This window comes from Amphiprion ocellaris, chromosome 5, assembly GCF_022539595.1.
Source record: "Amphiprion ocellaris isolate individual 3 ecotype Okinawa chromosome 5, ASM2253959v1, whole genome shotgun sequence".
Classification (NCBI taxonomy): domain Eukaryota; kingdom Metazoa; phylum Chordata; class Actinopteri; family Pomacentridae; genus Amphiprion; species Amphiprion ocellaris.
Window position 1 is genome coordinate 3,432,954 of NC_072770.1, and position 288,358 is coordinate 3,721,311.

At 39.4% G+C, this 288,358-nt stretch overlaps 2 protein-coding genes, 5 long non-coding RNA genes, 1 pseudogene and 1 gene segment (V, D, J or C); 1 reads left to right on the top strand and 8 right to left on the bottom strand.

Moving 5' to 3' along the window:
• Positions 1 to 9,681: 9,681 nt before the first annotated feature.
• Positions 9,682 to 144,146, bottom strand: raly (RALY heterogeneous nuclear ribonucleoprotein). Of its 4 annotated transcripts, XM_055010438.1 has the most exons (9): positions 144,054 to 144,146; positions 50,366 to 50,697; positions 44,488 to 44,560; positions 43,233 to 43,280; positions 30,720 to 30,883; positions 17,513 to 17,632; positions 14,830 to 15,005; positions 12,638 to 12,685; positions 9,682 to 11,152 (listed from the first exon to the last, which is right to left on the bottom strand). In XM_055010438.1, exons 2-8 carry the CDS (start codon positions 50,622 to 50,624, stop codon positions 12,641 to 12,643), a joined length of 885 nt encoding a protein of 294 aa, XP_054866413.1. In that variant the 5' UTR covers positions 50,625 to 50,697; positions 144,054 to 144,146; the 3' UTR covers positions 9,682 to 11,152; positions 12,638 to 12,640. The 4 variants fall into 4 exon arrangements, with proteins under 4 accessions (XP_054866413.1, XP_054866412.1, XP_054866414.1 ...); XM_055010437.1 differs by lacking the exons at positions 9,682 to 11,152; positions 12,638 to 12,685 and having other exon boundaries at positions 13,032 to 15,005; positions 17,513 to 17,629; XM_035957625.2 differs by lacking the exons at positions 9,682 to 11,152; positions 12,638 to 12,685 and having other exon boundaries at positions 13,035 to 15,005.
• On the bottom strand, positions 34,177 to 35,036 carry LOC111582437 (ADP-ribose glycohydrolase OARD1-like; annotated as a pseudogene).
• A 34,948-nt stretch (positions 144,147 to 179,094) lies between the features above and the next one.
• LOC129348929 (filamin A-interacting protein 1-like) lies at positions 179,095 to 188,511 on the top strand. The gene is made up of 3 exons (XM_055010600.1): positions 179,095 to 180,006; positions 182,467 to 182,862; positions 187,987 to 188,511. Exons 1-3 carry the CDS (start codon positions 179,095 to 179,097, stop codon positions 188,509 to 188,511), a joined length of 1,833 nt encoding a protein of 610 aa, XP_054866575.1.
• An 807-nt stretch (positions 188,512 to 189,318) lies between these two features.
• LOC129348860 (uncharacterized) lies at positions 189,319 to 190,269 on the bottom strand. The gene is made up of 3 exons (XR_008601584.1): positions 189,864 to 190,269; positions 189,711 to 189,780; positions 189,319 to 189,643 (listed from the first exon to the last, which is right to left on the bottom strand). It is a non-coding gene; the product is annotated as an uncharacterized LOC129348860 (long non-coding RNA).
• Positions 190,270 to 198,369: 8,100 nt separating this feature from the next.
• On the bottom strand, positions 198,370 to 199,098 carry LOC129348853 (uncharacterized). Its single transcript, XR_008601573.1, has 3 exons — positions 198,666 to 199,098; positions 198,514 to 198,583; positions 198,370 to 198,446 (listed from the first exon to the last, which is right to left on the bottom strand). It is a non-coding gene; the product is annotated as an uncharacterized LOC129348853 (long non-coding RNA).
• Positions 199,099 to 199,282: 184 nt separating this feature from the next.
• LOC129348850 (uncharacterized) lies at positions 199,283 to 200,046 on the bottom strand. Its single transcript, XR_008601569.1, has 3 exons — positions 199,614 to 200,046; positions 199,462 to 199,531; positions 199,283 to 199,394 (listed from the first exon to the last, which is right to left on the bottom strand). It is a non-coding gene; the product is annotated as an uncharacterized LOC129348850 (long non-coding RNA).
• A 7,321-nt stretch (positions 200,047 to 207,367) lies between these two features.
• Positions 207,368 to 208,828, bottom strand: LOC118471735 (uncharacterized). Its single transcript, XR_008601823.1, has 3 exons — positions 208,469 to 208,828; positions 208,317 to 208,386; positions 207,368 to 208,240 (listed from the first exon to the last, which is right to left on the bottom strand). It is a non-coding gene; the product is annotated as an uncharacterized LOC118471735 (long non-coding RNA).
• Positions 208,829 to 210,194: 1,366 nt separating this feature from the next.
• On the bottom strand, positions 210,195 to 210,768 carry LOC111582443 (Ig kappa-b4 chain C region-like). The segment is given in 1 exon segment: positions 210,195 to 210,768. A coding segment is annotated over 1 exon segment (414 nt).
• Positions 210,769 to 280,511: 69,743 nt separating this feature from the next.
• On the bottom strand, positions 280,512 to 284,197 carry LOC129348910 (uncharacterized). Its single transcript, XR_008601661.1, has 3 exons — positions 283,283 to 284,197; positions 282,568 to 282,887; positions 280,512 to 280,808 (listed from the first exon to the last, which is right to left on the bottom strand). It is a non-coding gene; the product is annotated as an uncharacterized LOC129348910 (long non-coding RNA).
• Between the last annotated feature and the right edge of the window lie 4,161 nt (positions 284,198 to 288,358).

Genomic DNA, 288,358 nt, shown 5'->3' on the forward strand with positions numbered 1-288,358 from the left:
AGGTCAACACTGTTACTAGAAGACCATTAAGGTGTATTAATCTCTTCTGCAGGTATATGTTTGAAGTCATAACTTTTGTTTCCGTTCAGTCACTCCACCCTCATGCACTATGTTAATGTGGCCACCAGGTGGCAGAGTTCTTCATTTTATATTTGATTTATTTTATTTTACAGTGGTGGGCCATGCATTTCACACCTAGGCCTTCAGTAGTGCCCCGTCTGAATCAATCCACCCCACAATAACTACAGTATTTTATGCAGGAATTAACCATTTTTACCATTTTAATCATTATTATGCAGGAATGCAGTATAAAGAGCCATTGAATCTCAGATAAGTCGTGCAGCCACAATAAATGCCTTTACTGAAGAAACAGACCCAGGGTGCACAAATCTGCTTCTGATGCAGCTACAGCTGCGACACGCACACAAAAAAACATCAATAATAACCTCATAAAATTGCAATATTATTTAGGAAAATAGCAACATTTTATTCACCAGAAATTCTGATTATTTGTACACAAACCCATCCTCCCTTCTTTCCTCAAAGAGTTCAGTTACTCTGTTGTACAGATTATCTGTGCGCTTCAGTTCCATCAAGAAGTCCTTTTCTATCGTCATCGAAGCTAATGCTGAAAGTTGAGCCTGTCCTGTTGTATTTCTGGCATAAGTTTTAATTCACTTTAGGGCTGAAAATCTCCGCAGGGCAGGAGCAGTGGACACGAGGATGGTCTCCACCCAACACACAAATGTGTACAGCTGCCCCATGCTCTCACTCAGATGTTTCTGCTGAAGGAACTCAAGGAGATCAGTGAAGGATTTTCCTGCAAAATCATCCATGACATACATTACAGTCAGTTCTGTCTTTAGCTGAGACAGATTGAAAAGTGTTCCGTGGCTCTGTGTTAAGCTGGAGAAGGCTGCATGCGGGACATTTTTCTTGTATTCCTGAAACTTCTGGGGGTCGAGGAGGGTGACAGACATCAGTTTTTCATGGTACTTTGTACGTGTCTGGCATTAATACTGTCCAGAATCCTGCCGTGGAGTTGGAGGTAGTGCACGAGAATCTTGCACTTGACCTCCGTGTGGCTCAGAGCGTCTGCGGTGTGTTCAGGGACCTTGTAGAGTTCCTCGTATCGGCTTCTCTCTCGCTGAACGGTGTCACAAAACTCCTTTACCCGAGCCAGACAAAACTTTACATTCAGTTTTTTGTCCTGTAGTATTGAAAAGAGCACGTCTGAATACTCAAAAATGCGGTTAAATATGTGAAGCCTTTTCTTGTTTGTGACAGGCCTGCTAGCTTCGGAATTCCCCGACCTTTCTTAACGATGTCTAGCTTTTCTTGAAAAGTCCATCTTGAAAATGGCTTTGACAATAAATCTGCTGTCAAATCCATTTCTTCTCCTCCTTCAACCGTTGTGGGTGGACAAAACAGCTATTAAATGAACACAGCTATATTTCTGTTCATGCAACTCGTTACAGATGCAGTTTCCTAGCTCTGGCTAGTAAACTCTCTGACTATCCAATTAAAGGGTGTGAATACGCTGACGTCACCGTACGCCTGCTAGAGGGCCTTGGTGTCACCAACTCAAAGTCTGATTGGTTGAAGCAACAGTTTAATCAACACCAAGCTGGAAGGTCCGCAGAATTGATTGTGAAGGCCTCCAGACAGATTTCTTTGACTTTGCCTGGCAACAAATTCATGGCTGAAATGTGATTGGTTAAATGCTTTAATATGAAAATACATGTCTGGAAGCAGCACAACCAGGAGAATAGCTATGAAAGGAAGCGGACAGACCATCTGGAATTATTTAACAAGTATTCATGGACAACAGTCTGTGGTTCAGATATTTTTTAGGCCAGCAGAGAAGGCCTTGCAGGCCCTGACAGCCCACCACTGCCAGAATGTGATTAACTTGTTTTAATCTCTTCAGCAGGAGAATAAATGCTAGAGAAAATTCAATCAAGTTGTCTTCTTACACTTTAGAAAACTCTATACTCCAATTATATTTGAGTTATGCTTCCAGGAGGAAGTATAACTCAAATAGGCAACTACCAGAACTTCCTAGAGTTACCCATCTTAAATGAAAAACAAAATGGAATAATGACTGGCGTTACAACTGAGGGTGAAGTAAAAGGTGCAATCAGTAGACTAAAGTGAAACAAGTCACCAGGATCAGGTGGCTACACAGCAGAGTGTTATAAATATTAATTAATTCCAATTTTACTTCCCACCCTGAATAGGGCCTAAAAGAAGAAAAACTCCAACCAGCTGGAAGGAGGCAATAATCTCAGTGTTGTGTCCCTGAAAGCTGATGAGGGGAGTAACAAATATAAAAGAAAAACACTGATATTGAGGCAGGCAAACTGATCATGTAACAAAGATAATTATTTATTTACAAAAAAATGAATCAAAAAACCCAATCCAACCCAAGGCAGACCTCTTGTAGTGTTATTAGAAGCCAGACATCTCTGTTGACTGACTGCAAATATCCATTCAGATGAACTACACATTTGTCCTTATCTACCTAATTTTGTGTTTTACTTATATTCTTCTAGCCCAATAAAGATGACTGAAAGAGGACATGAAAGAAATCCTGGCTTGAAAAAAAAAACATTTTTGTGAAGGATAAATAAAAACAGATTTAGAGAAAACACCTCATACTTACCAGGACACTGGTAATATTTCCTTTGAGAAACAGGGTGACTTTAAACGGGGTATATACTTATGCAATCACTTAATATATGCTATATATTTAGGAATATTTGACATTAATTTGTAAAAATCTGTATTCACCTTGCCACAAAAGTCTTTTCTAGTAAATTCTCACACAGAAAGCCAAATTAAGTTGACAGTGATGCAATGCTGAAAATCAATCACTGTAGTTCCAAGAGGAGTGAATATTTTTTATAGTCACTGTAGACTGCATTGGAATTTAGCACTGAGGGATTATTATTAATATAATGCAACTCATTCTTCTTCTAAAGAGAACCCATACTTGTGTTGCTATTGTTAACTTCTTGTAAAATTTACAAAACCAATTAAAAAGCATTTCTTTTAAACTTTTTTCAGTCCTGACCACATTATACACTACTAAATATGCAAAGTTAACATGGAGGAAAAATATATTTAAATAGCTCCATCTTTAATCAAAATAATCATGTTCAATGTCTTTCCAGAAAATGTAGTTTTTAACTTCTTTATGAACTTCTATGTACATGTATCTGTCAGAACTTCCTCACAAGCAAAACAACCTCCAAACAGTTTAACAGTGGAAGGTACTCAGCAGTGAATAAACATAAGACTCAACCAAAGATGCACTCTGTTGCTTCAGATGATAGCGATGAATGACAAAGGTGGATGTGTTTTCAGGTGCAAAAAAGCACAGAAGACAGAGATCAAGGGAACATTTGACTTTTAAGATAATGAGGTTGTGATCACAAAAGATGATAGACAGTAATCACAAGTTCCAACCTTTTTTATTTGGAATACTTCCATGTGTTGTAAAGACAGAGGAGTCAGCATCATCATACAGTATGCACAAGTCATTAAAAATAACAGCCAAGTCTTTTTACCATCAGCATGTCGAAATCAGATGGGAACCATAGGGGAGAAAGGTGGAACAAATCAGGGAGGGTCAGAGGAAGGGAGGAGAGAGCTTACATTGTCTTCTTAAGGTAAATGCGTTTCATAAAGCAAACCTTAGCTTTGAGCCTTAGATTGTTAGAAAGCCATCTAATTAAAATCCAATATTCATTTTGGGCGTGGGAAGTAAAGCCAGAAGTTAACCAATTCAACCAAATCATTTACACGTCTGTCGAACTTTGATCAATCAAACATGTCTTAGTTGTTTGGCTGTTGGCTGTAGCTCACCTCTACAAATATACTGTAATGCCTGTTTATTCTTGGCATTATAACAAACATTTGTGTTATACCATATAGCCCTGATTTTACATTTCTGTGTTGAATCTGTACCATAGCCTGATGTGTTCCTCTCCAGAAATGGAATTAAAAATAATGACAACTGTGACTGATCCAACTGGTAATAAAGTAATATGCAATGTTTGCACCACACAATGCTTCTCTAAAACAAAGTATAGGAAGCTGCAATTGTATCTGGCTTGTTCTTCATGCAAACACAAGAGCCAATGCTGTTTTCTTGTTTTCATTGCTTTATCAATCAGTGTATAGACTCAGGTTCTGGTGGCTTTTCTCATTTTTGCAATGCAGTAATTTTGGTAAAACAGCAACAACAACAAAACATTTATTAGCACCAACTCCAACATAATCCCATAGATTCCATGCTAAAATGCCCAACTTTACAGCAGAAATAAAAGCTGTTACATTCTGATACAAAAATGGTTTTGGTCTCATTCCCCTGTTCATAACAATTGTACAGGGGGTGATTTTTTTTATTTATTTATTTTTTATAGAACTTACCTGTTTAACTGTATTAAGGGCACATTCCATGGCTCCAAGTGGTTTGCATGGCCTGTCTCAGCTCTCCTCAGGCACCACCTCCTCATTCATTGTTGGATTTAGCTGGGCGGACTCTGCCATTGCCCATGTCACCTTGGCCACTGCCAAGATGATGTCGGCTGCAGGTACCACACAGCGCTTCAAAACTTTTGTTCAGGAAATCCATGGATGATACCACAGAGTGTTCATCCACCTTTATATACAGTCTATGCTGTGGTGGCTTAGATGGTGGGATTTTTGAGTGACACAGATACAGTCACACTGAATTATAAATGCTTACAGAAGCACAGTCCACTTGGCTGCTGTATAGATTCAACACAGAAGTAAAAATCCAACTTCAGTAAAGATAAGCTTTGTAACAGTAAAACGTTAACGTGACTCTATCCTGAAGTGAACCACAAAGTTTGTAGAAAGTTTGGGAAATACGTTTGTTTCTTGCTTGTCTTTGCTTTCTTTGTCAGTTTGACTTCTCTAAATGTGAACACCTTAACCGTCAAAAGAAGTCCATCCTTACATCAGTGGGCTTCCTAAAATGTCACAAAGGAAAACACACAGCGAAAATAGAGCCAAGAAGAACAAAAGGGTTGATTTCCCTCTGTCTCACACTAAATCCTTTGTTTCCATCTCTGTACAACATTTAAAGGGCCACAAGAGGAGGTGCAGGAGGACAGGAAAGTAATGCAGTTAAGAAACGAAAGAGGACAAAGGACATTCAAAAGAACAGAGGGTAACAGAAAGAGGCAAAATAAAAGATGAACAAATGAAATAAAAGGCAACAGGAAAGAAAATGCAAAATAAAGGAAAATTGAGAAGGAAAATGAAAAAGGGGGAACTAGCTAAATGACAGAGAGAGAGACAAAAGTAGAAGATTGTAAGAATAAAGGTGACATAAAGAGAAAGAAGGAAAAAGAGGACATTAGTCAAAACATAAAGAAAAACAAGAGACCAAGCAGACAGATAAGTTTTGATAGGAAACAAACTTAAGAGAGTCTGGTCTTTTCAAAGATAAGTTCACATCATCAACAGAAACCCCTGCTGCACCTCTATTTTTTTACCTCATTTCATAGTTTGCTGTCTTTCTTTTTAAACACACAGAAAACATCCAGAGAACTTAGAAACCTACCTTTTCTTTACTATTTACTAACAGCAATTTCCTAACAATGCAGTTTCTCTCAATAGCTTCATTTCAAAGTCATGTATTTTACAGGTTTTGGGTCGTTTACATGTGAAAGAGACGGTAAAAACTTTGAGAGTTCACTCAGGAACTCTTTAAAAAGAATAATAATAATTAAAAAAAAACACATTTTGTTGTAGAATATTGGTGTTTGCTTTTTGTTTGTCCTCTCAGTTTGAATTTTAAGCAACAGGTCTCATCTGTATAATGCTTCTTGTAGATATTTGTGTATTTTTGAACATACCAACAGTTTTGTCAGTAGCAGCTGTCATGACTTAGTCGCTACACAATCTTAATGCAACTCTGACAGTCTTTCATCTTCTAAGTTTAGCGCAGTGAAATTACCTCAACAAATGGCTGTCTGCATGGAACAAAATTACTCTAAAACACATTATTTAGGAAAGGGAATCAGCAGTAATGTGACCTGCAACACTCTGCATGTATGTGTAGCTAGACGGACGCTGAATTTATGTTCCGTTTCAGTCCAGCAGGTGGCGGTAATGCACCTGCAAGCCGGTTTGCCAACCACCATTAGACCAAGAGAAGAAGAATAGAAGCCGCGTTTTGCAGCAAGCGCTTACCTTCAACTACAACTACAAAATCCTCCTTTGAAAATTTTATTCAAATTCATGGATACATTTTTGCTAGTTAGAATCTTTAAGTTATCTACAGCCAGAATAATACGAACAACAGCAACAATTAAAACAAGAAAAACACTCAGAGAGTGCAGTACTGCGCCAAGGCTGCTCAGTCGTTGTATGATTTCCGACGGATGAAATCTTTAAAAAATGTATGGTCTGCAGCGGTCGATTTGTAGTAGGATCGCAATCATGTGATCATCAGCAGGCAGCTGATGCAGCATTCACTTAGCTACAGTAACGCCGTGCTGCTTTCACGCAATGATACAGAAGTCTTCAACAAATTTATGGATCCAGACTATAAGCCGCATCACTGCCAAAATCTAATCATTTGGTCTTTGTGTCATTTCTGACCTTCCCTAAAAATTTTGTCCAAATCCCTCAGTATGCTTTTGAGTAATGTTGTGAAAGGACAGACAGACAGACAAACAAACAGATGGACAAACCAACACCGATCATCACATAACTCTGCCACATTCGTTGGCTGAGTCATAAAGTGGTGAAAGTGAAATAATAAGAAGGAAAATAACAGGCATGGGGTAGACATGGGCAGCAAATGATTCTTATTCTTGTAAGCCACAGATAGCTTTTCAAAGGGCATTCAATGGGCCTCAGGACAATAAAGCCCCATGGGCTGGTTGTCCACAACTCATTTTAATCTAAAATGCATAAGTAATAATTTTATAAAGACAAATCAACCCTTTTACAATTCATAATATAATTTGTTAAGATAATGTCAGTAGGTGTTTGTGTTTAATAAAACCAGTAGTTCGGACAGCTGTCAGTTTGACATGTGAAATGAGTATAAAAAACATAGTAAGGATCTAATGCACCTTATTCTGAACAGGGGAGCGCATCTTGGGTCCAAACCACAGTTAATCATATCTGATGTTACAGCATGAAGTTTACATCATCTAAACAATGTGACCAAAACTGGTTTTAATAACATTTTCATACTATTCTGAGAAATGTGTTTGTCTGAGTTACCACATTGTCTTGCTGTGTAATACATTGCATTTAGAAATAAACCAATATGATTTTTGGCTTTCAGTGCAACAGTTTAGTGGTGGCTAGACTTCCATAACAGTGGAATATTGGGCCAGTGTATTTGTTGGTACAACTTATTTGAACTGTTGAATGTCCTTAGCATTTTGCAAGACGTTTTTAATTAGGGTCGCTCCATCTCAAATCCTCCAGGGCTTTCACTCGATCATCTCTGATTTGCTTGAAATGTTTTTACCATGAACTATCGGAATTTTATCTATATTTTATTTTATATCATAATTTAGCAAGTAATTTCCAAGATGCAGGCATTTTTAATGACCTATTGACCCATTTTCAGCACATTTTTCACACATTGTCATTTGATGTTATGTTTGAATGATAATATCTCAGGAAGTATTAAAGGTAAACCCTGACATTTGTATCGTCATGACTATTGCAGGAATTGTTTGATAAAGTCAAAACATTTTATCTTTTTGTTTCATTGGGAATGAACTTGACCTTCAAGACAAATGTCACAAGCTGAACTCTTGTTAGAGTTTGGAAGAGCTTTCCTTCAAGCATCTCTTTCAATGAGTATCTAAAATCAGCAAGTAAAATGGGTAGGTAACTGTTGCTCCAGCCTACAAAATGGGGTACGGAAATTACAATTTTTCTCGACTGATAAGACACTAAATTCCATTCACTGCATTCAGCCACCAACTGACTGCACACATTTCTCAAAAACAGGACTCTGCTGTCAAAAGCTTGAACACTATTCATGGTTTGCACACAGTTTCCAAAACTCTTGCACTCTTTTTGCAAAAGACTGAACGCATTTTTTGCTCATTTGAACACATTCTTCAAACAGTGAACACTAGGAAGCAGAACTGGGACACTGTTCCAACACTGCTGTCACAATTAAGACACAACAGGTCAGAACTGAAAACACTTTTACCAATGAACTGCACACTATAAAACCTGCTGGGAAGCAGAATTAGCTGTTCAGAATGTAATCTGTTGTTAAGGTCAGCAGATGGTAAATATGGTGCATAAAGTAAATTGTTTCAGGTTTACTGTGGTTTACTTTACAAGTATGTAAATGTTGTTTGTCACTTCAGTGACATGTCTATACTGGAACAATACAAGCAGTCAGAAATGTTCTGAGAATACTGTAAAAAATCTAATGCAACATTCTGGTTCACAAGTGCTGGTAAAATTACAGAAAGTGTACATGACTGACTTTTTCTCTGTTTTGTGTGCGTTTGTTCCAGAGAGTTTTTCAGTTGGATTCTGATGATAAACATGAATACATCTGGGACAATGTTAGTTTTCATAGAGGACTATTGATTCAGGAATGATTCAATATGAACCTCAAGTTATTGTGGTTTTTCTGCCACCATATTGTCCCTTTCTGAATCCTATAGAAGAATTCTTCTCTACATGGAGGTGGAAGGTATATGAGCAGCAGCCATACTTTGGGAAAATCTCTACCAATCAGTGGTCTTGGCATGTGGTGATGTTTCTGTTGATGCATATCAGGGATGGATCAGACACACTAGATCCTTCTTTCCAGAGAAAACATAGCTAGTGATGTTGATGAGGTCCTGAGGTCTGACCAGGCTGAAAGAATTGATGCAGACGTGGTGTAAATATCTGCAGACTGTACTGTGTACAATACAGTGCTGTATTTGTTGTCTAACATTATTTTATTTTATAATGTACAGTCAGGCACTGCAATGACCTCTGATTCATTTATAGGATGCATTTGTGTTTAAGTTGTCATTTTTGAGGACTGTATCATTTTTTACACTTCATGTGAAAACACAGTGAGAGAAGAGTGTTTTGTATTTAGCAGTGCAGTGTCCTAGTTTTGCTTTGTGTGTCTTAATTTTGAAAACAAAGTTCAAATTTTGACAATAAAGTGAGCATTTGACACAAGTGTGCAGTGCTTTGTGAATTGTGTTCAAATAAAAAAATAGTGTGCAGTGTGTTGGGAAATGTGTGCTATTTTTCGAGAATAATGTCTTATCAATTGAGAAAAACTGTAACATTCTCTGTTGTTTGTTTACTCTGACACTGACAATGTTGAGACATATTGAAACTGTCAAGAATTTAGTTTTGTTAGTTTTTCTTGTAAACAACATACAAAAAAATATCATTTGTATTTGTCTGTCTAATGCAGCCATACCTTTTGAAGCACACACACACACACACACACACACACACACACACACACACACACGTACACATATATATATATATATATATATATATATATATATATATATATATATATATATATATATATATATATATATATATATATATATATATATATATATACACATACATACATACATACATACATACATACATACATACATATATATATATATAGGCAGAGAGACAGACATAGAGAGAGAACCATTTGCACTCTGTTTTACTTAGATTTACTATTTCATATTAAAGTATTCTAGATGGTTTGTTTTGCATTATTGTGACATGTAACATATGCTTTCAAAAATATCACTAACTGCATTACTACTATTTTTGTTAATATGTGCCCAAAGAAGGGACTTGTCGAGACTGTTTGATGTTGTTATGAATCAATGGCACAATGAAAACCAACAGTGAAAATTTTAGGCTAAGATATTGTTGCTCAAACATAGCCTCAAATATTTATTTGTGACATGCTGAAATTGGATTGATGGACAATTACTGCAAAAAATAATCTTTTGAAGTTTCATAAATTTTATAAATATCTTTACAAATATTCAGGCAATCAGAGATGGTTGTGCAGAAATATAATGATTTGAGACAACATGACCCATTACTGTTAGCTTTTCTGTGTGGCCTACGGTGACCCGTTAATAGTATTTGGAGCCAATTAGTACAGTAGGTTCAGGTTTGCCTTCATCAGGAAAGTCTTACATTATATCAGCAATGACAGCTTGTGTCCTAATAACATGCTGATTATCACCAGGGTTTCTAAATGATCTTTGCGGAGTAGGATTTCACATAGTTGGGACAGGAAACCTGTTAGTTTTATTTAAAACTACTGTTTTCTTTGAGTTCACCACATTTTTTACACTTTTTAAAAGTTACTGGAAACAAAGTTGTTACCTTGAAACAACATCTTGATTTGGAGGTACTTATCACTGGAATGTGTCCATACGCATTTTTTTGAAAAATGATTGCTTCTAGATAAATTTTTAATTTTATCAACCTGAGCCATTGTGCACAAACTAAAACACTGTCTTGCATGTGTCATAATGAAGAATATTATAATTTATGGGAATCGTATCAGTCAAGCAATTGCTGCCAATGATGTAACCCTCTTTAGCTATATGTACCACATACACAATCAAAAATACCATTTCTACAGTGCACTGTCACCTATCTTTAGTGATTTGTTTTTCATTTCACATTGAAATTTAAAATTCAAAAGGTTTTGCACGAAAAGGATTTTCAGTTGACAACAAGCTCTTCCACCGTATGCTCACATTTAAAGTCCTGTAAAGCAGCAGACAATCTGACGAGTTGCAGTTTTCCCAAACATGGCTGCTGTCGGCTGCAGTGATTTTCTGTGTATGTAAAAGTTGTCAAATTAAGATGGGTTTTGACAACAGCCTGCTGTGTTACTATCTCCACGTGGCTCTGGCAGTACCCTGCTGTTTTAGTATCTTGCTGTGGCTCGGACAACATGTGAAGTCTGTCTCTGCTGCATGTTTTAAAGTTTAGCCTGTGTGAGTGCTTGAGCTTGTGCATGTCTCCGACTCCCTGCTGTTTCATTGCTTTCCTGTACTGTTATCCAGTTCAGTTGGTCCACAACTCCCTTTCTCTGCCCTCTGTCCATCTCTTCTTCCACAGTTTCTCATACCTAAAATGCACAGAGGAAGGGATTAGAAACAGCAGAAATATTTAAAACAAAACACTGTGAACAAATGGTTGCTGTAATCAATCACAATCATGAATTAAGTTAAAAGAGACACATTTGTAATCATGATTGCTCTCTGAGAAAAAATTGAAAGCATTATACAAACTGCTTAATAGAATAGAGAAGAGAAGAGAATAGCCACTTTATTGTCAACCAGAACATACACTAGCTGGTGCACATTATGACTGATATTTCAATGCAACAAGCTCACCATCAGACTGATTTCTAGATAAAAAACAATCATAATATATACATGTAAAAAAAAACTATATAAATATAAATGTGTATTTATAAATACACACACACACACACACACACACACACACACACACACATATATATATACCTGTATACATACACATTCGCACATATTTATTCTACAGTGAAGATGTAGCAGCAGTAAAATAATGGTTGACCATTTTCTATGCTATGCTGAGCTGCATCCCTACCAACAGCCATGCGGGGTCCATCTTAATACTTTTTTATTTTTAAAGTGCTTTTTTTTTTTTTAAAATAAAAACAATCTCTGTGCAAACTAGCAGTACTAGAATCCTTTTCAGCAATTAGCTCAATTCAGACCACGATTGGTTGCTTAGCTGTAGAGTCACGTGATACAAATGTGAAGAATCAGGACAGAACAAACCATGACTGTTCTTGTTCCCATAACAGAGTTGTTCAGAGAAGAAGAAGGTGTGTTTATGAACTGCCTCACTTCATAAAACTCTCGCTCAGACCATCACTCAGCACCAGGTTGTAATCTGGACACCATGCCTTCACTCTATCTTGTCCTCCTTTCAACCCCCTCAGATCACCTTGGACCTGTTCTGTTGCAAGCCGTCCAGATCACCTGCCTTCTTCAGCCTCTCATGTCAAACTCTGAATCATCAGGCAAAATCCTCACAACAAAAAATATGATAATTACAACAATTTTACATTCCGGACATGATCATCATGCCTTGGATAATTTTATGTGGTCGAGAGAGATGCAAACACACACAATGCAAGACAAATCTACCAAGTTTTTAAGTTTTATTAAAGCCTTTAAAAGGATCCTGCTACTGTGACTAAGCTTTTATAATAATAAATGATCAAACTCAAAATGAACTCTGACGTACATTCTGGAGAAGTTACTTTTCAGACACAACAAGAAGTGGGTTAGGAAGTGAGATGAAATATTTGTTTTGTTTTTTTTTTTGTATGGCTGAGATGAGAGAAAAGCTGCCTGGAATGCAACAGAAAGACAACTGTAATTCATAAGAAAAATGCAATTAGAGTAAATACAATGAGAACCTGGAAGAGCTCACTTCATCTGTTAATATAACAGAGAGTAAGACAACTGTTTATCAGCTTCCATTGTGTTTAGTTGCAAATAATCACAAATCTTCCTTGTGTATGACAAGCCAGCCAGTTTTAGATTGAGACACTCACCTCTTATGGGTGAAGGGAGTCCATCTCTGATGATAAGTGACTGTTCTCCTGAACAAAGCAACAGAACAAACCAGAGTCAAAAACAGCAAAATTTGTAATGTAGGCCTTCAAGGATTCAGTGAAATTGGCTCCAGATTATGATTACGTAAAATTGTTTCTTCCATTAGCACAACGGGACAAAAGTGGAATTCAGATTATCTGTTTAAATTTAAAAAAAATGTTTTATCCAATGTAAATCTCATAGTTGTCTGCCATCTGTAGTCAACTGTTATGGAATTAGCAGAATAGAGCTCATTACAACATTTTAAATGACCTCAAGCAACAAATACAATAGAGCATATACAGACATTACTATTAGCATTTAAACATTACAGTTTAAAAGGCACTGTATAATGTAATACTTCATCTACATTATTAAAAGCACCCCAAAGAATCCATCATGTTGACAGGTGCTGGTGATATTTTGACCTGCTAAAGGTAAATTCCAGCCTGCTACCTAATAAGTCAGAATAGAACCTTCACCTGATCATTTTGGATAACTGGGTGATGAAATGAATCCTTCAGGGACCAGTCCCTCCTAGAAACCCATATGATGCTCATTTAAAAATAGACTGGATCCTCACATTCTGTCAGTCAAACATTTATTAAAGAAGGAATTACATTTCAGTCCTGATATAGGTTCAGGTACAAAAAAAAGAATAAAAACATAACACACAAAAAATACAAATGGTAATTTCTAAAAGCACAGCACAAACGCTAACTTTTGAACAAACAATTTTACAATTCAAAGCCATTGAATTTTGAATCATAAAAGACAAAGAGATAGAAGTTACACATTACAGTTTTTCTCAATTGATAAGACACTTCCTGAAAATTAGCACACATTTCCCAACACACTGCACACTATTTTTTTTTAATTTCAACACAATTCACTAAGCACTGCACACTTATGTCAAAAGTGCACTTTATTATCAAAATCTGAACTTTGTTTTCAAAATTAAGACACACGAAGCAAAACTAGGACACTGCACTGCTAAATACAAAACACTCTTCTCTCACTGTGTTTTCACATGAAGTGTCTTATCAATTGAGAAAAACTGTAATAGTCAAATATGTTATCTTGTACATAATCTTGACTTTTGACTAAATTAAACCACTTACTAGCCATTTACATCAGCTATTAATGTAAAGCTCTTTTGGATCATTTGTTTGACCAATAATGTATTCAAAAGTCGAAATGCTTTTTTCACATCAGAGTACTTTAACCATACCAAAATGTTTTGTATTTTGTCACTACAAACTCAGGTCCCTGGGGCCTGCAAGAATTTTTTTTTTTTATCATAGTGAGGAAGCATAACCATACATACCAAACAACATGGCCAATAATTTTTCTCTTTAAAATAGCAATGTAATTAATGTCATCTCAAAAAAGGGAAAGTTCCAGTTAATTTGCATGTTGTGTATAAACAAAGAAACAAGCAAATAAACAAACACATAACTTTCTTAATACAGTTCTCCTAAGTACAATCCACAAAGCCTATTTAGCATCCTTTGATTCTGGTATGACTTTGTCTCTAAACATGTCTCAAAATGTCAGCAGTGACAAGTCTGACCAGTCTTGATGTGCCTGTCAATGCTGTCATCAACCACTTTGATATAGATTGATCTTGGAGCTCTGAGAAAATCTTTCTCCTTCTGCACTTTTAAAAACTGTGACATTGTGCTTTTCCAATCCAATGATTGATAGTGTCATAAAAAAATTGGAATGGTAGAAAACAGGACCTGTGAAAAATGATTTTAAAAAAGTCTAGCTCTGGGCTCTGCAGATGCTCCATAAAATGAGGGCAAACATTGTTTTGTAAAATGAAAAATAGTCATACAGAATAGAATTGATATGAGATTTACAACATTAAATGTGTGTAAGAAAAATCTAACTAGAAGTCTATCAAAATGGCCGCAAATAAGAATAAAAACAAGACAAGAATAAAATTCAGTTTATGATGTGAACTCTTTTGTTCTGAGACATTTTCTGTTAATCAGTCAATTATATACTAAAGAAAAAATAAATTATTTATGTTTGACTGGGTGCTAAAGAAGTCAGCAGTTAAAGTGTGCTCAAGCTCTACATGTCTGACGGCATCAGGAGCTAAGGCTGTATCTGAGGATGCCAGAGGTCTGCTGTAAATACACACCATGTGGCTGTGGCCGTCATCCTGTCTGTGCTCTCCCTCCTCCTCTTCCTCATCTTTCTCCTCCTCTTCAGGTTCGCTGTTCTGTCTCTGCTCCTCCATGTCCTCTGGCTCTGAACTCCACTCGTCTCCTTCCTGCCACACCTCGTCATGCTTATACTCCTCTGCCTTAATCAAATCTGCATTAACATGCACACGGAGTGACAAAAAACGAAAACGTGACGTTATTTCACAGTGGCAGTCATGAAATACGTGGTTTGAATTCTACAAATTCAAATTATAAGAAGGTTCAATGTTTCTACTTCTGTCTCCTTTGGCAAAGAAAACATAAATATCCTATAGGAGCTGAATCTGATTTTAAAACAATGGAAACCACAAAATCAGTTGTTTTTATTTTGCATATGGGCACCCCATTATACACAGTACTCATGTTCTTTATATAATACTAATGAAAAAATAAACATATTTACACAGCACTCTTAGTAGCAAGAGTTTACAAAGAGAGCTGACAGACAAAATAGAAGCAGGATATCTAGAAAACAAAATAACACACTAAAACCAAGCAAAGCAAGGCAGGATAAAGATGGAACTGTGAGAAAGACAAACCATGTTAGTATCTTCAAAATGAAATGGTCTTTTCAGCAGGGATTTGCCTGTGCTGCTACCCCTCTGCTATAGCTGAGCACAGAAACACAAAGAATTATGTTTGTTGTTGATGTGATGAATGCTCACTACTGAGTGTTTTGGTGCAGTGAGGACTGTGGATTTTGTCCACCCGTCTCTTCAACTGAAAGTGGCCAACACAAACAGGAGCAACAATTCCAGGAAACAAAACCTGTTTCAGCATGTGTATAACGGTCATGCATTCCTCCCACAGTCCAAAAACATGCTGAGGTTAATTGCTGATTCTGAATTGTCCGTAGGTGTGAATGTGAGTGTGATTGTTTGTCTCTATATGTAGTCCTGTGATAGAGTGTTACCTGTCCAGGTGAACCTGTGATAGAGTGTTACCTGTCCAGGTGAACCTTCACCCTCAGTCAGCTGGGACAGACTCCAGCTACCCACCACCCTACAGAGGATTAAGCACTGTATAGATAATAGATGGATGGTTACACAAATGATCAAGAAATGTGAAAAAGTCACAACATGCAAAAATGTTTGTGCACATTTGTATAGAGTTGAGTTACTACTGACCCATCTGCTTTTTTGGGGTTTATTTGTCTAGTCTTCCTGAAAAAAATAAATTGCCGCTATCTAAAATATAAACATGGCAAGTTTGATAATCAAATAGTTGTTCTTTTATTTATTTCTCTGTTTTGCACAGCTATACATTGTAGGCAAACCCCAAACCTGAAAGCAGTATCAAACAAATGAATGAATGTCAAGGTTACTTCTACACCTGGGGTCTGTTTCACAAAGTAGGTTCAACAAACTCTGAGTGTAACCCTGAACTCTGAGTTGATCTACTCTGAGACAGGAAACTCTGAGTTTCCCTCATTTCAGGGTTAACAGACTCAGAGTTTTCACTAAACCTGCTTTGTGAAACGGACCCCCGTAAAACGTATAACCTTGTTCACTACGCAGTCGAGAAAATCACTTGGAAACTCAGTCAAACAAAAAAAAACCAAAGTTTTACTGGCTGTTTATGTACATGCTTTGAAGATGTCCTTGATGAAAATTGAGTTGTTTTACATTGTTAATATTTCTAGTGAGTGGAGAGAGACTTCAACTCAGAAAACACGTTCAACTGAGACCTACAAAGAACAGTAGGTTACTGTAAATACACATATTAAAACTACTGATAACTTAATAAAACGTTGTGAAAGGGCAGTTTATTTACCCAAACAGTGCTAATCTTGCTTATTTTTGGTGCCTTATGTCAATTTTTTGGCAAACTGTGAGTAAAAATGGCCCTTGAGTCTAAGAATAATGGCCTCAAACAGGATGTGAAGTCCTGCTGATGACTTACGCCTCCCTCCTACCTCCTTGTGCTGATTTTGTAGCTTTTTCAAGCTAGACACTTCTTGTAGGAGGTGACCTAGCTTACCTTTCCATTAGAAAATACAGTTCTTTCAAAATGAATATTTCTTTTAAAATGTAAATAATAATGCATTTTAGCTGTATATGTATATCTTTTAGAAGACAAGGTGGTAATAAAGTCATGTTCAGGGCTGCTACTGCGCTATACATACAATCTACAGCTTTAAGAATAAAGGCCACCAGTCTATCACAGGGCCACATCGAGACAGACAAACAAGCACACTCTCATTCATACCTACGGACAATTTAGAATCACCAATTAACCTCAGCATGTCTTGGGACTGTGGGAGGAAGTCGGGCAGAACCCGGTTAGAACCCACGCTGCACAGAGAGAACACCCCCTGTTGTACTCCCATCAAACTTTGTCAATAAAAGTAATAAAGGTTGCACAGTGGATCCAGGTGGAACATGTTGAGCATGGCTGATCATGGTCGCTGCAACATCACAATGTTACAGAAATCTTGATGCTTATATTCAAGGCATACTCTCTAAATATAAGCTGTGTGTATTTCTCTGTGGATTGAACATTTTCATACCTTCACGGTAATCATGTGTAACACCTAGAGCTGCCGTATAACCAGAACAAGACATGGAAATCTCACTTTCTACACTATAGGACCTTTAACTATGTCTGTAAATGTGTCACCTGTGGCGGTAATGTGTGGGTCTTCTGTGATCTGCTCCAGTCTACCCAGCAAAGCCTCGACGTTGGCTTTAATCTGAATCAACTCTGACTTGATCGCCTGAAGCTCTGCTCCTGTCACTGCTGGTAGAGAGACAAAGACAGAAAGACAAGACAGAGAGCGCAGATGTAAATGCCCAGATCCTATGAATATTATTTCTTGGTGACTTTTTTGAGAAAGATCCTGAGATCCTGAGGAAAGGGTTTGAATGGCACAAATAATACCAATTCTATGCAATGTTTCAGGCCAGGGATCAAATATTGGCCCTGAGCAAACGCAACACATCACAAATAAAAACATTTAAATTCTTTTAATTCTCTTGTTATTTGTTGCTGTCACTTACTATTCTGGAGGTACTTCTATCTATATTTTCAATATACACTGTATCAATGCATATACACTTCCTCATTCCCACTTACCATGACAATGCATTTGTTAGTCATTTCAGAAAAGAATAGAACAGAATAGATCTTTACTGTCACTGTTACAGAAATCAGTGAAAATCGGTTTGGTACTCTTCGAACAGCAGCATTGAAAATAGACTATATAACACACCCTAAAATATATACAACATAAGAGCAAACCTAAAATATATACAACATAAGAGCAAATATACAGTACAGAAACGGTTTGTGGTTAGAGACCTGCTCTACACCTGATTATTGCACATGAAATATGAATTGCACTGACACATAAATATTGCACTTGTAGGTGTGTGATATTGTCATTCAGGGGGGAGGGAGCAGACATTTGACAGCTTGGGGACAGAAGCTGTTTTTGAGTCTGTTGGTTTTGACTCTCAGTGTCCTGTAACGTCTACCTGAGGAGAGAACAGAGAGTGTCCTGGGTGTGAAGGGTCTCTGGTGATTCTCCTAGCTTTCCTCTGAAGTCTGCTGGTGTAAACGTCTCAGAGGGGAGGTAGTGTGGTCCCAATCACCCGCTCTGCTGCTCTCACCACCCATTGCAGGTCCTTCCTGTCCTCTGCAGAGCAGCAGGTGAACCACACTGTACAGCAGTAGGTCAGGAGGCTCTCAGTGGTGGAGCGATAGAAGTTTATGAGCAGCTTTTGGTGGAGATGAGCCTGACACAGCTTCCTGAGGAAGTACAGTCTCTGTTGGGACCTCCCCACCTGGTGTAAGGTGTGGGTGGACCATGTGAAGTCCACAGAGATGTGGACCCTGAGGAACCTGAAGCTCTCCACCCTCTCTACGGACATCAGTAACCGGGGTTTTGCGTTTCGAAACGTCACCACCTGTGACAAAATATGTTCTTACGTCACATATGCGACCTGTGTTTACATTGGGTAACAGTATGGATGCTCTCACAAGGTTTTGGACGCTGTTTCTTGTGCAGGTGCTTTTTACTTGCTTGTTTTTACAAGCCCAGATACTGCCTCACATTCAACAACACAGGCGAAGGACGACATTAAGGACGGTTATTCTCCACCACCTTGCTAGGATTTGGGGAACTACTGCCACCTAAAGGTCCGGCATGCTTATGAATGTGCTTAAAAACGCACTTATGCGGTTAGGTGTGGATGAAGTTTTTTTCAAAAAACGAGGTGGTGTGTACGTAAGTTTTTTTCTAGACGGAGGAGGCAGGATATTCGGTTTTACAAAAACCCTGCTACGTGTGGACAAGGCCTCAGACACTGAGTGCAGTGTGGAGTTGGTCTTCATTGCCGCTGGTGGATGAGCTGCAGGTGTGAGTCTTCCACAGCTGTTTGGCCTCCACACTGACCTCCAACAGAGCGGATGCAGCATGTAAAGCGACATACACCCGCAGCAGAGGGCAGACGGCAGCAAAGCAAAGCAAAACCCTGGCTGTGACAGCTAGATTTACTTTTCAGGTCAATATTTATTTTTTTTTTATATATTTTATCAGTTATAATGTTCAAATAATTCAAGTTATGTATATGAGAAATACTTAAAATTAGGTTGTTCTGCATAATGAATAATTTTCGTTTTTAAAGCCTACATTTTGCTTTAAGATTTTGAATGCAGGACTGTTACTTGTGGTTTTTAGTATTGATACTTTTACTTCAAAAAAATAACCCGAGTACTTCATCCACCACTTACAGCTGATCTAAGTTATATGAGGCTGTATTAAGGGTGAATGACCCAAACAATAAACGTTGATCTCAAAATAGCCTATTTATGTCATCTTCTTATAAAACACCTGTGATAAGGAGAATTTGGTCAAACGAGAGCATATTGACTGACTAATCAACTCATCAATAGATGACTACATCTTTCAATAGTTTCCCACATTTAGTTAACTGGGGGTTAGGAAAGGTTATGTTGTAGTCACTGCGTTAAAACTGCTGGGTGCTTTAACCAAAGAATTCAAAGCTTATCCCCGATTGATCTTATTTTATTTGATTGAGTGGGTGATTGAAAAATAACTTTTTTTTTTTGACCCATTTGATTTTAATGTTGACAATAATGTCACATTTGGAATAAGTAGGCTAAATAGGTTAACATGATAATAATGTACTATATATTTTCATAACCTGCATTAACATTACTCTCTCAATGAAACATGAGCTGATGAATAGTGCTCTCAAAATGGCTACATGTTGGAGGAAAAAGATTAATGGACCGCCGACAAGACACCGGAGGAATAAGCCTGCTGGCAATGTGAGTTAATCATTGTGAGCGAGAATTATTACTACTATTTGTAGCTAAATTATTTGCATTCCCCGAAATGTTTTTAAGTAATTAGTATGCCTGCCTCGAAGGGCAGCACACTCTTGCTCTCTCCATGCTTATTTATTTCTGAATTTATTATCTTTTGTTGATATTGTAATTTGCTACTCCTCTCAAAATTTTGAGACAAACCTCATAACCTATAAATCAAATCTTTTGGCTAAATTGGAACAGTTTGCTATGACTTTTGGTTGCGATATCTGTTACAGTTTTTGAGTCATGATTTTTTGTGTGTTGTATTTTTCTCTCAGGAGATGAATGAATGCATACTTTCATTAATATTTTAAATAAAACATATGCTAAAGTTGTCATTCTTGGGCAGCCACACATAAATTTTCGTCTAGTCAACATTGCTACTGTAAGGGGGAATCAAAGATTTTTTTTTTTACAAATGCAATATAATATGATGTGGGCTTAAATAAGAAAATGTCATCTCATTTTTGTCTCTTTGTCTTATTTACAGAAGGAGAAAATTGGTGAACAGAGCTCAGGTGTGTTGTAGATCTGACGTTGTTCTTGTGTAATTGTTACTGCAAAAAAATTAATGAGATACTTTATATGTGATGAAAGTTCTCAATAATCTTAAGCCCTATTTGTTCTCTCCTAGAAGCTGTACAATTTGAGTCATACATCTATAAATGCATTCCTGACTGCCCAGAAGTGGAATCAAATCTTGACCACTTTGAAGATGCTGTCAATCAAGTTCACATTCATGATGAAGACAGGTAAATATCACATTCACATTTACAGTAGCCTAAATAGTGCAATAAATAGATGTTTAAAAAGACAATCCAGAATATTTACACAGCATACATTACTGTGCTCCCATCCCATTTCTTTCTGTATAGTGGGTGGCCTGACTGTCCAGAAATGGTATCAGATTCTGACCACTTTGAAGATGCAGTCAATCAAGATCACATTCATGATTACAAAAGAAGGTAAATATCACATTCACATTCAGAGTAGCCCAAATATTGTTATATATAGTGTTTAAAAAGCAAATATTAATATTTAAATAACTTACATTGTGCTCCCCCACTTCTTTCCGTGTTGTGGGTGGCCTGATTTAATGGAGAACTGGACCTTTGATGATAGATAGCAGTTTGCTGAGCCTCAGGCTGATTCAGGAGAAGTACCCTTAACACCTAACAACTCCTCAGTCTACATGCCCTTGTATGAGAATGCCCCAATATCTGTTGCAGAATGTCTGCTTTTAATTATGACATATTAATTGCCATAGGGTGACAGGAAAAGCCCTTGGTGAACTGCTGAAATTGATCACAGTGCTTTGTCCTAAACACCTAAACACAGATTGCTTGGGCAGCATCTCCAAGTTTAAAGACTTCTTCTCTCACTCAGTACATTCACTTGTGGTCATGCATAAGTACTGTAGCAATTGTTTGTCAATAGTACACAATGATGATACAGTTTGTCAGTCATGTGAGGTCAGTTTGCTCAAAGAGGGCATGACATCTCATTTCATTGAGGTTTCTATTGAAGCACAATTGCAGACACTGTTTGCCAAAAAGGGGTTCCAAGAGAAACTGAAGTTCAGGTTCAGGAGGCAGAAGAAGGGAAAGGACAATGTTGAGGACATATATGATGGACAGGTGTACAAACAATATGCAAGCGGCGATGGGCTATTGTGCAATCCACACAACATATCATTCACATGAAACACAGATGGAGTTCCCATTTTCAAATCCTCAAAATTTTCAATATGGCCTTTTTACTGTGTGATCAATGAACTGAGCTTTGCTGAGTGCACAAAGAGGGAGAACATGATCTTTGCGGGACTTTGGAGACTCAAAACCTTCAATGTTGACTTTTCTGAAACCACTGTGTGAAAAGCTTCATGAACTTGAAGAGCATGGTGTTCTGGTCAAACATCCTGAGACACCAGAGCCTTTTTTTTGCAAAATTCTGACTGTTGCTGGTACATGTGACCTGCCTGCCAAAGCAATGGTGTTAAATACTGTGCAGTTCAATGAGAAGTATGGATGCATGAAATGTGAACAGCCAGGGACAACTGAGAAGACAGGGGGGAAAAGGACATATGCATGCATTTCCATTTCAGCACACAGATCCAAAAGGCCCACCTCACAATCATGAGAAGTTTGTCAATGATGCTAAATCTGCACATGCAACAAAGAGTCCTGTGCACGGTGTTAAAGGTCCAGCTTGGCTAAGCAAAGTAAATATCTTTGATGTTATTCTTGGGACTGGAGTTGACTACATGCATTCAGTACTTCTAGGAGTCATGCGTACTCTCATGTTTCTATGGTTCTCTACGGAGTTTTCTCATCAGCCTTTCAGCATGGCCAAAGAATCAAGGGAAATTGACAAATGCTTGAGTGAAATCCATCCCCCATCTACTGTGACACGCCATCCTCATTCAGTGTCTTCACATAGAATGTATTTCAAAGCATCGGAATACCGTTCTCTCTTACTACTTTTTGGACCAGTTGTTTTCCATGGCATTCTTGAAGCAATATATTGCAACCACTTTCTTCTCCTTAGTGAAGCTATTTTCATACTCCTAATGGAATCAATAACCAGAGAACAGATTGACCATGCAGAAAAGCTACTCTGGAACTTCTGTTCCCAGATAGGTCATCTTTATGGCCAGCGGTATGAAACTGCAAATGTGCATCTACTAGTACAGTTGGCAGACAGCGTCAGAGCCCTTGGACCATTATGGACTCATTCCTGTTTTCATTTTGAAGACAAAAATGGTTATTTGTTGCGGCTTATTCATGGCACACAAAACATACCACTGCAGATGATTAATGCTGTAAAGCTAGTACAGTCTCTGCCTTCAGTTGCAAAAACTGTAAAACCAAAATTTGCCATAGCGGAATTCTATGCAAGAATGTCAAATGATTACAGTTTCTGTTCAGAAAGCAACAAAATCTCAAAGGAAACTTTAATTGGAGCGTGGACTCATCATCAGCTTGAAGGAAATCATCTGCATTGCAGAAATATGCTGGACATCCCATTCAGAATAACTTAGGTCATTTAACAGAGCTCAAGTTGGAAAAGCCCAGCTTACTTCCACAATAAAGTTTCCACAAACAACTTCACTGTTGTGTTTTTGAATGGGGAGGAAACAAAGTATGGCCAAATAGAATTCTTTTTGACCAGTGAGGAACTTGGTCGCAACTCTAAACTAGCCATTGTCACTGGATTCAGAAGTGCACGTTTCCATTTGTTGCGGGACCCTGTGACAAGTGGTACATGCTTTCATATTGCACGGCTTCTGGAAGTCCCTGTCAATGTGACTGTTGTTCCAGTTGAGCATATTCTAGGCAAAGTTGTTTTCCTAGATTTGTCATCTATGTTAGGCATTGTCTTCGCAGCACATTTTCCCAATACTCTGGAGAAAGATTAAGAATGGAATCTGATTGCAATTGTAAACATTGAACAAATTACTTGAAATATAGTCCATTCTCACTGTATGTGCACTGAGGATTCAAGTTTCTTAACCACACTTGTACAACTTGAATACTGGACCACTGGGTCCCAAACTACTTATGTCACAAATCATGAGGAAGTGGTTGGTAATGTAGTTATGCTGGCTGTTATTATTTTATTAATAAACTGGAAAACATGGAATTTAAAGGTGAATTATTTTCTGTCTTGTTTTCTTCTCAGTTACAGGGTTCAGTAATATAATAAGTACAATACAGAATTTGAAATGTAGTAGTATAAAACTAGCCCTCTAAAATGAAAATACTCTAGTACAAGTAACTCAAAATTTGATTTATGAGATTTTATGGAGCTTCTGATCCATGTTCTGAAGATTTAAGTTAGACTTATTTAATATCTCTCCTTTTTATCAGAATAAGACACAGATGAGCTCTTTCTCCTGAGGTCACTAAGAGAAAAGTGAGACATATATGAGAAGAATAATGAGATCTTGGGAGCCATAGCTGAGTTTTCTTTGAGCTCTTTCTATGATCTCATGGTCTCACGTTCAAGAGGCTGAAATTAGACTTATTTGAGATCATATAGAGAGCCCTTGTTTTGATCCAACATGAGATTATGTGTGACTGTTTCTCCCGAGGCTGCACAGTGGCGTAGTGGTTAGCACTTTCACCTTGCAGCAAGAAGGTCCCTGGTTCACGTCCCGGCTTTCCCGGGATCTTTCTGCATGGAGTTTGCATGTTCTCCCTGTGCATGCGTGGGTTTTCTCCGGGTACTCCGGCTTCCTCCCACAGTCCAAAAATATGCTGAGGTTAATTGATTATTCTAAATTGCCCGTAGGTGTGAATGTGAGAGTGATTGTTTGTCTCTGTATGTAGCCCTGTGACAGACTGGTGACCTGTCTAGGGTGTCCCCTGCCTTCACCTGAGTCAGCTGGGATAGACTCCAGCCCCCCCATGACCCTAGTGAGGATTAAGCGGTGTATAGATAATGGATGGATGGATGGATGTTTCTCCCGAGTCGAATTTGAGAAGCAGGAGAAAAAGCCTTTGGTCTCACCTTAGTATCAATAATATGTCACTTGTGTCTAGGAGAAATAAAAGAGACAACAATGAGATCTCTTCTTGGATTTTGCTTTCCTCTGGGTTACGTTTGTTTAAAACATATTACAAGTACATTCCTAATCAACTTATCTTTGCCATTTATTTTATTGCTTTCTCCTTTGTTGTTCCTTTGCCTTTCTGGGCTGCAAGACCAGCCTCACTCAAGGTCATTACACCTGTGCCTGGCACTAGTACTGGAAATGCAGTGGATAAGTGTTAACGCCCTTCCATCCACATCGACCCGATGGCAAGAAACACTTGTCTTGGAGGGTGAGGGTCCTCTCAAGCAGGCCCAGGATCTGGGACTGCCCAGATCCTGGGCAGTCCCAGATCCTGGGCAGTCCAGAGGGGCTTACAATTGGAGGATGCTGGTAGATCTGGACCAAAAGCTTTGCTTCCCACCTGAGATTTCATCCACCAATCTGTCACCAGACCTAGTGCTGTGGTCAGCTTCAATTAGACACCTCTACATCACTGAGCTCACAGTGCCCTGGAAGAGCTCATTAGAGAAGGCCTATGAGCGCAAGAAGCTGAAATGGATGGAGCTCGCCGCTAATGCAAAACAGTGAGGCTGTAAATACATCACACCTGACCATTAAACTGCTAATCACTTAAATGCCTAATTACTTAGAGTGAAAAAGGACGAACTTAAAAATGACTGTAATCCTGTCATGCAATGCAAAATTATTGCCTTTAAAGCTGAAGATCTACACTTTAGTCTCATCTTGACACAACTGTCTTGACATTTGGCAGGGCTTTTGGTTACATGGTGACAGTTTACAGGAGAAAGCACAAACTGTCAACTCTTTGTTGTGAGCTTTCCAAAAAAGTGAGTGACTCAGAAAAAAACTTGTGTTTGTTTCATTTTGATAATACTTTACCAAACCATTGGAAATGCAAATTTGATGAGTACACAGAAATATATTTAAATCAGTGACTTGAAAACTGCCTTGTGAGCAACTCAGCAGAAAAAAAAGAAAGAACAAAAACAAAAAACCTGCTGCTGGGAAAGAGAGTTTGAGGTCCAAGTCAAATGTGAAAGGAGCTGACGGGGCGTCAGCATATCTCCTCAGATCCACAGTCGAAACACGATTTGAACTGAATGATTAATGAGCAAAATGCAGAAATAAAGTGACAACAGTCACCCTAATGTTTGAACCTTCTGTTGACATGTAAACACAGGACTTGAAAGATAGATGAAGGGAAGATTTGGGTCAGAAGGGTGGAGTTGGTGTGACTCAGAAAATTATGAGAGAAGAATTTTGAGAAGAGGAAGGGAACCACACAGACAGAAAGATTTGACGGCATGATGATGGTTTACATCACAAAATGGAACATCTACCAATAGGATGATTATGTTGATATAAAATGTATACAAATACGCACTATTTACATTCAGTTTCTAACAACTTTAGATTAGCGTTTCTTTTTACTGACAAATTAGTATGGGTGGTTTTTACCTTGTTGACATGTTTCGACTGTAATCTGCAGTCCTCAGAAGCGTCACCTGACGTGTTGATGATATGGCTTTTAATCAGGTGACCAGCCTGACAGATCTGTCAGCATCTGTCAGGCTGGTCACATGCCCGGCCATCCAATGGTCTCTAGAGGAGGTAGTCCCAGGTGTGCAAGAGGGTGTAAGCCCTTGTCCCGGTTCATGGAGCCGTTAACTCACTTTCTGATCTCAATGGCTTCCTTGATCCACCATTTATGTTTGTTGGCCTTCGATGTTATAATGCTGCTCTTGTCCCAGCCCATAATGCAGTTGTTCCTTTTGCAGGGGTCTGTGATGGCTAATTTCAAGTTTCATTGTTCGGCTTTTCCTTTTTGTGTTCTTGTGAGTTATCCAGCTATTTCTTTTTCACACTCTTTCTGATGTTCCTTTTTCCTTGTGTTGAATGATCTTCCTGTTTCTCCTATGTGTGTTTTTTCACAAGATTTCTATGGTGTTTCATAAATGACGTTACATTTTTTGTCTGGTTCTATTTTGTCTTTGCGGTGTACGAGTAACCGTCGGAGTTTTGTGTGTGGTTTTACTGCTGTGTTGCTGTTGTGGTTTTGCATTACTCATTGTATGGGGTCTGTTATCCCTCCGATGTATGGTATGGTGATTTTGTCTGATCTTTTTGTACGGTGTGTGTTTTGTTTTCCTTTCTTTTTGTTTCTTCTCTTTGTTCTTGACTTGCCGTTTCCCTTTGTTAATGATACATTTTGGATATTGTCAGTGTGTGAGTGACTTTTTTATGTGTTTGTCCTCCTCCAGTCTGTTCTGGTCTTCAGTTATGATGCTGGCCTGTTCACAGAGTGTTCAGACTGATAAAAAGACATGCCATCAACATGTCAGATGATCCTTCTGAAGAAGACTGCAAACAGCAGTCAAAACATGTCAGCAAAGTAAAAACCGTCCTTATTAATTTGTCGGTAAAAAGAAACACTAATCTAATAAAACAAGACATCAAAAATTAACATAATCAATTCTAACAATTTTATCTGAGCGGCTACTAATGTAATTGCTACTTGTAACAGTGAATGGTATTGTTAAAATCAACTAAATCGTTCATATAGCTTATTAAATATGACATACTTCTATCAAAATCACCATCTTTGGTGCACATTTACATACCAATGTTATCTTCTTAGATTTTAAATTTATATATCTGTCATCACATATATATGAATTATCAGAATGTGTTTAAGCTTGCTAACTGTTTCAAAAAGTGAACAAAAAGCAAAACAAACAATTTAACTTGACTTGGCTTTCTCTAGAATTATACAAGAAATGCTTTTGCCAGCACTTAATAATAATAATAATAATAATAATAATAATAATAATAATAATAATAATAATAATAATAATAATAATAATAATAATAGCTTTATTTCTATAGCACTTTTCATACAGAAAAATGTAACACAAAGTGCTTTACACTCAGAGATAAAAACACGCCACCCAAACCCCCCCTTTTTTAAAATTTATTTTATTTTTTATTTTATTATCCCTTATTAATCCCACAAGGGGAAATTCTGATTTTCGCATAGCTCCCCAATTGGGGGAGAGCGACAGGTCAGCCGTGGTACAGCGCCCCCTGGAGCAGGAAGGGTTAAGGGCCTTGCTCAAGGGCCCAACAGTGGCCACATTGGGGCTTGAACCTCTGACCTTCTGATCAGTAGTCCAGAGACTTAACCGTTGCACCACTACTGCCCCCCTCCCCCTTTTTTCATTTAAAACAAAAACAAATTAAATTGAACAAATTAAAAACAATAAGATAAATATAATGGAATAAAAATACCTAAAATAGATGAAGTTAAAAATGTAGTTAAAAGCCAGACTAAAAAGGTAGGTCTTAAGTTTGCTTTTAAAAGTATTAATATTACAAGTCACCCTCAGATCTCCAGGCAGGCTATTCCATAGTCAAGGGGCATAGTAATAAAAAGATGCTTCACCGTATGTTTTAGTTCTGACTTTGGGTTCTGTTAAAAGGCCACTTCTGGAAGACCTGAGGGCTCTACTGGGTTTATACAGTAAAAGCAAGTTATATAAATACAGAGGAGCAAGACCATTAAGAGCTTTATAAACTAATACAATAATTTTAAAATCAGTTCTAAATGGCACAGGCAGCCAATGCAAAGACTTTAAAATCAGTGTAATGTGAGCTCTCTTTCTGGTCTTTGTCAGCATTCAAGCAGCTGGGTTTTGGAGTAATTGTAGTTGGAATGTACTCTTTTTAGGGAGACCAGAAAGAAGAGCATTGCAGTAATCAATCCTGCAGGTAATGAAAGCATGAATGAGTGTCTCTGCATTGGCCTGAGAGAGACACTGGCGTACTCTGGCAATGTTCTTTAAATGATAACATGCCTTTCTTGTGACGTCTTTTATATGAGCTTCAAAATTCAGTTCTGTGTCAAATATTACACCAAGATTTTTGGCTTTTTGGCATGGGCTAAAAGAAAATGCTTATAGTTTGCTAGCCAGTTTCTCTCTCTGTTCCCCTGTATCAATAATTAAAACCTGAGTTTTGTACTGGTTGAGTTGAAGAAAGTTGTCTGTCATTCAGGATTTAATGTCTGAAATACAGTTAAAAAGGACATCAAGTGGTCCTGTGTCATCAGGAGACACGGCGATGTAAAGTTGTGTTTCAACTGCGTAGCTGTGAAAGTTGATGTCGTGTCTCCTGATGACATTTCCAAGTGGTAACATTTATAAGTTAAAAAGGGTTGGGCCTAAAATTGACCCCTGGGGAACATCGCATTTCATCTGATAAAAACTTGATGTGTGTTCACCCATGCTGACATAGAATTTCCTGTCTGTGAGATATGATTTAAACCAGTTAAAAACAGTACCAGAAGTGCCAGTTGAATTAGAGTCTGTTTAGAGAATGGTGTGATCTACTGTATCAAATTCTGCACTCAAATCTAATAGCACTAGAACAGATGGCATTTTTGTGTCCATGTTTAGCCTTATGTCATTGACAATTTTCACTAATGCTGTTTCTGTGCTGTGATATTTCCTAAAACCAGATCAATACATTTCAGCAGTGTTTGCTGAGGTCATAAAATCATTTAATTGGTTCAAAACATTTTTTTCTAAAATCTTACTTAAAAATGGCAGGTTTGAAACAGGTTGATAGTTCTCTGCTAATGATGCATCCAAATTGTTGTTCTTCAAGAGTGGCTTAACTATGGCTGTCTTAAAAGCGGTGGTGAAAACACCAGTTTGTAGGGAATGATTTATAATGGTCAGCAGATCGTTTTTTAAAAAGCTATAAACGTCTTTAAAAAGTGATGTTGGAATGGGGTCTAAAGGGCAGGTTGCTGGACTTAACTGGGAGACAACTTTCTCAAGCATTTCAGCATCCACCAGGACCAAACCTCTCCGTGTTTTATCATTTAAAGGGAGAGATTCTGAGGAACTGAAATGCATAGACTGACAATATAAAAGATTTCATCTAACAGTGTCTGTTGTATTTGTGACATGGACAGCAAGATCTTCACAAGAAAGGTTTGGTTCTGGAGGTTGGTTAAAAACGGGGTTAATCAAGTGGTCAATGGTCGAAAAAAGGATTCTTGGATTTTTGTGATTATCACTGATTAATTTTGAAAAATGTTGTCTTCTTGCAATTTTAACTGCTTTGTTGTAAGTGGTCAGCTGTTCCTGAAAATTTTGAAAATGAATTGTTAGTTTGTTTTTCTGACATTTTCTTTCTGCTATTCTGCAGTTTCTCTTCAGTTTTATTATGTCGCTGTTTCTCCAGGGAGGTTTTGAGTTTGTTTTGATCTTTTTAAGTTTAACTGGTGCCACCATGTCAAGTGCTGACTTGAGTTTACTGTTAAAATTGTCAACAATAAAATCACAGGAAGAGGGTAAAATCTCTAAAGGAATATCACGTAAAATATCAATAAAACTAGCAGCCACTTTAGATGTAAGATAGCATTGAATTTCCTGTTGCTTAACACTGTCTACCTTAAAAAAGACACAAAAATGATCCGATAAACCCATATCCACAACAGAGGAAACCTGTATTGATAGGCCATGGGTTATAACCAGGTCTAATACATGTCCTCTGTTGTGGGTGGGCTGTGTAACATGTTGGTTAAAATTCATACAGTTAATTAAGTTTAAAAAATCCAAAGTAAAAGAATCTGATTTATTGTCCACGTGTATATTAAAATCACCTACAATAATAATCCTGTTATTATTCAATTTGGTGACAAAGAAAATCTGCTGATTTGATTTTGCTTTTCTGTTTTAGGAATATTTTACAGTGTACTTTGCAGATATTCACATGTTGTAGCGCTCTGGCACTGTGTACATCATATTCTTTATTTTCTATTGTTTCTTGTAAACCCTTATGTGCTGATCATTACTGCATGCATGATACAACAATACAAACTCCATTCAGTAAATCTTTACAACTAGACAAGTTGAAACTCACATTTCTCTTTGTTCCTGTTGCTGGTGGGGAGGACAGAGGAATTACGTCCCAACAGTTTGACTGGCAGAGATTTGACCCGTCGTACCCGAGGCATCGCCACTCGTTGGCGTTTGACTGGTACCACAAGAGGGACTGGAGATACCCTGCCATGATACTCAAACAACCTGAGAGGAGGGCAGGGGAAGGGAGGAGAATCAGAGAAAAGAAAAAAAAGAAGGGGAGGGTTGAATAGGTGTGAAACATGGATAGGACAAGGAAAATTTGGGAAAATCTGAGAAGCAAAGAGGGAGGAAAGAAAATAAGAGAAGGTGAAAGAACAAAGGCGCAGGATATGAGAATTAAGGAGAGGACTAAGAGAAGGGGTAACAGGAGGGAGCTAAGGAGAAGTAAGTGAAACAAAAGTCATCATTCATTCACCAATAAAAAGTGATTTTCAAAAATGATTAATATTTACATTTCTTCGAACCTGTTACGACAAGTACATTTTGGAAGAAATGCACTGCTGCGTTTTTTTGTTTTGTTTGTTTTCATCAGCACAATGAAGATATTTTGAAAACTAATATATCTGCAGCTTCCCAGATTAATTTGCTCCAGAATGATAGGACAAGAAATGATGGTGAAGGAAAGAAAGGGCTCATAATACATCTGTCAAACACGGTGAAGCCAGTGTCATCGTTTGGGCATGTACAGCTGACAGTGGAACTGACTCATTGGTATTTATTGATGATGTGACTGCTGACAGAAGTAGCAGGCTAAAAACAGAGTGATATTTTGTGCCCAGATTCAATAAAATGCTGATAAGATAGTAATTCACAGTACAGGTGGACAATGACACAAAACGTGCTGTGAAAGCAATCCAAGAGTTAGTTAAAGAAAGAAATGAAGCATTCTTAAATGGCCAATACCCAACTGAGTTTTTTTTTTTTTTTTTCACTTATTGAAGGCAGATCTTGAGACAGAAAAACCCAGAAACAAGCAGCACATGAAGGCTGCTGCTTTAAAGGCCTGGAAAAGCATCTAAAGGGAGGACACACTGTAGTTTGTAAAGTCCATGGGTTTCCAGCCCTGGATCTGTATCAAATATTAAAAATAAGCTTTATGTTTATAATCTGTCACAGGGTGGGTTAGAGACTCAGGGGCAGACAGCAAGACACAACAGACAAGCGGATACAAAAAATAATTTATTACAAGAAATATAATACAGAAAATAACGAGGAACTGATGTCACAAAGGGTAGTGTGAGTCTAGACTGGAGTGCAGGCTATGCTAATAAGCTAAGGAATACAAGAGCAGGAAACAGCTATGGAAGCTGAGACTAGGCAGCAAGCTAAGCTAATGCTAACACAAAATCAAACAAATTCTAACTACAGACAGAATGCAGAGACTTGGGCTGACCAGGACTTGGTTATATCAAGCTAGGAGAGACTTAAAGAGTTACATAGATCAATGCACCAGTGGCACGGTAACAGAATTCATGCAAGCTAAGACACTATACAGATGTCAACATGACGAAAGCACTCTACACTGGACTACAAGTGGAAAAATGTGACAGGTACACAAGCACAACAATATTGACCTACTTGGTGAAAGCTATCAATGAAATCACTAAAGAGAGTATATTGGACACTTCTCATCAAAGTTTGACAGGTCCCAATCAGAAGCTGTCACGTCACGAGAGGGCGGGACTTTGTCCTATGGGGTCCAATGAGAGACTGCCACATCATAGAGTCCCTCCCTTAGCCACACAATCCGCCATATTTGTAGTTTTTTTTTTTTTTAAATAAATTTGGACTTTGTCCTATGGGATCCAATCAGAGACTGCCACATCATAGAGTCCCTCCCTTAGCCACACTCCATCTGCCATATTTGTAGTTTTTTTATTTTTAAAAAAGGAAATGACAAATTTTAAAATTCCGGAAATGATCATTTCAAAAAAAAAAAAGATTTATAAAACAGTAATAATAAAATTCCCGTGCTCGTCCAGTGAGGTGTGAGGGGAAAGGTGAATGAAAACCAATGAGAAGAGAAGTACGGGGGCTTCTTCATATATAAAAAGGCAGTAGGCCTGTCCATTGGCCACAACGTTGAATAGAACTCACCATGGCTCAGAAAATGTTGAATGTCCTGGGGTATGCGGTTCCCTGAGCGAGCAGCGGCAAATCTGGGGCCCTGCCACGTCCAGAGCCGGCGGTCATCAGCGAGACACCCATCACCATCTTCCGTAAGATGCCCTCGATTCTATGAGGCCCTAGGAGAACCATGTGAACCTCCAGCGGACCCAGGTACCCCCGGCTGAGTCTGTGGGGGGGAACGGCCTCTCAAACCCCACGGAATGCCTGGATCCTGGGACTACGTTTTCAAGTACAAGACGGGGGAGCTCTGCTTCTATCAGCTGGAGGAGGGTGAAACGTCGAGGCCTCTAGCCGTCTCAGTCACGATGACATCCAACGACTGGAGCGTGCTGAAGATGATCATGCAGCAGCATCTCCAAGAGACTTTTCAGGAAAATATAGCCGAGCCTGTACCCTTTAAACAGCCGAGGTTGGAAAACCTCCCCATTTGTACAGAGGTGCTCCTGGAACAAGCGGTCTTCAGCGCGGTATGGCAATCCAAAGTAGTGGGGTCTGGTAGATGGTACTTTAGAGCCACCCTCCGATCAATGGGGAAGAAGAAACCTGCAGAGTTCTTTGTTTTGGAGAGTGATAATGCTGACTGTGGGGTATTCCATACTGGTCTTGCTGATGGGTGCGTGGATTGAATGGATGGAGAAGTCCTCAGGAAAGATCACCACTCTCTTCTCTAACTGTCAGAGTTGGAGGGATACTCTGTCAAAAAAATACTTTATCATTCTAAGATCACGCCCTCTACTTCTCAGCCACACCTCTTTTTCCAGTCATTACATCATCACCGCCCACCCCTACATGTTATAAAGATGGTCAGTTGAACTGATGATCATAGAGACTAATCAAACCTGCCTACTGATCAACATGAGCGTGGCCAACCAGCAGCAACAGCAGCCCCAAAAACATCTCACACTGATCGCTATGCAGCCAGCGTGGTACCCGTGTCCCAGAAGGCTCTTTGGTTCTGCTGACTCGGAGGAGGAGGATTTCATGGAGCTCGACAGCTCTCCAGAACCTAGCATACCGACCCTCTTTGCAGCCCATTCTGAGCCAGCTCCTCCCGGATACCCGGCAGCACCAGCAGTAGCCCCAGCATCAGCAGCACCATCAGCGGCAGCAGCAGCAGCTTTTATTGTTTGTCAATAAAAATCTAGAATGAGAAATAATTAATCTTTATTTAAAAAGTGTGCATTTCCTGTTTTTTTTCCAAAAACTTCAGAGAAACCTGCGAACAACGGGTCTGATAGACGCATCATGAAAAAGCTGCATAATCCACCCTCACATATAAACAAATGAAAGGTGTGAGGACATATGCCGGCTCTGCCTCCAATAATATATTATGTATATATCATACATGTATCACAAATGTGGGGCTAGTAAAGGATATGGTGAACAAAACCAGCAGACTCACCCTGCTGCTTCAGTGAGCAATAGCTGACCTGGAACACTATGAAGACAGTTCATACAGTGTTATAGTTGTAGATCTATTTATTGTAGATATGTAGACAATATTTGTTTCATACGCAGGCAGCATTTGGACTATCTGCTTGGGAGTTAGTTCAAAGATGCTGCTGTCCAAGGAAGGCTGTATATTGTGATTGTAATGCCAGTGCCCATAAAGACCTGTTCCAATATCTTGGCTACCTTGGTCCACTCCAGTTGATCCAAGCCACAGACAATACTGTGAAAACACACAGCAAGAGAGGAGAGGGAGTCAGCCGTTATCACCACAGATACTATGATACAAGGGATACTACATCGTTCACATACCGAGGCATTGACAGCTTGTGTACAATGTGACCTCATATCCTTAATGCTGTGTAGTAGACTGCTGTATGTGGGTTTATGAAAGGCTCTTTGTTTTGTAACCTGGAACAAGAGACGTGTTTATAGAGGTTTTGGTCACACAACCCAACATAGTCAGATAAGAAGCACGACAGATCAAAGCGGGTGCAGTTGGCATATACTAGATAGCAGATGAAACTGCTTTCTCTCAGTAGCACAGCACATTGACCAGACGCCTTCCCTGTACGAGACACATGTACAGAATTTGAACAACCCAAACTCTTCGAGGGGCAGGGAAGGTGAATACGGCGTACCTTTCTCACTCACTCTGTTTCAGTAGCTCGGAAACATCTTCAAACTTCTGTTTAAACAGCACCGCTATGCCCGCTCCCATGCAACAGTCCCCACTAATGCAGTGCACCAGCGCCTCGTCGTTGGGACAGTCAAAGAGATTGCTGGTGACTTGTTTTAGCAACTCTGGCTTCACTTGAGGACTATGTGTGTCAGCCATAAATGCAACTAAAATATTCCAGAACACAGGTGGTCCACAGGGTTTCCTCCAAGCTCCTCAACCCCTGATACTGAAGTGTAAATTAAGTCTTCAAAAAGTCACCAAGAGAAGTCAGCATTCGGGGGGCAGCAGGATTTATTCATCGACAAAAAAAATCCAGGAGTAATTCTTAGCAGTGATGACACCCCAAGAAGAACAGAAGATACTGAGCTGTGCATCGTCTTATATGCTGTGAGTGTTGGTCATTTTTCTACGCCTATAGGACGTATAATAGGAGTGGCAGTTCTGACACCATTATACTTTTCTAAATCTGTTGGTCAGATCATGATGTCAGGTTATCATATTTCACCCTAGATCTCACTTTACAGAAGACATACCCATTAAGTGATCATTAGGTCATCTTTTACAGAGAACATGCCCAGATATGTTCAGACTTTTTGCTCCACATCTTACCCTCATTATTTTATGATAGATTTCATGCAAATTATACCATTATGTATTTTATACATATGTTTTACCTCTGGTTTTACTGCTATTAGACTGATGAGTCTAATAGCATTTACCATAATTATATCATCTTTTACTTATAGCACATCGTATCCAAAAAATATTTCATTACAATACTCCCGAGAGGCTCTGTATGGTGGCAGGACCTGCACTGTGAGGTTTTGGTACGCTGGAAAAATTGGCCCGAGACATTTAACAGCTGGGTGAAGGTGTAAAAAACGTATAAAAAGCCAGACTCCAAACCATCCATATCTGGAACCAGCAACATACTGTTTCTGTCAGCTTCACCAAATGCCCCTCTACCTCTCTGTTTCATACATTTTTACTGAGTACTTTTAAACATTTGTTCTCTCTTTTTGCTCAGCACAGTCTAAGGTATCGTTTTTCAAGAATGGTAACTATATGAATGTGTTGTTGCTCAATTGCAGGCTGGACTCAAGCCAAAATTCACATTTTCCTCCTCTGTTGTTTCAACTTAATTTATTTGATAATGAGACACATAGCAGGCAAAAGTGTAGATGTTGTGTTGGCAAATTTACAGGCCTAAACACAGGAGGTAAAGCAAAAAAAAACCTCTTTGGCCTGTTTTTGGTCAGAAAGCAGACCCTCGAGAGCTAACTTGATCTCTGTGACAATGTGGCAGGCATCATTGAGCTTTTCTTTTCAGTTCTTGTTTGAAGGTGAATTTTATGTTATAGTTGATTATCTTATGATTCCTCTGCTCACAAGTTCCTCCCTACGGCATCTCCTATGCTGTCACCTTCAGTGTTCAGTCTGTGTAGTGTGACTCCAATGAGTTGTATCCCTGCCCATGTGTAAACTGACCTGGTGAATCCTGCTCTGCCCAAACAATCCCTGCTGTGAACCAAGCACAGGTTCTGTTCAGTGCTGGCTAGCCCATGTTTCTTCCTTTTCTCACCAGAAGTTAGTAGCTCTTCAAAAATTAGAATTTGTTTTCATTCAAGTGAAATTGTTAAAGGACACAATGGTGTTTACTCGGACATAATGTCACGAGAGCACATGTCCAGACTATGAAGGCAAATTATACATGGGACGAATGCTCAAGTGTCTTTCCAAATTCCATGTTCTGTCTTCATCTAGAACAAAAAGATGAGGGATGGTGGTTCATACCTGTTGTTCAGACTTGAGGTCCCACCATGATAGCTCCCCTCCCTGTCCTCCATGACCTCCCTGTCCTCCCTGTCCTCTCTGTCCTCCTTGTCCTCCCTGTCCTCCCTGTCCTCTGTGACCTCCTTGTCCTCCCTGTCCTCCGTGACCTCCCTGTCCTCCCTGTCCTCTCTGTCCTCCTTGTCCTCCCTGTCCTCCGTGACCTCACTGTCCTCCATGACCTCCCTGTCCTCCATGACCTCCCTGTCCTCCCTGTCCTCTCTGTCCTCCTTGTCCTCCCTGTCCTCCGTGACCTCCCTGTCCTCCGTGACCTCACTGTCCTCCATGACCTCACTGTCCTCCATGACCTCCCTGTCCTCCCTGTCCTCCTTGTCCTCCCTGTCCTCCTTGTCCTCCCTGTCCTCCATGACCTCCCTGTCCTCCCTGTCCTCCGTGACCTCCCTGTCCTCCGTGACCTCACTGTCCTCCATGACCTCCCTGTCCTCCCTGTCCTCCTTGTCCTCCCTGTCCTCTGTGACCTCCTTGTCCTCCCTGTCCTCCTTGTCCTCCCTGTCCTCTGTGACCTCCTTGTCCTCCCTGTCCTCCGTGACCTCCCTGTCCTCTCTGTCCTCCTTGTCCTCCCTGTCCTCCCTGTCCTCTGTGACCTCCTTGTCCTCCCTGTCCTCCTTGTCCTCCCTGTCCTCTGTGACCTCCTTGTCCTCCCTGTCCTCCGTGACCTCCCTGTCCTCCCTGTCCTCTCTGTCCTCCTTGTCCTCCCTGTCCTCCCTGTCCTCTCTGTCCTCCTTGTCCTCCTTGTCCTCCCTGTCCTCCGTGTCCTCCATGTCCTCCGTGTCCTCCGTCCATCCTGACTGCCATCTTTTAGTATGCAAGCCTCACTGAGTGTGTAATGTAGCACTGGGTGCACTCGACTCCTCGATGGGTTGTGTGATTGTGTAAAGTTATCAGTCGTGGATTTTTCTGAAAGATCAGTGGGAGATATTACTTTTCATCTTGCTCCTCTTTATGTGCATTACCAGTTTGTTGGACACTGAATGTTGTACAATACATGCAGCTTCATGTTAAAAAAATCCTTAATGGAAAGTCTTTTGCACTTTTGATTTCAGAAGGCATTTGATTGCAAAACATGTCACTTTTTAAATGTATTAATGAAGATTTAACTTTACATCAGATGGAGTGTTTTATTTTTTTTCTTACAAATATCTATGTTTAGTTTAGCACAATGTCACTGAACTGTTAAACTTAGCATGCAGAGAATACAGCTTGCTTTGTGGGAAAAGTCCTGAATTTAGTTTTAATCATGACATTTTTCTGCTGAAAAACAACAGTCGTGTTGATTTTAATTTTTTTTTCCAATATCCATTAAGCCACTTTACTTGCAAGAATTGCTATTTGTACCGAAGATGTATTTAAAATGTTGTAAGACATCTCTGGTATCTGTCAGACTGTATGCTATTGTAAAGTGTATATACATTGAATTTCTGAAACCAAGTTTTAAAGTTAAAAACATCTTGCATGCTCGTTTGTTTTTTATTCTTCTCTGTCTGAGGTGATGCTGAAGATGTGGTACTAATCAGAGAACAGAGGAATGGCACAGTAAAATTACACTGAAATGTTAGGAGTGTACTAGGAATAGATTCACCTCAGTGATTGTAGTAGTATTTAAAGCCGGTGTACAAACGCAGTACTTATTCTTTGTTAGAGTTGAAGCCATGCAATTTTAATTCATTATATTTTGTAATTTGGCTAATAACAGTAATTGTCACAATAGCCATAATTTTTTACTTTATATCCCTTTTCCAGATGTTTGTGAAAGAGTAACCTGTTATTTTTTTGTCCTATAGCCCACAATTGATAACGGTTACATTTTCTAAAATGAGATTTTACGTTGGATCGATTGCATTTGATGCCTCTCTGTAGGCTTTTAAAGGAAGAAAACATCAGCTTCAGAAACCTTATATTTAAACCACCCCTGAATTTATAATTTAAAGTGATTTCTCCATTCACCCTTCTAAAAACGAAGGAGCAGCAAATGTATTAATATGTAGAAAAACATTAAACATGATGTGCCATAATATATTTACCCATAGTTATGATAAAGTTGTGTTGGCCCATACTTCAGAGTCAATCAAACAGGCTGTTGTGATATGGAATTATCAAAGAAGCAGCTATTAACACCATGGCTGATGTCAATGAGAGGAAATAAGCAGCTGTAACTACGACTCCACATCACTGTCTGTAAACAGTAGTAATTTTCTCAATCTGACATCAACCATGATGCTTACAGCTTTTATGCAATGGACAACCACTTGTCCACTTTGACACAAGGTAAATGTGGATTCTCCTTCATTGTATTGCTAGTTCAAGTCACATCCACTGAAGTGTAACTCTTCATGTGTCTACATCTGGTCTGGCTGCACTGATTCATCATTCATGGGCAGGTGGATCAAACAGGCTGTTGATATGGGATTATCAAAGAAGCAGCTATTAACACCATGGCTGATGTCAATAAGAGGAACTAGGCAGCTGTAGCTTTGACTCCATATAGCCGTCTGTAAACAGTAGTAATTTTCTCAAACTGACATCAGCCATGATGCTTACAGCTTTTATGCAATGGACAACCACTTGTCCACTTTGACACAAGGTAAATGTGGATTCTCCTTCATTGTATTGCTAGTTCAAGTCACATCCACTGAAGTGTAACTCTTCATGTGTCTACATCTGGTCTGGCTGCACTGATTCATCATTCATGGGCAGGTGGATCAAACAGGCTGTTGATATGGGATTATCAAAGAAGCAGCTATTAACACCATGACTGATGTCAATAAGAGGAACTAGGCAGCTGTAGCTTTGACTCCATATAGCCGTCTGTAAACAGTAGTAATTTTCTCAAACTGACATCAGCCATGATGCTTACAGCTTTTATGCAATGGACAACCACTTGTCCACTTTGACACAAGGTAAATGTGGATTCTCCTTCATTGTATTGCTAGTTCAAGTCACATCCACTGAAGTGTAACTCTTCATGTGTCTACGTCTGGTCTGGCTGCACTGAGTAGCATTTCCAGGATTTTTTCCTTCATTAGATATTTATCTACCTAAATATTTATTTTATTTGTGAATCCTTCTATCAGTATATAAAGACATAATAGTTATATAGGTCAGTATATTGAAGAGGTACTGTGTAAGAACAACATTTACCCTATCATCATTAAAGTTTATGTTTTCCTTCAAGCAAAAAAGGTGTAAGGTAAGTTGCAATACTTTCATTTCATTTTCTAAAACCTAAAAAGATTAAATAAATGGATGTCCTAATTTAAGGTAATTGTTGCATTTTGTTAAATTTTTTACAACTGAAAAATCTTTCATCATGCAGCACTGATGGCAGTAAACATACAGCATGACTTGGAAGATTCATAAATGATGATCACATCAAGCCAAACATAATTCAGTCTGTTTTGAACACAATCTACAGGTAGATGTAAAACTTTAAATTATTTTCAAAAATCTTACTCACTTTAGAAAGGTGAGTGTAATGCTAAATAATATCTTAGTTGCCTCAATTAATCTATTTTCAAATAAAGTGGAAATTTATTCACAAATATTATTGATTTTAAAGATCCACATTTTGGTGGTACGGAATGATAGGGATCCTCTCTTAGATAGTCTATAATGACATGAGTGTCCTTTTAGATAGCACAGAGCAACATTAACACCCCGCTGTGTATACATAGATAGAAGATCATTTCAGTATTTACAATAGTCCTGATTACAGAAAGAATAATTTGCAATTTTTTATTGTGACATTGTTGAAATAATTATTTACACTAAAATGAATGCCATAAAGATACTCATTAGACCACAATAAACTGTAGTTGCAGAAATTTTTAAATCAGAGCCTTAAATGAAAGGTTTTGTCTTCAAGAATGAAATAATAAAGAGGCAATACAAAGGTTCAATTTGAAATTCACATTTATCTCATTTCATAGTAATTTTATAGCAGCACAGCAAAATGTAAGAGCCCCTAATATAAAATGAAAAACAAAGAATTTTTTGTCAGGAAGAGTTACAAATATTCAAAGATATTACTTTAGAAATATTTCAACTGTATTTCTTAATATTTATAAAGTGGATATGCACTTCACTTCATAAATATGAAGTAGTTGTTCTCCATGTTACAGTAACTGAAAAGTGCATGATGTTAGTGAATGCAACCAAGCAACCAAACCGAACAAATCAAGGACCTGACTTAAACAATATTGTATAAAGGTGAGGTGTTTCAACATTTAAAACGTTAAAGTTACACTTAGACTTAATACCAATGAATCTGTGTATGTTCATACAGGCTGTGGCCAGAGTTTGACCCTGTTCTCTCTCTTCAGAGTTTGGAAGCCTAAAAGTCTGCATCTGTCAGGTCCATAAAGTATATCTGCATGTCACACACTGGTTTTCTTTACTGTCATTCCTCCAATGTGTTGTTTAGCTCAACCTTGCATATCCGGTCATTTATGACCAGTTTTAGAGAATCATGAGTCAAGAGGCATTCAAGTGTCCGGGTGACCGGTGACTTATTGTACAGAATGAGGGTGGTGCTACTATTTATTTCCTCTGTCCTCAAGGATCAGTCATTAGTTTATTCCAGACTTGGATATTTTGATGGTCTCACTACACTGTACTCAAATAACTATATGATTTCTGACTTCTTGTCAACCTAACGAGGGCTTTCAAATGAGACCAAACATCACATTATTGTCTCTTTCCGTTATTGAGACATATGTCAGAGAGTGAAACATGAATTTGCAGTCAGTGAAATGTCTTTATTGAAGCTGCTCTGTCACATTGGTTTTAAGAGACGCAGAGTACTTGAAGTTGGGCCTTGCCCAAGAAATTTTAAAGTTGCTATTTAAAAAACAAACAAACAAGAGGCTTACATCAGGGCCTGAAAAGCACCTCAGAGTTTCATCTCCACAGAATGAGCAGTATTGAAGATTAAAGGGAAAACAAGTACATGATCAGGTTCTCCAACGAGGCTCAAATTGATCATTTTGAATGAGAAAGAGAAAAGCTTTAATAATCTAATCAGACAAAATTGTGTATGTTTTGCTATGGCCAGAGTTTGACCCTGCTGTCTCTTCAGAGTTTGGGAGCTGAAATGTCTGCATCTGCCAGGTCCATAAAGTATCTGCATGTCACACACTGGTTTTTTTCTGTCATTCCTCCAATGTGTTATTAAGTTCAACATTGCAACCGGTCATTTATGACCGTGATGGAAATTGATCCAATGCCAGAGAGATATCACAGTGTCCTCAGTGGCTGAATGCACTTCAACTGCAGCTTCAGTGAAAAATATCCACATTTTTTACAAAAAACATTGTTAATTCTTGTTAATATTTTTTTTCTTGAAAGGAAGAAATGGAGCTGAGCCTCCATCGTCCATGGTGTGATAGCAATACTCAGTTTAAGGGAATCATGAGTCAAGATGCAATCATGTATTCAGGTGACCAGTGATTTATCCTAAAGCACGAGGATGATGCTGTATGGGTTTTTGTTTTGTTTTTATTTATATATATATATATATATATATATATATATATATATATATATATATATATATATATATATATATATATATATATATATATTTTTTTTTTTTTTTTTTTTTTTATACTAAAAGAAATTGCACTTGAAAATCTAAGAGTTATTCTTAATACAGTATTTCACAAATGCATGGGGTGTCCGAAAACCTTTTTTTCAACCACTATATAAACAGTTTTGGGCACACAGTCAAACCTGTGGGAAACACTAATGTAAACTTGACAACAGGTTAATGTTCTCCACATACTAGTCCTTCTGAGCACAAATAATTAAAAAAATATATATTGATGAATGTTAACAAACTAGATTAGTCTTTTTATATTATTGTATTTCTTTGTAATTCTTTCTGTTGCTTATGATCACATTATTTGCAGTTTAACTTTACCAAAACGTGCAGTGTTTTTAGATTTAAAAAATACCACACTGACTGCAAACCCAAGATGTCATTATATTTTGAATTTACCTGATGTTTCTGATCAGTAACCATCAGCTGTTTTTCTTCTATTCCTGGCCAAAAATCTGTTGCAGTCTGAACAAATCTTGCTAACCTGAACTCTGACAGACCTTTTTGCATCAGAACAATTGTGTTTAGTTTTCCTCTATGCTTTTTCTTCAGTCAAAACTTTTTCCATGTTCACAATATGTAACAGTAATCCAAGAAAGTCTTGTAAAACCATATTTGCTCTGTTGAAAGTGCTTGTTTGAGGCATGTTTGACTCAAATCAGCTTGAACAACGTTCTGCTTTGGACCTCTGAGAGGTTAACAAGATTAATTCCTGCTGATAACTAGAACAGAAGAGCCAAAAGCACACATGCTCAAACTCAGGCTACAGCTTTATTGGCTCCAAGCATTATCCTGCATCTTACCTGTCATAGAAGTCTTCTCTGTAGTAATCGTAGTCAAACTCATAGCCACTGAGGAAAAAAGCACAATAGAAAATGACTGCACAAAAGAAAAGTGATGCAGTGGTTTTCATAGCATGAGCATGGAAATGCATTTTAACCAACATAAGGGGGAAAAAAGCTTTTGGGGGTTTGAAGTTGCTAAATTAATTTTAAAATAAAGCATAAAAGTGAAATAACTACGTAGTGTATGGGAGAGACAAAGAAACCATGACATAGTTCATCTCACCCCAAGAGACAGAATAAAAGACATACAGTAATAGTCACAAAACAACCAAACAAGAATTCTGGAAAAATAATCCACAGTACATGAATGTCAACTAACACATTTTACAAGTGCTGTGGAAATGCACAAACATTTTAGAATAAGACGTCTGGTACAAGTAAGACATGAAGTCAAACAGCTCTTTGGATAAAACATCAAACCATATTATATATTTGTAGAAATACACAGTGCCTGAAACTCTGCTGAAACTGTTAGCAATTACATTTTATATAAAAATATATCAAATTCAAACAAAGGATTGTATTGCTGCATGAAAATCATAACAAATCTGGAGGGAATTATTAGGCTATCTTTGCATTTCTATAGAGCATTTTGCTCTTAACTTTTGAACTTTCCTGTTTAAAACTTTTCTTCATTATTTCAGATTTTTTGTCCTGCATCTTTACACTCATGACACAACAACTCACTGCACCAACAGAAGAGCAAATACCTTTTATTCCTTACATATGCAAAGGGCATTGAGCTTTAAACTAAATATGAACAGTGCTGTTCTAACTTTCATGATTAAAACTGCCAAAGAGTCAGTTTTAAATATATTATTAATTTTGTTGAACATGAAAATTGCCTACACAAATACTCAGACAGCTGCAGGTTTTAGATCTAGGCAGTTGATACTGGGACTCACCACATCTTTTCAATAAAAGGTAAAGTCTAAAGCTGATTACAACCATAAAATATATTCATTGAAACAAATAAAGCATGCAAGGCACACAAATGCACCTTACAGACAGTGAAATAATGTCCTCCAGCAACAAAAACTTGTAAAAAGAGAATTCTTCCACAAAGGTTAGACAACCTTCAACAAATAGTTGCCTGATACCTCTTTGGGGTATTATTTTCACAAAACGCCTATAAATTCCTACAAATCCTCCAAGAACTGCTTTGAAATGTGAGTGAAAGACTGAGTGACACAGTTCAACAAGCATGTTGTACCTGTAAAGGGAAGCTGCAGATCGCTTCAGGCTTTTGGGTCGATTTGGCTTCGGTTCTCCCGCCATGTTGATGTCTGCAGAAAGAGGGCAGTTTCAGCTCTTCATCAGGAAGAAATTTAACTTTGAAGTCAACCACTAACACCCGGTAAAATAATAAAGGATATCAATGGATCATGCACTCTAGGAAACTCTTGTCTTTATGTAAGGAAAGCCTAAAACAGGCAAAATACCTATCAGACAAAACCTTCAGAGAAAAATATGGGGTAGAGAGAAAACAATGAGTTACTGAAGTCAAAGCCAGTTGATGTGTTATCTTGTGATCTCCACTAGAGGAAGCTGTTGAGCCATTTTACAACATCAGTAATGAGCTGTACACAGTGGCTGTTGTTAAACTGTCATTTATACACCATGGACAGCTCACGAGAGTATTACAGAATAGCGGTCGCTTTCCAGTTCACCTAAACTGTATGACTTTGGGTTGTAAGAGGAAAGGAATGTGGGAGAAATAAACTACAAGCAGAAAAGTCTGCAGATTTGAGTTAGACTACAACCCAGGACTGAGGTGGAAGCACAAATAAATAAATAAATGACTGAAATGTTTAACAATCACATTCAAACTCTCTTCAATCATAATGTCTGCTCAAGTTATAGTAGAAGGAAAAGCAACAACGATAACAGGTCTCATTAAAGATGTCATGATAAAGTCAGTGTGAAAGTGTCAGTGCTTTAAATTTAAACTTACTGTAATAATAATCACATCATACAAAAATACAGTCAAACAAATACAGCTGCTTCTGGTACATATCTCGTCTGAATCTCATTCTGCAAACAAGTACTTCATTTTACTCTTTTCTTTGAAGTTACATTGGTCTCAAATAAATACTTCAATGATGTTAATCTGAAGTCAAGAAATTACTCAGACATTAAGTGAAAAAAATTAACATTTAAATCTAATTAATCTGGTCAGATGTTGAGGAAGACGGCAAGCCAAAAATGTAACACATTAAAGGCTCAAAGGCAAGCCAGCAGCAGTCATGGCCGGCGTGAGAGGGAGAAATCTCACTTTATAATGGCAATGCAGTACTTCTACAGGAATATGACAGGCATCAAAGCAGCTGTTAATGAGCCAGCACCTCTGAAGGATTAATGAAAGCGAATCAGTCAATACAAGTACCGCTTAAATTCTCTGCCTGAATGAATGCAGTGCTCCATTTGTTGCTACCTCGAAGCATAAAGATGTTGCTACAAGCAAACATGGGCAGATTTTACAGCATTTTTGTGGCAGCACCACATAAAATGGGTGGTAAGCTGGATGCTACAGTTATGTTCCATACAGTGTACTGTACTATGTATTTGCAATGGCAAAATACTGATTTTTCGGTTGTTACAGTTACACTCAACTGATGTCAGTGGTGAAAGGAGACGAAAAATCCCAAAATATTTGCACTATTGAACGATGTGATTTATTTTTTTTAAAATCTTGAATCTTGAATTTTGCATGAAATTCCGAACTGTTACCCTGTTTTATTTTGTTTATATACACTACCAGTCAAAAGTTTGGACACACCTTCTTATTTAATGGTTTTTCTTTATTTTCATGACTGTTTACATTGTAGATTCTCACTAAAGGCATTAAAATTATGAATGAACATATATGGAAGTATGTAGTAAACAAAAAAGTGTGACATTTTTGATTCTTCAAAGCAGCCACCCTTTGCTTTGGTTACTGCTTTGCACACTCTTGGCATTCTCTGGATGAGCTTCATGAGGTAGTCACCTGAAATGGTTTTCCAACAGTCTTGAAGGAGTTCCAGAGATGCTGAGCACTTGTTGGTCCTTTTGCCTTCACTCTGTGGTCCATCTTATCCCAGACCATCTGGATTGTGTTTTAGTCAGGTGACTGTGCTGGTTGCTTTTCCTTAGTAGTGGTTTCTTAGCAGCTATTTGACCATAAAGGCCTGATTGGTCAGTCTCCTCTGAACAGTTGATATAGAGATGTGTCTGCTACTAGAACGCTGTGTGGCATTTATATGGGCTCTAATCTGAGCTGCTGTTAACTTGTGATTTCTGAGGCTGGTGACTGGATGAACTTATCCTCAGCAGCAGATGTGACGATGTGACTCTTAATCTTCCTTTCCTGGACCGGTCCTCATGTCAGCCAGTGTCGTCGTAGCGCTTGATGGTTTTTGCAACTGTTTTTGTGATTTTCCAGACTGACTGACCTTCAGTTCTTAAAGTAGTAACAGACTGTCATTTCCCTTTACTTAGCTGATTTGTTCTTGCCATAACATGGATTCAACCTGACTTCTGTACAACACAACTGATGGTTCCAACCCCATTAAGAAGGCAAGAAATTCCACAAATTAACCTTGACAAGGCACGCCTGTGAAGTGCAAACCATTTCAGGTGACGACCTCATGAAGTTCACTGAGAGAATGCTAAGAGTGTGCAATGCAGTAATCAAAGCAAAGGTTGGCTACTTTGGCTACCCGAGTCTCAAGATGTGTACAAATGCCGACCCTCTTCTCTTTGCTACCAATCAGAAAAATCTGAGTTTCATCTTCATTTAATTGTAGAAAATTCTCTCTCATCCAGGTGTTAATTTGCTCCAGACATTGCCACAGTAAGTCTGCTGGGCTGCAGTCGTCTGATGACAGAGACACATAAAGTTGTGTATCGCCTGCATAACTGTGATAATTAATGTTAAATTTCTGTATTATTTGACCCAAAGGGAGCATATACAAGTTGAACAAAAGAGGTCCAAGAATTGACCCTTGGGGGACACTACATGTCATGGCTACTCATTCAGATTCATAGTTGCCAATCGTAACAAAATAACTCTGACCTTCTAAATAGGACCTGAACCAGTTTAGGACGGTTCCAGAAAGTCCCACCCAGTTTTCCAGCCTGTGCAACAGGATGTTGTGACCTACAGTATCAAACGGAGCATTCAGATCCAGCAGAAGCAGACTGATACTTGACCAGAATCAGTATTCAACCTGTCATTTAACACTTTGATCAGTGCTGTCTCAGTGCTGTGATGTGGTCTGAAGCCTGACTGAAATCTGCCAAGATTTCCACTTTCATTCAAAAAGTTTTTAAGCTGGTTAAATACAACTTTTTCAACTTTTGTACAGTGTTGTGAAAAAATATTTGTGTTTTGTGGGTTATCTCTGGGTTGCACAGTGGATCAGTGGTTATCACTGTCACCCTGCAGCTAGAAGATCCATGGTTCACGTTCCAGCCTGGGATCTTTCTGCAGGAATTTGTATGTTCTCCCTGTGTCTGTGTGAGTTTTCTCCAGGTTCTCCAGCTTCCTCCTACAGTCCAAAAACATGCTGAGGTGAATTGATGATTCTAAATTGTCTGTAGGTGTGAATGTGAGTGTGCTTGTTTATCTCTCTGTGTAACCCTGTGATAAACTGGTGACTTGTCCAGAGTGTCCCCTGTCTTCATCCTAAGTCAGCTGGGATAGACTCCAGCCCTACACGACCCTAATGAGGATTAAGGAAGGATGGGTTATGTCTGTCTAATATTCAATAAATATGAATATTAGTTTGATGATCTGGAACATTTCAGTGCGAGGAATATGCAAAAACAGAAAATTTCTGTAGGGAAGCAAATACTTATGCATGGCGCTGTATGTAAATATATCTTGAGTATGTGTCTACATTTTGAGGCACCACCAGATCTTAGTTTTAATACCATGCTCAAAATCATGGTCAGACCTTCATGAAAACCCCATGGGACAGTTTTACTTTGTTTCAGGACTGATTCTGAGATGGTGTTGGACAACTTAAAGGCAATTCATATCCAAGTTTAAGATCATATTTAGAATTGGAGGGAAGCTATTTCAGAGATAAGATTTAAGACTAGGAGGGGAGCAGCTTTTTACTGTAGACCTCAGGCCACCCAAGTAACTATCTTCCTTTTAGATTTCCTCATAACACTCATTCTAGTGATTGGCCTATCCATAATAATCAGGTTTTATATCAGACCGATGGGCTTGTTTTACTGTGCATCTCAGAATTTTATGTCTAAAGTAATGTCAGATGGAAGATTCTCAACTATTCTTTCTTCAATAATGTGTAATCTGAATGCTGATTCATGTGAACAGTGCACCATGCTATCTGAAAGGGCACCTGAATATTGATAGTCACATCCATAAACAATTTGATTTATGATTATGTTAGTTTGTTCAATTATTTTTGATCCCTTAAAAAGGGAATACAATGTGTTGTTATTCCTACATCATTTACCGGATTTGGATGTAAATACCCTCAAATTACAGCTGAAAGTTTGCACTTACAGCACATCTTGATTGTTTCATTTCAAAACCCTTGTGTTGGTGTAGACAACCTAAATGCTGAAAATTGTGTTAGTGTCCAAGTATTTATGGACCTGACTGTAAACACGATCAGTGAGAGGACCCCATCACTCTGCACAACAATGTGTGAATAAGTGTAGGGTTTAACTTAGAAGGTAAGTAGCTGTACAGTGTTTCACATTTACCCATTTACACACACATTCACACACCAGTGGCAACAGAGCTGCCATGCAAGGTGCCTGTTTGCCATCAGAAGCAACTTGGGGTTCAGTGTCTTGCCCAAGAACACTTTGGCATGTGGGCCAGGGATTGAACCTACTACAATTATGGAATTTCAGATACATATATGCACACACAAGCTGCAGTGGAGCAACACTCAGCGGTCCCTTAGCTGTCACAGCTTTTTCCATATTAAAGACACAGAGATGGGGCCATCTGGGAAATGTATCTTATTGTTATGGTTAGGGGGGGAAATGTGAACCCAAGGTGAGTGCACACGGAGCAGGCGGCAGGCAGGTCACGGTCAAACAGTTTTCATTCACCAAAATAAACTATAATGACACTCAGGCCAAAAACTCACTACTCCGTTTCTCCAGAGGGCAGCAGGCATCCCCATCCTTCCACTAAGGACAGCAGGGAGGAAACCACAGGCCGCTCCGTTGTCTCAGCTCGAGGCAATCAGTCAGAATGGTCCCCTGCCGTGTGAAGCCGGTCTTTATAGCAGCAGATGGGATGAGCTGCAGGTGTGAGGCTCTCGCAGCTGCACCTAATCCACTGATCAGCAGCTGCAGAGAGCCTCACAGACCGGAGACACACCGACAGGGGAACGTATGGCCAGAAGGGGGCGGTGCTGGACTAGGCCCGTGACACTTATATTACTTTGTGTGTGTTTTTGTGTGAAGTGAGACAACAATTAAGCTTTCAACAAAGAAAAAGCAACCTGGAATACACTTTCACACACTTAAACACACACATTCTCAGTTCTACTCATTCATGTATTCGCACTGAGAAAAGCTATTAAAATAATGTGCTTACAGCTCTGCAGTGACTAATCATAAACCAGTTGAGCTCTTCACAACTGGCTCCCTGACAGCTCATGTCTTCCTGCTTTGCCGGTGGGAACAGGCAGATGGAGGAAAGCTCTCTAGCCGCTTGAAGGCACACTTCACTTAACCCTCATTTCCCCGCTGATACTTTATTGCACAGTAATGGCAATGAAAGGTGGGAGAGCGAGAGAGAGCATATGTAAACACTCCAGAAGAAAATGGATGTCATGGCACTCAGAGGTTGTCAAAGGTTCCAGAGGTTTGTATACTCACAGAATGTTCTTGTTTTTTTTTAGAAACTTGAGGGATTTACAAGCTGCAGCCGAAACTCAAATCCAGCAGAAAACAGTAAATTTCAAGCAGCAATGTTTTCTTTTTTTGTTTATTGTTTGTTTTTTGCCATATGCACATCCATAAATAACAGCTTCAAACCATTACTGTGCTATCCATCACATGTCCTGTGTACTAAGTGGAGCTAAGATCCATGGTGTATCACACTGACTCACCCAGTGTTTGTCCAGCCAGCACCCTGCCATTCTCTCCAATCACAGCCCCCCTGGCGTGCCTCTCGCTGGCATACTGGACAAATGCGTAGCCCTTGTGCACGGAGCAGCCCAGCACCCGACCGTACTTAGAAAAGATGCTCTCCACGTCTGACTTCTTCACTACCGCTGTGTTCAGGTTACCAATAAACACTCGGGAGTTGATGGACTTTGGGTCTGTCTTGTTGGTCACATTACTGGTCTGGACCTTTAGCAGCGACATGCTGGACAGATGGGCGATGGAAGCAACTGACAAATGGATGGACTGTGAGGGTGAGATACAAAGAGACGGGTATCTAGAGAGAAGAAGAGAGAAAAGATGACTGGAGTTAGTTATGAAGACAGATAATGGACAGCAGCAGCCACTTCAGTGAAATACATTTGACACTTGTACTCATAACTAAACACACATTTGAGAACGTATGACGCATTTCAGTCCACCATCACCATTTACTAAGCTCTCAACAATACATATTATATGTACTGGTCAAAACCAATACATTTGGTTTTGACAATCAAAGTTGTAGAGCTTCAGTAAAAGCAGCTGGACTCGTGTCCTTAAATCTGTTTCACTTCTCATTCATGAGACTTCTTCACTTCTGAATTTAGACAAAGGAAGAAGCTTTGCAAAAGTAGAGTTTACGGTAAAGCTCTTACACATTACTCCATTCAGTTTCATAGGTGTTCCTCATGGGATGGCCATTGAGTGTATATACATATATACATTAAATATCTACTGTAAGAGTCACTCATTTCTTTATAAATACATACTGTTTTACCAACATTTTTTGGCTTGAAATTCAATAAACATAAACATTGTTAATGGTGATTTAAACATGTTTACAGTCAAAGTTAAATCATTCAAAAAAAATAATTGCTCCATTAAGTATGTGATTTTTTTCAAGTATTTAATTTGCTCTTGTTTAAATCAATAATAAAATAAAATCTAAGACACATATCCTACCGAAAGACAACAACTTTTTCTTAGAATCCTTGTCTCCCACTTGGTACCAAAATACTACAGATAGAAGCTCTGCTTGCACTGACCCTTTGTCACGACAAAAATAGGGCCCTTATTTGAATGTGAAAGTGCCTCAGTTGATGACTTTTTTATTGAACAAACAAGTATTACAAGTACTTGATACACAGCTATAAGTCATGCTATTGTAAGAATGTGATAAGAAATAACAAACAGTTATAGAACAAAGAAACAGTCACAGTGTGGGTATGTGGTGTTTCTTCCCAAGTAAGCAAAATGGACATTTTTGTAAGTTTAGACAAACTTTGACTGACCATATAACGTTCATTCAGGTCAAAGATTTTGTTATGTAATGTATGTGATGCAAATTACGTAGGTTTAAACATGCAACAACATTTTTCACCTCATGAGCTGAAGATGATTTAATTTTATATAGAGCAAAAGTATAGAGCAAAGTAAAGTGCTGTAGATAGAATAAAACAGAGACAGACCATCATAACTCTTAAAAGTGAACAGAAATTGTGAAGAAAGTCAAGGTGTCAGTGAATACAGTTTTCTTCACCATCCTAAGGTACTCAGAAACTGGGGGAAACTCTGACAGGAAGAGGTCTGGGAGACCCAAAGCCACAACAGAATCAGAAGACAAGTTTCTGAGAGTCAACAGCTTGTTGATAGGAGCTCACAGGACAACAGCTTCAAACACAGCTTCATAGTGGTTGTGGTAAGCAAGTCTCAGTTTCAACAGTTTGAAGAAAAGACTTGGAGTTCCAGGTTTGACAGGTCGAGTTTCCACAAGAAAGCCATTGCTAAGACATCAGAATAAGAAAAAGAGGTTTGCCTGGAACATGAAACACTGCGAATGGACTACTGAAGACTGGAAGATGGCCTTATGGACTGATGAATCAAAATTTGAATATCAACACACTTAACATCTTGTGGAAAAACTCTTGGAACAATCATTATTGGTGAGTAACATTAATCTTTAAGCTGTTAGTTTTTGTTTTTATTGCAGGCATGTGTTATTATTATTATTATATGGATATTTGGTTGCCTAATAGATTAGAAATTCCAGAGCAAAGTGCATGAAAAAGATGTGTTTTGTGGTTTCGGCACACAAACTTTATTATTAACTTTATTTATCTGTGACAATTTAAAATTTAAAAAGTCTTTGGTGGCAACAGGGAATGCTTCCTGGGTTTCTACTGTAACAGACATGTATGTATGCTGAAGCTGATGAAGTCCAATATTTTTTTTTTTTTTAATCCTCTCACTCCTTACTCTGTTTGTGTGGGATTAGCGTGCAGATAAGCTCTCCAGGTTCAACGATTCACATCCATTAAAATTTCCACCCTCTGAGTCCTGCATTAAACAAAAACCAGAGGCTTCAGGGCCGCAGCTTTGCACTGAAATGAGCTTTATTTTCTGGATGTTTAATTAAACTACAATTGCACACAACACACACACGCACACGCACACGCACACGCACACGCACACGCACACGCACACGCACACGCACACGCACACGCACACACACACACACACACACACACACACACACACACACACACACACACACACACACACCACTGTGGAAAATGGATTAGCAATTAAACCTAACACCATAGGGGGCTGCTCTGTGATTATAAAGATTATACAAATGCTGTCTTCAGGCATTGTTGGGAATATCACAAGTATAACATCAACAAATGCAAACACTGCAACACTAATCAAATTCTTGATCATGAAACTGAAACATGAATACTCATTTATACTGTCATATTTGACATAACTCATTATTTTTTCAGTGGAAAACTGTGCCACTTAAACATGGTCAAGCAGTTAATACATCCATTTATTATATTCAAGAAGAACTTTTTAAAATAAAATCAAAAGGAATCCAAACATAAAGTAAGCAGATATCTGTGAATTACATAACATGTTCTATTATTAGGTTGAAAAGCCAATGACTTTGTAAGATCAGGTTCATAGGACAAAGCCCTCCAGGGCTTCACTGAGTCTGTCATATATAATATGAACGCCATGGAGTGATTTTACATAATTAACCAGAGGACAGATTAAAATGCAGTCATCCTACACTTTGCTGTTTTATGCTTGCTCCCAGCTGATTTATCTCTCGCCTGTTCTTAATTCATGTTGCTCCATTACATGCTATCTGCTAGAGCTGGGTTTAATATTTTATGAGCAGGCTTTATAGATTCTCTTATTATAGGATTACCAATTCAGATTTTTTTCAGTACTTCAATTGTAAAAAGTTCAGTGTAAAACTATTATTATTATTATTATTATTATTATTATTATTATTATTATCACAGATCATTCCCACACATATGAGCCAGTTAGGGCCATCTCACCTTCTAGTAGGCTTTGTAGGCATAGATGCAGTTCACCAATAAACAGAAAGCAGAAAACAGAAAACATGGGCAACATCTTGCGATAATATGAATAAGTGCATGTAAAATATCTGGTGGAGTTATGATCCTGCAAACATACAAAATAGAGCTTTATAACATGGTGAACAACAGACTTTTTTTTAGCTAGTCCTGGGCAATGAAATATGTACTACCAGTAGACACTATATTAATAGCAATACAAAAATAGTTTAATAGAATATTCAATATGAGTCAGAATATCAGTTGCAAACTGTCATAAATGCACATAAGGAAAACACAAAATTTGATTTCATTAATAAACTCCAAGCTTGCTCCCACCCTGGTGCATAAACAGCCTATCACATCCTATGGTAATGGAGAGTGCTGCTCTATGCCGCTCTCCTTGTGGCTTTCGTGCAGGTCTCCCATTGTGTTCTTGTCCATGCCTACCTCTGGTGGAAGCTGTGGCCAGTTGGGACTGGCAGCTACCTTTGTGAGGTGGGACTGATGGTCTAAAAACCTCCACCTAAGTGACACATTCCTGGCAGCCTGCTCCAAGGGCAGACAGACTTGATGCACATGGAAGCAACTTTGCTGGAAAACAGCCAGTAAAAGCGAAAGCCAAAACAAGACTGAATTGAGAAAAATAAAACTGCAATTATGATCCAAGACAGTATCAATCATGGAACTCAAGCCTCCTGGGTGAGGGTCCACTGACCACCTCCTCCATCAACCCCTCCAACCGTCGCCAGTGGTGAACTTTGTTCCTTTTTCTGACTTCAAAACAGCTGGTGCACCGTGGGCGAAAATAGAACTACATTAAATGGGGTGATGATCACATGCTTAATGAGCCTACTAGAAGGTGGAGGAGGTTCTTATTACAGCCTGTGTATGTGATTGATTTGTTATAATGGTGATTCAATGAACTGCTTCAAACAAATGCTACATTAAAGGCACTGTTGTCATATGGTACAAAAAATGTACAAATAAATGGCTACTGCTAAGTCATCAGTTACAAGCAATTACAATACAGTTTACAACTTAACTTAGCATTAGTGCACCACTTCTTAGGTATGCAAAAGCCTCTGCATCTACATGCACAATTCACACATACACAACATAGGGGGAATTTGTGACAGAAATTTGCACTCTATTAGGCATAGAAATCATTTGAAAAACTTTAAAAGATATTTGTATTTGTGTGGACAAGGCTTTGTATCTTATCCTCTTTCATGAAGCAAGTTGGTTCCTGTTTTCTTGGCAGCGATAAAGGGCTATGGGGGAAATGTTAGAACTTTGGTGAAAGAGGTAGTTCAAAAGAAAAGTTTAAGGAGTTTCAAGCCAAATACTCAGGAAAACCAGTCAATCATGCTTCACATCACTGAACCCAACCCAATGTTTCTCTCTCGTGTTTAGTGTCTTGAAGAGCTCACAATGTCTGTTTACAATACAATACAATACAATGACTTTATTAATCCCCGAAGGGAAATTAAATTGTCTGGTCTCATCTATATACTTTTGAAATAAATAGTCTGATTGCTGATGGTAAGGAAGATTTTCTGAATCTTTCTGTCCTGCAGAGCAGGGATAGGAGCCGTCCACTACCAATGTTTCATTGCTCATTGAAACAGATGTGAAGCTTATGATCCAGGTTTGTCAGAATGGCCTCCATCTTTCTAAGAGCCCGTCTCTCCACCTCATCCTCCAATGAGTTCAATCTGATTCCAACCACAGAACCAGTTTTTTTAATCAGTTTGTTCAGATGCCCTGCATCCTTGTTTTTTATACTGCCTCCCAGCAGACTGCAGCATAAAACAGGACACTTGCTACCACAGACTGATAAAACATCTGCAGCATCTTACTGCAGATGTCTCATGATCGAAGGGATCTGAGGTAAAAAAAAGTCAGCTCTGGTCCTTTTTGTAGATGAAGTCTACGTTTTTAGACCATTCCAACTTATTATCAAGGTGTACACCTAAATATTTATACGATGTCACCACCTCGATGTCTACGCCACAAGTGTTCACTGAATGAAAAGTGGGTTTGGATCTGCAGAAATCTATGATAATTTCCTTTGTCTTTGAGGCGATGAGTAGCAGGCAGTTTTTGTGACTCTACTCACTGAAGGCATTTATCAGATCCCTGTATTCGGCTTCATGTCCATTTCTGATACATGACACAATAGCAGTGTCATCAGAGTATTTCTGAATGTGGCAGGACTCAGTGCTGTATTTGAAGTCTGATGTATGCAGTGTGAACAGGAATGGAGCCAGGACTGTTCCTTGTGGAGCCCCAGTCCTGCTCATTAATGCCCCAGAAACACAGTTCCCCAGCCTGACAAACTGTGGTCTTCCTGTCAGGTAATCTATGATCCAAGAAACACAGGAAGGATCCACTCCCATCTCTGTGAGCTTCTCTTTGAGTATGCTGGGTTGGATGGAGTTGATTGCATTTGAAAAATCAAAGAACATGATTCTCACATAAACTCCAGGTTCCTCCAGAAGAGACAGGGCACGGTGAAGCATGAAGAGGATGACATCATCCACTCCAGTGTGTTATTTATATGCAAACTGCAGGGAGTTTGCCTTTGACCTCAAGCCTCAGTAGGCGTAGAATCAGCCGCTCCAGAGTTTCCTGATGTGTGAGGTAAAAGGGCAATAGGTCTGTAGTCATTTAGTTCAGCCGGACACTTGATTTTTGGTACCGGTACAATACAGGATGTTTTCCATAGAGCAGGCACCCTCCCCAGCTGTAGACTCAGGTTGAAGATCCTGTGGAGAGGTTGACACAGTTGTGCAGCACTTTAAGTCTTTAAGCAGCCTTGGACACACCATCTGGACCAGCTGCCTTCCCAGAGCAAAGTCTCTGAAGCTCCAACATCAGCCCTGTCTCTGAGACAGAGAAGGTTACAGGTGCTAGAAGGGAAGTGGATGCAGCTGTGGAGACGTGTAGGAGAAGACATATGTTGAGGAGAAGAAGGAGGAGCAGCAGTGGAAGTAGGTGTGTCCACAGTGTCAAATCTGTTGAAGAACAGGTTGAGTTCATCAGCTCTTTCCACATCACCCACTATTGGCTCCCTTTTATTTTTATTTTTATGTCCAGAGATGGTACTGATTCCTCTCCACACATCACAGATGTTGCTGTGTTGAAAATTCCTCTCCATCTTCTCTTTGTATTCCAGCTTTGCCATCTTCAGTCTCCTCTTCAACTCATGTTGTACTTCTTTGAGCCGTTCTTTGTCACCGTCTCCAAAAGCTTTTTTTTTCTGGTTGAGGATTGCCTTTATGTCGCTTGTGATCCAGGATTTGTTATTGGGGAAACAGCAAACAGTCTTTGCAGGTATGACTGTGTCTCTACAGAAGCTGATGCACTCAGTAAAACAATCAACCTGTCTGTCAAAGTTCATACTGTCCTCATCTGTTTCCAGCAGCACATTCCAGTCTGTTGATTCAAAGCAGTCCTCTAGAGCTTCACTAGTTGAGGAGTCCATCTTCTGATTCTGACTTTAGTTGCAGGCTGTCTCAGCACACAAGGTTTGTAACAGGTCTGCAGATAAACCAAGTTATGATCTGACCTGCCCAGTGGTGGTGAGGCAGTAGCTCTGTAAGCTTCTTTTACATTGGCATACAGCAGGTCTAGGGTTTTATTTTCTCTGGTAGGGCAGTTAACAAACTGTGTAAATCCAGTCAGGTGAGAGGAGAGGCTGACATGGTTGAAATCTCCTGATATTATTACAAGTGCCTCAGGATGCTGAGTCTCTATCCTAGCAACAGTATCATGCAAAACATCACACAGAACCAAGTCAGTTGCCTTGGGTGGGATGTATACAAGTATTGTTATGATATGACTGAACTCCCTTGGAACATAATATGGCCGAAGGGCAACTGCCAACAGTTCAATATCTGGACAACACAATTTCTCCATATATGTGAGGAGTTACACCATCTCTGGTTAACAAATAAAGCCAGACCCCCTCCTTTCTTCTTGCCACTAGCTTTAGCATCTCTGTCTGACCTTATGACGGTGAAGCCGGGTAGATCCACAGTGGAGTCTGAGTTGTTTTGAGTCAGCCAGGTTTCAGTAAAACACAGGAGACTGCATTCACGGTATGTTTTGTCAGTCTTCACCAATGTCTCCAGCTCGTCACTTTTGCTTGGCAGAGAGTTGATGTTTCCCATGATGACTGATGGAAGAAAGGGCTTTTATCTCCATTTCCTAGCCTTAACCTTTGCACCAGCACAGCAACCACGAAAACACCTCAAGATGTCCACTGGAATTAGATGTTGCTGTCCAGATTTGTTCTGTCTCAATGAAAAAAGCTCCTCTCTTGAATAAACTCTTCTCCCAGCAGAAACCTCCATCAGCAGCCAACAAAACACGACAAAAATATATAAAAAAATAAATAAATAAATACTGTAAAAATTTAAAACAGTTAAGAGACACCAGACTTTGCAGCCACTTTCAGGGGCGCAGGTTCTGGAAGATCATGACCACTTCGTTGTGGCTTCAAGTGGATCTGAAATGTTACGACAAATCTCATGTTAAAAAAAAGCCAAAGCAGGATAAAAAAAAATTAAAAATACATGTCTCACCATGTATTAGAAGCGTATAGTGATACCAATTCACACTTTGAAATCTTTTTGCTCTCTGATGTGTCAGTTTCACTCCCAGTTTTCACACAAGCCAATTAGATCAAATGGACCAAAATGTACCTAAATTAGTTTTAAGCAAACCAACCAGGTTAGGTGCATAAGCATTCTAAATGACACTATAGTATGTTCTCTCTCACAATCATTCTACAAACCAATATTGAGCGTGTACCTCAGGGAAGTGTTTGAATGAGGTGAGAAGATGTCAGGAGGATCTGGCAGAGCAGTGAAGTGAGCTGAGGCTGTGGCTCAGCTGGGAGAAGATATTGTGAACTACATCATAAAAAGTCAAGTTTTCAGTCTGGGAGATGAGGAGTGACTCTGCTCTCGGTTAGGAAAGGTCATTTCACCACCGGGGAGCCAGCAGGGAGAAACACTTCATAATGATAAACAGAACTGATGAGACAGCAGCAGCTTTGGGATTAGAGTCACTTGCACAAACTGTGCTTTCAACACAAGGTGGTAATACTGTGATAAATGAATTACTGTAGGCTCACAGTCATTATCATCAAAGTCAGTGATGCTGATGTTACAACACTGAGGCTTGGAAATATTCACAAACAACACTAACCTTTAAAACAATAAGATAGCTTCTGCTCCATACTTTCAGAAGTTTGCAATATAAAGAGATTCATTTTCTCTACATGAGACCCAGCTTGATGAGGAAAACATTGAAAACAAACACCGTGCAAGTAGGAAACACTAAAATTAATTTGAAATATCAGTGTAAAATAAAGACCATGTGAGCAGGTGATTCAAAAACAGAGAACCCTACAACTTCCACACTGTGCAGTGACATGTTCTGTAATGACCTGGAGCTTAAGATCAAACAAACCCTTTGTGTGGCCAACCATGACTTGAAGGAGACACCGACTTGAGGTAAGTTTGTTCAAAGAAAGCTTCAATTGTCAAACAATATTCACAAGGAACCAGTTGGACAAATAGATCAAAATTAAAATGACAATAATGGGTCCAACAACTTTAGTTTTATTGTAGTTATGGCGTCAGTATCAATGGATGTCCACATTGCACAAATCTCAACCATAGACCTAGTCTGCATGGGACCTCCATGTGAAGATCAAAATTTACACTATATGTGAACACACTCAGATTTCATGCACATCCCCTGTCTACATCCATGTATCTCCACAAATCTGCTTTTACACTTATCTAATCAACACATGCATTAAAAATATAGGATAATTTATTTTTAAACTAAATTCAATGGAAAATGGTCATATAACTTTTGTTCTGATCTGTCTTCACTAGTAATCCATTGTATTTAAAGGCCTTCATTGAACGACTCCAGATTGTACTGTTAAAATGTTTGCCTTTGAGTGATCTGAAGATTCCTATGTGTGGCTCAAGGTAAAAGGTGACCTGAGTTTCCCAGTCAAAGTTGTTGAATTCACTGCCTGAGTATCCAAAACTTGAAGCCGTACGAAGATACTTCAAATTACTTCTCAAATTATTTTGAAAGTAACCTTTTATCAATGTAAGTTTCAGAGTTTATTAGCAGAAGCAGTAGTATTTATTTATTCATTTACAGTAGGTGGGTGTAAGAACAAACTAGTCTGTTGCCATCTAAAGCCATTTTCCTGCATTAAACCATGCTTTCAAGGAGTTTAGAATGTCATAATGAGAGCTGCGGATTCAACCTCATGCTAATTGCTGAGACTGTTGATAATGTAGAAGTGACAGTGTGGAACAGTTAATGATTGTCAAGCAGCACATTGAGGTGGAACCACTCAGATGAATTCACCTCATCAGTGAAGTGTGAAAGGAGGACATGTAACTTCTTGTCCATTCAGAGCAGGCAGTATGGAGGATGACTGAATTAAAATGTCAAGAACACAGCCTTAACCTATTTTCAGTCAACAATGTGTGTGACAGTGTGTGAGAGAGAACGGGAGAGAAAGATTTATTGTGTGATGGAGATAACAAGAAAGACCTGAACAGTTAACTAAATATTTCTACAGTTTATCAGCTGCCAAGCCACAGGTCTCCTGCTAGGTTCATACAGACAGCCTTAATTCTACTTCTACACAATTGTGTGTTCCTGGCTGTTTTCTAAATAGTGCATTTTTTTCAATTACAGTGTAGGAAACCACAGGGTTTATTTATGTAAGTAACAAACTACCAAGCAATTCTTTCTGTGTTCAGTAAGTTAAACTTGGTCCAGGCTACAGATGTTGATTAGAAAGGCTACGTCACATTAATTCTTTATAAAGTAAATGTCAGAATTAATTTGAGACTGCCACATTCACTCCAACTGTCTTTGTTTGCCGAAGGGGACCAGGTCACTGCCATCAACCCAAACATCTCTTCATCATCAGTGTAAATGTGCTCATGTCCACACAGGAGTGGCAGAGTGGACGTGAACATACAGTAGTAATGAAGGCAGCACTCATCAGAACAACACATACTGTATGTCAGCCACTGTATCTGGCTAGACTGGCTGTCACTGACAAGACACACCATAGTGCCTACAAAAAGGATTCATCTCCCTTGGGAGTTTTTTCTCTTTCACTGCTTTTCAAAACTGAATAATGGTCTATTTAATTTAGCATTTTCAACAACAACAACAACAAAAAAAAATGCTCTTTCATTTCAAAGTGAAAACGGATTTCTACATTGTAATGTGTGTGTCAATTAAACATCCATCCATCCATCCCTTATCTATACACCGCTTAATCCTCACTAGGGTCATGGGGGGGGGCTGGAGTCTATCCCAGCTGACTCAGGTGAAGGCAGGGGACACCCTAGACAGGTCACCAGTCTGTCACAGGGCTACATACAGAGACAAACAATCACTCTCACATTCACACCTACGGGCAATTTAGAATGATCAATTAACCTCAGCATATTTTTGGACTGTGGGAGGAAGCCGGAGTACCCGGAGAAAACCCACGCATGCACAGGGAGAACATGCAAACTCCATGCAGAAAGATCCCGGGAAAGCCGGGACGCGAACCAGGGATCTTCTAGCTGCAAGGCGAAAGTGCTAACCACTACGCCACTGTGCAGCCCCTCAATTAAACATATGAAACATAAAATAAGTGGTTGCATAAGTAATCGCTGTCAGGATTCCCTCCTCTGTCCCAGCTTCAGCCTCCACCTGACCTCCCTCATCCTCCCTCACCCCCCTCCTTCCTCCTATCCCTCTCTCCACCTTCCTGCTCTGTCCAGCTGCTGTTCATCACCAATCACTCATCAATGGAACTCCGGGCAGCTGCAGCACACCTGATGATCATCTCCACCATAAAAGCTGGCTGCCACTCCACACCCTGCCAGATAGTAAACTCTGCTCATGCAGTCAGTTGTCTAACCTTGCACCTTTACTGAGATTTTTCCATTGAAAAGCTTTACCTTGACTAACCCTGTTTCTCTTGCCTAGCTCCGCTGACCCAGCTGCCTGGTTCCACCTGCTCTGTCCTGCCATCTCCTGCACTCCGGATCCAGCCCTGACCAGACCTCCCCCCCTGCCTCCCTCACCTTGGACCTGCTGCCTGCTCCTGGAACTCCTGCTCATCGTGGAGGGTCTCTGCCTGCCGTGTGACCCCCTCGGCTCTGGAAAACACCCCGCCTGTCGCCCCCCTGGAACGAGGCCCTCCTGCCCGCTCTCCGCCGCCGACCCACCCCATGGAGAACGCCCACCGGGCCGCCGGTTCCTGCTACAACCACCCCCCCAACCTCCCCTTTAGTTCAGTATTTCCAGTCACCAGGTTCCCCACCCCGTCCAGCACTCCCCTCTGTTTTTGTTAATAAAATCCACCTTCGTTCTTGCCTCAGTCCCTCGTCTGTGTGCTCTCTGCTCGGGTTCACCCCCATGCCGTGACAATTGCCCCCTTAAATTCAGTAGTTTGTAGATGCACTTCTGACAGCAGTTACAGTATTGATTGTGGATAGGTGTCAGTCGGTCTTCTTTGCAAAATTGCTCATTGTGAATTGTGATAATGAGTAAATTCTTTTATTTATTTATATATATATGTATATATATATATATATATATATATATATATATATATATATATATATATATGTGTGTATATGTGTGTGTGTGTATGTATGTACTGTCTATCTGGATAGCAAGAGTTATGCAAATTTCTGCATAACACAGGACAGCAATGTCCATATACTTTTGTACAAAACCAGGGCTGTTTTCCTTATTTTGCTTAGACCCATTAGTTCCCAACTGAATGCCACAAAATAGGAGGATATTTCAACTTCAAAAGTTGACAAGAATTGGAAAATTTAGTTGTAACAATTAGCGTTTGTTTCCTTTCCTGTTCCTCAGTTCCATTTCTCATATGCACAGAGCAACATTCATAAACATCATCTTCCAAGACCCCACAACCCCATCCAAAATCTTTTGGATGAACTAAAACACAGACATCAGGTCCTATTATGTGACATCTTTTTTCTGAATTTTTCGGAAAGTCTTCCTAGAAAAGTGAAGGCCATTATAACCACAGACAATGTCTATGTCAAATAAACACTTCATGAATCACTTTCTATTTTAATGTGATCTAAATAAATGACATCACGTTTTTTGCCATGATCACTCGAATTCAGGTCACTCTGGAAGAGAGCATTAACTCAAATACAGCATGTATTTAAATTAGTGCTGTGAAATATTACAATTTTTATTCATATTAATCACAGGGTTGCTGTGGATTAATTTAGATTAATCATGACTAAATAGCATTCATTTTTAATCTATATTAATCATGTTTCGTTTTGCATGAGCAAACAGATTCAAGAAAGAAGGGAATATATCTGCACTTAACATGTTTATTAAACACCTGTGCTTCAGTGAAAAGAAAACTCCTCCCTGCAGTCTGCATATTACTGTAAGTTGGTTGACTGTTCCGTCTGTTTTTTTTTTTTTTTTTGTATTCAAATTTCCCACCGAGATCGCTAGCGTGCTGTTTAGCCCAGGGGTATTCCACTAAAATTCAAAGAGGTCCAGTCAGAGAAAATGAATTAAAGCAAAGGTCCAGAAAATCTTAATGTCTAACATGAGTTAGTGTGATATATGTTGATTTTAACCTGGTAGTTTTATTAGTGTCTGCATGTAATCAATAACTGACCATTAAATCAAATAAATTCAGTGCAGTTCAAAAAACATTTTGATAACATTTATTAATAAATAACTTTTGATATAATTGTACATCTTAAAATAAAGTGCAGAACTTCAAAAAATAATGACTGAACAACCTGAAACAACTTATATGCATCTTTAACAATACCTTAATCTCAAAAAATGTAAACTATTGAACACTTTTACATTTTTTTTCCTGTCTTAAATCACTCCCTTTATATCCTTGCTGCTTAATGGGAGAACTGAGCAACAGCTTATCCTGACAGTTTTCTGAATCATGGTCTGAATGGTGTCAGGGTCGTTCTCAAACACATTTGAAGCTCATTGGTGAGTCTGCAGTGATATTTAGTTTGGATTATATTCATAATTGAGAAGCTGGCTTACAGCTGTATGTTGAGCCAAACATGGTCAACATGTTCATGGCGACTTTCCTCAAGGTGTTGATTTGTTTATTTTTCTATTTGTCTGTCCTCCTCTCCTCTGACCGTCGCCTGTTTTCTGAACTGAGCTGTGATGTTTAGCGGCTGGATTGCAGAGACCAGTTCATTGGCTGAGTAGCATCATGTGGGATGGCTGAACTCGTATGTGATTGGTCTGTGTGTTTCCTGAGCTGATAATTAATGCCGTAAACCCTGAAAAAGCTGCGCCGGTAAATAGAAGTGACCAGTCAAATTTAAAATACCCAAAATGCGTTTCCAGAGATGTTTCAGGGATTTTGAGTCATTCTGCGCTACAGACGCATTAATTGCGTTAAAATTTTTAATCTGATTAATCATGGTGGTGGATTAATCCGCGTTAACACATAAATTTTGACAGCCCTAATTTAAATGCATGAATATGAATTAATGCATATGTTCATGCCACACATAAACTGTCACACACAGCAGCCCCTTGTGGCTATATGAAGTTATTTTAAACCCTAATTTCCAAACTAATCCATTCATGTTGCCCAGGACCTGTGACACACACACCCATGCACACGCACACCAACTATTGCTTGAGGTAGCAGCTCCATGAAAGGCACAGAGATACACTTGCACTCGGGTTTTTGGCTTGATGCATAACTGAAGAGTCAGCTGGCTGCAGGCAGAACTAGCAAAAACACTTCCACATGCACACTCAAATCCACAGGAAATTCAGGCTGGAAATTCACAAACAAACAAATATGAAAATCACACATCAAGATTCTGATTCAACAAATGACATACAAGCTACACACATAAAAACATGCTCCCCAGTCTCTCTCGCACACATGCAGTCATAAACAAAGTTTACATATACTTGTAAAGACTATGTATATCATGGCAGTCTTGAGTTTCCAGACTCTTGTAACTCTGAATTTTCTACGATGAAATCATTGAAACCCATGTGCTTTTGTCACAAAAAACAATCATGCATTTTGGTTCTTTTATAGATTTAGGTCTTCTGGAAATATGACAAAATCCGCTGGGTTTTGACCCAAGAGATTTTGTATGACACAATATGGTACAATATAAGTACAATCCTTTAAAGGCAGCAATATACACATTTTGGACAGAGAGGACAGATGGTGTGAGAGAGAAGTGAATCAAGCAATCTATGTAAGACTGGAACAGCCATCTCTACGATATCAGTTATCAAAGTCTCTCCCCAGAAAGTTTCATCATCATTAACATCTTGAGTCACTTGAGTCACATGGCGGATCCATAAACTTTTTTATGTAAACTGGCAGCTCCACCACCAGTACTGCTATGGGTTCTGCTTGACCAGCTAGTTTGAGAAACATTCACACCTGGAGACAGGTGAGTCCTGGGTTGTCAATGGCCCTTTAGTCATGTGAGTCAAGGGACTATAAACATCTGAAGCTCCCCATTAGTCAGTCAGAACTGAAGAAGCCTCTTGAATGAAGGTGAAGCGTCTTCTAGAATCTAAAAGAGAAATTCAGTTGCTTTCAACTGAAGCTCCTTGGGTTACAATTAAAGTATTTTCTGCTCACTCATTCCAAATTTAAGGTTTTGTCAAGCTTATATAACGTAAACTGTTGTTGTTGTTAGTGAAAGATTGTTAACAAATCCAACCACCTACACAACACTTGTCCATAAAGCACTGGATAGTGCAATAAGAATGTCATGCTATTTGCCACTGCATTGAAAGGATAGTAAATATCTACTACTCTGAACTACTCATCTAAAGAAAATGTTACCAGGCAAACACTCTTCAATCTGAACACTAATAACAGAACATACATCTAAATGCACTGGCACTGTGTGTTGTAGAAAAAAAAACGATTGCATAACTTGAAGGCATTCGGGGACTGTCTTTGACCAGAGAAGACAAGTTTACACATTGTATTTCGCTCTGATCTATGTTGTACACTGCTCAAAGCCAAGTGAGTTAGAATTTGCAAAAGGAAGAGCACTGCATGAACTCAGAGTAGCTCAGGCTCGGTGCAAAATTAGGTAACATCCATACACTGAATGGTAGACATAGGTCTGAAAAATGAAGCCAATGTGCATTCTTTTTTAATAGCCAGCTGAGAGTTTTTCTGGTTGTTAAATGAAATTGAGTTTATGGTCTGAATTGTTAATTTAAAGACCTTATATACAACATGGTGTTCATTTACAATTCTACAATTTCATTTAACAGATGCTTTTATCCAAAGCGACGTACATCTGAGAGTAGATACAACACAAGCAAGGATCTAGTCAGGAGAAAACAACCTGGATACGTTCCATAAAACAAGTTCAAGTGTGATAATAGGACCGTGGTGCCTACAGGTAGTGCAGACGTAATAGGATTCATTTATTTATTTTTTTGCTTTCTGTCAAGTACAAAGCTGTTCAGTGAAAAACTGGGTTGTAAATCTTTTCTTAAAGACTGAGAGGGACTCTGCAGATCGAAAAACATTTGGTAATTTCAGGTAGACCTGAATGAGAGAGTTCAGGTAGAAGGGAGGTGTTTTCATTCTAGTTTTAATTAATTCCTTAACAATTAGTTATCGATGATCAGAAATCACGGCAACATAGAATGTGGCCATTTAATATAGATGAACCCACAAACAAAATGACATTGGGCTGAGCACAGACTTGTGTTATCCATGTCTACTAAATATGTAGCGGGCGGCGGGAATTGATGGGACTTGGAAACACCCCCACACTTTAATCATTTGTTCCTTGTATGATTTCCGCTGGACTAGTCCAGGTGGATTTGTAGTAGGATCGCAATCATGTGATCATCAGCAGGCAGCAGACACAGCATTCACTTCTTGTCGCCGTGCCGGCTGTAAATCCTTAACAAATCCGTGGATCCAGATAAGCTGCATCACTGCCAAAATCTAATGAGGTGGTCCTTGTGTCATTTCTGACCTTCCCTAAAAATTTAATCCAAATCCGTCAGTCCATTATTGAATATTGTTACACACTGACAGACAGACAGATTCATAGACAAACCTACGCCGATCATCACACAACAAAGAGGTGGAGTGGGAGTGGAGCTGAGAAGGGCCATGCACATGTCTCTGGGTCATGGACTATCCTATGTAGGAACACACGTGTCACTCAAGCAATTTTAATTCAAATGTTCACACATATGCAGTACTAGCAAACAAGTTCAGAAACTGAGCAGCGTTTACAAGCTGGGCTTCAAGGGTAGAGCTGTCAGAGTTCAGTTTCTTGGTGAACAACCAAGTAAGATACTCTCAGCAGCAACTGAAACCTGTCGAGACGCATGGAGATATGGGATCCCAGAATCAGCCACAGGAGTGAGACTCTGGCAGAATAACAGCTAAATCAGGGAACACATTGTGATATTATAACCTAAGATTTATAATCAAATTATGCCATAACCCAATGAATGTGTTTAAGCTAACTCAAATGCCTGCTTTTATAATCTTTGTTTGAAACTGTGTGAAAATCAGAAGAGTAACTCACCGTAAAAGGTGATGAGTTGATTCTTTTTGAATACTTGTCTTTATAATCTTTGTTTAAGAAGTAATCAAGTAAGAGCAGCAACTCACTGGGAAAAGTGATGGTTTGGGTTACCAGAGGAAATTGATGCTTTTAAGGTTTTGATTACTATGAAACTGAAATGTCTACAGAAGAGTTTGATCACGCTGTGAAACCAAAAGGTTATTAACTTGGTAGTGAGGCGAGAAGTCAAGTATTTGAGGAAAAATATGCATGGTTTAAAAACGTTAATTCCCATAACTGAATGAATAAGGAAACACTGACCACAAAAATGTACTGTGTCTCGTCTGCAGCTCTACAGCCTGCACACCCTGCCTGGTCTGGTCTTTACAACTCATTTCACACTATTATAGGAAACATCTACTTTACCACTACTCTAACACTGTTAGAAATGTACCTTTCATTTCAGGATCCCCTTTGCTGTTTGGTGGTTTCTTGTGCTTGAGGCAGTGGGCACCTCAGAAAGTACATTACAGCCTTTCATCACAAAATGATTTGTGAAATGCTTTGAACATCACACGGTGATGATGCACATTTAACATTGCAAAAGCAACACAAGGCTTTACAAGAAGCTTATTTTAAAAATGTCCTGACAATAGGGCCTTTTACTGATGTTGCAGTGTCAAAACAAATGAAACTTCACAGAACCAAACACAATTACTTGCCAGCACAACGGCACAAATCAGCTTATAATATATCATTTGCATTGCTGTCACTTGTTTTTTTTTTATGACATTCTGTGGAAGCTGAAAGAGAGAGCTGAAAATTGAAAGGCAAACGGGGAAAGAAAAATAAACTAATGACCAATAAGTTGAAAATTTAATCTGTGTCACTGCCAGGATGAATCTAAAGAATGTAAAGTCGCCTACCTGCTCTAATTACAAACACTGAGGTCTCTCTGAGTTCCTAAACACATCATCCAAACCCACTACTGCTCATCACCCATGGATCAGACCGCTGTTGTCAGGGGCAGCTTTAAGATGTATATGTGTAACTGTGTGAGAGTGGAGGTGAAGATTCTGATCTTTAAATTAGTTTTAAATCCTTTCAGTCAGGTAAGATGCACCAACATGATCAACCAGCTCCCTATGGTCATGACGGAACTACCACATGAAATCAATCAAATTGGAACAGTTTGGCATGTTTGATACAATTTTTTGCTTTGCAGTTTGATAGTATAAATGATTTAACAATTGTGAAAAACCATCACTCCAAACAAGTGGACAATAAAGTGGAACAAGAGTAAACAAATATAGAAGCAACGTTATAGAAAGAGGGAACAGTGTAGCTGTCTGTGGGGCTCAAACAAACCAGCTCCTCCATGACACCAGTATTTATAATCAAGCTTTTTCAGTAAAATCACTGCATTGCAGAGACAAAATACATTCCTGTTGTACTTTCAAAATGTTTCAAGTTTGATCAAAGTTGACTTTCAAGTTTGCACCGGTGGTCAACTGTTTTTATCACCGTGATGAGTTTAATGTGAACAAAGCTATTATATGAGCCATGTTGCACATGAGCATCATCCAATCATACATATTCATACAGTTCAAATAATGTTTGTGGTGTGTGTGCAGGGAACAACCTCCATGTCCAGAATCACACTGGTGATGACAGCTAGGTTGGCAGGTACCATCAAGGAGAAGGCAGTTTTTACAGGGCAGAAGCTGCAGTTTCCAAAACAGAACAAGGTGTGGTAAGTCAGGAGCACCAGGAGCACGCTCACATTTTCAACAACATTCACATGGTTGTGCACCAGGAATTATTCCACCAGACTCAGACTGTAAAGACTGAGTTCTACTGTGTGCATGTCAGTGCTGCAATGTGCTGTGTACCTACACAGATTACAGATTTCTTAGCCACACAGCAACACTCCCTCCACACCTGCTCTACTTGGCAGATTTGACTCCTTCCTCTGCGACAATATGAAATTTAAGTTGAAGAATTGCTATTTTGACATAGTGGGAAAGATCCAGCACCCATCGTATATGGTACTTGACATGTTTGCATAATGGACCTTCCAGTGAGCTTGTGGAAGTGTTGGGATCGATGTATCACTACACAAAGAGACTATTTTGACAAAGATGAAGGCAAACTGTAAATCAGATACCGTTTTTGATTTTTATAGGCAGTCCTTGATCTCCCATTGTATACCTGCTCTTTCTTTTTTGCTGAATGAGAAATTATGTCAGTATAGCTGTGACTTACATCCATTTTCCAATGCATGCAACAAACTGCAACCAAGCCTCTGCACAACTGCTACTCACTACATCACCCAGGGTCCAGTAGCATTTGCAAGAACATGGAAATAAATTTTACTACTTCAGTCTGTACTGTGTATGATGGTAAGTAGAGGAAGACGACTAAGGGTTAAAAAAATGCTGACAATACAGAAGCATGACATGTTTAGTGGATCTGACTGAGAAAAGGACTCTGACAATATCAATATAAAGGCTATTGATGGTAATATCTGCATGGTTGACAGCCCACTGTTCACTGTTGGCTTCCTCCTAGTTGAGTCTTCCATTCCCACTCAGGAAAACATTAGCTGTCTCCATTGCCTCCACAGGTTGCCTATAAATCACTGGCATGCAGGCCAACAGGCAGTAATAGAGACAGATAGTCTCTCTTAGACTGCATTAATGAACTGTTGTTCCTGGAACCAGGACAGCCGATGGACAGATCGATACTGCAGTGTTTTCTGCTCCGCAATCACTGCAGGCCCGACATCAGTTCACTATCAGCTCAAGTAGGCAATTAATATGAGGGCAATTTACTGAATCAACAAATCATTAGAAAACAGTTTTATACATCCTCAAGAATCTGCCTCCATTTTGAACTGACTGGAGGTGAGGGGGCTGTAAATCCAGCTTTATTGTTGCAGCTGCTCCTCTACATTTTTTATTTTCTTTATAGAAAACATCCAGTTTGCTAAATAGTGCAAAATGTCTGAGTTCAAATTAATTTATCACTCAACCATGAAATAAATTTTTGCAAGGCAACATTAAACATGGAGCATTTGCCATCATATAAACATTCTCAGGCATTATTTTTTTCAATCCAAAGAGTTTTCAAATAGCATCACAGTAACACAAATCTGTCAAAATGTATGCATGTCTTGGATTAAACAACATTAGGAATCCTAAAAGGTTTGCTAATTATTTTGTTACATTTTGCTGAGAAGAACTGAAACAAACAGCTAAAAAGCAAAAAAACAAGCATCAATGCAGTAAAACAAACAAAAAAAATAGATATACACACAGATGTTTTGTGTTGAACTTTCCAGAATTTTATCAGTTTGAGAGCCTTCCAACATCTGCAAATTGGCAGCACTAGTTGTACATTTTGGTAATTGGCATTTTGATAAATTGTACAATCACTAAATCTATTGTATAAAATGTATATTCAAATATATAGTCACCTGTTGAGATCATGTTCTGGTTTCCTTTTTCATACAGAACTGCATTTCCACAATGAATTTATGGAGAAAATCCACAATTTGGTGCATAGAAATGTATCAGAAGGCAGAAAATGAAGTGAACTGTGAGAGGAAAAACACAACAGAGAGATATAGAAATGAAAGTTATGTCAACAGAACACACTGGACAGGGTTTTATTCAGCACATTCCAGAGCTTTGACATTCCCCTTTTCTATCTTCTCTCCTCCTTCATCCCCCTATTTTCTCTCTACTTCTACTCCGATTCCCCTCATCATCTCTCATCTTTCTCTTTTCCTCCCTTCTATCTCCATTTCATCCACTTCCTAATTTTCTAACTCCTGTCTTGCTCCATGTTCATTCAATTATTTTTTTTTCCATTTTCCTTACCTTGTACCTTTCTTTCCTCTGTTTTCCAATCTTCCTTCTGTTCTTAAAGTAACAACCCTCTTTCTCTTTCCTTCTCTCCAGTCATCTCATCATTTTTTATTTCCCATCTTCTTCTTTCCCATCATTTATTTGCTTGATACTCCTTTCCTCTCCTTCTATTTTGTCCTCATTACAGTCATCTCTCTCTCCTCCCCTATGCGCCTTCATTTTCTCCTCCATCTTCATCACCATCCCTCCTCTTCCTCTCTATCCCGTCCACCTCTCCTCTCCATCACAGTGTTTCCTTCCTTCCTTGTTCTCCAGATGATGAACGACTGGTTGTTACACTCATCCATCTACTGGGCAGCTTCATCTATCTATCCACCGCCTGCCCACACACACACACACACACACACACACACACACACACACGCACGCACACACACATCATGTAACAAAAGAGCACACACACACATGCATAGTGCAACACGAAACAGCATGAAAACCACACAAACTCAAGGTGTCCACAGAGCACAAGATGAAGTGTAGTTTGAATGGGTCCTGCACACAAACACAAACACACACACAAACACACAGTCACACACATCCTCCCTCAGGGTGTGTCAGTACAGCTTCTGATTAAAGAGCCTCTATAGAGAATCAATACCGCCTTCATTACAGCCCTCCCTCTTCCTGTGTCATCCCTCCAACTATCACCTAGTTTCAAATATGCTCTGTAGTAAAAGCAATACAGTGAAGTACAGTAAATTCAGTGTTGACAAATTCTAACAAGTAAACCTGGATGCCACACAAGCACCTCAATACCAGCTGCAGTTCAGAACGGGTAGTTTAACTGATTTTATACCAAGACTGAAATGAGAAATTGTCCTAGAAAGTCAAAATACCGAGGATCTATAGAAGTAGATAGAAAAACGAAGTGTATCCAAAGTTCCCACAACAACAAAGTACACTGGGTTCCTTGTTGTGTTTCTTGAGCAATTTCTGAGCAGGTTTTTTAAGTGTGGCATGGTGCACTGTCCTGCTAAGATGTGGTTGGTCTGTTTATCTGCGTGATACGTGTAAAATCCACATGAATGACGGGACAAAAGGTTTCCTAGCAGAACCTTGCATTGTACAAAGATGATCAATGTTGCTCGTGTCACCAGTCAGCAGTTTTATTGTTGTGGCTGATCGTTATATGTGATCAACATGTTTTTCGCAGCAAAGGAGGAAGTCGCTGTTGATTCAATTTGGTTCCCCTCTTTGTCCAATCAAACTGTAAGGTCTGTATACACCATGTACACTTCACTTTACTTAAAACTGGTTCCTTAAATAATGTGTTTTTTAAGGATAAAACCAGCTGGAGCTCATGACTGGCACTAGAAATTATTATAAGCAGGTATATACGATTTTCCAGAGGTTTAAACTTCCAAGAACTTTCATGGATGAGACAGATACATTAAGAAAATGGAAAACCCTGATAAATAAACCATAACACCTAAAATCAAATCATTGTTTTCCTGTTTACCTTGTTAGCATGTCTGCATAGCGTAGTAGTTTTACAGTGTTTAAGCAGACTTGCAGGTGACGTGGTGTGGCTGAGTGAGGAGAAGTGAATGGCAGGAAAGGAATATTTACATGTTAAAAAGAAAAAGAAAAGACAATCTAAATATGCAATTTTGATGATGAGGGTTTAGGTGTTAAATCAATTACCAGAGAGAAATTGATTTATGGTCAAATGCATGCAATAAAATAATCTAGATGGCATTACTGTGACCATATAAGGATATAAATACTACTTAACATGATGAATGAACTGAACATCATGTGTCAGAATGGAACGGATGGAAATTTGCACTTGTGCTAAATTTGTCTTATTTACTAAACTTATGAGATCCACTGTTATTATCATTAATGTCCACTGTCCCATCCAAATAAATAAAGAAATGGAATGAAATGAAATGAAAATAAAAATAGATGTTTATGTTACTCTTATAATATTTAGGGCTACATCTGATGACATCAGTTTCCACATTAACACTACTTTTATTTTTCAATATAACTAAAAGCTCTCAGAAGTGAAGATTTCATAACCTGCTTCAATAATAAAGTTTTGCATATTAGGCAAAACATCTTGAACATGTCTTTAGGAGCAGCAGCTCTGGAAACATCCATAGAACCAGATTTATACTTGGACTGCTTCTCTGCTGTAAATCTCTCAGAGCTCACATCAATACTAAATTCCTCGAAACTAGCCAGTCTGTTAGATCCCATTTCAACTTGAGTGTTCAAGGAAATCTTTCCTTTAATGAACAGTGCAGTATTAAATACCATTAGCTTCTTTTTATGAACAGGCTACATACCACAGGCTTTTAAATGCTATAATAAAGCCACAGGTCCCATTTCCAAACTCACTTTTATTTCTAAAATTCTTGAAAAAGTTGTATGTGATTATCTGCACAGAAATGGTTTGGCCGAAGAATTTCAGTCAGGATTTAGAATTCATCATAGTATAGAGACAGCACTGGTGAAAGTCCCCAATGATCTTCTTATAGCTTCAGACAGTGAGCTAGTTCCGATACTTGTACTGGATCTCAGTTCTGCATTTAATGCAGTTGATCACAGCATCTTATTACAGAGACTGGAACATGTTATTGGGATTAAAGGAACTGCAGAAACCTGGTTTAAATCATATTTATCACATATGTTAATGATGATTCTGTCACCCGCACACAGGGTTTTGTGCTAGGACCAATATTATTTACTTTGTACATACTCCCCTTAGGCAACATTATTAGGAAGCAGTGCATAAATTTCCATTGCTATCCAGATGACACACAGCTATATTTATCTATGAAGGCAAATGAAACCAATCAGTGAGTTTGCCTGAAGGTCAAATAGGCCTGGGTGACTTGTAATTTTCTTCATTTAAATTCAGAAAAAAAAGAGGATATTGGATTTGGCCCTAAACACCTCAGAAACACACTGTATAATCACATAGTTATTCAAGATGGCAATGCTTTGGCCTCCACCTCTACTGTAAGAAACCTTAGAGTTATTTTTGATCAGGATATGTCGTTCAACATGCAGACACTCACCGACCACTTTATTAGGTACACTTGTTCAATTACTAGTTAACACAAATAGTTAATCAGCCAATCACATGCCCACAACGTAATGCATTTAGGCATATAAATCTGGTTGAAACAATTTGCTGAAGGTCAAAGCAAGCATCAGAATGGAGAAGAAAGGGGATTTAAGTGACTTTGAATGTGGCGTGGTTGTTGGCTGGTCTGAGTATTTCAGAAAATGCTGATCTACTGGGATTTTCACACATAACCATCTCTAATGTTTACAGAAAATGGTCTGAAAAAGAGAAAATATCCAGTGAGCGGCAGTTGTGTGAATGAAAATGCCTCGTTTATATGAAAGATCAGAGGAGAATGGACAGACTAGTTGGAGATCATAGAAAGGCAACAGTAATTCAAATAACCACTCATTACAACTGAAGAATGCAGAACACCATTTCTGAGCACACAACACATCCAGCCTTGAAGAAGATGTTCTACAGCAGCAGAAGACCACACCAGGTGCCACTCCTGTCTGCTACAATTGGCACAGGCTCACCTAAATTGGACAATAGAAGTTTGGGAAAACGTTGCCTGGTCTGATGAGTCTCCATTTTAACTGTGATATTTAGATGGTAGGGTCAGAATTTGTGGTGTATTGGTGTGGGGGATATTTTCTTGGCACACTTTGGGCCTCTTAGTACCAACTGAGCATAATTTAAATGCCACAGCCTACCTGAGTATTGTTGCTAATTATATCCATCCCTTTATGACAGTATGACATCACAGTATATCCATCTTCGGATGGATACTTCCAGCAGGATAATGCATCATGTCACAGAGCTCAAATCATCTCAAACTGCTTTCTTGAACATGGCAGTGAGTTCACTGTACGCCAGTGGTCTCCACAGTCACCACATCTCAATCCAATAGAGCACCTTTGGGATGTGGTATAATGGGAGATTGGCATGCTATCATGTCAGTATGGACCAAAATCTGAGGAATGTTTCCAACACCTTGTTGAAATATGCCCTGAAGAATTAAGTCGGTTCTGAATGGAAAAGGGGGCTGCACAGTGGTGTAGTGGTTAGCACTTTCTCCTTGCAGCTAGAAGATCCCTGGTTCACGTCCCGGCTTTCCCGGGATCTTTCTGCATGGAGTTTGCATGTTCTCCCTGTGCATGCGTGGGTTTTCTCCGGGTACTCCGGCTTCCTCCCACAGTCCAAAAATATGCTGAGGTTAATTGATCATTCTAAATTGCCCGTAGGTGTGAATGTGAGAGTGATTGTTTGTCTCTGTATGTAGCCCTGTGACAGACTGGTGACCTGTCTAGGGTGTCCCCTGCCTTCACCTGAGTCAGCTGGGATAGACTCCAGCCCCCCATGACCCTAGTGAGGATTAAGCAGTGTATAGATAATGGATGGATGGATGAATGGAAAGGGGTTCCAACATTTTACCAGCAAGGTGAATCTAATAAAGTGGCCAATGAGTGTATAATGCAAGTCTGTAGGATAGCCTTCTTTCATCTACGTAATATTATAAAATTTTGGAACACTTTGTCTCAGAGAGATGCTGAGAAACTAGTACCTGCATTTATAACTTCTAGGATGGACAGTTGTAATTCCTTATTATTTGGATGTCCAAATGATTCTCTTAAAAACCTCCAGCTGATCTAAAATGTCGCAGCCAGAGTTCTGACAGGAACCCAGAACAAAGATCATATTTCTCCTGCATTAGCTTCTTTTCATTGGCCCCCTGTATAATCCAGGATGGAATTTAAAATCTTGTTTCTCACATATAAATCTTAATGACCAAACTCCATCTTGTCTTAAAGACCTCATTGTACCATGTTATCCTAACAGATGCCTTCCCTGTCAGACTGCAGGTTTCCTTGTGGTTCCCAGAGTTTCCAGAAGCAGAATGTAGACAGAGCCTTCAGTTATCAGCTCCTCTGTTGTGGAATCAGCTCTCAGTTTGGGTTCGAGAGGTAGATACCCTCTCTATTTTTAGGATTAGGCTTAAAACTTTCCTCTTTGATAAAGCTTATAGTTGGGGCTGCTCAGGATCACCTGAGCTGCCCCTTAGTTATGCAGCCATATGTTTAGACTGTTGGTGAACTCCCATGATGCACTGAGCACCTCTCCTCTACTCTCCTCTTTCTTCAATAAAGTTATTTAAGACCATTACATGACATATTGTCCTCTCTGCAGGTGTCTCCGAATCTGGAGCTACAGGTAAACTCCCAGGCTAGTGTTTTGGGAGTTGAAAGACGTTTTGTAAATTTTATTTTAGAAGTTGGAAGTCATTGATTAGATGTTCTTTTGGAAATTGAAAAGTTCTGACTGGATTTCATGTTGGAATTTGTAAAGCACTGTTTAGATTTCATTGATAATGTTAAAAGTTCTTGATTAGGTTTTATTTTTAAACTAAGTTAAAACTAATTAATCATTGATTTGGGAGTTTGACAGCATCGTTTAGATATAAATTTGGAAGCTAACAGCTGCCATGATGAAGATATAATCAGTGTTATTCACTTCACCTTCATTCAATGCTTTTTATTCATTTGTATTATTTTCTATATTGTAGATTAATATTGCAAATTAACAGTTTTTTGTTTACAACATAATTCCATATCTATTCTTTCATAGTTTTTAAGTCTTCCATATTAATCTACAATGTAGAAAATAGTTAAATTAAAGCCAATGAATAAGAAGGTGTCCAAACTTTTGACTGGTAGTGTATATATACATACACTGCCCCGCCAAAAAAGAGTCACGCACTCTAATGTTTTGTTAGACTGCCTTTAACTTTGAGTATGGCACTCATTCGCTGTGGCGTCATTTCGATAAGCTTCTGCAATGTCAAAGCATTTATTTCTGTCCAGAGATGCATTAATTTTTCATCAAGATCTTATATATTGCAAAGTCTTCTCCAGCACATACCCAAAGATTCTCAATGGGGCTGAGGTCTGGACTCTGTGGAGGACAATCCATGTGTGAAAATGTTTCATGCTCCCTGATTCACTTATTCACAATGTGAGCCCCATGAATCCTGGCATTGTCATCTCGGAATATGCCCATACCATCAGGGAAGAAAAACTCCATTGATGGAAAGACCTGGTCATTCAGTATCTTCAGGTATCAGCTGACCTCATTCTTTGGAAACATAACGTTGCTGAACCTGACCAACCCCAGATCATAACTCTAACCCCCACAGGCTGGTAGACACTAGCCATGATGAGGGCATCACTTCATCTGCTTCTCTTCTTACCCTCATGCCCCCATCACTCTGGAACAGGGTAAATCTGGACTCATCCGTCCACATGAACAATCATATTTGTTCCTTGAAAATGATGGTTCACCACTATCCTTCAAGCTTTAATGATGCTTTGGATGGTTCTTAACCCGATTTTAGTAGTTTCAGAAATCTCCTTAGATGTTTTCTTTGCTTGATGCAGGCCAATAATTTGACCCTTCTGAAACAGAATAACAACCTTTCTATGACCACAGGATATTTCTTCCGACATGGTTGTTTACGAAATGAGAAGCTCCTCGCTGCATCAGCGAGGGTTAAATAAGTTGTTGTCAGATGAAACATATCTATCACTGAGGTAATGATCCAATGGAATGCTCTTACCTATTTAGATTTTAGTTAAATCCAGGTGGCAACTTTCTTTTTCTGCAGGCAGTGTATGTGTACTACCAGTCAAAAGTTTGGACACACCTTTTCATTTAATGTTTTTATTTTTTTATTTTCATGACTATTTACATTGTAGATTCTCACTGAAAGCATCAAAACTATAAATGAACACATATAGGGATTATGTAGTAAACAAAAAAGTGTGAAATAAGTCAAAACATGTTTTATATTTTAGATTCTTCGAAACAGCCACGCTTTGCTTTGATTACTGCTTTGCACACTCTTGGCCTTTTCTGAATGAGCTTCATGAGGTAGTCTCCTGAAATGGTTTTGACTTCAAGGTGTGCCTTGTCAAGGTTAATTTGTGGAATTTCTTTCCTTCTTAATGGGGTTGGGACCATCAGTTGTGTTGTGCAGAAGTCAGGTTGGCACACAGTTGACAGCCCTAATTGACAACATATTGTGGCAAGAACCAATCAACTAATTAAAGAGAAGGACAGTCCATCATTACTTTCAGAATTGAAGGTCAGTCTGTCCGGAAAATTGCCAAAATTTTGTATGTATCCCTGGGGTGAAAAAAGTAGATCTTATCTTAAGTGCAGTCGCAAAAACCATCAAGCACTACGACAAAATTAGTTCACGAGGACCGCCCCAGGAAAGGAAGACGAAGAGTGACCTGTGCTGCTGAGGCTAAGTTCATCCGAGTCACCAGCTCAGAAATCGCAAGTTAACAGCATCTCAAATTGAAACACAGATAAATGCCACACAGAGTTCTAGTAGCAGACACATCTCTACATCAACTGTTCAGAGGAGACTGAACCAATCAGGTCTTTATGGTCAAATAGCTGCTAAGAAACCACTACTAAGGAAAAGCAACAAGCAGAAGAGACTTGTTTGGGCCAAGAAACACAAGGAATGGACATTAGACCAGTGGAAATCTGTGCTTTGGTCTGATGAGTCCAAATTTGAGATCTCTGATTCTACCTGCCGTGTCTTTGTGTGATGCAGAAAAGGTGGACGGATGGTTTCTACATGCATGGTTAACACCATGAAGCATGGTGTTATGGTGTGGGGGTGCTTTGCTGGTGACACTGTTGGGGATTTATTCAAAATTGAAGGAACCCTGAACCAGCAGGGCTACCACAGCATCCTGCAGCGACGTGACATCCCATATGGTTTGCATTTAGTTGAACCAACATTTATTTTTCAACAGGACAATGACCCCAAACACACATCCAGGCTGTGTAAGAGCTATCTGACCAAGAAGGAGAGTGATGGAGCGCTGATTGGATCAGATGACCTGGCCTCCACAGTCACCTGACCTAAACCCAATCCAGATGGTTTGAGATGAGATGGACCACAGAGTGAAGGCAAAAGGACCAACAAGTGCTCAGCATCACTGGGAACTCCTTCAAGACTGTTGGAAAACCATTTACGGTGACTACCTCATGAAGGTCATGGAGAGAATGCCAAGAGTGTGCAAAGAAGCGATCAAAGCAAAAGGTGGCTATTTTGAAGAATCTAAAATATGAAACATGTTTTGACTCATTTCACACTTTTTTGTTTACTACATAATTCCATATGTGTTCATTTATAGCTTTGATTCCTTCAGTGAGAATCTACAATGTAAATAGTCATGAACATAAAGAAAAACATTAATTGAGAAGGTGTGTCCAAATTTTTGACTGGTGGTGTTGGTATAAAAAGAATGCTACCCAGAGAGATTCAGATTCTGTTACCACATGGTCCATGGCAGGTTGAAGTTACAGCCTGAGCTAAGGCTGAGTCACCAGATGTAGACTACAAGTGAAGGTATATGTGGCCATTTTCACTTTGAATTTCACATGGCTTTTTCCTCCACTTCCACTTCCTGTCACCTTTTCAAAATCACCTTCACTTCAGGAAACCATGCAATATAGTATGCAAGCCTACGTCTTTTTTTTTTTTTTTTTTGTGAATTTTAACTAGAGTGCTTGTCTTCCTGCATGCAAATGTCCCACTTAAACAATTCCCCTATCACTGTTTTGCAGACACACTGTTGGTGCATCCCGGGCTTAGCAATGCTCCAGACAATTGTGACTGGCTTAAAGAAATATAAGGTATAGCTTTTTCCCCACTATAGCAGGATGATAATGAGGTTCAATCAGACCATTCTCCAGCACTGTGGTAACAGTAATGGCTACTTATATCATACTATAGCATTCAGAGTTACTCAATATTCAACAAAGCAAGTTGAACTCCTTCAAATCTGCTGAAGTATTGCTTCATTGTTTCAGAAAAATACCACATCTCTTCTATGCTGCAAAATAATCTTCTTTATAACTTCATTTTGGAGAAATTGTTCAAGACTTTTGGTGTTGTATTTATTTTTCCACCACCCTTCTCTGTGTTCCACTGTCTCCTATCTACAGTTAAGGATTTCAGGATCAACACTTTAAGAGGAAACACTAAGAAATTAGAAAGGGGCAAGGGCTCAAACACACAAACAATACACACACTGGCTCAGGGGAGTGTTTAATTTATCCTCCAAGTGCAGATTAGGGACTGAGCTGTTAAAATCTATCCACCCTGGGCTTGTCTACTAAAATAATCTGTACTCCTACACACCTTGCATTAATAGAGATGAAACATACACTGCAATGATTTTTGTATAAACAGGTTTGACTTTTTATTTTTTGTTGTTGTTTTGTTCTTTCAACACCTGTTTTTGTTTGTTTTCTTTTCAATATGACTTTGGTCATTTTACAACTGTGTCACAAATCTCCCATCAGTCATACTGTTTATGCGTTGGAGGCTGTTTGTGTAATAATTTATATAGATCCTTTATTATTTTGCCTCTGTAGTCTATGGCTCTGTCTATTCCTCATTCTCTTCCCTCTTTTTAATTTACCTTGAAGAAATTAGATTTTTTTTCTTTTGCCTGCTCTTTAAAGATGATGCATATATAAGCTTTACAAATTTAGTGACTTATGAATGATTAATGAAGGTCATGACTGATTAAGATAATTGGATCTCTGCCATAGAAAAGCTTTAAATTAAGAGGTTTAAGGCTCCCTGTACATAAAAGTTGATGACCTTTTTCATATTATTGATTTTCTCCATCTTTTTCATTGTCATTTGCAACACCAATCTAACATGTATACTGCACACTCCAGTCCCCAGGACACATACTTGAGAACAGATACAAAGAAGCTGTTATAGCAACATACAGTGACACTTGAATATAAATGAGGGACTTATGAGTTTTTGATTAGAATGCATATTAAATAAAACTTAATTTACATACACTCAACACACACGTGTTACGTCCATGTGTATATGCATGAATATCACATGGGCATACTTTGCAATTCATGTACTAACCTAGAAGCTGCAAAACACCTATGCTGTTAAAAGCACATACTCTGGTGCAAACCTGATCTTAAATGAATCCCCAATTATGCACACACTGAAGCTGAACCTGCACAAATATTGAGCTCTTTCTGTGTCTCCTTATGGATCAATGTTGGTCAAAGTGAATTGTCATTGGCAGCCGATCCCTTTCCCTCCCCCCAACCAATGAATTTGCAGTCCACTCCAATCAAACCATAACTGAGATGGACGTATGTTGTCACTCCCATCAGCTGCTTTATATTCACATCAGCAGACCACAGCATACATCTCATTCAAATGTTTTTCTAATTTTAGATTATTTTTCATCTGGACTGTTTAGGCTTGAGGAGAAACAAGGATAGTAATCTGTTTGAGATAGATGACGATAAACATGTTATGCTACTTTGTATTCGATAATTTGATGCTCAGATCAGGATCTGTGTTGATATGTTGTCTGTTCCTGACACCAATAAACACTGACAGAAATACTGAATAGCCTGGGAGTCCCATAGAATTACATAAACTACAAAACATAACCACCTCTATTTACCTGCACCATGTACATTTATGCCTTACAACAGCAAAACGAGACAAAGCAGTTGTATTGGAAAGCTTATGGCAAGGAACCCAATTACAATAAATGGTTTGAATCCTTGAATGTTCTTCTGGCACAGAGCACGAGAATTTTTATCTGTCTAAATGCATAAAAAAAAAAAAATCTTTAGCTGAGTTTCAGGAGCAGGACCACAACTCAAGCCCTCCCCTTCCTGCCATACACCATACCACTGTGCCCTTCCCACTTGTTCCTTCTCACTTCAGGTTCATGGAGCAACACAAGCCATTGCTCAGCCCCTCTGCCAGTCTAACAATTTTAGAAAACTCTGGAAACCACATCCATTAGCCCTCCATGAGGAAACATTCAGCCTGGCTCCAGATCTCCTCCACGCCTATAAGCTTAATCCACAACAAGGCCTCATGGACGATTAGATCGGTGCCACTCCAGAAATGCCAACGACAACTCCAGTCAGAACTCCTCCCTCCATTCTCCAGCATGTCAGACACTTCTCATACAATCCCAACTACAACCAGGGAGGCTCTTCTCAAAGAAGACCAAAATGCAGTTACTTCCTCCTCAACTTCCACTCGCTCCAGGGTTGATGCCTGAAGCAGGCATGCGTCCAGAGAAGCCACTGCATCTGGAAATAATCAGCCTGCTCCCTCTCTTCCAACAGTTGCTCTGATGTCCCTCCACATGAAATATCCAATTATACCACCACGGGTCTTCAGAAAGAAAAGAGAAAGACTGTACCTGTCATCCAATTTCTCACAAACTCCCAGAGCTTAAATCACATGACAAACCACAACAATCCTCCAGCCAGCAGATGCCAACGTTGCATGCCAGAGTGTAACATTGTCGCGCTACCCATAGCTCCGCATAGTAATAAAAAAAAAAAACCTTGATGCCTGAAGCAAGCAGGCCTGTAGAGACACTAAATCACTCTCTCAGTGCACTCAGAGTCACTCATCACAGTCCCACATTCCTGACAGTTTTCTTGGCAATGTCCCTCCACATGAAAGCTCTGACCAGATCACGTTGGTCTTCAGACAGCATATGAAAATGTTTCCAACTGCCACCTCACTAACAGCAAAGTCAAACTAATTCAACTTCTGATAAACTTTCTGAGCTTTCAACACATGATAAACCACAACAATCTTCTCATACAAATGCAGTGGCTGTGTACCTGAGCATGACATCACCATGCCCTCCACAGCTCTGTCTGGGTTGCCAAGTATGCTTAATCCTATCCACCAGCAATCTACCCTACTGCAACCTGTCCCCAGCTCCACCACTACAGCCATTTCTGGCCATGGGATGCCAACTCCCCTTTCCTCCCTCCACTGAAACTTCCCAACAATCTTTTCCTTTCTCTTCTGGCACCAGGTTGCCAGTTCCTCTCTCTTTTATCCTCTTTTTCCAGCAACCTCTCTCTCTCTCTTTCTCTAACTCTCTCTTGCCATCGGCAAGGGGTTGCCAGTTACCCCCTACCATCCCCTATTTCCAGTAAACACTCTTTCTCTTACTCTCTCTCTCTCACACCAGGTTGCCAGTTCCTATTCTCTGCAACTATATAGTGGCACCGGGCTGCCAGCTTATAGTACAAGAGTTTGACAACATGACTCCAATTCTCAACATAGCTCTCCATCAGGGAGACACAGGCATCTACAATTCTTCCTCCTAGCTCACCTCTAACACAGCAGCTCGGCTCCAAGAACTATTGAAGGCACCCACTGGGGGCGTCGCTATGGGGAACTGTACCATTGGCACCTTTTCAGCTTGTTCATCTTAATACGTCATAAACAAGGATAATTGAGTTACCCAGCCACCACATGTACTGTCCACAATTCGAAGCAGGTCCTCCTTTTTCAGTCATCTTCATTTTAAAGCATCACTGCTAGTTGCTATTCCAAAGGCTTTCCATTCCCATGCTCTTGCCACAAGGTGTCGACCTAAAGGAAAACCAGTTCTTAATTACAAGGACAAACTATCTAAACTAGCCGGCTGCAACACGCCTCAGTGCAAATACCTGCACAGTCACTTCTTCTGCAGCAATGGTCAATCTTGGCTGTCCTGCCTTCACAACCATTTCTACCACATCAATTGTCATGATTCCTAGCACCAGGAAGCCTTTGTCACTAACTACTACCCCTGTGTCAACAACCCTCCCATTTTTTCATCAGGATGCCAGATTCTCAGTCAGTTCCAGTGCAGACACCAGCAGGTTTGCTACTTCTGCAGTGGCAGTCACTCTTGAGTTGCTTGCCCCCACAAGCTCACAAACACGACCAAGTCACTAACGCCACGTTCCGTCCACTACAATTCCCATCAACATCCCAATGCCGAAATATAGACTCAGAACTCATCCAAGCCCAGACTTGTTAATTTCCATATCAAGTGCCTTCAGACAGTTTCCATCCGTGAGTCATCTCACTTCAATTCAATTTCAATTAAACTTTATTTATATAGCAGCAATTACAGGTCAAATTGTCTCAAGGCGCTTTACAGAACCCATATGCCTGAACCCCCAGAGCAGCCCTAGGCGACAGTGGCAGGAAAACACCCTTTTAACAGGGAAGAAACCTTGAGCAGAACCCGGTTCTTTACGTGGGGGGACCCATCTGCTGCTGGCCAAAATTGATTCATAGATTACTGTTATGGTGTACGGCTCTGGCATTAAATATACTACATATATAGCTGGTAGTAAAATTCAAACAGTATGTAGATGAGCATATCAAGTATAGTGAGGATGATGCAGAGTAAAGTGGTGGAAATGGGCAGCTGGAAACAGTGGGCTGGAGGAAGGTCAGCAGCAGCATCCCACACTGGACAAGATGAAGACTAGGCCAGTTGGTGGGAGAACAACCACAGGTCTGATGAATCTAGCTCTGGGACCACGGACACTCGGAGAAAGGACACAGGGAGAAACAGAGTGAGTGTAATGCAATAACGGTATATATATTAAATACAAAGGTAGATAGAGAAGGACTCAGTGCATTCAGAGAGGGTCATTGACTTCAGTCTTGTCTGAACTTAGTAGTAGGAAATTACAGGTCATCCAGGTCTTTATGTCCTTAAGACAATCTTGCAGTCTAGCTAGCTGATTAGTTTCATCTGGCTTCATAGATAAATACAACTGAGTGTCGATAGCATAACAAAGGAAATTAATACAGTGCTTCCTAATAATGTTGCCTAAAGGAAGCATGTATAATGTGAACAGTATTGGTCCTAAGACAGAACCCTGAGGAACTCCATGATTAACCTTAGTATGCTCAGAAGAGTCATTGTTGACATGCACAAACTGGAACCTGTCTGATAAGTAGGATTTAAACTAGTCCAGTGCTGTCCCTTTAATGCCAATACAATGTTCTAGTCGCTGTAATAAAAGTTTGTGGTCGATTGTGTCGAATGCCGCACTAAATTACTAGACTATTTTTCCAAGCTACATAAACTTCCTCTAAATTAGTGGAATACCACTTCCTTTCCAGCTTTCAGGATGCCTGCTTTAAAGTCCGCAGCTGGGAATTATACCAAGGAGCAGGTCCTCTCTGAGATAGAACTTTCTTTTTTACAGGTGCAACACTATCAAGTGTTGTACGCAGTGAGGCTGCAGCATTAACAAAATAATCCACTTCTGTGGGGGAAAAATTATCATATTTGCCTTCCATTTTTCCCGAAACTGGTGCTGAAGTAAATAGATATGGTATTAGTTCATTAAATTTATTTCCCGAATTGTCAGGCAGACATCTACTTTAATGATATTTATTAACTCCTATACAATCCATTGTTGTCAATTGTAACGTTATCAAAAAATAGTCAGAAAGAAGAAGGTTCTGGGGAAATACTGTTAACTGTTTGGTTTCTATGCCATAAGTCAGAACGAGGTCAAGGGTGTGATTAAAACTATGAGTTGGTTTATTTACATGTTGAGAAAACCCATTTGAGTCTAATATTGAATTAAAAGCAGTCGTAAGGCTGTCACTGTCCACGTCAACATGAATGTTAAAGTCACCCACAATAATGACTTTATCTGAACTGAGCACTAAGTCAGATAAAAAGTCTGAGAATTGAGATAAAAACTCAGAATGAGGAGCAGGTGCTATAGTTTCCAGTCTGCAATAGAAGATCTGAAGACTGCGGGCCCACTGCCATTTGAAGAAGTAAAACAGTCTGAAGACCCAGACATCAACAATTTCCTGCCCTGATTCTGGGACTGGGAGCACTGTTTGACACATCTCTCTTCTCTAATTCAACAACTTTGACTCTCATTCTGGCATAGAGATGCCAGATTCACTCATTTCCATCCCCTGCTAAAACAATTCTGGCTCCTTCTGGCACCGAGATACCAGTTTGACTGACCTCTTTATACCTTGTCAACAGTCCGCTTCTTACACTTTTGACACTGCGTCACCAGTTTCTCCCAGCTTCACACTCCCTTCACCCCTTTGTTTAAATTCCAAGCAGAGATACCAATAGCACACACCTCTATTGACCATGCCAACAAGTAGACCAAGAGACATCAAAATCAGGTATCTGAAGAACCTCACTTGACTCTATTTGATGCAAAGGAGCAAAAACTCTATAGCAAGCTCCCTCTGGGTGGCGAGCTCATCATCATGTCTCAAAGACCATGCCCAGCCAACCTATGGAGGAAACTCATTTCGGCCTCTTGTATCTGCAATTTTGTTCTTCCGTCACCATTTAGAGCTCATGACCATAGGTTAAGGTTGGAATGTAGACTGACTGGAAAATCGAAAATTTCTCCCTCTGGCTCAGCTCCCTCATCATCACAATGGTCCAGTACAAGTGCTGATGCTGCACCAGCTGCATGTCCATCTTACACTCCATTCTTCCGTCCATCATGAGCAAGAGCCAAAGCAACAGTCAGCTCTTCAGTCATGCTCCTTTTGATGGTTTTGGGGGTTTCTTGGTCAATAATTGTCTCCGTGCCTTAGCACCCTGAGTTCTCGCAGGTTCTTCAAAATCATTCTCCAGCCTATCTTCAGTAGTATTCAAAATCTACCCATCGTTATCACAACCCTCTCACAGTGCCACAAGTGGTCAAGTAAAAATCCATCACGTCCACTCTGATACCCTCATCCTCATCTTCTATGTAAACAAAAGTTGGTCAGTCTCCAACTTGTTCCTCCTCCATGTTGAACACTTCCTGGCTACTCCAACGACATCACCGACTCCCTTCTCTCCCTCCATAATAGATTTTGTTCCTCCTTTCCATCATTCAATGTAGCTACATTATCCATCTAGGACTCAAACGTCTGACAACACCTTTGCAGCATAATTGATTAATCATGGTCATCTGAAAATCTGTCCTCCGATCCTAAACCATCAATACACTCCAACATCCTACTTCCCAACCTCTATCCAGCACTCTAGAATCAAGGATCTGTTGACTTTCCTTTGTTCCTGCGATACACAGAGTTCACTGCAACATCAACCGAGGAGTCAAATTCAATTCACACCATCATTTTATCTCGTCATGCATCTTGTCTTGACCTCCCTTCATCTCCGAAGACAGACGGTCTATTCACTTAAACAAAGTCAAACCAATCAAGCAGGTAATCTATGCCTATTATGTACTTAAAACTAGATTCATGCCTAAGCCCCTTACAAATCCCTAGTACACCATTTACAAACCAGAGAAATCTCAGGATGCTTTGCCTTCCAACCCTCATTTCACTACAGAAACCTGTCAAATCACAATCTTACCCAGATTCCTCTTCCACTTCAAGCAAGTCCTCACAGTATCCAGAATCCATGCCTCTGGCCTCTCCTTCCGTATTGACGCAGCTTCCAGGTGAGGGGTTCCGGGCAGCCTAATCAAGGCTGTGGGCCTCAAGTGTATCCACTTTCCATATGCTCCAACCTACGAGACATACATTACGTCCACTCTTAGTTTTTTTTCTTATGGGAGGCTTTTGGGTGTCAGCCAGCTGGGAGCTGCTTCTGACCTCTGACTAAGCTTTTACCCCACACCGCATCAGCTCAACTCAGTCATCAGCAACGTAATGATCCTTTGTATCCAAAACACAATCAAACTTCAAATCAATGGTATGGTCCTTGCTAGTGAAATGGAGATAAATTCTTTAGCTGAGATTCAGGAGCAGGACAACACCTCAATCACTCTCCTTCTTGTATGCCTATATATAAACACATGGACAAAATTGTTGGTACCCCTCAGTTAATTAAAGAAAAACCCACAATGGTCACAGAAATAATTTGAATCTGACGAAAGTAATAATAAATAAAAATTATTTGAAAATTAACCAATGAAAATCAGACATTGCTTTTGAACCGTGGTTCAACAGAATTAATTTAAAAAATAAATTCACGAAACAGGCCTGGACAAAAAAGATGGTACCCTTAGAAAAGACTGAAAATAATGTGACCATAGGGACATGTTCAATCAAGGTGTGTCCTCTAATTAGCATCACAGGTGTCTACAAACTTGTAATCAGTCAGTCGGCCTATTTATAGGGTTACAGTAGTCACTGTGCTGTTTGGTGACATGGTGTGAACCACACTAAACATGGACCAGAGGAAGCCAAGGAGAGAGTTGTCTCAGGAGATTAGAAAGAAAATTATAGACAAGCATGTTAAAGGTAAAGGCTATAAGACCATCTCCAAGCAGCTTGATGTTCCTGTGACTACAGTTGCACATATTATTCAGAAATTTAACATCCATGGGACTGTAGCCAACCTCCCTGAACGTGGCCTCAGGAGGAAAACTGATGACAAATGGAAGAGACGGATAATAGGAATGGTAACAAAAGAGCCCAGAACAACCTCTAAAGATATTAAAGGTGAACTCCAAGGTCAAGGTACATCAGTGTCAGATCTCACCATCCTTCGTTGTTTGAGCCAAAGTGGACTTCATGGGAGACGACCAAGGAGGACACCATTGTTGAAAACAAATCATAAAAAAGCCAGACTGGAATTTGCCAAACTGCATGTTGACAAGCCACAAAGCTTCTGGGAGAATGTCCTATGGACAGACGAGACAAAACTGGAACTTTTTGGCACATCAGCTCTATGTTCACAGACACAAAAATGAAGCATATGAAGAAAAGAACACTGGGTCCGCCTGCACAGAAGCCTCTGCTGATCTCCAACTAAGCTTTTCCCCATACCACATCAGCACAACTCAGTCGTCACCCACACAATGATCCTTTCCATGCAATAAAGAATCAAGCTTCAAATCAATGGTGTGGTCCTTGCTAGTGAAATGATCTAATTCCGAAACTGCATTCTTGCTCCGATGCTCATCTGCCACAAAATGCATATATCTTTTTTATTCATTATTCATGTACATTACATCTCTACCCATGTGTTAGCACTGGTTTGGTCTCCATGTTTTTCAGCTGTTAAATACTCAACCTTCCACACCAGCTACTGTAACTAGGGCTGGACAACTAATCACTCTCAAATCGAAATAATGATTTAACACAATGCAATTACCAAATCACAAAGGCAGCAAGCCCATCTGACCCCATCTGTCTTCCTTGTCTAACAGTCATGTTTTTGATGGTATCTCAGCTTGTATTGCTCTATCACACATTGTAAGTCTATTACACAGTGAACTGAAGCTTGGCTTTAAAATATCATATCACAAATCAAACCGCAATATCAGTCAGAAAAATTGTTCAAAATCACAGCTAACTTCATCTGCTATTTAGTGCTAGCCACTTAGCATACAGTGCATTTACCAGAACTTGTTTGCTGAACATTGCTTCTGTGGGAGACAGGGTTGAGGGCTGAATAAGTGTTACGTTTGGGTATCAAAACATGTTGACTATCCTCTAAGTAGAAAGCTGAATGTGTATCACTGCAGCCGAGTCATTCTCTGCTGTTTATTGTGACCATCAACCATCCTGCCACAACACAGACGCTGACTGTTGTTCCAACAGATGACTTCTGATTAATGGAGCTCAGAAGCGACTCTTTGGGACCAGAACATCAAAACAAACTACTGTGACAAAGTTTCATCTATCACAGGACCAGGGACTGTTTACAAGCTGCATGGGTACATTCTTCCAGATGATATTATTGTCATTTCATGATGATGAAAGCAGACAACCTAAATTATTACTGCTCAGCTCGTTAGGTTATTTTATCATTTATATTTTCAAAGTTCAAACCATTTTACTGGAGTTATTTTTTAACTGATTATACCACTTTTAAATTTCATTTGCCCAGACTCATAATTTACATTGTGAAAACTATGAAGTGTTTGCTTGAAATCTGAATTGCAAAAAATATGGTTATTCATAAAGATATCTGCAAAATTTTAGCTGCATAATTTTTTTAAAAGACCATTGACTCACTTTTCATGCATTTTTTCCACACATTGAAATTTGAGGCTATGTTGCAATGACAATATTTCAAGAACTGTTAATGATAAAAGCCTGATCTTTTGACTGTTGTTTCTTATGATGGCATTGATTCATAAACTGCAAAATTAGACAGTACATCAAGCATCACCTCAAATTTCAATGTGCAAAAAATGTGTTGAAAATGAGTTGACATGCACCTGTTTATTTTTTAATTATCTCAAAAAGTATTTGATATATCAAGCTTTGCACAACATTACCATCTCACAGGGAAGTTGATCTTTTACCTGTTGGGGCAGTAAAATGTCATGACTTCATCATTTTATTCGTGACCTTTGATTGCCAAATTCTAATCCGTTCATGTGGAAGTCCAAGTGGACGTTTGTGTTAAATCTGAAGAAACAACCTAAATACATTTCCGAGAAATTGCATCCACAAGACTGAGATGGACGGAGATACCATGTGAAAACACAATCCCTCCAGCTACAACTGTTGCTGGCCCAGAGGTTTAAAAATTGCAAAACTGTGTTACTATTTCAGCTATTGAATCATTTCATAATTTATTGCTTCATTTAAAAACATAAGCATATTATTCATTATTTCACAAACACACACAGTTGCACACACTACACCACATACAGTCCTGGCTGTCGTCAGTAGACAGTGTAGTTTGCATATTGCTTATACTGCAGCTTCTTTGTGGTCAGTCTCTCAGCACTGAACTGAGGCTGGATTTTTTTTTTTTTTGCTAATTAGACCCAAACAAACAAATAGCAGACGAGTGCAGCTGACAGGGGGGCTGATAGGAACTCGCAGCTCATGTGACGGCTCATATTTTTAAAAAATTCTAAAGATAAAGGGAATGTCATGCATGAAACACACACCCAAACGCACAAACACACACACACGCAACCACATATCAAATTCTTGGATCTATGAGGCATTTTTTATGAGATCATCTCAACACCTTGGAGAAGTCTGTTTTGAACTGGTCGACAGCTGTTAATAGAGATGATGCAACAGAAATGTTCCATATGTTTGAATGTTGTAGCTTGATTATATCTGCCTTCCCCATTAAAGTGGATGCAAATTGAATTTTGTTTTCAGTGAATATTATTCGCAAAACAGAAAGTATCCTCGTTGTTCCATGGCCATGAGTAGGTGGGAAGATGTTCTTATTTTAAAGATGAATAACCAGCTGGACAGTCCACTAAGAACTTCTATTCTGTAACTATCTGTCGCCATCCTGGCTACTTTTTCCTGCTTCTGTCCTCTATCTTTACTTTCCCACCCCTCTGATTGTCTGAATGTCTTTCTTCGTCTTTCTACCCGCAGGAATCAGGGGAAAGAAAACACTAAGATAGTAGGATATAACAACTCCAACTCTTGCCAGTGGCAACAGACTGGCATTTCAGTTGATTGGCACTGCAGGCGGTGAACATGGTGACACATACAGGATGTTAATGGGAACCACAGCCTGAGGATACAGTCACATTCTGGACTCTAGTGTGTGTGTGTGTAATTGATGGGCATTTTTTTAGCATTTCAGAAAAAGACTTCTAGCTTCCATGCAGGCATTTGAACATCATTAAAATGTGTCTCTGTGTTTGTGCATTTTATCTATATTACCAAAGGCTATAATTGTACATCTGCTGACTTTTTTCCCTCCCTGCATGTGTCTGTGTGTCCGTCTACTTGATTAATTCTTGAATCAATCTCTCTACCGTCCGTCAAGCCCAATTATCTGTCAATTTATCACACAAGGAAGAGTTTCAGAATCAGTCTGGTGGCCTCAAGGTCTCAGGTTTGAATCCTGTGAGGAGCAAGTTAAAGTCAAATCTACTCCGTTAACCTTGGGTCTCTTGTGGTGACTGACAATTTGTCTTGGTGTGTGTTTCCAAAACATTCAAGCATGATGGAGCATGTTAATACAGTTCATTAGCATTATTTCATTATTCTTCTTGCTTACTGTTTTGGTTTGATTTATACAACTTTTGGAGTGAAGTATTCTACTTTTTCTTCAAGCTCCTGGTAAATTTGCAAATTAAGATTTTACATACTGATCAGCTTAGAAAATGCAGCACTGGTATTGTTGAAACCACAAAGCAGTAGTTCACTAGCAAGGACTATACCATTGATTGTTTATTGGATGCAAAGAATCATTATGCTGGTGATGACTGAGTTGAGCTGATGTTGTGTTGGTAAAAGCTTAGTGGGAGATCAGCAGCGGCTCCTGGCCTGGCCGACCCTGAAGAAAAAGAAGAAGACAAGAAACAGAGGCAGAAGTATAGGGAGGGTAGGTGGGACACAAGAAGCAAGAAATAACACTAGGAAAAGCAGAGTGGTATATATAGGTGTAAGACCATACACTGTATAATAAAGATGGACGTAGCTACCATGACGTCACCTGTTGGTTTGGAGAAAATGAAGGCCGGATTTTGCTACTTCCTGGTTGACATCTTGGATTTTTGGAGCCAGAGATGAATAAAAGATTCTTAGAGGGCGGAACCGAAGAGCAGTGATTGGTCAGACTGACTGAGAGCCAGAGAGCAGTGATTGGTCAGACTGACTGACAGCCGAAGACTCTGTCCCGCCCTCATTTACCGGCTTCTGCTGTTAACCGACGCTGCTGCTAACAACATTAGTGTCTAAAAGTCGAGCTAAACTCTACGGGTAAGTGTTAAATTCATCTTTGTAACTAGTTGAACTCTTCTCCACAACTGGAGAATATCACATATAAAGCAGTGACCTACGTTACTGTAGCTGAAGTTACTGTAAGTTAACGTCAGACTGTAATCTGATATAAACATGTTCTAACATCGTGTTTAAAAGTTGTTCTTTAAATCTCAAGTTATGTTTCCTAACTTTGTGTTCACACTGATGCTAAGTCACATTTGTCAGTGTCATATATTAGTTAACTGTTAGCTGTCGCTATGTGTCCTGCAGGTCACAGCTTATCAATCATAATGGATCGATCATAACAGATCGATAACTGTTTTCTCGAGGTGCACTTCGTTAATCATCAGCAGATAGAAATGAATCTACGTTAATGTCCCTCCACAGAACTCTGGTACTGATGGATTGGAGTGGGAGGTTGACTTTTCACACTTGCATTGTTTTTTTAAGAGAAAAAGGACACACAAACAAAACTATACAGTTTATACTTTACACTAAAACTTTATTTGAATCAGAGTTTATACATCTTTTATGCAAGTAAAATCAAAGCACATCACCGGCACTTTTCAACACTGTCAGAATCCTAAATCTCAAACACCATGCAGAGCAGCATGACTACAGTCACCTTTTCTCTTATGTTGTTTAGCTGTACAGTGGATGTGTTTACCACACATCTTCCAGCAATGCCTTCAATAGGGAGAAATGATGATGGACATGAGGTGTCTGTTCCCCTCAAGTTCCAAACTTCTGACTTTCCATAAAAATGTCTGTCTGGATGAGGATGAAGCCTGGAAACTCCTGCAATTACATGTCTAAATGTAGTAGTCGTTGACCTGAAATTAATAGCTATGAACTGCTTCATAATGGCTGGTCGTGGTTCTGTCAGAGGTTCAAGGATGGATTCCTTAAAACACACCACCTAGCAAATACATATGCTGACCTTTCTGCTCTAGATCTGTTATTCAAATATGTTACAAGTTTACATGAAATGACAAAATGATCAACTGTAGTTACAGTGTTCAGGGTTCATCTGATGATACATCATCAACACTGCATGCACACTACCAGACAAAAGTTTGGACACACCTCATTCAATGGTTTTTATTTATTTGTATTATTTATACATTGTAGATTAATACTGAATATTGACACTTTTTTGTTTACAACATAATTCCATATGTATATATGTATTGAATGACTGGTAGATCAAGTTCATCCAAGATAATATGCTGGAATGGAGACAGAGGCACCACTGTAAAGGGCAAAGCCTTTTCTTCCCTTGATCAAAGAAGTTCATCTTGCAGGCGTAGAGAAAATCTGTTGACCTGGAGAAGTCGGCATGTTACTTTCAAAAATTCCGCGTCACTGATATCATCACGTTAGAGTTGCTCGTCCAATCACATGCGTAGTCTCACAAGAACCGTGCAATACACAAACGGACAAAGAAGTGGTCTTTGTTACGTGAGTTTTTTCAATGGCGGCCCAGTATCACCAGTCTGACTCACCACAAACTCCTCACATGGAACAGCCTGAATATGACCGACTGGTTCCATCAGTCTCGTGACAGACACTGAGAAGAAACTGTTGAGCATTATCAGCAGACTGTCTGGCCAGAGAGGACCGCTGGAGCAGAAGCCGGAGGAGAAGCCGGAGCAGAAGCCGGAGGAGAAGCCGGAGCAGAAGCCGGAGCAGAAGCCGGAGGAGAAGCCGGAGCAGAAGCCGGAGCAGAAGCCGGAGGAGAAGCCGGAGGAGAAGCTGGAGCAGAAGCCGGAGGAGAAGCTGGAGCAGAAGCCGGAGGAGAAGCCGGAGCGGTGTCGGAGCTGCAGGAAAGGACGGCCGCCATGGAAACCAAACTAAACAACTTCTCCAGTGGGGAGGAAATTCAGCGGAAAAGAGGAGAGCACAGTCCTAAAACTGTGGTAAGAATATATTCCATTTGTGGGATATTTTTAGTGAGTTTCAGCACAATGCTCTGAATTGGTAACGTTAAGCAGTGATAGCATGTAGTCCTCCATCTTTGTTCACAAACGTGACTTTTTTTTTTTTTAACCTTTTTGTAGTTTTAAGAACAAGGGTGAGACTTTCTTTTTTCTTTTTTGTTTCTGTTTTGTGAGAAAAAAATGTTTACTGCAAGCATGTATAATAATTCTTTGTAAGCTGAATGCACACAATTAAATTTTTGTACTGCATATTGTAAACCATTCATTCATTCATTCATTCATTCATTCATTCACTCACTCATTCAAATTGTGTCTGCTAATTTAAAATTGTTTTTAATGACTTTACAGTTGATTCTACAGCTTTTCTGCTGTGAGTAGTAAATGAATGTTCAGATTTATTTTCAGACTGGGCTCACCTCACAATGAGACAGTCACTACATACAGACCTGATCAAAATCTTAAGACCAGTTGAAAAATAGCTAGAATTTACCTTTTGCACATTTGGATCTTAATGAGGTTTTAAGTAGAGCTACAATATGCAAAAGCAAGAAGGGGGAGTGAGACAAAAAGCACTTTGAAAAAGTAATTTATTGAAAACAACAAGTAAACTGAAATAGGCTGTTTATCAGCTGATCAAAAGTTTAAGACCATCGCTCAAAAAATTACAAAAAACTCTCCAAACCAGAACAAAAAATGTTCTCAGTAGGACTCAGTAATGAGTAGCTCCACCGTTCTTGTTAATCACTTCAAAAATGGGTTTGGGCATGCTTGATGCGAGTGTTTCCAGGAGGCTGGTGGGAACATTTCTCCAAGTGGTGAAGATGGCTTCACGAAGGGCATCAACTGTCTGGAACTGATGGACATTTTTATAAACTTCCCTTGCCATCCATCCCCAAATGTTCTCTGTGGGATTTAAATCAGGGGAACATGCGGGATGGTCCAAAAGAGTGATGTTATTCTCCCTGAAGAAGTCCTTGGTCAAGCGAGCATTGTGAACTGCAGCGTTGTCCTGTTGAAAAACCCAGCTGTTACCACACAGACGAGGGCCCTCAGTCATGAGGGATGCCTGCTGCAACATCTGCACGTAACCAGCCGCCGTTTGACGACCTGCACCACCTGAAGCTCCAGTGTTCCACTGAATGAAAAAGCACCCAGATCATGATGGACCCCCCTCCACTGTGCCAGGTAGAAAACATCTCAGGTGGGATCTCCTTGTCATGCCAGTAATGTTGGAAGCCATCTGAACCGTCAAGGTTAAATTTTGTCTCATCAGAGAGTAAAACTTTTTTCCACCTTTCAATGTCCCATGTTTGATGCTCCCTGGCAAAGTCTAAATGGGCAGTTTTGTGGCGTTGTAGGAGACGAGGTCTTTGAATTCGTTTTTTGTTTTGGAAACCCTTTTCCTGCAGATGCCGTCTGATGGTTATTGCGCTGCAGTCAGATCCTCCGGCTCAGCGCAGGTGTAATTTTTTTGGGTCTACCACTTGACTTTTTTGTTCCATAATGCTCAGGATCTTTCAAAAAATTTAGAATGACTGTCTTACTGCGTCCAACCTCAGCAGCAACGACACGCTGCGAGAGGCCTTGCTTATGCAGCTCGACAATCCGACCACGTTCAAGAAGAGAAAGGTTCTTAGCTTTAGCCATCAGGAGGGCATGACCGTATGAATGCCTGACAGAAAATGAGAATTTTGAGCAGATTTGGGGTTTTATAGCCTGTGGTCTTAAACTTTTGATCAGCTGATAAACAGCCTATTTCAGTTTACTTGTTGTTTTCAATAAATTACTTTTTCAAAGTGCTTTTTGTCTCACTCCCCCTTCTTGCTTTTGCATATTGTAGCTCTACGTAAAACCTCATTAAGATCCAAATGTGCAAAAGGTAAATTCTAGCTATTTTTTTAACTGGTCTTAAGATTTTGATCAGGTCTGTATTTAGTTAAAACTTTGGCTGAAGTCCAGATGTGGAGGATGTGGAGACAGACGTCCTTCTATGTAAGTATCCTGTTTAAAATTGTCCTAAATTATCTGACTTTATCAACATTAACAAAAGCTAACATTAGCTGAAAATAGCAGGAAATAATAATATTTAAAAAAGCTAACAACGTCTTCATTTAACTGTTTTCAGCTGCCTGTAAAACATAATTTGAGGAACTTCCCCACAGCCAACCCGGTCTTCTGCCCTGAGTCACCAGAGAAGAAAGAGAGTAAGAGATATTAGTTTGATTTATTACATTGTGTGTTTTATATAAGATGTGGTTAGAACACCATTGCTGGTCGCCGTGACATTATTTTTCTGTTACGTTAGTAAATGTATTGATTGAGTGATATTGATTTCCTGTACTGATTGTGTTCACAGCTGCTGGATGCCAGGAAGACAGTCCTTGCTCCAGATGAAGTTATGGAGGGACATCACCACTGACATGTCAGATGAGGAGGATGGCAGCATTGATGAGGCGTGTGAATGGACAGTGTGGCCTCCATCCTTCTGCAGCCAGGAGCTAATCAACCTGTTTGCTGCTCTACAGGCCAGGTTTGAGACTGATGTGAAGTACACAGCTTTACACCGCAGACGTCTTCAAAGTGGACAACTGTGAGATGGAATAACGCCAGATAAATATGACCCAGTGACAGCTAATAGATATTTTAAGAAGAGCGTGGTGACATCATGCTTGGGTACATGGTCACAATGTCTGTACGAGAAGATCTGATTTAGTTTATCATGTGTTGAAAGCTCCAGGAGTTTGTCAGAAGTTGAAGTAGTCTGACTTCACTGTTAGCGGGGTGGTTGGTGAAGACCTCCCTTAAGCTGTCTGAAGACCAACAGTGATCTAGTCAGAGATTTCATGTGGCGGTACATTGCCAAGAGAACTGTCAGGAATATGGGAGTGTGGTAAGTGTTTCCGGGTGCACTGAGAGAGTGATTCAGCTTCTCTACAGTCCTGCTTGCTTCAGGCATCAAGGGTTTTGTTTTTTTTTTAATTACTGGGCAGAGCTATGGGTAGTGCAATGACATCACACTCTACCACACAGTGTTGGCATCTGCTGGCTGGAAGATTGTTGTGGTTTGTCATGTAATCTAAGCTCTGGGAGTTTGACAGAAGTTGGTATAATTTAATTTTATTTTCAACATAGTGGCAGGGAAAGCCTTTCTCTTTTCTTTCTGAGCACCCTGAGGACTGGACTGATCGTCCAGTCTGAAATTTCATGTGGAGGGATGTCAGAGCAATTGTCGAGTGTGTAAGAGCACACTGATCGTTTCTGGATACAGCGACTTCTCTGGACACTTGCCTGCTTCAGGAATCAACGTTGGCGTGAGTGAAGTTGAGGAGGGAGTAGTTACGTCTTGGTCTTCCCTGGTATAGCCAGCATCAAATGAGGAGTGTCTGATGCCCTTGCAAACAGAGAGAGGAGTTCTGATTGGAGTTGTCTCATTGGGACAGGCGATGAGGTTCATGGTGTATTTAGAGTAATGCTGATCTCTCCTCGTCTCTAGGGGTCTCATTGTTGATGTGGAGGAGATCTGGAGCAAGGCTGAATGTTCCTCATGAAGGGCTGATGGATGAAAGTGGTTCATGGTAAGTCAGAGTTTTCTAAAAGTTTCAGGCTGGCAGCGTGGCTGAGTGATAGCGTGTTAATCTGTGCACAAGAAGTGAGAACTGGGAAGTCCGAAGGTTAGAATGGTATGTATAGGTGTACAACAGGAAGGGTAAGGATTGAGGTGTGGTCCTGTTCCTGAACCTCAGCCAAAGATTTTATCTCCATTTAATGCAAAGTTGCAAAAAACTGGTGAGAATGAAAATGTCATTATGCTTATGTTTTAAGGCTTTAAGGTTAAATACAAGGTCCTCTGCTGTGTAACACTGATTTACCATGAAAACTCAATACAGCATCTTCAATTGAGTTTTGAAGTCATGGTATTTTATACCTACACCTCTATTTTTTCATTGCTTTATTAATTGGATCACTTAATCGACCACTGCATGTAATGCAAACCACATCAACTGAATTTGCTGTTATTAATGTACTTTCAAATTTTTCAGAACTTGACACCAGTGTTCCTAAGTGCTTTTGTAGAAGGCAACTGTACTTCTTTTTTCTGTTCATGAAGACATTTCACCTTTCATTAACCCCTTGATGCCTGAATTTATTTATAATTAAATAAAAAAAAACTTTTTTTGTGTTTTTTTGCTTTCCAGCTGGTGCTAAAATAAGTGGAGATTGTTAACTTATCTATTACACATAGAACAGATATATAATAATAATAACAGATATATAATAATTAGGTCCCACTCCGACCGGTCCTACGAGAAACCAGTGCTTGCAAAAGGTTCCGAGGTACGTATTGAATATGCACAAACCGGCACTGGGGGAATGGATACACTATCTCTGCTGCAGTCTGAATGAAAGCGGTATGATGCGAATTGGTGACAATAGATGTCAAGGGGTTAAAGAGGCTTCCTTAGTTCTCTGACTCATAACCCACATTTCTTAAAACTCAACAATGGCCTGAGACTCACATGATTCAAGGTGTGAATGGCCGTGATATTGCTTGGATGCCAGACATACTGTATTTTTCAGAACTGCATTTAAGTGCTACATGTTGAGTTAGTTTTACTCTTCTGATAAAAACGTGTAAAAGTTTTTTGAGTGATTTTAGTTCTTTGAGTGTTATCCATTTTAGTCATATTTTGGTCAAAATAAAACATTTTAGTCTTTGTGACATTTTACTCTAATTTTTGCATTTTCAGTTGCTAAAGTGTTGTTCCATCTCAATTTGTCACAGGTCTTCTGCTCTCATTTGCATGAAACTTATTAATTACAAAATATGGATATTTAAAATATCTGTGAAATTGTAGCATGATATATCAAGTACTAGAAATTACTCACAATGTCATTAATTCAGAATTTGAATTATCCACGTTCAAGTTCTTCTGCTCTGTAGTAATCAACAGATGGACTCTCCTCAGTAAATCCAGTTAGCATTATTATTTCCAAACTCTAAACTGCACTGTGTCTGGGCATCCTGCTCTACCGGCATTAGCAATAGCATTTCAGCAGCTACCTGTTTTATCCAGCAGCTCACTTAGAGGATCATCACAACTTCTGTGTATTGTCTGGGTTTAGGTTGAGAAAGGATGTTGAATGGTTTGACAACATTATTTTATCGAACAGTATTTCTTTACTGAGGATGATTTAGATGGATTAACCTTCAGGAACAGACTTCTTCCATCTGACAGCTACATTTTAAAGACTTAAAGTAACATTAGCAATACATCCACGTCAGCTGTGTTGCATTAACTGTGTTAGATTAATGTCACCTTAGCTTTTCATAAATGCTGGTTGCTGCCTGCATGTTGGTTTTGTTGTCACTTGTAGTGAATGTAAAGAGATTCTTAGGAACAGCAGAACAACAGGCCAACAGATGAATCTACAGCCGAAAGGGAAACTTTAGATACAAAACAAATTTTACTCATCCAGACCTACAGTATGTGATTCCACAGACACTGTGGGTCACTAAATAAGAAAAAAATATATAGCTCGTTCGTCTTTGTCAAGTTTTACGAGTATTTATATTATGAAGCATAGGTCAGTAAATATGTTTTTGTCAGGGTTTCAAAAATGAATGCTGCTCAAAGCCCAACTTGGAATGTTGTTTCCATGCTAGGGAGGTTCTACAGGAAGGTTCTACAGGACATGATTTAGATCTACAAATGCCTACACTTATGTAAGAGGCTGCAGGGGTGGACAATAGTTCACATTCATCTTTAAACTGATACTGAAGTTTGTATTGTATCTTACAGAAGAAAAAAATATATATATATATATTTTTTTTTTAAATATTTGAGTTTGCTTACTCATATTTAAACCAAGTAGTTCAACTAGTCCCCTTAACTTGAATGTACTATATGTGCAAGCATCGAATGAGCAATCACAAACGCCATTGAACTTAATCAGCAATTTCTGTCCTTCCATTTCTACTTTCTATGTCCTTTTCTTAACCTCTCCTCACTCTTTAGTTCTTTACTTGTATTCAGCGATACTTTTTTCCCCTCTGAGTTTCTTCATCCATTGCTTTGTTTTAAAGTCACTTACGAGAGAGAGAGAGAGAGAGAGAGAATGGAGCCTTGGGGTAAAGGATGCTGGATGCTCAGTCACCTAAGAAACAAGGGTTGAGACCCACTTTAACTTTGCCTTACCTTGTGTCAAACTTCAGCACCTCTAATCACTACTTTTCCAACTCAATTTTTCTTATTCAACATGTTTCTGTTTTGTCTAGGAGAGCAAAACATATTTGTTCTGAGCATTTAATGCCATGGAAAAACAAAAAGTAAATATATTAAAGGGAAAAAAAGACCTATTTATCTATCTTCATCCTATTAACATATTAATCTCTTAGCTTGGAGATACAGCAGCTTTTGTATTTGTGATCTATATGTAAAAAGTAAGATGGGTTTCCTATTCAACAAGGATTATATTAAATATACATACTTAATTGATCACAGGCAGAAAATGCATATGCAATGATGATGGCTAATAATAACTTCACCTCTGTAAAGAACAAGGTTATCATGAACACGTGGAATTTGTCTGTGTTCTTTGGTTACACACTGTTTTATATTGCAGGGATTTGGAAAAGTGGCAAATAGTATCCTTAACTGAATTTACAAGAGGGTATATTCATTAGCAGGAACACTTTTCATTTCCATATATCTCAGTGGCTAAATGTGTCTTGGAGTTTTTCAACACTGCACTAGCAAAGTAGGCTTTTTATTTTTGTAAAAGCTCTTTGGAGAAGATGCAGCGTGACTCATCCATTACAGTTGTGTGAATATCATGAATTTGGTGCATCAACATAAACAGGTACCATTAGTTCACCAGCTGGGTTCCATTAAACCACTGCAGAACAAAGTGTGACAAGGTTAAATCATTTCAAGAGCTTGGTGGAAAACGATGTATAAAACATTACAATCTCTGCACCAGTCCACTCAGATCTGATGATTTTGTCAACTCGCAGTTTTCACCTTTTTAGTGGAATGGATGCTTAAACTGTGTTCTCAATTATGTTTTGAGGGGAACATATTTTCTGCTGAATTACTCTTCTTTGTTATGTATCAAAACTGTTTCAAGTGGACAAATCTTTGCCATATATTTTACTGCCTCTTTTTCAGCCGATCAATAATATATAGGTGAGGTGAGACTCATAACTGCGATTTTTCTAAACCTAACTACACAGTCCTGGTGCCTAAACTTAACCAGGCTTCTAACATGTAGTTCCCACAGTGACACTGCTCATTAAACATAGTCCTGGTCCCTGAACCTAACCACACAGTAGGTGAAAACTGAAAGTACACAACGAGGGAAAATAAAAGTTAAATCTCAGAATATTGGCTATGGAAAATTACCTGGACTGTGTGGAGCGTTCAAACTGAGAGCCTTTCCTACTACGTCAAAATGCAATTTCATTTCTTTCAAAACATAAATGATAATGCAGTTTTGTAGTGTAGGAATGCATGTTTGGAGACAGGGTTGTTATTAGGCCTGGAATTATTTGCTCAGTCTGTTTTCATGCATTTACTCTGTGGCATTTATTTGTACTACACCAGACTTCCTCCACTTCAGCCAAACCAGATTTTGTCAAGCACTCATTGAAAATGTGCAAAAAATACCTCCGAAACCCCCCAAAAACAGGTAAATAATAACACTCTTAGCTTTAGTTTTGGTTTGATGAAGAAAATCCTCTTTAATCTCTCTCTCAAGACTCAACTATACATAGGAAGGTGAAGTCTAACATGAGTGATTTCTGAACAAACAGAAAATAGCGGTGTATGAAGCTAGCAATGGAAAACTCAGCACACGAGTAAATTTTAGCTACTAGTAATTTTTTTTAGCTTTCACTGGGGTCGTGTAAATCGCTGTTTGTCAGGATCAGTTTGCCTTGGAAGACACTACCAGGGGTTACTGCCACCAAGAACACAGGTCCCAGGATTAGAGGGATATTCAGAACCCCTCCACCACAATAACATGGTGATTCTTCTGAGGGTTTCAATAACAATAATACTATTACTACTGTATTTATGCAGCACTTCATAAAAATTACAAAATACTTGAGATATGTATACCAATTACATGGTCTCAATTAAATTCAATGCAGTTCAGTTTCAAAGATACATGACAGTTATGTAGACAAAACTACCAAAGGATCAGGGGGAAACACAACAGTTATGTCCAGAACATACAAGATGCGCGTATCATTCATCAAGAAAAAATAGTCAGAAACTAACTTCTTTACCCTTGTCTTTTTTTACTCCCTTTGTCTTGTCCTTTCGTCATCTTTCAGTTGCTGACACAGACACAGACTCTTTGACATGTTACACATCTACAACACACAGACCAACACACACCTGCTGATAAAAGTGTTCACAAATTCTGCTTATTTGCTTAAATTTAAATTCAGGTAAATACATGCAGTTGCTGCACGCACACATGCACACCCTAAAGTGTCTTTTTTAGAGGAGATAAGAGGAAATACTGTGTAGGGGTGGAAAGAAGGGGAAAAAAGAATGAAAAAGGCACAATGACAATGACTGATGATTGTGATTGTGGCGATTGCCAAAATACAATGTGTTAAATTTTTTTTTTTAAATGAAGTTGTTGTTCTGTTTACTCAGCCATGTAACTGGCTCAGTCATTTCCTCATTTGGACTGAGTTATGAAAATCCCAAAGGAATCATTTTAAGTTGAAGTGAGGTACAATTGTGAAGAGCTATCGGAGAAAACCCAAACTGGAGTTTTCTGTTGTATTATGAACTGTGATTATTAAATGGAAGGGAATGATTTGTGAGAAACTTTTTTTTTTGTTTTTTCATTTCTGACATTATAACTTTGTCGGTGAATTTTCTGTCCTAGCCATGGCTGTTCTGTTCCCAAAGAGGTGCACGACTTTACGCTGCAGTAAAAAATGAGCTTACAGTAAACAAAAATGTGGCAGGAACAAGAAACGCCCCAAAACTGTTTCAGTGTCAGGATTAAACACATATAAAAACTAAAACATGTTACAGTTCAACAATTACAGAAAATGAAGCATTTGATTAGGAATTATACATTTATTGTAGGCTAAAGTTAAGAACATGATCCCATTCCATATGATTAGTATGAAATCACAAACTGATACTTGTTAGGTATTTCCCCTAGAAATAAATACAGTTTTGGAAGAAGCACTAATTTATAATATCTGGTCACTGTAGTATTTTGCAAATGCAATTCAAAGAGGAGTAAATATTCCAATTCTGGGGACTATTTTCAGTGGATTAATACACATTTCATGTCCAAGATTTTTCATTGTTTGTGTAACAATAGGAGAAATACATAGTCAAGCAACAGAATGCATTCATGAACAATGGGCCCCATAAAATTTAAAACAGTGGACAATGTCATGCTGACCCATATCTCAATATAACAGACAAAAACACACCAATAATAAACAGAATGGTAAATGCAGGATTTTAGTGGATATAGTGGAACATTCATTTTTTGTCTTCATAATGGTTCCTTTTAAAAAGTACTCATTGGTCACTTGTAAAATTTGTTCAACAAAAAGTTGAACATCGAACCTCTTCTTTGCATAACAGAGACTTTAAATGTGAAAGAAAAGTCATGTTTTTGTTGCTTGTGTTGTGGAGGAGGTTTGTTCCAGAGGGTGCAGCAGTGATGTAAAAACAATAAATCCAGGATCAGTAAAATAAACACAAATAAAAACGGTTTCTTCATGAGTAATTGACTATGTGAAAGATTTATTGATTTATTTTTGACACCAGGAGAAGATTGTGACTGATTCTACATGTCGGTGCAGGAGCTTCTCTATGAAAATGTCAGGAACAAACAGCTGTGTTCTTTTCAGGTGTTTGTGTATACGTGTTGTTTTTACTGGTGTCACAGTCATTTCAGTCTCATAAAACCAGACAATAATGTGTGTGTGTGTGTGTGTGTGTGTGTGTGTGTGCGCACATACAGGTCAGCTCACTATGTGTGTATCAGTATGTATGAGTGTGTGTAAATTTGTGGCATTGTGGAATAGGTTTGTGTATGCATTTTATGTTCAGTTACAGTTATATCCAATCACTTTAATCTTTATAAAACCACAGCTGCTGTCACGTTTTACCAGCCTTTAAATCAGCATGCTCCACAGTTAACATAATAGCATTTATATTTACAGCAGCAGGAGTGTATTATCAAGTTAACAGTAAGGACTTTACAATAGCAAGACTTTATTAGAGGGAGCCTCTGTCACTGTGTCTGTATGTGCACTTAAATATAATGGACTTGTGCCTATAAAAGTGTTGGTAATTTTGTGTTCGAGTGTAGTTATATGTCTGTACAATGTTGAATGGTGGCTATTTCTTCTCCACATCAACAAAGCATATTTATTTCTTTGGCATTATTACACACACACAGAGCTTTGTCGTAACACAGCCTGCCCTGGCTGTGTGTGTTTGTGTGCATACTTTATATGTATATAATGCCACAAAATCAGTTCAGCTCAGACATGGCACTTGTTGTTGTTATAACAACCTGAGGCCAAGCCGAGCCATGTGTTTGTTCTGCTAAAGAAATGTCAACAGATTATGACTGTAATATTTTGGATGACAAATGGCAAACTGCATTGAAGTGCACAATGAATCAAAAGGACAGTTGAGAGAAAAAAGAGCAGAAGCACACCCAGTTAAATGTACCGAGAGCACTAATGATTAACATGTTATCATGCTATGTTAGCATTCAGCTTAAAGCAGAGGCATAGATTCCAGGGAGGACAAAGTAAATACAATATAGACATATACCATATTTACAACACGTACATTTTCAGACATGTTTGACACAAAATTTTAATCATAAGCAGAAATCTTTCTGAAACATATGGGAGCTATTAAAGTCCAATGGGTTATAAATGAATTAAAAACGATTAATTTATCACTGATGTAAAATGCTCACCCTTGCAAAGAGGTTACTGTCCAAGAACAAAAGAGAATAAATATTTGACAACAACACAAAAAGCCTAGAGCTGTGCTACGTTATATCTCGTATATTTGACATTCTGACTTGCTTCCTGAATGTTGGTTTTCTGACATAAACTGATGCAAAAAAAAGCACAAACTGGCACAATGTGGCCATGAAAGTGAAATTTGCATGCATTGGTGTAAGACAGAAATGTAAATTTTGACATAATAGAATTACAAAATTGCAGAGGGTATAAACCAACCCAAGCCCATCTAAACTGAAACACAATCCAGAACCTATACAACAAGTCATAAACCTTTTATTTAACCTCACGGGCAAGATAGCAAAAACAGGTTACATGTACAGTATATGTATGATCTACCACATACATGCATCCTGCAAACACAGACCACTGCAGAACAGCAAAAATACAATATAGTATGTGTAAGTGTATATGTGCTTAGTGTATTTTTTCAGATTTCACTGCAGGTCACACATGCTTACATAATGTACATAGATATTCAGATAGACACACACACACACACACACACACACACACACACACACACACACACACACACACACACACACACACACACACACACACACACACACACACACACACACACACACACACACACACACTGCCTGCAGGAACAATACCAGTTGTGTCAGAATGATTGACCATCCCATAAGCTATTCCGATATAAACTGCTGTGTCCCACAATGCACTGCCGAACTCAAACACTGAATACTCCACCATGTAGAAAACATCATTAACTGGAGTTGAGTTGTCAGTTTCTGTAGGTGACAAGTAACAAGTAAGGAGTAAGGATTGGGATAAAAAAAAATTGCGATAAATATAGTAAAAATAAGCTTGTATCCTTACACAATTTAATTCTGACTTGAAGTTCATCTAACGTTGAACATGCTGCAAACATCCATATCCGTTCTGACATCAAGCCAGTGCATGTGGAGCGCTGACATTGGGCTATTTTCAGTTCAAGGGCACTGTTATATTTGTTGTACAGCTGCAATTGGACGGTTAAATGCAAGACAATGTGGTTGCCATGGTGACATTAGGTCATGAATCCCTCTGAATCCTTCTGTTGGCAGATTGATAGGTCTGAGGAGAGCCTGGCAGAAGGAGTGAATAATTCTCTTTACCTGTGCGATTCTTTAAGTAGCTGTTGACTGGAAGATGTTGGATGATGCCATGCTGACAGAAGAAAGAATTACCAGTTTGCTCTAGTTTGTTTCAGGGATCATTTACTTACTACTCATTTATTTACTTACTACACATGATATGCTCATCTACACACTGTTTGCATCTTACTTACCAGCTACATATGCAGTATATTTAACCGTCAAATGATCAAGTGGGATCATTTATGACCCCAGCCATATAATTATATTTGCCCTTTTTATCTTTCATCAGAAAAATTTTTCTTACCATGAATTTGTCAGTCTACTTGTCCTACACCTGCTCATAGTTTTTTGCAGGGATTGGCCAACTGGTTAATGAAAACTTGTCTGTGGTCACTTGTGTATTTTTCTTTTCTTATCATTGTAGGCTTTGGTTTTATTTGATTTTATCTTTCCACCTCTAATCACTACATTTCAGTGTTTTGCAGTGCACCATGGCTGGCAGACCTACAGTAGGAAGATTTACTTCTGCAGAAGCACTGAGACAGATTCTTGATCCCCAAAGTGATGATGAAAATAGTTTGATTAATGGAGATGAGTCAACATCAGACAATGATGATCATACCTCTGAGATGTCAAACCCCAATATGTGCCAAGCTGCCCAACCAGACGATCAGCCTGTGGGAAATCATGAGCTTCCTGGTCAGGGTAAGTCATATACAGGAAACAATGGGACAGTCTAGGAGAGAAACCCTCCCCCTGCAGGGCAGCATGGAGTTGCTGCAGTACCTGGAAAATGCAGACGCTGCACGTTCTGCCCACGCAATACTGAGCAGAATGTGCAGAAAGTGTCACATGCACGTGCTACATGCTACGAGCTAGTGTGTCCAGAACATAGCCACAAACAACCCACCCGGCCAGCAGCAGATGGGTCCCCCACAAAAAGAGCCGGGTTCTGCTAGAGGTTTTTTTCCCTGTTAAAAGGGTGTTTTCCTGCCACTGTCGCCTTTTGGCTTGCTCTGGGGGTTCAGGCATATGGGTTCTGTAAAGCGTCTCAAGACAATTTGACTGTAATTGGTGCTATATAAATAAAATTGAATTGAAAACAAATTATGTGTGAAGACTGTGCTTGAGATTTCATTAATAGTGCATCACTGAATCTTATTATGACTTTTCAGTACTTTTATGCTAACTTGGCATCTCATTTGGACCATTACATTGTTCAGATATTTCAGAAATCTAAATACTTCTCTGCATGTTACAATGCACATCTACGAACAAGATGTTTGTGTAGATTATATTTCTCTGCACTTTTGATTCAGTATTGAGGAAATATGAGGAAAAATGTTTTAAAAGAAGTGGCAGACAAAGCTTGTCTAAATAAATGTTATTGTGTTCTTACGGTGCATCATATTATTCATATGGTCTTTACTTCAGTTCTGAGTCAAAATTGATTAAAGTCCCTTCCTGGTCCGTGCATCTGCCCCACCTGACTTCTCTCTCTCTCTCTCTCGCTCTCGCTCTCGCTCTCTCTCTCTCTCTAAGAAACTAAGATATTTTTGCTTCCTTTGAATTTTTGTGTAGGCCACTGATGATGAGGACACATTTACCAGAGGAATGAAAGTTGGCATTGTGATGGTGACAGAGGGAGAAGACATCATTGACATGTTGGTGGTCCTGTCTGATCTGAAGGACATCCTGAGCATGATTGCCATGCTGATGGGTCTTCTTTTTGCTCTAAACATAGACTATCCAAAGGAACTAAGGTACAGATTCGAAGTCATTCAGAAGGTCCTGATGAACACTGGTGGAAGACCGTGTTATTCACTTGTGCACGCTTTCAGAAACAGACTCCTGTGGAAAACCATGTAAGACTATGCTCTGATGACTTCTGTCATGTGCCTGAGAGTTAAAATTCTGATATTGAAGTTCTTGTTTTGCTGTCTGTTTTACGTATTTGCAAGTTCTCTTTTCTTTAGTGATAGTCCTTATTCTACTTTCTTCATGTGTCCATTATAATCCGTTCTTTCTCTTACATTCATATTGGTGGGGACTGTTTTTCCTCCATGCAATAAAGGCTGAAAACTCTAGCAGCACTTAGAATAGTTTCTTATTTTCTAGGTAGGTTTAGTAATTCATCTTCTTATTTCAGCCTGGTGTAAATGTATTCCACTGAGAACTTCCAAGAGCTAATGTCTCAAACACAACTAGGAACCAGTGATCCTTTTTCACTGCTAATATCCACATTACTGCAACATTAAATTTTCAGCACAAAGGTTATTACTTATTTACCGAGTATTTATATTGTATTTATAAGGAAAGTTAGCTGCATGGGGTCTCAGTGCCCTGCTCCACTGCAGCTATTTGGAGGTTATGTTCTTCGCTCAAAAGCATTTCTGCAGTGATTTTTTTAGGAGATATAAAAAGAATGCAACATCCATATTTTGCTGGATCTCTCTGGTGGAAAATGATGGTCATTGTGTTTTGTAACTCAATGTAATCACAATAGAAATAAAGTGTTTTTCTTCTTATTCTTACTTTTTTACTAAAACAATCGAATGCATTTGAATTATTATTTAAATGATCTAGAACATAGGAGATAGCAGTTAGTTGGTAAGTATTTTTGGATCTTTGGTTTTGAGTTTGATTTGGACTTGTGAGGTGTTAGTCAGACTTTGTGTAGAGCACTTCCTGGTTTCTTCTGTGGTTCCCTGATGGTGGAACGAGTTGCCAAATTCTATTCGATCTGCAGAGTCTCTCTCAGTCTTTAAGAAAATGTTAAAAACCCAGCTCTTCACTGAACACCTTTGCACTTGACAGACTGCAAATAAAAAAAATAAAAAATAAGGATGTCTTCCGTGGTTGGCAGGTTCACAGTGTGCAGCATAAAAAGCTTCCATAAAAACAGCCATACATGGCCCATTAAGTCCAGTAAAGTGGTATTCTACGATACAGATGACCACAGACTAATAAATAGGCAGTACTGATAATTTCTTGTCGCTTCATTATTCAGTCTGACATTGTGTTCATTGTAGCCAGATTAAGGGTGGGTGGGGGGGAGGAGTCACTTTGCTCAATCATTCAATGCTGAGTGATATATCACTCCTGTTCCCAAAGTTTTTCTTCTCTATTACATGAGGAAAATGTAATAGCAGTTGCTGAAAGGGGGTAAGAGTGTTATTCACAACTGAACAAATGGTTCATATGATATTTACCACATTCTGACACAATGCAAATCTCGTGGGAGTGGGCAGGCAAAAAATAACCTGCAGGCACCTGGAGTTAGCGCTATCCAACAGTATGGGGCCAACAAAACAAAACAAAGCAAGTCTGATATTTGACATTTTTCCCAGTTGTTACTGACAAAGATTGAAAACAACTGGACATAGTCTTCACATATGTACCAGGCAGAAATCTGAAAACGCTGGGTAGAGGTACATACCCACAATGATCTGAGAGTAAGCTCTCCTTCAGAGATAAAACATTTCCTCCCACACTTATAAAACAAAAAACTATGGAGAAATGTACAAAATCTGTACTTGCTTGCTTAGAACTATTTCTTGTATATGTAATTGTAATTTTGCTACATTATTATCAGCAGGTATACATAACTTTATTAATACTACACAATAATAAATGTGTTTTTTTCTTGCAAGGCGGGAAAACACACAACAGTGGAACTCTTTATTGTGTGGCCGTTATTGACACAAATAACTTATGATGCAGACAGTGACTTAACAAAACTCTTGGCATGTTGCCATTTATTATTATTTCAAGCTAAATATTTTCATGTAGATGCAGATGTATGGACTATTTCATGTTGCTTTAAAATCAACTACAAATCCCAGTGCAGAAATCCCCAAGATGTGTTTTTGTAACGAACTTCCACATGCCATTCCACATGTGCATTTAAAAAAGGAATATTAGTGGATGTTCATCTTTTCATGAGAGTAAATTTTAATGTCCATCAACATCAGCACTGTCTTGGGTCATATTACACTATTATTAGCACTGTGTTGTCAGCTAGGTGGCTGAAGTTGTGCTTTCGTCAGATGCTCCAATGAATGACTTGACTTTTAGACTGGACCTCAAGCTCACTGCAAACAAAGCCGACACCTGGAGTTTACGAATAACAAACTTTATTTTTATTTTTATTTTTTCTGTTAAGCCACTTTATCCTCATCTCTCACCCTTGTATATATTGTAAATATTATTACTATTGTTCTATTATTATTTTATTCTTATCACTACGTCTACTGTTACATAAGCTGCTGTAACAATGTAAATTTCCCCTGGAGTGGGGAGAAATAAAGAACTTTATCTTATCTTATCTTATCTTAAAGCAAAACAATTACTCTAAGCTACCTCTGCAAATGCTCTCACCTTCTGAAGGAACACTATTTTGAAGGTTAGCTGGCATAATCTCCGGGTGAGATGACATGCTAAAGTAGCTAGCTGCTAGAAGTCTGCCAAAAATTACTTAAGTGGGTATGTTCATGTCAACATTAAGAAGGATCAGTTCTCTGTCATCTCTGATGCATGAATCCTGGTGCAGCACTGGGGAAATCATAATAATGCAGTGTGTCTCCCTTTGCAAGTAGACAAAAGTGCATCAAAGGACATGACATGCTGCTCGTCAGCAGCTGTGAATGGTGGCCTTTTGAAAGTTGAATGTGTGACATAAATTTTAATAAAGCATTCTTCTGTCTCCCAGCTCCCTAACCTCCTCCTGACTTAAGTGTGTATTGCAAAGGCTGCAGAGACACAAAACCATCACATCAAAAATTAAGCAACTAACCTTTTTCTGTTGCTGTTTTGCTTTTACAGAGTGACCACAGCACATATTAGCAATGTTTCAAATGAGAGTCCTGAAGTAGGAAGCACAGCTGGAACTAGTTCAGCTCTGGTCACTGTGCTGCTACCACTTTTCTAGGACTAAGAGCTCTAAATTATTCAGGTTTGTGCAGCAACTGTTGTTTTTTACTACAGGAAAAGAGATACCTAAAAAAGGCTTTTTAACTGAGAGAAGTTGCCTGTCTGCTATCTCAAAAAACAAACACGCTCAACAATGGTTTACAAATGTAAATAAAGCTGTCTTATAGTGCTGTGTGACGACGTATTCGTCTGCTCCGCTCTCCAACTAGTTCCATGTAACCAGTTCCAATGTAACGCCACAGGTTGAGGACGTCGTAAACCGAGGACTCCCTCTACTTGTAAAACTAGGTCTTTTTGATGAGGACATTAGTTACAGTTTTGGTCTGCTTTTTTTTTTTAGACATTAACAAGAAAATTATTATTTTTTAAATAATTAAATTATGATTACAGTGATATTCAGTGAAAACAGGTATAGGAGCATTTTGGTGCTGTGTAGCAGCCAAACTGGGAAACGTCCAGTCAGTTGTGATGTTGCACTAACACAAGACAGACAACTGAAGTGTCATTAAACTGTGTGCATACGAGGTAAAAGTACAACTAATAGGGGAAACACATTTTAAACTTTAACAGCTTGGTGACTCTGCCCATAACTAAATTATTTTTACATTTTTTTTAAAAATCAGATTTGAGAGTTGATTCTATACATTGAGTTTTTTATGCCCCAGTGAATATAAGAGCTTTGGCTTTCTTCCCATCCATTTAGATCTGGACCTGAAGGCCCAGATCAACTATCCAGACGTGTTTTCTGTTGGCTGCAGAAACACTTGCTTATGAGGACTTTGGTTCAACTTCTACAGCTCCTTCTCTCTTTTTCCTTTATATTCCTTTATTCCATGTGTTCTTTGGCTGTTCTTGAACTGTTGTTCAATTTTTTTCTCTTCTTCACATCCCTGTAATCCAGCTCTTATTCTCAGTTTCCATCCTTGCTCCCCTCTCCTTTTGTTTTAATGTCTCCTTTCATGTAATTTATCTTCCTTATTTTTTCTGCTCTTTTTCTTGCCAAATCTTTACTTCCCCCTGTTGCTTTTAGCTTCTAACCCTATAAAACCATTTATTATTTCAAGAAATCTCGTGACTTTTCCCCTTTTTTCTTCTTTGATGTCCCTCTACTATTCCTTTCTTGCACCTATTTTCATTCATTTTCCTGAAGCATGATAATTTTTTATTATTCCCCCTCTTTTTCCAGATGACTGCGTTCCATCACAACCTGCATGGTGATTTTCTGTTATGTTCTATTAAATAATCAGCAGGATGAAGGAACTTCCACAGCCATTTTAAATTAAATTAAATCTTTCTAGGCCATTTTTTCCAATGAAGTCATCGGCTTCTCCAGAATTACACCTGCCTAATAACTTCACTTAATGTTCTCCTCTGATCTCTTCAGCGCTGAAATGACACCTCCACAGAATTCCCTGGAGGTGAAGGCAAGAGATGTTGTGGGTGGGTGGCATGTGACCTCTTGACCTCTGAGTGATGGATTATGGGCATTGCTGTGGGTTTAAAAGGTGAGAGGAGGGGGAATAAAAGAGAGAAAAGGGAAATGAAAGTGTATTGATGCGAGTGTGTGGGTGTTCGTTACAGACAGGACATGGCACTAATAAAGTATGTGCATGTGTGTGTGCACGTACAAAAGCAGGTTAACGTCTAGTTTCTGTATATAAAATTAATGCATACATGACAAAGATCGAGTGAAACTTAAAAATGGAGCATGTGACAGAACAAAAAGCGATGTAGTTAGCATGCACAGCAACTCCCACGATGATAATCTAAATGACACAATCACTCCATAACAGTCTGACTGTCAGCTCAGTGCTCATAGCACCACAGTGATGTTCTCAGAGACAGAAATTTAAAAAAGGCTTTTTGATGGAATTAGCATTGTGCTACATCTAAACCAGCACACGCAAACAGATATGCTAATGAACGGAATGAACTGTTATTAACAGTAAGTTTCCTTACATATGAGTATCATCAATACTCTCAATTGCAACTGTCTGTAGACATGTAAAGTTGTTTTCAGTTTAATATCTCATCTGCAGTCTGATTTTGTCCTAAAAATATATTCCTATGCAGCTAAACTTTCTCATTCTGTTTTGATTGAAATGTTTTTTCTGATGAAATGTTTGTGATGTATCAAAAAAAAAAAAAAGGTTTCAAATCTACGTATCTTTGCCATTTATTTTATTGCTTTACTGTGGCTTATTTCTGGCCATCCAAACCTTAACCTCCAATCCTGTACACACTGTTTTGGTGCCTAAACTTAAACAGTTTTTTAAAATAGGTAATGTCAGCCAAATCTTCATATTCTCATAAACCTAAATTCACAGTTGTGGTACCAAAACCTCCAAACAACACATGAAAACTCAAGTCTAAGAATGTTGGTCATTGGTCTCCAGGGTGATGGTCCTGTTGCTGTTTTTTGCCACCAAAATTATATGTCTATCAAAATGTAAATAAGAGTAGAGTTAAATTGTATAGGAACAAAACTGTTGTACAATTTCATGCATGGCTCCCACCAATGGTATGTTTGTTTACTTTGAATTACCCTTCTAATTGTGACTGCAGAGTAACTGTATCATGCACTTGTACATGATGTGGAAAATCTTTTTGTTTTTTAAATAAACTAAATATGATGAGCTTGCTGAAGCCCCTACAAACAATAACGTCTTCTAAGAATTGCATTCCCATACAACTGTATGTCATTCTCAGTTATGATGTGAGGGAAATGTATTATGTGCAGAAAGAACCAAACACTCAGGGTTTTGTAGACAATTAAGATGTAATTTTCCTGGTTAAAAAGAACACATGCTGACAGAAAAACTGCCACAGAAACATCAACAAGCTCAGGTGAGACAAACAAAAGGTACAGCTTGTTCTAAAATCACTTAAATAACAGCAAATAACAACTCTTGAATCCTTCTGTATTATTATTGTGGGCCTATTGTAATGTAATAAAATTAAACTAAATGAAGATTCATGTCTTTCTGTTTTGAGCCATCTGACTTTTGTCAGTTAACAGAAGGAAAACACATCTAAAAATTAAGTAGATAAATAGTTGGGTTAGTAAGTGGCTTTTAAACAATTCAAACACAGTCAGTAGAAAAGACTGAACCCTCAGGGAATATCATGAGACACATTACTGATGTCAGCTTTACAACTGGATAATTTACACTTTTTCTAGCACCACTGATCAGAAAAACACAAACAAACAAACAAAAAAAAAAAAACAGAACACAACAGAGAAAAACAGAATCTGAATTAAGCTAATAGGGAACAATTTAGCGCAATTTAAAAATACTTGTTCACTTGACACTATATTGTGTAATAATCTATTAGTGGATGGTCTTAAAAAATGAGAAGGTTCCAAAAAAATAAATGAACTAGGCAAGAATCAGTGTTTACCATAAGATATGAATAATACTAAGGAAGTCTCAATTAGAGGAACATAAATAGAAGAGTTCCCAGCTTACATTCACAGTGTGCAGCAGATGTGCAACCATTTCATTTCATTACATCCAGCTGGTGCCTCCCTGCCAGCTCCCATTATGTCTGCATTGTTACTCTGCTTGCATCTATAATTTGTATTTTTATGTCTGCCTTTTTGCACTGCCACTGCTTGTGTACTGTGCTGCCACTATTTGCAAACCAAATGTCCTTAATTGCTTCAGCAACTTTAAATTGAATCCTGCCTTAGAACCCAGAGTGCTGAATAAGAGGAGACAGGCAGCCATGGGAAAGAGAAAAAGGAAACTCCTGGTACTGAAAATCACACCTTTGTTAGGAGTACGAGATGAAAGCTACGTGTGGAATTATCCTCCCATTACTGCTTACAGTACTCCATGTGTGTGTGTGTGTGTGTGTGTGTGTGTGTGTGTGTGTGTGTGTGTGTGTGTGTGTGTGTGTGTGTGTGTGAATCTCTTTGCATTCTGTGGTGTCAGAGTGTTTCCTGGCAACACGCCTGTAAATCCTGGCTGGCTGAAATCGATTTTATGCTGCGACCACTTTAGATGGACAGGACAGCTGGCAAGACAAAGACATTCAGGTCTATTTTAATTCATGAATCTGTAATTTCTAAATAATTTTAAATGAATGCCTTTTTTTCCCTCCACCCTTAAGTTGATGGCACTTAAGGGTGGAGGGAAAAAAAAGCTTTTCCATTTACAGTAGCTCTTCCACACGTCTCAGCCAAGTTCTTTGCTGTGAAGAAATGTTCTTGGAAGGAACAAACTTCTCTCTCATGGAAGAAGTAAGACATCTTTTCAGTTTGATATTGGCTTTTTTTGACAGTAGCTACACAAAGTCAATAAAACACACAGCTGTTCATTTCCCAGCTGTGTTTTTTCCCCTCTTTTTCTTTTGAGATGAGATGTGAAGAATGATATGAATGAATCTTCATCACATTCATTTTTGCAAATTAACTTCCAGAATGTTTAATTCCTCCTTCAGCCTTGTATTCTATTTTGGTCATCCAGGATGCTAAGCTAGGAAAATCCTCTGCTGCCCATAATGCAATTCATTTTCCCAACTGAGAAATGCCATTTTATTTTATTAAGATTAATGCTAAACAAGTGATTTCCAGCTTGACAAACATTGCATTCCCAGTCAGATGAGAACTATCTCTCTGTCTCTGCATGTGCAACACTAAAGGTGAACCCTCAGGAGCAAAAAGTGCTCCATCTACTGTAGCTGCTACACTGTCGATCGATAAGTATCTCATACAACTGACTTTAAAGAAACCAAGCTATCCTTTCAACGTTGACCTCGGACACATATTACATGCACAATAGGAAATAGAACAGTGGTGCATGCTGATGAGTAAAAAACATGTCTAAAATATTGCAACAAGGGTGCCAGAAAAAAAAAAGTTAAAAAAAAATGGTGGGGACAAAAAACAGTAAATGTGTGATTAATTAAAGTAAAACGGTGTAATTTTATGGTCATATATTTTAAAGGAATAAATTACTGTTTGAAAAAAGATGTTTTGATGTAGACATTTTTTACTTTGGCCCGTTATTTTATAGTCAACATGTATAGCATGAATTTGTCTTTGTGATTTTAATAGATTTAATAGATATCTTTTTTTAAGTTAAACACAAGAAAATATTTACCCTTTTTCAATCCTTACATAGTTTATCTTTAAAATAACAGCAAAATCTATAAAACGCTCATGTTTTTTGCTGATTTAAACTAAAAATATTGTAATTTTACAGTTAAACATTTTAAAAGAACAAATTACCATTTTAAAAAATACAGATATTTGATATGTGCATTATGATATAAACACAAATAAATACTTTTCTATGATTTTACTAGTTATCTGTATTTCAATAAACGGGGATAATCTGTAAAATGACAATAAATTGTTCCAAAAAATTACAAATACATTGGCTTTACTCTCACGGTGAGTCTTGGGGCTCTGCTACTTTTACTCAATGTTAATCACATCAGTATTGTGACCATGAGCTTCATTTTGCCCTGCTGAAGCCAAAGATCGCTCTCTTTTAAGTCTGAATCTGTTTTATGAGGTCTGAATCAAGCAACATTAGTCGCAATTCAATGCAGTAAAAACATGCAAAACGCAAGCAGGTTTCTGACTGAAAGCACGGTTGAGCAGCTGTTCACTGATTTTCACTGTACACTTTTTCACGTCCAGGCAGGTTCATGTAGATAAACACTAGATTCAATGACTTTGTAACAATTGTGTCTTCACAAGTGGGACTTAGCATCCACAAAAGAAAGCCAAAGATCATAAAGATAAATACAGCCAATGATGAGCCAGTCAAACTAGATGGCAATAGGCTTGGGGAAGTAAAGTCTATCACTTATTTAGGAAGTAACATTTACAAGCAAAATGGTACAGATGCAGACATCATGACTCTACTATTATTACCCTGCATCATCCTCACTATCCTTGATATGCTCATCTACACACTGTTTGCATCTTACTACCAGCTATATATGTAGCATATTTAATGCCAGAGCCGTACATCATAACAGTAAACTATGAATCAGTTTCAATGTTGGCTTGTACTTGTATGCATCATTTATGTTCCTCTAATAATGCATATATCCCAATGTGTGTTATGTATTTCCTTGTCCCCCACCTCCCTCTTCTCCCTCCCCCTCCCTCACCCCCTCCACCTCTTCTGTCCCTCTCAACCTGTCAGCCAGTTCTGCTCAAGGGTTCTTCCTATTACAGTTTTTTACGATTGCTTAAGCACTATGTTGAAAACAGCGCTCGGAATTTCAAAACACTACACACAATTAACACAACCACACACACAATATGCAGAACACCTCATATCCTGTGCAAAATGAAACACTCTAGTAAAAACTACATACACATTTATAAAAACCATATTATGTTACCATGTGAAACACACACATTTCATAAAGCTTAATGCTGTTTGAACCAGTTACACACTGCTGTGTTTAACTTACAATAAAACCAAAAGAATTACATAATTATCAACACCTTACACTCAAAGAGCAAAACACTGGGCCAGATTTTCACCACTATACACACAAAGTCAGCCTCACACTTTTTTGCAGAACAATACACAGTGATTTGCCAAACACTAAACACACTTGTATACATTAGACACAGAAGTATATCATGATGTCACTTCCTTGCAATTCCAAAGCACTGACTGACAACTCACTACACCCATGAACCATTTGGGTAAACACACATATCAGGTGTGCAAACACATGATTGCTTTATTGTAGACGCACCAATCAGGTGTGAGCTCTATAAAACCACTGCCATGCCAATATGTGCTTTTACAACACAGATCACATTCTCACAACCTCATCACACTAATGAACCAAATGCACCAGATGCAACACATAGTCATCTGGGACAACGTGTCCTTCCACCACTCTGCTCTGGTCCACAACTGGTTTAACACCATCCACAGGTTACAGTACTGTACCTTCCACCATATTCTACATTTCTAAACCCCATCCAAGAGTTTTTCTCAGCATGGCGGTGGAAGTTTTATGATCTCTGGCCCCAGGCTCAGGTGACCCTCATTCAGGCCATGGAAGAGGCTTGTGACCAAATCGACGCTGCAGCTGTGCAAGGATGGATCCGTCATTCAAGACGTTGTCTTGCCGATGAGGATATTGCCTGTGATGTTGATGAAATTCTCTGGCCAGATCCAGCTTTTAACCTGTACTGGTAGTACAGTATTTTTATTTGTCTATTGTCTGGGCTTACAGTGTTAGGACATGTTTTGTTGTGATTGTCTATGTTGACTGATTTTAGTTATATGAAGAAAAATAAATTATATTTTCGATAGTCTGCAGCATTGATCTTGTGTTTGGTAAAGTTTCACTTAACGATCTGCTTACTAAGTATTTTTTTCTGAATGCATCTCCAATTTCACCGTCTGTCCGTTTTCAAAACCAACCTTACATTCTCGCCCATCACATACACACACACACGCACACACACACACACGCACGCACGCACGCACGCACGCACGCACGCACGCACGCACGCACGCACGCACGCACGCACGCACGCACACACACACACACACAGAGAGAGGCACATTTTTGATAAAGTGAAGCCGACAGTAATCAGATGCATCCAGAAAGGTCAAGGCTTTCCCATTTCAATGAGGAGTCTTTCACTGCCTAAACACATTACTTTGTTAATTAAATTCAATAACTTCATTTCCAAATGCATATGACTGAGTAATCCATATTAATACCATACGCACCATTATTATGACCACCACATGTATGTTCATTATTCACAGTTCTGCAGCAGGCTGTGTTTCTACACCTCCAACAAGATCACAGCAAGTCTCTGCTGGAGAGACGAGGAGAATCAGTAACACCCTCCATATCTGATGCCAGGCAGTGGCAGTTCTCTTTCTCATCCCCCTCCTTTCCTTTTCTGTCCAGGTGGGCATGAGCATAGTGTGTGGCATGGGGCAGGTGCTGCTAATTCCAATCACCTGAGGAGGTGTGTGAGCAGGTGGGAGGGATCCCATCAATCACTTTGCTTCTCCATAAAAGCCGGTGTCAGAATCCCAACTCAGCGGCAGACCATAAAACAGCCTTGCTTTGTATCACCTGCTTGCTCACCTAACCGACCTGCACTCTCCCTCTTCAGCATGGACTGCTCCCATCACCTGCCTGGATTCATCCAGTCTGAACCTCACTCCCTGCTCAAAGCCAAGCTCCATCTCATGCAGCAACTGTCTGTCCTCAGCCATCAGCAGCATCGCACACCACCACAGCCTGCCGCTACCAACTCGACTTTCCCATGTCGCTTATTGTCAGCTAAGCTCCTCGCTCGCTTTCAGAGCCCAGCTATAGTCTTCAGTTTTGTTGTTAGTTGTTGTCCCGAGAGTTAGTCCGGGGTTTCTGTTAAGCTGAGTTATCAGCAGTCTAATATTAACTTTGTAGTATTTTCATATAGTCACTTTCCTAGCTTGGTTTTGACAAGTACTAGTTAGTTTGTTCATTCCGTCAGTTTGACTAGTCTCTGGTGGTTAGTTTGCCCCCCAGTCCCACAAGGGGTTCAATCCAGTTCAGTGCTGTTTAGCTCAGCTAGTTTTTCTGCTCAGCTTCCTGTGTAATGCTTGATTATCATTTGTAAAATAAATAGTTTTATTCGCCACTCCTGTATCCTCATTAAGCCTGGGTTATGCTTTCCGCACGAATGTGACGCACAAAATGAAATGCTTGGAATCCGCACTAAAGAATGCATGTGGTTTTTATACTCTGTGTGGCACCTGCTCTCAAACTGCAGGGTGCAATATATCCACACGTCTCCATCTGCATTGTCAGAAAAATTTGGAGGTGTGCGATGCAGAATTTTTCCGCTTTAGAAGGGGCGTGTAAGGGGGTGTGGCTACTAAAATGATGTCGTTCTTCCACGCGGAGCCGCATGGACCTCACGGAAGCATCACGCATAACACAAGCTTTGTCTGCACTCAGTTCTCAGCCCTTGTAACAGAACAAGAGTTACATGATGCAACCTATAAGCACAGAATCCACTAGGCTTAATATCTACCTGCAGACAGTCTACAGGATACAGACTTCTGATCATTGCAACCACTTGCCATCAAACCTGTGTCTCCCTAATGAAACAGTAGAGCTTTTGAGACAAGTCCAAGTCATTAGGGACAAATCCATGTCAAGTAAGAGATCAGTCATAACAAGTCCTTTAGTGCATGTCCAAGTAAGTAATTATTTTGATCAACATTGATATCAATATCTGTCATGAATATTTAATCATAATAATTTTATTACACTTTTACTTTTGAATAAGCAGAATACTGCTTTCATTTTTATACTGTGCTGCATTCCAGAGTGAAACTCCAAGAGTGAAATAAAACATTCACTTTACCCAAGTTGAAATCTATGAGCAGAGTTTTCTATGCATTTAAAATGCCAATATATTAGCAGGTTTGGCTTTGCTGAACCTGTGAGGGAAGTGGTTGACAATAAACCATTTTTTTTTTTTTTTTTTTTTTTTAAAAACAACTATTTTCATTTGTGGGAAGTCAAAATTATGATCACTATTAATATTCGTACAGATATAAAGATCTTCAGGACTGTTGAGAGTCTTTCTTCACACATTGATTTAACCCCTGAAAACTCATCTCTTTGTATCAAAGGTACACATTTAGAAACATTTCCCTGAGAAAAATCCCTCCAGATTGGTTCTTTAGGTTTGTCATGTATGAAACCCCAGCTGTCTAAATCCATGTTTTTGAGACAGTCATCAGTAGATCGCAGTTTCAAAATGAAATGCTCAGCCAGGGCACTGTGTCTTTTTTTACTCCTGAGATGCCTTCTAGCAACATACGGACATGTTAACAACATAAAAAACTAGATTTTCATCAGATGGGGTCTTTAAGACTTCAGTGTATCTTGTCCAAAGCTCTGTAAGAATATTTAGTGACCCTGGTGGAAAATTTTAACATTTTCTGTGATTTCATTCAGTCCCAACTGGATAAGCTTAGCTTAGGTCTGGTCAGCTTATTTAGCAAACACATACACGAGAATTGAACATTCTGTCACAGAAGAGGACTCTAGCCTTTGACTGCCCAATGATTTTCTGTGATTAATCGTGATTAATCACATCGTTATGCACAAAATGAAATAATGAATTTAAAAGTAGTGTATTCTGCACTTTTATTTTAAAAGTACTGCTATACGAACAAAAATGCATTTACATTAACGTTAATAATGTGTTAACGTGCCCAGGCCTATTAGAAACATAAAATAGTTTAAACAAAGTAACTTTAAAAACAAATGGACATTTTAAGTATTTACAAATGTTGTTATTGTCTCCACAAACTGAGAACTAGTGCCTCAGTTTGACCTTTCAGCAGTGCCAAGCACTGGTGTATTTAATCCCCATATGAAGCTCTGCAGGGTGAAGGATCGCAGAGGATCCCAGAGGATCCTGTCAAGTGTGGAGAGAGAGGCCACAGCCCTTTGTGAATATAGATCACAGCTGAATGTTGAATGTGGAAATTAAATTAAATTAGGCCTATATCTGCTTTGTTAATAACATAAAATGATTAAGTTCATGCAATCTTTCACTCTGTTAATGGCATTTTCAAATGACTGGTTCAGAATAGGCATGGAGCTGAGTGCTGAACTGAATGCACTGCTGGCTTTGGTCTTTTTACTGGATTTGTTGACATTGCGAGAAATAAAGAACATTTCACTGCCTGGTCTGTGCAGTTCCTTCTGAGTTGAACTGAGAAGTGACAGAACCATAAGCAGTAAAACTTATGGAAAAAATATGGAACTTTTGCCATTAAAAGATTGTTTTGGTCTCTGATGAAGGGATTGTGTGAATGCCATATTAAATATTCATGCAGTAAGAGCTTTAAAGGTTAAAGGAGACTGTCCTTTGTCTGTATTTCTTTTCATTCTAAATTTTGACAGCATTGTTTTCAGTTCGCTTCCCAGAATGCCACAGTTTTAATCAAAGAGCCTGTCAGTACTGTAGTCATATGCCACGCTGGCTTAAACTGAAATGTCACAACAAGGATTTCAGTTTCAAATCATGTAAAAGGCTGCCAGTAAAAGCTTTTGAAAGAAATACAATCTGCCTTTGTCAGGACAGAAGATAAACAGTGAATACATTTTTCCTGAGAACTCAATGTCACTACAGCTGCCTTGACAGGAAGGGACACAGTATTACTATACATTATTATCATATACATGTATAATATTTTGTTTCCTTTTCAGCTAGATAACGCGAGTTATGGAGAGCCACATCTGCATTTAGCAGACAAGACTCTGGTGTGACACCTGAGCAGTGTGAGCATGACAGTATGTAAAAGAACATGGTGCAGTGGCTGTTGGTTTCAAATACATATGAACAAAATATGCAAAGGAATGATGCTAAGAGCCAGAAAGATAAAAGATTCCAGAATGGGAAGCAAAAAAGGCAGAATTCATGGCTTCAATAACTGAGCTGTCACATATACTAAAAAAGGAATTCAGGAATTATACAAATTTATACATGTAACAACACCACATTTCATGTTTTCAGACAGAATTATATGCTCTGTTTTCATTCGTGTTTCCGCACCGCAGTCACATCTTTGTATTTTTGGGATGGATGCTAAAAATACAGATTTTCTGTAGGGACTGGTTTTCATGGTCTTACATGATTGGACTCTGATTAAACTTAAAACATCTCAACATAAACACACTGCTCAGCGTGAAACATGAGCCCATTTGCTGTGAGTGGAAAAGACTTACACACATAAAAAGCAGCATAAAGAAGGCCTTAAAATGAGCACTGCTTGCAGCCGAGAAAATTGTACAAAATTACACATATACAAAATAGCATCTAATGTACGGCAAAACCATTTTTGTGCATTTGTGTGTTCTATCAGGGGTTGCACGATAAAACAGGCATCAGCAGGTGAAATAGTTTCTGCATGTTTGATGCTTTGAACTAGGTTTATATTCATAGTGCTCATCACAAACTGTCTCATTCTACACATCAAAGCAAAACATCATGAAACATTTAATATTTTAGAAAAGTTGTTTTCAGCAGCCCCAGAGGCTCCACTGAAGAATGAAGGTCAAAATACTGTTCAATGTGATTTTTCATTTTTTAGTTTTACATCCAGAGCTCTGTCAGGAGCAATGATCAAACAGTGTGGATGTTGCACTCAATCAGAACTTTGTTGACTTGTTTAAGAACAGCAGTGTGGTCTTCACATACAACTAGCTAGCAGGGTGGAAAAACGGTAACATAAAAATGAGCCTGTGAATGACATAAGGCATGAATAAGAAACAACAGTACATTCTGCTGTGAGTTGACCTATTGAAATTATTCAGCTGAACAGAACATCTACAGGAAGAACACGTCATTCAGTAGTGATTGGTTGGGGTCAAACAAAATGTAATAACCTCTCGTTTACAAAGAGAAACAAACACAATGTCAGAGTGAATGAATTACATGTAAGAGTGCCATTAAAGATTCATCTGTTTCTCTGCATTATGAATATTACAAACAAAAAAAATGCACATGTGGCAGGTTTGGTCACCAGCAATAGGATTCATCTAGTGGTGGTCTGAACATCACATAACACTTCTAAAACAAACACACAAAAGGAATGTGTGTGTGTGTGTGTGTGTGTGTGTGTGTGTGTGTGTGTGTGTGTGTGTGTGTGTGTGTGTGTGTGTGCGTGTGTGCGTGTGTGTGTGTGTGCGTGCGTGTGCGTGTGTGTGTGTATGCATGCATGTGTGTGTGTGTGTAGTTGTGAAGGTGAGCTTACTCCTGGATATGCTCTGTGATTTGTGAGGCTGTTTTCAATGCAAGAAGCTGCAGGACCAGATTGAACTATAACTCTAGAGCTTCAGGGGAGCAGTGCAGCACGCTGACACACATGAGACATGGTCGCATCAAGCACATACACACGGCTGCAAGGAAGCACACAACCAGTGCGGCCAAACTCACCTAACTCAGTCAGAGAACATGACTACTTGCCTTTCTTGTATTCTTTTGTCCTTCCCTTATTTTATTATATTCTTCCTCAGTTTTTCAGCACATGCTTCAGTTGGTTCCTGAGCATTGGAACCAACTGAAGGACCTGCTTTCAGAAACTGACAATGCCATTAAGAGAGTTTAAACACTCCTTTCAGTGTTATCTGTTGAATTAATTGAACATGTTGGCCTTTAAGTTTCGCAAATGGATCAAAAAATTTACTTTGAAGATCTGCTTTAAAGCCAACAGTTATGAGATAAACTTAAAGTGCTTAGAAAATCTGGAATTCATTCATTCATTCATTTATTCATTCACTGTAAATTGACATAGCAAACAAGCTAATGATTTTGTCCATATGAATAGCACTTTTCAACTTCATTTCTATTTCTGAATTGGAATGGATTAGCCCTAATCCAGTTCTGATGGTCTTTCATTCAGCAAAGCAGAAGACAACGATGAAATGAGAGCCCAGGCACACATATGAGAACTTACTGTATATTTTAATGCAGTTAAATTCCCTAACCCTTCACCATATGTCACATTGAATACAACAACAAAGAAGGTGTTCATGCTGTAAGATTTGTGTTGTTTATTAACAAAAGCTGAAGGACATCAAAATATCCTCATGCTAAAAGTAGTTCCTGGCCAAGTTGGGAGGAAAAGGGTTCACCAAACATAACCTTAAAACTCCGACGTTTTCAGTGTTTCACTGTGTGTTCGGACAGAAGTCAAATTAATTCTAGAGGTGATGCAACTGTACAGTCAGTGGAAAGACACGATATCTGTCAGTTCATTGGAGTTGCAAATATGTCACATGAAGCAAACAATTTGTTCTGGAGCTTTATGAATCTGCTTCATAACTGCACAGAGACCGGACAGAAAGGAGAAAGGATTGTTGGCACACCTCTGCACTTCGTAATAGTGGAGGAATGCTTTTCATTATCTTTAATATCTCAACTGTTAGAAATATACCGAGCCAAAAGATGCTTCAGACTATGTGTTGTTAAACATTTTGGTAAATGAACAATAAACAATAGTGGCATGCAATACATGCAATACACAATGCTGAAAAATCAGATTTTATGGTGCTTTAAGTTGAGCAGGTCCTCTGTAAAAGCGAAGCTGAAGCATATTCCAGGGTTAGGAAATTAAGCCAACATGAAAATACAAATACTGCAATTCCTCAAATGTCCACATGAGGCTGGTTCTAAACGTTAGTAAATCCCTACAGACTCCAAATGTTAAAATAATCAACTTTACAGGACAAATAAACATGTTTACTGCCTGCTACAAAGGAAATTAAAAAGTTTTGTTCTCTATAGCTAATTTACCAATTCATGCCAACTGTACAGGGAGTAAATTAATATAGAACTCACTGTATATATTATATTAAGTCTTATATATGATCATAAAACCATAGCCACTTAAAGCAACAGTTCGCCTGCTTACGTTCGGCCTCACTGAAAGTTAGTAATCAGATGCTGCAAAGATGAGGCGGTTTGACACAACATGCTGAGCTTTAAAACTGCTGACTATGAACTGTTTATATTAGTTTTTAGGGAGTAGGTCCTCACCATCGGAGGCCATCATGTTGCATCATTGGCACTAGAGGAGGCTTTCTGGATTTTCACATAAAGGGGCAACAATCGTGTTTTTTTTTTCAACCTTACCACGAGATGTTACTAAATCCTACACGTGGGTCCTTTAATGAGGGACTCTTCCACATACAATCACATCATGGTGACAGAAGTTTTAAGTTAACTGTAGAATCAGCTTCTCTATCTTTGCACACCTCACTGCATTGCTGCCTATGTGACGGTATAGATCAAACCGGCTAATAAAACTATGGTGAATGGTGGTCCACTCAGCCTTCTTTGGGAGAAAGAAGACAATTCATTCATGGAGGAAAGATATATGGACACTGACCGACAGGATAATCTATTTATTGAATAGTTGATGTGTCATATATTTTGCTGACCAGCAAATTTCTACTCAGGGGATTGAGAAAGCAATCTTCCCCAATTTTACAGTGTCAATATAAAAAAATGTTTGGTTATTTTTTCATTTGAAGAATGTGTAAATGTTCAGCCCCTGAGGTATTTGTTTAATTTGGTGAAAATCCATATATTCTCCTCTGAGCAGGCGGAGAGACCAATAGATTTCACTTGGCTGTAAAGTTGAAAAACACCTCTGGGTTTACTGACTGCTGTCCAGTTAATCTTGAGAAATGCACTTAACACCATTTCCCTTAGATCAGAAATTCTTGGTAAAGGATATGTTCATACTTGTCACTTGTTTGAACAGATGATGCAAGGGAGGTGAGCAATTCCACATGTGCAGATGAGTCAGTCTATGCAAAGAATATGCTTTTCTTTCTAACATTACTGCAGTGCTTAGATAAACAAGGTGACTTGATAATGTTAATAATTTAGTTAAATGAATAAAAGGTATTATTTCAAATACCAAATGATAAGCAGTTGTGTTAAACAACATGTGCACACAGTTTCTTTTCACTGGCTTGTGCGTAGTGTTGCTGTAGTTTACTAAGAAACCATTAACCCCCCAACCCAAACAAAGAAATAAACTCTAAGGAGCCATTCCTGAAATATTAACCATGAAAAATAGCCAATTTATACATTTTCAGGGCCTCCAAAATCCAAAGTCCAGCTGTACAGTTCATTCAAACTACCTTGCAGAAAAGGCAATGTTTAAAAATTTGGTTGAAACACCTTTATTTCTTTATATTGTGCTCAAATGGTGAATTACATAAATATAAGAAAACTATGTTTACTACAAACAAAGTCACATTTAGAAAACCTGTAGCTCTGTCCAGTGAACTTCACTTGAAGGGACTGTTTGTGAAATCAGTTTCACAAAAGAAACAGTTCTTTATTCTTTGTTAACCTGAATAGAATGCTTCATGTTGTGATGTTCTGCAGGCTACAAGTTGTAGCATTTTACTTGTTTTGTTCCATGTAGGGCTGAAACGATTCCTCAAGTTATTCGAGTAATTTGATTACTAAAATTCCTCAAGGCAAAATTCTCTGGATCGAGGCTTCATTTAATCAGCTACATGCTAAACCTCAGGTCACGAAATGGCAGACCGTGGTCTGAGGCTGGACCCAGACTTCATTCGATACAAACCGGGCCCTTAAATTTGACGGGACGCTTATATTTTAACCAGCGCAGCTTTTCTATTGTTTACGGGTCTAAATGGTCATCTAAACTAGCCACCGGTGAACTAAAACAAGGACAGATTTGGCTACTGCACAGCTTATTTCTCACCTCAAATGCTTTCAGAAATACCTTTCCCTGAAGTGTTTTTGAAATAAAAGAAAAAGTTTATGTTTATCTGAAGCATCTGCCGGACTGTCAAGCTGACAGCTCGGTCACGTGACAATGTTGTGGCCCACTAGTGACCAGTTACATGCGGAAAAAACACATCTAGTGGACACGTACCTTCACTGTATGTTTTGTGTAAGTATTCAGGCACCCTGCCGGAATTCCAGCGAGTGGCAAAAAAAAGACAGATAGGACTACATTGCCAGTCGAGTTCATCTACAAATGGAATGACAAGAAAGCAGCCTTTGCTCGCAACCAAACTAATACTATATAATAATAACATAATAATAACAATCACTAGCCAATGGGAAGTAGAGTGGGTGTCCAGGACAGCTATTTCTGTTGCTCACTTCCACTTTTGATGCTGTAGCGCGCATGCCTAGTGCGGAATTAAATTACTAATCCAGAATAATCAATACAATACTCGATTACTAAATAATCAATAGCTGCAGCTCTAGTTCTATGTGCTATAAGTTTTAGCACAGATCCATATCCTGCTGAGTGTTAAATGTTCAAACCAATGACTAAAGTTTTTCTTGTCACAGCCACTTCCTTGAATAATACAGACTATCTTTTGTCAGACATCTGATGTCTGTGGTCACGAAGTCCTTCGAGGGACTGGTGTTGAACCACCTGAAGACCATAATAAGACCCCTGCTGGACCCCATGCAGTTTGCTTATCGCGCAAACAGGTCGGCTGATGATGCAGTCAATCTGGGACTGTACTGCATCCTGCAACATCTAGATGGCCCTGGAAGTTATGGATTTTACTTCAGCATTCAACACTATCATCCCTGAAATCTTCTCCACCAAACTCTCCCACCTCAGTGTGTCTCCATCCATGTGTCAGTGGATCACCAGCTTCCTGACAGACAGGAAGTAGCAGATGAGGCTGGGAGATGTCACCTCAACCACCCGGACTTTCAGCACTGGCGCCCCCCCATGGGTGTGTCCTGTCGCCACTACTCTTGTCCCTCTACACCAATGACTGCACCTCCGAGTACCCAGCTGTTAAACCACTGAAGTTTGCAGATGACACAACAGTCATCGGCCTGATCCAGGACGGTGACGAGTCTGTATATCAGCAGGACACTGAGCAGCTGGTGATTTGGTGCAGCCAGAACAACCTGGAGCTGAACACACTCACGACTGTGGAGATGATAGTGGACTTCAGGAGACAGCCCTCATCACTGCTCCCCCTCACCATCAGCAACAGCCCTGTGTCAGCTGTGGAGTCCTTCAAGCTCCTGGGGACTACAATCTCTCAGGACCTGAAGTGGGAGATGAACATCTGCTCCATTCTAAAAAGGGCTCAGCAGAGGATGTATTTCCTATGACAGCTAAAGAGACACGGTCTGCCACAGGAGCTGTTGATCCAGTTCTACACTGCAGTCATTTAATCTGTCCTGTGCACCTCTGGATCTGCCACACAGCAGGACAGAAACAGACTACAGCCTATAGTACGGACTGCAGAGACTGCAGAGAGCATCACTGGAGCCCTGCTGCCCTCCATCCAGGAACTTTACTCCACTAGAACCAGGAAGAGGGCCGGGAACATTAGAGACCCCACTCACCCTGGATATAAGCTGTCGCCCCCCCCCCCCCCCCCCCCCCCCCCCCCCCAGTTAACCTCTGGCACAATACATCAGATGTGTTCTATGTTAATTGCATGGTCCCTGATCAAATAAATGAATAAATTCTAAAAAAAAATGTTAAAATTCTCTGCTTTTTGCACTGTATCTTGATCTAGCAATTTTCATTTTGCACTACTGTGTTTATATATTCATTTCTAGCTTGTAAATATCTGTATATATTGTGTTACATTTATTTTTATTACCACTACCTTTTCCCTCTTCTTCTTTTTAGAGGTTTATTTTTATTATTATTTTATTCTCTTTCCAGGGTGACACCAACAGCCAAAGCCAAATTCCTTGTATGTTGTATACATACTTGGCCATTAAAGCTGATTCTAATTCTGACTCTGATTATAACAACCCTTACATGAGAAAATCTCAAGGTTGATTGATGTGGGTGCAATGGCAAAAAAAAAAAAAAATAGCTTTGGAGTTACACAGTCAAATAAATGTTGGAGGATTGAGCAGATTGACTACAAGTGTCAAGCAGATGTGGACAAATGACACACAGACCGTTCTGTCAGTGTGACTAAGCTGATGGATAGAAAGGTGCAGATAAGCTGAGAGGGTTTCTAGAGGCTGTAGGTGTGACTGGCTGGATGACAGGACCAGGTTTTAAGATGAATGAATGGATGACGGATGGAAGAATGCCAAAGCATCTGGCTGCAGTTAAGCTTCGGTATGGACAGGGCAATGCTTTATGGAATAAGATGCATCATTCATGCAGCCAAGGGGAGAAGCCACTGAAATTAATATGTACAAATGATGAGGCCAGTTGACAATTAGCTTCATTTACAACCACACCTCGCTCTATTCTTAATGAGCCAGTGTCAGTTGGGATTAGCTAAAGGTCAGAGAAAAGTGTAGAACTCCAGTTTTCTCTGTGTTGCTTTTGCACTGCATTCCCCAGGGAGCAGCTGTCAGTCAAACTGTGTGGGAGGGAAGCTTGCTGGGGGTTGGTGTCATTCAACAGTGCACAGGCTCGCTATGGTGTAAATGTCAGTACACTGCCTCTACTATCACAAGCATTTACTGAAAATGCTAATTTAACATATCTGACTGTAAACATAAGGTAACATTTGTGCATAATGATACAGATTAAGTAATTCTGATTTTTTTTAAAACAGCTTTTTAGATTTGTACAGTATATTCAGAGTTGTGCTTCTTTGAAAATCAGTCAGTAGATCTGTGTTACAGTTTTAGTTCTCAATACCATGGGCAGATTCACCTCTATTCATGGTGTCACTCTTCATATGTTTCGTAATAGTCCATTGTAGTGCTGGGCGATATGGAAAAAATCATATATCACGATATGGATTATTTTGTATCACGATAATGATATATATCACGATATACCACAATAAAGTATGTTTTCAGTTATTCTCTGAAAAGTGTGACAAAAATTTCATTGCTTACCCCCCCCCCCCCCCCCCCTTGATGTCCCCTTGATGTCTTTGCAACATCAGATTGCTGTATTTCTTGAGTGACAAGTTCCGAACTGATTTATGTTCCAAACCCAGAAAAATAATTGTAATGTGGATGTTCACTTTGAAAGCACTCAAAAATTGCTAGCCATAAAAAAAACAATGTCTGAATTCCAGAGGATGTGGACCTAAAATGTCTAATAAATAGTACAAGAAGTGTTGTGGGTAGCCCTTTACTGTAGCAACACAGTAATGTAATCCATTGCATCCACCTCTGAACAGAGAAGATGGTCTATGGCACTACTTATCAGGTACTTGTAACACAGTCCTGAGAACCCTTTTTTATTTCTCTTCATCACATCACCTCTCTCCTCATCTCTATCCATATATCTTTTTCTTGCAATCTCCTCTCTTCTAATTCCTCTCTATCTCCCTTTGTCCTCCCACCTTTTTTGTCTTTGCAGTTTCCCCCCTTTTGAATATTTCAATCTCATTCTTTTATTTACTTCCTGTTTAGCTCCTTAGCTCTTGGTCACCATCACCTCTATCGATTTCTATCTTTTTATTCCTAAGTTTTCCCTCTTTTGAGTCACTCCTTTTATTACTGTATTCATCTTACTCTCTATTTCCACATTTCTTCTCCATCCATCTTCCTCCTTTTCTTCTCTACCATCTACCTCACATTACCTCTCCTTTCTTTCCTCTTCTTTCACCCACCCCTTTATTTCTCAGGTTTGAGGTTGTTTGACTACTCTTTGAAGGCTTAGTAATATTCTCATAAAAAATTCACCTCCGTTGTGTATAATTCAGCACTAGCCTCACTTTTTCACTCACGAGACATGCACACACAAATCTCCACATGCTCTCCACCTTTGCACTATCTTTACCTTTTTTCTCCTCCTCTTCTCTGCCTTTCATTAGTTTCTCCATTTCCTCTATTATCCCCACCCCTCTACTTTTTTCCTTTTACCACCTCTTTTGATCTGTCATCGTCTTCTTTGCTTGCTTCTTCTCCTTTATCTAGCACTTCTTGCCCCCCTTCCTTCATATTCTTGGGTTATTTCCCCTCTAATTATGCTCGTCTTTCCTTTGTTCTTCCCTTACTTGAAGATGCATCAAGATGGCCCACGCTCACACACAGTAGCCCACCGCTCTTCAAGTTTTGGCAGCTTTATAGTTTTTACGGCACTGTTTCTAGATGGAGTTGCATATGCACAGGTATAGTACAGTAGAGCTATGCTGCTTATGGTCACAGGCAACAACTACTGCATTCTGAACAACAAAAACTGGGATTTTATCCCTCTGGAGATACAGCCTTCTCCCACAGGTTGTACAAACCACCACCCCATCGCTGATATAGCACAGACAGAGGAGACACAAGAAGCTAAAAAGCGGTAAGACTAGCAGCAAAGCTCAATGTTAAGCCCCACAAATGATAATAACAGAGACTTTGACTGGACTAGTCCACCCCAAAGTCCGCTATCGAGCTAGCAGGCTGCGCCATCTACAGAGCAGATAAGACTCGAGCAGAGGAGGAAGACTTAGTATTAATTTAAATAACAGCTGGTGCAATAATGCCAGCATTAAGAACACACTCCCAGGGGACAGACCTGGAGGGAAAGATTGCAGCGGATTATGCACAAGAGGCTGCGAGTAGAGCTGCAGCTATCGATTAATCGAGTAGTCGTCTCTCTGTGTAATGCATGTTACAGCATCAAAAGTGGAAGTGAGCGCACTGTGCAATGGAAATAACCGTCTGGGCTGAACACAGACATATCAGTGCTATATCGTGCATATATTCTATGCTGCTGCACAGTGTGGTTCAGCAGCTGCATGGCAGAGGACAGAAAGGAGCTGCAGTAGGTGGTGACAGCAGTGGGGCGTGTTACCGGGACCATATTACCCCCCTTCAGACACATTCACACTAGCTGTCTCCACAGAATATCCAGCTGTATCATAAAAGACCCCACCCACCCTGAATTTCACCTGTTCTCCCCCCTCCCCTTTGGAAAGAGACATCAGCCAATCAAATTAGACACTAGCAGATGAAAGAACACTTTCTTCCCACAGACTGTTAGATGCACTCTGCCTCCCTAATACATCAAGAAAAAGAGAGGACACTCATTGCTGAAGTGCAATCCCCCCACCCTGCACTATTTGCACATACTACCTCATGCACAACAACCTGCACTCTTATTAAATTATATACAATGCAATCTTGATCTCACAAGATTTTATTTTTTTGTAATGATTTTTTATTTTTGTAATGACTTTGTGCTCTTTTGTTATATGCTGCTAATCCAAAGAGCTGCTAAACTGCCTTTCATTGCTCTTTAACAATGTTAATAAATATCTATTCTACTTCTTCCTCCATCCCATCCTCTGCTTCCTTGAATGACTTTTCTATTCCAAAGCTTATTTTCTACTTCATACCTCAAGTTAGATCACGCAATAACTTTGATGTGGTTCAGTTCCATGCAGATACAGCATAGAGTGAGAGTCACATTAAAGTAAATGTTCTCATTTATAATAGACAACTTGCATACATTTAGAAAAAAAAATGGAGCACAGCGGCTTGCGTTTTCTTTTGTAGGTTTCTTACTGGTTGCAGAAAAATATTCAGTTTAATGTTGAAACTTACAAGAAATCATGACAGTGTGTTGAGATTTAATTAATTTGAAGTTTATGACTAAAGATTCCATAAAGCATGAGCACATGCAAACCATTGAATTCTCACTTGCATTAGCTGATTGGAATCAGCTTATTTATTAATGCTTCACAAAAGGTGTCTCATTCAGGTGTTACTTGACTATCAACTGACTTGTACCGACTTTATTTTATATTCAATGAAATGCCTCTAATTTAATTCAGTCTATAAGCAACTGATTACAGTGAACGAGTTAAAATACATAGAAAAACATACAAATGTGGTACTGATTTTCAAAATGCTGAGCTCAAGAGACAGTCTGAGCTTATAGTGTCTTATATTACTGACTTCTGGTGTCACACCTGCTGTGTTGCAGTGACAGAGTGGAGACTAGAGACTTCTCTGCACACAGCTGCAATGCTAACTTCTACTGTAGAAGCATGTGAGGCATTCAGAGAACATCTGTAAATTGTCGGTTGATAAGCAAATTTTCAAGAAGTGAAGTATTTTGACTTTCATTTATGTTTTGCTCTAAATTTTGGTGAAGGAGAATCTTATTTTTAGCATTATTTTGATGCACATTTGTACATATGAAAGAATGTTGCACAAACTGTAAGAGAAAGCAGTGTTTTGTCTGTTTTAAATGTTAAAGTACAATACACATTTTGTTGCAAAAATCACTGAATAATTGTGACAAATAAGGTAACTGTAATCTCAACACACGTGGGATTTGGTCATGCAATGGAACTTCAGGTTTCTGTTATGTACTTTCATTGCAGTTGCATTTAATGCATTTAAGTGAAACTATCAAACATTGCTGTTGGTATTATATCTATATACCAATACCAAGTCGCAATCCAACACCATTTTGCTAGATAATACACACCTCAAGCATTGTAGCTGCTGTACCTGGTTGTGCCACCAGGCAGACTTTCTTATCATTTAAAACTGTAGTGGCCACAGGAGGTCACTACAGTTTATGGAAAAGTTTTCTGAGTGTAAGGAAACTTCACTTCAATATTGAGTGAAATACATTACTAATAACACAGTCGAAGTGGTATTAAGTACAAAGAGAAAGATAAAAGAGACAAAACGGATTAGGAAACACTCAGCAAAAGATTGAGAGAAGACAAAGAGAAGTCTCTGATTCTGCTAAATCAGGGAGGTGGCTGAGGTTCTAAATGTCAGGACTCGTTGACTCCTGACCAGACAGACAGACACACACACACACGCACACACGCACACACGCACACACGCACACACGCACACACGCACACACGCACACACGCACACACGCACACACACACACACACACACACACACACAGGTGCTGTGAATGGAGCAAAGCGAGGAGAGAGCACATGCAATTTGCATTAATGAGAGTTTAGTTTAAAATTGTTGACAAAGCTAAGGAGAGCTCGAGCATAGAGAAGAGTGAAGAGAGAGAGGGAGGATGCTGACAGACAGTAAGCAGAAGAGTGAAAGCAGAGAAGGCACTCAGTCAGCCAGTCAGTAAAGCATTTGGCCAAGAACATCAGCAGTCTACTGCACAAAAGCATATTCATGAGCTCTGTTGTCAGGAAATCAAACACAGGAGACAGAAGCAAACAAAAGAAGTAACAGTGCATTGTTAAAAAGGAATCTGTGAACATGCTAGTTTGAGGCATTGTTTTGTTGGGAGCCTGATAACTAAACATGTGATGCACCATCTCTGGATTTTCAGAAAAGCTCCTGTTCACTTCTGCACCATCATGATTGATAAAATATATGAAGCAAACTAGACGTGCTTTAAGGTAAAAGAAGAAACTTTAAACTGATGTCCACACTGTACTGACAATAATAGTAAACTATAAAATCCATGTAAACCTATTGGTGTGACATGACAACCTATTAACAAGAATATTCAGATGTGTCCTAATGAACTCATATATGCAACCTTCACAGCACATGCAATTCATTGACCAGTCAGACAATAATCCAATGTGACAGTTTTTAAACAGTCAGGTTAAAAGTCATCCAGCTAAACATTCTGAATGACTGCTCATCTGTCTACTGAAAAGTCTGTCAATCAACCAATACAGCTCAGTATAAAACCTCATTTCTGTTTATGGAGCAACTGAAATTGTGATTACATTTTTTTTTCCTGTAATTTCAGATTTTATTTCAAAATTCTATGAACCCCCAAACCTGCTAGTGGGTTTCAAATGCAAGATATTGTTCCAAAGAATAGATCATTTAATTAAAGAATTAAAATTGCCAAAATCTCCCCATGTTTTTTTTATCATCACCAAGAAACTGTAAAAAAAACAAACAAAAAAAAAAACAAAAAAAACAATTAATTGTCAGAAAATGTTTTACAAATTGTAAAAGAACTTTACTGTGAAAAATGAGCCCACAGTGACAAAAATGTTGACAGGAGTAAAAAAAAAAAAAAGAAAAGAAACTGCTTTGGTTCAGAGGGTTAAAATATCAGATGTTTGTTATTAATGCAATTAACAAATGAGAACCTGGGCTAATTAAATATAAAATAGAGGTTTTGCAGAAGATCCATCCATCCATTATCTATCCACCACTTTATCCTCATTAGAGTCATGGGGTGCTGGAGTCTATCCCAGCTGACTGACTGACTGCACCTTGGTGTGTGTTGCCATGGACAGCAAACATGCAAAACCACCAACAGTTGGCTAATGAATAAATGTGATTGAGGGGTAAAATTAAGCAGCAACTCTGTGAGGGAAAAACTGTTTTCTGAAATCTGTCAGAAACAAGAGACCTGTAGGTTGTTCAAGCTTCCGCAAATTATCAGACTCTAAATTGTCTTAAGTTCCACTGGTGGGTTGTCACAAACAGTCAATGCATAAATATACAAGTTTTGTACTGTGTAATATAGTAACACATGTGGTTCTGGATTCATCTTAAAACCCAAAAATATGTCTAGAACCACATGTTTCTGCTGTGTGCATATAATACTAAGTGTGCTGTATTTACAAACGGGTAAAGGCTTGCATGTAACAAAACACAACTGCTTCTTTCTTTTTTCTTCAAAAGCGACCTCCTGGTGCTTTCTTCATAATTCATTCTCTATTGTTCCTCCAAAGGAAATTACCAGCACTACTACAGAGAAGAGGAAGGTAAAATGAAAGAAAGTAAAAGGACTGCGGATCTGAGTTTGACAATCCACATTTCTATTACAGGATCCCCTCCTGAGAGAAACATTTGGAGCAACATAGCCTGCACTAGAAAGAAAGAGAAGCCTGCTGAACCAAAACTGAAATTTACCCTCCAGTTGTACAGCTTCTGAGAATCTGAGAGAAAAATGTTTGGACATTGAGGTTATTGCCTGCAGAAGTGACACATCTGCATAGTTAATGCCTACTCTGTTTTATATTAGATTCAATGATTTACAGAGTGAAAGCAAATGTACAACTGAAAACTATAACATGAAGAAAGTGCTGTGAATTTAACAGAAAAATAGTTGTGTTAAAAACTGAAAGGTGGATTTGCTGAACTACAGTGCAAACGTCCAGTAAATCAACAGATCCTGATGAAATGGTCTTGAGAAACATGCTGACACCTTTTGCGTCATCACACTGATGGGGGGGGTGGAGTCTATCACCAGTCTATCACAGGGCTACACAGAGAGACAAACAATCACACTCACATTCACACCTACGGACAATTTAGAATCACCAGTTAACCTCAGAATGTTTTTGGACTGTGGGAGGAAGCTGGAGAACCTGGAGAAAACCCATGCATGCACAGGGAGAACATGCAGACTTCATGCAGAAAGATCTCAGGCCGGGACACGAACCGGAGATCTTCTAGCTGCAACCACTGAGGCACTGTGCAGCCAAGTACAGAAACAAATTGATTTTCTTTTTAAGGTCTGTTTGAATTAGGAACAATTACACACGGAGGTAAACTGACCTACATGTCCAATTTTATTTAAGGCTGGATAATTTATACTAGTGCCAATATATTGCCAATACTTAGTGTATGGACACTTGAGGCCGAAGATCTTTTGATACAAAACTGAAAATCTGATGCTGCTGATTTATCATCTGTTACTATAAATTCAAGTTCAATTCTTGAACTTTGTATCCAAACCACAACAGAAATATTCACTCATCACAGAAAACCTGAAAATACACAACGAAAATCAAATCACAATTCAAATTGCTACAATTAGAAATCTGTTGAACAGCATTGCCTCATAGCACTACTATATGTGAGTACAGCTATACTAAACTCACCCACTACGCCTGCAGAGCTCAAACACCAACAAGCTTCAGCATATAGAGTCAAAGTGCAGCAGCATTTTTTCATTATCACCACAGAGGCTCTGAATAATTAACGCAGCCAAGTTTATATCTGAGTCATTATTTATTAAGGTCTGTTTTGATTTTTTTCTTTTCTATTAATACAGCTGCCCGAGCACTTGTAGTATAACTCAGTGAATGTGTAGTGACTGAGTATCTCATTTCCACAACGCTGTAACTCTCACTCTGACACTTTACATTCTGTCACTCCGCTGTGTGTCTGCCTGCACTGTGCTAATTTCAGGTGTTATATTATATCTGGCAGCACACTATTCCACTGCTATTTTTCTAAAATTATTTTTTCTCAGAACTGAGCTGATGGAGTATGTGCATATTTGTGCATCTTTGACCACAATTCATAAAGAAAGAGAAATCCAACAATTATTTTCAGTGGAACTGGAACAGATGCTTGCACAGAGAAGAAAAGCTTCAACAAAACAATTTAGCCTGGTGTCATCAGTGCTGTGCTCCACTGGACAATAAAATATATCAGGGCTATTCAGTTAAAAACTGACTCGGGCCGGATTTTCAGACTAAGAACATGAGCTGGGCCGGATGTTTTTAGCAGACAGTGAGCAAAGTTAACCATTTAAAATAAACACAAACAGATCAGATAACAAACACACTGGATGTTTATAAACGTATTGCCACATCCAAAAGGACATAAACACAATAGAAGAGCAGTACTTAAACTAAACCTGTGCTGAAATACTGCTTCTTTAAATTTTACATTTCAAACACACAACTTCAACACATTTTGATAGGTAAATATAAGCACATGTTAAGGTGCATATGAACATAAAAACTAAGTGCCGATTAGAAACACCATCTTTTGTTTTGGTCACATCTCAAAGTGCATTAAAAAGTAACTTGCTTAACAGTAACTTTACAGAACTTGAGACATTTTTCTTCTTTTGAAATAACAAAAAACAGTTTGTCCCTGTCCATATTTGGTCTCATCTGAGACAGTCACATCTTCAGTGCATATAATCAAAAAAATAAACAGTAGGCACAGTGATAGTTACTATCCCTTTGAAACGAAATAAAGCTGACATCAAAGTGCATAATAAAGTGCAACTAAGTGAAATAACTGTCAAAACAAAATGTCTTTCTTAAATATTAAACTTATAAGTGAACATAAAATAGTCACATAAATACATAAAACTACCTTTAGTGTCTGCTACAGCACGCTGCTTTGTTGCACTTACCATGTCTCGAAGACATCTGTGGCGAGAATGTTTGACGTGTCAGACCTGTTTGCTAGCAGATGTCACACTCGTCTTAACTTTATCGTCCGTTAAAACTTCATCCACGACAGCCAACATGCAGTCCTTCACAGTTTCTGAGTCTGTGAACGGCCTCTTTTAGTGGCCCTTTCCTGAGCTGTGCAGGTCCGCTTCATAGTAGTACAGCTCCGGTTGTAAGATGCAGTCAAACTCTGAATTATAGCCGCTCTCTCATGACGTCCCTCGGGAAAGTTTGTCCGAAACGCGGCATGTTTTTTCAATGTGGTGTCTTCGGACATGATAATCTTTCAGCGCTGCAACGCACTCGTTGCAGAGTAAACGCATTGGTTTGACGTTCGGACTTGGTGGTAAATAAATAAATACTTGTCAGTCCACGCAGGATTAAACCGACGTTTCAGGATAGAAAAAGACATGCTGCTATTTTCGCCTGTATAGAACTGCTAATGTTAACTTTTCAAACGCGTCTCCTCAACACAATGCATTGTGGGTTAGTTGCTAGGTTACGGTAAGTGTTGCATTCAATGTTTGCAATAATGTTGGAATTTTTGTAAGAATTTGTCAGTGTTACTGAAAGATGTTTTTCTGTTTTTCTCGGACCCAAGTCCCAATCACTCGGCAGTTGCTTTAGGGCCACTCGAGGGTTGCTTTCGGGCCGCATGTGGCCCGCGGGCCGCTAATTGAATAGGGCTGAAATATGTGCATGCCTCTCATAAGATATTCTTTCATCAAATTGAAATGAACTGCTCTGCAGCACTTTGGCACCTGGGCAGTTTGTGAATCTCTTACTTACTGAACTGCAGTTTATTGTCTTTGCAAAACGCACCCCTATCAACAAGGCATTTTTAAATTCATTGCCATTATCAGGATAGATGCACAGAAAGGCTCATAAAACCTTCTCAAAGCTGTGCAATGGATGTCCATCGCTGTGCAGCACCAAGGACATGTCCTTCAGTTCCATTTTGCAGATGTCAACCAGGACTGAACAAAAGTCTGATTTTGTTGTGAGCGCTTATCCTGCCACATGACAGATATTTGCACGAGGACTGTGGTAGGCGCTACTGTTCTCTAGTTGCTAAATTTGCTTGTTTGCTGTCTGTGGATAGTGTACAATGAGTTTAGGTGTGCTTTTCACTGAGGATAGCTGAGTGCTGACACTAGAAACAGCATTGATGAGAGTGCTGGGAAACATGGTAAAACTATGACTGAAAAGGCGTATAAAAGTTCTGCAGAGCTGTAGAGTCACAGCTGATTCCGTATAAATCCAGTGTTAATGGTCTAATATCAGAAGTTCATGGCATGTTTTTACTTATTTCCTGTGATCAACTCTTTTCTCTGGACATCATGGTCATGTACAGGCTGACTGACTGAGATCTCTCTAAGAACAATTCATACTCCTGAGTTGTTGTTACGCATAGCCTCTGCTGGAGTCTAAACAAGTGGCCTACATCACTGTTCCCCTTTATTCTTGCAATAATGCCACCAGACCACTGGTAAGCAGGGCCGTTTCTATGCCACTGTATTGAGGTTGTTTTGTGTATAGAGCAGCTTATGTTGGACAAAAGGTACATTTATGTAAATTACTGCAACACCACTGAAAATACTTCAACTGACTGAGTCCATACATGGGGTACTAGACCTATGAAAACAAGAGAAAAGCATATTTCTACAATGGAAGAATGCTGGATATTGTGTTTGCATTATGAGAAAATCAGATACAGTCACAGCCTATTAATAGTAAGATACAGATTCATTATTGTCATTGCACAGACAACAAAAACGGAGTCTTTTTGCATATTCCAGTTTGTTAGAAAGCTGCGGTCACAGTGCAGGGTCAGCTACACTAAGGTGCCCCTGGAGCAGGTGAAGGACCTTCCTCAAGGGCCCAACAATGGCAGCTTGGCAGTGCTGGGGCTTGAGTGCCCAACTTTAGATTTATCTGTAACCCAAGGCCTTAATCACTGAGCTGAAACCACACACAACACTTTGTTTCACAGAGGCATTATCTTTGCACACATTTATATACTTTGTTAAGACAACATATTACTATTGAGCAGATCAATCACAGTTGTTGTGATATGGGTTGCATGTAGGCATGTAGTCACATTTCTGCAGAGGTGTAAATCAGGTTGCAGTGTAGGTCATGCAGCAACACCGTTTCTAAGTGTAGATTAGATGCAGAAGTATGAATCAAACTTTACTCTTCCAGCTCGTTACAGTATGTTATGCTGGCAGCACAAACCTTTTTGACCTGAGAATGGAAACTGTGTGGGTAGAGTTGTAAACAAAACGGTCCACAAACCTGTTAATGATACAGCTTCATATCACTATCAGCAATCTTAGACGCCGACCATGAACTCGCTACAACCAAACATAACCCCGCCGGTATAAACAGTATGAACATTATCAGAATAAGAGTCCAGTCTTTCTCATCTGACTGGGTAGCACAGAGCTTTGTGTTTATGTCAGATTTCCCTCTGATTGATTTCTGCAAGAATTCATTTCACCCTGTTTGTGAGAAATGAATGAGGATTAAGAATTTGATCTGGTTGTGTCACTAGTCTCAGCAGAGCCCCACCCATCACCACACTGAGTAAAAGTTTAACCAGCCAGTCACTGAATACACCTGCGTTTAGCTTTCAACAGAAATAAATATTCACCAGCAGAGCTTTAGGAGTATCTGATATGTGGGAATAAAATGCTAAATTTAGATGTTGCCAAATAATGTCATGCTTTTAGGAAACTGAAACATTTTATAATTAGGCTGTTTTTCTGAATATACAGACTGACCGTGAAATCGATTAAATATGCTGTTTGGGCAGAATAAAGATGAAACGCATCACAGAGTTGAGCAACCAAGAAACCACAGCAGCATCCTGCAGCCTCCCTGATCTTATCCTGCAGCCTCCCTGATCTTATCCTGCAGAATCCTTCTTGTCCCCTGAGCCTCACAGTCCTGCTTGTAGCTGCATTTTACTGCACACCAACTCCAGTGCATGCTACATTCTGCAAATTAAACACTTAAACATAAGGATAGTACTATGGCATTGTGTGAGTGTCCTGCCATCAAAGTATCCTTCCATTGGCTTGTACAAAACTTATGCAAACTCCTGACATCACCTCAAACAATATTCCTCACAGAAAAATGTGTCTCAATTGACAAGACTGCTGATAAGTAGAGATGTCATTTATTCACGGGAAATGGTAAAGATCTCATTTGTTCACGAAGAGTTTTCAGGTGCTGGACTTGAAATGTAGTAGAAATTATCAGTAAGTGGTGGATACAGTTCAACCAATCACTGTGATTTTCTCCGTTTTGGTCTCCATCTCGCAAATCCCAAAGCAAATCTTGAAATAGCAAAGTTCTGACTGAAGCTTTACAAGAACAAAAAATACTCTCAGCATGTAGTGCAGTTCAAAACTGCAAAAAAAAAAAAAAAAAGAACCAACAGCCAGTCTGCTGACAATACACATCAGAGAGCAAGACAACAGACTAACAAAGCCGACCTGTCAGCTGCTCCTGGTAGCTTTACAAGCTGAACAGTCTCAAACACATTCACACACTGACCGAGAAGCACAGCTGAGGTCAGTGTTCAGGAAAAAATCACAGTCAGTCAGAAACACGAGCAGCTCCGTAGATCAGGATCAGCTGTTCGCGCCACATCTGGCCATCATCATCATCATCATCATCATCATCATCACAATCATCATCATCATCATCCTCATCATCATAATCATCATCATCCTCATCATCATAATCATCATCCTCATCATCATAATCATCATCATCATCATCATCATCATCATCATAATCATCATCACAATCATCATCATCATCATCCTCATCCTCATCATCATCATCATCATCATCATAATCATCATCATCCTCATCATCATAATCATCATCATCATCATCCTCATCATCATAATCATCATCATCATCATAATCATCATCATAATCATCATCCTCATCATCATAATCATCATCATCATCATCACCGTCACCATCATCATCATCATCATCTTCTTCATCATCATCATAATCATCATCCCCGCTTGGTTCTGGCATGCCGTATGCGCGAAGTTCCGGTTTAAGAGAAATTCATATCCCTTTTGGGAATAGTTCAAATAAAAATAAAGTCAAACAGCATGACTGGGATGAGTGCAGAGCAAAATGCGCACAGATCAAAATTAATCAGTTAAGATCGCAGAAAGAATATGCATCTCAGTTACCGAGAAGGGAACACATCAAGACAAAAACAAAAAGAAAACAAACTCAAGAAAATCCAGAGGGTAAGCTTCTCTCGAACAACAGCACCGGGGACTGACAAAATACTAATGCGGTGCGTAAAGCTGCGAGTAAAAGCTCCAGCGGGAACTCGCAGGACAACAGATGAATCCAAGTAGCTGCTGATATTAACTGCAAAGGCTAAAACATAAACAAAAAAAGAAGAAGAGGGAAACCAAACCAGCAAGAAAGAAAGCAGGAGGAGGAGAGAACTGACCTACCAGTGTAAGAGGTAAAAACGCTGAGAGAAGCCGAAGAGGAGTGAGGGGTGAGCGAACAACGTGCAGGCGGCGGCTCACTGCTCGGTAACCGGCTTGGTTCCAACTGTCAGTGGAGCGACGGTGAACAGCAGCAGCGCGACGAACGGAGCGAACCACTGAGCACAGGCAGGTGGGGGTGGAGGTGGGGTGTCTTCACAGAGACAGGAATAGTCCATCCAAAAGTGAACTTTCCTGGAGAAGTTCTTCCCATATCCGTAGTAATATACAAACCATGTAGGGGGCAAGACTTTACACATCCAGGTGTTCCTTTTCAGTGTATTCATAGCTTGCATGATTTATTTAAGATAATCTAATACCTAATCAGACTTTCTGTCCTCAACTGTTTGTGTAGTATCACCTGTATGGTACTTTTCATACAAACGGCTGTAGTGCAACAAAATATGTACAATGACTCTCCTGGTGGACTTGCCCATAGTAATTGGTGGTGTATCCACAGGGTTGCAGCCACGTGCCGGGGGGGGCGGAGGAGGCTGAAGCACCTGCCCCTTTGCCCCCTTTGCCCCTTGATGCCCAAAGTGCCCTTTTATCCAAGTTTTTTTTTTTATTTTATTTTATTTAGTTTTTTTTGTAAGTGTGTGTGTGTATGTGTGTGTGTGTGTGTGTGTGTGTGTGTGTGTGTGTGTGTGTGTGTGTAAAAGTCTCTGAGGACCAAAATAATAAATAAAACAAAACTAAAAATAATTCAGATCTACCGTTGGTCGGTCACGTGATCTACGTAGACGTCCCCCACTGCTCTGAGGGGTCCAGATGTTCCCTGTAGCTCTGCGCTAGCGCTGCTAGTCTAGAAACCAGAGACCTGAGGGAGGACATCAACAACTGATGGTCCTGATGGAGAGGAGGTTCTGCAGCGGGATTCGTTTATGTACGGTGTATTTTTGCAAGATGACTGATGAAGTGAGCATCCTGTGTGTGTGTCTGACTCTAACACACACCTGTCATCAGTTCTAGCTGCTAGTTAACCACACAGCTGCTGAGAGGATAAAGTCTGCCAGGCTTCTACATGTTTCTGTATGTTTCTGTTGTCATGGGCAAAGTGCATCAGAGAGATGTATTATTTTACTATCAGTCAGTTGCAGTGTGTTTCCTGTTTCTAGAGGCAATGAGACAGAGGTTATGTTATTTCACTGAAACTACGTACATGCATTTTCACATAATTTTGGACTATTGCAGTACAAATACAATAACAATAATAATTAGAAGAATTTGAATTGTGATTTTCTCAACTTGTCATTTAAAGATATCAGTACTTGTTTATCCATTTGTATATATAGACAAATTAAATATAATATGCATAAATATAAAATATATAACTTTTATAACTTTGTTGTCTTGTGCAAAGTGGATAGTCAAACTAAATAAAAGCACAAACACATTCAAATACATGATTTCTGTATCTTTTTTTTTTTAATTATTAGCACTATGAATAATAAAGGGCAGATTATGAATCAGCACAGTTTATGTCTTGAAAAGGTATGAAATTTAAAAGCAAGGACTCCAGGAAGAGTAGCACAGTTAAATAGTCCAGTGTCTAATGGTGATCTAAATTCAACTTCAAAATAATATATGAAGGGCCTGATGGTCACCACATCAAGGTATGAACTTCTGACCTGCTGATCAGCAGTCCAGAGACTACACTATTGCACCACTGCTTCCATGTGACATTCTTCATGAATATGGCTTGTTACAATTCAGCCAGTTATATTATCAAGTATGTTTCTGTATGTTTCAAATCTGTGCTCCCCCTTTTACCTTTGAGCACCTGCCCCTCCAAAGGCTTCTGCATGGCCCTGCAGGGTTGTCCCTCCACCCCCAACTGCAGCTGACCAAAGTGCTACATGTTATCAGGACAGATAGCAACAGCATTATGTTGCAAAACATCAATACAGGATAAAACTAGCAAAAATATATTTTAGAACAAAATAAAATTGAATCAAATACTAAAACAGGAAAAACAGTATAGCAAATTGCAAGGTGAATTTCTAAAAAATAAATATTAAATAAATATTAAGACCATTAGAGCAGTCAAAAGCTATTAAGAACATGCACTGCTAGATGCTACTGCAATAGTGCATCACAGTAGTCCTTTTTATACCACTTGCATTCTTCCCAAACTCACTTTCTCAAGCGCTACAGCTCTGAAATTAGTTAAGTCTGTGAGGGTTCAGCATGCTCACAGACAATAAGACACAAGAACTTAAGGTGACAAAAGCAACAGAGGATGAACAAACTAAAGAATGAAAACAGAGGTAGGAATTCCATTTGTTCAACTTCCAACCTCTGTGACAAAATCAAGTGCAGCATATCACGTGAATCTATTTCTAAGATCTTATATAAATGAGGAAAGCAAACATTTATGATAGAATGTTCAATCTGGTAGCCTGATGAGAGTTGGTTCAGGTTTTTTATTAAAGGGGATGTCCCCAAAGGACTCCTCAGCAGATTTTATGCTGCTTAACACCTAATATTGAATAAAGAAAGAAATACAAAACAGCCAAAACCCTTTAGAAGACTAAAAGCCACTACACACAGTGCGATTTTCGGCCATCCCAGACGAAAGATAAGAATCATCATAGCGCAACTGCTGCTGCGACCTACGACAACTAACTAACCAAGAGAAATGCAGTGTGAAATGACGTACTGATCAGCGCGACACTGGCACTAAACCTAAATGGATGATTTGCAGCAACAATGGCAAAACGCATCAAAACAAGTATGTGGGATTTAAACAAAGAAGACAGACTAGTAGAGTTGTGGCAGCAGAAGCCTTTTTGACATGTCCTCCAGTTCATACTACAACCAGACAAAAAAAGGACGAAACATGAAAGGATATAGTGGCAGAATTGCAGCTCCCATATTAGTAACCTAACATTAGCGGCTAGCAAACGCACACAAACACTGCTGTAAATAGTGGCTACAGCACTTAGTTTATGTTATTAAATAAATAAAAGTTAAATCTGTTCATGTTTTACTCAGTTTTCCTGTGATTGTAGATACTGTGTTCATGTTGTGGTTGTTTAATTTTCATGAATGGACGGCTCACGCTTATTGCGCATTCACAGCGACTCATTTACATCATAGGCTGCGATTCAGCTGCGTTTTCATCATGCAGTCTGCACACAGCAAACTTCATGTCATGGCCCAAGATTATTAGATTCATGTCATACAGTGTAGCAAGCTGTGAACTCATAAGATTATTAAAATCGCATAGTGTGTGGAGGCCCTAAGGAAAATCTGAACGCTTCAGATCTTTGTAAGCATCTTTTAAAGGGTAATAGTTAAAACTAAAATGTGAACATGAACAATGATGAATGGTACACCTAGAATGAAGCTTTTTCAGAGTAGTTATATGGAAATAATATGCAACATCATGGTAACTTTGCAAATGTGGTGATGTAGAAATTGTAAAGCAAGTTCTCAGGCCAGAGTTCCCAGGCCAGATGGAATACATAATTCCTACAGTTGGGTATACCCATGGTCTCCTCCCAGGTGGATGTGCTCAGAAAACCTCCAAAGAAGACTCCCAGGAGGAATCCATATCAGATATCCAGTCCACCTCAACCGGCTCCTTTCAACATGAAGGAGCAGTGACTGTAATCCAACTCCCTCTAGATGTCCTCGCCTTATCTCTAGCCCAGCCACTCTATGGAGGAAACTCATGTTGGCTGCTTGAACCTGCAATCTTGCTCTTTGGATCTCTACCCAGAGCTCATGACCATAGGCAAGGGTTAAGAGCTTCACCTTGTGGCTAAGTTCCCTCTTCACCAGGTAGGTCCAGTACAATGCCTGCATTACTGATGATACTACACCAAGCCACTTGTCCATCTCAAGGTCCATTTTTCCATCACTCATGAGCAAGATCCCAAGATAGTTGAACGCCTTTTCTTGGGTCAGCAACTCCCGACAACCCAGAGGAAGCAATCCACAAGAATCTGCATCGTTTCTCCTGATGCCACAGTCTGAAAACATGCTGAAGTTGATAGGTGATTCTACTTTTATTGTTTTTGTGGTGTATTCATTGCTTTGTGGTTATTCTCTTTTTCTGTACCTGCACAGTCAACCGATGTAAAATAATTAACTCTGATACACTTTTAATTGTACGCTGTCCCTGCAAAAATAAACAAATAAACTGAACTAAGCTAATATGCCCAAGGGGAAGCCAGGAGAGCTGATCTTCCATAGTAGGGAAGATCAAAGCGCAACAATTTGCTTTTCCAGAAAACATGGCACAGGTAATGACACAGCTTTATGTCACTAATTCTGATTTTTCTAATTCAAACATAGTTGGCCTTAAGTGTAAGCTGTGTAAAGTATTAACATTTAGTCTGAAGCAATAAAGAAGACCTGTACTGCATTATCAAACTTGGGTGATAAAGCACAGTAAAACAGCCAGGGTTCAATAATGCTTTCCTGTAATGGAGCATATAAAAGCCTAACTAACATTATTGTTATGACTCACATTATCATGTCTAGATTGTAGACAGCTCATCCCCCAGCCTTTTAATCAGAGGAAAGCACAGTAACTAGTTGAAACAATGCATCATCTCACCAGTTCCTTCCATCAAGGGTAAAAGTGCTGGGAATGTACAGCAAATATCTTCACTACTCACACTATTACTGTTGTCTACATCACACAGTTTGCTGGAGAGACTTGATATACTTGGAGCATTAAGTGGCTTTTTGTATTGACATCTGTAAAGTTTCAAACTCTTCATATTCTTTAAAACTGAAGGCTGATTTTCTTTGTGCACACACAAACTACTCAGTTATCTATGGAAACAGCTGAGCTGAGAGGGAGGAGGAGGTATGTAAGTAAAGAAAGACTAACGTTGTTAATGTTGCGGTGCTGCTTGTTGTTTTTTGTTTCAAGGGCAGAGAGAGGAGCACTAAAAATGAGAGTGACAAAGTGGAAAAAAACAGAGAGACGGTGAAAGATACAGGCTCTGACCGCACAGGCAGAGAAAAAAACAGATGCAGAAAAGAACATCCCAAGTAGATTCACAAAGTCAGGTTCATGCAGAGCAGACTGTGGTAATTAGACTGATGGAAACAAAATATGGCAATAAGTTGCTGCAGGAAAATACTATTAATTTCACTTGAATAGCTGTAGCTAATAGAAAGAGATATATATTCATAGAGAATGTAAGTTAGATCTTTCCGTGTTAAACCCGTCAATAAGCAACAAGGAACACACTACAGGAGTTTTAAAATCCAGACAGATTTTGAAATTGTGTTGCATCACAATTTCACACTTTTCACAGATAAACTATAAGATTTGAAAATACAAACACATGACATTATGATATTAAGATTATCGTGCCACAATGAGCAATCAGCGAGCAGAGCAATATCCACATGATCTTATGGGGAAGCAGATGCAAACAAAATTTTAGATTGTGATGCAACATTATTTTTGTTTATCATTATTTACCTTTATTTAACCAGGCATAGCACACACCTGGGCTCAGCGGAAGGTCATTTTGTTTGTGGGTACATCTATATTAAATGGTCACATTCTACGTTGCTGTGATTTCTGCCACAGTTTCCGTCAAGATTTCAGCCGTCAGAAATGATACATCGACTGAGCAGCCTTGGTGGAGTACTGCGCTTTCTGTGTGCTTTCTTGTTTTATTGCTTTGTAAATGGTTTAGATCCACTGCACATTGAATTAAAAGCTGAAACCAACATTTTTTATCCTCAAGTGTTCCTGCTACTTTTTGAAAAAAAAAAATTGTACACATTTGCTCAACGAAATTCAGAGCAGGAAGCACAGCAATCCATCAATTTCAAGTGACAACACAATGGTTTGGTTTTTGCCAGCAGCTGCTAATGTCTGTCTTCCTTGCTACATATGTCTATGATGCTGGAATTCAATTTTCTGGCAGCTTAGAGAAAATAAATGTAAATTAAAACTTAGTCTTCAGGGACAGATGTGTGCTCTAGTCCTGTGAGACTTTAAACAGACAACTGTACATTTTACTGTCCAGTGTAACAGCTGTGGGTGACAGTAATGTTTGTGATTTCTGCAGAAAAAAATACAATATCAGAGTTTTGTCTTAAGGTGTAAATGTTACATATGTTGTATACATCAGAAGTGAATCTCAAATAATTCAGAATTGTGAATAGAACTACATTATTTCTAAATTGAGAAGTCTATTATTACCTCTTCTTAGCAATCAAAAATATATATAAATTTGAAAAACTATATTGAAAATGCAGGCCCAAAGTAGAAACTCAGTGCTACAAAAGTAACTTCAGACTTTCCACAGTGGTCATTAATGAAAGTCAGAATTTCTATGACAGCTCAGACAGTGTGCAGAGTACTGCATAATGTCAGCCACTATGGGTTGCATCCACACACAAAAACAAGAAAGATGTTGCTGATAAACATTGTTCAAATGCATGAAAAGAAGTCGATGAATATTGAGAGCACATTGGTGAAATGACAATATCCAATTTTTGTTCCCAGATGGGATCCAGCATGTTTTGTGAACCTGACCTGGACTACCACAGTGAAGCACAGTGATGGAAGTGTCATGATATGAGGCTGCATGAGTTCAAAACGTGTTGACGAGATGACATTTACAGATTGAGGCACCATGAAGGCCTGTGGATAGACCAAAATACTGGCTGACAATCTGACAATCCTGGTCTGCAGAAGCTTTTCAGAAGAGAAATATTTCAGCATAACAATCCAAAGCACACAGTTAAAAGGACAAATACCTGCTGTTTAACTTAGAAGTAACACATTTACTGTGAGGTTGTACAGTGTTAAATAATTTGATGTATAGTACCAGTCAAACGTTTGGACGTACCTTCTCATTTAGTGGCTTTTATTTAATTATTGTCTCCATTGTAGATTAATACTGAAGACATCAAAAAATAGAAGAATACATATGGAATTATGTTGTAAACAAAAAATTCTTAATCTACAATGTAGAACATAATACAAATAAATAAAAACTATTGAATTAGAAGGTGTGTCCTAACATTTAACTGGTAGTGTGTGAGTGATACTGCACACAAATGTACTCACTTCCATTGTATCCTGTATGTCTGTAGTTCCTACAGCACCTGTGAAAGGTCAACACACTGCAAGTAAAGAGGATACATACTGAGAGACAAAACAATTAAAAGAAAACAAATTCACATAATAGTGTGATTGAGAATAAACCAATGTGAAAACATTTGTAGGATAATGAAATATACCGAAAACTCAAAAAAATAACTAAATACAAAAGGTTTACAGAAAAAGAAAAACAAGACAAAATAGGCAAAATCTAGACAGCACAGAAGGTCACAGTCAATTCAGAAAACAAGTAAATACACAAACATATTGCAATTCTTATGTTTGACTTTCTGAAATTGCTTTACCTCATAATCCTTTCTATCATTCTTTGTTTTGTATATAACTTTTAATGTCTTGAATTATCTTATTGTGTCTTGCTGAGAAAAAAATGAAAAATTAAGATTTTGGTTGGGCAAACTTGTAGTTCAAAGTATGAACTTGTTTTCTACACATACATACCTTAAATCGCACACAGTCAAAACCAAAAGGATTTAGACAGAAGCATGATTAACTTCTCTCCTCAGTTAGCCACAATTAGTGCATTCCACCCAAACTGTAAAGATCTGACAGGAAATCCTTGATCTTAGTTTTCTCTCCTGAAAACTTCCTAACAAATTATTGTTTCCAAAAATATCTCTGGATGGCAACTTCAGCCCTTAATGAGCTGAAGAAGTGTTTTGTGAGCAAGAGGGCTTTATCTGGTCTTGAGAGTTACTCACTTTATGGCTTAAATCCACTTTAATACCCACTCCTACTTTCATCTTTTAAGGGTAAAAGGTGTAGGAGGCATTTTAGATTCTGAGACAGGAGGAAAACAGGATAAAGCATACTAATGCACATCAAAAGAAACCCTGAGAATAAATTGGTGGGAACCCATGTGCAGGTAAGAGTATTGAGCCTGTGATCACATGACTGCTCAATCCAGCAGTGGACTTAGTTCTATATTTGTGCAGTTCCAACAGAACACTGTACATTCAGTGGCAAATACCTCATCAGAGATGCTGCACAGAATGTAGGAAGTGAAACAATGAAATCAAAGTAAAGTACATGCATTGTGTCATGTCAGTCATCCTACACTGAGTACTATCATTTTAACCTAATCTTCACCTAGCTGGCATGGTTTGGAGAAAACTGATGGTACATATCCATAGGATGGATCTTTCCTATTTTCTAATTTATGTAAACAGTCATGTCATGATTTTAGGTAACATTGTATTGGATTTCTAGAGATGGGGCATCATGTTGGCCGCTCCTCATTTACAAAAAGTTGAGCTCTAGGCTCCTTTTTCAAACCAGGGCCTTTCAGCATGAGTCTCTGCCTCTGGAGGTTTCAGTGCTACAACAAGGTCATGGCATACTGACCATTAACCTGTATCATTCAGCATTTTTACTGCACTGGGCTCAATCTCACCTTTTTTTGTGACTCCAGAGAAAGCTGCACATTGTTTTACAAACTGTCTCTGGTCACTTTAGAATGCATAGAATGGGTCAGACGGTTACAAGTCTTCATCTCTGCCTGAGAGTAACTTTAGTCTCTTGCAGCATTGTACATCTCAGCAAAATGTTAGCTGTCATTGTGAGTAATATAAGTGAAGGAAGAAGCATTTCTGGTTCTGTTGTATCTATTTTGGCCAGTTTTTACTTGGAAGAGTGCAATGCTAAAATGCTGAATTAGTCAGTGCCACAATTTAAACTTTCCCTTTGATAGATAGATAGATAGATAGATAGATAGATAGATAGATAGATAGATAGATAGATAGATAGATAGATAGATAGATAGATAGATAGATAGATAGATAGATAGATAGATAGATAGATAGATAGATTAAACCTTTACTGATCCCACAGCAGGTAAATTTACAGTGTAACAGCAGCAAATTGAACCATTTGAATAAAAAGGGAAGCAGCACACAATGCACACAGTGCATAGATATAAATATTTTCTTCTTCTAGAAAAAAATACAATATTTGCAGCAAAGTTTCTATGAAATTGCACAGCATCATTATGTACATTTTTATTGCACAGTTTGTAGGTGGGTGAACTGAGCTACTGGGAGCTTGATTGTAAAGTGTGACTGCAGCAGGAAGGAAGGACCTGCAGTATCTCTCCTTTAGACACCACGGGTGAAGCAGTCTGTCACTGAAGGAGCTCCCAGTGACGATACTGTTTCCTGCAGGGGGTGGAGGTGTCCTCCATGATAGACAACAGCTTTGTCATCATCCTCCTGTCTCACACCACCTCCACAGGATCCAGGGTTCAGACCAGGACAGAGCTGACTTTCTTTACCAGTTTGTTTAGTCTCTTCCTGTCTGCAGCTGTGATGCTGCTGCTCCAGCAGACCCTCCATACATGATGGCTGATGCTACCACAGAATCATAGAAGGTCCTCAGAAGTGCTTTGTCTTGTCAATCATATTTTACAGTCTAGAAAAGTCAAATGTTCACTAAATTCTCTTATAGGATGCATCCATGAAATTCCATGAAATTTAGAAAAAACCTTGAAATGCAGAATGTTAGAATTTGCACTGCTGCTTTAGGACACCAAATAAAGACCGTTGAGACTAAACCTACAGTGTTCGGTGGCTGTTTTCTATGGCTTTAACTAAACCACAGCAGCAGAGAAGATGCAAACTGAGCACATTATATGTATGTCAGCATGCTTTCCATGCAAACAAGATATTTATTGTCTTGGCCAGGAGCCTTGCCTCACGTCCAACAACATGACAGTTTAATTTTCTTCAGTTGGCCTTTTCGTACAGTACATTCACTGATAAGCTCAGGGAGAATCCACACACTTTCACCTGCTTCTCTTCCATCCTTTACTCTATGTCCTTTACCTAACCTCACAGAACACCAATAAAAACCCTGCCAGATACATACAAATACACATCATTTTCTTCTACACTCATGGCGACAAAAATAAATCATTCCCACATTTTAAAAGCACTTATAGTCTAGTGTTTAACAAAAAAAGTCAGTGTGTGTGTGCTTGTAAGCCGATGTCCACCGTGACAACATGGCATACTAGTTATTACAGTTGTCATGTTTCTGTTCTCTGTTTAATAAAAAAAAGGAATAATAAAACCTAATAAAAGGTGCAAGCAGAGTGCGGGATTTTTATATTATCTTGTTTAGTTAAATTGCTCACTGTAATAGAAAAGTACTGGGTGAAGTGTTGTGTGAGAAACTCTGCTTCACAAACAAAACAACTATTGAGGACCCACAAGCCCCAGTGCAAAGAGGAATCATCTTAATGGCTGCAGGGGAGCAGAGGATCACACCCAGAGCAGAAGCAGAACAACAATAGATAGCTTTATTTGTCATTGCACACTTTCATATACAATGAAATTACATTGAGCTGCCCTGCCAATGACAGCTCCAGCTGCTGCGCAGTGCTGCGCGGCGCCTTTCTTCAGGAAAAAAATAGAAAAAGACATGTAGGGATCTGGGTAGGGATTGCAGAGGGTAAAATGTCTCCTCACACACAAGGAGGGGGGTCAGACAGGGACACAGAAGAAGGACACATCCTGAAAGTTTATGCAACTGTGAAAGTGGATATATACTGGGTCAGGGGAAGAATAGTCAGTCAGACTTCATGAACTGACAAGACTCTGTTGCTGTCAGGGATAGAAGTTTAGACCCAGAGTTCTGTATGTGATATTCAACCTGCTGCTAAATAAACATGTTGAGTGAGATCTAAATATCTTCTCCTGTCACTTCATTTAATGAATGCCGGGAGCCATCTCACACACAGTTTGTTTTTATGCTAGAATGAGACAGCACTCCAACAAGCGAAAGAGCAAACGCAGCATAAATATGCTCCGCAAGAAAGCGAATTAAGATCATTTCATCACATTTACTTTGGAGTTACATTACTGAATTGTTAAATAGAAACAGGGAGAAGGCACAGGACAAGGTTCCTCATTTACTTCCCACAAACCTACACAGAGTTCTATAATGACTTGCTGCTGGGAATCCAACTCTGAGCTTTATCAGTGTTCAGTCAGAATTTAACCACCACCCATGAACCCTGAAACAATGTCTTTCAAGATCAGCTCACTGCAGATACAAGAACACAGACAGAAACTATTTATTTAATGGAAAATACTTTTATACCAGGTTTATGGTAATGTTTGTGGATATTTTGTTTGAAGTATATGTTGCTGGTGAATTTGCTCTTCTTCATTTTGGGGAAATGTGTTTGTAATTGGAGGGAAATGACAGAGCATTTACAAGAGCACACTGAAGAACTGACAACTGGTGAAAATCCAGTATTCTATGATTACATTTTGAAGTGGTCTTAGAAAAACTTAATTGCAAGAACACACACACACACATGCACACACACACACACACACACACACACACACACACACACACACACACACACACACACACACACACACACACACACACACACACACACAAGAGAACCAATGATTCACATGCTGCTGTGTGTCCATCACTGTGTGCAGGTATGTAAAAGTGCTTTCAGACAATGAGCAGTTACTGATGCATCTTGGGAAGACATGTCCACAGAGTTCTAACATGTTTGAGCATGTTTTCAATTTCTATGTTACATTAAATTTAGTGGTGCTGAATAAGCATTCAGGACACATAAACCGTCAGAACCTTAGAACTAAGAAGCCAAAACACAAAAGCAATCAATGAAAACTGGATTTTAACACAGTCATTCCATGACCTTCAAGGATAATTACTCTGCCAAGGAACGGCGGAGTTATGTGACGATCTGTGTACGTTTGTCTGTGAATCTGTGAATCTGTCTGTCAGTGTGCAACATTACTCAAAAACGGACCAACAAGTTTGGATGAATTTTCCAGGGAAGGTCAGAAATGACACAAGGACCAACTCATTAGATTTTCACAGTGATGCGGCTTATAGTCTGGATCCACAGATTTGTTAATAATAATAATAATAAGAATAAGAATTTGCCTTTATTTGTCACAAATACATTACAGCACTGTGAAATGTGGCTTTTCACTTATCCCAGTCGGGGATAAGGTTAAGGATTTCCCATTGCTAGATATAGCTGCCGGCATGGCGTCGCTGTAACCATGACAACAAGTGACCACTGTGTCAGTTACCTGCTGACAATCACATGATTGCTATCCTACTAGAAATTGACTGTGATTTATCAGTTGGAAATCATACAAGGAACAAATGATTAAACTGTGGGGTGTTTCTGAGTCCCGCTACATATTTAGGTCATGCAATGTAGCAAACCCCAGCCACACAATGGTGAAGCTCCTGATGTTTCACAAAGCATTTATTTACATTCAACTGTCAGCCTTACTTTGAACACAAATTCACCTTTCTGTCCTTCACTCATTTCTTCACCGTCAGAGCTTGTCTTCATTCCAGCTGCTTCTAAGTTTAGACTCATCCTTTGCTAGACAGCAACACTGGAACTGTTTTCTTTCATCTTTACGTAAATTTTCGGCAGCATCTTCATGTCAAGATAACGCTTCTTCGATAAACACTTCCTGTGCCGCTGGAATGGTGACAAAATAAAAGCCTAGAACAATAAAAATGCACCTTCAAAATAAAAGCATGGATTGAACGGTTATTTTAACACTAGCAAAACAAAGGCTTGCCAGAAGTGATGAACTGATCAACAGACTTTTATAAGAGTAGTTTACATGCAATTCGGTATCCATACATAACATGCACATGCATAACACATGCCTGTGCTCAGCACAAGGTCATTTTTTATTAAAGATTTCAACCGTCGGAAATGATGTCAACTGAGCAGCCTTGGCGGAGGACTGCGCTCTCTGAGTGCTTTTCTAGTTCTGGTTTGTTTTAGCGTGGTGTATTTCCTATTAATGTGTCCACTGTGGCTCTATGGGTCAGGTTTACTTTGCACTGCCCTCCTCTGTTCTAGGGTACTGGTTAAGCGAGGAGTTGTTCAAATCAACATGTACATTGTTAATCAGACAATGACTGCAAAAAGAATAAACTTTCTGTAACATCGAATATAGGTTTCATTAAAAGCAGTTTTGAGGCTGAGTGTGGGCTGAGAGCGTCATGCAAACGTCTCTGGATCATGGACTGTCCTATGACTGTACCAACCTGTCACTCAAAGTGGCCACATGCATAACTTGAAACCTTCATAAAATTTCAAAGGGTGAGTTATACAAAAATGAAACTCCCTTGCAGCTGACGTGAACATGCCTCAGGATGTACCAGTTAAAAGTCTGGACACACCTTCTCATTCAGTGGCCTTTATTTAGTTATTTTCTACATTGTAGCTTAATGCTGAATACATCATGACTATAAAAGAACACATATGGAATTATGTTGTAACAAAAAGTGTTAATCTTTGTTATTAATCTACAATGTAGAAAATAATGCAAATAAATAAAAACGTTGAATGAGAAGGTGTGTCCAAACTTTTGACTGGTAAACATGTTTATTCCTGCTGTAAAGTTGGACATTTTACCATAGGGGTCTGTGGGGTCTGACTCACTTTTGGTGGCACCCTCAAGTGGCCGTTGAAGGAACTGCAGAAGAACAGAGGACGTACTCTTCAAGTGTCCTTCTTTTTTAGTTAATCAGCTTATCCAATGTATGTATTTATTACAGTTATCATAGAATTACTGTTGATTTGCTGTAGTAAGCAAAGAGTAATAGAAAGAAATTTATATTTTAAAAAATGCAAATTCATAGCTGTATGTATACAGCTAGAATGACTCTTTTCCAGGGATACATGGATATTTTCATGTGTTTATTACTGTAACCTTGATAATGAAAGTTCCTTGACTATACTGGCGAGGTCATTTTAACGTGACACACAATGTTGCCCTAACCAGTCTCATGTAACAGGTCCCCAACTAAGACCTTTTTCTAAAGGTAACAAAATATTTTTTTTTATGCCTAAAACTAACCTCATCATAGAAGCAGGGATTTATAACACTTTTGGAAGTTACTCACAAATGATGTTCTGGTAGGGTATCTACAATATGCATTGCCCTTTCAAACTTCATGCTGACACGACAATATGTTGACACATTTATACGCACATTAGAGGGGATGAAGACTGACAGCTCAACAACATCTAGACAGATTTCTCTCATGTTCTCATGTGCTTAGAACATTTAAAGCAACACAGAATTTAGTCCACACCGAAACATTTTTTTTAAAATTTTTATTATTTGTTTTAGCAATTCCACATTTGTCCTTTGAAACCTTAAAATCTGACTTTTTTTTTGATGACTACCAATAAACTCCACGCATACATATAAGTATCACAAGTGTGTACAGGTGTGTCTGGTCCTCTTTTCCATGCCTGATACTGACAAATCTCTTTGAAAGAGATATAAGATAGCATGCTTTACAGTGACTGATTGCTCACACATACGCAGAACAGAAGCTGTTGTATATTATTTGGTAGAATAGCTTCAGCTTAAGTAAGGACATTAAATTACCATGAACATTAAACAGTAGCAAGATCTATATTAGTATGTGTAAAGCCAGAGATTTGCATGCATTTCTTTGTGGAACAACAGGGGTAATGCCATTAATTAATTATAAATATAAAGTATCCTGGGCATGGAGAAAGGATCAAACAGGATGAAATGGCAGGTCTCACTGTGAACTTTTCTTCACCTCAGACAGGTGAGCTGTCACACAGAGTCATAGCTAATGAGATGCAGTTCACTTGTTTGTTACATAGCAGCCGTCCTCAGGTTGAATCCTAAACTTCATCACAGCCGTCACCATATTTTCACATTTTCACACATGAACAGAATTTCCACTGTTTATGAAATCATAAATAAACTAGTCTATTAGTCATTTTGATTGTTTGTTGAGGTTGGTATTAGTTTACATTTAGTCTTGTATTTATTAGAGCATTATGATGCATTATACATTAATTAATGTATTTTCCAAAATAGTCCGCACATGTCTGAATGAAACTGCAAAGAACATTACTGTAAAAAAGCAGCTAAGCCTAAATGAATGAATACCATCTCTTTAACAGATTAATGTACCTAGCATTACACTTCCCAATACTACTATACTACTACTACAGATTCAATGTAAGAACAAATTCCAAATCAACTCGGGAAAATCTAGTCTTCCACAATATTGGACACCTCTGGAAGATGGGTGATCAGAAAAGGAACTAACTCAACCAGAGAAGCATGTTTTAGCCAAAGGACAGAACTTTGGCATATCTCCACAGCGGGTAGAAGTGGTGGATCTTATCACAGCGACAGAAACAACAATCAGAAACAACAACCTCACAGAAGCAGAACAGCTCTGGTTAAAAATATCAGCAGCACTCTCCAATGCTAAAGTCCCACCTCCCAACCTCACATCCCAGGAAAGGAGGGCAGTAGCATCTCTCAGCAAGGACAAGAGTATCACAATTTTGCCAGCTGACAAATGTAGATGCACTGTGGTACTCAACACTCCTGACTATCACAGGAAAAGCACAACTTTACTCAGCGACAGTGCCTACAACAGCTGGAAAAAGAAAAAGCCATAGACTGCCCATAGTACTACAGACACTACCCTGGAGAGGACATACATGTATGGCCTTCCAAAAATACACAAGGATGGAGCACCACTTAGACCCATCCTCAGCAGGATCAACTTGGTCACCAACAATATTGCAAAATGCCTAGCATCAATTTTAGCACCGCTGGTAGACAAAACCACGCACCATATACAGAACTCCACTGGTTTTGCAAGCAAAGTTCAAAGAGTGAAACTGGTCCAAGATGGTTTCATTTGATGTCACAGTGCTCTTCACATGCATTCCCACATCAGAGGCAGTGGAGACTGCCAGAAAATGTCTCCTGCAAGACAGCTCCCTGTAGGGGACAGAACCAACCTCACCCTTAATCAGATATGCACCATACTGGATCTCTGCCTTACCACCACCTATTTGAAATACAACAAAGGATTCTACAGACAGGCTGCGCCATGGGCTCTTCGGTGTCACTCATTGTGGCAAACCTCTACATGGAGGGAGTAGAAACCAGAGCTCTCAGCATGTTTAATGGAACAACTCCTCGCTACTGGTTTAGATATGTGGACGACACCTGGGTCAAAATCAAAGCCCAAGAAGTACAAGTCTTCATAGACCACATCAACATCAAGTTCACTCTGGAAGATATGAAGACTTGCCAGTTGCCTTTTTTGGACTGTGCGGTACATGATGAGGACAATGGAGCCCTCAACATTGAAGCCTACAGGAAACCTAGACAATCAGACCAATATCTGCTGTTTGATTCCCACTATCCACTGGAACATTAACTAGGGGTCATTAGAGCCTTAAAGCACCGGGTTGAGAATATTCCTTCCAACGCCGATGGAAAGTAGAATGAGCATTCCTACATTAGGAAAGCTCTGAGGAACTGTGTCTACCCCAACTGGGCCTTCATCAACTCTACAAAAAGATCTAGGAAATACAACACCACAGCAAACAGTGAAGAAAACAAGAGGAACAACACTGTTATACCATACGTTGCTGGAGTATCTGAAAAACGTAACCTACCTGTGGACTTCAGACCCAGTAACACTCTAAGACAAAGACTGGTTCTACTGTTAGACCTAAAAATGCTATAAAGGTCTAACAATTTTTGTCCCTTAAGGGGTAATTTAACACTTTTGTTAATAAGATTTTTTTCTGATTAAAGTTAGAATGTTCTAAAGCTTAGCATCAGAACATTTTTTAGTTATTTTTCCTCAATATCAACTCTAGAGTTTACTTCCTCTGCATTATATAATCATTGAATTTCACTCAACAGTATTTCAAAGAAACCCAGTGTTCTGCAAATCACAGTTTCTATATTCCATACACAATACAGGCTGTATGCCCAAACAGTCAAAATAATACTCTGCTTTCATGACTCAACAGTGACGCATTAAAAAGACTAACTGCTATATCCATTCTATATTTCTACTCTCTAATTGAATTCATATGCTACTGCACAAAGACCCATAAGAAGCACTAATCCAGGCTCCTTTTATTCAGTTTGAATTAATTGTTTTCTTTCTGGCAAATATCCATCAAGATTAATCCTGTTGGGGTAGGAAATGTTGCAACGCATGACAGAGCAACAGGTTCTTTTCACCTTTGTTTGCTCAGGGAAGTGTTGTTCTGAAGCCGAATTTATTGTTTATTTAACTTGGTAGTTCAGCTGAGATGAGAAGCCTGTATAGAGTAGAACTGGCCAGGAAAGCAACATCTAGACAAATAAAAAAAACTCTATAATAATCACAGCAACAATGATGTCATGAACAATGCCCCCTTTGTAAACTGGAAGAGGGGATTTAGATTTTTAAAAGCTGTGAAAGATGAAACATTTCATCTCTGAGTGTGGTGCTGGTTGCTTCTCAGCAATAACAAGAGAGCTGAATTTCTGTCACTTTATAACTACGAATTGATGGTTCACAGATGCAGTATGCCAAACTGTGAAATTACAAGTGCTGCAGTCATGTGAATCTGAGTTGTGCTGTTAACAGGAATATAAGCTGTTAGTTACAGTTTAAGACTCACAAGATAGGGAAAGACAAGGCTACAGATGTGGGAAACCACACATTTTTGGTGTCTAAACCAATGTATAAAAAGCCAAAAGTAAACAACAAATGCAGATAAAGGTTGAGTCTAAGAATAAAGCTGCTTTCACATACAATGCAGCGACAGAAAAAGCCAATGCTGCGTGTGTCTGAATTCCCTGAAGTATTTGACACAACTTTGCAGTTGCATTGAGACTCGAGGTGGAAAGCTTTCATACTAGGTAGTATATACAAGGGTAGTGCTAATGTTTGCTACTTAACATGGGACAAATACATCCTTGCTGTTGAAGTGTTGAAGGCCTCCACCTGAAAGGATGGTGACGTTACCCTGCTGGAAGTTGTGAAAAGTCTATTTTGCTTGCTAGTTTGCGACTCCCCATGACCTATACGCTGGAAGCCTTTCCTGCTATGCAACAGCTTTAAATTTCAGTGAGAATTTTTTTTTTTTTTTTGCAAAATGTAAAGAATGAAGAAGTGAGAATGCAGTCTAGTTGTATTGGGACATAGGTTTTGGGAAGAAAGCTTGGGAAACAAATGTGACAACATGTAATGAGACCACTTGCACTGCAGCTGCTTACACATAGTAAACTCAAACATTTGCAATATAACATGATAAACAAAACTCAACAAACACAACAGCTCCCTTTGACCAAGCACGTAGTGAAAGTGGGAAGAAAATCTGTATTATGGAAACGTGTTTGTAGTGTTTATTTTCCAACTAAATGTTGTGTTGATGACTTTTCAAACTTTCTGCTTCTTTCAGTCATTTAAATTTGTAGCCTCATAATTGTTGTTCTTTTATTTGAAATAAAAAGCACAACTTTTGTCGTTTTAAATGTTCTGCATAAATAAATAAGGTTGTTTTGTCATGTATGCTAAACAGTATATGCCTTTTGATACAAGGATAATTTCAGAGAAGTCTGAGAAATGATATTAAACCAGTTCACAAAAATTCCATCTGCAGTCCAAACTGCCTCAAGAAAAATGTACTTTTAAGAATTATAGACTGACAGAGGATGAGAATTGCTGCACCTAATGGTCATGGCTTGTCAATGTAATTTAGGTGTACATTTACTAAAACTGCCAAATCATAAGAGCCACAGAACACTGCAAAATGGTTACAGCTGAGCTAAGGTTCAGGTGAATGAGCTGTTACTGTTTGAAATCTGATAAACGAGGGTGTTTCATTTTGTAAAAAAAAACAAAAAAAAAAGAAAGTACTCTGTGCATTAATTTAAGAGGCAACAAACATGCAAGCCTCATCTTAAAAACTCAATGCTGTCATCTCAACCTAGGTCTAATATATTTTTCAAAAAGTCCTGTTAAGATATTCGGCAATACTTGAAGGAAAAAAAATTGGCTCATAAGAGCTGTTTTCCAAACAGGTGGTGGTTATGTGGATGGATTTCCCCTGAGCCATATGGAAGATCAGTTCCAACTTAACTGATAAATGTCAAGCAGGTGGAGGTTTCAGGGAATTGCCTACCTTGAGAAGCAGCAACAAGCTAGAATTTTTGCAAGGTAAAGCTGTGATAGTCAAAATAGTCCTCGTCATACCTGTGTTAATATGCAGAATATTTTGCTTGCTGAAAATATACCATTTACATATTTTTTTCTATATGTTGGTCATGCTCAGTGACAGAGTGACGCTATGTTATCATTTGCATCACAAACTACAGAAACAAGGACAAAGCAGTCAAGGCTACCACTGCTTACTGCACGAAAGGAGGAATTTTCGTCAGTAAACGGCACTGTAAATTGCCATAGAATTTCAAGTTAATGGCAGTAAATGGCAATTCGCAGGCAGCTCAGAAAACTACTGAGAATTGCTAGGAATTGACGTGGACAGCTGATCTTCCAGCCCCCAGGATGGGGGAAGCTTTCCGGTGTCAATGAAAATGCTGTGAGCGATACAAATGCAAATCAGAGTTGTGTATGTGATATACGTCACACACCTGCATGTGTGTGTGTGTGTGTGTGTGTGTGTGTGTGTGTGTGTGTGTGTGTGTGTATATATATATATATATATATATAAATATATACACACACACACACACATATATATATATATATATATATATATATATATATATATATATATATATATATATATATATATATATATATATATATATATATATGCTCCTCAATACTGAGTCTTAAGATTTTGTTCATGAGTGTAGAGGTAAATATTTGAAGAGGGATGAGAGTTCAGTCGTCACAACCATCCTGGTTTACTCAAAAGTGTCCACACTAAATTATGAGAATATTTTTAGAATCTCTTCCATTTCACTCTCATCCCATCCTCTATCTATATCTAATGGAGACAGAAGGCCAAAAGAAAGTCTGATATTACAGCATCCTGCCAGAACAAAGTCTCACCATCTGCTGCAGGAGGTGAAGCTGACTGATGAGGATTTACTGCTAGTGTGTACATGTGCTTTTTATTCAAACTCCAATTAAAATCAGAAACGATGAGTCTTCAATGACAGCATTAAGGGAAGAAAACAGCCTACTCCATTACAAATCTGTCTCACAGCAATGTACAATGAATTCATTCATTTATTCCAACTTGAGAAAACAAGAAATTCACAGCTGATGAAGACATATTGAATCAGTAAAGTAGACATGCACAACAGTCATGTAGACAAAATGAATAGGGTCGTGAAAGATTCTTCTCTCATTCAAAATTCCTTACCTTTCATTTTTGAGTAACGCATTCAGCGCAGTAAGCTGAATTTATGTTATTTTCAAGTGACGCAGTCACTTTTGCAATGACCTGGGCAGGACAAATATTGTTAGAAAGTAAAGTTTTAGAGACGCATTATTGAATATCCGCATTCAGCACTCTGAATACCGCCATGGCTGGTCATCAGTGTTTCCTCTACATTCAGGAGTGGCGGGCTGCCATTCCTAAATCCTAGCCACCGCTCATTCAAATTTCTATTTTTTTTTAAAAATTGTTGCCAACACACCACCACCGCATGTCTCCACCTTCACAGCAGAGTCCTGCACTGTGTCTGGTACTCACGAGTACTAAGGTAAACTACAGACAACTATCTTGCTTAGTATCTACTCTTTGATACGTTGGGTTAATATGACGTTAATTACTCGCGAGAGCGCAGCCTTGAAAGTGACGTCACATCACCAGGCACCAGGTCAGACAGTCAGAGGAGTGTCGTCTTGGAAAATAGGGCAGCGACTGACCGGAGAAAAGTTATCAGCTTAAGGTAACTCATAATATATTCTACAAGCTAAGCAGACGTTCGCAAAATATTGATGGCCAGCTGACATTACGTAACATATCAGTAGCTTAAGTTAATTGGGCCTGGTGCCAACTCAGTGCTGCTAATGTGAATAAACTAATTGATAGCATTAAGCGAATATCTTCACACCGTGATGTAACTACTGACTGCAATTTCAGATGAGAAGTAGAAGAAGAAGTTGAACCGGAACTATAAGGGAACAGCAACTAGAAAATCTACAACGCCTCCAGTGGCTGGCGGACTAAACGAAGACTCAAATAATACAAATAGCTGACCCACAGCAGGTAACACCTGGGCAGGAGAACTAACCTGAGAAACAGGAATAAACTCTAGACAATAATTATCTACACTAGGATCTAACAACGGCTAAAGAACAAACTACAAAGGAAAGAGCTTTAACACTCACGGAATATTCTATTCTAGTCAATACTAACCTGAAATAACAGAAATCGATGTCAGAAAACAGAGTGGCTAACTCAATTTTGACACTAATAACTAGAGACTCAAGAATAAAAACATATGCACAAGAAAATCAATTTTCTAATACTAGAATGAAAACAGGAGAAACCAAAATGAGCTAGAAGCTCCACTAACAAAGAACAAATGTTAACTATAACTACCAACTAGGACTATGAACGAGAAAAAACCAAAACTGAGCCTGCTCGGACTGGTACTCCGCTGGCAACTAGGAAACGTGGTGGCTGAGGCTCAGAGGTGGAAACAGTGGCTCGGACGTGCGTCTGCAGGCAGCGCCAGCATGTGAGGACTGAGGTAGGTACTTCATCAGAAGATGGCGGAGGGAAAGTCGGAAATGAACCAGGCGACTGTCCAGAAGGTGAGGGAAGCCAACGGGCTGGTGAGTAGGTGAATCCAAAAAAGCCAGGAGACAGATAAAACACGAATGGGAGGCAGTCCAGGCTGACAGGAGAACAGAAACAACGTTACTAGAGTTCTCAAAATAACAAAGGTAAGAAAGACTGGGTCAGCACTGACTAGTTGCATTTACGATCCGGCACTGAATGAGGAGTAGAGTCTGGTTATGTTATGATTTCATGCTAAAGGAGCGCAGCTGTGCCAATCAGTGGCAGTTAAAGCCTGGCTCGCCCCACCAGCTGCCACTGGTTCATTGCTCCTGCTGGCTCTCCACCAGCCACTCTGCCCAGGTCTGCCTCAGCTCTGGACTTCCCCACCTGCTTTGTCCTGCCCGACTACTATCCAGAGACCTGGAACTCTCCTCGTAGAGCCCGGCCAGTTCCCGGAGTTTCCCTCCCTCTGTCCCTGCCTCGGCTCCCACCGCCGATCTCTGCTGCATGTAGGAGCCCCGCCTCTGCTGCATGTAGCAGCCCCATGCTCTCTGCTGCATGTAGCAGCCCCGCCTCTGCTGCATGTAGCAGCCCCGCCTCTGCTGCATGTAGCAGCCCCGCCTCTGCTGCATGTAGCAGCCCCATGCTCTCTGCTGCATGTAGCAGCCCCGCCTCTGCTGCATGTAGCAGCCCTCTGCTCTCTGCTGCATGTAGCAGCCCCGTGCTCTCTGCTGCATGTAGCAGCCCTCTGCTCTCCGCTGCATGTAGCAGCCCCGCCTCTGCTGCATGTAGCAGCCCCGCCTCTGCTGCATGTAGCAGCCCCGCCTCTGCTGCATGTAGCAGCCCCACCTCTGCTGCATGTAGCAGCCCTCTGCTCTCCGCTGCATGTAGCAGCCCCGTGCTCTCTGCTGCATGTAGCAGCCCTCTGCTCTCCGCTGCATGTAGCAGCCCTCTGCTCTCCGCTGCATGTAGCAGCCCCGTGCTCTCTGCTGCATGTAGCAGCCCCGCCTCTGCTGCATGTAGCAGCCCTCTGCTCTCTGCTGCATGTAGCAGCCCTGCTGCTTGTCCAGCTCATTGTCTCCTTAATAGCCACCACTAAGGCCACTTGCTCATGAAATAAAGGACAAGATACAAATTTAGTAACTACTAAGTCTGCTGTCCTTAACTGATCATAATGAATTTTTATAGCACCCTTTGTAAAGATCAATGCAGTTGAAACTGATTTGCATGTCACTGGCAAGCTGATCACAGAACTTATTCACAAACATTACCTCAAATTCATGTAGGAGACTAACTGTAACCATCCTCACGGTCCTGAAACAAGTTTATCGTATCAACCTCACTAGAATCCCCACCTCTTTATAAAACCTTTTAAAAAACGTTCTCAGAAACTTGCTCTCTACAACTTTATCAGAACATTAAAGGTACTTTTCTCAAGTATTTGGAGAATTGTTTCACACTCTTCTGAAGTAGTTGTGAGCCAAAATAATCACTTGAACCTTCCCAGTAGCTTCACCTAGTTACACCCCCCCAGCACACACACGCACGCACGCACGCACGCACGCACGCACGCACGCACGCACGCACGCACGCACGCACACACACACACACATTCTCTGTCTTCATGTAAGTACATAACTTTCTCCATCACAGCTTCTCACCATCTCTTCATGTAACATTGTAGTTCCATGTCATTATCTCATATGAATTTTGCTCATTTATTTATTTTTCAAATAGTCAGATCATCTGACTTATGTCACAGAATAAGAAAAGTTTCTTTAATGACCTTTGACCTCAGCTTCACTCTGGATTCATCTCTATTCTTTTTAAAGAAAACATGAAAATCACAGATCAACAAAAGAAATCTCCACCACTAGCACAATAAAATCTATCCATCCCTAAAACCTCAAAAAACTTATCTTAAACATGTGGAGTTGCATTCCATAAAGAGAGTTCAAAATGAATAGGAATCTTTAAACAGCAATAGACACAAGTGGATACATGCAAAACTCTATATACCAACTCTGATGTCCTTCTCGAAAATCAGATGCACTCAGAACACAAGCTCATTTTTTACTACATCAAACAAATGTCTTCACAATGTTTATCTACTAACTGATAAGATTTGTAAAGACAAGACAAGACAGAATTATATTCATGCTTTCAGTCAAATCACAAGAACTTCTTCAGTTTGATGAAATCAGCCAGTTCACAATGAAATGTCACTGTTTATGGATGTTTCTTTTCTTCATAGCAAAGTTGATGTGATATTATGTCATATAGTTTCGAATACAAGATTGAATTCATGTTCACTTAAAGCACATGATAACCTGCTTTTCATTTCTAAATATGATAATCAATATTGTTCCGTTTTAGATTTACAAATTCACACGATCAAAACAATTTCTAGCTAGGAATCAACTACAAAAGAAATTTCATGAGATCTATTTCAAATTTCATTGCCTGTAAGAGCAGAAAGCTGCATGATTGACCACTGAAATGGACTTAAAATGCATCTAAATAGTCATGTTAACTAAAACAGATATTAGTGTACCTTCTCCCCAACTACTCACCACTTAACTAAAGTGTGAAACCAGCAGTAAGAAGAATTAAGATGACGGCAGAGGAAGCTGATTCTGCACTACAACTCTGGTTTCAACACACTAACTGGAGTATATTTGCCACTGTAGATCAGCCTCTTCTTCCGGACGAGACTGAGAAAAATCAACTTGTCTGCAATGATCCTGGTGAGCTTCTAGCGATGGACCATCCAGAGCATCCTGACCAGCTGCATCACACTCTGGTACTGTAACTGCTCTGTTTCAGACTGGAGAGCTCTACAGAGGGAGGTGAAAAGTGTCCAATGTGTCATCAGTACTCCACTCCCCCATCAAGACTGTGCATCACCATTGGTGCCTGTGGCGCCAATTCCTTTATTTTGTAATGGGGGAATCGGAGAACCCAGGCGCAGAACACAGAAGCAGGGAGACAAGAGGAAAATAGGGACAGGTGTTATTAAACAACACAAGAACTACAAGTACTCAAAAGGGAAACTGGATTGTGGGGAAAACCAATAAACTAAATCAAACCTAGTCAGAAGTAACTTAACAAACCGACAGCTAAACAAATCACAATCTGGGGGGGGGGGGGGGGGCTGAGGCCATGGGGAGCTGAAGTGGCAGGGCTCAGTGGAAAAACAGAATCCAGGAGAGGATCAGAGTCTATGAAGGAATGTGAGGCTATGGTCCAGTGGAGAGTAAATGAATGAACAGAGCTTAAATACCTGGATGTGTGATTGGACGCAGGTGAGTTGAATGGCTTGATTACTGCAGCTGATTCTTGTCACAGCAATCAGCAGAATGCAGAGAGGTAATGCAGGAGAGTGACTGAGAGACACCAAGGGAGACAGACAGACGCAGAGACCAACAGGTGCAAACAGAGGGAGCCAGAGGGACAAGACAAAGAGAAAGAGAGACAAGATTATAGATGAGGGAGAAAGAGGAAAAGAGGGAGAAGGAAGGGTAGGGGCCGGACCAGGGATCATAACATATTTTTGCTGGAGACTGAAAACATTTGGGTTTGACATCAAATGATGAATATGAGACAAGAGATCAACATTTCAGCTTTTATTTCCAAGTATTTACATCTGGATCTGATAGACAACTTAGAAGATAGCATTATTTGGAATGGAACACCACATTTTTAGGTGAGCAAAAATATTGGAACAGATTCACTTAAAACAGATTAAAGTGAATAAGACTTAATATTTAGTTTCAAATCCTTTGCTTGCAATAACTGAATCAAGCCTGTGACCCACTGACATCACCAAACTTATGCATTCTTCTTTTGTGATGCTTTTCCAGATTTTCACAACAGCCTCTTTCAGTTGTTGTTTGTTTTGGGGGTTACTCCCTTCAGTCTCCTCTTTAGCAGGTAAATGCAGCACTATTGGGTTTAAGTTGATTTGAGAAGCACGGTGGAAGGAAACTGCAGGATTCAATGCCGCAGAACCACTATTGGACAGTCTGCTTTTTCAATCAAAGGTTGCAAACTTTGGAACATATTACCAACTGAAATAAAATCAATAACTAATATTAAAACCTTCACAAAAAAAGTTAAGGAGTGGCTTAAAGCAAACCAGAACTGTACTCATTTTTATAGTGTTGTAGGTTAAATAGTTAATTTGGATTGATTTGTGACATTTTACATTTTCTTTTCCTTCTTGCTTTTGTTTTACAGATTTGTGAGGATTTTTAACTTAATTTTGTAAGTTATGGTTGTATTTGTATAAAAGTACTGTGGCAATCGCATACTGTCAAAAGATGGAAGGCACATTCTGTTGATGATGCCACAGAGGTGTCATGATGATGTCACAGAGGTGTCATTATGATGTCACAGAGGTGTCATTATGATGTCACGCACCCAAAGGTGTATAAAGCCGGGTGGAAGCTCTGGTCCAGTACTGACTGTCGGCACACAGAACCAAGATGAGAGCGAACGCAGCCAAACAGCAAGTGAAAGCCGGAGTGAAGAAGCAGATCGAAGAGTGGGAGGCTTCGGTTGCTCAGAGCCTCCGACGGAACGAAGTGGAGCTGATGAGGACTTGGAACTCAGCAGAAAGAACTCAGCTCAAGCTACAAATTGAGACCCAGAGCCGCATCCTGGATTTCCTCCACGGAAGGAAAACAAACGTGAAGGACGGCTCCAGGGATCAGAGGGATGAGGTGATCTCTCTGAGGATGGAGCTCACAGCGTCCCAGAACGAACTGAAGGAGGCTAACGACCATCTCAAAGTTGAGCAGAAAATACATCGAGACCTGAAGCTCCAACTGGACGAATACCGGACCAAGCTGCCGGTGGAACGAGATGAAAATCGGAAGCTGACAGCTCAACTGCAGGAGGCACAAGACAAGAATCAGAAGCTGACAGCTCAACTGCAGGAAGAGCAAGACAAAAACCAGGAGCTGACGGCTAAACTGCAGGAGCAACAAAACAAAAACCAGGAGCTGACGGCCAAACTGCAGGAGCAACAAGACAAAAACCAGGAGCTGATGGCTAAACTGCAGGAGCAACAAAACAAAAACCAGGAGCTGACGGCTAAACTGCAGGAGGCCCAGAAACAGCTGCAGGAGGCTTCCAGGAAGGCTTCTCTGGATGAACTCAGCGAAAAGCTGCTGGAGGCACAGGATCAACAGGTGGAGACAGAAAACAGAAGCTGTGAGATCCTGAATGCAGCTGAAGAACCTACAGAAAGTCTGCAGAGTCTCGAACTCCAAGCAGCTGCTGCAGAACGTCCAGAAGGTCCTGAAGGTCCAGATATTGTGGAGTCTTCAGATGAAGCTGATGATTCTGAAGAAGAGTTAGAGGAGAATAAAGTGGACGTCTCCCAGACCGGCCAGGTAACGGAGACGGAAACCAGATTTTCCTCAACTGGAGAAACCACAGCAGACGAGGCTCCTGCTGAAAACAACGCAGAAGAAGAAGAAGAAGAAGATGAGCTTCCACAGCTGAAAAAGACAGACAGGAAGAAGAAAAAGAAGAAGTCCAACTGGTTTCTGAGGTTGTTTACATTCGGCTGTGCAAGAGCAGAAGATGATGATGATGATGATGATGATGATCATCGTGATCGTCTTGAGCCGCCGGAGAGCAGTGTAGCACTTGCACATGGAAATAGACTACCATTAGTTGGGCTATGGGCTACGGGCTAGGATAAGGTTCGGCTCTGGGAGCTGTGTGAAAATTAATGAAGACAAACACAAAAATTTGTTTACCGGTAATGTATTAAAAATAATCAACAGAAAATACTTGAATATATCAAGGCAACAACAATGATCAAAATAATAATACAAAACTCAAAACAATAACAGAAAATCAGAATCAGAAAATCAAAAAAAATCAACCTTCACCTGTCCTTCAATCAATCCAATTAAGAATAAGCAGCTTCACTGTCAACAATATAAAGTGACTATGTGCTTAGTTCAATTATCAATACTCCACTGACAATTCCTGGTTGAAGTGAACAATAAGCTGATTCAATAAACAGTTCCAACAAATTCTTACAAAGTCCAACAAATCCAACAAATCCAACAAAGTCCAACAAAGTCCTACCACACCATTCTGGAAGGGATGAAGCTGTGGGGCTTTAGACCTGCCAATGAGTGGGGTGGGTGAAGGGGTGAAACATGTCAGACGGTTGTCCAGTTTGGTCCAGGGTAGCTCGCCATCAGTTCAAGCCTAACCTGTTCAGCAGACAGGCTTAATAATTATCATCATCATCATCAGTCATTCGTCATATTAGTTGCTCACCAATATTCAATGTTCAGCACAATGTGGGTTCAGGTGGGTGACATCCAGAAATCCAAAGGCAGTTGCAGGCCTGTTAGCATTAGCATGAGTATTATAATGAGCCATGGCATAATAACCAACTTCCAACATGCTTAACAGGAGTTTGAACTCACGTCCTCTTTGATGCTGTGATTTCCAGGTTTCCAGGCTTGTAAAAAGTGAATGGTTTCCAGAGATGAGTGCTGTGGGGTGATCCTGCTGTTCAGTGACTGTCTGTGACTGAATGAAGCTGATGGGCTTCAAACAAAGGAACAGGGGTGGATTCCAGGTGTGAGAGGTGATTGGCTGAGGTGTTGAGAGTGACTGCGAGAAGGTCCAATAATATGGAAGTGACTGACTGCAACTGATTGTGACTGATTGTGACTGATTGTGACTGATTGTGATGGGCAGGTGTCTGTTCATCACTATTCCAGAGTGACTGCTACAGCAGATTTTTGGTCTACGGAGACATCTGATCTCCAGATACATGATGATGGTCGTCTGGGCTCAGAAGTTTAGTTTAGAAGGTTTAGTATCTAGGAATACTTCATCAGAGCTGCTGTTAAAAAAATCAACAAAAAAGCACTAAAGCAGCGATGAAGGGCAAACATTTTTTATAATAAATAATAAATGCAAAAATAATCTGACTTGTTGATTCTGAACACTATTTAACGAGCTGCCATCTTTTAAATCACTTCTGAACCACTTTCACAGACTTGTTTTGTTTTCACGTGAAGTTTACTTTCAGCTTGAATTAGTTTTAGTCTTCTGTTCCGCATTCTTTTTTCTATTCAATTTCAGTTTTAATAAACATATTTAATTTAACATAAATTCAAATTATGTGATTGAAATTAAAATTTTAAAACAGAATTCTTTAAATGGAGTAATACAACTTCAATTCATGATTTGAATTATTTTTTTAAAAAATACATGATTATTCAAGTTAAACTGCAAATTAAATTATTCAGATTCCATTTTTATTGGATTATAATAATTATTAGTATTGAAATTTAACCATATGAATTCAAATTATGATGCTTCCAGATCTATTTTTAATACAAGTAGTCAAAGTGAAACAGTGCCAAATAGGAATTATTTGATGAGGAATCTAAAAGAGAAAATGTGTAAAATAACAGTGAATCATTTTGAGTTTTGTCCAGTTTTTTAGGGTTAATATGTGAGTTGATGTGTTTTTTAAATGTGATTTTTCTTGATATTTTCTGCATTTTAGCCAAACAGTTAAAATCTGTGAAATAAGAGCAATTTCTATTAAAAATTATACCACAAACATTTTTTTAACTGTAAAATTAATGTTGTTTTTTTTTTTTTTCAAACATTCAGTACAATCTTAAAAAAAAATGCTTTGGGAGTCACATGACGCAGGCAATGAAGATGGATGCCTGAAGTTCTCGCTCCGCTCACCCTGCACTTAAACTTTTAATTAACTCCGCAAAGGCGCAGAGCTTCGAGGCTACACGCACTTCTCTGGCAAGGTAAAGCAAGATGCCCCAGGGAGGTCAAAAGAAATCCGGAAATTCGAAGATATTTTCAAGTTTCGCCTCAGCCAACATGAGGGCTAGTGAGCAAGCTAACAAGGTTAACAGCGCCGACATGCCGCTAGCTAGCAACAAAGCACCTGCTGGTACCGACAGCGAGGTGGCAAGGGAGCTCTCCAGGCTAGCAAAACTTATTAAAGACACGTCTGAGACCCAAGATAAGAAGCTAGATGATACAAAGCGATCAGCACTGGCCACAGAAACAAAGCTGCCCGAAATTTTTGAGCGTCTGAACCACGTTGAGAGTCGTCTAGCATTTTTGGAGGAGGCTAATCAGGAGTTCCGGGAGAGGCCCCCCGCCACCAGAGAGGAGATGGAACGGCTTGGACGGAAACCTGACGACATTGAAAACCGAGAAAGGAGGAATAACTTACGCTGGCCAGTGCTCTCAACACATCTAGCCCCTTGCTCACAGCCATAGGGAAGGGCGGCCCCCTTAGCACATGCCATCTCCGCAACCAGTGTTACAAAGAAAGCTTTAATGTGGTAGAACCCATCGAGTACATTCTTGATTCCAAAGAAAAAAGAAGTTTTCAGTATGTGCCTATACTGAAGTCTTTGCAGCAGCTCTTAGATAGGCGAGATGTTGTAGAAAAAGTGGTTGAAAACCATAGAACACAGCAGAGTAATAGGGCTACTGATGAGCGACATACTTACAAGTCTTCTCAAGATGGTTCACACTTTCAGGAAAACAGTTTTCTGTCAGAGAATGAGTTGAGAATTTTGTTAAGTTTGTATGTGGATGATTTTGAGGTGTGCAATCCTCTGGGTACTTCTTGCAGGAAGCATAAACTTTGTGGAATCTACTGGACTTTGGGCAATTTGCCTCCAGGCTCACATTCATGGCTGTTGTCAATTGATTTGGCAATCCTGTGTAAAACTGATGATGTAAACAAGTACGGTTATGACAGGATCTGATATCCTCTTCTCCAAGATGTGAAAACAATGGAGCAAGATGGTGTTTTCGTTCCATTTCTCGGCAGATGTCTTAAAGGAACGATTCAGGTTGTTGTGGCAGATAACTTGGGTGCTCACAGCATAGCTGGTTTTAAGGAGAGCTTTTCTGGTGGGTACATCTGCCGATTTTGCACAGGAACAAAAACAGACATCCAAATAAAAGAGGTCAAGTCAAGTCAAGGTTGTTCAGTTTCAGGACAAAAGAGCTTCATGATTCTCATGTGCAGTCAGCTCAGATGAATGGCACAAGCTGTTTTTGAGTATATTACCCCATGTCCCAAACAGCATCTTCAGTTTAGATCAGCAAAGACTTTTGTAATGCTTTTCTTCTGTACCAAGTACTCAGATCCTTTGTAATTGTGATTTAAAACACAAAGCGGTTCTCAACTGGGTTCCAAATTTTTCTGTACTCTTTAAGTAAGTTTTTGCCTTTTATTTATTTATTTTTTTTTAATTCATTTTGTTCAGTTTAGATTTTTGGTCACTTTCTGAGATAAGATAAGATTTATTTTGGTCAGTTGTGGTAATTTCAGTATGTGGCAAAATGTCTCTGTCTCTGATGTCCTTCTCGAAAATCAGATGCACTCAGAACACAAGCTCATTTTTTACTACATCAAACAAATGTCTTCACAATGTTTATCTACTAACTGATAAGATTTGTAAAGACAAGACAAGACAGAATTATATTCATGCTTTCAGTCAAATCACAAGAACTTCTTCAGTTTGATGAAATCAGCCAGTTCACAATGAAATGTCACTGTTTATGGATGTTTCTTTTCTTCATAGCAAAGTTGATGTGATATTATGTCATATAGTTTCGAATACAAGATTGAATTCATGTTCACTTAAAGCACATGATAACCTGCTTTTCATTTCTAAATATGATAATCAATATTGTTCCGTTTTAGATTTACAAATTCACACGATCAAAACAATTTCTAGCTAGGAATCAACTACAAAAGAAATTTCATGAGATCTATTTCAAATTTCATTGCCTGTAAGAGCAGAAAGCTGCATGATTGACCACTGAAATGGACTTAAAATGCATCTAAATAGTCATGTTAACTAAAACAGATATTAGTGTACCTTCTCCCCAACTACTCACCACTTAACTAAAGTGTGAAACCAGCAGTAAGAAGAATTAAGATGACGGCAGAGGAAGCTGATTCTGCACTACAACTCTGGTTTCAACACACTAACTGGAGTATATTTGCCACTGTAGATCAGCCTCTTCTTCCGGACGAGACTGAGAAAAATCAACTTGTCTGCAATGATCCTGGTGAGCTTCTAGCGATGGACCATCCAGAGCATCCTGACCAGCTGCATCACACTCTGGTACTGTAACTGCTCTGTTTCAGACTGGAGAGCTCTACAGAGGGAGGTGAAAAGTGTCCAATGTGTCATCAGTACTCCACTCCCCCATCAAGACTGTGCATCACCATTGGTGCCTGTGGCGCCAATTCCTTTATTTTGTAATGGGGGAATCGGAGAACCCAGGCGCAGAACACAGAAGCAGGGAGACAAGAGGAAAATAGGGACAGGTGTTATTAAACAACACAAGAACTACAAGTACTCAAAAGGGAAACTGGATTGTGGGGAAAACCAATAAACTAAATCAAACCTAGTCAGAAGTAACTTAACAAACCGACAGCTAAACAAATCACAATCTGGGGGGGGGGGGGGCTGAGGCCATGGGGAGCTGAAGTGGCAGGGCTCAGTGGAAAAACAGAATCCAGGAGAGGATCAGAGTCTATGAAGGAATGTGAGGCTATGGTCCAGTGGAGAGTAAATGAATGAACAGAGCTTAAATACCTGGATGTGTGATTGGACGCAGGTGAGTTGAATGGCTTGATTACTGCAGCTGATTCTTGTCACAGCAATCAGCAGAATGCAGAGAGGTAATGCAGGAGAGTGACTGAGAGACACCAAGGGAGACAGACAGACGCAGAGACCAACAGGTGCAAACAGAGGGAGCCAGAGGGACAAGACAAAGAGAAAGAGAGACAAGATTATAGATGAGGGAGAAAGAGGAAAAGAGGGAGAAGGAAGGGTAGGGGCCGGACCAGGGATCATAACATATTTTTGCTGGAGACTGAAAACATTTGGGTTTGACATCAAATGATGAATATGAGACAAGAGATCAACATTTCAGCTTTTATTTCCAAGTATTTACATCTGGATCTGATAGACAACTTAGAAGATAGCATTATTTGGAATGGAACACCACATTTTTAGGTGAGCAAAAATATTGGAACAGATTCACTTAAAACAGATTAAAGTGAATAAGACTTAATATTTAGTTTCAAATCCTTTGCTTGCAATAACTGAATCAAGCCTGTGACCCACTGACATCACCAAACTTATGCATTCTTCTTTTGTGATGCTTTTCCAGATTTTCACAACAGCCTCTTTCAGTTGTTGTTTGTTTTGGGGGTTACTCCCTTCAGTCTCCTCTTTAGCAGGTAAATGCAGCACTATTGGGTTTAAGTTGATTTGAGAAGCACGGTGGAAGGAAACTGCAGGATTCAACGCCGCAGAACCACTATTGGACAGTCTGCTTTTTCAATCAAAGGTTGCAAACTTTGGAACATATTACCAACTGAAATAAAATCAATAACTAATATTAAAACCTTCACAAAAAAAGTTAAGGAGTGGCTTAAAGCAAACCAGAACTGTACTCATTTTTATAGTGTTGTAGGTTAAATAGTTAATTTGGATTGATTTGTGACATTTTACATTTTCTTTTCCTCTTGCTTTTGTTTTACAGATTTGTGAGGATTTTTAACTTAATTTTGTAAGTTATGGTTGTATTTGTTTAGTTTTTGTTGTATATTGTACTTTTAAAGGATTGTGATCTTGTATGTTTTGGTTGTTTTAAAAGCCCAACTAGGGACAGGAGTTGAGAATTAGCTGTAGCTAAAACTCTACATGCAACACATCGGATTCATGAACTGTATTGAAGCTATGTTAATTGCATTTTCCCTATTAAATAAACAATTAAATAAATAAAATTAAAAAAGTCTAGAGATTGACTTGGCCAGTCTAAAACCTTCTACTTCTTGCCCCCGATGAACTCTTTTGTTACAGTGTGTTTTGGGTCATTATCTTGCTGCACGATGAAGCATTCACCAATCAGTGTGGTTGCATCTTCCTTTAAATTGGCAGACAAAATGTTTCTGTAGACTTCTGGGTTCATTTTGCTGCTGCCATCATGTGTTACACCATCAATAAAGATTAATGAGCCATCCCAGAATAAGCCATGTGAGCCTAAGCCATGACATTACCTCCACTGTTTCACAGATGAACTTGTATGTTTGGGATCATGAGTAGATCCTTTCTTTCTCCAAACTTCAGCCTTTCCATCACCTTGGTAAAGGTTCATCTTTTTCTCATCAGTCCATAAAACTTTGTCCCTGATTTTTTGATGCCCATCTCTGTACTTTTTGGCAAATTCCAGCCTGGCCTTCCTATTCTTCTTGCTCGTGAGTGGTTTGCATCTTCTGGTGTAGTGTGGAACCCTGGACATCTTAATAGTTCATATGATGTCCAGAATTAGTAGTTCTTCTAATTTTATTGGTCCCACCACTATTATTTTTTGCATTAATAGAAATTGAAAGGCCTTGTGTCACACGTTAAAAAAAATCCTAAGTAATTGTAGGGCGACACCCATTTTCATCAGTAGTAGTCAGTATTGGCTCTGTAATGTGAGAGATTGGTGCTGTTTTCCTGGCATACAACAAAGTAAACAGTAAACATGAGAGTAGTCAAGATAGCAGCAAAGAGAGCCAATACTCATCAGAAACTATTTCTTCTGCATTTGCAGGTGAGGAAAGTGCACAAGTGTCATATATATATTTATGTTACATTTATCTTAAATTTGTGGTGCCGCCTTTTATGTTTACTATGTGATAAATGTCAGAAAACTAGAAAGCTAACTATCGCTAGCATCGGCTGCCAATACAGGCCCGTCAGCACGCTGTAGCCTCGTGACAATAAACAATGCATAATAAAGCAGGTGATCATAACAAACACTTTCATTGTTTTCATGTGCATCAAGATTCAGTTTAGTAGTTTGTAAGAGTATATCATGTAACCCACCGCTAGAGTAGCAGTTGTTTTGCATATGTTGTGTTCAGTAACTGGTCAAATATTAAGTCCAAAATCTGCCAGAGCTACAGGGTTCATCAGCAACACTGATGTCAGAGCTGCTCAGTGGCTGTTTACTTTCAAACTCGCCTGCTGTCACTGTGGCAATCGCATACTGTCAAAAGATGGAAGGCACATTCTGTTGATGATGTCACAGAGGTGTCATGATGATGTCACAGAGGTGTCATTATGATGTCACAGAGGTGTCATGATGATGTCACAGAGGTGTCATTATGATGTCACGCACCCAAAGGTGTATAAAGCCGGGTGGAAGCTCTGGTCCAGTACTGACTGTCGGCACACAGAACCAAGATGAGAGCGAACGCAGCCAAACAGCAAGTGAAAGCCAGAGTGAAGAAGCAGATCGAAGAGTGGGAGGCTTCGGTTGCTCAGAGCCTCCGACGGAACGAAGTGGAGCTGATGAGGACTTGGAACTCAGCAGAAAGAACTCAGCTCAAGCTACAAATTGAGACCCAGAGCCGCATCCTGGATTTCCTCCACGGAAGGAAAACAAACGTGAAGGACGGCTCCAGGGATCAGAGGGATGAGGTGATCTCTCTGAGGATGGAGCTCACAGCGTCCCAGAACGAACTGAAGGAGGCTAACGACCATCTCAAAGTTGAGCAGAAAATACATCGAGACCTGAAGCTCCAACTGGACGAATACCGGACCAAGCTGCCGGTGGAACGAGATGAAAATCGGAAGCTGACAGCTCAACTGCAGGAGGCACAAGACAAGAATCAGAAGCTGACAGCTCAACTGCAGGAAGAACAAGACAAAAACCAGGAGCTGACGGCTAAACTGCAGGAGCAACAAAACAAAAACCAGGAGCTGACAGCCAAACTGCAGGAGCAACAAGACAAAAACCAGGAGCTGATGGCTAAACTGCAGGAGCAACAAAACAAAAACCAGGAGCTGACGGCTAAACTGCAGGAGGCCCAGAAACAGCTGCAGGAGGCTTCCAGGAAGGCTTCTCTGGATGAACTCAGCGAAAAGCTGCTGGAGGCACAGGATCAACAAGTGGAGACAGAAAACAGAAGCTGTGAGATCCTGAATGCAGCTGAAGAACCTACAGAAAGTCTGCAGAGTCTCGAACTCCAAGCAGCTGCTACAGAACGTCCAGAAGGTCCTGAAGGTCCAGATATTGTGGAGTCTTCAGATGAAGCTGATGATTCTGAAGAAGAGTTAGAGGAGAATAAAGTGGACGTCTCCCAGACCGGCCAGGTAACGGAGACGGAAACCAGATGTTCCTCAACTGGAGAAACCACAGCAGACGAGGCTCCTGCTGAAAACAACGCAGAAGAAGAAGAAGAAGAAGATGAGCTTCCACAGCTGAAAAAGACAGACAGGAAGAAGAAAAAGAAGAAGTCCAACTGGTTTCTGAGGTTGTTTACATTCGGCTGTGCAAGAGCAGAAGATGATGATGATGATGATGATCATCGTGATCGTCTTGAGCCGCCGGAGAGCAGTGTAGCACTTGCACATGGAAATAGACTACCATTAGTTGGGCTATGGGCTACGGGCTAGGATAAGGTTCGGCTCTGGGAGCTGTGTGAAAATTAATGAAGACAAACACAAAAATTTGTTTACCGGTAATTTATTAAAAATAATCAACAGAAAATACTTGAATATATCAAGGCAACAACAATGATCAAAATAATAATACAAAACTCAAAACAATAACAGAAAATCAGAATCAGAAAATCAAAAAAATCAACCTTCACCTGTCCTTCAATCAATCCAATTAAGAATAAGCAGCTTCACTGTCAACAATATAAAGTGACTATGTGCTTAGTTCAATTATCAATACTCCACTGACAATTCCTGGTTGAAGTGAACAATAAGCTGATTCAATAAACAGTTCCAACAAATTCTTACAAAGTCCAACAAATCCAACAAATCCAACAAAGTCCAACAAAGTCCTACCACACCATTCTGGAAGGGATGAAGCTGTGGGGCTTTAGACCTGCCAATGAGTGGGGTGGGTGAAGGGGTGAAACATGTCAGACGGTTGTCCAGTTTGGTCCAGGGTAGCTCGCCATCAGTTCAAGCCTAACCTGTTCAGCAGACAGGCTTAATAATTATCATCATCATCATCAGTCATTCGTCATATTAGTTGCTCACCAATATTCAATGTTCAGCACAATGTGGGTTCAGGTGGGTGACATCCAGAAATCCAAAGGCAGTTGCAGGCCTGTTAGCATTAGCATGAGTATTATAATGAGCCATGGCATAATAACCAACTTCCAACATGCTTAACAGGAGTTTGAACTCACGTCCTCTTTGATGCTGTGATTTCCAGGTTTCCAGGCTTGTAAAAAGTGAATGGTTTCCAGAGATGAGTGCTGTGGGGTGATCCTGCTGTTCAGTGACTGTCTGTGACTGAATGAAGCTGATGGGCTTCAAACAAAGGAACAGGGGTGGATTCCAGGTGTGAGAGGTGATTGGCTGAGGTGTTGAGAGTGACTGCGAGAAGGTCCAATAATATGGAAGTGACTGACTGCAACTGATTGTGACTGATTGTGACTGATTGTGACTGATTGTGATGGGCAGGTGTCTGTTCATCACTATTCCAGAGTGACTGCTACAGCAGATTTTTGGTCTACGGAGACATCTGATCTCCAGATACATGATGATGGTCGTCTGGGCTCAGAAGTTTAGTTTAGAAGGTTTAGTATCTAGGAATACTTCATCAGAGCTGCTGTTAAAAAAATCAACAAAAAAGCACTAAAGCAGCGATGAAGGGCAAACATTTTTTATAAGAAATAATAAATGCAAAAATAATCTGACTTGTTGATTCTGAACACTATTTAACGAGCTGCCATCTTTTAAATCACTTCTGAACCACTTTCACAGACTTGTTTTGTTTTCACGTGAAGTTTACTTTCAGCTTGAATTAGTTTTAGTCTTCTGTTCCGCATTCTTTTTTCTATTCAATTTCAGTTTTAATAAACATATTTAATTTAACATAAATTCAAATTATGTGATTGAAATTAAAATTTTAAAACAGAATTCTTTAAATGGAGTAATACAACTTCAATTCATGATTTGAATTATTTTTTTAAAAAATACATGATTATTCAAGTTAAACTGCAAATTAAATTATTCAGATTCCATTTTTATTGGATTATAATAATTATTAGTATTGAAATTTAACCATATGAATTCAAATTATGATGCTTCCAGATCTATTTTTAATACAAGTAGTCAAAGTGAAACAGTGCCAAATAGGAATTATTTGATGAGGAAACTAAAAGAGAAAATGTGTAAAATAACAGTGAATCATTTTGAGTTTTGTCCAGTTTTTTAGGGTTAATATGTGAGTTGATGTGTTTTTTAAATGTGATTTTTCTTGATATTTTCTGCATTTTAGCCAAACAGTTAAAATCTGTGAAATAAGAGCAATTTCTATTAAAAATTATACCACAAACATTTTTTTAACTGTAAAATTAATGTTGTTTTTTTTTTTTTTCAAACATTCAGTACAATCTTAAAAAAAAATGCTTTGGGAGTCACATGACGCAGGCAATGAAGATGGATGCCTGAAGTTCTCGCTCCGCTCACCCTGCACTTAAACTTTTAATTAACTCCGCAAAGGCGCAGAGCTTCGAGGCTACACGCACTTCTCTGGCAAGGTAAAGCAAGATGCCCCAGGGAGGTCAAAAGAAATCCGGAAATTCGAAGATATTTTCAAGTTTCGCCTCAGCCAACATGAGGGCTAGTGAGCAAGCTAACAAGGTTAACAGCGCCGACATGCCGCTAGCTAGCAACAAAGCACCTGCTGGTACCGACAGCGAGGTGGCAAGGGAGCTCTCCAGGCTAGCAAAACTTATTAAAGACACGTCTGAGACCCAAGATAAGAAGCTAGATGATACAAAGCGATCAGCACTGGCCACAGAAACAAAGCTGCCCGAAATTTTTGAGCGTCTGAACCACGTTGAGAGTCGTCTAGCATTTTTGGAGGAGGCTAATCAGGAGTTCCGGGAGAGGCCCCCCGCCACCAGAGAGGAGATGGAACGGCTTGGACGGAAACCTGACGACATTGAAAACCGAGAAAGGAGGAATAACTTACGCTGGCCAGTGCTCTCAACACATCTAGCCCCTTGCTCACAGCCATAGGGAAGGGCGGCCCCTCTTAGCACATGCCATCTCCGCAACCAGTGTTACAAAGAAAGCTTTAATGTGGTAGAACCCATCGAGTACATTCTTGATTCCAAAGAAAAAAGAAGTTTTCAGTATGTGCCTATACTGAAGTCTTTGCAGCAGCTCTTAGATAGGCGAGATGTTGTAGAAAAAGTGGTTGAAAACCATAGAACACAGCAGAGTAATAGGGCTACTGATGAGCGACATACTTACAAGTCTTCTCAAGATGGTTCACACTTTCAGGAAAACAGTTTTCTGTCAGAGAATGAGTTGAGAATTTTGTTAAGTTTGTATGTGGATGATTTTGAGGTGTGCAATCCTCTGGGTACTTCTTGCAGGAAGCATAAACTTTGTGGAATCTACTGGACTTTGGGCAATTTGCCTCCAGGCTCACATTCATGGCTGTTGTCAATTGATTTGGCAATCCTGTGTAAAACTGATGATGTAAACAAGTACGGTTATGACAGGATCTGATATCCTCTTCTCCAAGATGTGAAAACAATGGAGCAAGATGGTGTTTTCGTTCCATTTCTCGGCAGATGTCTTAAAGGAACGATTCAGGTTGTTGTGGCAGATAACTTGGGTGCTCACAGCATAGCTGGTTTTAAGGAGAGCTTTTCTGGTGGGTACATCTGCCGATTTTGCACAGGAACAAAAACAGACATCCAAATAAAAGAGGTCAAGTCAAGTCAAGGTTGTTCAGTTTCAGGACAAAAGAGCTTCATGATTCTCATGTGCAGTCAGCTCAGATGAATGGCACAAGCTGTTTTTGAGTATATTACCCCATGTCCCAAACAGCATCTTCAGTTTAGATCAGCAAAGACTTTTGTAATGCTTTTCTTCTGTACCAAGTACTCAGATCCTTTGTAATTGTGATTTAAAACACAAAGCGGTTCTCAACTGGGTTCCAAATTTTTCTGTACTCTTTAAGTAAGTTTTTGCCTTTTATTTATTTATTTTTTTTTAATTCATTTTGTTCAGTTTAGATTTTTGGTCACTTTCTGAGATAAGATAAGATTTATTTTGGTCAGTTGTGGTAATTTCAGTATGTGGCAAAATGTCTCTGTCTCTGATGTCCTTCTCGAAAATCAGATGCACTCAGAACACAAGCTCATTTTTTACTACATCAAACAAATGTCTTCACAATGTTTATCTACTAACTGATAAGATTTGTAAAGACAAGACAAGACAGAATTATATTCATGCTTTCAGTCAAATCACAAGAACTTCTTCAGTTTGATGAAATCAGCCAGTTCACAATGAAATGTCACTGTTTATGGATGTTTCTTTTCTTCATAGCAAAGTTGATGTGATATTATGTCATATAGTTTCGAATACAAGATTGAATTCATGTTCACTTAAAGCACATGATAACCTGCTTTTCATTTCTAAATATGATAATCAATATTGTTCCGTTTTAGATTTACAAATTCACACGATCAAAACAATTTCTAGCTAGGAATCAACTACAAAAGAAATTTCATGAGATCTATTTCAAATTTCATTGCCTGTAAGAGCAGAAAGCTGCATGATTGACCACTGAAATGGACTTAAAATGCATCTAAATAGTCATGTTAACTAAAACAGATATTAGTGTACCTTCTCCCCAACTACTCACCACTTAACTAAAGTGTGAAACCAGCAGTAAGAAGAATTAAGATGACGGCAGAGGAAGCTGATTCTGCACTACAACTCTGGTTTCAACACACTAACTGGAGTATATTTGCCACTGTAGATCAGCCTCTTCTTCCGGACGAGACTGAGAAAAATCAACTTGTCTGCAATGATCCTGGTGAGCTTCTAGCGATGGACCATCCAGAGCATCCTGACCAGCTGCATCACACTCTGGTACTGTAACTGCTCTGTTTCAGACTGGAGAGCTCTACAGAGGGAGGTGAAAAGTGTCCAATGTGTCATCAGTACTCCACTCCCCCATCAAGACTGTGCATCACCATTGGTGCCTGTGGCGCCAATTCCTTTATTTTGTAATGGGGGAATCGGAGAACCCAGGCGCAGAACACAGAAGCAGGGAGACAAGAGGAAAATAGGGACAGGTGTTATTAAACAACACAAGAACTACAAGTACTCAAAAGGGAAACTGGATTGTGGGGAAAACCAATAAACTAAATCAAACCTAGTCAGAAGTAACTTAACAAACCGACAGCTAAACAAATCACAATCTGGGGGGGGGGGGGGGCTGAGACCATGGGGAGCTGAAGTGGCAGGGCTCAGTGGAAAAACAGAATCCAGGAGAGGATCAGAGTCTATGAAGGAATGTGAGGCTATGGTCCAGTGGAGAGTAAATGAATGAACAGAGCTTAAATACCTGGATGTGTGATTGGACGCAGGTGAGTTGAATGGCTTGATTACTGCAGCTGATTCTTGTCACAGCAATCAGCAGAATGCAGAGAGGTAATGCAGGAGAGTGACTGAGAGACACCAAGGGAGACAGACAGACGCAGAGACCAACAGGTGCAAACAGAGGGAGCCAGAGGGACAAGACAAAGAGAAAGAGAGACAAGATTATAGATGAGGGAGAAAGAGGAAAAGAGGGAGAAGGAAGGGCAGGGGCGGACCAGGGATCATAACATATTTTTGCTGGAGGACTGAAAACATTTGGGTTTGACATCAAATGATGAATATGAGACAAGAGATCAAACATTTCAGCTTTTATTTCCAAGTATTTACATCTGGATCTGATAGACAACTTAGAAGATAGCATTATTTGGAATGGAACACCACATTTTTAGGTGAGCAAAAATATTGGAACAGATTCACTTAAAACAGATTAAAGTGAATAAGACTTAATATTTAGTTTCAAATCCTTTGCTTGCAATAACTGAATCAAGCCTGTTACCCAATGACATCACCAAACTTATGCATTCTTCTTTTGTGATGCTTTTCCAGATTTTCACAACAGCCTCTTTCAGTTGTTGTTTGTTTTGGGGGTTACTCCCTTCAGTCTCCTCTTTAGCAGGTAAATGCAGCACTATTGGGTTTAAGTTGATTTGAGAAGCACGGTGGAAGGAAACTGCAGGATTCAACGCCGCAGAACCACTATTGGACAGTCTGCTTTTTCAATCAAAGGTTGCAAACTTTGGAACATATTACCAACTGAAATAAAATCAATAACTAATATTAAAACCTTCACAAAAAAAGTTAAGGAGTGGCTTAAAGCAAACCAGAACTGTACTCATTTTTATAGTGTTGTAGGTTAAATAGTTAATTTGGATTGATTTGTGACATTTTACATTTTCTTTTCCTCTTGCTTTTGTTTTACAGATTTGTGAGGATTTTTAACTTAATTTTGTAAGTTATGGTTGTATTTGTTTAGTTTTTGTTGTATATTGTACTTTTAAAGGATTGTGATCTTGTATGTTTTGGTTGTTTTAAAAGCCCAACTAGGGACAGGAGTTGAGAATTAGCTGTAGCTAAAACTCTACATGCAACACATCGGATTCATGAACTGTATTGAAGCTATGTTAATTGCATTTTTCCCTATTAAATAAACAATTAAATAAATAAAATTAAAAAAGTCTAGAGATTGACTTGGCCAGTCTAAAACCTTCTACTTCTTGCCCCCCGATGAACTCTTTTGTTACAGTGTGTTTTGGGTCATTATCTTGCTGCACGATGAAGCATTCACCAATCAGTGTGGTTGCATCTTCCTTTAAATTGGCAGACAAAATGTTTCTGTAGACTTCTGGGTTCATTTTGCTGCTGCCATCATGTGTTACACCATCAATAAAGATTAATGAGCCATCCCAGAATAAGCCATGTGAGCCTAAGCCCATGACATTACCTCCACTGTTTCACAGATGAACTTGTATGTTTGGGATCATGAGTAGATCCTTTCTTTCTCCAAACTTCAGCCTTTCCATCACCTTGGTAAAGGTTCATCTTTTTCTCATCAGTCCATAAAACTTTGTCCCTGATTTTTTGATGCCCATCTCTGTACTTTTTGGCAAATTCCAGCCTGGCCTTCCTATTCTTCTTGCTCGTGAGTGGTTTGCATCTTCTGGTGTAGTGTGGAACCCTGGACATCTTAATAGTTCATATGATGTCCAGAATTAGTAGTTCTTCTAATTTTATTGGTCCCACCACTATTATTTTTTGCATTAATAGAAATTGAAAGGCCTTGTGTCACACGTTAAAAAAAATCCTAAGTAATTGTAGGGCGACACCCATTTTCATCAGTAGTAGTCAGTATTGGCTCTGTAATGTGAGAGATTGGTGCTGTTTTCCCTGGCATACAACAAAGTAAACAGTAAACATGAGAGTAGTCAAGATAGCAGCAAAGAGAGCCAATACTCCATCAGAAACTATTTCTTCTGCATTTGCAGGTGAGGAAAGTGCACAAGTGTCATATATATATTTATGTTACATTTATCTTAAATTTGTGGTGCCGCCTTTTATGTTTACTATGTGATAAATGTCAGAAAACTAGAAAGCTAACTATCGCTAGCATCGGCTGCCAATACAGGCCCGTCAGCACGCTGTAGCCTCGTGACAATAAACAATGCATAATAAAGCAGGTGATCATAACAAACACTTTCATTGTTTTCATGTGCATCAAGATTCAGTTTAGTAGTTTGTAAGAGTATATCATGTAACCCACCGCTAGAGTAGCAGTTGTTTTGCATATGTTGTGTTCAGTAACTGGTCAAATATTAAAGTCCAAAATCTGCCAGAGCTACAGGGTTCATCAGCAACACTGATGTCAGAGCTGCTCAGTGGCTGTTTACTTTCAAACTCGCCTGCTGTCACTGTGGCAATCGCATACTGTCAAAAGATGGAAGGCACATTCTGTTGATGATGTCACAGAGGTGTCATGATGATGTCACAGAGGTGTCATTATGATGTCACAGAGGTGTCATGATGATGTCACAGAGGTGTCATTATGATGTCACGCACCCCAAAGGTGTATAAAGCGGGTGGAAGCTCTGGTCCAGTACTGACTGTCGGCACACAGAACCAAGATGAGAGCGAACGCAGCCAAACAGGCAAGTGAAAGCCAGAGTGAAGAAGCAGATCGAAGAGTGGGAGGCTTCGGTTGCTCAGAGCCTCCGACGGAACGAAGTGGAGCTGATGAGGACTTGGAACTCAGCAGAAAGAACTCAGCTCAAGCTACAAATTGAGACCCAGAGCCGCATCCTGGATTTCCTCCACGGAAGGAAAACAAACGTGAAGGACGGCTCCAGGGATCAGAGGGATGAGGTGATCTCTCTGAGGATGGAGCTCACAGCGTCCCAGAACGAACTGAAGGAGGCTAACGACCATCTCAAAGTTGAGCAGAAAATACATCGAGACCTGAAGCTCCAACTGGACGAATACCGGACCAAGCTGCCGGTGGAACGAGATGAAAATCGGAAGCTGACAGCTCAACTGCAGGAGGCACAAGACAAGAATCAGAAGCTGACAGCTCAACTGCAGGAAGAACAAGACAAAAACCAGGAGCTGACGGCTAAACTGCAGGAGCAACAAAACAAAAACCAGGAGCTGACAGCCAAACTGCAGGAGCAACAAGACAAAAACCAGGAGCTGATGGCTAAACTGCAGGAGCAACAAACAAAAACCAGGAGCTGACGGCTAAACTGCAGGAGGCCCAGAAACAGCTGCAGGAGGCTTCCAGGAAGGCTTCTCTGGATGAACTCAGCGAAAAGCTGCTGGAGGCACAGGATCAACAAGTGGAGACAGAAAACAGAAGCTGTGAGATCCTGAATGCAGCTGAAGAGCCTACAGAAAGTCTGCAGAGTCTCGAACTCCAAGCAGCTGCTACAGAACGTCCAGAAGGTCCTGAAGGTCCAGATATTGTGGAGTCTTCAGATGAAGCTGATGATTCTGAAGAAGAGTTAGAGGAGAATAAAGTGGACGTCTCCCAGACCGGCCAGGTAACGGAGACGGAAACCAGATGTCCTCAACTGGAGAAACCACAGCAGACGAGGCTCCTGCTGAAAACAACGCAGAAGAAGAAGAAGAAGAAGATGAGCTTCCACAGCTGAAAAAGACAGACAGGAAGAAGAAAAAGAAGAAGTCCAACTGGTTTCTGAGGTTGTTTACATTCGGCTGTGCAAGAGCAGAAGATGATGATGATGATGATGATCATCGTGATCGTCTTGAGCCGCCGGAGAGCAGTGTAGCACTTGCACATGGAAATAGACTACCATTAGTTGGGCTATGGGCTAGGATAAGGTTCGGCTCTGGGAGCTGTGTGAAAATTAATGAAGACAAACACAAAAATTTGTTTACCGGTAATTTATTAAAAAATAATCAACAGAAAATACTTGAATATATCAAGGCAACAACAATGATCAAAATAATAATACAAAACTCAAAAACAATAACAGAAAATCAGAATCAGAAAATCAAAAAAATCAACCTTCACCTGTCCTTCAATCAATCCAATTAAGAATAAGCAGCTTCACTGTCAACAATATAAAGTGACTATGTGCTTAGTTCAATTATCAATACTCCACTGACAATTCCTGGTTGAAGTGAACAATAAGCTGATTCAATAAACAGTTCCAACAAATTCTTACAAAGTCCAACAAATCCAACAAATCCAACAAAGTCCAACAAAGTCCTACCACACCATTCTGGAAGGGATGAAGCTGTGGGGCTTTAGACCTGCCAATGAGTGGGGTGGGTGAAGGGGTGAAACATGTCAGACGGTTGTCCAGTTTGGTCCAGGGTAGCTCGCCATCAGTTCAAGCCTAACCTGTTCAGCAGACAGGCTTAATAATTATCATCATCATCATCAGTCATTCGTCATATTAGTTGCTCACCAATATTCAATGTTCAGCACAATGTGGGTTCAGGTGGGTGACATCCAGAAATCCAAAGGCAGTTGCAGGCCTGTTAGCATTAGCATGAGTATTATAATGAGCCATGGCATAATAACCAACTTCCAACATGCTTAACAGGAGTTTGAAACTCACGTCCTCTTTGATGCTGTGATTTCCAGGTTTCCAGGCTTGTAAAAAGTGAATGGTTTCCAGAGATGAGTGCTGTGGGGTGATCCTGCTGTTCAGTGACTGTCTGTGACTGAATGAAGCTGATGGGCTTCAAACAAAGGAACAGGGGTGGATTCCAGGTGTGAGAGGTGATTGGCTGAGGTGTTGAGAGTGACTGCGAGAAGGTCCAATAATATGGAAGTGACTGACTGCAACTGATTGTGACTGATTGTGACTGATTGTGATGGGCAGGTGTCTGTTCATCACTATTCCAGAGTGACTGCTACAGCAGATTTTTGGTCTACGGAGACATCTGATCTCCAGATACATGATGATGGTCGTCTGGGCTCAGAAGTTTAGTTTAGAAGGTTTAGTATCTAGGAATACTTCATCAGAGCTGCTGTTAAAAAAAATCAACAAAAAGCACAAAAGCAGCGATGAAGGGCAAACATTTTTTATAAGAAATAATAAATGCAAAAATAATCTGACTTGTTGATTCTGAACACTATTTAACGAGCTGCCATCTTTTAAATCACTTCTGAACCACTTTCACAGACTTGTTTTGTTTTCACGTGAAGTTTACTTTCAGCTTGAATTAGTTTTAGTCTTCTGTTCCGCATTCTTTTTTCTATTCAATTTCAGTTTTAATAAACATATTTAATTTAACATAAATTCAAATTATGTGATTGAAATTAAAATTTTAAAACAGAATTCTTTAAATGGAGTAATACAACTTCAATTCATGATTTGAATTATTTTTTTAAAAAATACATGATTATTCAAGTTAAACTGCAAATTAAATTATTCAGATTCCATTTTTATTGGATTATAATAATTATTAGTATTGAAATTTAACCATATGAATTCAAATTATGATGCTTCCAGATCTATTTTTAATACAAGTAGTCAAAGTGAAACAGTGCCAAATAGGAATTATTTGATGAGGAAACTAAAAGAGAAAATGTGTAAAATAACAGTGAATCATTTTGAGTTTTGTCCAGTTTTTTAGGGTTAATATGTGAGTTGATGTGTTTTTTAAATGTGATTTTTCTTGATATTTTCTGCATTTTAGCCAAACAGTTAAAATCTGTGAAATAAGAGCAATTTCTATTAAAAATTATACCACAAACATTTTTTTAACTGTAAAATTAATGTTGTTTTTTTTTTTTTCAAACATTCAGTACAATCTTAAAAAAAAATGCTTTGGGAGTCACATGACGCAGGCAATGAAGATGGATGCCTGAAGTTCTCGCTCCGCTCACCCTGCACTTAAACCTTTTAATTAACTCCGCAAAGGCGCAGAGCTTCGAGGCTACACGCACTTCTCTGGCAAGGTAAAGCAAGATGCCCCAGGGAGGTCAAAAGAAATCCGGAAATTCGAAGATATTTTCAAGTTTCGCCTCAGCCAACATGAGGGCTAGTGAGCAAGCTAACAAGGTTAACAGCACCGACATGCCGCTAGCTAGCAACAAAGCACCTGCTGGTACCGACAGCGAGGTGGCAAGGGAGCTCTCCAGGCTAGCAAAACTTATTAAAGACACGTCTGAGACCCAAGATAAGAAGCTAGATGATACAAAGCGATCAGCACTGGCCACAGAAACAAAGCTGCCCGAAATTTTTGAGCGTCTGAACCACGTTGAGAGTCGTCTAGCATTTTTGGAGGAGGCTAATCAGGAGTTCCGGGAGAGGCCCCCCGCCACCAGAGAGGAGATGGAACGGCTTGGACGGAAACCTGACGACATTGAAAACCGAGAAAGGAGGAATAACTTACGCTGGCCAGTGCTCTCAACACATCTAGCCCCTTGCTCACAGCCATAGGGAAGGGCGGCCCCCTTAGCACATGCCATCTCCGCAACCAGTGTTACAAAGAAAGCTTTAATGTGGTAGAACCCATCGAGTACATTCTTGATTCCAAAGAAAAAAGAAGTTTTCAGTATGTGCCTATACTGAAGTCTTTGCAGCAGCTCTTAGATAGGCGAGATGTTGTAGAAAAAGTGGTTGAAAACCATAGAACACAGCAGAGTAATAGGGCTACTGATGAGCGACATACTTACAAGTCTTCTCAAGATGGTTCACACTTTCAGGAAAACAGTTTTCTGTCAGAGAATGAGTTGAGAATTTTGTTAAGTTTGTATGTGGATGATTTTGAGGTGTGCAATCCTCTGGGTACTTCTTGCAGGAAGCATAAACTTTGTGGAATCTACTGGACTTTGGGCAATTTGCCTCCAGGCTCACATTCATGGCTGTTGTCAATTGATTTGGCAATCCTGTGTAAAACTGATGATGTAAACAAGTACGGTTATGACAGGATCTGATATCCTCTTCTCCAAGATGTGAAAACAATGGAGCAAGATGGTGTTTTCGTTCCATTTCTCGGCAGATGTCTTAAAGGAACGATTCAGGTTGTTGTGGCAGATAACTTGGGTGCTCACAGCATAGCTGGTTTTAAGGAGAGCTTTTCTGGTGGGTACATCTGCCGATTTTGCACAGGAACAAAAACAGACATCCAAATAAAAGAGGTCAAGTCAAGGTTGTTCAGTTTCAGGACAAAAGAACTTCATGATTCTCATGTGCAGTCAGCTCAGATGAATGGCACAAGCTGTTTTTGAGTATATTACCCCATGTCCCAAACAGCATCTTCAGTTTAGATCAGCAAAGACTTTTGTAATGCTTTTCTTCTGTACCAAGTACTCAGATCCTTTGTAATTGTGATTTAAAACACAAAGCGGTTCTCAACTGGGTTCCAAATTTTTCTGTACTCTTTAAGTAAGTTTTTGCCTTTTATTTATTTATTTTTTTTTAAAATTCATTTTGTTCAGTTTAGATTTTTGGTCACTTTCTGAGATAAGATAAGATTTATTTTGGTCAGTTGTGGTAATTTCAGTATGTGGCAAAATGTCTCTGTCTCTGATGTCCTTCTCGAAAATCAGATGCACTCAGAACACAAGCTCATTTTTTACTACATCAAACAAATGTCTTCACAATGTTTATCTACTAACTGATAAGATTTGTAAAGACAAGACAAGACAGAATTATATTCATGCTTTCAGTCAAATCACAAGAACTTCTTCAGTTTGATGAAATCAGCCAGTTCACAATGAAATGTCACTGTTTATGGATGTTTTCTTTTCTTCATAGCAAGTTGATGTGATATTATGTCATATAGTTTCGAATACAAGATTGAATTCATGTTCACTTAAAGCACATGATAACCTGCTTTTCATTTCTAAATATGATAATCAATATTGTTCCGTTTTAGATTTACAAATTCACACGATCAAAACAATTTCTAGCTAGGAATCAACTACAAAAGAAAATTTCATGAGATCTATTTCAAATTTCATTGCCTGTAAGAGCAGAAAGCTGCATGATTGACCACTGAAATGGACTTAAAATGCATCTAAATAGTCATGTTAACTAAAACAGATATTAGTGTACCTTCTCCCCAACTACTCACCCACTTAACTAAAGTGTGAAACCAGCAGTAAGAAGAATTAAGATGACGGCAGAGGAAGCTGATTCTGCACTACAACTCTGGTTTCAACACACTAACTGGAGTATATTTGCCACTGTAGATCAGCCTCTTCTTCGGACGAGATGAGAAAAATCAACTTGTCTGCAATGATCCTGGTGAGCTTCTAGCGATGGACCCATCCAGAGCATCCCTGACCAGCTGCATCACACTCTGGTACTGTAACTGCTCTGTTTCAGGACTGGAGAGCTCTACAGAGGGAGGTGAAAAAGTGTCCAATGTGTCATCAGTACTCCACTCCCCCATCCAAGACTGTGCATCACCATGGTGCCTGTGGCGCCAATTCCTTTATTTTGTAATGGGGGAATCGGAGACCCCCAGGCGCAGAACACAGAAGCAGGGAGACAAGAGGAAAATAGGGAACAGGTGTTATTTAAACAACACAAGAACTACCAAGTACTCAAAAGGGAAAACTGGATTGTGGGGAAAACAATAAACTAAATCAAACCTAGTCAGAAGTAACTTAACAAACCGACAGCTAAAACAAATCACAATCTGGGGGGGGAGGGGGGGGGCGGGGGGGCTGAGGCCAAGGGGAGCTGAAGTGCAGGGCTCAGTGGAAAAACAGAATCCAGGAGAGGATCAGAGTCTATGGAAGGAATGTGAGGCTATGGTCCAGTGGAGAGTAAATGAATGAACAGAGCTTAAATACCTGGATGTGTGATTGGACGCAGGTGAGTTGAATGGCTTGATTACTGCAGCTGATTCTTGTCACAGCAATCAGCAGAATGCAGAGAGGTAATGCAGGAGAGTGACTGAGAGACACCAAGGGAGACAGACAGACGCAGAGACCAACAGGTGCAAACAGAGGGAGCCAGAGGGACAAGACAAAGAGAAAGAGAGACAAGATTATAGATGAGGGAGAAAGAGGAAAAGAGGGAGAAGGAAGGGTAGGGGCCGGACCAGGGATCATAACATATTTTTGCTGGAGACTGAAAACATTTGGGTTTGACATCAAATGATGAATATGAGACAAGAGATCAACATTTCAGCTTTTATTTCCAAGTATTTACATCTGGATCTGATAGACAACTTAGAAGATAGCATTATTTGGAATGGAACACCACATTTTTAGGTGAGCAAAAATATTGGAACAGATTCACTTAAAACAGATTAAAGTGAATAAGACTTAATATTTAGTTTCAAATCCTTTGCTTGCAATAACTGAATCAAGCCTGTGACCCACTGACATCACCAAACTTATGCATTCTTCTTTTGTGATGCTTTTCCAGATTTTCACAACAGCCTCTTTCAGTTGTTGTTTGTTTTGGGGGTTACTCCCTTCAGTCTCCTCTTTAGCAGGTAAATGCAGCACTATTGGGTTTAAGTTGATTTGAGAAGCACGGTGGAAGGAAACTGCAGGATTCAACGCCGCAGAACCACTATTGGACAGTCTGCTTTTTCAATCAAAGGTTGCAAACTTTGGAACATATTACCAACTGAAATAAAATCAATAACTAATATTAAAACCTTCACAAAAAAAGTTAAGGAGTGGCTTAAAGCAAACCAGAACTGTACTCATTTTTATAGTGTTGTAGGTTAAATAGTTAATTTGGATTGATTTGTGACATTTTACATTTTCTTTTCCTCTTGCTTTTGTTTTACAGATTTGTGAGGATTTTTAACTTAATTTTGTAAGTTATGGTTGTATTTGTTTAGTTTTTGTTGTATATTGTACTTTTAAAGGATTGTGATCTTGTATGTTTTGGTTGTTTTAAAAGCCCAACTAGGGACAGGAGTTGAGAATTAGCTGTAGCTAAAACTCTACATGCAACACATCGGATTCATGAACTGTATTGAAGCTATGTTAATTGCATTTTCCCTATTAAATAAACAATTAAATAAATAAAATTAAAAAAGTCTAGAGATTGACTTGGCCAGTCTAAAACCTTCTACTTCTTGCCCCCGATGAACTCTTTTGTTACAGTGTGTTTTGGGTCATTATCTTGCTGCACGATGAAGCATTCACCAATCAGTGTGGTTGCATCTTCCTTTAAATTGGCAGACAAAATGTTTCTGTAGACTTCTGGGTTCATTTTGCTGCTGCCATCATGTGTTACACCATCAATAAAGATTAATGAGCCATCCCAGAATAAGCCATGTGAGCCTAAGCCATGACATTACCTCCACTGTTTCACAGATGAACTTGTATGTTTGGGATCATGAGTAGATCCTTTCTTTCTCCAAACTTCAGCCTTTCCATCACCTTGGTAAAGGTTCATCTTTTTCTCATCAGTCCATAAAACTTTGTCCCTGATTTTTTGATGCCCATCTCTGTACTTTTTGGCAAATTCCAGCCTGGCCTTCCTATTCTTCTTGCTCGTGAGTGGTTTGCATCTTCTGGTGTAGTGTGGAACCCTGGACATCTTAATAGTTCATATGATGTCCAGAATTAGTAGTTCTTCTAATTTTATTGGTCCCACCACTATTATTTTTTGCATTAATAGAAATTGAAAGGCCTTGTGTCACACGTTAAAAAAAATCCTAAGTAATTGTAGGGCGACACCCATTTTCATCAGTAGTAGTCAGTATTGGCTCTGTAATGTGAGAGATTGGTGCTGTTTTCCTGGCATACAACAAAGTAAACAGTAAACATGAGAGTAGTCAAGATAGCAGCAAAGAGAGCCAATACTCATCAGAAACTATTTCTTCTGCATTTGCAGGTGAGGAAAGTGCACAAGTGTCATATATATATTTATGTTACATTTATCTTAAATTTGTGGTGCCGCCTTTTATGTTTACTATGTGATAAATGTCAGAAAACTAGAAAGCTAACTATCGCTAGCATCGGCTGCCAATACAGGCCCGTCAGCACGCTGTAGCCTCGTGACAATAAACAATGCATAATAAAGCAGGTGATCATAACAAACACTTTCATTGTTTTCATGTGCATCAAGATTCAGTTTAGTAGTTTGTAAGAGTATATCATGTAACCCACCGCTAGAGTAGCAGTTGTTTTGCATATGTTGTGTTCAGTAACTGGTCAAATATTAAGTCCAAAATCTGCCAGAGCTACAGGGTTCATCAGCAACACTGATGTCAGAGCTGCTCAGTGGCTGTTTACTTTCAAACTCGCCTGCTGTCACTGTGGCAATCGCATACTGTCAAAAGATGGAAGGCACATTCTGTTGATGATGTCACAGAGGTGTCATGATGATGTCACAGAGGTGTCATTATGATGTCACAGAGGTGTCATGATGATGTCACAGAGGTGTCATTATGATGTCACGCACCCAAAGGTGTATAAAGCCGGGTGGAAGCTCTGGTCCAGTACTGACTGTCGGCACACAGAACCAAGATGAGAGCGAACGCAGCCAAACAGCAAGTGAAAGCCAGAGTGAAGAAGCAGATCGAAGAGTGGGAGGCTTCGGTTGCTCAGAGCCTCCGACGGAACGAAGTGGAGCTGATGAGGACTTGGAACTCAGCAGAAAGAACTCAGCTCAAGCTACAAATTGAGACCCAGAGCCGCATCCTGGATTTCCTCCACGGAAGGAAAACAAACGTGAAGGACGGCTCCAGGGATCAGAGGGATGAGGTGATCTCTCTGAGGATGGAGCTCACAGCGTCCCAGAACGAACTGAAGGAGGCTAACGACCATCTCAAAGTTGAGCAGAAAATACATCGAGACCTGAAGCTCCAACTGGACGAATACCGGACCAAGCTGCCGGTGGAACGAGATGAAAATCGGAAGCTGACAGCTCAACTGCAGGAGGCACAAGACAAGAATCAGAAGCTGACAGCTCAACTGCAGGAAGAACAAGACAAAAACCAGGAGCTGACGGCTAAACTGCAGGAGCAACAAAACAAAAACCAGGAGCTGACAGGCCAAACTGCAGGAGCAACAAGACAAAAACCAGGAGCTGATGGCTAAACTGCAGGAGCAACAAAACAAAAACCAGGAGCTGACGGCTAAACTGCAGGAGGCCCAGAAACAGCTGCAGGAGGCTTCCAGGAAGGCTTCTCTGGATGAACTCAGCGAAAAGCTGCTGGAGGCACAGGATCAACAAGTGGAGACAGAAAACAGAAGCTGTGAGATCCTGAATGCAGCTGAAGAACCTACAGAAAGTCTGCAGAGTCTCGAACTCCAAGCAGCTGCTACAGAACGTCCAGAAGGTCCTGAAGGTCCAGATATTGTGGAGTCTTCAGATGAAGCTGATGATTCTGAAGAAGAGTTAGAGGAGAATAAAGTGGACGTCTCCCAGACCGGCCAGGTAACGGAGACGGAAACCAGATGTTCCTCAACTGGAGAAACCACAGCAGACGAGGCTCCTGCTGAAAACAACGCAGAAGAAGAAGAAGAAGAAGATGAGCTTCCACAGCTGAAAAAGACAGACAGGAAGAAGAAAAAGAAGAAGTCCAACTGGTTTCTGAGGTTGTTTACATTCGGCTGTGCAAGAGCAGAAGATGATGATGATGATGATGATCATCGTGATCGTCTTGAGCCGCCGGAGAGCAGTGTAGCACTTGCACATGGAAATAGACTACCATTAGTTGGGCTATGGGCTAGGATAAGGTTCGGCTCTGGGAGCTGTGTGAAAATTAATGAAGACAAACACAAAAATTTGTTTACCGGTAATTTATTAAAAATAATCAACAGAAAATACTTGAATATATCAAGGCAACAACAATGATCAAAATAATAATACAAAACTCAAAACAATAACAGAAAATCAGAATCAGAAAATCAAAAAAATCAACCTTCACCTGTCCTTCAATCAATCCAATTAAGAATAAGCAGCTTCACTGTCAACAATATAAAGTGACTATGTGCTTAGTTCAATTATCAATACTCCACTGACAATTCCTGGTTGAAGTGAACAATAAGCTGATTCAATAAACAGTTCCAACAAATTCTTACAAAGTCCAACAAATCCAACAAATCCAACAAAGTCCAACAAAGTCCTACCACACCATTCTGGAAGGGATGAAGCTGTGGGGCTTTAGACCTGCCAATGAGTGGGTGGGTGAAGGGGTGAAACATGTCAGACGGTTGTCCAGTTTGGTCCAGGGTAGCTCGCCATCAGTTCAAGCCTAACCTGTTCAGCAGACAGGCTTAATAATTATCATCATCATCATCAGTCATTCGTCATATTAGTTGCTCACCAATATTCAATGTTCAGCACAATGTGGGTTCAGGTGGGTGACATCCAGAAATCCAAAGGCAGTTGCAGGCCTGTTAGCATTAGCATGAGTATTATAATGAGCCATGGCATAATAACCAACTTCCAACATGCTTAACAGGAGTTTGAACTCACGTCCTCTTTGATGCTGTGATTTCCAGGTTTCCAGGCTTGTAAAAAGTGAATGGTTTCCAGAGATGAGTGCTGTGGGGTGATCCTGCTGTTCAGTGACTGTCTGTGACTGAATGAAGCTGATGGGCTTCAAACAAAGGAACAGGGGTGGATTCCAGGTGTGAGAGGTGATTGGCTGAGGTGTTGAGAGTGACTGCGAGAAGGTCCAATAATATGGAAGTGACTGACTGCAACTGATTGTGACTGATTGTGACTGATTGTGATGGGCAGGTGTCTGTTCATCACTATTCCAGAGTGACTGCTACAGCAGATTTTTGGTCTACGGAGACATCTGATCTCCAGATACATGATGATGGTCGTCTGGGCTCAGAAGTTTAGTTTAGAAGGTTTAGTATCTAGGAATACTTCATCAGAGCTGCTGTTAAAAAAATCAACAAAAAAGCACTAAAGCAGCGATGAAGGGCAAACATTTTTTATAAGAAATAATAAATGCAAAAATAATCTGACTTGTTGATTCTGAACACTATTTAACGAGCTGCCATCTTTTAAATCACTTCTGAACCACTTTCACAGACTTGTTTTGTTTTCACGTGAAGTTTACTTTCAGCTTGAATTAGTTTTGAAGCTGTGGGGCTTTAGACCTGCCAATGAGTGGGGTGGGTGAAGGGGTGAAACATGTCAGACGGTTGTCCAGTTTGGTCCAGGGTAGCTCGCCATCAGTTCAAGCCTAACCTGTTCAGCAGACAGGCTTAATAATTATCATCATCATCATCAGTCATTCGTCATATTAGTTGCTCACCAATATTCAATGTTCAGCACAATGTGGGTTCAGGTGGGTGACATCCAGAAATCCAAAGGCAGTTGCAGGCCTGTTAGCATTAGCATGAGTATTATAATGAGCCATGGCATAATAACCAACTTCCAACATGCTTAACAGGAGTTTGAACTCACGTCCTCTTTGATGCTGTGATTTCCAGGTTTCCAGGCTTGTAAAAAGTGAATGGTTTCCAGAGATGAGTGCTGTGGGGTGATCCTGCTGTTCAGTGACTGTCTGTGACTGAATGAAGCTGATGGGCTTCAAACAAAGGAACAGGGGTGGATTCCAGGTGTGAGAGGTGATTGGCTGAGGTGTTGAGAGTGACTGCGAGAAGGTCCAATAATATGGAAGTGACTGACTGCAACTGATTGTGACTGATTGTGACTGATTGTGATGGGCAGGTGTCTGTTCATCACTATTCCAGAGTGACTGCTACAGCAGATTTTTGGTCTACGGAGACATCTGATCTCCAGATACATGATGATGGTCGTCTGGGCTCAGAAGTTTAGTTTAGAAGGTTTAGTATCTAGGAATACTTCATCAGAGCTGCTGTTAAAAAAATCAACAAAAAAGCACTAAAGCAGCGATGAAGGGCAAACATTTTTTATAAGAAATAATAAATGCAAAAATAATCTGACTTGTTGATTCTGAACACTATTTAACGAGCTGCCATCTTTTAAATCACTTCTGAACCACTTTCACAGACTTGTTTTGTTTTCACGTGAAGTTTACTTTCAGCTTGAATTAGTTTTAGTCTTCTGTTCCGCATTCTTTTTTCTATTCAATTTCAGTTTTAATAAACATATTTAATTTAACATAAATTCAAATTATGTGATTGAAATTAAAATTTTAAAACAGAATTCTTTAAATGGAGTAATACAACTTCAATTCATGATTTGAATTATTTTTTTAAAAAATACATGATTATTCAAGTTAAACTGCAAATTAAATTATTCAGATTCCATTTTTATTGGATTATAATAATTATTAGTATTGAAATTTAACCATATGAATTCAAATTATGATGCTTCCAGATCTATTTTTAATACAAGTAGTCAAAGTGAAACAGTGCCAAATAGGAATTATTTGATGAGGAATCTAAAAGAGAAAATGTGTAAAATAACAGTGAATCATTTTGAGTTTTGTCCAGTTTTTTAGGGTTAATATGTGAGTTGATGTGTTTTTTAAATGTGATTTTTCTTGATATTTTCTGCATTTTAGCCAAACAGTTAAAATCTGTGAAATAAGAGCAATTTCTATTAAAAATTATACCACAAACATTTTTTTAACTGTAAAATTAATGTTGTTTTTTTTTTTTTCAAACATTCAGTACAATCTTAAAAAAAAATGCTTTGGGAGTCACATGACGCAGGCAATGAAGATGGATGCCTGAAGTTCTCGCTCCGCTCACCCTGCACTTAAACTTTTAATTAACTCCGCAAAGGCGCAGAGCTTCGAGGCTACACGCACTTCTCTGGCAAGGTAAAGCAAGATGCCCCAGGGAGGTCAAAAGAAATCCGGAAATTCGAAGATATTTTCAAGTTTCGCCTCAGCCAACATGAGGGCTAGTGAGCAAGCTAACAAGGTTAACAGCGCCGACATGCCGCTAGCTAGCAACAAAGCACCTGCTGGTACCGACAGCGAGGTGGCAAGGGAGCTCTCCAGGCTAGCAAAACTTATTAAAGACACGTCTGAGACCCAAGATAAGAAGCTAGATGATACAAAGCGATCAGCACTGGCCACAGAAACAAAGCTGCCCGAAATTTTTGAGCGTCTGAACCACGTTGAGAGTCGTCTAGCATTTTTGGAGGAGGCTAATCAGGAGTTCCGGGAGAGGCCCCCCGCCACCAGAGAGGAGATGGAACGGCTTGGACGGAAACCTGACGACATTGAAAACCGAGAAAGGAGGAATAACTTACGCTGGCCAGTGCTCTCAACACATCTAGCCCCTTGCTCACAGCCATAGGGAAGGGCGGCCCCTTAGCACATGCCATCTCCGCAACCAGTGTTACAAAGAAAGCTTTAATGTGGTAGAACCCATCGAGTACATTCTTGATTCCAAAGAAAAAAGAAGTTTTCAGTATGTGCCTATACTGAAGTCTTTGCAGCAGCTCTTAGATAGGCGAGATGTTGTAGAAAAAGTGGTTGAAAACCATAGAACACAGCAGAGTAATAGGGCTACTGATGAGCGACATACTTACAAGTCTTCTCAAGATGGTTCACACTTTCAGGAAAACAGTTTTCTGTCAGAGAATGAGTTGAGAATTTTGTTAAGTTTGTATGTGGATGATTTTGAGGTGTGCAATCCTCTGGGTACTTCTTGCAGGAAGCATAAACTTTGTGGAATCTACTGGACTTTGGGCAATTTGCCTCCAGGCTCACATTCATGGCTGTTGTCAATTGATTTGGCAATCCTGTGTAAAACTGATGATGTAAACAAGTACGGTTATGACAGGATCTGATATCCTCTTCTCCAAGATGTGAAAACAATGGAGCAAGATGGTGTTTTCGTTCCATTTCTCGGCAGATGTCTTAAAGGAACGATTCAGGTTGTTGTGGCAGATAACTTGGGTGCTCACAGCATAGCTGGTTTTAAGGAGAGCTTTTCTGGTGGGTACATCTGCCGATTTTGCACAGGAACAAAAACAGACATCCAAATAAAAGAGGTCAAGTCAAGTCAAGGTTGTTCAGTTTCAGGACAAAAGAACTTCATGATTCTCATGTGCAGTCAGCTCAGATGAATGGCACAAGCTGTTTTTGAGTATATTACCCCATGTCCCAAACAGCATCTTCAGTTTAGATCAGCAAAGACTTTTGTAATGCTTTTCTTCTGTACCAAGTACTCAGATCCTTTGTAATTGTGATTTAAAACACAAAGCGGTTCTCAACTGGGTTCCAAATTTTTCTGTACTCTTTAAGTAAGTTTTTGCCTTTTATTTATTTATTTTTTTTTAATTCATTTTGTTCAGTTTAGATTTTTGGTCACTTTCTGAGATAAGATAAGATTTATTTTGGTCAGTTGTGGTAATTTCAGTATGTGGCAAAATGTCTCTGTCTCTGATGTCCTTCTCGAAAATCAGATGCACTCAGAACACAAGCTCATTTTTTACTACATCAAACAAATGTCTTCACAATGTTTATCTACTAACTGATAAGATTTGTAAAGACAAGACAAGACAGAATTATATTCATGCTTTCAGTCAAATCACAAGAACTTCTTCAGTTTGATGAAATCAGCCAGTTCACAATGAAATGTCACTGTTTATGGATGTTTCTTTTCTTCATAGCAAAGTTGATGTGATATTATGTCATATAGTTTCGAATACAAGATTGAATTCATGTTCACTTAAAGCACATGATAACCTGCTTTTCATTTCTAAATATGATAATCAATATTGTTCCGTTTTAGATTTACAAATTCACACGATCAAAACAATTTCTAGCTAGGAATCAACTACAAAAGAAATTTCATGAGATCTATTTCAAATTTCATTGCCTGTAAGAGCAGAAAGCTGCATGATTGACCACTGAAATGGACTTAAAATGCATCTAAATAGTCATGTTAACTAAAACAGATATTAGTGTACCTTCTCCCCAACTACTCACCACTTAACTAAAGTGTGAAACCAGCAGTAAGAAGAATTAAGATGACGGCAGAGGAAGCTGATTCTGCACTACAACTCTGGTTTCAACACACTAACTGGAGTATATTTGCCACTGTAGATCAGCCTCTTCTTCCGGACGAGACTGAGAAAAATCAACTTGTCTGCAATGATCCTGGTGAGCTTCTAGCGATGGACCATCCAGAGCATCCTGACCAGCTGCATCACACTCTGGTACTGTAACTGCTCTGTTTCAGACTGGAGAGCTCTACAGAGGGAGGTGAAAAGTGTCCAATGTGTCATCAGTACTCCACTCCCCCATCAAGACTGTGCATCACCATTGGTGCCTGTGGCGCCAATTCCTTTATTTTGTAATGGGGGAATCGGAGAACCCAGGCGCAGAACACAGAAGCAGGGAGACAAGAGGAAAATAGGGACAGGTGTTATTAAACAACACAAGAACTACAAGTACTCAAAAGGGAAACTGGATTGTGGGGAAAACCAATAAACTAAATCAAACCTAGTCAGAAGTAACTTAACAAACCGACAGCTAAACAAATCACAATCTGGGGGGGGGGGGGGCTGAGGCCATGGGGAGCTGAAGTGGCAGGGCTCAGTGGAAAAACAGAATCCAGGAGAGGATCAGAGTCTATGAAGGAATGTGAGGCTATGGTCCAGTGGAGAGTAAATGAATGAACAGAGCTTAAATACCTGGATGTGTGTTGGACGCAGGTGAGTTTGATGGCTTGATTACTGCAGCTGAGTTCTTGTCACAAGTCAATCAGCAGAATGCCGAGAGGGTAAATGCAGGAGAGTGACTGAGAGACACCCCAAGGGGAGAGCACTGACAGACGCTGAGCACCAACAGGTGCAAAGAGCGAGAGGGAGGCCGGAGGTGACTAGACAAAGAGAAGAGAGAGACAAGATATAGATGATGTGGGAAGAAAGTAGTGAGCAGAAGAGGAGAGATGGAAGGTAGGGGCCCGGTCATGTGAGTCATAACATATTTTTTTGCTGGAGACTGGAGAAACAGTTGGAGTGTGCACATCAAAATGATGAATATGAGACAAGAGATCAACATTGTCGAGGCTTTTATTTCCAAGTATTTACATCTGGATCTGATAGACAACTTAGAAGGATAGCATTATTTGTGAATGGAACACCTCATTTTTATGTGAGCTAAAAAGTATTGGTGAACAGATTCACTTAAAAACAGATTAAAGTGAATAAGACTTAATATTTAGATTCAAATCCTTTGCTTGCAATAACTGAAATCAAGCCTGTGACCCACTGACATCACAAACTTATGCATTCTTCTTTTGTGATGCTTTCCCAGATTTCACAACAGGCTCTTTCAGTTGTTGTTTGTTTATGGGGGGTTACTCCCTTCAGTCCTCCTCCTTTAGCAGTGTAAATGCAGCACTATTGGGATAAAGTTGATTTGAGATAGCACAGGTGGAAGGAAACTGCAGGATTCAACGCCGCAGAACCACTATTGGACAGTCTGCTTTTCAATCAAAGTTGCCACAACTATGGAACATATTACCAACTTGAAATAAAATCAATAACATATAATTAAACAACCTTCACAAAAAAAGTTAAGGAGTGGCTTAATAGCAAACCAGACTGTACTCATTTTTATAGTGTTGTAGGTTAAAATAGTTAATTTGGATTGATTTGTGACATTTTACATTTTCTTTTCCTCTTGCTTTTGTTTTACAGATTTGTGAGGATTTTTAACTTAATTTTGTAAGTTATGGTTGTATTTGTTTAGTTTTTGTTGTATATTGTACTTTTAAAGGATTGTGATCTTGTATGTTTTGGTTGTTTTAAAAGCCCAACTAGGGACAGGAGTTGAGAATTAGCTGTAGCTAAAACTCTACATGCAACACATCGGATTCATGAACTGTATTGAAGCTATGTTAATTGCATTTTCCCTATTAAATAAACAATTAAATAAATAAAATTAAAAAAGTCTAGAGATTGACTTGGCCAGTCTAAAACCTTCTACTTCTTGCCCCCGATGAACTCTTTTGTTACAGTGTGTTTTGGGTCATTATCTTGCTGCACGATGAAGCATTCACCAATCAGTGTGGTTGCATCTTCCTTTAAATTGGCAGACAAAATGTTTCTGTAGACTTCTGGGTTCATTTTGCTGCTGCCATCATGTGTTACACCATCAATAAAGATTAATGAGCCATCCCAGAATAAGCCATGTGAGCCTAAGCCATGACATTACCTCCACTGTTTCACAGATGAACTTGTATGTTTTGGGATCATGAGTAGATCCTTTCTTTCTCCAAACTTCAGCCTTTCCATCACCTTGGTAAAGGTTCATCTTTTTCTCATCAGTCCATAAAACTTTGTCCCTGATTTTTTGATGCCCATCTCTGTACTTTTTGGCAAATTCCAGCCTGGCCTTCCTATTCTTCTTGCTCGTGAGTGGTTTGCATCTTCTGGTGTAGTGTGGAACCCTGGACATCTTAATAGTTCATATGATGTCCAGAATTAGTAGTTCTTCTAATTTTATTGGTCCCACCACTATTATTTTTTGCATTAATAGAAATTGAAAGGCCTTGTGTCACACGTTAAAAAAAATCCTAAGTAATTGTAGGGCGACACCCATTTTCATCAGTAGTAGTCAGTATTGGCTCTGTAATGTGAGAGATTGGTGCTGTTTTCCTGGCATACAACAAAGTAAACAGTAAACATGAGAGTAGTCAAGATAGCAGCAAAGAGAGCCAATACTCATCAGAAACTATTTCTTCTGCATTTGCAGGTGAGGAAAGTGCACAAGTGTCATATATATATTTATGTTACATTTATCTTAAATTTGTGGTGCCGCCTTTTATGTTTACTATGTGATAAATGTCAGAAAACTAGAAAGCTAACTATCGCTAGCATCGGCTGCCAATACAGGCCCGTCAGCACGCTGTAGCCTCGTGACAATAAACAATGCATAATAAAGCAGGTGATCATAACAAACACTTTCATTGTTTTCATGTGCATCAAGATTCAGTTTAGTAGTTTGTAAGAGTATATCATGTAACCCACCGCTAGAGTAGCAGTTGTTTTGCATATGTTGTGTTCAGTAACTGGTCAAATATTAAGTCCAAAATCTGCCAGAGCTACAGGGTTCATCAGCAACACTGATGTCAGAGCTGCTCAGTGGCTGTTTACTTTCAAACTCGCCTGCTGTCACTGTGGCAATCGCATACTGTCAAAAGATGGAAGGCACATTCTGTTGATGATGTCACAGAGGTGTCATGATGATGTCACAGAGGTGTCATTATGATGTCACAGAGGTGTCATGATGATGTCACAGAGGTGTCATTATGATGTCACGCACCCAAAGGTGTATAAAGCCGGGTGGAAGCTCTGGTCCAGTACTGACTGTCGGCACACAGAACCAAGATGAGAGCGAACGCAGCCAAACAGCAAGTGAAAGCCAGAGTGAAGAAGCAGATCGAAGAGTGGGAGGCTTCGGTTGCTCAGAGCCTCCGACGGAACGAAGTGGAGCTGATGAGGACTTGGAACTCAGCAGAAAGAACTCAGCTCAAGCTACAAATTGAGACCCAGAGCCGCATCCTGGATTTCCTCCACGGAAGGAAAACAAACGTGAAGGACGGCTCCAGGGATCAGAGGGATGAGGTGATCTCTCTGAGGATGGAGCTCACAGCGTCCCAGAACGAACTGAAGGAGGCTAACGACCATCTCAAAGTTGAGCAGAAAATACATCGAGACCTGAAGCTCCAACTGGACGAATACCGGACCAAGCTGCCGGTGGAACGAGATGAAAATCGGAAGCTGACAGCTCAACTGCAGGAGGCACAAGACAAGAATCAGAAGCTGACAGCTCAACTGCAGGAAGAGCAAGACAAAAACCAGGAGCTGACGGCTAAACTGCAGGAGCAACAAAACAAAAACCAGGAGCTGACGGCTAAACTGCAGGAGCAACAAAACAAAAACCAGGAGCTGACGGCCAAACTGCAGGAGCAACAAGACAAAAACCAGGAGCTGACGGCTAAACTGCAGGAGGCCCAGAAACAGCTGCAGGAGGCTTCCAGGAAGGCTTCTCTGGATGAACTCAGCGAAAAGCTGCTGGAGGCACAGGATCAACAAGTGGAGACAGAAAACAGAAGCTGTGAGATCCTGAATGCAGCTGAAGAACCTACAGAAAGTCTGCAGAGTCTCGAACTCCAAGCAGCTGCTACAGAAAGTCCAGAAGGTCCTGAAGGTCCAGATATTGTGGAGTCTTCAGATGAAGCTGATGATTCTGAAGAAGAGTTAGAGGAGAATAAAGTGGACGTCTCCCAGACCGGCCAGGTAACGGAGACGGAAACCAGATGTTCCTCAACTGGAGAAACCACAGCAGACGAGGCTCCTGCTGAAAACAACGCAGAAGAAGAAGAAGAAGAAGATGAGCTTCCACAGCTGAAAAAGACAGACAGGAAGAAGAAAAAGAAGAAGTCCAACTGGTTTCTGAGGTTGTTTACATTCGGCTGTGCAAGAGCAGAAGATGATGATGATGATGATGATCATCGTGATCGTCTTGAGCCGCCGGAGAGCAGTGTAGCACTTGCACATGGAAATAGACTACCATTAGTTGGGCTATGGGCTACGGGCTAGGATAAGGTTCGGCTCTGGGAGCTGTGTGAAAATTAATGAAGACAAACACAAAAATTTGTTTACCGGTAATTTATTAAAAATAATCAACAGAAAATACTTGAATATATCAAGGCAACAACAATGATCAAAATAATAATACAAAACTCAAAACAATAACAGAAAATCAGAATCAGAAAATCAAAAAAATCAACCTTCACCTGTCCTTCAATCAATCCAATTAAGAATAAGCAGCTTCACTGTCAACAATATAAAGTGACTATGTGCTTAGTTCAATTATCAATACTCCACTGACAATTCCTGGTTGAAGTGAACAATAAGCTGATTCAATAAACAGTTCCAACAAATTCTTACAAAGTCCAACAAATCCAACAAATCCAACAAAGTCCAACAAAGTCCTACCACACCATTCTGGAAGGGATGAAGCTGTGGGGCTTTAGACCTGCCAATGAGTGGGGTGGGTGAAGGGGTGAAACATGTCAGACGGTTGTCCAGTTTGGTCCAGGGTAGCTCGCCATCAGTTCAAGCCTAACCTGTTCAGCAGACAGGCTTAATAATTATCATCATCATTATCATCATCATCAGTCATTCGTCATATTAGTTGCTCACCAATATTCAATGTTCAGCACAATGTGGGTTCAGGTGGGTGACATCCAGAAATCCAAAGGCAGTTGCAGGCCTGTTAGCATTAGCATGAGTATTATAATGAGCCATGGCATAATAACCAACTTCCAACATGCTTAACAGGAGTTTGAACTCACGTCCTCTTTGATGCTGTGATTTCCAGGTTTCCAGGCTTGTAAAAAGTGAATGGTTTCCAGAGATGAGTGCTGTGGGGTGATCCTGCTGTTCAGTGACTGTCTGTGACTGAATGAAGCTGATGGGCTTCAAACAAAGGAACAGGGGTGGATTCCAGGTGTGAGAGGTGATTGGCTGAGGTGTTGAGAGTGACTGCGAGAAGGTCCAATAATATGGAAGTGACTGACTGCAACTGATTGTGACTGATTGTGACTGATTGTGACTGATTGTGATGGGCAGGTGTCTGTTCATCACTATTCCAGAGTGACTGCTACAGCAGATTTTTGGTCTACGGAGACATCTGATCTCCAGATACATGATGATGGTCGTCTGGGCTCAGAAGTTTAGTTTAGAAGGTTTAGTATCTAGGAATACTTCATCAGAGCTGCTGTTAAAAAAAATCAACAAAAAGCACAAAAGCAGCGATGAAGGGCAAACATTTTTTATAAGAAATAATAAATGCAAAAATAATCTGACTTGTTGATTCTGAACACTATTTAACGAGCTGCCATCTTTTAAATCACTTCTGAACCACTTTCACAGACTTGTTTTGTTTTCACGTGAAGTTTACTTTCAGCTTGAATTAGTTTCAATGTTATTCTGGCGTACAAGGAAGTAAACACGAGAGGAGTCAAGATAGCAGCAACGAGAGCCAATACTCATCAGAAACTGTATTTCTTCTGTATTTGCAGAATGTTTATGTGCAATAAAAGTCACTGGCACCTGGATGGACAGTTGTCATCATTGTACACGTGTAACAGCAGCCTCTGTACTTCTGTTCATGAAGTCTTCTGCAAACAGCAGATTGGGATACCTTCATTCCTGCCCTCTGGAGGTTGTTGCTGATGTCACTAACAGTTGTTTTCGAGTCTTTCTTTACAGCTCTCACAATGTTTCTGTCATCAACTGCTGCTGTTTTAACTGGTCTACCCGTTTGACATCTGTTACAACAGTAGTTTCTCTCTTCTTCATGAAATTCCAAATGGTCGTACTGGCTATGGTCAATGTTTGTTCAATGGCTGTGATTGATTTTCCATCTTCTCTCAGCTTCACAATTGCTTGTTTTCCACCCATAGGCAGCTCTCTGGTTTTCATGTTGGTTACACGTCTAACTATAGATGCAGTCTGCACAGGCAAAACCCAAATCTGAAACTGAACGTAGACATGGAGCGCTATTTATTGTTTGAATAATCAATGTAATAGGACACACCAGGGCAACTAAACACACCTGCCAGTCACATATTCCAATACTTTTGCTCACATGAAATTGATATATAAATTTCATGTGAGCAAGGTGTGTTCAAACAAAAGGTGTTATCTTCAAAGTTGTATTTCAGATCCAGATGCAAATACCTGGAAATAAAAGCTGAAATGTTGATCTCTTGTCTCAAATTCATTGTTTGCTGTCAAACACAAATGTTTTCAGTCTACAGCAAAAATAAGAGTGACCTCACTGTTTCAATGCTTTTGGAGGGGATTGTATCTATATAAATTCTTTGAGATATTGCCCACTTTATTGCTAGCAATTTTAATGTGCCTCTGAAAATAAAAAGACAATTTTATACAATATGGTGTATTTCATGATATTTAATCATTACTTAAATTTATGTAGATTATGAAACATTAAGATGTTTGATTCAATAAAAAGACTGAAACACTTGATTTAAAGACAAAAGGCTTTATTGCATGAAAACATGAACTGTTTCATTATGAAGAGGAAGATATGACTGCTATATTTGTTTAGTTTGAAAAAATAATTAAAAGAAAAAAGATATAAAAGAGAGAATTACAGAGAGCAAACAGAGAGCAGTAACAGAGTCAGACCAGTATGAGAGTCCCAGTGAGTGAGTCAGGACTGGGAACACTGGTCTCTCCTCAGTGTCTCTGAGAGTGGAGTCTGGGAGCCCTGGGTGGCCTCACAGCTCACAGAGCCCACCTTCCTCCACTGGTCTGCAGGGAGCCTCAGGGTGCTGCTCCAGCTGTAGAGGCCGTCCTCCTGCAGCACCCTGGGGCTCCTGCTCTCCTCCCAGCTGCTGCTGCTGCCGTCCACCTTCCAGGACAGACTCCAGTCTGAGGGGAAGCCCTTGTTGGCCAGACACGTGAGCGTGGCCTTCCCCTGCTGCAGCTCCTCACTGGAGGGGGGCAGCACCGTCAGGGATTGGAAAGAACTCCCCCATTGCAGAGAATTGGAGTCTCTTAGAACTAAAATTAACAACTGCTGCAGAAGAGCATTTAACTTCTGCTGATGTTTCTCAGAGTGCATGAAACCGGTCTTAAATGTTTCACTTCCTTCTCAGACAGGCATCACTGGTGAACCATGGCAACAGACAGGTTTCAGTGTAAAAGATAAAAAGAAAAATTTGCGTTTTTGATTGTATAACTTTTAAGTCGTAAATTTTAATCAGGTTCATAGTATTAAAAACTTGTTGGTTTATTGAAGACCACGTCATGTATGTTAATTATGAAATCATCGGGAAGAAGATCTGTCCATCAAACTCAACCAGAACTTCATATAAATTAATATTGACACATTTTGTTCTCTGATTAAATGATTAATCCATTGATAATCAGCATCATCACAGTGATCCAAGTCTCTGCTGGAGTCAGTCAGACATTTCCATAGAGAACCACTTTGCATCAGCAGCTCCATGCTCCACTGCTCTGGGAGACTTTATAGTCCTGACACTTGAACTCTGGAGGACTGACAGCTGTCCTCCATGACAACAGAAGACACAGAAATCCTCCTCATCGAAAACATGACTCTGATCTGCGTCCTCATCTGGACTCTCCTCTGCTGCTGCTTCACAGGTAAAGTCCAGAGAATCAGACTCCTCTCCTCTATCAACATCCATCCCTCTGAAATGAAGGCCACAGAACCATGATGCTGCTTTCTGTTTGTGTCTCTGTATCCTCAGAGTCCAGAGGACAGACCACAGTGACTCAGTCTGGAGCAGTGAGCTCTGCTCTGGGAGGTTCTGTCACAATCAGCTGTAAGACCAGTCACAATGTTCAGTTCTGGAGCAACTACCACCTTTTATCCTGGTACCAACAGAAGGATGGAGGAGTTCCTAAAATGCTCATTTACTATGCCAGCACTCGAGCCTGTGTAGGTAAGTGCGTGTGAGACAGAGAAAATGAAAGGCAAAGAAAATAAATGCATGCAATAGTGAGTTGTTGAGTGTTAAAGAGAGCACAATAAAAATATGCTTTGACTGTGTGTGCTTGAAAGTGTGTGACACAATTAAGGATGCTGTCACAAATATGCATAATGTGAGTGTGTGGTTGTCATACAGAAACCCACCTTCCCTGTGCTCACTTGCTGTTGTTAAGCAGGTTGACCTATTGCAGCAAGTCTCATTTGACATCCTATGATTCATTTTAGGAGGCAATGGAAGGAGAGTGTGTATGTGCCAGGCACACTAACCATATGAGCAGGTGAATTACTCTGTGAGTGTGTGTGTGTGTGTGTGTGTGTGTGTGTGTGTGTGTGTGTTTGTGTGGGTGTGTGTGTGTGTGTTTGAAGCCCTCGGGGACAGAAGCATGTAGGAAAAGCGTGATTATTTTTCTTTCTTTTACAACATATTACATTATTGATGACCACATCTACTGGGACACATGATGGATAGGTCTCACACAAACACACATCAACAGATCATTCTTATGAACACACACGTCATTATGCTTTGGTTGCAGGGGCATATGAACTTGAGGGCAACAGTGTCTGACACTTATTGAAAAACTTGCAACCATTGTTTCCTGTAAGGCAACACGATGACAGACGTCCTTACGGGGCCACATCAGCAGAAGATATTGGACAGCAGTGTATTATTGGAACACTTGCAAATTCATCATACAGACATGTTCTGTCTGAGTGATGCATCGGATTTGTGCTGCACGTGTCAGTTGATGTGCAGATACAACAGGTATGTGCTGCACTTTTGTCGATACAAATTAACTGTCGGAAAGTTTGTTGATTGATTTGCTTGTGTCATGCAGTACTAAGATTAACTTTCTGTTCTAAACTGTGATACTGTATGTGTTTGTTGGTTAAAATGTTCATATTATATCTTAAAGTCTCTTTCTTACTGGGCACAAGTATTTCCAAGACCACACCAATTACATTTGGTTCATGATTCATGACAAAAGACCAAGATGGTGCCAGTGTGTGTGGCAGGCCGTCTCTTACTGCCAGTTTTGTATATGATTTTATTGTTGTTAACTAGCACTCAACAAATCAAGTCGCTGCTCATGTATGATCACCAAACACCATTGGATCTTTGTTTCTCAGGCAAAGATCTAGTTACGTCTGTTTATGGTAGACAGAATTTCCTTCCCCCGCTTCTGTCGCCATCGCCTGGTGAAGTTGAGGGTTTTCCTGATGCACTCTTCCGCTGTTTTCCGGACGCTGCATGGGCTGTCTTCTCGTGTCTGCGTGTCCCGGCGTTTCCTGGATCCTGTGAGCATCTGCCTGGTACCTGTGGTCGGCTCGGACAAAGTGTTCCGGCCTCGCCAACCCTTCAATGATAAGATCCGTGCTGTCAGACAGGAGTGCTGCAGAGCTGAACACAGATGGAAGAAGGATAAATTACAGGTGTCTTCTCAAATCTTAAGAGACTGTTGGCGTCATTACCAGAACACTGTCAAAGAGGCTAAATGTGTGTCACAGCCACAGCTTAACCCTTCAGGCGCGACAGTTTTTTCAATAAAACATTCAGTTTTGATATCACTTTTTCAAAAGATTATAACTTGAAAATGAAAGTTGGGAGCATGGAATTGTCCAAAATGTCTTGGTATGCTGAAGCATTCAGAGTACCTTTCACTGGAACTAAGGGGCCAAGACCAGCTCCTGAAAAACAAGCCCACACCATAATCCCCCCTCCACCAAACTTCACACTTGGCACAATGCAGTCCGACAAGTATGGTTCTCCTGGCAACCGCCAAACCCAGACTGGTCCATCAGATTGCCAGATGGAGAAGCGTGATTGGTCACTCCAGAGAAGGCATCTCCACTGCTCTAGAGCCCAGTGGTGGCTGCTTTACACCACTGCATCCCACGCTTTGCATTGCACTTGGTGATGTATGGCTTGGATGCAGCTGCTGGGCCATGGAAACCCATTCCATGAAGCTCTCTGCTGAAGCACTGTTCTGGAGCTAATTTGAAGGCCACATGAAGTTTGAAGGTCTGTAGCGATTGACTCTGCAGAAAGTTGGCCACCTCTTGGCACTATGCTCCTCAGCATCCGCTGACCCCGCTCCATCAGTTTACGTGGTTCTACCACTTGGTGACTGAGTTGCTGTCGTTCCCACACACTTCCACTTTCTTATAATACAGCTGACAGTTGACTGTGGAATATTTAGGAGCCAGGAAATGTCACGACTGGATTTGTTGCACAGGTGGCATCCTATCACAGTTCCACGCTGGAATTCACTGAGCTCCTGAGAGCGAGCCATTCTTTCACAAATGTTTGTAAAAGCAGTCTGCAGCCTCGGTGCTTGATTTTATACACCTGTGGCCATGGAAGTGATTGGAACACCTGATTCTGATTATTTGGATGGGTGAGCCAATACTTTTGGCAGTATAGTGTATGTGAAGTCCACAGTTAGAACTCTTGGTTTTATGTTGGACAGGGATTTTAAACTGGACAGTCAAATTCGGTCAGTCGTGAAGTCTAGCTTTCTTCATTTAAGGCGGTTGGCAAAGGTCAAATCTATCCTCTCTAGGCAGCACCTTGAGACAGTAGTCCATGCCTTTATTTCATCTCGTCTGGACTATTGTAATTCACTTTATGTTGGAGTCAGTCGTCTCTCTCACGTCTCCAGCTGATTCAGAATGCTGCTGCAGGCCTTCTAACTGGAGCACGGAGAAGAGAACACATCACACCTCTTCTGGCCTCTCTCCACTGGCTGCCTGTGCATTTTAAAGTCCATTCTGAATTTCTTTTATTTGTTTTTAAATCTTTAAATGGTCTTGCCCCGCCGTACCTCTCTGAGCCGCTTTACCCTTATACTCCTGACTGGTCTCTCAGGTCAGCTGATCAGCTGCTCCTGTATACACCCAAATCTAAGCAGAAGCTCAGAGGGGACAGAGCTTTCTCTGTGGTTGCCCTTATGTTGTGGAACAAATTGCTTTTGACACTGATTTTATTTGTTTTTAGTGCCTTAATTCTGTATTTCTGATTTTATTTGTTTTAAGTGCCTTTTATTTTGTGATTTTGTTTTTAGTGCCTTTATTCTGTATTTCTAATTTTATTTGTTTTTAGTGCCTTTTATTTTGTGATTTTATTTGTTTTTAGTGCTTCTATTGCGTAATCCTGATTTTATTTGCCTTGTTCTGGATGTACAGCACTTTGGTTCAATCGGTGGTTGTTAAAAGTGCTATATAAATAAAGCTGGATTGTAATGTATTGGATGATTCCTTGGCCATTTATTAAGAGTATAATGGAATATATTAACCCTTGGAAGCCCGAGTAGTTTATGGGTGTTTAAAGCTCTTATCACATTTTTTTCTACCTGTGGGTTCATTTTTTTATTGCAGTATAAAGTACTTAACCTCTGTGGAAACAGCACAGATGACTTTTTGAAAAATCATGTAAAATACAATGATTTTGATCCAATATAAGAGTTTTAAGCTTAGATTTGTTATTTTTCCACATCAAAGCACATGACACATTCAAGGACCATGTGAAAATCCAACAATAACCTCTGCTTTTACAGTTTTTGGTTGTGGTAAATGGTGCAATTTTGGTGATTTCTTAAAGATAACATGCCTTTCAAACATGATTTTGGGATTCAGAGGGCTAAATGGATCAAGAGATGAGCAAATGCCTACATTTTACTAAACAGTACATTTTGACATAACACTTTTCATATATACTGTGGTCAAAAACTAAGATGCCAAGTAACACTTTTCACAGCAAATTTCAGTGGATTTTTTGTTGGTGCTTTCACAGAGGGTTTAGATTTGGTGATCTTTGGCAAAACTATTGGAATAATATGTTTAAAGCCACTGGATCTCTATTCTCTCTGTAGTTAGCAAGTTTTTACATAGAAAACCAAACCAAAAGTGGAGGAAGTTATTATAGTAATTATGTTAGTGTCAGCCTGCCCACCCATGCCAGCAGGTCGACAGCAGACTTATATGTTTGCCGATCTATGAGCAGCGGCTCTGGGCAGTCTAACAGACTCCAGGTGACTACAGCCTGGAGAGTCTGTGGGTGGGCTGGCATGGGTTCTGAGCTGCTCTGGGTGGTCTCTGGGTTCATTTTCTGTTGGGATCGTTCTGTCACAGAATTTTGAACCCAAAGTGAGATCACTCAGGAGTCGTAGGAAGATCAAACAGAATTTATTGTACAAATAATAATAACACTACGGCCACCACTCACAGGCTGGAAACGGGGGTAATGTCAGGCTCCAGGGGAATGGCAGTCCTGGGGCTCACGCCTGCCGATCGGGGCAGTCCGGGGGGAAAGGTCCACGTCCTCCATCGAAGAGGATGGCAAGGGTCCACTTCCTCTCTCTCTGGAGGAAGGCAGGGAATCCACATCCTCCGGAGGATGGCTGGGGGTGAAGCAGTCTGCTCCGTCGGTCACAGGGTCTCCCTGATACTGGCACATCCTGGTGTCTCACAGTGACTAAGGCAGTCTGATCCCATGTCCCTTGCCATGTGAAGCCGGTCTTTATAGCAGCCAATGGAATGAGCTGCAGGTGTGAGGCTCTCACAGCTGCACCTAATCCACTGATCAGCAGCTGCCGAGAGCCTCACAGACCGGAGACACACTGACAGGGGAGTGGATGGCCGGAAAGGAGAGGGGCTAGACAAGGCCTGTAACAATTTCACGTATTACCAGAACCCTCATTTAAAATGTTCATATGTGCTGCTAAGGGAAATGTAGAAATGTTTAGTATCCACTGGAAATCTGAACCCAAACACTGACATGACTAATTTTGGCTTCAAGTGCAGTCTAAACAAACTTGACACGTCAAAGCTGCATTAAAAAAGTATTAGACTCTAGAAGCTGCATGGTCTATAGATATGTTAAAAGCTGTATTGTAGAAAAGGTGGTAGTGACCTTTTTAAAACAACATGACAAATCAGGACTTCATGACCCATGGATTACTTTGCATGAGCCATATGTTGGCATTTTATGGTTTTCTTATGTATTTAATTTTCATTGAAATCCTGGGCACCCTTTGCTTAAATTGTTTGGGAGATAACTGCAAATGTTTTTCCTCTGAAACACCAATAGTGTTTTGTGAACTAAACAACTTCACTCACCCTTCCCATCCAGGAGTGTGAGAAGACAATGACAGAATTTTCATTTCCGGCTGAACTGTCCCTTTGACACAGGAAAAAGAAAGATGGTCAATATTACCTCAGACTCGACTTTGAGAGCAGGCCACAGGTCCATGAGCTGTACAATGCTAATTCTACCACCTCTTTCAGCGCCATCAAAACTGCCCATGCAGCATCACGCTGTTCATCAAACTGTTCAGATGTGGCAAACTGCAAATCTGCAAACATAGTCTGCTCTAAATGACTCGACAAAGCCACCTAATCCATGAGCAGCCAGATTGTCAGCAGAAACACAATAGATGGTGCTCTTTGCATTCTGACCAACTCTTTCAATGAAGACATCACCTTGTTCCAATGTACTAACATCACGCAGCAGTGGAGCAAGTACAGCTGCATATCCATACTTATGGAGGTCTGTCACCTTCACCAGTATTGCTAGCTGTATATCGTGTAATGCGGATCGGTATTTTGATTGAACATTTGCAAGGACCCAAAACACAGTGCAAAGCTTGTGAATTTTACGTGATGTGCCAAGTGGATTGGTAATTTCAAGCTCATGTATATGCAGCTGAAGTGGTAGGATGAGCTCTCCTCTTGATAGTAACTAATTTTAAAGGAAATGAGAGCCATCAGAGCATGATACATACTGACCAGATGCACCATTTGGTTCAGTAATCTTGTTAAGAAAGTCTGTTTTTAAACAACTCTTGAATCATTGGAAGGATGGGAAAATACATGGTGGTATGTCTGGGTTGCTCCAACTGATACTCTACTGGCATTACACATGGATAGTCAGTAAAGGTTTTTCTACACTTGGATGAAGATAAATTTGCACCTTTAGAGGTAGATGTGAACAGAACATTGGAGTCCATGACAACTTCATCAACAACTTCAACAACTTCATCCAGTATAGGTTCTGCAATACTGTGACCATTTCTCTGGATTATGCCATTTACAGTCTCTTTGATCAATGATGGAGGTAAAGAAAAAAACTGGTTCAAATGGTCCACTATTTCTTGAATAGCTGTGTTTGAAACATGGGGGATAGCCTGTGTCTTTAGGAATAAGGAAGATACATTCATTTTAAGTATATTTCTTAGATTGTCAGTGTCACACTGATCATCATCCCCCACTTCTGTACTCAGACCTGGAAATTCTTCTTGCGAATCACTGGCGGTCGCAGAAATACTGGCCTGGAGGTTCTGGGGCTCATTATTAGCAACGTCAGTTTCAAAGTCTGGTGCAGCATTTGATTGGTGTGCTCTACTTTTATGGGAACTGAATGAAGATTACACATTTGTGCTATAGCTGCAATCCTTATATGGGCATGCCACTGTTTCATGTTTTTTTAAATGTTTTCTGAGATGGCAGAAGAGAACAGATTCAGAAAAGGGTGGCTGGAATGTGCATAAAAGGCATTAAAATAACACAGGCACCTGACTTTGCATCACTGCTATGCTGTGTAGTATGATATCTTGATAAATGAGTACTCAGTGCATTAAGCATCTGAAATGCACACATACAATCAGTATAGAGGCATGGAAGAGGGCTAACTCTGGAGAAGTGGCTGTGCTGTAATCTGTAGTGTTTAAATAACCGTTTTCTAGAATTGAAAGAAGCTGCACACTACTTATATTACCAGATCACATTGGAACCAGAAACCTGAAAGGAAAAAAAAAGACAAATATTAGACCTCCATCACAAACATTCAAATCGGAATTCATTGTACTTTCAACTCAAACCAACAACTGCTTCATTATTATTGCATTACAAAAACATGAACATGAAATACAGCTTACACCATTTTGAAATGGCAATAATATTAAATGCTATTGTAACGAAAAGCAAAAATTGTTGAACTTTGAATAGCATGGTTACATAAACACCAATGTCATTTTTATGAACTTAAGTTTCGCTGTTCAGTTTTTTTCTGGCTATTTTCTAACATGTCTTTTGTCTGAAATTATTATTTAATGCACATATGCAGTCACAGTCATACATGATCCTCTGAACTCTCATTTATTCATATGAAAATCAGTCCACCTGCTTCAACATGGACGTTAATTGTTTAAAAAGTGACAAACACGAAGTGTGGACTTACAGTACAGGAACTCAGACTGAGCTAACAGCTGTGAAATGATGGACAAGCTGCTTATGTCTTTTCTCAATTAAAGAAGAATAAACTGTGTTTACATTTCATTATGACACACATGCATCACACAAATGAACAGGAGCCAGCCTACCGTCTGCTGATATCCTGCTAGCAAAATGTTGCGGGACACGGTACATATGCCATTTATGCGGGGCTACCGGTAAATATAATATATAAACAGCAGCTATGTCTACCTGAACCACTAACTGACTCACACAAATAACACGGACACATGCCCAAAATACCAATAAATAAATCTGACAAGCTAATTTCATTTACCAAACAACTAATGCTCTGTTGTAATGAGTCTCACCCAGTCATCATGTGACTGAGCAGCAGGTGTCTGAACACCTGTAGCTCTCAGTAACAAAAAGTTAATGTCTAGAAGAAGGATAAGTGAATAAATATCAATTTTCGACACTTACCGTGAGTCCAGTAATGCAGACTGTGGTGAAAACAAGCATGTAAGTCCACTTTGCTGCAGTAATTGTAGCGGTTTCAATCCCCCCGGCGCCGTCGTCCTTTTCTTCTGTGTGTTTTTCTTTGAACGCTGCTAAGCAATAAAAGTGAATTTAGAACATTAGCACCACCTTCCACTTTGGAGTGTGAAGCAGAGATAAACCTAGAATCACAAATACTGTGCTGATCCCTGCCTACATCTACAGTTGCTCAACTCTCCAGTAGAGAAACATCACAAACATACAAGTAACACAGATTAGAGAATAATGATTAAAAAATAAATACATTCTGTCCTTCACAAATGTCTTAGTTTCTCTGTCCTGGTTTCAGTGTAAGTTTAGACCATTTGTCCCTGATCTCAGTGTTATTGTTTTTGTTGTTTGCTATTTTTTAAAATTATGATTGATTTTATGTAATTTGTGAAGCACTGTAACATTTTTTTATCATTATAGCATGTGTATATAAGTAAGATTTATTATTAAATTGCATTTATTAATCCTGCTCATGTAATGAACTAAATGAAAGCTCTACTCCTCAACCCACCCAGCAGGTTCACTGAAATATTAATCGGAGCTTCTGAAATTCAATCTTCCTTAGTTCTTCCTTCATACATTGTCTTTCTTGAACATTTGAATCTATGATTCATGTATGATTGCATGATAATCTTCTCTTCCTGGCAGTGCTCAGATAAACAGCTTGCATGCTTTCATTTCACCTCTACTGCATCCACTACCATTTTGCTGACGCCAGACACATACAGTCATGTTGGAACAATAGAAATAAGTGGAAATAATTAGCTTCAATATGCAATTACATAATTCTTTTAAGTTGTATTTAAGTTATGTTTTTTTTATGTTATGCTTACTTAATACATAAATAGTTCGAGCCAATCAAAAATTTTTTGTTAAATTTTCTCAAAGAGCAAGATCAAGTCACATGAGCTCGATATATTTAAAAAAGTAGAACTTTCCTTAAAAATTGAGTTTGCAATACTTAATCTATTTGATTATTTTGAACATGCGGGTTTACAGTGTAGAAATGTAAATAATTAAAACATGATACAGTCTAATACTAGTAAAGCAATGATGAAATTATTGTGTGAAAGTGGATTCAGTGCAAACTATAAATTATTTTGCCAGTGACATTAGTGGCATGACTTTTACATGAAAGAGCAGAAGTTTAACTTTAATTTGTAGAGATTAAAGTCAAGCAGTAACCACTTGAAATAAAACTTTTTCACTGATGAATTATGGTGTGGATGACAGAGAATCCCCCTGTACAGCTCTCTTCATAACACATTTGCTTACTTTTCCTGACACATAGATTGCAGTACAGACAATCTGCAGATTTGGGTGAATGAAAAAAATGACATCCTGTGTTCTCTTGCTGAACCTCGCAGACATGGAACGCATAAAAACTGTGCAATATCTTAATTTCTAATTTATACATGGTTTTTATTTTATTTGACTGTATTGTTTTTTTGTTAATTGTAAAAAGTTCTTCACTTTGCCAACCATAACAGAGCTTTGCTCCCATTCATACAACATGAATTCCTTGAAAACACGACTTGTAGAATTTTTGGCAATATTTTTGCCATTCATTTAAGATTTAAGAAGCTTTATTGTCATTGCAAGTGTACAATGAAGTCTGTTGGTGCAATAATAATAATAATAATAATAATAATACCTTTAATTTATAATGCACTTTACATATAAAATCTCAAAGTGCTACAATGCATTTAAAAGAAACACTTTAGAAACGGTAAATATGTTAGAGCTTAAATAAGAATGTCTTCAGCCCTTTCTTAAATGACTCCAGGGACTGTGGGGCCCTCAGGGGTGGTGGTAATGTGTTCCACAGTTCAGGAGCAGCTGTCTGGAACGCTCCGTCGCCCATTGTTCTCAGGTGCAGGCTTTAATGATGCTGACTCTGGAAGGCTGGTGAATAGAGGGTGTCCTGGATGTGCAGGGTCATTCCGGATCTTTGTGACCCATCAGAGGAGACGCCTGGACTAGATCTCCTCTAAGCGTGGAAGTGGGGAGCCGATGATCCACTGAGCCGTCTTGATGACCCACTGCAGTTGTTTCTTTTCAGATGCAGTGCAGCTGGCGTACCACACCGTACAGCCATAGCTGAGGACACTCTCTATTGTGCAGTGGTAGAAGTATATTCAGATTATATTCATTTATATTCAGATTGTATTTTTCTTTATCTTCATGGATCATGTGTAAAATTAGTTTTAGTTCAGTGTTATGGATGTATAATTCATGCATGAGTAATGTCTGGTTCACTCTAATAACGATACCAGCATGCATGCTCCTCTTGCCACAACCACTATATCCTAAATTTCACTCATTTCACCCGCTAAATTTGTTAAAATATCAACCACTGTAAAATCAACCAACCAAATAAACAAACAAAAAACAACAAGATATGCCTGAGAAAAATGCAAAAACCTGTTTAAAAATGTTATTAGAATTTATTTAAGTTATTTATTCATATCATGAATTCAACATTTTTGTCAATATGAATAACAATTAATAAAAACTAAATAAAGTGCTTTATAAATGTTGGATGAGTCATTTATGACCACAGTTAAGTAAAGAATTGCGCTTCCCTGAGGGTCCTAGTGTAATCTGCACACTGTCTGTGTGGCAGTAAGTCTGAGCCCAAAATAAATTTTACAAAGGCAGAATGAAGTTAATCATGATGTTCATCATGTGACAATTAGCTCAACACAGCAAAAGTATGTTTTAAAGGCTCACAATGAGCGCTTTTAAACAAGCATTCATTTAGGCTGGTAACATGGCTTTTAGTACTGTAAGGGGCCACTGTGTAAAGTTAAAACAGAGAATAGTTTGTAGTTTGTTTACCCGGTGGCTCCACTGGCTGTCCTTGTTTGCTTTCTCTTAAACTGCATTTGTTGGTTTCAGTCACAGGAGAGTTTTTATAACCAGTAAGTCATAAGGCTGCATCAGTGCAGTAAAAGGTAGTTATCTATATTATTCATTGCTACATTTTGAATGAATTTTCCATCTAAAGTGTGCCATGTTGCCTTTCATGCAGGCAATATTTCTAACCTTGGCTGCCTACTTTCTCACTGATTCTGAAAAGCATGTTCTTTTGACAGTCTAATCAAGAAACAGTCAATCATGTTGTTGTGGAACTTGGAAGGCAGCAATATTACCTCAGATCTTCTTTTATTTTAACATTTAAATGTACATTTAATGCATTTAACTCAACTGATAAATCACTTATCACTTGACCAAAAGGTCCACCACTTGTATGTATGTTAGAATCTCACCTACCATATATATTGAAGACAACAGATACATATCTGTTAGAGGAGTTGTTGCATCAAGATATAGGACCTTGCTTCTTTGTTTTGTTTCAAATATTCTAAATACAGAGAGACAAATTTCCCCTATATGCCCCCTGAAATCTATACCTATGCATTCACAATAAATATGGGGCGACAAGGGTGATGGCCATCTTGGAGGTCTTCGTAATTTATGTTTACTGCAGTTTGATTCACTGCAAACCTGGTTCTGTCTCCCTGTCTTCAACTTCTATCCTTGTGTTAATCTGTCCCTTAACATTCTGTTGCTAAGTCAAAGGGGGAAATTTTTTGTTTGTTTGTTTTGTTTATGTCTCTGGTCTCATCTGTCCTGAAAGACAAACCAAACACACCTCTTCCTCAGACAAAGGCAGCCCATTCAGCAGCTGGCAGCGGAATAGATTCCTTCAGTCGAGGTTGGAGAGGGGAAGAATCACCAGAGCACAATACAAGTCTGCTCATTGTCAGTCCAGTCACCTCCAGCCAGACTAATTCACACTGCCTGTGTGTGTGTGTGTGTGTGTGTGTGTGTGTGTGTGTGTGTGTGTGTGTGTGTGTGTGTGTGTGTGTGTGTGTGTGTGTGTGTGTGTGTGTGTGTGTGTGTGTGTGTGTGTGTGCACTTTTTTTTTAGATCACATCTGTCACTATGTTTCTGGATTTGGTTTTCATTCATGGTTGTAGCACAAAAGGCAAGTTTGCTATGTTTTTTGTGAATTCAATTTGTTCACATGCATCCAACATACAGAAGCTCCATTCTAAAGGGGGTGAAGCTATCCAGGGGAATCATTGCTCTTCAATTTGTCTTGTTCTACACAGAAACCTTTCAATTGTGAGGTTGCTTTCTGCATATAGGTGTTTCCAAATACATTTTCACTTTTTTCACAGATTTTCACAGATTCAACTCTGGTGATTGAGTCAAGTCAAATACTTTCTAATAACCAAGGAGAGGGTGCTGTGGTTGAGGAGATAGAGTGGTCCTAATTACAATGATAGTGGTTTGATCCCCACCTTCCCCTGTCCACATGTCGTAGAACCCTAGGCAAGAAACTGAACCCCCAACTCCTGATGGAAAGGGCAGCACCGTGCATGGTAGCTTGTTGCAATCTGTGTGTTAGTGCATAAACAGGAGGCAAACAGTAATGTGATTTGGATAAAGCTACTGTATGAATGCAGCTATTTACTTTATTTATGAGACAGAGACCAGTGATATACTTATGGTGATCTTGCATGGAGTTATTATCGGAATGTTTGGTGATTTTCCTGCTTGGCCACTCTTTTTATCTCACCAAGGAGATGCACACCAGCACCACAGGACGTATGGAAGGGATTGGTTGACCAGAGGGAAAGCCCAGGAGAGAGCCAGGTCCTCTTCGGAAAGGGGTGTCCAGGCAACCGGCAGGCAACCCCTCTCCTTGGACCCCCCATGAGGGGGAACCACGGAGCTGTCCAAGTCCACTTCAGACTGCAGGCAGGGAAGAGCTCCAACGAACAGGGCAGAACTGCACAGTGTGGTCACGGAACTGCAGGCGCAGAAAACAGGCATTAAAACAGAGCAGCCAGAGAAATGCCAGAATGTGCCAAACACCCTGACCAACTACCAGTAAGGCTGGTGTTATGATCTGGCAAGGAGTGCAGGGACAAGCTGGGTTTTATCCAGAGCCATTCACAGCAACACAGCTGTCTCCAAAGCCCTGGGATGACTGGTGCGACCAGTATGTAGTGAAGAGGGGATACCTCTGTACCAAGAGACAGAAGAGCAGAAAGGAAGAGCAAGACAGAGAGAGAGAAGGAGGTAGGAGAGAGAGGAGAGAGGGAGGGAGGGAGGGAGGGAGAGAGGAAAAGAAGAAGAAGAAGAAGAGAGGGAACACAGCAGGAAGGGGGACTAGGCAGGGCCCTGACATGCACTGTGTCTGTTTCATCCATGCAGCTCTGGTGGCCAAGCCCCAGCTGCAGCTGCTATCTATTGTAAGGATAATTTACAGTGCTCTCTAATTACCTCAAAATCTGTTGCTAAACAGTTTGAGTTAATACTTCTAAAAATCACTTTATCCAAAAGTTTCTTGATCACTATCGCTGCTTGTTACAGACCACCGTCTGCTTCTGCATGTGCCTTGTCTCTTTTAAGTGAAATAATTGCTCCTCACATCTCCTCTCAGTTTATCATGTTAGGGGACTAGGCTTGGGCAGATTTTAAATCCTTATTTAGAAGTGCTTTGAACAAATATGGTCCTCTCAAAAAGATCAGAGTAAAATACCATTTCAGCCCCTGGTTCAGTCCTGACTTGTCTGACCTTATTTGCCAAAAACACAACCTATGGCATAGAGCAAAGCCCTCTAGTAAGATATGTGACTGGCAAATATATAAGACTTGAAGAAACAAATGTACTCAATCTATCAGACAGGCAAAGTTGAGCTTTTTCAAACAGCAGCTGACTGCTAATGGCCCCTGAAAATTTTCGAATACAATCAAAACAATGGAAAACAAAAATATGTCTTCCCAACTGCACACTGTAATTAAATGTGATGGCTTTGTTGTCACAGACAAATCCAAAATGGTGGACCACTTCAACAGACACTTTGTTGAAGCTGGCTGTGCCTATGAGGACAATTCCAGTCCTGTCAACCAAGCATCTGTCACCCACTCATCTGCCTCAGCCCCCTTAATACCTTGGTATCTGGCTTGACAGCAAACTCATCTGAAACCCATATAAATGTATTGCTCCCAAAGGCCAAATCTCGTATTTGTTTTCTTTACTGTAACAAATCCTCTTACACATTCTGCAAAATAGCTTCTGTTTAAAATGATTTTGGAATATGGTTATGTAGGCTGCAGGTACAGTATGCCATAAAAACTGTCCTTTGGATGTTTTCTACCACGTTACTATCCACTTCATGACTGGAGCTCCATTTAACATTCACAACTGTTACATGTATTGTCTGTCCAGTCTTCACTCCACTCACAAATTCACTGTTTTTTGTTCATTTACAAAACCCTCATTGGGAAAACCCCATCATATCTGCAGTCACTTCTTAATATTCACAACACAAATTGCAGCCTGCACTCAATGCGTATACCTCCTTTGGCCCTCTCCTCATTTAAAGTTCATTTCAACCAATAGTGCATGCCATTGCACTTGCTTTTAGGCCATTTACCTGTTGTTATGTGTTGCCTTTTATAATTGTATGATCTGTTTTTTTGGTTGTTATATTTTGTGTTGTTTTTGTTTCTCTTTTTGTCCTCACTGTTTTGTATCTACCTTTTATGCTGCCGCTTGGCCAGGTTGTCATTATAAATGAGAAATGGTTCTCAATTGACCTACTTTGTATGTATGTATATACATGTATATATGTATGTATATATGTATGTATGTATGTATGTATGTATATACATATACATATATATATATATATATATATAATATATATATATATTATATATATATATATATATATATATATGATTAGAAACAGCCATCAAGTGATATTACGTGTCATCATTACTGTTACGTTCTTGATACAGAGACTCTGGTGCAGGCAATGAAAACACAGCAGCAGGGGATTTCAACAATAATTTATTTACAGTTAGAATGAGTTACAGGAATGGCATACTGAACAGGACACACGGAACTCAAGGAGGCCCCTAAAGGGCTGGAGGAATGATAAGAGCTCGATACTAAACTAGGAAACTGGGAAACTGAGTACTAACCCAGACACTGGAACACGGTGACAGGAAAGCAGAATAAATTAAATACTAAAGTTGAACTACCTATGCCCAAACAGTGTGTACAAACAAATGCAGAGACTAGAAGGCAAGAATGTTCTGAGGGACTCGGAATGCTAATCGGAAGAGGAAGCTAGAATCAGAGCTGTATACGATAACGAGATACCAGCATATACTCAGAATAATTCAGACAATAAGCACTATTGGCCACAGGAATCAAATTGTCAAACCATAAGACTATGGATAGTGACTAGGCTACAAGGCTAAACCAGACTGGGTACCAGGATTGAGCGGTAACCGACTGCAGGTGGACCGAGCCGGGAAGGGGAAGAAGCCAGGTGGCGGAGGTGGTGTGCAGCTGGAATGGTGGTGGAGACGAGCAGGTGCTGAGAGGAGATAGATGGCAGGGTGTTTCAGGTGTGATCCAGAATCGGGTGGCAGCAGGAAGGTAGGCAGTAGGAAGAGCAGGCAGGCGGAATCCAAACTGCAGGACAGAAAAACTGGATTAGTGCTAGAAAACAGACTTAGTAGCTGAACTCAGAACCAGGAGTGAACTCTGACTGGGTTGTTCAATGGTCTGGCAAAGAGTGATAGCAGAGCCCCGCTTATATGGAGAAGGAGAGGTAGTTGTCACTGATTGCTCCCACCTGCCTAATTACTGATGAACAGCACCTGCTTGCTGCCCCACACACCAAGCTCAAGTCCACCTGGAGAGAGAAAGAGAAGCTGCCACGTAGTGGCATTACATGCAGAGGCCATAACAATTAGATTTAGTCAAGTTTGAATTCTTTTTATTCACATGAACGTTTTTGGAATTTTAGTTAAGTTCTACATTTTAGCCTAAGACAAAGAGTACAAATGAACAGATTTTGTGTTGTTTTTATAACATGTTCTGTTGCTTGGACTTCTTTGCATCAAATTGCATCTATTTACATCAAACTCTCGAGCTGCTTTTTATTGCCAGTCTGCCCCAGCCAGTGATCCACAGTCCAGCTACTATACAGTTCCCACCTGCTAGGCCCACACCTGACTTGACTGGCTGAACACACTAGATCAGGCTACTGGAATACAAGCTCCTACCCTCGGGCAGACGATTTAGAGTCCCCAACTGCAGACTCAACTGTTTTAAGAATTCATTTGTTCCAACCTCCATCAAACTCCTGAACAATGCTGCTTAGACCGAAGATTGTGAATTCATTTTTTATAGTGTTTTTACTATGGTGTATGTATGTGTTTTGTGTAATGTTTGGGATATGTGTAATACTGTTTTGTAGTTGTTGAGATGGCATTGATGGCACAGCTTTTGAGTCCAGGATAAATTTTCCCAAGTAGGACAATAAAGTATATTGAATTGAGCCGTCAGAGGAGCTAAAGATATCTTCCTGTGAGGAGGGGAGGGTAATTACCAATTATTCCTTGTGCTATAATTTTGACTGTGGAAGGCATTTCTGTCAGCAGCAACAGTTTCTACTGTGATGTAGAGGGTCATTACGTTTTACATGGAGAAGTGTTAGAAGGGCATGAGCAGTTGTGTTGGGGGACTTCTGAGTGTCCTCAGGAGGTAGAGCTGGTTGCCTTCTGAACAATAGCGGTAATATTAATTGAGAAGTCCCTGGATTCCCAAAAGTTTCAACCTAAATCTGAAAATCTAGTTATTGTGTTTCCATTCTGAACAGGTACACAGCAATATGTGTAAAGGGAATAGAGCAGGAGGAGTCAACAGCCTCATAAATCACCAGTGCTGAATGTCAGGCAAGAAGAAAAATGAGCATGCAGTCATCGATTTGACTCACATCAACACAGACTGAGACAGGTGTCAAGTAGTCTAATGACTAATGATAATTATTATCCCATTACTGAACCATGAGACTGATCTTTCTCTCAATGTAATCATCAATTACACATGACCCTAACCAGAATTTACCTCAGTGGTTCCCAACAAAGGAGACAGATTGACATTGTACAGATTTACTTCTGCTAAACTGTCCTTTTCTTCCACTATTTATTAACTTGTGGTGAATTTAATGACTAATTTTTACACATTAGTTTGGCAGCTCCTCGTTTTGTTGCTCTGATGTCATTTTCCATCTTGATCTAACATCACCTGTAGTTTTAACAGACTTCTGTTGGTGTGTAATGTAATGTAAGCAACCATGAGGTCCAATATAACCTGCATGTGAACACAACACACTACATGGCTGGTTTATATCAATACTCTAATGTTATTAATATTGTACCAGTCAGTGTAGTAATATCTTAAGAATACAAGTTTCACAAACACCAGTGATGTATCTTGTTTCTTTCTCTGTTGTGGTAAATCCTAATCCTCAATAAAGACATTTGATTGAATTAATTCTTCTCAACTAGAACAACACTATTGGTAAAAAGTTTTACAACGCTCCAGTTTTTCCATTTTTTTAAAATTGAAATTCAAGTAGTTAAAGTCCAATGAATAGCTTGAAATGGTATAAATGCTACAAAAGTAGTGGTGGAACACATCGTGGCACCATAACCTTGAGAGCATTACTTGAACTGTACTGTACTGCAGAAAGTAATGTGTTCCTGTAAAAATGGTGAGGAAAAGGCAATTAACAATAGAGGAGAGACAGACCATCATAACACTTAAAAATATAAGCATTTCCTACTGAGGAATTGCAAAGAAAGTCAAGGTGTCAGTGAGTAGAGTTTACTTCACTCTCAAAGGGTTCTTAGAAACTGGGGGAAACTCTGACAGGAAAAGGTCTGCAAGACCCAAAGCCACAACAGAAACAGAAGACAAGTTTGTGAGAGTCAACAGCTTGGTGATAGGAGCTCACAGGACAACAGCTTTAAGCACAGCCTAATAGTGGTTGTAGTAAGAAGTCTCAGTTTCAACTGTGAAGAAAAGACTTCGAGTTCCAGATTTGACAGGTGGAGTTGCAGCAAGAAAACCATTGCTAAGATGTCAGAATAAGAAAAAGAGGTTTACGCCAGCCGTACCCTCTGGCCTAGTGGGTCAGGCGTTCATCCTACAGCAAGATAATGACCCAAAACATAAGTCCAAGCTACCTTAGGAAAAATGAACAAGATGGTGAGCTTGAAAACATGGAGTGGCAGCGCAGTCTCCAGACTTAAACACCATAGAACTGGTTTGGGATGAATTGGACAGTAGAGTGAAAGCAAAGCAACCTACAAGTTTCACACATTTATGGGAACTTCTGCAACAGAGATGGGAAGAATTTTCTGAAGAATATTTGATTTCCATTCTGGAAAGAATGCCACAAATGTGTTCAGCTGTTATATCTGCCAAAGGTGTCTACTTTGATGAATCAAAAGTTTGAATACATATGGGTTTCTAAATAGATTGTTTTAACTTCATTTATTTGTTCTATGCTTTCATTTCAGAGTACAATGAGACAGTAACATGCATAATTTCCAATAAAAAATGAAAAAAATTAGGGGGGGTTGTAAAACCTTTGACTGGTAGTGTATGTTTCTATTCAGTGCAATCTACTTCTACCACTGCACAATAGAGAGTGTCCACAATAGAGAGTGTGGTATGCTAGCTGCACTGCATGGAGTACAGCTAGCATACCACACCAGCTGTCATCCCCCCCCCCCCCCCCCCCCCATCATATTCTTGTTTTCTTTGTATTTATGTTAAATGTCATATCTTTTACATGATTATTGGCTGTTTTGTCAAAATGGAGACAGGATTTAACCTACATATCTCCTTTTATTTCAGAGGGACATTAAAAAACATTGTTCACTGAACTCTTTGATTGCTACAGTAAAAATGGTCTTTTTTAGAAAACTTCTTCAGGGTGAATTTTTTTTTAGAAACTCCATGTAGACCAGGACAGCAGAGATTGTCAGAAAACATGACGTGAACTCCCATATTTGTCTCCTGACAGGGTTTTGTCAGTCCTTGCCTGATTCATCACGTCTCTGCACCAAAGCAATTAACCTGTTGCTTCATGTTTATGTCCAGTGTACATGAATAGTCGTGATACGTGTTTTCAAAAAGGGACAGTGATTATTTTCTTCAGCTACCATCTACACCATGTCCCAAAAGTTTGTTCTCCCCACTGGACAACATGTTTGATTGTTTGTCACCAAAATGGGTTACACCTGGTCCATCAGGTACTGTTTGGTTGTTTGGTCAAACTGCCAGGTCTTCATATACAAATTTCTTGCTTGACTGAAATGCATTACACTCACAATCAAATTTTGGAATCATTGTTACCATGGCTAAGATTAAGGGTAGAAAAGCTACTCTTTATGAATCTGTGAATCGTGCACAGGCCATTGTTCTTCGAAATGCAGGAAAAATTCATCAGCAGGTAGCTCAAGAAGTATCCACTGGGTGCAGTAGTTGTGGTGAAGGTACAACAAAGGAAGATCCTTCAAGGCTTGCCTTGCTCAGTATGTCCATCTGGCCTAACTGCAAGGATCTGATGAGAAACACCAACGGCAAAAGTCACCAGTCATGCCGGCGACTCCGATTCAGATTCAGAAAATTTTATTTGTCCCCAGGGGGCAATTAAAAAGGTCAGAGGCTGACAAACCTTGGAGAAGATGTTTCTAAGAGCACCGTGCATCATTATTTAAAAGAAACATTGGGGCTGAAAGCTCATAAGAGGCAATGTACCCTGCTACTCACCAAATTGCAAAAGGAGAAGAGACTGGCTTTCGGAAACAAGTACGAAACTGTGATTCCAAAATACTGGGAGAATTGAATTTTCTCTGATGAATGTCCTCTCTTATTTCTGACACCAAACAGCCAAAACAACCATATTTATACAGATGATTGTGAAAAAGTACCATCTTCTGAGCAAGTGAAATTCAGTGCCCATCGTATGGTTTGGGTTGCTATGTCCGCTTCGGGTCTCTCAGAGCTGCACATTGTGCCTCAAGGTACCACTGTTAATGCAGAATATTATACCATGGGGGGGAGGTATTTTCTGCCAGATTACGTTTGTAATATATCCTAGATATGTTTCTAATCAGTGTATCATTATTTACTCCTTCACTGTTGCTCATTTTCAGCCAATCAATCATACATTAGATGAGGTTGGACTTGTCACCCCGGTAACCCTGAAAAGTGGAGGTGACACTTCAGACATGTAGTGAAAGGGTCGTATTAACCATGACGTTTTTCCCAACCAACAAAGTAATTTTGGTGCCTAACCTGAAAGTGTCTAACAAAGTCTGATATTTTCCTAAACCTAGTCACTTAGTTTTTGTGCAACAACCTAATCCAAAATCAAATAAAAAAATTCTTAATTCTGACAGCTTTCATCCATTAGAAGACATGAATGTCAATTCTCTGGGTGAACGTTGTTTCTCTCATTTATGCCATAAACTGCATCCAAACTCAGACATTCTTGCTCTTTCAAACTTTTCCATGGCATCTCAGGTCACGCATTGCTTTTATTTCAAAATTTCTTCTCGAAACATAATTTAGAATACAATTTAGTTGTTTTGAAGTGTAATCTTGGCCAACTTGAATACAGCTGCTTCAGTTGTCCCTGACTATGTCCTGTGTCTAGGCTTGGACAGAATATCTGGATTATCATACTGTTAGTGCTGTGAACACATCAGACATATTTTAGGTGTACATAACCACACAAACCTCATTACAATTCAAGGGCCGCCAAGGCAGAAGTCTGCATTTCAAGGCTAAATGCATCACTACTGGTCAACAAGGCCAGTCCCAGTTCCTCACATAGCCTTCATTTGTCTCGATTAGAAAGACACAAGGGGAAATATTCCATAGAAATTGTAATTTTTTTTTAAAAATACTGGTTGTTTACCCAAGTGTGTTGTAAGTTTATAGTTTTGGTTTAAAATTGAAATTTAGAAAGCACGTTGTGTCTCATGCTTCCGAAGAAGAATAAGAGCATTTACTGTTTAAGTGCCCCAAATAACACATTTATTTCACCTTTGTCTGGCCTGAAGTTATTAAATAAGGAGCAAATTGATTGAAAAAGTAATAAGGCTGTGCTATTACTCACTAAATTACTTCAGAAAATGTAATATGTTGCCCCCTAATCAAAGGTTTTCCCATTAGTTTGTACATGAATTAAAAATGACACTGGGCTTATTTCATGTTTCTATATTTTTAATAACTAAAGTAAATACATTCCTTTGTTATTAGAATAATTTCCACCCCTCACCCACTTACTGAGTCTGGTATTTAAGGAAAAATAAATGTGTGCTCTGTGAATGAACAAGCTCAATCTTAATTAGTTCAGACATGTTGGTAGACATTCCTCTTTGGAAGGAAAAGTCGCCATGTGATGTATAAAGGAGAGCAAAAATTCTCTCTCCACATCCACATGCCATTAATAAGCTGGCCTTAATTGCATGTGAATGTCCTCGGGGAAGAACAATGTTTTTTAGTCTCATTTAAAAGACAAATTACTGAACCCTTCATCAATAATCTCACCGAGCAGGGAGAAGTGTGATGCTGCCTTTGTGTATTACTGAGAGTGTGTGTGGATTTGCACGTTCTTCTGTTTCTACATTTGATGATGACAAATGAAATAGAAGAGGAGAACGGTTTCGGTGATGATATTTTTGTGGAAAAGGTGGACTTTTTTTTATCAAAAAACAACATTTTGTTATGGAATTGGCACAGAGACTCAGGCGCAGGACAACAGAGAAACAGCAGACAGGTATTTGGAGTAAAACATAATTAAGTTACAAAACCACAAGAAAAACTACAACAGGAGTAACCCTAAGAAACTGCAAAACTTTAAGGCAGTTGCTGCTAGCGAAACTAATGGGGACTCCTATGGGAGTGGCAGAGAAAAAAAACTGATCAGTCTCTCCAGGAATTCGCGATGTTGCGATCGGACGAATTCACGCGAATTCAACCAATCTCTGCACATTCTGTACGACCTTGCAATTTTAACCAATCACCGCAACTTTTCCGCAATTTTGGCCAGCTTCCCATGAGTTCCACCAATCACAGCAATCCCCAGCGCAAACGTAATGCATGTACATCACTTCCTTGTTTTTGGTTTGAAGATGCAGACATGTCCCATTCCAATGTCTCTCATTTACCAACAAAAATTACTGCTGAAGACTGTGCAAAACAATTAATTCCCTGATGTTCTTCACCAAAGCGGAGGTAAGCTGTTTTACACCTGTGCAATATTGTGGTGGAATACAAAAAAAAATCATCCATTAATAAACACTTTTCTACTACGAAACATATTAGGAGAATTGCTGAAGTGAGCAGACCACAGACCAGACAAATCACCGTGATGGAAACTGCTGCATCCAAATCTGTTGGAGCACTGAAAGAAGGAAGGTAAGTTATATTAATTATTCCGCCAAGGAACACGGTGGAGTTATGTGACGATCGGCCTACATGAATCCATCTGTTAGCAACATAACTAAAAAACGGACTAGGGGATTTGGATGAAATTTTCAGGGAAGGTCAGAAATGACACAAGGACCAAGTGATTAGATTTTGGCAGTGATGCAGCTTATAGTCTGGATCCACGAATTTGTTAATATTTTGCTCCTGATTTGACTTCCAGCATATTTTTAAAAATAAACATGTTAACAAGGTAAAATAAAGCTTGATTTTAATCAGAGGGGTCTTTCAGGTTAGAATTTTGTTTGGGTAAAATGTGTGTAAGGATTGGCTTGGACATATAGCTTTTCGCTACAAGCTGGGGAATGTGTTGTGCAAATGAGAAGTACAAGCGTGTTAATGTGGACATATTTCATGAGAGCTTCTGTATTAATAGAATCAGAGATCAGCAATTATTCAGCACCAAACCAGAACAAGTCAAGAGGGAATCATGCAATCCAACAGGCCCTCTCAGCACACACTGTTATACAGCCATAAAGAGGAGTTTGGGGTTGGGTTCGTAGATAGCTCAGCTGGCTGACTGGGAGACCCATAAACAGGGGCTGTAGTCCCTGACGCAGTGGTCATGGGTTTGTATCCAGCCCATGGCCATTTACTGCATGTCATTCCCCCACTCTTCTACCCACGTTTTCTGTCTCTCTCTCTCTCCACTGTTTAATACAATAAAAAGGCAAAAAAAAGAGAGGAGGTAAGGGTTGGTGAATGGGTGTTCAAAACACTGGACACTGTCAGGAGAGAAACCCAAACTGTCAAACAAACTTGGCAGGGTTACAAAGGCAGGGGAGTGAAGAGAGAGCAGCTGAGTATTTAGGAACAATTCAAAATAAGTCCATGTAAATCAGAAACGCTAAGTAATTCACATGGAAATTATGGTTGTACTATGAAGCAAGTTTAATATATTCAGGCTCTGTTTTTGTAGGTCCACTCAACAAAAACAATACCCCAGTCACAGTTAACAGGTATCACAAGGGTTTTTTTTGTTAACGCTGGGCAAGTTAACATAATATGAAGCATTGAACATGGCATATGACTCTTCTTCTGCACAAAATAAAACTATCAAGTACATCTGCTTCAGTCAGTAGGTTGTTATAATGGAGAACATTGAGGAATAGGAAAATTTAAGATGGTAAAAAGCACTGCTACAGCAAATGATGCAAGAGAGACATACTGGTAGAAAACTGTTAAATGTGTATTATTATATTAATTTTACCAATTATTTTAGCTGCTTATTTCTGCACATTTGTGCTGTTAAACTTTAAACTTTAAATGTTCAAACATGACATTGTGTTGAAGTGCATCATTGGGATTACCCTCCCAGAGATCAGTACCATCTATACCACCTGCTGTCTGAGGAGAGTGCACAACACCATGCATGATCAACACCACCCTGTTGCCTTCAGGTAGAAGGTACAGGTCCATAAGAGCCCGAACCACAAGACTAGCCCCCAGCCTGTATCCTCAGGCAGTGAGGCTGCTAAATTGTTACCCCCCTCCTCTCTCTGCCCCATCCAGAGACAGTCATCATACCCCACTGTTACAATAGCTGTGAACTGGACTTTGCATTGTACATGAATCAAACATCACTCAAATAACTGTCTGTATGCTCCCTCTGTGTGCTGCAGTCCACTGTTACTGTTCCTATTTATACATTTGTGCCTGCACTAAATAATTATATTCTATGTTGCTGCGTGCTAATTTTACACAGTGGGTGTTTATGGGAGAAAGGACTTGCATCATCATTGCACTTTATATCATTTCTAAGCAGTGTATGAATGCTCTGAATGACATTTCTTTGTTTTATTGACAATGACAATAAAAGATTGAACTGAACTGAATTTAGGTCTGACACTGTCCCATAGGAAATCACTTTAATGTGTGGCCAAAAAAATGGAAATGATTGTTTTTGATTTATTTTCTCTGTATATACACTACCAGTCAAAAGTTTGGACACGCCTTCTTAATCAATGCTTTTGATTTCTTTGTATTATTTTCTACATTGCAGATTAATAATGAAGATTCATATTTTTTTTGGTATACAACATAATTCCATATGTATTCTTTTATAGTTTTAATGTCTTCAATATTAATCTACAATGTAGAAAATAAAAAAAAACATTGACTGAGAAGTGTTGAATGAGAAGTTGTGTCCAAACATTTGACTGGTAGTGTATATATGTATTATTTATTTATTTTATATAGTGTTTGTGCGCGCACACACACACACACGCACACACACACACACACACACAAACATAAACACAAACACACACACAAGCACACACACACACACACACACACACACACACACACACACACACACACACACTCACACACACACACACTCACACACACACACACACACACACATTTGTATTCTGTATATCAATCGAACCTAACCCTAAACAAACAGGATCCAAAAAACAGAGGTGCCATATTTCCAGTATTTTTTTGTTAGAGAAAATGACTGGTTAGTTGATATGTAAATTATTATAAAATCTAATAAAAACACAACAAACAATCCACACAAAATAAAAATACGATATCAAACAAAGCTTGATCATTGGGGATCCAAGGAACCCTTAGATTTGTTGACTTTTCATCTACATATTTGTAGGGTGAAAACTTTAGTTGTAAACTTGACAGGTTAATCTCCATGGTAAAAATGTTGTAGTACATTATCACTTTAGTTACAGTATTCTTCATAATTAATAACATGGTAGGGTCTCAGCTTTACAGGCAGATAAAGCAATACTTCCTATCATTTTATAGGGTTTTATATCTTTTTGTCTTTTATATCTAAACTTGTTAGGCTATTTTGAAACACCAATCTTAATTATTGTTTTAATTTAATTAATTTATTTTACTGGAAACCACATTGGCACAATGGCTGTTGTTATAAATGGGATTGATAAGAAAGTGATTTGACTTAACTGAAAAATGCTACTGCACTGTTCTGCAGAGACTCGAGCCACATGGCAACATATCACTGTGAGATATTAGTAACTCTCCCAGAGAAGGAGTAAACATCTTCCCAGAAAGTCTGCCACCCATGATCAGTCACAACATGTCGACCAACATCAACCGCTGTACAGTTGTTTCCATCTCGTCCACATTTTTTCAACCTGAGGAGAAAAAACACATTCGGGAAAACAAACAAATCTGAGCTGTAGGTGGTGAATTTGAGGTCTAAAACCAGGCAAACATTTCAGAGCACAATTATCAAAACCTTGGTTAAAATATGATAAAATGGGTAAATGCCGCACTTACTGCAGTTTAGGTTGAAATGTTTGCATTTTCAAAAGTACAGCATGCAATAAAAGTTGATAAGAGCAAGTTTGAATTTACAGTGTCTGCTTTTGCTTCGTCTACCTAAAAAATACAGGAAGGAATGTCATGATGTATCTGGTGCTTGGTGAATTGTGAAAATGTGCCCTCTGGAATATATTTGCTTAAAGCTATTTAAAGGAAACAGACATTTAAGACATTTCTAGAAAACAAATACCATCTTACCCTATCATTCTTTGTCTCTTAATATTTTTAAATACTAACTCAGGCTGTCTAAACCAAAGTCTGAACTCTGGTTGAATGACGTTATGCGCGCTGCCAGACGTGAATGCAGAAAGGCAGAAAGAAAATGGAAAAAGGATAAGCTACATGTGTGTTTTCAGAATCTGAAAGATAGCTGGCATTCCCATCAAAAAAATGTTAAAGATGCAAAAACTAGACACTTTTCTGACATTGTTTCCAACGGTAACAACCCACGTGTTCTTTTTGACACTATTAAAACAGTTCTCAGTGCTCCAGAACTCCACTGTCCTGAGGACCCATCGAAAATGTGTGAGGATTTTTTGCAGTTTTTCATTTGCAAAGTGGCGAGTACTAGAGCGCTTATAAGTCGTCCTGCATATGACCCAGGCACATCAGTAACCTATTCTGTGGTTTTTAATCAATCTGAACCTGTCAGCCTGCATCTTTTAGAACAAGTTTTTGGTCAAATAAGAATCACAGGCTCCCCCATTGATATGATCCCTCCTCGTCTTTTTAAAGAGGTCTTTCCGACATTGGCACCTTTTGTCCTGGATATTGTTAATGGCAGCTTGGCCAATGGTGTTGTCCCGTTATGTTTTAAACATGCAATGGTACAGCCTCTGTTAAAGAAATCAAACCTTGATCGACAGGAACTCTCCAATTATCGGCCAATTTCCAAACTTCCTTTGGTGTCCAAAATTTTGGAAAAAATTGTGTACATTCAGCTGAGCTCATTTTTAAATGAAAATGGAATTTCTGAGGTCTTCCAATCAGGATTCAAAACTGGCCACAGTACTGAGACGGCTTTGCTGAGGGTTTTTAATGATGTTCTTCGGGCTTCTGATTCTGGTCATACTGTTGCTCTTCTCCTGTTGGACTTAACAGCAGCCTTTGATACGATGGATCACCAGATTTTATTGTCACGGTTGGATAACTGGGTGGGAATAAAAGGTCTAGCTTTAGCTTGGTTTAAATCGTATTTGTCCAACAGAAGCTTTTCCGTCCAGGTCGGGGATTCTGTTTCCACTGCGGCCCCTCTGATGTGTGGCGTTCCACAAGGGTCAGTTCTTGGGCCCTTACTTTTTTCATTGTACTTGTTGCCTCTTGGGTCAGTTCTGCATAAACATGATGTGTTGTTTCATTTTTATGCAGATGACTGCCAAATGTATTTGCCTTTGAAACAGTCCAAGTCCCTTCTTGAATGCTTTGAAGAAGTAAAATTGTGGATGGCTTACAATTTTTTTGCATTTCAATGAGCAAAAATCTGAGGTTTTGCTGTTTGCTCCCAATGACTCTACCCGGGTGGTCAAAGCTGACCTCGGCTCTTGACCCCAAGCTGTAAGCCCTGTTGTGACAAAACTGGGTGTAAGGATGGACTCTGTTTTTAAGTTAGATGCCCACATCAGTGCTGCTGTGAAGTCAAGCTTTTATCATTTGAGGCAACTTGCCAAAATGAAGCCTTTTTTATCTCGTTACAACTTTGAAATTTTGATCCATGCTTTTATCACCACTCATTTAGATCATTGCAATGCTCTTTACTCAGGACTCAGCCAAACCTCACTGTCGAGACTACAGCTGGTTCAGAATGCTGCCGTTTGCCTTTTAATGGGATCGAGAAAATGTGATCATATAACTCCCATCTTCTAGTCCCTCCACTGGCTCCCCGTGCACCTCCATATTGATTTTAAACTTCTTTTATTTGTTTTTAAATGCCTTCATGGTTTGATCTGCTGGTTCCCTACAACCCGTCTCGCTCACTGAGCTTGGCAGATCAAGCTCTACTGGTGGCGCCTATGACCAAGAAGAAACTGAGAGGTGATCATGCTTTTTCTGTGGCTGCTCCTAAACTTTGGAATGAGCTCCCACTAAATATCAGACTGGCTGATTCACTCCCTACTTTTAAATCGCTTCTAAAAACATATTTTTTCAACTTGGCGTATGGTTCAGCTTAGAGGTGACTTTTACTGTATAACCTGTGTCTTATTTTTGTACTCGCACTATTTGTATTCTTTCACTGTGTACAGCACTTTGGTCCACAGTGTTGTTTTTAAAGTGCTTTAGAAATAAAGTTGGATTGGACTGGATTAAAATCAGAAAGTGCAGAGTGATACTCCTCATTCCTTTACCTCTCCTTTATTATGCACTTCATGCTGTATCTTTAGATTGTCATTGTAGCATTTTGAAACAGAAAACGATCATTTTGTAATATTGCAGGAAATTGCATATCACATGACCAATTGTGTAAACCATGAATGTGTGCATCAGTATTAACATGATGTTATAAACTAAAAATGTTAAGTTGCTTAGTTGTAGAAAATAGTATTTAAGAAGAGCAATGGTGTAAAGTAAGAGCAGAGATTTCCTTTACTGCACAGAAGCACAGACAACAAAGTCAAAGATGCCTGTAATTAACAATTTGTGTAGAATTAACTATAAGTAATCTCAGCTGATGTTATTGATTTTGACATGTAGTGACAATTAAAACCAATCAGACCAATTTCCAAAAAATTTTGGATTCTAAAATGTAAAAGTAGTGTGGTTGGTTGGTATGAACACAATAGAATTTATGTAATTGAAAATAAAAAATGTATTACTGTCTAAACCTTTTTCCTCTTTCATTTCAATTTTTCCTAATTTGTTTGTTGCTGTACGTGGATATGAAGGAAAAGAGAAAAAAACCCATGAATGCACAGGAAAAGATTCAAAGCAAAGCCTCTCCCTTTATTCACTCAATGTTGTGAAAAGGTTGTGATATTTTGGAGCCTTTTTAGCTTGTTATGTGCACTCACTCAGGATGAGCCAGACAGACACAACCTTTGATTCAAGCCCTTGTGCACTGAGAGACATAAGCCTCCATCACACATAAATGCATTTCACTCTGTAAATTCTGTGGCAATTTTACATGTCAGAGTTGTGTTGAAAAGAAGACCTTGAGCTGTCCCCCCCCCCCCCCCCACCCCCCACCCCCCACCCCCCCACCCCCCCCCCCCCCACACACACACACACACACACACTTTGTCAGATCCTCAAGGAACCTTTTACATTTGTATTTGCACACGGTGTTCATGTAGTGCAGGAGCCTTTTCCCTTTCAGATAAATGTTGCGCACAAAACTCTCTTTCAGTCCATTTCCAGTTAGTTCTTTGAAATGAACATTCATGCCAACTTCATCAAACAAAAATGACCACTCTCTATGGAGACATTTTACATCTTTCCCTTGGTTGACGTCTTTACGCTGGCTGTAAAAGGTTATCTTCATTAGACTTTTGACCATGTCTGGATCTGCCCCAGTTCCCTCAGCCATCTTCTTCATTTTTTCTTTTTTCTCATGCTGGCTTTCTGGGCTCTCACCAAATGGGAGAAGTTTTACATCCTACTTAAATCAGCCGTATGTGTCTTGGATTGCTGCTCTCTCTTCTGGGGGAATTATATCTGTGTCATCAGTATCAGTGTGATGTTTTCTTTTTCTTATTTTGGGGGTGGCAGAGCGTTTCAGATTTTCTATCCTACACTGCAACTGCTTTACAAGAGAGTGGTGTCCAGTTCCAATCACATCTCCCTCAATTACATCCTTAAGGGATTGAGGATATTTTGCTACCATCTTCTTAGCGACTTCGGTACTTCTACTTAAGCAAGTGCTTTTGCACCTCATTTCACCAACCACAATCCTGATCATCTCCCTTTGCATTCGTGGACTTGGCCTTCTCTCCCTCTCCAGTGAGTCCATCAGTTCCTGTGGAAATTTATCTCATGGGATGTCAAAACTGTTGACCCAGTCTACATCTGGACTATGGCAGCTGTTTGAAGAGGTTGAACTTGTGGTGGGTGAAGAAGAGGACAGGTGTTCAAAAGGTCTTGGTGTTACATCTGCAGATGAGCTACTGGTTTCAGGACTCTGGCAACAAAAAAACAGAAATACACAAACAGTTAACAGAAACATAGTGAATAGTTTGCATGAAGCATGAGTATCTGTTTCATTTCATCCATTCAAACTGTATCTACTGTGGGTTGGGTTCTAATGTTTTTGGTCACACTAAAAAAGGAACTATATACAGAACTTTTTTTTTTTTAAATTAAGTCGTAACATGAATTTCTAATGTTTTTGGTCACACTAGTAAAGGAACTATATGCAGAACTTTTTTTTTTAATTAAGTCGTAACATAAATTTCTAATGTTTTTGGTCACACTAGTAAAGGAACTATATGCAGAACTTTTTTTTTTTTTTTTTAAAATTAAGTCGTAACATGAATTTCTAATGTTTTTGGTCACATTAGTAAAGGAACTATAAACAGAACATTTTTTTTTAAGTCAGACCAGGAATATTTCTGCTGTTTTTGGTCACATTAGTAAAGGAACTATATACAGAACATTTTTTATTTAAGTCATAACATGAATTTCTAATGTTTTTGGTCACACTAGCAAAGGAACTATATACATAACTTTTTTTTAAAGTCAGACCAGGAATATTTCTGCTGGTTTTGGTCACATTAGTTAAGGAACTACATACAGAACAAGTTTGTTTTTTTAAGTCATAACATGAATTTCTAATCTTTTTGGTCACACTAGTAAATGAACTATATACAGAACATTTTTTTTTCATTAAGTCAGAACATGGATGACACTATGTACTAAATATGCAAAAGTTCTCAGTCAACTTTTTTTAATGGGTGGGGTTAAATCGGTACATTTTTTAAAGTCTTAAATCAATATTAATTGAGCTGAAGTTGCAATATTTATTGTTTCACATTAGTAAAGGAACTATTTACAGAACAACTTTTAATGAGGTCCGAACATAAATATTTCTGATGTTTTTAGTCACATTAGTAAAGAAAATATTTACAAAACAAGTTTTTCATTAAGTTCTCATACTCAACCTTTTTTAGTGGTTAAATATTTTTTTTAAATATACTACAAAGCATGTTCACCAAGTATTACACAAACCAGTAGAAGAAAACCAAGTACAAATAATTAGAGCAACAGGAGCAAAGGTTAAGCCAAGCAAGTGACTGTGTGAAAGAGAGGAGCTCAGGCAGCTCCTATAGCTGCAGCCAGTATGTGTCCTCGTTGAAACGAGTATCTGACTCAGCCCTGGTTTTTATGTTTTTCCAGGATGACTATGTAAAGAAATACTGTAATAAAAAGCTTACATCTCAGCTTCCAAGCAGCAAGGAGTTTCCGGGCCTGAATTGGCCTCAATGAAGACAACAAATCAGCTTCTTCAATAAACTGAAAGTCCTCTGATGTCTCCACTCCAACAGATTGTAAACTTTCTTCTAAAATGTTTTTGTTGATCTGTGGAAGGTCAGGCAACACCTCACTGATGGCAGTACGCAGAAACGTTTCGTCTGAATCAGCCATTTCTGCAAAGAAATGAGAAATTTCACACAATAAGAAAGAAATACAAAAATACCACTCCATAGATTATATTTTACACCATTTCTACATAGGTTACGTTTACACTGAACACTCTAATGTCAGTTGTATTTTACATTTCTTCAAACTAGAAAAAATATTTTAGAAGTGGTTTCTTCATCATCAATGTATATTTATTTTGACGACACTCCGTGTCTCAGTGGAATGACTTTGTGCCCATTAATGACATATGATGGTAATGGATAATAATCTACTAAGCCATTAACGTTAATGCACTGTAACACAGTACTTTTCATTACTGAATACAGATGATATTCAGAACAATAATCTGTCTTGTAGATCTCAATAACAAAATAAATAGCATCATTCTGAATTAAAATCATGAGAAGCTCTCCAAACTCCATAGACTCATCATTTTTAGAGACAAGGAAATGCCCCTTCTTGTATGATGTACCTTTGTACTCTATGCTTGTTGATACACTTGTGTTGCTTTCTGAGAAGCCAAACTGTCTCACTGCATTTTTGACTGCATCACTGTAAAGGCTTGGATAAAAAACACAACTGTCTTTTACTTGAAGACACTGACCATATCCTGATCCTGCTGACAAATATGCCTGATAAAGCTGATGTCGTTCTGACAAAGTTAGGTAGATGTTTTTAAAGTTTTTCAAATGCCTTGCACACCTCTTGAAATAGCCATGCTTACTTTCAAAGCGCATTGTCCACAGTCTGATCAAAGGTCCAAATTTCAAAATTAGTGAAGGATAATGTCTTAAGAAATCATGTTTTGGTTTCAATGGGCTGTCTGGAAATAAAAGCTTTCTTGACTCCAAATATTCTTGGATCAGAACATCAAGATAAGCTACCTGTGGAGCAGAAATATTTTGTGCACAAATCAGGTCAACAATGTCTTTCAGCTGCAGAGTCAACTGCCAGACATCATCCTCTGCATTTTGAATTTTGTCACCTATCAGTACAGGCAGCAGTCTTAAGAAATTCCAGTTTTGAATGGCTTGACCAGTCAGCTTGGATGCATCAACATTTACAGTACTCGGCTTTGTTGCAGCATCAGAACCTTTGTATTTAAATTGCTTAATGCGCCGGTTCAAAAGTGAATATCTTAGCCATTTCTTATTTTTGATGAAATACTTCAGGAACAGTGCAACATCATAGGATAAGACACCCTCGAATATATCATGTCCCAAGCAAGGTGGAAGGCCAGGCTGGCAAACATGAAAAGCTTTCAGTGTGTTGAAAATAGAGTTGGCCTTTATGCCTCTGATGCCTTGATTGGCTTCTGCCTGTAAACCATTAATCGCAGTATCATAATTTTCAGTACGCTGTGGGCCGCAAAAATTTGGATCACTCATGAACTCATCCCTTGTAATCTCACAGTACCTGCAAAAGTAAGGAGCACGACTGAAGTTTTCAGTGAAGCCACCGATGTTCTGCGAACCCAAATTGTCCCCAGCAACACAATAGAGAGCTCCTTTGACAGTTTCACCCTCAACATTTATTCCATTCTCTTCCAAGACTTTTAAATCAGTCAACAACTCTGAAAAAACCTTGGCAATTCCAAAATATTTCAGGTCATTTTCAGTACACAGTAAAACGAGAGACGTGATTAATATTGGAGTGGATATGAGTCGGTAAATTTGCCACAGAAACATAAACGGCAACAACCTTGTGTTTCTTTTTTGCCGAGCCAAGGGGGTTGACAATTTCAAACGCATCCTGGTATAGAATCAGTTTCAAACATCCTGGATTGTCATTGAAGAACTGGTTAGACTTAAAGTTTTGTCCATCATTTATGTCCCACAGCTCTGACTTAGTTTCACACGACTGTTGAGCAATCGAATTTTTTCATAATTCAGACTCTAACAAACCTTTCAATGTTTTCATCACAGGTATGTAATGAGCAAACTTTTCTATCATGTTCTCATCATTTCCTAATGGTATTTTCATAGGCTCTATATATTTGAACATATATTTTGAAAACCTGACCTCTGGAATATGCTGTTCTTAGCAGTCCCTTGTGACATGCAGAGAACAGATCTGAGTGCTTAATACAATACAATCACAGATTTTAGCAATAACATCATCTGTAAGAGTCAAGTCATTTTTCAAAAGTGCTCTGAGTTTACCTACAGCGTAATCCTCTCCCAACTCATGGACATTTTGCATTTCTTCTACAATTGTCTGGATTGTGGAGGCTGGAAGAAGCAGCTGTCCTTGTAGTTTTAGTCAGTCAGATCAAACTGTCTGACATGTTCTGGAAAAAATGCATGCAAACAAATTTGTTTCTACAGAGGATTATAAGCCTAATTGAATGAGAGAAAGCAAGAAAAAATGACTAAAATATGACTGAAATGTTAGATTGTTTCCTTGACTAAAATTTGACTAAAATGTTTAAAATGTTTAGACAGTCATATGTAGGCCAGAGTCCAGCAAGAAGAAACGTGCCACATGTTGTTTAGACAGGGAAACTCAGGTAATTTTCACAGGTAGGTAGATGTAGAGATGTAGGCCTTTCGTTGGCAATGTAAAGGTTTCATACTGAACAATAAGATAAGATGGTCTTTTATTACTCCCCAGGTCAGGGGAAATTTCCAGTGTTACAGCAGCAAAAATCTTTCAGAGTAGCACTAACCATATGTACAGTAAAGATAATAATTATAACAACAATAATATATCCAGCATATACAAGAATGAAGAATGAAAAATGAATAAATACAGTCTTACTACACTATAAGTGACATCAGCATGAAGTGGCTTGTGGAATAAATGTAACTGTGAAAGTGCAGAAAAATGCCAGCAGTGCAAGGAATTGTTTGCAGATTTTACCATGATTTAAGATGATATGATATAGTCCAGTTTATGTTAACATCAGCCATTGATCCTGATGTTATAAAGTCTTACAGCAGATGGAATGAAGGACCTGTGATAGCGTTCCTTCTTGCAGGGTGGATGTCTCAGTCTGCTACTGAAGGAGCTGCTTAAAGACCCCACAGTGTCATGCAGTAATAATAATACACTAATGTATCTGCATAATTGATCATTTCCCCTGTTTTTCCCTCTGTTGCCCTGCTGTGAAGGCCAAAAAGGACCACTGCCCCTCAGCAGGTGAACAGACACCTGTCGAAGGGAGGTGTGGTGATGGACCTGATAAACCCCCCATCAGCACCATCACCATCCAGGAGAGATGAGATGCTCACAGAGGAGTCTCTGTTATCCAGCCACAGTGGATCTGATGTAGACTACAAACCATCATCATCACCATCATCCAGAGAAGACGAGGTGCTTGGACAGGAGTCCCACTCATCCTGCCACAGTTCACCAGAGAGGCACCACCGTCATTTACCATCCAGAGATACAGAGATTGGGTACTTTACCAGTACTTTCCAAGGTAACGGTACACAAAAGCACATACATACATGGTGTACATCCATTCACCAGGGCTTTTTACTGCGATCTTTCATAACGTCCTTCTCAGCTTTCCACAGAAGAGAATAAGAGTAATTATACCAGTAATTAAAAAATATTTTAAAAAGAACCACAATTCTGAGCATTCCTGGCTCTGTATCTGTGAACAGAGCTGCTGCAGCCTGACAGACAGCTGCCTGTCACCATCTTCACACATGCTCTGCTCTGAGAGACATCTCTCTCATGGATTAAAAGTAACGAAAATGGATCAGAAACAAATGCTTTAATCAGAAAGGAAGTTTGTGATAAAATGTGAAAGAAGTGATTAGTAACTCCTCTGCTTACACAGATCTCCTTTTCTCTGTGTCCAGTGCATTTGCCTACATGAGAAAAGCCTCTCATTCTAAATAAGAGCCAGAGTGAGTGGCTACTGCCAGTTTACCAATAGCTTTATGTTTGCTAGTTTATGAAAGACTAGCTAAAATAAACAGAGCAGAAGAAACTGTTGTTTTATTTCCCCACAAAGTACAAGTAAATTTGAGTATTTCAAATTTGTTTTTAAATTTGTTACTTGTTTATCACAATAATAGGCTGCAATGAATGATGACTAATCACACCTTATTATTTTGATTAAGACAATTACATTTTTCACTTGACAGCTGTAATTAAGATTTCTGTCTGTTTGAGCTCACAGTTGAAATTCAGCTACCATCCATGCGCATGTTTGTTTTTTTTTTTTTTTTAAAAAAAAGGAACAAATTATTTGCTTGACCGATTTGAGGCTTGGAGCTTTTCTATACATGTGTAGTTTTTCAGAAAAATTACGTAGAGCGCAAGTATGGAAGAGTATACATATTGAAAAACGTACTGACAACGAAAATGGCGAAGAAACCTGCAGCTCATACCTCTCCGTCCCCCTCTTCCTCCAGCATTCCCCAGGTTGACTGTCTGGAGGACAGCCCTCTATGGGACAAACTGATGCTTCTAGAAGGCAAATTATTCAACTTCCTTTAAAATCACACAGATTTCAACTTAAGTGCTCTAACTTGTACAAATCAATGAGGCCCTGTTCATTATTGTTTACACCATGATGATGCTGTATTTATAAATATATGATTTGCCTACAGTATGCCTGCACTGATGAAGATGTCAGCAAAGAAGAGCTGGAAGCAACAGTCCTGAACGTAGCTTCAGTGAGTATTAACACACTCAACGCCAGCAACAGGAGGACCAGGGCTGCAATCCAAACCCAACAATGGTTGGAGGAGGAGAAAAAAAGGCTGCAAAGTCAACTTTCTCAGCTGGAAGAGGAGTTAGACTTTTACATGGACAATATAGGTCAGTACTGGTACTATATATAAACTACATCATTACCAATACATTTGCAATATGCATGACTCAAATATGAATGTACTATTATGTTTACAATTGCATCTTCTTTATGTCCACACAGATGTAACAGAACTTGGAAGTGAGAATGAGACAGTGTCAGCCTCCACCCCACCACAAAATGAAAAATAACTTTTAAAAAAACTCAAATAAATGACCATTTTTTGACCTGACCTGTCTTTGTTATTTCAATGTATAACTGCACCATATACTCTTACAAAAACCCACACATCCATAGACCTAGAATTTTCAATTATTCAAACTCCATACACATTAGCAGATCTACATCCATTCCTTCATCATAAAAGGTAATATGTACGCTCAAAACACTGCATTCACGCACACATTCAAAAGACTTGGCAGCACTTAAAAGCATACAATTATATGTATTGTTGTAAACACATTCTCCCATACAGATATTTATGTAAAAAAAAACACCAAAAGCACTTCTGCAGAAATAAAGGTCAGATTTATTACAAAATTTACAGATGAATTGGGTATAACACAAACACACAAAGAAATACAGGAGATTAATATATACAATAGACAGCAACTATATTGAAACAATGTGAACACAACTATATACAACACCACAATATAAAAATGTGCAATGCATAATATTTTGTGCATTGCAATGTCATGCTGAGAGTCAGCATGAGCTCAAAACCTGCTGGACTCTGCACATCTCCTGCTGCTGAAATGTGCCAGAGTCAGATGTGACAAGCTCAGATGGACCAGTCTCAAATGTAATATGGGGGCGTGAAAATGGCATCCAGAGGAATTTTGACATTTTGCCATGAAATAGGAAATGCTGTGTAACTGGCCTGTACATCTGTCAATCTGCCTGAAATTTTACATGTGTGATCAGAGTCCTGCCCTGATGACATTCACATACTGAAATACAGCCACAGTCATAGCGCCACCTGTTGGATGGACAGGAAATGCTCTATAACTAGCCTGTACATGGTCCGATCTGCCTGAAATTTTATATGTGTGATCAGAGTCCAACCGTGATCACATCCATAAGCCAATAAACACTCTCGGTCGCAGTGCCACCTGGTGGATGGACAGGAAAAGCTCTGTAAGTGGCCTGAACATGCTCCAATCTGCCCGATATTTTACATGTGTGATCAGACTCCAGCCCTTATCACATCCACAGGCCGACATGCACTCTCAGTCGCAGCGCCGCCTGGTGGACATGCGTGGATTCGCCGACCGGCAAGGATGCGAGGACCCGTCCAACACTGCTTGCAGCTTTAATTTGACATGGATCCTATTTCACTGGATTAACTTGGTTGATAAGGTCTAAACTTACATATATTATTGTAAATGGAAATAGAGAACGTAACTATGTTTTCTGCAGCCTGCCATAGCTTTTGACAGTATCATTAGAAATGCACCTTTAAGGCTCTACTATCACTGCAATATGTAAGTGTCAACAATCAGTTTGGTTGAGTTTAGTATTTTTATGGTGCTAATGACATCTTTCACAGATAGACAGGAGCTACACTCAACTTCAGGAAGCTCAGCTGTTAACAAACCAAAGAGGATTGCAACCACAAGACAAGATGATGGTGATGATGAAGACAGCGGTGACTCTGAGCACGGTATGCAGAAGTAAAAATCTCCTTCTATGAAGGTTCAGTACGTTTTTATTATTCTTGTCCTCTTCAACATGCAGAGAGGCTACACTTGACTAAATGGTGTAGTTTTGTCTTCACCTCTGGTAATGTTGTGTCTTGAACAAGGTTTACTGATCTTGGCCTAGTGAGCCAGCTCTACTGTTAATATATATGAAGTGAATTTTAATACTTTGTAGAACAATAATCTATTATCATGTTAGCATGAATACAACAAAGTCAGCTCCCTCTGCTTAGCAACTTTCAAATCTTGCATTTCTAATGAGAGATTTGATTTGTTTTCACATCTTTTCAACATAAATGACCGTAAACCGATATTGACAAAGGAGGTGGCTTTCAGAGGATTTTCTGAAGCAGAAAATTTACAGCTAATGGCAAATAGTCAAAATTATGCATGTAGAGTTGTTTAAACAAGGTAAAGTTTAAAAACTATTAATACATGTCTAAACAAAAGTTGCTACACCCATAAAAACCTTTCTGAGGCTCATGCTCTTATGTATTATTGGCCTTGTTGTAAAACTGCATCTACTGTATCACTATTTTACCATATGGCTGTGTTCTTTAACAGATGAAAAAGATAGAAAATGGCGTGTTAAGAGATGAAAGAAAGCTGTACATAAACAAAAGCTTCAACAAGACGATGATGACTGGGGTGAGTTCATGCGATTAAGACTGAAGTGTAAAGAGAAGCACTAAATGCAAAATGTCCTGTATTTTCATTATACTAACATGCCATTTCTCTCAGATGGAGAGGACAGACAGAATTACTGCCACCAGATCCTCTCGGAAGGACCGAAAGAAGACTGCAGTTACAAGAGAATGCAGTGATGTTGGTAACATGAATTAGACGAATTTCTGTTAAATAGATATGTTTCCTGAGAACAATGTAAGTGGGACTTGCTGCACAAGTCACTGTGACTTTTAGTTGAAAGGACTGGTGGTTAAAGTGGTGTTGCAGAGTGTCTATACTCAATTGAAACATTGACAGAAATTTCTATTGTATAAAAATTTCTGTGACAAGGTAATTAATCAGTGCTGCAGTGATTGTAAATTAAATCAACTAAAAAAGAATTCTGATCAACAAGAGATATTTAAGCTTTCCCGTATTAAATCAGTTTTGTTATATGGACTTGAAGAATATATTTACAGGTTACATATTTTACATTTGGCATTTCAATGAATATCTTATCTGTAGTTGTAAAATAATACATTTAAATTCAAACAATGAAAGCAGTAACTGCAATGGGAGTCGACGGTGTATTGTGTTCAATAATTATCACCCCATATGTCCACTCTGACACCACCACAGCTTTTCAGGCTTTGGCTTGTGGCGACAGCCAAAGAGTAATATATAAAATGTATGGAGAAAGGGTACTGTATGTGCATTCACCTGACCTTAACGTGCTCTGAAATGACGGTTAGGACGTGGATGACTGAACGAGTTTTTATTGTTTTCTGAGTGACTAGTTTAAACAACGTGGTCTCAGTTTGTTCCGATGTATTTTAGCAAATCCAGCTGATGTTCTGCTGCGTGTTGTTCTGATGGGAGGCTGCTGAGGGTCTGAGTGTTTCTGAGAACAAACCCGAGTTAAACCTGAAGTTCTGCTCTGGATCTGTTCCACTGAACACACAAACTAACACACAACACAGCAGTGGACGTGCTTCTATGTTGTGGGTTTTCTTGGTGAGACAATAAATAGTTTTCTGACCCGTTCTTAACCAGGAAGCCTGTGTTAAGTTGTGACTATCCCCAGTTGACATGGACGTGTTTCCTGAACAATCACCAGGTGTTAAACACCTGACAGGATGACAGTGATCTATATAGATGAAGCAGAAAGCTTGCAGAGCTGATTGGTAGCACAATGAGTAAAACGGTGGTCTCGTAATTTTATCGCTGGATTACGTGGTTTCGAATCCTCTCACCGTACTTGAAAAATACGTGTTTTTTATTTCGGCCTGCACGTTTCTTTTTACTGTCTGTAGATGATATTTACATGGATATAGACTTTATTAAGCAGTGATGCCGACGTTTTTCGGCGAGGTCTTCTTTATCTGGTATCTTTATTTCACGTAAATCCAGGTCTGATCGTGACGAATCTGTGAACGAAACATCTGGAGACGGAAACTATCGCCAGTTAACCTGATCACCATTTAAACTGGAACACCGGTCTGGCCTTCCAATGACAACACCCCAGAGCGTGGGAACCCAAACAAAAAAAAAACCAAACAGGGGAAGGCGCATGCGCGCTACAACAACACCCGCTTACAACAACACCCGCTTACAACAGCATCGAAGGACGACATGTCACACCACATTATGATGTCACAACACATCAGGACGTCAGAACGACGTCATACATGCCGATCTGAAACATATAAATCTGTCGACTTTCTTCAGACAATCAGAGCACTCCCAGGAACTTCCCAGAAGACAACTGAGGACTTTTCTCCAACCACTGAGAACTGAAACACTTCAACACTACTTAACTACGATGGCCCAACATACCCAAAGAGCCAGCACAAGGATGTTCAGCACTGCATGCAGAGCTGCATCTGTGGAAGGCAACCTTCCAAAACCAGACGAAGCTGAAAAACTGAAAGACAAGATAAAACAGCTTCAAGAGAGGAACCTGAAGTTGCAGCAGGACCAACTTCTGTATGAGAAAGAGATCTCAAGACTTGAGAGGAAAAACAAGAGTCTCTCCTCTAAACTCTGGACCACCCAACAGGAGCTGCAGACCCAGAGAGACCAGGCAACGGCCCTGGAGAAAAGGGCATGTCTGCAGAGATTCTCCAGACACATAGAGCTCCAATCACGTCTGGACCAAGCCAGAAAGGAGGCAGCAGACCAGCAAAAGCTACTTCAGCTGGAGCACAAAAACCTTCAGATGGATTTTGAAACACTCCTGTCAGAGAAGGAGGCCCTTCTGAAGGAGAACCAACAGCTGCAGCAAGAAAGCAGCCAGATCCTGGAGGAGAAGGAGGACCTCTTGATGGAAAGAGATGTGCTGCTCAAGACCAAAGAGGGAGTGGACAAAAAGTTCAGACTGCTCATGGCTGATAAAGTCCAGGCAGAAGCTGCACTGGAGACTGAAAAGAACAACAACGCCAAGTCTAGCCAGCTGCAGGCAGAAGAAATCCAACGACTCCAGGCTTCGGTGGCTGGTCTCTCTGCGCTCCTCTGCGCATTTCAGGAGGAACATAGAAAAGAGGCTGCAGAGAGACTGGACCTACAGCAGCAGCAGATCACGCTGCAGAAAGAAAAGATCGACCTCCTGAAGAAACAAAACGAATTGCAGGAGGAAAATGAAGCCATGCAGGAGTTGCTGACAAAAAAGAAGACGGGATGCTTCAGCTTCCTGAGAAGGACCAAGAAGCCTGGGCCAACCGTTGAGCAGAACCCAAGCAAAGATGGAGAGCAGAGAGCAGAGCAAAAAGACAAGACAAAGAACAAAGAACACAAAGACAAAGATGACAAGACTGAGAGGAAGAAAGGTCGCTGGAGCTGGTGGCACAAGAAGAAGTGAGGCGGCTGATTGCAAGCTGACAGCCACCATAATGTCTCCTCCTTTCTCTCCCTTCTCCTCACCCTTTTTCACTCTGCTCTCACTCCTGCTTCTGTCCTCACCCTTTTTCCCCTCTGCTCTCACTCCTGCTTCTACCCTCACCCCTCTCCATGTTTTCACCCCTCTCTATCTCACCCCTACACTTTCTTCCCTTTCTACACTCACACCTCTCTATCTTTTCACTCTTCTCTATTTCACCCCTACCCTCTATCTTTCCTTTCTATCCTCCCCTCTCTCTCTATCCCCCTCTTCAATATAAAACCTAAAAAAAATAAAACTAAAAAAAAAAAATAATAATAATGACTTGGAATGTTAACATTTGCAAAATGACAAATATGTTCCTAAATGACATAAACCTGTCCAGAAGGATGCAAAAAAAAATGGTGCAACATAAATACTGTATGAAATGGTTCTAAATTGTCAAAATGTCTCAAAGTGTGTCTGAAATGAATCACAATGTCTTAAAACTTGTCTCAGGTAACATAGACTTGTCCAAAATGCAATGAAAGTTGTTAAAAATAATGACCCAATAACTGTCCATAATTACTTGAAATTGGTCCAAAATGACTCCAGATTTGTTCAACATGAAATTAACTCAAAATGACAAAAGACACTTGATAGAGTTTGGAAATAATTTTCAGATTTTAAAGATAACCTTTCAAGCATTTATTGCTGTTTCAGTCAATTATTTTTGTGTCATTTGTGTCAAACCACTACAGAGTTGCCAAAAATTCCTCTGTGGAGGAAATACCCTAACAGGACGGCCAGAGAATTCCTGAAGAGAAGTCCCTGCTTTTAAACAGGCTCCTCACTTCAACGGTATATCCTATTAGATCCACCAGGATATCTTCTATATGAGATTGTACCATACCATTTCGTTGTACTGCATTTGGGTAATCAGCTTTTCCTGTAACAGCCACAAATGATGCAGCTGTCTTTCAAGCTGCAGAAATAACATTGGTGTCAATGCACAGCAGGCTGTGAACAGGTACGGTCTGCAAACTGCAAAACCGCTGCAACAGCGAAGAGAGACACAAATATTCAATAACTTCAATCTTGTACTTTGTAGTGTCTCCAAAATCACTGCAGCCTTCAACTGGCTCCTGTTGATACCAATGTTATTCCTGCAACTTGAAAGACAGCTACTTTTGATCAAACTGGGCTTGTAGCACAATGTCTACCTTACAATGATGGGAAAGAGGCATCGTTTATGTTTTGACAAAGTATATTTAACGAGTTATTGATGCCGGAAGTCTGAATCTGTGAACTTTATTGAACCGTGGCGGCCGTTCTTTATTTTCATTTCTGAAAGGTGGCAACCCTAGTTGAGGTAATGAGTTTAATGTGTTATTCTTTATACACTGCTGTGAGGCCAACACAAAATTAACATGGAGAAGTGATTTTTTTAGTGTTGTTGGATGCTCTAGTTTTTCCCTCGTCAAAAGAAACACCAACCTAATGGCCACAGCAGCTGCAGCCTGCCCAGCTCTCTGAACCGGTTTAATTTAACACATTAACCTATTTTTACACTCTAATACACCTTACACACGGCGGTTTGGAATCACATAATGTTTATTTAGTTACTTACGAATTCCGGGTTAACTCCAGCGGCTCTGTAGTCCGAATAAAAGCCGGTGTTCCAGTTTAACTGGTGATCAGGTTAACTGGCGATAGATTTCGTCTCCAGATGTTTCGTCCGCAGATTCGTCGCGGTCAGACCTGGATTTACGTGAAATAAAGATACTCGATAAAGAAGACCTCGCCGAAAAACGTCGGCATAACTACTTAAAGTCTATATCCGTGTAAATATCATCTACAGACAGTAAAAAGAAACGTGCGGGCCGAAGTGGGCCAGACCAGCAAAATCAGAGCATAATAACCTATAAGTGGCCATACTTCCAAATTTTCCTTTTTTTTTTTTTTTGCAAAAAAAAGTACATTCTGAAAATGTTCACATTTAAGGAATTATGTTTTTACAAAACATTATGAACAACTTGAAATTCCTTACGAAAAATACATTCAATTTCAACAACATTATGCCTCAGTTTATCATTTACACATTACAACTTACAGATCACAGAGTGTCTACAAAGGAACACAACATTTAGCCTCAGGTATCTGGAACTGAATAATATAGTGTTTTACTTTATGATCATAAACGACAAAAGTCAGACGAAAAACACAAAAAAAACAAGACAAAATATTACAAAAATGACACAAAATGACAAAAATGAGACAAACGACTCTACAAAAAAACAAAAAAGAGACCAAAAAATTACACAAATGACAGAAACAAAACAAAAAATGAAACAAAATGACAAGACTTAGACAAAAAACAGAAACGAGACAAAAAGAAACACAAAAAGGCAAAAACATGAGAAATGATAAAGTCAGACAAAAAAAGACAAAAACAACAAAACAAAACAAAATATTACAAAAATGAGATACAAAATAACAATGAGCAATCTAGTATTTTACCTTAAAATCAAAATAACTTGTCATGGTCTAGAAATTATTTTAAATTTGCAGTTTTACAAATTTTCAATTTGCAGTTAATGTCTTTGTAATTTTTACACTTTACAAAGTCGTCCTGCGGGCCGGATTGGACCCTCTGGAGGGCCGGTTTTGACCCACAGGCCGCGTGTTTAACACCCCTGATTTAGGAGATCTCAAAGAAATGCGTTCTGGGAAATGTAGGACCATCACTGAAAAATATTAAACATCACTGATGACAGTAAAAGCAGGTGGTATGTTGTAATTTTGCTGTTGTGTTGCTGGTCAGTTGGTTGGCAAACATGAACAACAGTGTTTTCTAAACTTCCCATTATCAGTAGTGAAGAGGAAAAAATAAATTTGAAAAAGTAGGTAATAAATAGATTTTTTGCCTCCATTTTCTACAAGGTGAGACAGAAAGAGAAGCTTCTTTTGGTCTTACAATCACAAAAAAAAAATATCTATGAGGACACTGACACAAAAGAATAAAAGTCAAAACTGATCTATATCCTGAGATTGTAAACTTTCTTCTAAAATGTTTTTGTTGATCTGTGGAAGGTCAGGCAACACCTCACTGATGGCAGTACGCAGAAACGTTTCGTCTGAATCAGCCATTTCTGCAAAGAAATGAGAAATTTCACACAATAAGAAAGAAATACAAAAATACCACTCCATAGATTATATTTTACACCATTTCTACATAGGTTACGTTTACACTGAACACTCTAATGTCAGTTGTATTTTACATTTCTTCAAACTAGAAAAAATATTTTAGAAGTGGTTTCTTCATCATCAATGTATATTTATTTTGACGACACTCCGTGTCTCAGTGGAATGACTTTGTGCCCATTAATGACATATGATGGTAATGGATAATAATCTACTAAGCCATTAACGTTAATGCACTGTAACACAGTACTTTTCATTACTGAATACAGATGATATTCAGAACAATAATCTGTCTTGTAGATCTCAATAACAAAATAAATAGCATCATTCTGAATTAAAATCATGAGAAGCTCTCCAAACTCCATAGACTCATCATTTTTAGAGACAAGGAAATGCCCCTTCTTGTATGATGTACCTTTGTACTCTATGCTTGTTGATACACTTGTGTTGCTTTCTGAGAAGCCAAACTGTCTCACTGCATTTTTGACTGCATCACTGTAAAGGCTTGGATAAAAAACACAACTGTCTTTTACTTGAAGACACTGACCATATCCTGATCCTGCTGACAAATATGCCTGATAAAGCTGATGTCGTTCTGACAAAGTTAGGTAGATGTTTTAAAGTTTTTCAAATGCCTTGCACACCTCTTGAAATAGCCATGCTTACTTTCAAAGCGCATTGTCCACAGTCTGATCAAAGGTCCAAATTTCAAAATTAGTGAAGGATAATGTCTTAAGAAATCATGTTTTGGTTTCAATGGGCTGTCTGGAAATAAAAGCTTTCTTGACTCCAAATATTCTTGGATCAGAACATCAAGATAAGCTACCTGTGGAGCAGAAATATTTTGTGCACAAATCAGGTCAACAATGTCTTTCAGCTGCAGAGTCAACTGCCAGACATCATCCTCTGCATTTTGAATTTTGTCACCTATCAGTACAGGCAGCAGTCTTAAGAAATTCCAGTTTTGAATGGCTTGACCAGTCAGCTTGGATGCATCAACATTTACAGTACTCGGCTTTGTTGCAGCATCAGAACCTTTGTATTTAAATTGCTTAATGCGCCGGTTCAAAAGTGAATATCTTAGCCATTTCTTATTTTTGATGAAATACTTCAGGAACAGTGCAACATCATAGGATAAGACACCCTCGAATATATCATGTCCCAAGCAAGGTGGAAGGCCAGGCTGGCAAACATGAAAAGCTTTCAGTGTGTTGAAAATAGAGTTGGCCTTTATGCCTCTGATGCCTTGATTGGCTTCTGCCTGTAAACCATTAATCGCAGTATCATAATTTTCAGTACGCTGTGGGCCGCAAAAATTTGGATCACTCATGAACTCATCCCTTGTAATCTCACAGTACCTGCAAAAGTAAGGAGCACGACTGAAGTTTTTCAGTGAAGCCACCGATGTTCTGCGAACCCAAATTGTCCCCAGCAACACAATAGAGAGCTCCTTTGACAGTTTCACCCTCAACATTTATTCCATTCTCTTCCAAGACTTTTAAATCAGTCAACAACTCTGAAAAAACCTTGGCAATTCCAAAATATTTCAGGTCATTTTCAGTACACAGTAAAACGAGAGACGTGATTAATATTGGAGTGGATATGAGTCGGTAAATTTGCCACAGAAACATAAACGGCAACAACCTTGTGTTTCTTTTTTTGCCGAGCCAAGGGGGTTGACAATTTCAAACGCATCCTGGTATAGAATCAGTTTCAAACATCCTGGATTGTCATTGAAGAACTGGTTAGACTTAAAGTTTTGTCCATCATTTATGTCCCACAGCTCTGACTTAGTTTCACACGACTGTTGAGCAATCGAATTTTTTCATAATTCAGACTCTAACAAACCTTTCAATGTTTTCATCACAGGTATGTAATGAGCAAACTTTTCTATCATGTTCTCATCATTTCCTAATGGTATTTTCATAGGCTCTATATATTTGAACATATATTTTGAAAACCTGACCTCTGGAATATGCTGTTCTTAGCAGTCCCTTGTGACATGCAGAGAACAGATCTGAGTGCTTAATACAATACAATCACAGATTTTAGCAATAACATCATCTGTAAGAGTCAAGTCATTTTTCAAAAGTGCTCTGAGTTTACCTACAGCGTAATCCTCTCCCAACTCATGGACATTTTGCATTTCTTCTACAATTGTCTGGATTGTGGAGGCTGGAAGAAGCAGCTGTCCTTGTAGTTTTAGTCAGTCAGATCAAACTGTCTGACATGTTCTGGAAAAAATGCATGCAAACAAATTTGTTTCTACAGAGGATTATAAGCCTAATTGAATGAGAGAAAGCAAGAAAAAATGACTAAAATATGACTGAAATGTTAGATTGTTTCCTTGACTAAAATTTGACTAAAATGTTTAAAATGTTTAGACAGTCATATGTAGGCCAGAGTCCAGCAAGAAGAAACGTGCCACATGTTGTTTAGACAGGGAAACTCAGGTAATTTTCACAGGTAGGTAGATGTAGAGATGTAGGCCTTTCGTTGGCAATGTAAAGGTTTCATACTGAACAATAAGATAAGATGGTCTTTTATTACTCCCCAGGTCAGGGGAAATTTCCAGTGTTACAGCAGCAAAAATCTTTCAGAGTAGCACTAACCATATGTACAGTAAAGATAATAATTATAACAACAATAATATATCCAGCATATACAAGAATGAAGAATGAAAAATGAATAAATACAGTCTTACTACACTATAAGTGACATCAGCATGAAGTGGCTTGTGGAATAAATGTAACTGTGAAAGTGCAGAAAAATGCCAGCAGTGCAAGGAATTGTTTGCAGATTTTACCATGATTTAAGATGATATGATATAGTCCAGTTTATGTTAACATCAGCCATTGATCCTGATGTTATAAAGTCTTACAGCAGATGGAATGAAGGACCTGTGATAGCGTTCCTTCTTGCAGGGTGGATGTCTCAGTCTGCTACTGAAGGAGCTGCTTAAAGACCCCACAGTGTCATGCAGTAATAATAATACACTAATGTATCTGCATAATTGATCATTTCCCCTGTTTTTCCCTCTGTTGCCCTGCTGTGAAGGCCAAAAAGGACCACTGCCCCTCAGCAGGTGAACAGACACCTGTCGAAGGGAGGTGTGGTGATGGACCTGATAAACCCCCCCATCAGCACCATCACCATCCAGGAGAGATGAGATGCTCACAGAGGAGTCTCTGTTATCCAGCCACAGTGGATCTGATGTAGACTACAAACCATCATCATCACCATCATCCAGAGAAGACGAGGTGCTTGGACAGGAGTCCCACTCATCCTGCCACAGTTCACCAGAGAGGCACCACCGTCATTTACCATCCAGAGATACAGAGATTGGGGTACTTTACCAGTACTTTCCAAGGTAACGGTACACAAAAGCACATACATACATGGTGTACATCCATTCACCAGGGCTTTTTACTGCGATCTTTCATAACGTCCTTCTCAGCTTTCCACAGAAGAGAATAAGAGTAATTATACCAGTAATTAAAAAATATTTTAAAAAGAACCACAATTCTGAGCATTCCTGGCTCTGTATCTGTGAACAGAGCTGCTGCAGCCTGACAGACAGCTGCCTGTCACCATCTTCACACATGCTCTGCTCTGAGAGACATCTCTCTCATGGATTAAAAGTAACGAAAATGGATCAGAAACAAATGCTTTAATCAGAAAGGAAGTTTGTGATAAAATGTGAAAGAAGTGATTAGTAACTCCTCTGCTTACACAGATCTCCTTTTCTCTGTGTCCAGTGCATTTGCCTACATGAGAAAAGCCTCTCATTCTAAATAAGAGCCAGAGTGAGTGGCTACTGCCAGTTTACCAATAGCTTTATGTTTGCTAGTTTATGAAAGACTAGCTAAAATAAACAGAGCAGAAGAAACTGTTGTTTTATTTCCCCACAAAGTACAAGTAAATTTGAGTATTTCAAATTTGTTTTTAAATTTGTTACTTGTTTATCACAATAATAGGCTGCAATGAATGATGACTAATCACACCTTATTATTTTGATTAAGACAATTACATTTTTCACTTGACAGCTGTAATTAAGATTTCTGTCTGTTTGAGCTCACAGTTGAAATTCAGCTACCATCCATGCGCATGTTTGTTTTTTTTTTTTTTTTAAAAAAAAGGAACAAATTATTTGCTTGACCGATTTGAGGCTTGGAGCTTTTCTATACATGTGTAGTTTTTCAGAAAAATTACGTAGAGCGCAAGTATGGAAGAGTATACATATTGAAAAACGTACTGACAACGAAAATGGCGAAGAAACCTGCAGCTCATACCTCTCCGTCCCCCTCTTCCTCCAGCATTCCCCAGGTTGACTGTCTGGAGGACAGCCCTCTATGGGACAAACTGATGCTTCTAGAAGGCAAATTATTCAACTTCCTTTAAAATCACACAGATTTCAACTTAAGTGCTCTAACTTGTACAAATCAATGAGGCCCTGTTCATTATTGTTTACACCATGATGATGCTGTATTTATAAATATATGATTTGCCTACAGTATGCCTGCACTGATGAAGATGTCAGCAAAGAAGAGCTGGAGAGCAACAGTCCTGAACGTAGCTTCAGTGAGTATTAACACACTCAACGCCAGCAACAGGAGGACCAGGGCTGCAATCCAAACCCAACAATGGTTGGAGGAGGAGAAAAAAAGGCTGCAAAGTCAACTTTCTCAGCTGGAAGAGGAGTTAGACTTTTACATGGACAATATAGGTCAGTACTGGTACTATATATAAACTACATCATTACCAATACATTTGCAATATGCATGACTCAAATATGAATGTACTATTATGTTTACAATTGCATCTTCTTTATGTCCACACAGATGTAACAGAACTTGGAAGTGAGAATGAGACAGTGTCAGCCTCCACCCCACCACAAAATGAAAAATAACTTTTAAAAAAACTCAAATAAATGACCATTTTTTGACCTGACCTGTCTTTGTTATTTCAATGTATAACTGCACCATATACTCTTACCAAAAACCCACACATCCATAGACCTAGAATTTTCAATTATTCAAACTCCATACACATTAGCAGATCTACATCCATTCCTTCATCATAAAAGGTAATATGTACGCTCAAAACACTGCATTCACGCACACATTCAAAAGACTTGGCAGCACTTAAAAGCATACAATTATATGTATTGTTGTAAACACATTCTCCCATACAGATATTTATGTAAAAAAAAACACCAAAAGCACTTCTGCAGAAATAAAGGTCAGATTTATTACAAAATTTACAGATGAATTGGGTATAACACAAACACACAAAGAAATACAGGAGATTAATATATACAATAGACAGCAACTATATTGAAACAATGTGAACACAACTATATACAACACCACAATATAAAAATGTGCAATGCATAATATTTTGTGCATTGCAATGTCATGCTGAGAGTCAGCATGAGCTCAAAACCTGCTGGACTCTGCACATCTCCTGCTGCTGAAATGTGCCAGAGTCAGATGTGACAAGCCTCAGATGGACCAGTCTCAAATGTAATATGGGGGCGTGAAAATGGCATTCCAGAGGAATTTTGACATTTTGCCATGAAATAGGAAATGCTGTGTAACTGGCCTGTACATCTGTCAATCTGCCTGAAATTTTACATGTGTGATCAGAGTCCTGCCCTGATGACATTCACATACTGAAATACAGCCACAGTCATAGCGCCACCTGTTGGATGGACAGGAAATGCTCTATAACTAGCCTGTACATGGTCCGATCTGCCTGAAATTTTATATGTGTGATCAGAGTCCAACCGTGATCACATCCATAAGCCCAATAAACACTCTCGGTCGCAGTGCCACCTGGTGGCATGGACAGGAAAAGCTCTGTAAGTGGCCTGAACATGCTCCAATCTGCCCGATATTTTACATGTGTGATCAGACTCCAGCCCTTATCACATCCACAGGCCGACATGCACTCTCAGTCGCAGCGCCGCCTGGTGGACATGCGTGGATTCGCCGAACCGGCAAGGATGCGAGGACCCGTCCAACACTGCTTGCAGCTTTAATTTGACATGGATCCTATTTCACTGGATTAACTTGGTTGATAAGGTCTAAACTTACATATATTATTGTAAATGGAAATAGAGAACGTAACTATGTTTTCTGCAGCCTGCCATAGCTTTTGACAGAGTATCATTAGAAATGCACCTTTAAGGCTCTACTATCACTGCAATATGTAAGTGTCAACAATCAGTTTGGTTGAGTTTAGTATTTTTATGGTGCTAATGACATCTTTCACAGATAGACAGGAGCCTACACTCAACTTCAGGAAGCTCAGCTGTTAACAAACCAAAGAGGATTGCAACCACAAGACAAGATGATGGTGATGATGAAGACAGCGGTGACTCTGAGCACGGTATGCAGAAGTAAAAATCTCCTTCTATGAAGGTTCAGTACGTTTTTATTATTCTTGTCCCTCTTCAACATGCAGAGAGGCTACACTTGACTAAATGGTGTAGTTTTGTCTTCACCTCTGGTAATGTTGTGTCTTGAACAAGGTTTACTGATCTTGGCCTAGTGAGCCAGCTCTACTGTTAATATATATGAAGTGAATTTTAATACTTTGTAGAACAATAATCTATTATCATGTTAGCATGAATACAACAAAGTCAGCTCCCTCTGCTTAGCAACTTTCAAATCTTGCATTTCTAATGAGAGATTTGATTTGTTTTCACATCTTTTCAACATAAATGACCGTAAACCGATATTGACAAAGGAGGTGGCTTTCAGAGGATTTTCTGAAGCAGAAAATTTACAGCTAATGGCAAATAGTCAAAATTATGCATGTAGAGTTGTTTAAAACAAGGTGTAAAGTTTAAAAAACTATTAATACATGTCTAAACAAAAGTTGCTACACCCATAAAAACCTTTCTGAGGCTCATGCTCTTATGTATTATTGGCCTTGTTGTAAAACTGCATCTACTGTATCACTATTTTACCATATGGCTGTGTTCTTTAACAGATGAAAAAGATAGAAAATGGCGTGTTAAGAGATGAAAGAAAGCTGTACATAAACAAAAGCTTCAACAAGACGATGATGACTGGGGTGAGTTCATGCGATTAAGACTGAAGTGTAAAGAGAAGCACTAAATGCAAAATGTCCTGTATTTTCATTATACTAACATGCCATTTCTCTCAGATGGAGAGGACAGACAGAATTACTGCCACCAGATCCTCTCGGAAGGACCGAAAGAAGACTGCAGTTACAAGAGAATGCAGTGATGTTGGTAACATGAATTAGACGAATTTCTGTTAAATAGATATGTTTCCTGAGAACAATGTAAGTGGGACTTGCTGCACAAGTCACTGTGACTTTTAGTTGAAAGGACTGGTGGTTAAAGTGGTGTTGCAGAGTGTCTATACTCAATTGAAACATTGACAGAAATTTCTATTGTATAAAAATTTCTGTGACAAGGTAATTAATCAGTGCTGCAGTGATTGTAAATTAAATCAACTAAAAAAGAATTCTGATCAACAAGAGATATTTAAGCTTTCCCGTATTAAATCAGTTTTGTTATATGGACTTGAAGAATATATTTACAGGTTACATATTTTACATTTGGCATTTCAATGAATATCTTATCTGTAGTTGTAAAATAATACATTTAAATTCAAACAATGAAAGCAGTAACTGCAATGGGAGTCGACGGTGTATTGTGTTCAATAATTATCACCCCATATGTCCACTCTGACACCACCACAGCTTTTCAGGCTTTGGCTTGTGGCGACAGCCAAAGAGTAATATATAAAATGTATGGAGAAAGGGTACTGTATGTGCATTCACCTGACCTTAACGTGCTCTGAAATGACGGTTAGGACGTGGATGACTGAACGAGTTTTTATTGTTTTCTGAGTGACTAGTTTAAACAACGTGGTCTCAGTTTGTTCCGATGTATTTTAGCAAATCAGCTGATGTTCTGCTGCGTGTTGTTCTGATGGGAGGCTGCTGAGGGTCTGAGTGTTTCTGAGAACAAACCCGAGTTAAACCTGAAGTTCTGCTCTGGATCTGTTCCACTGAACACACAAACTAACACACAACACAGCAGTGGACGTGCTTCTATGTTGTGGGTTTTCTTGGTGAGACAATAAATAGTTTTCTGACCGTTCTTAACCAGGAAGCCTGTGTTAAGTTGTGACTATCCCCAGTTGACATGGACGTGTTTCCTGAACAATCACCAGGTGTTAAACACCTGACAGGATGACAGTGATCTATATAGATGAAGCAGAAAGCTGCAGAGCTGATTGGTAGCACAATGAGTAAAACGGTGGTCTCGTAATTTTATCGCTGGATTACGTGGTTTCGAATCCTCTCACCGTACTTGAAAAATACGTGTTTTTTATTTCGGCCGCACGTTTCTTTTTACTGTCTGTAGATGATATTTACATGGATATAGACTTTATTAAGCAGTGATGCCGACGTTTTTCGGCGAGGTCTTCTTTATCTGGTATCTTTATTTCACGTAAATCCAGGTCTGATCGTGACGAATCTGTGAACGAAACATCTGGAGACGGAAACTATCGCCAGTTAACCTGATCACCATTTAAACTGGAACACCGGTCTGGCCTTCCAATGACAACCCCCAGAGCGTGGGAACCCAAACAAAAAAAAACAAACAGGGGAAGGCGCATGCGCGCTACAACAACACCCGCTTACAACAACACCCGCTTACAACAGCATCGAAGGACGACATGTCACACCACATTATGATGTCACAACACATCAGGACGTCAGAACGACGTCATACATTCCGATCTGAAACATATAAATCTGTCGACTTTCTTCAGACAATCAGAGCACTCCCAGGAACTTCAGAAGACAACTGAGGACTTTTCTCCAACCACTGAGAATTGAAACACTTCAACACTACTTAACTACGATGGCCCAACATACCCAAAGAGCCAGCACAAGGATGTTCAGCGCTGCATGCAGAGCTGCATCTGTGGAAGGCAACCTTCCAAAACCAGATGAAGCTGAAAAACTGAAAGACAAGATAAAACAGCTTCAAGAGAGGAACCTGAAGTTGCAGCAGGACCAACTTCTGTATGAGAAAGAGATCTCAAGACTGAGAGGAACAACAAGAGTCTCTCCTCTAAACTCTGGACCACCCAACAGGAGCTGCAGACCCAGAGAGACCAGGCAACGGCCCTGGAGAAAAGGGCATGTCTGCAGAGACTCTCCAGACACATAGAGCTCCAATCACGTCTGGACCAAGCCAGAAAGGAGGCAGCAGACCAGCAAAAGCTACTTCAGCTGGAGCACAAAAACCTTCAGATGGATTTTGAAACACTCCTGTCAGAGAAGGAGGACCTTCTGAAGGAGAACCAACAGCTGCAGCAAGAAAGCAGCCAGATCCTGGAGGAGAAGGAGGATCTCTTGATGGAAAGAGATGTGCTGCTCAAGACCAAAGAGGGAGTGGACAAAAAGTTCAGACTGCTCATGGCTGATAAAGTCCAGGCAGAAGCTGCACTGGAGACTGAAAAGAACAACAACGCCAAGTCTAGCCAGCTGCAGGCGAGAAATCCAACAACTCCAGGCTTCGGTGGCTGGTCTTCTGCGCTCCTCTGCGCATTTCAGGAGGAACATAGAAAAGAGGCTGCAGAGAGACTGGACCTACAGCAGCAGCAGATCATGCTGCAGAAAGAAAAGATCGACCTCCTGAAGAAACAAAACGAACTGCAGGAGGAAAATGAAGCCATGCAGGAGTTGCTGACGAAAAAGAAGACGGGATGCTTCAGCTTCCTGAGAAGGACCAAGAAGCCTGGGCCAAACGTTGAGCAGAACCCAAGCAAAGATGGAGAGCAGAGAGCAGAGCAAAAAGACAAGACAAAGAACAAAGAACACAAAGACAAAGATGACAAGACTGAGAGGAAGAAAGGTCGCTGGAGCTGGTGGCACAAGAAGAAGTGAGGCGGCTGTTGCAAGCGACAGCCACCATAATGTCTCCTCCTTTCTCTCCCTTCTCCTCACCCTTTTTCACTCTGCTCTCACTCCTGCTTCTGTCCTCACCCTTTTTCCCCTCTGCTCTCACTCCTGCTTCTAGCCTCACCCCTCTCCATCTTTTCACCCCTCTCTATCTCACCCCTACACTTTCTTCCTTTCTACACTCACACCTCTCTATCTTTTCACTCTTCTCTATTTCACCCCAACCCTGTATCTTTCCTTTCTATCCTCCCCTCTCTCTCTATCCCCCTCTTCAATATAAAACCTAAAAAAATAAAACTAAAAAAAAATAATAATAATAATGACTTGGAATTTAACATTTGCAAAATGACAAATATGTTCCTAAATGACATAAACCTGTCCAGAAGGATGCAAAAAAAAATGGTGCAACATAAATACTGTATGAAATGGTTCTAAATTGTCAAAATGTTTCAAAGTGTGTCTGAAATGAATCACAATGTCTTAAAACTTGTCTCAGGTAACATAGACTTGTCCAAAATGCAATGAAAGTTGTTAAAAATAATGACCCAATAATTGTCCATAATTACTTGAAATTGGTCCAAAATGACTCCAGATTTGTTCAACATGAAATTAACTCAAAATGATAAAAGACACTTGATAGAGTTTGGAAATAATTTTCAATTTTAAAGATAACCTTTCAAGCATTTATTGCTGTTTCAGTCAATTTTTTTGTCATTTGTGTCAAACCACTACAGAGTTGCCAAAAATTCCTCTGTGGAGGAAATACCCTAACAGGACGGCCAGAGAATTCCTGAAGAGAAGTCCCTGCTTTTAAACAGGCTCCTCACTTCAACGGTATATCCTATTAGATCCACCAGGATATCTTCTATATGAGATTGTACCATACCATTTCGTTGCTACTGCATTTGGGTAATCAAGCTTTTCCTGTAACAGCCACAAATGATGCAGCTGTCTTTCAAGCTGCAGAAATAACATTGGTGTCAATGCACAGCAGGCTGTGAACAGGTACGGTCTGCAAACTGCAAAACCGCTGCAACAGCGAAGAGAGACACAAATATTCAATAACTTCAATCTTGTACTTTGTAGTGTCTCAAAATCACTGCAGCCTTCAACTGGCTCCTGTTGATACCAATGTTGATTCCTGCAACTTGAAAGACAGCTACTTTTGATCAAACTGGGCTTGTAGCACAATGTCTACCTTACAATGATGGGAAAGAGGCATCGTTTATGTTTTGACAAAGTATATTTAAACGAGTTATTGATGCCGGAAGTCTGAATCTGTGAACTTTATTGAACCGTGGCGGCCGTTCTTTATTTTCATTTCTGAAAGGTGGCAACCCTAGCTTGAGGTAATGAGGTTTAATGTGTTATTCTTTATACACTGCTGTGAGGCCAACACAAAATTAACATGAGAAGTGATTTTTTTAGTGTTGTTGGATGCTCTAGTTTTTCCCTCGTCAAAAGAAACACCAACCTAATGGCCACAGCAGCTGCAGCCTGCCCAGCTCTCTGAACCGGTTTAATTTAACACATTAACCTATTTTTACACTCTAATAACACCTTACACACGGCGGTTTGGAATCACATAATGTTTATTTAGTTACTTACGAATTCCGGGTTAACTCCAGCGGCTCTGTAGTCCGAATAAAAGCCGGTGTTCCAGTTTAACTGGTGATCAGGGTTAACTGGCGATAGATTTCGTCTCCAGATGTTTCGTCCGGCAGATTCGTCGCGGTCAGACCTGGATTTACGTGAAATAAAGATACTCGATAAAGAAGACCTCGCCGAAAAACGTCGGCATAACTACTTAAAGTCTATATCCGTGTAAATATCATCTACAGACAGTAAAAAGAAACGTGCGGGGCCGAAGTGGGGCCAGACCAGCAAAATCAAGAGCCATAATAACCTATAAGTGGCCATACTTCCAAATTTTCCTTTTTTTTTTTTTTTGCAAAAAAAAGTACATTCTGAAAATGTTCACATTTAAGGAATTATGTTTTTACAAAACATTATGAACAACTTGAAATTCCTTACGAAAAATACATTCAATTTCAACAACATTATGCCTCAGTTTATCATTTACACATTACAACTTACAGATACAGAGTGTCTACAAAGGAACACAACATTTAGCCTCAGGTACTCTGGAACTGAATAATATAGTGTTTTACTTTATGATCATAAACGACAAAAGTCAGACGGAAAAACACAAAAAAAAACAAGACAACAAAATATTACAAAAATGACACAAAATGACAAAAATGAGACAAACGACTCTACAAAAAAACAAAAAAGAGACCAAAAAATTACACAAATGACAGAACAAAACAAAAAATGAAACAAAATGACAAGACTTAGACAAAAAACAGAAACGAGACAAAAAGAAAACACAAAAAGGCAAAAACATGAGAAATGATAAAGGTCAGACAAAAAAAGACAAAAACAACAAAACAAAACAAAATATTACAAAAATGAGATACAAAATAACAATGAGCAATCTAGTATTTTACCTTAAAATCAAAATAACTTGTCATGGTCTAGAAATTATTTTAAATTTGCAGTTTTACAAATTTTCAATTTGCAGTTAATGTCTTCTGTAAATTTTACACTTTACAAAGTCGTCCTGCGGGCCGGATTGGACCCTCTGGAGGGCCGGTTTTGACCCACAGGCCGCGTGTTTAACACCCCTGATTTAGGAGTCTCAAAGAAAATGCGTTCTGGGAAATGTAGTGACCATCACTGAAAAATATTAAACATCACTGATGACAGTAAAAGCAGGTGGTATGTTGTAATTTTGCTGTTGTGTTGCTGGTCAGTTGGTTGGCAAACATGAACAACAGTGTTTTCTAAACTTCCCATTATCAGTAGTGAAGAGGAAAAAATAAATTTGAAAAAGTAGGTAATAAATAGATTTTTTGCCTCCATTTTCTACAAGGTGAGAACAGAAAGAGAAGCTTCTTTTGGTCTTACAATCACAAAAAAAAAAATATCTATGAGGACACTGACACAAAAGAATAAAAGTCAAAACTGATCTATATCCTGAGTTGTAAACTTTCTTTCTAAAATGTTTTTGTTGATCTGTGGAAGGTCAGGCAACACTCTCACTGATGGGCAGTACGCAGAACGTTTCGTCTGAATCAGCCATTTCTGCAAAGAAATGAGAAATTTCACACAATAAGAAAGAAATACAAAAATACCACTCCATAGATTATATTTTACACATTTCTACATAGGTTACGTTTACACTGAACACTCTAATGTCAGTTGTATTTTACATTTCTTCAAACTAGAAAAAATATTTTAGAAGTGGTTTCTTCATCATCAATGTATATTATTTTGACGACACTCCGTGTCTCAGTGGAATGACTTTGTGCCCATTAATGACATATGATGGTAATGGATAATAATCTACTAAGCCATTAACGTTAATGCACTGTAACACAGTACTTTTCATTACTGAATACAGATGATATTCAGAACAATAATCTGTCTTGTAGATCTCAATAACAAAATAAATAGCATCATTCTGAATTAAAATCATGAGAAGCTCTCCAAACTCCATAGACTCATCATTTTTAGAGGACAAGGAAATGCCCCTTCTTGTATGATGTACCTTTGTACTCTATGCTTGTTGATACACTTGTGTTGCTTTCTGAGAAGCCAAACTGTCTCACTGCATTTTTGACTGCATCACTGTAAAGGCTTGGATAAAAAACACAACTGTCTTTTACTTGAAGACACTGACCATATCCTGATCCTGCTGACAAATATGCCTGATAAAGCTGATGTCGTTCTGACAAAGTTAGGTAGATGTTTTTAAAGTTTTTCAAATGCCTTGCACACCCTCTTGAAATAGCCATGCTTACTTTCAAAGCGCATTGTCCACAGTCTGATCAAAGGTCCAAATTTCAAAATTAGTGAAGGATAATGTCTTAAGAAATCATGTTTTGGTTTCAATGGGCTGTCTGGAAATAAAAGCTTTCTTGACTCCAAATATTCTTGGATCAGAACATCAAGATAAGCTACCTGTGGAGCAGAAATATTTTGTGCACAAATCAGGTCAACAATGTCTTTCAGCTGCAGAGTCAACTGCCAGACATCATCCTCTGCATTTTGAATTTTGTCACCTATCAGTACAGGCAGCAGTCTTAAGAAATTCCAGTTTTGAATGGCTTGACCAGTCAGCTTGGATGCATCAACATTTACAGTACTCGGCTTTGTTGCAGCATCAGAACCTTTGTATTTAAATTGCTTAATGCGCCGGTTCAAAAGTGAATATCCTTAGCCATTTCTTATTTTTGATGAAATACTTCAGGAACAGTGCAACATCATAGGATAAGACACCCTCGAATATATCATGTCCCAAGCAAGGTGGAAGGCCAGGCTGGCAAACATGAAAAGCTTTCAGTGTGTTGAAAATAGAGTTGGCCTTTATGCCTCTGATGCCTTGATTGGCTTCTGCCTGTAAACCATTAATCGCAGTATCATAATTTTCAGTACGCTGGTGGGCCGCAAAAATTTGGATCACTCATGAACTCATCCCTTGTAATCTCACAGTACCTGCAAAAGTAAGGAGCACGACTGAAGTTTTCCAGTGAAGCCACCGATGTTCTGCGAACCCAAATTGTCCCCAGCAACACAATAGAGAGCTCCTTTGACAGTTTCACCCTCAACATTTATTCCATTCTCTTCCAAGACTTTTAAATCAGTCAACAACTCTGAAAAAACCTTGGCAATTCCAAAATATTTCAGGTCATTTTCAGTACACAGTAAAACGAGAGACGTGATTAATATTGGAGTGGATATGAGTCGGTAAATTTGCCACAGAAACATAAACGGCAACAACCTTGTGTTTCTTTTTTGCCGAGCCAAGGGGGTTGACAATTTCAAACGCATCCTGGTATAGAATCAGTTTCAAACATCCTGGATTGTCATTGAAGAACTGGTTAGACTTAAAGTTTTGTCCATCATTTATGTCCCACAGCTCTGACTTAGTTTCACACGACTGTTGAGCAATCGAATTTTTTCATAATTCAGACTCTAACAAACCTTTCAATGTTTTCATCACAGGTATGTAATGAGCAAACTTTTCTATCATGTTCTCATCATTTCCTAATGGTATTTTCATAGGCTCTATATATTTGAACATATATTTTGAAAACCTGACCTCTGGAATATGCTGTTCTTAGCAGTCCCTTGTGACATGCAGAGAACAGATCTGAGTGCTTAATACAATACAATCACAGATTTTAGCAATAACATCATCTGTAAGAGTCAAGTCATTTTTCAAAAGTGCTCTGAGTTTACCTACAGCGTAATCCTCTCCCAACTCATGGACATTTTGCATTTCTTCTACAATTGTCTGGATTGTGGAGGCTGGAAGAAGCAGCTGTCCTTGTAGTTTTAGTCAGTCAGATCAAACTGTCTGACATGTTCTGGAAAAAATGCATGCAAACAAATTTGTTTCTACAGAGGATTATAAGCCTAATTGAATGAGAGAAAGCAAGAAAAAATGACTAAAATATGACTGAAATGTTAGATTGTTTCCTTGACTAAAATTTGACTAAAATGTTTAAAATGTTTAGACAGTCATATGTAGGCCAGAGTCCAGCAAGAAGAAACGTGCCACATGTTGTTTAGACAGGGAAACTCAGGTAATTTTCACAGGTAGGTAGATGTAGAGATGTAGGCCTTTCGTTGGCAATGTAAAGGTTTCATACTGAACAATAAGATAAGATGGTCTTTTATTACTCCCCAGGTCAGGGGAAATTTCCAGTGTTACAGCAGCAAAAATCTTTCAGAGTAGCACTAACCATATGTACAGTAAAGATAATAATTATAACAACAATAATATATCCAGCATATACAAGAATGAAGAATGAAAAATGAATAAATACAGTCTTACTACACTATAAGTGACATCAGCATGAAGTGGCTTGTGGAATAAATGTAACTGTGAAAGTGCAGAAAAATGCCAGCAGTGCAAGGAATTGTTTGCAGATTTTACCATGATTTAAGATGATATGATATAGTCCAGTTTATGTTAACATCAGCCATTGATCCTGATGTTATAAAGTCTTACAGCAGATGGAATGAAGGACCTGTGATAGCGTTCCTTCTTGCAGGGTGGATGTCTCAGTCTGCTACTGAAGGAGCTGCTTAAAGACCCCACAGTGTCATGCAGTAATAATAATACACTAATGTATCTGCATAATTGATCATTTCCCCTGTTTTTCCCTCTGTTGCCCTGCTGTGAAGGCCAAAAAGGACCACTGCCCCTCAGCAGGTGAACAGACACCTGTCGAAGGGAGGTGTGGTGATGGACCTGATAAACCCCCCATCAGCACCATCACCATCCAGGAGAGATGAGATGCTCACAGAGGAGTCTCTGTTATCCAGCCACAGTGGATCTGATGTAGACTACAAACCATCATCATCACCATCATCCAGAGAAGACGAGGTGCTTGGACAGGAGTCCCACTCATCCTGCCACAGTTCACCAGAGAGGCACCACCGTCATTTACCATCCAGAGATACAGAGATTGGGTACTTTACCAGTACTTTCCAAGGTAACGGTACACAAAAGCACATACATACATGGTGTACATCCATTCACCAGGGCTTTTTACTGCGATCTTTCATAACGTCCTTCTCAGCTTTCCACAGAAGAGAATAAGAGTAATTATACCAGTAATTAAAAAATATTTTAAAAAGAACCACAATTCTGAGCATTCCTGGCTCTGTATCTGTGAACAGAGCTGCTGCAGCCTGACAGACAGCTGCCTGTCACCATCTTCACACATGCTCTGCTCTGAGAGACATCTCTCTCATGGATTAAAAGTAACGAAAATGGATCAGAAACAAATGCTTTAATCAGAAAGGAAGTTTGTGATAAAATGTGAAAGAAGTGATTAGTAACTCCTCTGCTTACACAGATCTCCTTTTCTCTGTGTCCAGTGCATTTGCCTACATGAGAAAAGCCTCTCATTCTAAATAAGAGCCAGAGTGAGTGGCTACTGCCAGTTTACCAATAGCTTTATGTTTGCTAGTTTATGAAAGACTAGCTAAAATAAACAGAGCAGAAGAAACTGTTGTTTTATTTCCCCACAAAGTACAAGTAAATTTGAGTATTTCAAATTTGTTTTTAAATTTGTTACTTGTTTATCACAATAATAGGCTGCAATGAATGATGACTAATCACACCTTATTATTTTGATTAAGACAATTACATTTTTCACTTGACAGCTGTAATTAAGATTTCTGTCTGTTTGAGCTCACAGTTGAAATTCAGCTACCATCCATGCGCATGTTTGTTTTTTTTTTTTTTTTAAAAAAAAGGAACAAATTATTTGCTTGACCGATTTGAGGCTTGGAGCTTTTCTATACATGTGTAGTTTTTCAGAAAAATTACGTAGAGCGCAAGTATGGAAGAGTATACATATTGAAAAACGTACTGACAACGAAAATGGCGAAGAAACCTGCAGCTCATACCTCTCCGTCCCCCTCTTCCTCCAGCATTCCCCAGGTTGACTGTCTGGAGGACAGCCCTCTATGGGACAAACTGATGCTTCTAGAAGGCAAATTATTCAACTTCCTTTAAAATCACACAGATTTCAACTTAAGTGCTCTAACTTGTACAAATCAATGAGGCCCTGTTCATTATTGTTTACACCATGATGATGCTGTATTTATAAATATATGATTTGCCTACAGTATGCCTGCACTGATGAAGATGTCAGCAAAGAAGAGCTGGAAGCAACAGTCCTGAACGTAGCTTCAGTGAGTATTAACACACTCAACGCCAGCAACAGGAGGACCAGGGCTGCAATCCAAACCCAACAATGGTTGGAGGAGGAGAAAAAAAGGCTGCAAAGTCAACTTTCTCAGCTGGAAGAGGAGTTAGACTTTTACATGGACAATATAGGTCAGTACTGGTACTATATATAAACTACATCATTACCAATACATTTGCAATATGCATGACTCAAATATGAATGTACTATTATGTTTACAATTGCATCTTCTTTATGTCCACACAGATGTAACAGAACTTGGAAGTGAGAATGAGACAGTGTCAGCCTCCACCCCACCACAAAATGAAAAATAACTTTTAAAAAAACTCAAATAAATGACCATTTTTTGACCTGACCTGTCTTTGTTATTTCAATGTATAACTGCACCATATACTCTTACAAAAACCCACACATCCATAGACCTAGAATTTTCAATTATTCAAACTCCATACACATTAGCAGATCTACATCCATTCCTTCATCATAAAAGGTAATATGTACGCTCAAAACACTGCATTCACGCACACATTCAAAAGACTTGGCAGCACTTAAAAGCATACAATTATATGTATTGTTGTAAACACATTCTCCCATACAGATATTTATGTAAAAAAAAACACCAAAAGCACTTCTGCAGAAATAAAGGTCAGATTTATTACAAAATTTACAGATGAATTGGGTATAACACAAACACACAAAGAAATACAGGAGATTAATATATACAATAGACAGCAACTATATTGAAACAATGTGAACACAACTATATACAACACCACAATATAAAAATGTGCAATGCATAATATTTTGTGCATTGCAATGTCATGCTGAGAGTCAGCATGAGCTCAAAACCTGCTGGACTCTGCACATCTCCTGCTGCTGAAATGTGCCAGAGTCAGATGTGACAAGCTCAGATGGACCAGTCTCAAATGTAATATGGGGGCGTGAAAATGGCATCCAGAGGAATTTTGACATTTTGCCATGAAATAGGAAATGCTGTGTAACTGGCCTGTACATCTGTCAATCTGCCTGAAATTTTACATGTGTGATCAGAGTCCTGCCCTGATGACATTCACATACTGAAATACAGCCACAGTCATAGCGCCACCTGTTGGATGGACAGGAAATGCTCTATAACTAGCCTGTACATGGTCCGATCTGCCTGAAATTTTATATGTGTGATCAGAGTCCAACCGTGATCACATCCATAAGCCAATAAACACTCTCGGTCGCAGTGCCACCTGGTGGATGGACAGGAAAAGCTCTGTAAGTGGCCTGAACATGCTCCAATCTGCCCGATATTTTACATGTGTGATCAGACTCCAGCCCTTATCACATCCACAGGCCGACATGCACTCTCAGTCGCAGCGCCGCCTGGTGGACATGCGTGGATTCGCCGACCGGCAAGGATGCGAGGACCCGTCCAACACTGCTTGCAGCTTTAATTTGACATGGATCCTATTTCACTGGATTAACTTGGTTGATAAGGTCTAAACTTACATATATTATTGTAAATGGAAATAGAGAACGTAACTATGTTTTCTGCAGCCTGCCATAGCTTTTGACAGTATCATTAGAAATGCACCTTTAAGGCTCTACTATCACTGCAATATGTAAGTGTCAACAATCAGTTTGGTTGAGTTTAGTATTTTTATGGTGCTAATGACATCTTTCACAGATAGACAGGAGCTACACTCAACTTCAGGAAGCTCAGCTGTTAACAAACCAAAGAGGATTGCAACCACAAGACAAGATGATGGTGATGATGAAGACAGCGGTGACTCTGAGCACGGTATGCAGAAGTAAAAATCTCCTTCTATGAAGGTTCAGTACGTTTTTATTATTCTTGTCCTCTTCAACATGCAGAGAGGCTACACTTGACTAAATGGTGTAGTTTTGTCTTCACCTCTGGTAATGTTGTGTCTTGAACAAGGTTTACTGATCTTGGCCTAGTGAGCCAGCTCTACTGTTAATATATATGAAGTGAATTTTAATACTTTGTAGAACAATAATCTATTATCATGTTAGCATGAATACAACAAAGTCAGCTCCCTCTGCTTAGCAACTTTCAAATCTTGCATTTCTAATGAGAGATTTGATTTGTTTTCACATCTTTTCAACATAAATGACCGTAAACCGATATTGACAAAGGAGGTGGCTTTCAGAGGATTTTCTGAAGCAGAAAATTTACAGCTAATGGCAAATAGTCAAAATTATGCATGTAGAGTTGTTTAAACAAGGTAAAGTTTAAAAACTATTAATACATGTCTAAACAAAAGTTGCTACACCCATAAAAACCTTTCTGAGGCTCATGCTCTTATGTATTATTGGCCTTGTTGTAAAACTGCATCTACTGTATCACTATTTTACCATATGGCTGTGTTCTTTAACAGATGAAAAAGATAGAAAATGGCGTGTTAAGAGATGAAAGAAAGCTGTACATAAACAAAAGCTTCAACAAGACGATGATGACTGGGGTGAGTTCATGCGATTAAGACTGAAGTGTAAAGAGAAGCACTAAATGCAAAATGTCCTGTATTTTCATTATACTAACATGCCATTTCTCTCAGATGGAGAGGACAGACAGAATTACTGCCACCAGATCCTCTCGGAAGGACCGAAAGAAGACTGCAGTTACAAGAGAATGCAGTGATGTTGGTAACATGAATTAGACGAATTTCTGTTAAATAGATATGTTTCCTGAGAACAATGTAAGTGGGACTTGCTGCACAAGTCACTGTGACTTTTAGTTGAAAGGACTGGTGGTTAAAGTGGTGTTGCAGAGTGTCTATACTCAATTGAAACATTGACAGAAATTTCTATTGTATAAAAATTTCTGTGACAAGGTAATTAATCAGTGCTGCAGTGATTGTAAATTAAATCAACTAAAAAAGAATTCTGATCAACAAGAGATATTTAAGCTTTCCCGTATTAAATCAGTTTTGTTATATGGACTTGAAGAATATATTTACAGGTTACATATTTTACATTTGGCATTTCAATGAATATCTTATCTGTAGTTGTAAAATAATACATTTAAATTCAAACAATGAAAGCAGTAACTGCAATGGGAGTCGACGGTGTATTGTGTTCAATAATTATCACCCCATATGTCCAACTCTGACACCACCACAGCTTTTCAGGCTTTTGCCTTGTGGCGACAGCCAAAGAGAACTATATAAAATGTATGGAGAAGGGTAACTGTTATGTGCATTCACCTGACCTTAACGTGGCTCTGAAATGCGGTTAGGCGTGGATGACTGAACGACGTTTTTATTGTTTTCTGAGTGACTAGTTTAAACAACGTGGTCTCAGTTTGTTCGATGTATTTTAGCAAATCCAGCTGATGTTCTGCTGCGTTGTTTGTTCTGATGGGAGGGGCTGCTGAGGGTCTGAGTGTTTTCTGAGAACAAACCCGAGTTAAACCTGAAGTTCTGCTCTGGATCTGTTCCACTGAACACACAAACTAACACACAACACAGCAGTGGACGTGCTTCTATGTTGTGGGTTTTCTTGGTGAGACAATAAATAGTTTCTGACCCGTTCTTAACCAGGAAGCCTGTGTTAAGTTGTGACTATCCCCAGTTGACATGGACGTGTTTCCTGAACAATCACCAGGTGTTAAACACCTGACAGGATGACAGTGATCTATATAGATGAAGCAGAAAGCTTGCAGAGCTGATTGGTAGCACAATGAGTAAAACGGTGGTCTCGTAAATTTTATCGCTGGATTACGTGGTTTCGAATCCTCTCACCGTACTTGAAAAATACGTGTTTTTTATTTCGGCCTGCACGTTTCTTTTTACTGTCTGTAGATGATATTTACATGGATATAGACTTTATTAAGCAGTGATGCCGACGTTTTTTCGGCGAGGTCTTCTTTATCTGGTATCTTTATTTCACGTAAATCCAGGTCTGATCGTGACGAATCTGTGAACGAAACATCTGGAGACGGAAACTATCGCCAGTTAACCTGATCACCATTTTAAACTGGAACACCGGTCTGGCCTTCAATGACAACACCCCAGAGCGTGGGAACCCAAACAAAAAAAAAACCAAACAGGGGAAGGCGCGATGCGCGCTACAACAACCACCCGCTTACAACAACACCTCGCTTACAACAGCATCGAAGGACGACATGTCACACCACATTATGATGTCACAACACATCAGGACGTCAGAACGACGTCCATACATGCCGATCTGAAACATATAAATCTGTCGACTTTCTTCAGACAATCAGAGCACTCCCAGGAACTTCCCAGAAGACAACTGAGGACTTTTCTCCAACCACTCGAGAACCTGAAACACTTCAAACACTACTTAAACTACGATGGGCCCAACATACCCAAAGAGCCAGCACAAGGATGTTCAGCACTGCATGCAGAGCTGCATCTGTGGAAGGCAACCTTCCAAAACCAGGACGAGCTGAAAAACACTGAAAGACAAGATAAAACAGCTTCAAGAGAGGAACCTGAAGTTGCAGCAGGACCAAACTTCTGTATGAGAAAGAGATCTCAAGACTTGAGAGGAACAACAAGAGTCTCTCCTCTAAACTCTGGACCAACCCACAGGAGCTGCAGACCCAGCAGAGACCAGGCAACGGCCCTGGAGCGAAAAGGGCATGTCTGCAGAGATTCTCCAGACACATAGAGCTCCAATCACGTCTGGACCAAGCCAGAAAGGAGGCAGCAGACCAGCAAAAGCTACTTCAGCTGGAGCACAAAAACCTTCAGATGGATTTTGAAACACTCCTGTCAGAGAAGGAGGCCCTTCTGAAGGAGAACCAACAGCTGCAGCAAGAAAGCAGCAGATCCTGGAGGAGAAGGAGGACCTCTTGATGGAAAGAGATGTGCTGCTCAAGACCAAACAGAGGGAGTGGACAAAAAGTTCAGACTGCTCATGGCTGACTAAAGTCCAGGCAGAAGCTGCACTGGAGACTGAAGAAGAACAACAACGCCAAGTCTAGCCAGCCTGCAGGCAGAACGAAATCCAACGACTCCAGGCTTCGGTGGCTGGTCTCTCTGCGCTCCCTCTGCGCATTTCAGGAGGAACATAGAAAAGAGGCTGCAGAGAGACTGGACCTACAGCAGCAGCAGATCACGCTGCAGAAAGAAAAAGATCGACCTCCTTGAAGACACAAAACGAACTGCAGGAGGAAAATGAAGCCATGCAGGAGTTGCTGACAAAAAAGAAGACGGGATGCTTCAGCTTCCTGAGAAGGACCAAGAAGCCTGGGCCAACCGTTGAGCAGAACCCAAGCAAAGATGGAGAGCAGAGAGCAGAGCAAAAAGACAAGACAAAGAACAAAGAACACAAAGACAAAGATGACAAGACTGAGAGGAAGAAAGGTCGCTGGAGCTGGTGGCACAAGAAGTGAGGCGGCTGATTGCAAGCTGACAGCCACCATAATGTCTCCTCCTTTCTCTCCCTTCTCCTCACCCTTTTTCACTCTGCTCTCACTCCTGCTTCTGTCCTCACCCTTTTTCCCCTCTGCTCTCACTCCTGCTTCTACCCTCACCCCTCTCCATGTTTTCACCCCTCTCTATCTCACCCCTACACTTTCTTCCCTTTCTACACTCACACCTCTCTATCTTTTCACTCTTCTCTATTTCACCCCTACCCTCTATCTTTCCTTTCTATCCTCCCCTCTCTCTCTATCCCCCTCTTCAATATAAAACCTAAAAAAAATAAAACTAAAAAAAAATAATAATAATAATGACTTGGAATGTTAACATTTGCAAAATGACAAATATGTTCCTAAATGACATAAACCTGTCCAGAAGGATGCAAAAAAAAATGGTTGCAACATAAATACTGTATGAAATGGTTCTAAATTGTCAAAATGTCTCAAAGTGTGTCTGAAATGAATCACAATGTCTTAAAACTTGTCTCAGGTAACATAGACTTGTCCAAAATGCAATGAAAGTTGTTAAAAATAATGACCCAATAACTGTCCATAATTACTTGAAATTGGTCCAAAATGACTCCAGATTTGTTCAACATGAAATTAACTCAAAATGACAAAAGACACTTGATAGAGTTTGGAAATAATTTTCAGATTTTAAAGATAACCTTTCAAGCATTTATTGCTGTTTCAGTCAATTATTTTTGTGTCATTTGTGTCAAACCACTACAGAGTTGCCAAAAATTCCTCTGTGGAGGAAATACCCTACAGGACGGCCAGAGAATTCCTGAAGAGAAGTCCCTGCTTTTAAACAGGCTCCTCACTTCAACGGTATATCCTATTAGATCCACCAGGATATCTTCTATATGAGATTGTACCCATACCATTTCGTTGTACTGCATTTGGGTAATCAGCTTTTCCTGTAAACAGCCACAAATGATGCAGCTGTCTTTCAAGCTGCAGAAATAACATTGGTGTCAATGCACAGCAGGCTGTGAACAGGTACGGTCTGCAAACTGCAAAAACCGCTGCAACAGCGAAGAGAGACACAAATATTCAATAACTTCAATCTTGTACTTTGTAGTGTCTCCAAAATCACTGCAGCTTCAACTGGCTCCTGTTGATACCAATGTTATTCCTGCAACTTGAAAGACAGCTACTTTTGATCAAACTGGGCTTGTAGCACAATGTCTACCTTACAATGATGGGAAAGAGGCATCGTTTATGTTTTGACAAAGTATATTTAACGAGTTATTGATGCCGGAAGTCTGAATCTGTGAACTTTATTGAACCGTGGCGGCCGTTCTTTATTTTTCATTTCTGAAAGGTGGCAACCCTAGTTGAGGTAATGAGTTTAATGTGTTATTCTTTATACACTGCTGTGAGGCCAACACAAAATTAACATGGAGAAGTGATTTTTTTAGTGTTGTTGGATGCTCTAGTTTTTCCCTCGTCAAAAGAAACACCAACCTAATGGCCACAGCAGCTGCAGCCTGCCCAGCTCTCTGAACCGGTTTAATTTAACACATTAACCTATTTTTACACTCTAATACACCTTACACACGGCGGTTTGGAATCACATAATGTTTATTTAGTTACTTACGAATTCCGGGTTAACTCCAGCGGCTCTGTAGTCCGAATAAAAGCCGGTGTTCCAGTTTAACTGGTGATCAGGTTAACTGGCGATAGATTTCGTCTCCAGATGTTTCGTCCGCAGATTCGTCGCGGTCAGACCTGGATTTACGTGAAATAAAGATACTCGATAAAGAAGACCCTCGCCGAAAAAACGTCGGCATAACTACTTAAAGTCTATATCCGTGTAAATATCATCTACAGACAGTAAAAAGAAACGTGCGGGCCGAAGTGGGCCAGACCAGCAAAATCAGAGCATAATAACCTATAAGTGGCCATACTTCCAAATTTTCCTTTTTTTTTTTTTTGCAAAAAAAAGTACATTCTGAAAATGTTCACATTTAAGGAATTATGTTTTTACAAAACATTATGAACAACTTGAAATTCCTTACGAAAAATACATTCAATTTCAACAACATTATGCCTCAGTTTATCATTTACACATTACAACTTACAGATCACAGAGTGTCTACAAAGGAAACACAACATTTAGCCTCAGGTATCTGGAACTGAATAATATAGTGTTTTACTTTATGATCATAAACGACAAAAGTCAGACGAAAAACACAAAAAAAACAAGACAAAATATTACAAAAACTGACACAAAATGACAAAAATGAGACAAACGACTCTACAAAAAAACAAAAAAGAGACCAAAAAAATTACACAAATGACAGAAACAAAACAAAAAAATGAAACAAAATGACAAGACTTAGACAAAAAACAGAAACGAGACAAAAAGAAACACAAAAAGGCAAAAAACATGAGAAATGATAAAGTCAGACAAAAAAAGACAAAAACAACAAAACAAAACAAAATATTACAAAAATGAGATACAAAATAACAATGAGCAATCTAGTATTTTACCTTAAAATCAAAATAACTTGTCATGGTCTAGAAATTATTTTAAATTTGCAGTTTTACAAATTTTCAATTTGCAGTTAATGTCTTTGTAATTTTTACACTTTACAAAGTCGTCCTGCGGGCCGGATTGGACCCTCTGGAGGGCCGGTTTTGACCCACAGGCCGCGTGTTTAACACCCCTGATTTAGGAGATCTCAAAGAAATGCGTTCTGGGAAATGTAGGACCATCACTGAAAAATATTAAACATCACTGATGACAGTAAAAGCAGGTGGTATGTTGTAATTTTGCTGTTGTGTTGCTGGTCAGTTGGTTGGCAAACATGAACAACAGTGTTTTCTAAACTTCCCATTATCAGTAGTGAAGAGGAAAAAATAAATTTGAAAAAGTAGGTAATAAATAGATTTTTTGCCTCCATTTTCTACAAGGTGAGACAGAAAGAGAAGCTTCTTTTGGTCTTACAATCACAAAAAAAAAATATCTATGAGGACACTGACACAAAAGAATAAAAGTCAAAACTGATCTATATCCTGAGTTTGGTAAAATATCAGCTACAATATAAAAGATGTGGTAATGTTCAACCTGTTTGTTCAGCAACAGCCAGAATGTGGTGCAGTTTGTGTTTTACTGATTCAGTGTATGCGATGGATAGAAACAGTCAATGTATTTACAGTTGTTCTTTCTTTGAATATGACCTGGACTCCTGCTTTCATCATTGCCTGTTCATACATCCATATTACAGCTGTTTCACGTACACATTAAAAGTAAATCCACAGTTTTATCTACAGTAGCAAAAAAAATACTGCAGACACCTACTTTCCCACAGTTACAATTAATGATATGTACAATGTATTAAAAGTAAAAGTGTCATTTTTCACTTGTGACTGTAGAGGGCACAAAAGACCAAGTTATTAAAACCCACAGTTTTGAGCACTTTATTTCGGCTATAAATTGCATTGATTTGAAGCATGTCATCGCAAACTACTTCACATTACAGACCTCCTCAGTCCATGCAGCTCTGTACTTCCCATAGTCGTCCTCGTCCTTAGGGCCTCCAAACATACAGTCCGAACAAATAGTCTCCAACAAAATAAGCAGAAAAGTGAGTCCAGTCGCAGCACCGCTGCCACCAATGTAGCGTGGTGAGCTAAGACAGGTACAGAGACTGAATACTCCTTGGAGAAAGACGGCAGATCTCCGTTTATTGTCATGCGAACAGAGAGACAGTATCCCGGTGTTCCAGTTTAACTGGTGATCAGGTTAACTGGCGATAGTTTCCGTCTCCAGATGTTTCGTTCGCAGATTCGTCACGATCAGACCTGGATTTACGTGAAATAAAGATACCAGATAAAGAAGACGTCGCCGAAAAACGTCGGCATCACTGCTTAATAAAGTCTATATCCATGTAAATATGATCTACAGACAGTAAAAAGAAATGTGCGGGCTGAAATAAAAACACGTATTTTTCAAGTACGGTGAGAGGATTCGAAACCACGTAATCCAGCGATAAAATTACGAGACCACCGTTTTACTCATTATGCTACCGATCAGCTCTGCAAGCTTTCTGCTTCATCTATCTAGATCACTGTCATCCTGTCAGGTGTTTAACACCTGGTGATTGTTCAGGAAACACGTCCATGTCAACTGGGGATAGTCACAACTTAACACAGGCTTCCTGGTTAAGAACGGGTCAGAAAACTATTTATTGTCTCACCAAGAAAACCCACAACATAGAAGCACGTCCACTGCTGTGTTGTGTGTTAGTTTGTGTGTTCAGTGGAACAGATCCAGAGCAGAACTTCAGGTTTAACTCGGGTTTGTTCTCAGAAACACTCAGACCCTCAGCAGCCTCCCATCAGAACAACACGCAGCAGAACATCAGCCGGATTTGCTAAAATACATCGGAACAAACTGAGACCACGTTGTTTAAACTAGTCACTCAGAAAACAATAAAAACTCGTTCAGTCATCCACGTCCTAACCGTCATTCAGAGCACGTTAACCATTGACAATATTAAAAAAAAAAAAAAAAAAAAAAAAAAGGGGGAAGGGAAGTAAAGGGATTTGATCTGGTCAAAACAAACAATGGTTTATTCGTTCTACACAGTGAGCCATAAGCACCTATTGGAGGTATTGAAGTGACTACAGTCACATTTGAACGTTACAGCTACAGATATTCCTGTTGGACTCTGAAGATATTGTGCTGCCATATTTGTATATTTAGCCTACATGTACTCTAAGGTGGATTAGGAACATGTCATTAAGTCAAATACTATCAAACACCACAATTCACTCTAGTCTTCCTCTGCGACATCATTAAAAGTATCTTCTGCCATTTCTAAACCAGCCAGGATGTTTGGGAAGACACAAATCACACAAATATATTGTTTGTTTTGACCAGGTCGGATCCCGTTACTTCCTTTTAAAAAAAAAATATTGTCAGTGGTTAACGTGCTTTGAAATGATACCCCCTGGCTCTTCTAAAAAAAAAAACAAACAAACAAAAAAAAAAAAAAACTGGCTTAAACGTTTAATATATCACTTAGTCATTTATGCTAGAAAGTATTATCAAAAAAAAAAAAAAAATCTCACAGGTGTAAATGTCTCACTCTCCTAATCTACACTCCCCACTGGAGAACCCCCTCCTCCTTCTACTTTTCTCCCTCTCTTAGAGATGAAAGTGGCTGTTGACAAAAAACCCTGAAAATTTTTTTTCTAAGCAACTTTGCCAAGTGAGCGCTGAAGGTGCTCCAAGAGGCTGCCGAAGGCAGCCTTATGCGAGTGCCGAATAATAAATTATAATAGTGTCATTGTTACAATTAAATTAACATAGCATTATAGTCTTTAACAATAAGAATATATATAAAAAATTAAAATGACCACGCAATATTCAATGAAGATAAAAATTTAAAAATGACCAAACAATATAGATCTTCAATGGAGTCTATCTTATCAAAAGCATGCACAAATGATATCTATTCACTCAAAAAAAACAGAAAAAATTGAGGTCTATTTTTGTAAAATACAAAAAAAAGTTCCTAGTTTGTCTAATTTCCTGATATATTCAGACAAGAAATCGTCGTTCGTATCTTTCTTTTCTAAAACATGCACAAATAATATTCATTCAAAAAGAAAAATATTCTAAGTCCTGACCTGAAAAAAATTTCGGCAGAACTTCCCCTCAGGGCCAAGCCCAGAATTTCATAACCCCCTTCCCTCATTAAAAGAATAGCACAAAACTGTGAAAATGTTAATAAAAATGCGGAAACATTCCTGTTAACATGTTCAGTAATGTAAACTATTCAGTAGTTTAGTCCCCCATATTTCATATATTAATCATTTCATACTCTAGATGTGTCACTAATCTATTATAAGGATTATATTATAATATCATTAAGACAGGAACCTTAAGACACAGTAAACTATCAATATATTGATATCTATTTTTGTAAAATTTAAAAAAACGTACCTGGTTTGTCTAATTTCCTGATATATTCAGACAAGAAATCGCCGTTCGTATCTTTCTCTTCTAACCACGACCACCGGAACGCGTTCTTGACTGTCGCGTCTATAGCACGCACGTCAGCGTACCTGTCTACCTGTTTAAACATTGTCCTGACAGGTACGGGTCATTACATTTACACAAAAGCAAAGGTCGTCTATTCAATGAGCGCTATTCAATGATTCATCTCTCCTTTGTACTCAAAACTGGCGCTATTCAGTGCATCCGCTCTCGCAAATTCTCGCAGCAATGTATTCAGCATTAGATTGGAATCGCGTCAATGAACGAGATTCAAAATGGCTGCCTCCGTACAGGAATATAAACAACAAACAACGCATTAGCGATAAGAATAAGATTTTCAAAAAGAATACTATCAATCAAATTCTGATTTTCACTGAAAACTTCGATCAATTTTCCCAGATTCCCGGAAATGAACTCACAAAATTTGAAATCCCGGATTTCCGGGAAAACCCGGAAAACTTTCATCTCTGCTCTCTATATGTCTCCCTTTAGCTCTCCCCCTCTCACACACTCACCCCCCACACTCTCACTCACACTCTATGTACCCCCCATGTTTATTGTGCTTGTATGTTTTATAATGTGTTTGTTGATAGTTTTCCAGGCAATGATGTGCTATTATATAATGTATATATAGATCCTGACCTGCTGTATGCATCTCTCTCCAACACTCACAGCTCACAGACAGCAACAGACAGCTCACAAGGACACACACAGATGTTATATTATATTACTACATACTCAGTGACAGAACATCTTCTCTCTCTATGTTCAAGTTTAATATCGTAGCCTGGAATGTTCATGGCATACGCTCACAAACAAAAAGAGTTAAAATCATGGACTATGTCTCTAAATTAAAAGCAGATATTTTGCTCCTCCAAGAAACGCATTTACTACAGTCGGAAGAAAAATGTTTATCAGACTCGAATTATAGTATTATCTTTTCATCTTGTTATAACAGCAGACAAAGAGGGGTCTCCATTCTAGTCCATAAGAGAATTCCATTCACTTTAAACAGTACTGTAACGGACTCAGAGGGCAGATATATTATTATCCAGGCAACAATCTGTAATAAATTATATTCTATTGTAAACCTCTATGCTCCGAATAATGACGAGCCAGCCTTCTTTCACACTGTTTTCTCTCACTTAGCAGACTTATCTGCTAACTCAACAACTATTATCGGTGGTGACTTCAACATAGTTTTAAACCCTTCAGTAGATCGATCTAATAGTCCAATACATGTAAAACAATCACAATCAGTTAAAGTTATACATGATTATATGAAAGATTTTGGACTAGACGACGTCTGGAGACTCAAAAACCCTACAAAGAGGGACTATACGTTTTTCTCTGCGGTGCACAAAACATTTTCAAGAATTGACTTTTTCCTCTTAAATAACTGCACATAAAGTTACCACTAAAATCCACCCAATCGTTATCAGCGACCACGCACCAATATCTCTCAGCCTGCAAACAGATTCCATCCCTAAACCTCCTCAGACTTGGCGCCTCAACATCTCTCTACTCAAAGATCCAGAATTTGATCGAGTAATAAGGAGTGAGTGGGCAGACTTTCTAAAAAACAATGACTCTAATGACTTATCACCATCTTTGCTTTGGGAAACTGGAAAGGCCGTAATCAGAAGTAAAATAATATTGTACTCCTCATACAAGAAAAAAAAAGATCTACAAACAGAGAAAGAAATTGAAGAAAAAATTAAACAACTTACAGAGAATTATGCAATAAACCCAAGTGATCAATTATGGTCCGAACTACAAAATGCAAAACTAAACCTCGATAATATCCTATCCAAGAAAACAGAGTTTTTATTACAACAACTAAGATATAATGATTTCGAACACAATAATAAATCAGGAAAATTTCTGGCGAACCAACTCCAGCACAATAAAGAAAAATCCTTCATAACAGCAATTCAGGATCCCTCAGGAACATATACTCAGTCACCTCAAGAAATTAACCAGACCTTCTATAATTATCTCATTTATCAGGTAGAGATTCATCCTGAAACCTGCAGGAAGATGCTAAATTTAGAGGAAAACATCAGAATTGTAACATTTATCAGGCAAATTCATCCCGAGAGCCCTGAAACCTGCAGGAAGATGCTAAATTTAAAGGAAAAACATCAGATTTATAACATTTATGGGGCAGAAATTCATCCCGAGAACCCTGAAACCTGAAGAAAGACATTAAATTTAGAGGAAAAACTGAGAAATTACACCAAAACCTGCAGGAAGACATCAAGTTTAGAGGAAAAACTTCAGAATTATAACATTTATCAGGCAGAGATTCATCCTGAGTGGCCCGAAAGCTGCAGAAAGATGCTAAATTTATAAGAAAAACATCAGAATTATGACATTTATCAGGTAGAGATTCACCCTGAAACCTGCAGGAAGATGCTAAATTTAGAGGAAAATCATCAGAATTATGACATTTATCGGGCAGAGATTAATCCTGAGAGCCCTGAAACCTGCAGGAAGATGATAAATTTAGAGAAAAAACAGAGAAATTACACCAAAACCTGCAGAAAGATCCTAAATTTAGAGGAAAACATCAGAATTGTAACATTTATCAGGCAGATTCATCCCGAGCCCTGAAACCTGCAGAAAGATGTTAAATTTATGGGAAAAATATCAGAATTATAACATTTATCAGGTTGAGATTCACCCTGAGAGATTTGAAACCTGCAGAAAGATGCTAAATTTAGAGGAAAAACATAAGAATTTTAACATTTATTGGGCATAGATTCATCCCAAGAGCCCTGGAACCTGAAGAAAGACATTAAATTTAGAGGAAAAACTGAGAAATTACACCAAAACCTGCAGGAAGACAAGTTTAGAGGAAAAACATCAGAATTATAACATTTATCAGGTAGAGATTCATCCTGAAACCTGCCGGAAGATGCTTAATTTAGAGGAAAAACATCAAAATAACAACTTTTATCAGATAGAGATTCATCCTGAAACCAGCAAGAAGATGCTAAATTTAGAGGAAAAACATCAAAATAACAACTTTTATCAGGTAGAGATTCATCCCGAGAGCCCTGAAACCTGCAGGAAGATGCTAAATTTAGAGGAAAAATTGAGAAATTACACCAAAACCTGAAGGAAGACATCAAGTTTAGAGGAAAAACATCAGAATTATAACATTTATCAGGTAGAGATTCATCCTGAGAGCCCTGAAAGCTGCAGAAAGATGCTAAATTTAGAGGAAAAACATCAGAATTGTAACATTTATCAGGCAGATTCA

Coding starts and splice junctions, on each gene's coding strand:
- raly (XM_035957625.2), bottom strand. CDS start 50,624: ATGTCGCTGCTAAAGGTCCAGACCAGTAATGTGACCAACAAGACAGAC. Junction 44,561..50,365: donor GCTGGCTGGACAAACACTGG/GTGAGTCAGTGT, acceptor CTCTTTCTGCAG/ACATCAACATGGCGGGAGAA. Junction 30,884..43,232: donor AGAGAAGACTTCTATGACAG/GTAAGATGCAGG, acceptor CCCTCCTCTCAG/GTTGTTTGAGTATCATGGCA.
- LOC129348929 (XM_055010600.1), top strand. CDS start 179,095: ATGAGAGCGAACGCAGCCAAACAGCAAGTGAAAGCCAGAGTGAAGAAG. Junction 180,007..182,466: donor ACGTCTCCCAGACCGGCCAG/GTAACGGAGACG, acceptor GGAAATTCGAAG/ATATTTTCAAGTTTCGCCTC. Junction 182,863..187,986: donor GGAATAACTTACGCTGGCCA/GTGCTCTCAACA, acceptor TCGGTTGCTCAG/AGCCTCCGACGGAACGAAGT.